Consider the following 274,497-nt stretch of genomic DNA (forward strand, 5'->3'; position numbering starts at 1 on the left):
ATGAGGGTAAGGAAAGGAGAGGGCATCTCTTCCCGGAGGAAGCTGATTGAAGGCAATTTGAAAATAAAGCCTATCACGCCTCCACCAACCACCAAAGTAGGAAACCTCCAAGAAGGCAACGGCCCCGCCCCCTCTCGGGCCTACTTTTTGCACAGGGAGTTCGCGCAAGCGCAATGGCGGGGACGTCGCAAGCGAGTGGCGTCATCGGGCGGAGCGAGTGAGGCGCACGTGACTGATGCGCTGCTGAAAAAGCCGAAGCTGCGACTGCCTGAGCAACTGCGGGCAGCATGAGCGGCTGCGTGGTGTTTTTGCGTGCGGCGGCGCGTTCTTGCCGGGCCCTGGCGGCGTTCTCCGCGCGCCGGAGGCCGCTGCACACCAGTCCACCGAGCCGAGGTTTCGCCAAGGAGCTCTTTCTGGGCAAGTTCGAGAAGGTAATGCCGAGGCCCGAACCGACCTTTGCCCTCTGGTTCCCGCCTTCCCCCCTTAGCAGGCAAGACAGATGTCGAGCTCTTTCAGAGTTCCCAAATCTGCCTGACAGGAATCACCTGGGGGCGGAATATGTTACAATTCCACATTTCCGAGTCCCACTCGAGCCTTTTCGGGGTAAACCGTGGTTTTGACAAATGTTCCAGCTAATTCTTATCGGGTTAATAAGAACCCGATTCTTATTAACCCCAAGCAGCTCTCACCTGGACTTTTCTGGCCGCGAAATGTGAGGCATTTCTCTGATTTCTAAATACAGCTCAGACCCTGCCGCTCCCTCTTCAGCTTCCAGCTGCTCCTAGGTTTCCACAGCTGAGCCCCAGCGCCTGAAACTACCATTCGGGTTCCTCGGGAGTCTGGCCCCGAGGTTCTTTCCCGTTCCTCCCACGGTCCTCGCCAGTAGCAGCGGGGTCGTTTTTAAGCATTCTCCATCTTGTTGCTGCTGGATGACTTGGATTTGACCTCGGCTCTGTGACTTGGGGGTCAATTCTTCAATCTTAAAGTGCAGCTTGTCATGTGTCTTCTTCGTAGATGTGTTGTAAAGCCCCAATGGTGCCTGGAAATGTTTTCAAAAAGTAATGTGTAGAGATAAGAGGCAGCAGAATAGTTTGTTAATGCTGGCGTCAACGCTTGCTTGTGTGACCTTTGGCTGCTCAACCTCCCTGTTTCTTAGTGTGCTTGGCTACAAGATAGGAGTGAAAACCGTATTCATCCCCTCCTAAAAGTGCTGTGCAGTCCAAAGAAAACATTTTTGTGAAGTGCTTTGAGCAAGGCTTGGCAGAAATGTTGACTGATACTGTATAGCTTAAGGAGTTAGTCCCTGATTTCTCATGAGAATGCTCGTCTAAGATTGTCAGGCTGACCCTTTTATACCAGCCCTACAGGTGTAGTGAGAAGCTGAGACTCAGACTGAAGGTGGGTTTCCCTGCCAGTAAGCGCGGAGCTAGGTCTTTAAAGTTTGGGAAACCACCCCCATCCCACCCACCCCCAAATTTGGGGCTTTATGGTGCTCTATCCTGGGACCTCATGCCTCCAAGCAGCATCGCAAGGAAAGAACACAAGCCATTCATGCTTTTCTTTCTTCAGCTCTTTAAACCTCTGGCACCATCTCTCCCTTCGTCACTCTGAATTGTTAACATTGCTTCCCATTTCACTGAGAAAATATCTGTAGTCAGGTCAGCCTCCACCACGTTTACCTCCTACTCCCCACATTTATCCCCATATTCTTTTACATTCTCTCTTGACTGTGGGTGAAGTATCTGCTTGCAGAGGCTAGCCTCATCACTAGACCCCATGCCTTCTCACCTGTTCAGGGGCATTGATCCAGTATTCTCTCCTTTGTCATCTGTATCATCACTTCCTCCTCCTCTACTGGATCTTGAACCCATACCTCCGGCTTTTGTCTGTAACAGTCTACTAAAACTGCACTCATGGAAGTTAGTGGTGACCTCCACATTGTCAAATCTAATGGTCTCTTCTCAGTTTTCTGATCATGCCCTATCTTTGGCACCTGGCACAGTTCATCCCGCTACCCTCTTGGAAGCACTTTCTTCACCTGTCTTCTCAAAAACCATTCTCTCAAAGTCTTCTTGACCAAAAGGGGAAGCAAAATGAAACAAAATAAAGTTTCAGTGGCTGAGAGATTTCAGATGGAGTGAGAGGTCGTTCTGAAGGGTATTCTTATGCATTATGTAGGTAGACCTTTTTAGTTTTTAGTATATTGGAATAGTTAAAAGGAAACACCCGAAACTATTGAACTGCAACCCAGTAGCCTTGATTCTTTAAGATGATTGTATAACTGTGTAGCTTACACGGTGTGACTGTGTGATTGTGAAAACTTGTGGCTCACACTCTCTTTATCCAGTGTATGGACAGATGAGTAGAAAAATGGGGGCAAAAATTAAATGAAAATTGGGGGGGTCGGGGGGGATGGGATGTTTTGGGTGTTCTTTTTTATTTTTATTTTTATTATTTTTATTTATTTATTTTTTTGGAGTAATGAAAATGTTCAAAAATTGATTGTGGTGATGAATGCACAACTATATGATGTGACTGTGAACAACTGAAGAATAAGAAAAGAAAAACAAAACCATTTTCTCCTGATTTTTCTGTTTACCTCACTGCCTGGTCCTACCTAGTCCCCTTCTCAGTTCTTTGACCTCTACGTATTGGCCACTCTTTCCAACTAGCCCAGTCAAAGCTGGAATATTTTCAGGCTTAGTCTTGTGGACTTCTCTTTTCATCTACAATTATTCCCTTGATGCTCATATTTGGTCTCATGGTTTTAAAGACCATCAACATCCTGATGCGTTGACTTTATTTCTCCAGTTCAGATTTTCTTCCTGAACTCCAGACTCTCTTTATATCTACCTTTCTACCCCAAAGCGCCACTCAGATGTTGTCTTAGTTTCTTATACCCACTGTAACAAAGTGTCACGAACTTGCACCTCAGAATGCCAGCGCTTTATTGTCTCAGTTCTGGAAGCTAGAAGTCTGAAAGCAAGGTCCCTCTGAACCTTGCAGGGGAGACTCTTTGCTTGCCCTTTCTAACTCTTGATGTTGGTGTTGGTTGGCAATCTTTGACATTCCTTGGTTTGGCCCTGCAGTGCTTCACTGTCTGCCTGCATCCTCTCATGGCCGCCTCCTGTGTCTGACTTCATTTCTTGGAAGATCACCAGTCCTTTTGATTTAGGAGCTCTTCTCCAGGATGACCTCATCTGTCTTTATTTGTAAACCTTTTTGTTGTGGTAACCTATATGCAGCTCTAAATTTCCCATCTGAACCACTTTCAAGTGTACAATTCCCTGGCATTAATCATATTCCCAATATTGTGCTACCATCAGCACCACCCATTACCAAAACATTTTCATCACCCAGAACAGAAGCTCTGCACCCATTAAGCAATAACTCCCCATTCCCTTACCTCACCCCACCTCACCCTATGCAGAATCTTTGATCTAATTTCTGATCATGACTTTTATCTTAATCTGCAGCAACTCTGTTTCCAAATAAACTCCCATTCTGAGGTACTAGGGAGTCGGACTTCAATGTATTTGGCAGGCGGTGGGGTAGGTGGCAGGGACGACAACACATTTCAACCCATAATAAATGCCTAATGGTCATCTCAGGCTTAACATTCAAAACCCCGCCATCCTCCTTGTTACAGACAGTGGCAGAACACCTGGTGTCCTCTCTGACTCCTGTTCTGACATGCACATCTAATCCGACAGCAAATCCAGTCTTCTCTCCCTGCAGGTTATATTCAGGATCTGACCACTTGTACTAGGTCCGCATCATCTCCCAAAGTATTACTGGAGTTTGAGCAGGAAAGTGGCAGTGATTCTTAGTATCTCAGAACAGGAAGAGATCTTCAAGATCTTCCAGGCCAGCAGTTGCCACACTGCCCTCAGTTGGACTCGAGCTCTTCATGAAACTGCCCCTGGGGCTAGTGCAAGGACCCATGGGAAGTTGTGTGGGTGGGGTATGGGTGATGTTTTTCTCCACCTCCTGCCTCAACTGGAGCAGCTTGGCTTTTATCTGTTTTATCTATTTGATTTTTGCACTAGAGTTATTTGAGAAACAGGTTCCACTGCTTTAAAAAAATAAATTGGCAATTACTAGTCGAACCTACCACCCATGGGGCACCTCATTCCATTTTCGAACATTGTAATTGGAGAGCTCTTTCTTACATGTACCTGAGCTCAGGGTATCCTGTCACAGATACCCTTTGGTCATGGTCAAGGGCCAGTTAGCTCCCAGGCTTTTTCTGTTTTCTCATCTGGCATGCTTATGGGTACCAGAATTTCTTCTTATAAAGCAGCCCATTGCACAAGGCCCCAGGATGAACCAATGAGGCTGTGAGGGAGAATGCAGTCAGGACGGGCCGAGCCTCTGTATATCAAGCTAAAGAGATTAGACTTTGTTCTGGAGGGCAGAGAGCAGTGGTAGTTACCTGCATTTTTTTTTTTTTCTAGACCACTTTGAGGGCAGCGTTGGGGATGGCCTGGAAGCAGGGATTCCTTTAAGTCAGCTGCCACTTTGGGGTAGGAATCCACCTATCAGCCTGTAGTCAGAGAGGAAAGGCTTTGGAGGCTGAGTAGATGTGTAAGGGTGCAAGGGTGGGAGGGGGGAAGATTGAGGGCTGCTCTGAAGACCTTTCTTGAGACACTTGGAGGAGAGGCAGGGTTCCTGGGAGCTGGCAGCTTGTGACCTGGGACATCCCTTCTCAGCAACCGTGGGTCCAAATCCAAATAGTGATGTCGTGCTGGCAGCTGCAGGGGTAGCTGAAGCACAGAAAGCTAGAGGGGCTGAGGACACAGCAAGATAATTTCAAGCAGTGTCTAGTGATGGTGCAGTGGGGGAATCCTGGGCCAGGGGGAAACACTGGCCACTTAACCAGTTTGAGACAGAGACTCAAAGCTAAGTCATTTTCCAGGTCATGAGGTGGAGAACAAGAGCAGGGCCAGTATCTGACATAAATAATCACTGCTTTATATCTCGGGCCACGTAATCTCTTTTGAGCCCCACAATGAACTCCTGAGATAAATAGGATCATCTCTAACAGAAACTGACACTGAGAAGGGCTGTGTGACTTGCCCTAGTCACACATCTGAGAATTGGCTGAGCCAGAGTTGAATTCAAGTGGCTCTGGCTTGACAGCTGGGTCTCTTCCAGTGACCACACTACTCACACATTCAGCACAGGTAGCAGACATCAGCAGTCAGGAGGGGGACGAGGCCTGGCTAGAGGTCATCCCCTTGAGGCCACTTGAGCTTTTGTCAGTGACACTGTCTTTGAGCATACAAAATAGCTGATGTGGAATTTTTAGCCAAGTGTGCTTTCCTATCTGTTATCTTCCAGAGTCCTCACGGCAACCTCAAGTAAATATTACCTGTATGTTATGGATGGGAAAGAGGAAGATTGGGGAAGTGAAGGAACATGGCTCAGGCCACACAGTCAGGAAGTGACAAATCAAGGAGTGAAACTAAGGGCTTCTGAATGTTGGTCCAGGGTCTTTTTTTTTTTTTTTTTAAATGGGACAGTCATCGTAACTTGTTATTGGAAAGCTGGTCAAAATTAGGAAAGACCTTGGCTAGGTGGTGCAGTCTAGGACACAGTCCCTGTTGATTAAGCACATTCTGAGGTTACTTTCTAATTCCTTCTGCATGTAATGTCTGCCAGACAGATGTGGAATCCAGCAAATGTTTTTCCTTCTCTTGATTGGCATTACTGCAGTGGGAGGCTGCTAACCAATGAAATTTTTAGTAATTGTTTATCATTTTTAGAAAGAAGTTTTCCCATTTCCAGAAGTTAGCCAAGATGAACTTAATGAAATCAATCAGCTTGTGGGACCAGTAGAAAAATTCTTCACTGAAGAGGGTATGTATATGATTTTCTTTATCAGTACAGATTTCTATTTAAAGAGCGATATTGCTTCCATAATTATATTAGAAGCAGTATACATAGGGGAAGGCCTCTTGAGTGTTCTTCATCACAGAGAAATAGTATCTTTTGATAATATTTGAGGTTAAGGATCATACCAATTGCTATTTAATTCTAAGAAATCTAGCTGAGTACTGTGATGAAGGACCCCTTTAAAAAATTCCTGATTTATGGCAGACTGACACTTTTGTAAAATACATTAAAAATGAATTACTAGAAAAATTAAATGAAAGGAAAAAGCAGAAAGACATGCAAAATACAAGCATACCAATGTGCTTAGTTTTGTCATGGCAATGTAAAATTGTTCTAAATGTTTCTAAGGGTTTCCTCTGGACCTCTGAACTTAGCTTGTTATGAACCAGTAATAGTTTGCAGACCAGCCTTGCAACCAGGCCACAGACAACAGTTTGAGTACCTCTGATCTAAAGTCCCTTCCCCATACACGATGGAGTGGTCGGCCAGCCCTTAGCCAGGGGAAGTTGCCTCTCCTGTGCAAGCCCAGTGGTTTGCACACATTTTGGACTTAGGACCCTTTTATACTTAAAAATTGAGGATTCCAAAGGATGTTTGTTTATATGGGTTTTATCTGTTGATATTTACCTAAAAGAAATTAAATCTGAGAAATTTAAAAAATACTTTATTCATTTATTACTTCATTTAAAATATTGATAAAACTTTCATTCAAAATACTGACTGCTATGGACAATATTGAAAAATATTGATTAAAAACTATTTTTAATGAAAAATATTTTCTAAAACAAAAATGAAAGTAGTATTGTTTTATATTTGCAAATCTTTAATGTTTGGCTTAATAGAAGATGGCTGGATTCTCATCTCTGCTTCTGCATGTAATCTGTTATATCCTGTATATGGAGCCTCTAGAAAATTCCAGTGTACACTCATGAGAAAATTAGAATTTAAAAGTCAAATAATGTCTTTTATGATTCAGTAATTTTGACTTTGTGGATGCCCTAGAAGGGTCCCAGCTTCCCCTCCCCTTCTGCTTTTTGAGAACTGCTCCTCTACATTATTAACTGTTAATATGCTGCTAATTTTAGAAGTTGCATAGTTGTGAATAGATTTCTTTTGTTATTGAGAAATATTTCTGTTTCTGTTTTTGTTTTAATGGTTAGCTTCATCCTTGTATCCTTTTTTAGTTCCTTAGTCCCTTATTCTTTTATTTAAACTTTTACTCTCTGGTTTGTCAGATTTGTTTTCATGCTTTGTTGAGGTGAAATTGACTTGCAGTAAATTGAGCATATTTAAAATGTATAGTTTGATAAGTTTTGACGTATGTATACCATCCACACCCTCAAGGTAAAAGCACATAGCCATTGCCCCTAAATGTTTCCTCCTCCCTGTCCCCAAGCAATCTTTTTTCCTCTTTATGTCACTGTACATTGTTTTGCATTTTATGGAATTTTATATAAACAGAATCATACATCAGGGATCTTTTTGTCTGGCTTCTTTCACTCAGCACAGTTTTGAGTTTCATTCATGTTGCATGTTTCAATAGTTCTTTTATTTTTAATGCCGAGTAATATTTTAATAAGTTTATCTGTTCACCTATTAACTGATGTGAGGTATGAATCCAGATTTTAGCTAATCCAGAGCAAGTTCCGTGGGCAGTGCTGTGTGGGTCTTTGTGTCGGCATGTGTTAGCATTTCTCTTGTGTAAATACTTGGGAGTAAAATGGCTGGGCCATGTGGTAGTAGGTTAAACCTTTTACCAGCTTTTTTTTTTTTTTTTTTTTTTTCCTCTCTCTCTCTCTCTTTTTTTTTTTTTCTTTTCATTTTTATTGAGATTGTTCAGATACCATACAATTATCCAAAGATCCAAAGTGTACAGTCACTTGCCCCTGGGTACCCTCATACAGCTGTGCATCCATCACACTTAATTTTTGTTCAATTTTTAGAAACTCTTCATTACTCCAGACAAGAAATAAAGTGAAAGATGAAAAAAGAAAAGGAAACTCGAATCCTCCCCTATCCCTAACCAACCCCCCTCAATTGTTGACTCGTAGTATTGATACAGTACATTTGTTGCTTGTCCCGGCCCGCGGGACGTTCAACGGAGGCTCTGAGTCCTGTGAGGGAGGAATGGTATGGGACAAGAGACACGAGGAATGACAGCAAGACAGGTTTCTGATCAAGCTGCAAAATTTTATTGAAGAGGCAGGGTATATATACTCTAAGGGTGGAGGGAGTGGCTAGTACGAATGGGTGGCGATCTAGGATTGGCTGCTGCTGTTGCTAGGGTGGAAGGCAGATGTAGGGGGATTGGCGGTTGCTGTTGCTGGGGATCTGGGATTGGTGGTAGCTGTTGCTGGGGTGGATGGCCAATGGGCGGCTACTGTTTAGGCGGGAACTACTGTTACTTCCTTGAAGAAGGCTAATTATACCTTAGGCTGTTCTTGCATCAGCCCTGGCGGCCATGTTGCATGTTACCGGTATCGCTGAAGGTGAATATTATATATGCTACCTTAATTGTCCCCAACAGTTGCTGTTTATGAAAAAATGTTGAAATACTACTAACTGTAGCATATAGTTTGTAATAGGTATATAGTTCTTCCCTATATGCCCCTCTATTATTAACTTCTAATTGTATTGTCATACATTTGTTCTGGTTCATGGAAGCGATTTCTAGTATTTGTACAGTTGATCATGGACATTGCCCACCATAGGATTCAGTTTTATACATTCCCATCTTTTGACTTCCAACTTTCCTTCTGGTGACATATATGACTCTGAGCTTCCCCTTTCCACCTCATTCACACACCATTCGGCGCTGTTACTTATTCTCACATCTTGCTACCAACACCCCTGTTCATTTCCAGACATTTAAGTTCATCCTAGTTGAACATTCTGCTCATACTAAGCAACCACTCGCCATTCTTAAGCCTCGTCCTATATCTTGGTACCTTATATTTCATGTCTATGAGTTTACATATTATAATTAGTTCCTATCAGTGAGACCCTGCAATAATTGTGCTAATGTGTCTGGCTTATTTCACTCAGTATATTGCCCTCAAGGTTTTGTCATCAACCCATTTTTTTAATATGGTTTTGTTCACTCACCATACATTCCATCCCAAGTAAATAATTGATGGTTTTCTGCATAGTCATACATTTATGTGTTCACCACCTTCACCACTATCTATATAAGAGCATCTACATTGCTTCCACAAGGCAGGAGGGAGAGTCAAAGAAGGTAGAGAGGCAAAAGAAGGAGGAAAAAAAATGACAGCTAGGAAGCAGCAAAAGGAAAAATAACATTAAATCGAAGTAGAATAAAGAATCAGACAATACCACCAATGTCAAGTGTCTAACATGCCTCCCCTATCCCCCCCTCTTATCTGCATTCACCTTGGTATATCACCTTTGTTACATTAAAGGAAGCATAATACAATGATTCTATTAGTTACAGTCTCTAGTTTATGCTGATTGCATCCCTCCCCCAATGCCTCCCCATTTTTAACACCTTGCAAGGTTGACATTTGCTTGTTCTCCCTCGTAAAAGAACATATTTGTACATTTTATCACAATTGTTGAATACTCTACATTTCACCAAGTTACACAGTCCCAGTCTTTATCTTTCCTCCTTTCTTGTGGTGTCTCACATGCTCCCCACCTTCCTCTCTCAACCGTATTCATAGTTACCTTTGTTCAGTGTATTTACATTGTTGTGCTACCATCTCCCAAAATTGTGTTCCAAACCACACACTCCTGTCTTCTATCACCCTGTAGTGCTCCCTTTAGTATTTCCTGTAGGACAGGTGTCTTGTTCACAAAGTCTCTCATTGTCTGTTTGTCAGAAAATATTTTGAGCTCTCCCTCATATTTGAAGGACAGCTTTGCTGGATACAGGATTCTTGGTTGGTGGTTTTTCTCTTTCAGTATCTTAAATATATCACACCACTTCCTTCTTGCCTCCATGGTTTCTGCTGAGAGATCAGCACATAGTCTTATGAAGCTTCCTTTGTATGTAATGGATTGCTTTTCTCTTGCTGCTTTCAGGATTCTCTCTTTGTCTTTGACATTTGATAATCTGATTATTAAGTGTCTTGGCGTAGGCCTATTCATATCTCTTCTGTTTGGAGTACGCTGCGCTTCTTGGCTCTGTAATTTTATGTCTTTCATAAGAGATGGGAAATTTTCATTAATTATTTCCTCTATTATTGCTTCTGCCCCCTTTCCCTTCTCTTCTCCTTCTGGGACACCAATGAGACGTACATTATTGTACTTTGTTTCATCCTTGAGTTCCTGGAGACGTTGCTCATATTTTTTCATCCTTTTCTCCACCTGCTCCTTTGCGTGTAGGCTTTCAGGTGTTTTGTTCTCCAGTTCCTGAGTGTTTTCTTCTGCCTCTTGAGATCTGCTGTTGTATGTTTCCATTGTGTCTTTCATCTCTTGTGTTGAGCCTTTCATTTCCATAGATTCTACTAGTTGTTTTTTTGAACTTTTGATTTCTGCCGTATACATGCCCTGTGCTTCCTTTACAGCCTCTATCTCTTTTGCAATATCTTCTCTGAACTTTTTGAATTGATTTAGCATTAGTTGTTTAAATTCCTGTATCTCAGTTGAAGTGTACGTTTGTTCTTTTGACTGGGCCATAACTTTGTTTTTCTTAGTGTTGGTTGTAATTTTCTGTTGTCTAGGTATGGTTTCCTTGGTTATCCAAATCAGGTTTTTCCAGACCAGAACAGGCTCAGGTCCCAGAGGGAAGAAATATTCAGTATCTGGTTTCCCTCAGGGTGTGTCTTAGAAAATTGCTCCACCCTTTGATGCCTCGGGGCACTGTGCTTTTCTGCCCAGCAGGTGACGCCTGTTAGCCTATAATTCTTGACTGGTGTGAGGAGGTGTGGCCGTGTTCCCCCAGGCTTTGGGGTCTGGTTCTGAATGGAAAGGGCCCCACCCCTTTCCTCCTAGAGAAGACAGACCCCTCAGGTGGAGGTCATTAGCATTTCAATGGTCTCACTCTCTGCTTGTGCTGTCTCCACCCTTCCCAGAGTCACAGCCCTGGAAACTGAAAATGACTGGGGCTTTCTCCACCGAGCCAAAAAACAAACAGATAGTCCCCTTCAGACCCAGTCCAAGGCGACCCTCCAGCTCTCCCAGGTCAGTCGTCACCCAAAGCCTCTGTCTGTTTTTTGGGGATGCGTACCTGTAGTGAGCATTTCACACTCGCTTCTTAAAACCCCAGTTGGAGCTCAGCTGAGCTATATTCACTTGCTGGGAGAGAGCTTCTCTCTGGCACCACGAGGCTTTGCAGCTCAGGCTATGGGGGAGGGGGTCTCACGACTTGGTTCCGCAGATTTTACTTACAGATTTTATGCTGTGTTCTCGGGCATTCCTCCCAATTCAGGTTGGTGTATGATGAGTGGATGGTCTCGTTTGTCCCCCCACAGTTATTCTGGATTATTTACTAGTTGTTTCTGGTTTTTTGTAGTTGTTCCAGGGAGACTGCTTAGCTTCCACTCCTCTCTATGCCGCCATCTTGCCCAAGTCTAGTCTGAGTTCAGCTTTTTAGTTTTGTAAGGCAAGAAGATAAATCCAGTCTCTCTTATTCTACATTGGCTGAAAATGGAAGTCTCCCCAAATCTTGGCAGCTTTTTAAAAGTTAAACATAACCTACTATACAACCCAACCATTCTACTCCTAAGTATCGACCCAGGAGAAATGAAAACATAAATCCACAGAAATATCCTCTAATATGGATATTCATAGGAGCTTTGTTTCTAAGAGCCGAAAACTAGGAACCATCCAAACATCCATCAGGAAGTGAATGGATAAATGATTTTGATGTATGTATAGAGTGGAATAGTGAGTGATAAAAAAAGATGAACTATTTATATATGCAACAATATGGATGGATCTGAAGGTCATTATGCTGAGAGAAAGAAGCTAGACCAAAAAAATACGTGATTCCATTTATATAAAACTTTCAGCAATGCAATTTAATCTATAGTGACACAAAGGAGATGAATGATTGCCTGGGGTTGGAGGTGCAGGGAAGAATTGATCACAGGGGCATGAAGAAACGCTTGGTGATGATGGTTTCACTGATCAGAACTTAACAAATTATCTACTTTCAATATGCACTATTTGTTGTCCATCAAATGTGCATGTCAGTAAAGTTGTAAAAAGGTAAATAAAAAAACAAGAGTTGACTTCTTTTGGGACTACTTTTCTCATTAGCAACCCATATATATAAAAATTCAAGAGTTGGACTTCTTTTGGGACTACTTTTCTCATTAGCAACCCATATATATAAAAATTCATATATGTAGGCTATGGTGATTTTTAAAATTTATAATCATGATAAAGTTTTATTTGTTAGCAATTCTAAAAGCACTTATAATTAACTTGAGTCATACAAAAGTGTACAGTTTCAGGCCTGCTACTAGTGATTGCTCAGTGTTGCTCTAATGAAATGTGAGTATTGGTGTTAAATAGACATTGTTCTCAGAATCTGTGGACTATGGTGAAAGAGAATGTGATTTCTGAAAGGTAGATATTGCCTAGAGCTTGGCTATCTAGCCTAACAGCTCTGGGAGCTGCACACTTATTCTCCAATATTCTAGAAAGTACTGCTAATAAAAATAATTAGAAATTTAGTATGCCCACAGAAATGTCTACATCTCAGAAATGTAAAATTTGCTGCCGTTTTACAAATGAAATATACCCATGTGACTAGCGCCCAGATTGAGAAACACAGCACTACCTGGTACTGGTAATTTTAAAATATATAATTCATGCTGAGCCAATTAAGTAAAATGAAGCATATGCTGTGATGGTTAAGTAAAGCTCACATTGTTTTCATACATATTTATACACACACATGCTGTTGGTTCTTTTTTCCCTGGAGAGCCCTGCTTAATACATATGCTAAATGATCATGACTAGATAATTTCCAGCTTTGAAAAGCTTCTGATACAGGGATTATATGCTATACAACAACTGTTCTGTATACTTGTATTTGTGTAGGCATAGATTATACTTTGTTTAATCAAGATATTTTCTCTTGGCAGTGGACTCTCGAAAAATTGACCAGGAGGGAAAAATCCCAGAAGAGACTTTGGAGAAATTGAAGAACCTGGGACTTTTTGGGTTACAGGTTCCAGAAGAATATGGTAAGCAAAGAAAACAACTACCACCTGATTTGGCTCTTTGGAAAGCACTCTGTATTCTTCCAAAAGGGGGTTGCGTTTGGGGAAGATGGCCTTTTAATTTAAATGCGATAAATCAGAGGTCTAGCTGTAAAATTGCTGGAATTAATTAAAAAAAAAAAAAGTCGGTCATGGACTAAATACAGGGCAGCTCACTAGGGTTTGTGGACTGACAAAATAAGCAGAGCTGCCTTGCTGGAAATGGGAAAGGACCTTTACGGGACGAACGTGCTCTCTGACTTCTGGGGATGACGGAGGAAGGCGGGGATGTGTGTGACTAACCTCCAAGCTGAGTTGGCTGATTGCAGTGTCCTCTCTACTGTAAAGCCTTTTGCTCCCTTGCTCCTAGAGCAGCCAGCAATTTGTATTGGAGACATAGCTGTGTTGTAAGAGCACAGGCTCCAGGGTCCGCCAGACCTCGCTTTACTTCTGGTTTCACCTGGGCCTGTACATGGAGAGGCATAGTGACACACGGCCTGTCTGGCGGCAGGGAGCAAGGCACAGACTAATGGGAGATTTGACCAATGGGAGTCCCTCCAAACTGGGTCCCCACACATGCCACCTTTTTTTTTTTTTTTCTCTAAGGCCCTCTGACATGAAAGCCTAGTACAGCCTTCACTCTGTAACCACCTATCTCCGACAGATTCTCTGAGCCTTTGCTGGCAACTGCTTTCAGGTCTTGAGGTTTAGGGGAGATAAGTGTTGGTGGTATTTTAAGAGGTAGGCAATGTTTTCCTTTCCTGCCTGCTAAAGCAAATAGCATACAAGGGGTTGGCTTAAACAATGGGAATTTACTGGCTCACAGTTTCCAGACTAGGAGAAATTCAAAATCGAGGCATCATCAAGGCTTGCTTTCTCCCTGAAAACTGTGGCATTCTGGGGCTGGCTGCTGGCAATCCTTGGTCCTTGGCTTTTCTGTCACATGGCAGTGCACGTGGCAGCCTCCCTTGACTTCTGTCTCTGTCTGGCTTGCACTCTGTCTGGAAGCAATTCCAGTAGCCTGGATTAAAGCCTACCCTGATTCATTGGGGCCTTGCTTTAACTGAAGGAGCATCTCGAAGAGATCTTATTTACAATGGGGCCGCATCCACCAAAATGCTGAACAAGACCATGAATATGTCTAATCTGGGGTACACAGTTCAATCCACCACAGGCATATTTGCAGATACAATATTTTGGGCATTTTCTCAGCCAGGCCATGAGTTAGGTTTTGAAGTAACGAGGCACAGGAACTTTCTGTTCATGTTCTGTCTTCGTGCCTGGTTTATCTGCAGAGACCAAAGTGGGCTGCCCTCTCCAGCAGCGAAGGGCACACGAGAACTGTAGAATGGTAGTTCCCGCTGGTCACCCAGCCTGGAGCTGGTCCAGTTTGAGATGACATGAAAATTAATTAGTCATGTAATGCCTATTTTCCTTGAGTCTGAAGAATATTTTAATTAGCTGGTATCCTAGTTTGTTTGTTTTTTGCAGCGTTTTAAGCCATTAGATGATACATTTTACTTGCCATGCCACGAGACACCTCCCACCACATTCTCATGTGTAGAATATTGCCCTGTCTCTGCAGAAGACGTGAAAGACTTGATGGTGCCGTGCCCCCTGGTGGTGGAATGTGGCAGCACTAATCTCCAGGGCAGAGAGCGTGGCATCCTCTGTTTCTTTACAGAAATCACATCTCCAGCCGCCATGGGAGAAAGAGGTGGAGTTGTTCCCCAGGCATTTGAGATTAAGTTTGTTAGTATTCTTAACTCACAAGCAAAGAGGCTCTGCCTGCCGTGACTAGCATGCCAGATCAAATATTAGAATGAACTTTGTGAAAGAAGGTAGAACTGAAGAAGACGTAGAGCTGGAGAGCAGAGATTGGTGTGTCTGTCATCAGCTGGAAAAACTAAGTGCTTGGAGAAAATAAATATGGAAGAAAGCTGCCAAACTGAATAATGATATCTGTTTCCCCTTCAAAAACATTTAAAAATCACTTCAAGTTGGATGAAAAGTACTTATTTTTTCCCCAAACAATTTCTGTACAAAATTGGGATTTACGTTTTTCTATCTGCACATCTTATATGCAAGCACATGTGCCATGTGTGTGTCCAGGTGTATAAATATATGTATGCATATATTTGTTGGGTTGGTGTGAGATTGCCACAATACTGTATCCCTTACCCTGGTTTTATGTCCTTTTACTCTCTGATGTGAAAATGCTCTTTGTTGCATGAGATGATGGATAGTCGTATAAAGGGCTTTTTTTTTTTTTTTTCCTCCCTACTCTAAATCCTTCCTTAGGAAATGAAGGTGATGGTAACCTTCTTTTCATGTCCCAAAAGTTTTGGGACAGTTTTCCCAGTCTGGACAATACTAAAGACTGGTTGGAAACCACTGTCCTGGAAAGCTGAGGCCTTCGCCCAGACTGAGCCTGGGCTCCCCTCTTCATGTCCTGTGTGCCCAGGGTCTGCCTTCATGACCTTCGTCCCCCAGCCCTCTTCTGCCCCACTGCGATTGCCAACTCCCTGTGATTCCAGTGAGCTTATTTTTTTTTGAAAGGATCAGAATTATTTTTTAGTCACAAAACTGACTGTCTCATATCAAACAAGAAAGAGCAAAAGTGCTTTGACTGAGACAGGGGTAAGGTGGGGGGCCCTTTGTACAGAGCCCCAGCCTTCCCTGGGTTACCACCACTGAGCCCTGATATCTCAGGGGCACGGTTAGTGTGCAACCTCAGGGAGCCACACACTCAGGCAGGGCCCCTGCCCCACCTACCTCTACCTAGGCCCCTCGCTGTGTCCTCTGTGCAAAGGGCGCCCTCTGGAGGTGGGCAGTGCAGCGGCTCCCAGACCAGTGCCCACAACCCCTGAATTTAGAGCCCCTCTGTGGATTTGCTGGCCACGTAGACTCAGGCCTCAGTTTGTCATTTGTAATATGGATGTAAGGTCACTTTGCCACCTCTGGAAAGGTTGTGAAGAGTAAATGCAAAATACAAAAGTTTATTGGAGGTTGTGTGTGTGTGTCTGTGTCTGTGTCTGTCATCTTTTTGTCTTTTTACTCCTAGAGCAAGGATTCCCAACCAGGGGCAGTTTCATACCCCAGGGGTTGTTGCAAAGTCTGTAGACATTTTTGGTTGTCATAACTGTGTTGGGGAAGTGCTGTTGGCATCCAGTGGATAGAGGCCAAGGGTGCCGGTAAACATCCTCCAGTGCACAGGACAGCCCCTCACTTATCCATCCCCAAATTTCAGTAGTGCCAAGTCTGAGAAACCTTGTCCTAGCTGCTGGGCAATGGGACACTATATGGCTGTTAAAGTTAATCATAAAAATATATATCTGTGAGAGAAGATATTCACAGCATTCTAAATGATTTCATGTGTGAACAAGCATTATTTATATTAAGCATCCATATCTATATATACTTGTATCTGTATTCTATCTATCTGCTTATATACCTTGAGAAAAGTTGTACACAAAAATGCCATTTCTGAGTGATAAGCTCATGGGTGGTTTGTTTTCTTTGTACCTTTCTGTATTGTGACTTTCTTTTTAATGGTCTGGCCTCATTTTATATCCAGAAGAACAGAGTACAGCTATTTACCTTTTATGGGAGCAGTTGGGGGTTGGACTCTCATTAAAGCTGATCTCCTTCCTCCCGCAGGTGGCCTGGGCCTCTCCAATACCATGTATGCACGGCTGGGGGAGGCCATCGCCCTGGACGGCTCAATTGCTGTGACCCTGAGCGCACACCAGGCCATCGGCCTCAAGGTCTAGTGTCTGGCGTTTCTGGTCAATACTTTTCGGGTCTCCTGGTGGGCTTGAGGCCGGAGGCTCACCCATGTTTAAGAAGTGAAAGGGGCTTGCTGCAGGGGTGTCAGAGGGGAGTCCAGGCTGCTCTCGTGGCCCCACCCTGGAGCTCCCTCCCTTGTGCACACCTCTCCAGCTCCCCTGAACAGCCCTCAGCCCCTGTGCACACCTGCCTGCACAGGTGGTGGCCCTGAAGGCATTCTTCTCCCATCCCTGTTTCCTTCAACCCACCTCCAGAGTCCAGGTCAGAGGCTACAGACTTCCTTCACTTGATGCCAGAAGTGGGCCTTCCCTCTGAGCTCTGAGTCAGGGCCCTGCTGTTTGTGCACATATCTTCTTCCCCCACTGGCTTGAAGTATTTAGGGCAGGATGGGTGAGTGACTCACCCAGGGTCACACAGCTCTTGGTAACATTCAGACGTTTGGTGTATGTGCTTGGCTGAGGAGCCAACAGGGCAAAGCTGCCATCTGTGGGGTCGTGCCTGAACGCCTCCAAGGAGAATCCCACCCAGGCGGAACCATGCAGCAGCACCAGTCCCCCACTGCCTGCTACTCATGTTACTTCCACACAGTTTTAGAAAATCCCCACCAGCTGGATAAGCAAGATGCTCAGCCTGCTTCTCACTCCCCCTCACCCACCAAGAACCCTGTATTTGATGCAGTTATTTTGTGCAAATCATTTTGGCCCTGACCGGGAAAGGTGTGGAAAAGCCCTGGCATTGTTCAAGCCCCTTCTCTGTGCCAGGTATGGTTCTATCACTCCCACATATCCTCATTTTGTTGTCCAAACCACCTTTCCAGTGGGGAGGAGTATCCCCAATTTGCAGCTGATGGGACGGAGGCTCAGAGACGGTCACCCGGCCAGGAGGTACGGGGAGCTGGGATAAAAACCCAGCCCTCTGCCCCTCTAGGCCTGTGGTCCTGGCCTGTGCACTCGGGTGCCATCTCTTCAGTAGCCTGGCTCCCCTGTGTTCCCCACCAACTTCCCATTTCCTACCCGAGGCTGCCAGCTCTGAGCTCACAACATTTTCTCTTGCATGAAGTAAATATTTTCTTCATAAGGGGAAATTTGTTTTTCCTTTTTCTTCTTTTTTTTTTTTAATTATGGAAACATATATACAACATAGACTTTCCCGTCTCAATCTGTCCCAAGCATCCTGTTTGTGGGATTCATCACACTGACACCATTGTGCTGCCGTCACCTCCATCCATGACCAAAACTTTTCCTTCACCCCAAACAGAAACCCTGCACCCATTGAGCAATAACTCAGTAACTTCCCACCGCCTATCTGCACCCCCCATTCCTGGAACCCTGTACTCTACTTTCTGTCTCTGTGAAGTTGCATATAGAAGGGGAAATGTTTCACCGACATGTTTCACATGCTCTTTACTCCCCACGGCTGAAATTGGTCTGTGTGTGTTTTGTTTAGGGAATCATCATGGCAGGCACCGAGGAGCAGAAGACCAAGTACTTGCCCAAGCTGGCATCTGGGGAGCACATTGCAGCCTTCTGCCTCACGGAGCCAGCCAGGTCTGCCCTGGTGGCTTGAAATGTCACGTCAGACCGTCCTTCACAAGTCAGGGTTCACTGGGACAAGGGGCTGTTTCTGTTGACTTTTTTTTTCTTCCCCATCTGAAATCATCCAGAGAATCAACTCAACAGCTTTTCTTGCTAGTTCTCTGTTTTCTTTTATCTTTGCCTCCTTTGTCTGTCTCACTTGCCCTACAGCACCTATGAAATAATTTTTATTTGCAACACACCTTGGCATACAATCAGGCAACTTTAGAGTAGGCGGAGTGGGTGGTATTGTCCCCGTTTTGCATGTTTGGTGCAGTTGTATAATCAGCACAAGGTCACATAGCCAAGAAGTCACCGAGCTGGGGTAGGACTCAGGGCCGGGATCATCCCCTCCCCTGCTTCCCCTTGCCTGGCACCTGGAAACAGTCGTTTGCGGTGCATTTGTTATTGACACTGGTCTGATGCTGGCAAACCTTATATTGGTAATTGCAGTTTTTGCAGAAGCTGGGAACATACTGGTGTCCCCCGCTTTGCTTCTCTTTCTCAGTTACCATGGACAGCACATGAGCTGGCTCCAGATACCTCCCGCTGCTAATTTAAAACTAATTTGAAAAACCCAGCTGCTTGCCCACTTAGATCTTGTTAAGTCTGTCTCCCAATCCTCGTAAAACTTTGGTATTATAGCTTTGGAGGTGTCTCTTCACTACTGCTTTCCCTGTTAGAATGGAGGACTGGACTTGCATGTCACCTGTTGGGGCACCTCCTTCGGAGATGCCCTGAACTCATTGTCACAGGGAACTCAGATACGCCCGGTTTAAGCACACATTTCCATGTTTAAGCCCAAGCCCAGGATTTTCACTGACCCTTTTTTTTTTTTTAACCTAATCTAGTAAAGCAGAAATCGGCTAAATCCAGCCCACTGCCTATAAAGTAACTTCTTTATAAAACTTGTTAAATAAAACCAATAAAGTAGGTTTTATAGGAACACATCCATTTTTACAAGTTATCTATGGCTGCTTTCCTGCTGCAGTGGCAGAGTTGAGTGGTTGGGACCTACATCCTAATAGCCTGCCAAGCCAGATATATTTACTCTGGTTCTTTTTAAAAAGGTGGTCAATCCTGTAGTAAGTTATTAAAAACCTCCATTTTCAGGCCCTCAAAACCGTCCTTGTTTCTCTGGCATTATTCTGCCTTACACACATGTTTTTGCCCCTGCAGCGGGAGTGACGCCGCCTCCATCCAGACCAGAGCCACGTTAAGTGAAGACAAGAAGCACTACATCCTCAATGGCTCCAAGGTGCGGCCCCACGGCCCCGGGTGCTTCCCAGGTCTCGGTCAGGATCGTGACCACCATCCACTCACCCCTTTCCGCGCACCGGGAACTGTAAAAGGCGCACATCATCTCGTGACCACCCTCTTGGTTGCCTGTTCTCTTCTTTTTTTTTTTTTTTTTTTTAGGAATACGTAACAGGTTCTAAGAGGTTAACTGCCTCACCAAGGTCCTATGTCCAGTTTGTGGCAGAGCCAGGTCTGGAACCAGAGCATTCTGGCTCCAAAGTCCACACGCTTCCATCATGCATGCTTTCTCCTGAGCTGCTATTTTGTTTCTGTTTTTAAATTTTGTTTATTCTACAAGATTTCAAACATGTAGAAAAGTATCATGAATTTCCACGTACCCATCATCCAGCTTCAACCGTTATTAGCTGAGAGCTGATTTTGTTTCATCTGTCACCGTCCCTACCCTGGATTTCATCCATAACTCAGGATGCATCTCTGAACAATCAGGGCTTATTTATTTATTTATTTTTAAACAAAGCCATAATTCCTTTATCACAAAAAAATTGATAATTTCTTGCCATCTAGTCAGCTGTCCAGTTCCCTGATTGTCTCATGCCTTTTTTTTTCCTTAACAGTTTGCTTGAATCAAGATCCAAATAAGTTCCATACATTACAGTTTTATTGAGATGTCTCTTACCCTTCCCTTTCCTTCCTTCCGTCTTCCCCTAGTCTCCCCACTCCTACCCCCAGCCAGCTTCTTTTTTGAAGAAACCCTTTTCCCCTTTGCTTGGGGGTAGAGCCTGAGCTGATTGTCTTCAGACATTGAGTGCTCCTCTTCCCTGCCTCTCCCCCCACCTATATCTCTTGGGAAAAGCCTTGCTCTGTGGAGCCTGTGGGTTGAAACCCACCTCCACCCCCCACCTGCTTGTCTTCTGATCCTGCAGGCTTCAGAGCCAAGAGCTTCACATGTCCAGCCTGAAGTTTCATGGGCAGCTGGAGTGCCTTGTGGGAAAGATGGTCCTGAGATGTGTTGCATAGTAGTTGGTTTTATTCCAAGTCTTTTTTCTCTCCCCCTTTCTTCAGGTCTGGATTACCAATGGAGGATTAGCCAGTATTTTTACCGTGTTTGCAAAGACCGAGATCGTTGATTCCGACGGCTCAATAAAAGACAAAATCACAGCATTCATAGTAGAAAGAGACTTTGGTGGAGTAACTAATGGGAAACCTGAAGATAAGTTAGGCATTCGTGGCTCCAACAGTAAGCAGCTGTGTGTGCACATGTGTGATTATAAGAGAGAGACACTCCAGCTTCATCCAAATGTCAAAATAAAATGAGATTTAATTAGTATTTGTTTCATTGAGGCATTGTAGCAGAATCAAATTAGGAATGCCACAAATGATTCTTTCATGGCAAATGCCGATGAGTTCATTGAATTTAACTCATAATTCATTTATTGTGTCTCTCTCCTGCATTGGCAATTTCAGAGTGAGTGAGACAGTCCCAGTCTCACAGAGCTCTCAGCCTTGTGGGGGAAACAGTAGGGAACACCAAGGAGGAGAGAGGGATGTCCTGGGTAAATATTCTATCATGGGAAACCCCTGTCTTTCCTTCCTGGAATCTCTTCTTTCCTCTCGTTCTCCCTTCTCTCGGAGCTGCCGTGTTTATTTACCATAATAGCCAAAACTACATTGTTAGCAGAAAATACGGTTCAGGAGCCACTGTTCCTTCACAGCATCTGCAAACACAGCTCCCACTCTGCCACTCCAAGCCCTCTCTGACTACATCTCACCCACATCGGCCTCCTGTTCCTCCAGCATGCCAAGCTCTTTTCCCCTGATGAGGTTTGTCTGACAAACCTCCTCAAAACTCGGCTTGCAGCAGTAAGCGTTTATTTTTCTCTCACAGGTCCATGGGTTGTCTGTCAGGCTGTGGGTCAGATTCACATCTGCCCCATGTGTTTTCTTACTCTTCCTCACCATCCTGGGGCGTGTTCTTGTGGCAGACTGCCCAAGCCCAAGGGGCAAGTCAGACCTAGGAGCACATTGAAGGCCTCTGCTCCTGTTGGACCTGCTGCTTTGCATTGGCCAAAGGCTGCCCCATGCCACATTCAGCTTTGGGGAACAGGGACAGGGAAGCCTGACACCCCCCACTCCACCCCCAGAGTGAGCAGGCACCACTCTTACACTGCAGGGAGGTGTGGGAGGTGCTGGAGTAGAGTTCAGAACTGAATGTTTAACTCATCTACTGCAAAGGCCTTTGAAAATGCCAGTCATCTAGGCTTTGAAGGTTCTGATGCTTGTCTTTCTTACCCTTCAAACTTTGGCTAAAATGTCAGCTTAGAAAGGTCAAGATTATCCCCAACCACCCCGCCCCCTGCCACTCCAACCTCCATTTTTCTCCATCACTACTCCCTGTTTCTTTCATCCATAGCACTAAACACAATATTATATCATCCCGCTCATCCTGCTTAGCATTTATCTCCTTAACCAAATTATGAGCTCCTCAAGGACAGAGACTTGCCTTTCTCTTCTGCCTGTCAGTAGATGTTGAGTGAATGAATTGTATGCTTGTAGATTAAGTAGAGTGGTTTGCCTTTGCCAGCTGAACTCTTGAACTCTGTGTGTTTCAGCCTGCGAAGTCCATTTTGAGAACACTAGGGTGCCCGTGGAGAATGTCCTTGGAGAAGTGGGCAGTGGGTTTAAGGTGAGTCACCAACAACAGCCCCTGTGAGTGCCATGCAGCTTTCCGCCCCATCCCTGCTGGCTGCAGACCAGCGTAGGCTGGTATTTCCTCAAGGATTTTTTCATATATATTTATAATGGAAATTGGTCTCATTTTCTTTGCTTGTGATACCTCTACCAGGCTTTGGTAGCAGAGTAATGCTGGCCTTATAGAATGCATTCTGAAATGTTCCCTCCTCTTGAATTCTTTGGGAGACTTTAGGAAGGATTGATATTATTAATTGTTCTTTCAATGTTTGGTAAAATTCACCTGTGAAGCCATCTGGTTCTGAACTTTTCTTTGGTGGAAGGTTTCCAGTTATTGATTCAATATCTGTATTTGTTATAGGTTTTTTGGTATTTCTGTTTTCTTCTTGAGTCAATTTGGATAATTGATGTATTTCTAGGAACTTTCCATTTCTTCCAGATTATCTAGTTTTTGGTGTACAATTGTTCATAATTTCTCTTATAATCCTTTTTATTTTGTAAGGTTAATAGTTATCTTAACATTTTCCTGTCTGATTTTAGTTATTCACATTTTTTCTCTTTTTTTGTTTGTCAGTCTAGCTAAAGGTTTGTCAATTTTATTTTTTTTTTCAAAGAACCAACTTTTTGGTTTTTTTATTCTCTCAGTTATAATCTCAATTTCATTTCTCTCCTAATCTAAATTATTTCCTATCTTCTGCTAACTTTGGGTTTACTTTTCTTTTTCTAGTTCCTCAAGATATAAAGTTGTCATTAATTTGGGATCTTCTTTTTTTAATACAGTCATTCTTAGTTACAAATTTCCGTCTGAGCACTGCTTTCCTACACCCCATGAGTTTTGGTATGTTGTACCTTTGTTTTCAATTTGTGTCTAAGTATTTTCTAATTTCCCTTGTAATTTCTTTTTTAACCCATCAGTTGTTTAAGAGTGTACTGTTTATTTCCACGTATTTGTAAAATTTCCAGTTCTCCTTCCATTATTGATTTCTAGTTTCATTCCATTGTGGTTAGAGACATTACTGTTTTATGACTTAAATATTCTTCAGTCTTTTGAGACTTGTGCCCTAATATATGGTCCAACTTAGAGGACAGTCTCTGTGTGCACTTGAAAATAGTAGGTATTTCCTGTTGTTGGATGAAGTATTTTGTATGTGTTGGTTAGATCTAGTTGGTTGTTCAGTGTTCTGTTGTTGTTCAGGTTCTATATTTCCATATGGGTCTTCTGTTTAGGTATTTGATTCTGTATTGAAAATAGTGTATTGAGATTTCCAACTATTGCATGATTGTTTATCTCCCTTCATTTCTGTCACTGTTATTTTATATGTTTTGGCACTGTTGTTAGGTGCCTATGTGTTTATAATTGTTAAACCTCTTCTTGTTGGATTTTCCCTTTTATCGATAGATGATATCCTTCTTTGTCTCTTGTAACAGTTTTTGACTCAGTCTGTTTTGTCTGTTGTTAGTATAGCCACCCCAGCTTTTTTTTTTTTAAATACTGTTTGCATGGAGTGTCTTTTTCCAGCCTTTCACTTTCAACCTATTTGTATCTATGGATCTAAGATGGGTCTCTTGTAAGCACCATATAGTCAGGTCATATTTCTTTGTATGCATTCTGCCAATCTCTGCCTTTTGATTGGAGAGTTTAATCCATTTATATTTAAGAAAACTAATGATAAGATTTATGTCTTAATTGTTTTTATAAGTCTTATACTTTTTTGTCCCTCTTTTCCTCCGTATTGCCTTCCTTTTTTTCTTAGATGATCTTTTTTTAAGAAGCCATTTTGATCACTTATCCTTGCCTTTCGTATAGATTTTTTAGATTTTTTTCTTTATGGTTACCGTGGGGATAATATTTAGCATCTTACGTTCTATTATAATTTAGTTTGTGTTGATTCCAACTTGACTTCAGTAGCCTGTACATACGCTATTCCTATATCCTTCCATTTCTCCCTTTTATGTTGTTCTTGTGACAAATTACACCTTTATGCATTGTGTGCCCAGTAAGAAAGAGTTACGCTTGTTTTTTTATGCATTTGAATTTTAAGCCTTATAAGAAGAAAAAAGACCGTATTACGAACGAAATAATACTGACATTAATATTTACCCATATTGTTTCTTGTATCAGTGATCTTTATTTCTTTGTTCAGCCCTGAGGCACCTTCTTTCAGTGTGGATGGTGACTTTCAGCGTTTCCTTTAAGGCAAGTTTTGTCGTAATGAGCTCCCTCAGTTTTCGTTTGTCCAGACACGTCTTAATTTTGCCCTCATTTCTGAAGGACAGATTTGCCAGGCATGTTATTCTTGGGTAACAGTTCTTTTGTTTGTCTAATGAAGGCAAAATTAAGACGTGTCTGGACAAACGAAAACTGAGGGAGTTCATCACCACAAAGCCTGGCTTGCCTCTTGCACTCCTGTAGTTGTTCTTAATGTCCATTCTCGTTCCAGGGTTACCACCTAGTTAATTTCAGTCTCATTTTCAACTTCTTTCGTTTTTCTCACGGAGGGAGTGATTTGTAAAACTTCTTACTCTGCCATTTTGTACCTGTACCTGGCAAAAGTGATTTGTTTTAACATGCAAAGGAAAATAGATTTCCAAAGCCCTTGTTTTGTGCGTAGCAGGATTGCTTGCCAGTTAGCCTGATTACTAAAGAATATGATGCACTGGAGTGATCGTTTCCAGAGGTCATAAAATGATAAAAGGCCAAGTGAAAATTGAATGGGCTATGATGTGAAATAAAATCTTTTTCCCTCTCTGGGCTGGTCACAAGATTTTATTGGTAGTCAGACCTCATAAGAACAGGCAGGTAACTGACAGGGACTTCAAAAGAATGGATTGTATGTTTGCTTTTGGTAAAATTGAGATCTAGAATGTTGAGAAATATATAGAAAAACGATTTTGTGGAGAGGAGGCGATAAAGTCCTCAGGTCTTGGGAAGGCTAGACGAGAAGCTTCCAAGGCTAAGTAGAAAGATTAATATTTGAGCTCATGAGTTCTTCCAATAGGGTTAAACCCGGTGGATCTTCCATCTTCTGGGGAATGAGGCCAAGTGTTAAATCATTTTTTCCTTTGTCCTTTTTTTATTATTTTAAATGAGGTTAAGAATCAACTTTGAAGGGTCTATGAACTAGATTCTGTTCATAAAACAAAATGAGCTGGATTTTGAATCTCTAAATAGGGAATAAATGTGGGAGAATTTAATTTTCTCTTCAGAGTACATGGCAGGTTGAAATAGGCCAGTGTGCATCCTATGTTCAGAGATGCTGGAAATCTGAAGTTTGGGACCTTTAAAGGGAATGAAACTCTCACTTGGTCCTTACCTGTCCCTGTTTCTAGTGGTGGGATTGAACTCCCACCCCCAGAACCTAGGATTGGGACGACTGCTCCTGGACTTTGTCTACCACATGTCTCAGCCTCCTCAGGGGTGATGTGGTTACCAAAGCTGCTATTCCTCATAGTTTGGGGGAGTGTTGAAGCAGCCATTTCCAACCTCTCTTATCCTCAAGGACCCATTATTTTCCTTCTAGTTTGTTTTGAGAGTTTCTCCTGTTCTAATTAGGTAACACATGATAAATTCAAATTCAGTTGCATGTTTTTATTAATCAAAGTCATGCATAGCCAAGCATTCAGTAAAAGGCAGTAGTGCAATTGAAGTTGAGCTTTTAGAAAAACTATAGCACAGAGGTCCCATGGCTTTGACAGCAGGTGACTGGGCCTGGGGAGCCTCAGAACTGCAGCTGCAGGGACAGGGCACTGTCTCCTATTCCTGGAAAGCCTTTGGCTGTTGGTGGCCTTAGGGCTTTGCACACGTCATTTCTCTGCCTCAGATGCCCTTCATCCCCTTGTTGACTGGGTAGACCCAGCTCAAGTGTCTTGCCCTTCCCCAAGTGGAAAGAAACATACACTCAGCCATTCCATTGGACTTGTGTCCTTTCCCCATGGTCTGCAAACCATCACACCACCTCTCACCCTGTTGCATAACCAGCTGTGTGCCCCTTTTGGTCTACAACCCATAGAGGGCCAGCCTCCATGAATTGAGACAGTCTAGGACTACAAAAGTGGTGTGCCTGGCCCTCGTCACAAGCTGCTCACAGTCTGCATTAGGTAGGAATCCAGGATATGAAAGGAGGAGAGAAGCTGACAAAGTGATCGGAAAATTGTGGTAGGCATTTGGGGGTGAGGGCATGTCACTGGACGTTGCAAGAGTGCACTGGGTGGGGGTTGGGGAGGGCTGGCTCAGTGGATAGAGCACGGGCTTGGGTGTCCGGCAGGTACTTGTTATGTGACCTTGGGAGAGTCTCTTCACCACACTGACTCTCAGGTTCTTCATCTGAGAAATAAGGATCCAATCTTGACCATGAAATATTGTTGAGAAAGTATAAGTAACTTGTAGCAAGTACCCAGTTAATCTTAGTTTATATTCCCTTCTCCCTGAAAGCTAGGGGAAGTGGCATATTGTCTTGGAATAATGCTGTCCCATGTCTTTGTGTGTGGGGGGGGTGGGAGTGGGGGAGTCCTCCAAGGATGATCATGCCACGTGTAGCAGTGTCCGAGTCACCTTGTTTTAAGGCATTGGGACTGTGCTTTCTCCCAGCACAAAGGAAGGCATGGTGGTTAATTCAGCCCTGATGGTGGAACAGAATTCTCTAGTCTTCCCTTTTGTTGCAAGAAACCTTCTGGTAAAAACAGACAAACACTGCTGGGGTCTGTTTCCTCTGCCTCCTCCAGCGGCCTTGGGTTTTTCCCAGCAGGATGCCAAGGGGTAGAACCCACAGTGAGCCTCCCCCATTATCCCCGCAGGTGGCCGTGAACATCCTCAACAGCGGGCGATTCAGCATGGGCAGCCTTGTTGCCGGGATGCTCAAGAAACTGATCGGTAGGTAAGTCAGGGACAGGAGCGCTTCGTGGTTCAGACTGGCCCCTGTGGGTGGGCTAGTGCTGAGCTGGACAAATGTGCCAGCCCAAGTTTCAGATCTAGGCTTTGGCTGTGCCAGAGGCCTAGTATAGACCAAGATTGCACCCAGTCTGCCCAAAGGGTAGTTATTCACACATTAGCTTGCCTGTTTTACCTATGCGTGCAGGATGAAGGGAGAGGGAGGTGTGAAACTGTCTGAGGGAGATGGATTGCTGCTCTGTCTGCTAAAAACAGCTCCTTGGTGAACATTTCACTGAGCTGGAGACCATAAACCACTGGATCTGAGCCTCATGGCATCTTAGTCAAGGATCCCCAGGTTACAGGTGACTCAGGGAGGTGTACAGTGAGTGAAGCTTGCGGTCAAGTTCAGAACCTTGGCCTTGGGGTCTTCCCTTTGTTCTTTTCTCAGGACACCTGAAAGCTAGATTTTCCTTTGCCAGTGAACTTAAAACAGCCCTGTAGGGGTTACATTTGGCCTGAAAGTTGTCATTCCCACCTTAGCATTGTGGAAGTGGCTGAGGGAAATGCAGAGGGCCCTCGCTGCAGGTGGAGGGGGCCCAGAGAGGGGCTTGCTTCTTAAAGTTCCCCTTGCTGCTAGGCTCTGTCATGGTGGGGACATGACAGCTTCGATTTGTGTTCTTATCCCCATTTTAGAGATGAGGAAACTGAGGCTCAGTGAGGGGAAACAGTTCCCCCATGGCCATACACTGGGTTCTGAAGACTTACCCTGTCAGGCCTCAGGTTCAGGGCTTTCCTCATTTTGCCAGGCTGTTCCCAAACTCCGAACTTCTCTGGGCCTCTGTTTCCTTAGCTGGAAAACTCTCCTTAGTTCAAGAGCATTGCTGGGCCTTTTGTGGTCAGCTTGTCTCCTGGAGGGTGCAGAACCTCTCCTGAGATCCAGAGGCTCAAATGTGTGGCATGTGGGTGACCGTCTGCCTTAGGAGCCCATCTTGGTGACTGGTTTGTCATTGGATCATGCTGGAGAAAGCTTTTAGTGGACCTTGACTGCAGGCTGGGGATGAACGGGTGGGAGGCCACGCTGATTCTGGCGCCCTCAGTGCTCAGCCTAGGGGACAGGATGTGTTCACAGCCTCACCGTTGAAGCTCCAGCCCTGTCCCTTCCAAGCTGGTGCACAGCCCCAGGCAGGGGTGAGCCTGCTCCTCTGTGCTTTGTGCCTGGGTTTGTGCGTGGCCTATACCATCTTCTTTCTCACTTACTCTGCAGCAATCCTGAGGGGTAGGGGGATGTTGTCCCGTTTTCCACATGAGGGAACTGAGGTTCGGAGGGGTGACACAGCTGTGCTCAGGCTCCTCAGCTGATAGGGAAACGTGCCAAATCTGTGTCTGACTCCAAACTGCTTCTGCTGCCCTCCACTGCTGTGGCAGCAAACCAGGGGTGGACAGACCCTTCCCTGACCTCGAGGGCTTTTGATCTCGGTGTATCCCTTTCTGCTCGTTCCCACCTAAGTGTCTGAGGGTAATGATGATAGCCTTAGAAAACGATTTTAGGACAACTAGGAAATCGCTCTCTTCAACAACTCTGTTCTTCAGAAATGACTGCCGAATACGCCTGCACGAGGAAACAGTTCAACAAGAATCTCAGTGAATTTGGATTAATTAAGGTACTGGTGGTTACAAACACCGTATTTGTTGACTCCACTGTGGGGACATTAAAAGTGTGCCCTTTCTGTATCTGTACAATGACCGCTTGTGTGGTGATTTGGGAAGAAGCCTAGATGTCAAGTCACTTTCCCCAATGCCCAGGCTTGGTTTCCTTCAGCAGTGGGGCTTCTGACTTAATGACCTTCTCTCCTGTTGGCTGATTTGGGCCTCAGCACATGCACGTTCCTTCTCAATTGTTTCTTTTTTCCCCCCAAACACTCCAGGAAAAGTTTGCCCTGTTGGCTCAGAAGGCTTACGTGATGGAAAGTATGGCCTACCTCACTGCAGGGATGCTCGACCGACCCGGGCTCCCCGACTGCTCTATCGAGGCCGCCATGGTGAAGGTGAGCCCAGCACAGCCCGAGAGCTGGCACCAGACCCACTGTGCCGCTCCCGTCATCCTCCTCTCGTTAGTTTATCATTGAGCCAGTGTTTATGGTGCACCCACCCTGTGTCTGTGCTGCTGGAACCTGCCCGTCCCTGGGCTGCCGCCGGGACGCCAGAAACTGCCAAGTGCAGCCCCCAGGCAGCCCCAGCTGGTGCCTCTGCATTGCAGTTCAGACCTAATGTCCCCTGGCCTCTGACCAAAGGGGAAGACACAGACCGGGTGTTAGAACTTCAGTGCGGTCAGTATAAGGCAGCAGTAGTAGTGCTTGCTTGGAAAGGACTGTCTTATTCCAAGTTTACAGCCTGCTTACTCTTTGATATTAAAATTTCCTTTTATGAAATGTTTGGTGGAGGTAGATATCAGTGTTTCATGTTGTTTCATTTGGAGAGGTGACTTTTTTTTTTTTTAGCTTAATGAAAAAGATGGCAACCCTAACTCAGTCAGCCCTTTGTCTTTAAACTGGTCTGGGAAGAGAATCTTTGAGAAGTGGTGAGAGGTTTGACAGTGTAGAGAAGTGGAGATGCTAGTGTAGATAGAAAAATCTACCTAGAAGGTTTAGAATTTTATTTAATGTGGTAAGTCTTCTCTATGTGCAGCCTTTGTGCTAGGTACTTTTTTTGGGGGGTCTTTTTTATTGGTGCTAGAAACCTTTTCCTTCATTTTATCTATCAATCAGTTTTCTCATAACCCTTCAGCAGTAACAATTAGCACCTGTCAGCAGACCCCATTCCAGAGGCAAAGCCTAGAGCTAAATGTGACAGTATCTCTGTCAAGCCATTCACAGTGCGGAGAGTCAAAAATAAACCGTGCAACATGAGGTGTGCCCCAGTGCAGAGGGGGACCTGTATGCAAGGAGGACTGGGGGTGGGAAGAGAGTTTGGGCTTCCTGAAGACGGTGAAGTCTCAGGTGGGTTTTAAAAGCTGTGGACTTGGGGGAGGAAGTCTGTTCCATCCCAAGGCAGACAGAAGCCTGGAAGGCCTGGTTGGTGGCTGAGGGAGGACTGGGTTAGGGCACGACGGGGTCAGGATGCTGTCTGGGGCCAGGCCCTCTGCAGGGCCATCTCTGGCTGCCCAGTCCCCCCAAGGCCTGGGCCCTCCTTCTGGCAGGGATTCAGCAACAGCGAGCCTGTGCTGAACTCGCCCTGGTACCTGTGGCAGGTGTTCAGCTCGGAGGGTGCCTGGCAGTGCGTGAGCGAGGCACTGCAGATCCTCGGGGGCTCGGGCTACGTGAAGGACCACCCCTATGAGCGCCTGCTGCGCGACGCCCGCATCCTTCTCATCTTCGAGGTGAGTGGCCCTGCTGCCGCTAGATGCAGCTGTGCCCAGACTGCTGCTGGCGGCCCCGTCCTCCTCACCCTGACGCCCATGGTCAGGAGCTCCTTGGGTTCTGCAAGATGTTTCCGAGGCTGCCGTGGCCCAGGCTCGCATGGGAGGTGGGGGGGGGTCTCCCATTTGGTTCTCTTGACCCTGCACAGACCCATTTTACAGAGGAGGAAGTTGAGGCTGAGAGAGATCAGGCCTCTCATTCAGGGTCCCTCTCCTGGGCGACTCCACAGAGCCCACTGGTGACTTGCCCTGGGTCATCTTGGCTAGATTGCTTTTGTCCTTCTTGGTCAGCTGTGACGTACAGTCTGGAACACAAGCATTCCCAAAGTAGGGGTGGAATCTGTCACTTCTGAGGCCCCTGGCGCCCTCCCACCTGGCACCTGCTAGCTGAATTGACTCTTTAGGCTTGAGAATTTGTGAATGGCAGCAGAGGATGAGGAAAATGTCAGGGCTAGGGAGTCCTGAGAGAGGACCCTGTTGAACCGCCTCAGTACACTGGGAAGGGACAGCAGGACCCAGCAGCTGCCCTTAGGGGCAGGATTTTGGCTGACCAGGCCCAGACGGTAGCTCACCTGCTGGATGGAGAGGGACTAAGAGAGCATGGGTAGGAGCAGCGGGCTAGAGGAGATGGGAGGGGGTGGAGGGTGGACATGAAGGCTCGATAAGCAGCCCGAGGGAAGGAGCTGGACTGAGGAGCAGGGGAATTGAGATCTTAGCATTAGGGCGGCAGAAGCCATAAATAGCTTTTGAGTAGGGAATGATTTGGTTGCATTTGTGTTCTAGAAAGATCCCCCCCAGGGGCTAAAGTGGAAGGTGGGTTGCAGGGGGGAGACGAGAGGCCAGGGGTCCCATGGTGGCAGGGAGGGGTGGGCTTCAGGGGCTGTGGAGAGAGGATGGTCGGGCTTTCGCAATTGACGTGGAGCGTGCAGGAGACAGGTCCTCTGACGAGGCCGAGGTTTTGAGGTTTCTGAGGGGAGCCTCAGACTTCCTGGTGGTCAAGTCCTATGAGGCTCTTCAGGGTGAAAGGCAATCTGAAGTGGCCCAGTTTGACACATTTATCAGAGGGCTCTTGGGTTACCCACAGAAAGGGCCCCATCAACTCCTGTTCCCATTCGTGAGCCACGTCCCAGCCTGGTTGTCTGTTCCCACAGTGGGCAGATGGGGTGCAGGCCAGCCCGAGGACACGGGAGGGCCAGATTCCCAATGGTGTTGGGACATGTTGGGGCCCTGCTGCCCCAGGCCTGGTTCTCCAGGGTCCCTGTCCCTCAGCCTCTTTGAAGAGGGGCAGAGCCTTCAGTGGGAGGCAGAAGCCCTTGTCTGGAGACCTTTTGCTCAGGATGGGGGTGGTTTGGCCTGGAGGCCTCCATACTTCTTCCTTCTCTCCTGTAGTAGTGTGGGCCAGCCGGGAGCCCTGTGCTAGCTGACCTTGGTGCCAGCCTGGCTGCAAGGGTTCATTTCCCAGCACTAGCCCTGCAAAATGGGTAGAAACCCCCACCCAGCCTGCCTCACAGGTGGTCAGAGGAAGTCATAGTGACAGAGTGCAGCATGGAGGTGGCCCGTGGGTGCTGCCAGCTGCTGCCCCTCAGGTGTCTGCGGCTTCCCGGGGGAACCTGGCCCAGACCCAGAGTCAGTGACGTCCGTCCAGCACTTGCTGTTTGATGCCCAGGTGGCAGGCTCCCTCACCAGCCCAGGAAAGCCGTTTTTCCCGTTTTAAAGAGGGGAATCTGAGGTGTGAAGAGAGGAATGACGTATGGAAGGCTGGGTGCAGAGAGGGGGCGGGTCCCAGCAGAATCCCCTGCCCTGGTCCCTGTGGAAGTGGTGCTGTGGGAGTTTACTGTGTCTGGAGCCTGCCGGCCCCCGAAGCCCTGGCCACAGCTTTGTTCCCAGCTGCTCCCAAAACAGCGGCCTCCTAGTGAGGGATATGAGTGGGGGCCCAACCTCCTCCCCAGCCACTGCCAAGGCCTTGCAGTGGTGCCCAGCAGGCCAGATGCAGAGCAGGTCACCATTCGTGGTGGGGGATGGGGGGGGCAAGCTTTGACCTCTGCTCCTGGCTGCAGGGAACCAATGAGATTCTCCGGATGTACATCGCCCTGACGGGTCTGCAGTATGCCGGCCGCATCCTGACCACGAGGGTCAAGTAGGTGCTGTTCCCACCATCTGGCTCCCGGGGGTCCCACTGCCCAGCAGAGTGGGTGGGAGGTGGGGCGCCGCCTGGCAGCTCCTTTTCCAGGCTGGCTGGGTTTGGATTACCTGGAGGGAAGACGGAGGGGCAGGGCCTTGACGGCCGGGCTGCAGGGCTTGGCTTCCTGTGTGGGTGAGGGGAGAGGCCCACTGCCCGGGGATACCTGCAGTCACACTGCTCTCCATCCTCATCTTGAATCCATCTTCCAACCTCCCCTGCCACCTGCCGGCTCCCACATTGTGGGGAGCTGCTTTTCAGAACCTGGGAAGCGAAAGGAATCCCTCAAACAGGTGCCAGGCTCTCTCTTCCTCCCTGTTCCCCTCTACCCCCATCCTAAGGACAGAGCAGTTTGAAGTCACTGCTGGAGCCCAAGCAACAAGGGTTGCTAATAGCATTTAGCAGGCTTGTGACCCATGAGATGACCACCTGGAAGCGGGCAATGGCTCAGTGTCCCCGAGGGGGCACCTGTGTGTCCCCAACTCAGAGGAGCCTGGGTGGGGGTGGGGTCACATGCAACCAGTCGCCCAGCGTGCCCAGGGAGGAGCGGGTGTGGGGTGGGCTAGCAGGTCCAGGGTTGGTCCCTTTATGGCTTGGGAGCGTCAGGAAGAAGCACACACAGTGTGCCTGTGGCCCTGAGGTGCTGAGGGTGTGTGCTGTGGGGCAGTGAGAGCTGGCACTGGGCCTCAGGTCCCAGGGCTGTGCATTTTCTGCAGCGAGCTGAAACGGGGGAACGTGAGCACAGTCCTGGAGACCGTGGGCCGGAGGCTTCGAGACTCCATGGGCCAAACTGTGGACCTGGGGCTGACAGGCAAGCTTGGAGTCGTGCACCCCAGCCTGGCGGTGAGTGGGCCCAGTGGGCGGAGCTGGCCGTAGGCAGGTGTGGGAGGGGCGTGTTTCCTGTTTGGGTGCTCTGTTGGGTATCCCCTTCTCAGAAATGCTCTGAACAGGGGCCTAGACTCCTGTGGGGAGTTGGGGAGGCCCACCTGATGCCCCCACACAAATACCCCTCAGCCTGGGTATGAGCCCGTTGTGCTGGGAGAACAGCCCAGCCTGGTAGCAGGGCCTGGTCCTCCTGGGGGAATGGAAGAGGTGTTGAGCAGCTCCTGTCTGCTGGCATAACAGGACAGCGCCAACAAGCTGGAGGAGAACGTGTATTACTTTGGCCAGACTGTCGAGACGCTGCTTCTCCGCTTTGGCAAGGTAAGCAGGCCCCTGCCAGGTGTGGGCACCGTAGGCCCTCCTGCAGTGGGGTCAGGAAGGCGTGGCCAGTGCCCAGGAGACCATTTTCACTCAGTTTCCACCTTTGGGGCCCCAGCTCTCATCCCTGGCTAGGTTAACTTCCTTAGGAGAGTAAAGATTTCTGGGGAGAGTTGGGACCAGGCCTAGAGCAGAGATTTTGACCACCAGGGATGGGTTGGGATGCAGGGCTGGCTGCTTCTGCCTGTCTTGGGGGCCACTAGGTAGCTGGGTGGGAATCCCTGCTGGAGGACAGCTTTCTGTGCTGTTTCCAGGCAACTTCCAGGTGAAAAGGGACTCCAGGGAATCTGTTGAAAGTGGCATTAGCACATGGAGTAGCTGGCTGTGGTCTTAGCCAAGTTGCTGGGGCCTTATCTTGCCTTGATCCCTACCTAAATCTAGACAGACTAAGAGAAGGGAAAACAGAAGGCAGCTGTGAGCTGGCTTCACAGAACCCTCAGGAAAGGAATTCTCAGCTCCCTTTTGCCAAAGAATAAAGCAAGGCCCAGTAATGGGCAAGGGGGCAGTGGTGGGTGGTCCTACAGACCCATTACCCACTCCGTTACCTCCGGGGTTCCCAGACCATTGTGGAGGAGCAGCTGGTGCTGAAGCGGGTGGCCAACATCCTCATCAACCTCTACGGCATGACGGCCGTCCTGTCCCGGGCCAGCCGTGCCATCCGCAGCGGACTCCGCAACCATGACCATGAGGTACACCCCGCCTCATACTCAGCACTCCCTGCTGCCTTGTGTGGCTGCAGTTTAATGAGAACAGGTGGTTGGGGCGGGGACAGTCAGGCGGCACGGGGCCTCCCAGGGGACTCTCAGGAGGTTGGGATGAGCAAGCAGTGGGGGTGGATCACACAGGTCCTTGTGGAGGCTGGCAGGTGGCATGTTCAGCTGGGGCCCAGGGCGTGCACTGTCGTCTTTGGTGGGACAGTCTGTGCTGCTCAGGAGACAGGGCTGCTCCTTTCAAGGATCTTCCTACCTGAGAGGGAGAGAGGATGGGGTGAGTGACAGCCACCCCAAAAGCCAGTGGCCTTCACTCTGCCTTCCTGCCCCCACCGAGTGGCAAGTCCTGTGTCTTCTTCGCTCTCCCAGAGGTGTCGCCGAGTTCCCGCGGGGTGCCGGGCTCTTTCCAGGCATTAGCCCCCCAGTTGGCTGTGGAGGCTGGGAGTATGGTGTCCATTCACAGACGAGACTGAGGCTCATGTGTCCAGTAACTTGCCCGTAGGGACAGCTAGTTTGGGGCAGGGCTGGGACTAAAACCCAGGGCTGCATGATTTCTGAGTCAGGCCTTCTGGTTCTTCCCTGCCAAGCTGCCCAGTTTGGGTAACTGACTGGGTTCTTGGAAGCCCAGATACCAGACTCAGGAAAGGGGGGCCTGTGGCCCGGAAAGCCCAGGATTCTCAGTGGTCACTCTTTCTGACGTCTGTTCTTGCAGCTTCTGTTGGCCAACATGTTCTGCATGGAAGCCTACTACCAGAACCTCTTCACCCTGTCTCAGCTGGACAAGTGTGAGTGGGGCAGCTTTGGGGAGGGAAGAGAGCCACTGTCCAGGGTCCCCAGCCAGGCTGCTCATCAGCTTCTGCCCAAGCGAGATCCTGTGCCAGTCTGGACTTGCCTCCTGTCCCACAGATTCTCCCTGCTCAACACGGCACGGCTAGCCCCACAGCAAGCAACTTTGTAGCTTGTCGCTGCCCCTTGTGCTGGGCCCTGCCGGTGTCTGCCCAGCAGGCCTTGTCCACAGAGGAAGCAGGCGATGTGCTTGATTTGGGAGAAGGCAGTTAAACTTAACTTACCTCTTTACTCCCTACTCCAGCCAGAAATAACTTGCAACTCTCTGCAGGTGCTCCAGGATTGGGGCCTGAAGAATGTGGGAGTTCGGTGTGTCTAGAATGCTTGTCCTCTTCCATCACTGTCTGCCTTGCCTGGAAGCACCCAGCTCAAGTGCTGCTGCTTCTGCCCCTTTCAGGCCTGGGTCTTGTTCCTCTGGATCCCAGCCCTTTTGCCAGGCCCTAGAGGCTACCAGCACTATGTCCAGTTGTGAGGGCAGCAGCTTACAATTTTGTGCACCTTCTGGTTCCAGGTGCTGAATTTGTGGAGGGTGAAGAAATGTTTTCTCCTCCAATAGCCTTGAATTGCAAATGGACCATTTATTGCACAAGTGCCCCACCCCCACCGCCCAAGATCTGAGGGTTTTTAGAGATTAACGGACAAGCTCTTTGTAATTCAGAAGGAAGCCTCTATCCCCTTTTCTCCTGGCAGCCGAGAATCACCTCCTGGAGGTTTGGTTGGAAGAGAGGGTGGGATCCACGTTGGATGGGCTTTGTTGAAGAAAGTATTTCAGCTGTGTTTATATTGTCACGGTGCAGAAAGATGACTGCCTTTTTTCCTCCCAGATTCTCCAGAAAATCTAGACGAACAGATTAAGAAAGTATCCCAGCAGATCCTAGAGAAGCGAACCTATATCTGTGCCCACCCGCTGGACAGGGCGTCCTGAGGCCCAGGGACATCCCTGCTGTAGCCAGCCCCTGGCCACAGTGAAGCCCATCGCTGGACAAGGTGGAAGCCATTCAAGTGAAGGACTCTTTTCCTGTCTGGGAGCCTCCTGTAGGCTTTGACCTGCAGACCTTGTGTCTTTGGACACGTTGTCTGACATGCTCATGGGTTCTGAACAAAGAGAAAGAATCAGTGACACCTGGAATTTCATAGTTGAGGCACCATCAGTGTGGAATCTGGGGCTGGGTCTGCTGCTGTCTGTGGCATGAGGCTGGCCTGAAGCCATTCCTGCGAGACCACATGCTGTCCAAGAAATAGCTTGGAAGCTGTGTACCTGTCAGACATTTAAAACAGGAGGAAAATGCACTGAAAACAGGTACCAGGAACCACTTAACAAAAAAAGAACGTAACATGTTGCAATTTGTTTACCTTTCTTAGCCTTTGCTGAAGTAGTTATCAATGGATGACAGCATGACCCTGGGAGCTTACCTACTCTTTGGTGATGGCTTCTGATCCCCTTTGTCCTCATCCTGCAAGAGAGGGCCCTAAAGCAGGAGCACAGTCCTAGCCCAGGGCTGCAGTGCCTTGGGGGTCACAAGCCCTTATCTTTGATACTTCTCCAATAATAGGTGTAAAATTGCATTGTCTGGTATGTGACAGTAACTGATGGTTTTCTTGCTGATTACCTCCCAGGTCTTTTCTTTTTGCCTTTTTTTCATGGATTGAAGAGAGGGCAAGAAGGTGCTCATCACATTGCACTCTTGAACTTTGTGTTTCTCCAGGTGCCCTCCTGCTGTTATTTGCAAATACACTGGGGTGTGATATGCCAGCACTGGCTGGCTGCGAGCTTTGGTCTGCTCTTCCAATGGTTTAAGGCTCCTAGAGGCCCATCATAGATTTTGCCTTGAGGAAGGAGGTGGCCAGACTGTTTTTCCTCCACTGTAAGTCATCTCCTTTCCTGTAAACTGCAGTCATGCTGGAAACTGGCAAAGAGGAGGCTGGGAATGCTGGGAGCTGAGCAGGCTTAGTGGTGAATGCCGAGCCTTTGGGCACAGCTTTGGTAACTCATCTTTTAATATTAAAAATGGATAAAGTTTACAAATACTGTGACTTGGGAAGTAATTTTCCAATAAAACCCAAAGTTCCTGAAGTATTCTTTTGTTGGCTAGTAATAAATGACTGCACAAAATGGAGAATACATATCTTTCTGCACAGTGACTGGGCTGCCAAGCTGCAGCGCTGTAGTTCCTTTGCACAGTGGAAGCTTGGAAAGCTGCTGTTCAGAACCCCCATCTCCCCTTCCAGGTAATCCTCTGGAAATAACGTTTCCCTATGGGCCTTGGTGGCTTGTAAGGCCCCTGTCAGTGGCTGGGTTTAAGAGGCCAAGTTACCATTTAAAGTTTCCTTGTCTCACCTGTAATTTCTGAGTTTTTCTTGATGGGAGAGGGGTGGTGCCACATGATTTTATTGTATTTTCAGCAAAATGCCCAGGGAAATTCTGCCAGAAAGGCTCCCATTGATGCCCCCTAGGAAGGAAGGACTCTTGCCAGTGAGGCAAACCCTGCATTCCTTGGTCGGACCACTCATGTAGTGGGAACCCTCTTTAGAGCCACAACAATAACTAAGTTATGCCAGCAGATAGGTGGGTCCTTTTTTTGTTTGTTTGTAGTCCAGAGGTCCTAGGGCCTATGCTGGAGGGAGAGAGCAAAGTCCAGACAAGCAGAGTCATAGAAATTTCAGCAACTTGTTAGCACTTCTGTTTCAGAGAGGAACCATTAGCAGCTGTCCTCAGGAGTCAGGGGAGGAAAGAAATCCATCTTGTTTATGTGCTCAAACTTTCTGTGAAAGGTTTCTCTGGCAAACCTTCCTCCAAGATCAGCTCACCTTTCTCTTCCTGAACAAAAGTTCTGTTTCTTTTAACCAATAAATTGGGGCTATGTTTCAATGTATAAATGATTTTGAGGTCAGTTGTCATAAGCAGAGGGTGAAGTTAAAAAGAGGACACAGAGCAGAGGGATGGTTTAGCAAGACCCCTGCTTCCGATCTCCTTCCCTTTACCCACAGATGGGGGAAGGCACTGCCTTAGAGTTAGAAGGGAGTTGGAAACTCTGCATCCCAGCTGTTGGTTTGGGTGTCCCAGAAGCAAGTCATGGTTGACAGTGTTAAAGGTGAAAAGGCCCTTAGACATCTTTCAACTCCCCCATTTTATAGATGAGAAAACAGGCCCAGATCAGTGAAGGCACTTCCCAGAGTCACACACAGGAGGTTGGTGTTACCCCTGGTGCTAGAATCCAGGGCTTCCGTGTTCCAGCTCAGTGTTGAAACTGCTATGCTGGACTCATGCTCAATCTTGATTTCCTGACCCACAAAGTTTGGACATATAGAACAAGATGGATGCTGCTGGAAATTCACAGTGGCTCTGGCTTCCTGCCTGCCAACAGCATCAGGAGGCTTAGCTTGGAACAATGTCTCTTACCTGTAACAGGCTTCAGTGCTGGCAGAGGGGGCAGTTCAAGGAAAGTGGGTGGCTTCTTGTACAGATCAAAGTCCACGTGGCGCTGTGCCCAGCCCCAGCTCTTCCGGTCCAAAACCGGCTCCAGCACATTGGCAAACAGTGTGTTTTCCTTCCACTTCTAAATTGGGGGAGGAAGAGGAGGAGGGTAAGTTGGGAGGCAGGAGGCCCCGTGGACCCCCACCTGTAGCCCTGCCCTGCCCGGAGGACCTCCTTCAGCTCCTCGATGCGGCTGATGGGGGGCAGCTTGGGGTGGCGGTTGCTTTCGAGGCTGCTCTGGGTTCCCAGCACTTGGAATCTGCTGGCCGTGAGCCAGGCCTGCTGAGATTGTTCCTGGGCTTTCTTCTGCTCTGCCTCCGAGTCCTGAGGCTCCACCATGGCCGAGAGGTATTCTTGTGAGTACGTGAATCTCTTCCTTGGCTCCTGGAAAAGATCTGGATTGAATGGCTGGTAGCAGACATGGATATGACTGACTGGCTGCCACATTTCCAAGTGCATGTCAGACACAGCTGGGGACCTATGATTCTTCCTGACCAGGTAGATGGTGCATTTGGGTCATCCAAACTGCAGAGCCTTGTGAGAGTCATATTGTCCCCTTTTACAGAAAAAGTAACGTTCTAATTTATCTAATGTGTGCTGGAAGTTTAAGCCAAGGCTTTTCCTTCTGGGTGACACCTGGCTTTCATAAGCAGCAGCAACCAAGTGCTCAACAGAGACAAGGAATCTACAGTCATTTTCAGCCATGTACATTTAGTGAGGGGAGGGAGCACTTATTCTCTCCCAGCTCCTGATCTCCTCCTACTTCCCCTACTGGGTGGCTTTCATGTGCACACCTGAGAGCCCAGTCTGCTGACTTCCAGGCAAGTGTGGCCACAGAGGAAAGAGCTCGTTGATCAGCCAGCTGCAGTTACCCTGTTTGGATGCAGTACACACATCTGACTGTTGCCACTCTCTGGGCCTCTCACTCACCTTGGCCATCTCTCGGTACAGCTCCTTCTTGGCAAGTTCTGTGGAATTCAGGGTCTGAATACTGTAGTTGTAGACAGCCTCTGTGGCGGGGGCTGAAATTTTAATCCTCTTCACCATGGGTTTTTGAGTCTTTTTCCTGACCTGGTAGGCTTCTGTGATATTTCTCTGAAGAAAGAGACAGTAGTCATCACCCACATAAGGCCACTGCTACCACCACCACCTACCAGTATTCATCAAGATCTTCTCTGGGACATGGCTGTCTGTGCTACAGGAATTGATTTTTTTTTTTCCCCTGACACTTGATTATCTTTTTTTAAAATTTATTTTTATTGTGGAGACAGGAATTCTTGAATACTGCTGCTGTTAGTTCACCATAACACCCTGACAAAGAGGGCCCTTAGAAGTCATCTAGTCCAACTCTCACTATCCAGAACGGAGTTCTGGGGCCCAGGAAGGAAAGGAGCACCCAAGACTTGCCTCAGGTCACAGTAACTGGAGCATGGATCACCCGGCCACTACTCTCCCATCAGGCACTGAAGAGAGGCAGAATTTCTCACTCAAATTAGTAAAGCAGCAAGTACTGCCACCCTTTACCATGGTCTCTCTTTTGTTCTGAGTGCATGGAGGAGTGTTACCTTGTTTCTCTACAACACCCCCAGTATGGAGACAGGAACTATTTCCCCAGGCAGAGAGATCCAAGATGGTCTGTCGGCTTCCTTTGTTTGTAAATGAAAATAGCAGTGAGGAAAGAGGCAAAAGATACAACTGAATAATGCAGAGAAAGGTGGCTGGGACCCAAAAAGGGAGAAAGAGGAATGATTAGCCACTCTAAGTTGTTAAATACCATGCAGTGTACCTTGCCCTTCATTTGTCTATTAACATCAGCCAAATAACCATCTTTTGCTTTAAAAGAAGAAAGAGCAATTTTAAAGCACAGGAAGGTGATCTTAACCTGCATAGTAACCATCTCTTCAGGCCAGACCACAATGACTGGACTGTAAGACCGTGCAGAAGCAATCAAGGGAATGACCAATTATCTGTGATACACACCATGAAAGAAGAGACTGACAAAGCAACCAAACCCCTATGACTCGGAGCAGCAGGGGATGAAGTAAAGGCAGGTTGAGGGTCATGGGCTGGGGCCTTTGAGCACTTTCAAGAGGTTCTATGCTAGAGATGACATGCAGAGCCGAGATCCTCCCACGGCCCACAGTTAGCTTCACTCAGTATTCATTTTGTCCAGTTTTGCTGGTTGTCCTCAGTGGGAGGGTTGGTCTGAATCATTCAGTCGGCCATCACCAAAAGTGGAAGGTCCCCTGCTCCTTCCAAACCCCAGAGCTGGTGGATTACAGACCAGGGAGATGGATTCCTTCCAGAGCTACTTTGTCTTTAAAGTTTAAAGTTGAAATTCTGACCAGAAGAGTTGTGTGGTGGAATGACAGCAAATAGAGTGGTCAGCAGTTGTCAGTGCTGGGGTTCTGTGTCTGAGGCTAATACCTACAAGAGAATTTGGATCACAGCCAAAGTAACCAGATGCCTAAAAAATATATTCACTATAAATGGAAGCTTAAAAACTGAAGTAGAATTATAGGAAGTGATGGAACAAGAATTTAAGATAAATGTAATCATCCTTAAAAAATATTTGTGAGGATATTAGCAATATGAAACAAAGTAAGACCAAAAATATTGCACATAAAATATAATAGTTGAAATAACGCAAGTGAATGAGATGTACAGCAGAGTGATACAGCTGTTGAGTGAAAGATCAGCAGATCAACGCACATTCCCAGAAAGCAGCCCTGGCCAAAAAGAAAATAAGACCTAAGAATACAGAGCATAGAAACTGAAGTGGTAATATCCAAATAATAGAAATCCCCAAAGAGGGGTGAAATGGGAATAGCAAAATCTGAAGAAACATGTCAAACACAAAAGATAAGGAAAAATCCCAGGCTGGACACATTTATATTCATGAGATTTAAGACAAGGGCAAAGATAAATTCTGCAAATCCACAGGCAAAAGAGCAGGCCACCTATAAAGGAAAACATCCGATTGATACCAGACTGCACAGCAACAACACTGTAAAAAAGATAAACCTTTAAAGTATTGAAGTAAAAGAACATGATATATAGCCAAACTGTCCTTTTAATTGTTAGAATATACTTTCACCTTTACAAGGTCTTAGAACAAAAAGACGCACACACACACCCTGTATTAGTCAGGGTTCTCTAGGAAAACAAAACCAACAGGATATGTCTGTAAATATGAGATTTTATAAAAGTATCTCATGCAACTATGGGGATGCACGAGTCCAAATTCCGTTGGGCAGGCCATGAGCTGGCAACTCATTAGAGGTCTTTGATGAACTCTCCAGGAGAGGCTAGCTGGTGGTTGAAGAAGTGGAAGTTCTGTCTTCTCCCTTAAAAGTCAACTGACTGGATTAAATCCAACTGAACACTCCCTTAGTTGATCATTGATGTAATCAGCCACAGATGTAGCCAATTGATGATTTAATAAACCAGTCTTCTGGTTTATTAACCAGTCATAAAATGTCCTCATATTAATGGTTAGCCCAGTGCTTGCTTGACCAGACATCTGGGCACCATCACCCGGCCAAGTTGACACCAGAACTGAACCATCAAACCCCCTTTTGAAAATACTCTTAGAAGAAAATTCAAAATAAAGAAAATCTAGGGGTATTCAGAGTTAGCAAGTAAGGGTAGCCAATATCCCAGGTAAAATTCTCTTGTCTAAAAAGGACCAGGAAATAGGAAATCTTCATAACAGCCTAGAGCTGAAATTTAGCTATAAAGGGGGTTAAAGAAAAGAAATGGGAGGGACATAAGTTCTATTTGTCCTATAAGTAAAATTAATATAAGTAAGTTTAAGAATTCATTAGGAATATATAAGAATGAATATGGCCTTTAGAACAATCACCATAAAACAAAAATAGAACGTGTATCTTTAAAATCAGGAGAAGAAACCTTGATCAATCCACAGACAGCAGGAAAGGAGGAGCTTAAAAGAAAACGGGGTGGGGGGAGGCTAATCTCATGTAAGTAGAGTAAGTATAAATGGGTTAAACTTGCCAATTAAAGAATCTTAGATTGGACAGTGACTTTAAGCTAACAATATGCTATCTACATAAACAGTTGAGATAAAGACATGGTTTGAACTAAAGGAAGGAGAAAGACACTAGGCAAAAATAGACCAAAACAAAACAAGCTGGAGTGGCATTGTTAATATCTGACAAAAAAAGTTGAAAAGTATTACAAAAGGAATACTGTATATTGACAAAAAGAACAAAAGAGCAAAAAGGGACAGCTATTTTGTATATTTATGCACCTAACAGTGTAGTTTCAAATATTAAGCAACAACTGACAGTATTGCAGGGAGAAATGGACATCTGTTTGCAGTTGTTGGAGAACAAACAAGGAAGCTGAGAACTGAGGGGCCAGGAACCAAGAGGGTAATTTGGAGAGAACACTGAGATGAGTCCACTTTTTGCACATGATTTTCTCTCCAGGCATTTAATGTCCCCTAAATTGCTCATGAATGAGACAAATAAGCCAAGCAGAAAGAGTGTCTAAAAGGCTCAAAAGCTAAGCAGATAGTTTAGAAAGGGCCACAGTGCTAGGGAAACAAAATTGGATTGGAGCATGCCAAGGAGGAGGGACCCTGGTAGCACCCTAAGCTCTCAGTTAAGAACTCAGAAAGTCTATGCCTTCTCCTAAGAGGAAGCCAGAAGCCAGCTCTGACCTCATTTAAGAGGATCTGTCTGTCCTCTTGTTTGCCATCTAGAAGAAAAATTAAATCCTCTCAGATGAATGTATCATCTAGAGTCTTTAAAGTTTTTCACACACAGTGTCCAGCATTTTACAAAAATTAACAGACATGCCAAGGAATGGGATCAAATGATAAAAACTGAACAGAAAAAACAGACAAGACCAAGATACTCCAGATATTGGCGTTATCAGACAAGTACCTTGGTAGTCAAGAACATTCCTCCCCCCATTCCCATAAAATAACCAACAGAGCTAGGTGATTTTACATAAGAGGTTAACAAGTACATTAAAATAAATATTAATAAGTCAAGAAAATAGATTTCACCAGAGATCTGCATTCTATAAAAGGATCGAATGGGAAGTCTTAGAATTCGAAATAAACAATCACTAAAATTACAATTCATTAGATGAGTTTAATAGCAGAGTAGACACAGCAGAAGAAAAGATTAATGAATTGGAAGACAGACTGGTTGAAAATACCCAAAAACACAAAGAGGAAGAAACAAGGATGGAAAATAGGAAAGGAATATGAGATATATAAAAATATTCAGTATATGAATGTTTCAAGGGGGAGTGGATATGGATAAAGCCAACATAATATCTGAAGAGAAATACTGGCCAAGAACTTTAAAAAATTATCAAGAAACTCTAAAAACCTATAGCAGAAGAAATACAGAGATGACTACACTTAGGAGCATCAAAATAAAGCTGCAAAAAACAAAGAGAAAAATGTTAAAGTCAGCCAGAAAAGATCATATTATCTTCAAAAGAACAGGAATAACACTGACAGATCACTTCAGCAGAAACAAGAGAAACCAGGAGAAAATGGAATGACATCTTTAAAGAGTTAAAAGGAAATATCTTAACAATCTAGAATTCTAAACTCAAAAAGTCTAACCAGAAAACACTGATGAATTGGAACTTATTAAACAATTCTGCTCATCAAAATACACCATTAAAACAATGAAAAGGGAAGCCACAGATTTGGAAAATATATTTACAATACATAGAGCCCACAGAAAAAAACATACATACACAGAAACAACTCCTACAAATTGTAAAAGGGAAATCCAACTTTTTTTTTAATCTAGGAAAAATAATTTAAACAAAAGTTTTCCAAATGGCCAACAATCCATAAAGTGTTTAGGATATTATTGTTATTCATCAGTATCATAAAGTGATACCATTATTTGTCAGGGAAAGGCATATTAAAATCATAATGAAAAATCACACATCCTATCAGAGTAGCTATAATTAAAGAGATTAACAAGTCCAAGTGTTTGCAACTTTGTAAAGCACATGGATCTTTCACACATTTGTAAGATGTAAAATGATACAACCACTTTGGAAAAGTGTTAGTGTCTAATGAAGTTAAACAAATACATACCCTAGGACCCGGTAAACACCATGATGTAGTCAACTTCTACAGAAATATAAAGTGGCAAAATTACTGTAAGCAGAGAGAGAAAACTTGTGTGAATAAGTTGAGATGGTAGTCAAGAACCTAGCTTCCCCCATTCCCAAAAAATAACCAACAGAGCTAGGTGATTTTAGAGAAGAGGTTAACAAAAATGCCAAGGAACAGTTACTTCTAACACAGGTTGTTTAATCCAGGTTGTGTATGGATATCAGGGAACTGCAGGAACTACCCAGGACAATTTTATGAAGCAGTAAAATTTTGATCTCTTAACTTCATAAGAGTAATAAAAGAAAAGGAACCCATTTCACTTATGAATGTAGATATTTGAAATCCTAATTTAAAAATTAGCTAACTAAATCCAACTTGTTATATTAAAAAGTACATTTTGATCAAATAGGGTTCATCCTGGGAATGCAGTTCAATATCAGAAATATCTATTAGTGTAACCTAAATGTTAGACAAAAGGAGAAAAAATACGTTTTATATTGATCACTGCAGGAGAAGCATCTGATAGTTCAACATGCAACAAAACTTCACAGCCAACATTTTACTTATTACAGAAACTTTAGAACCATTCTCTGTAAAATCAGTACAGAAAGCAAGGAAAAATGTTTAAGAAGTCTTCAAAAGGAAGAAACAATGCCATCATTAGCATCATAAAACTACATAGCAAACCTGAAAATCTACATATTAATTATTAGAATTTAGTACATTTGTTAGGTTAAAGTTAAAAAGTAAATTGAATTTTTATACAACAGCAATAGAGCTAGAAAAGATACCATTTATAAAACAATAAAGATAAAAAGTATCTTGGAATAAATCTAACAAATGATACAGAAGGCCTTTATGAAAAGATATAAAATTTTATTGAAAACTTTTAAAGGAGGTCTAAATAAATGGCAAGTATGCCTTGTGTATAGGAAGACTTGTAAAGATCAAATTTCCCAAACAGATCTGTAGATGAAATGCAGTTTTAACCAAGATTCTATTTAGACCCAGGCATATAAGGCAACTTGACAATCCGACAGCTGGCAGTCTAGATCACTGGGGGAAAGCATAAAGGGTATGTACCATTAGGCATAGGGAAAAAGGAAAATTAGATCCCTACCTCATCAAAAAATATATTCCCAGATGGATTAAGAGTTTAAATATGACAGTTTTTAATTTTTAGAAGTAAACAGAATATTTTTGTATTTGCTACATGTATAAATGCCACTGGTTAAGCACTAACAATAATTAAACAGACCCTACAAACTAAGAAGAAAAAAATTTCATAAGAGGAAATGGTCAATAAATTTATGAAAAGATTCAGTCTCATTAGTAAACAATGAAATGTAAATTAAAACCTTCATAAGATGCTAATTCACATTCACCAGATGAGCAGTAATTTATTTTGAGCTATAATACATGCTGGGATGGGGGTAGGGTAATGGATAATCTTACGCATCATTGAAGAGTGTTCATGATTGAATCATGCCCCCCACAGAAAACATGTCAGGTCCCAACCCCTGGTCCTGTGGGTGTGAATTATCTGTAAAGAGGACCTTTGATGATGTTACTAGTTAAGGTGTGTCTAAACTGAAAAAGGGTAGCCCGAATCCAATATGGCTGAAGTCCTTATAAGCAAAGGAAATTGGACAGAGAAGAATAAGCCATGGGAGAAGCCAGAAGCTGGAAGTCAATGAAACCCAGGAGAGGAAGAAGATGCTGCCATGTGCCTTGCCATTTGACAGAAAAGCCAAGGACTAAGGAAGGATAAATGCCATTGGGTTAGCACTGAGAATAGTAAGACAAAACAGATCCTACAAACAGCAGCCCCAGAATGCCACATTCTTAAGGGAGAAAGCATCGTCTTGTTGACACCTCAATATTGGCCTTATCCTAGCCAATAAACATCCATTGTTTAAGCCAACCCATTGTATGGTATTTGCTTTAACAGCTGGAAAACTAAGATAGGGTTAGAGGTAAAACTATTTTGGAATATCAGGTGTTATCTAGGAAGTGTAAGATGTGTAACCACACCTAGAAATATGCTCTAAAGAAAATCCTTCATTTTTTTTGGCAGGAGACCTGTTAGAATATGTTTGCACATACATTGTTTAAATATCAAAAGATAAGAAACCTTTCAAATGCCCATTGATAAATGAATTGTGCTACACTCATCAACATAGTTGAATGCCAATAATATTGAGCAAAAATAAAAATACAGAAAACTATACAGTACCACTCCATTTATATAACTTTAAAATTAGGTAAAGCTAAAAATATTGTTTATATACATATGCAGTAAAACTAGACAAGCAAGTAAAAAACACAAAATTCAGGGTAGTGGTTACTTCTGAGGGTTAAAAATGGGAAGGGTCACACAGCTTTAGAGGTACTGATAATGTTTGATTTCTTAAGCTGGGTAATGAGTAAGATATATATGCACTAACACCTATGTATATTTTATTTAAAGTTTTAATAAGACAGAACTTTATATTATTCATTAAAACAAAACAGACTGCTACTAAAGGAAATGAGAATTTCTGGAAAATAAAAACATGATTTGTGCATTTTAAAACTACAGATTGATAACTAGCATAATGATCACAGAGGAAGATCAAATTAATGAAACGGAAGCTAGAGCAAGGGATTCTCCCAGAACTCAATGCAAATTAAGGGGGAAAAACCAAGGAAGAAAGATCTTTGCATTCCAGTATCTATGAAATAGACTCAAATTCTACAGAAAGAGCACAGTAGATAGAAAAAAATTATTCATATTAGGAAACAAAAAAGTTCTCACGTAAAATTCTATAAGTTTCTAGAGGGAAACAGTTTAGCTGAGAAAGGAAAAAGCATCAGATAACTATGGACTTATCTGCAACCCTTGATTATAAAGAGGGAAGTAGAGTTTGGGTGTGGGGGGTGGATTCTGAATCTATAACTCTAAAAACAGCTCAATTGCTATCCAAATGCAAGGACAGAATGAAGACAGAATGAAGGATCTGTACATACCCTGCAAGTTTTTCACCCACAAAAACTTTTTCAAAGGAAAAAAGAAAAAAGGAGACCAAAGAATAGAATGGATATGGGTTCAAGAAACAGTAGCAAACACAGAAACCAGTAAAATTTGTAGCTGAGTGGGAAGAAGGTAGGAATTCTAGTATGACGGGAGTGTACTAAATCTCATAAAACAGTAAGAGATCAACATGGTACAGTGAGCTGGTCCAGGACTCCATTCCACCATGAAAGTTTTAAGAAACAAACAAGAGCTCACAGAAACATCTTTCAGAAAGCTCCAGAAAACAGTTAAAGGATGTAATAACAGGACAACCCTGAAACAAGAAAACAGCAACTTAAAAATGGTAGAAAATCCACTTTGTGGTGCGCTGGCTGGCCCCTCCCCCATTCCCTGAGTAGCTCAGCATGAAGCCAGCCTTTGCTCCCTGTGTGGGTCCTCATCCTGTTTCCAGAGGAAGCAGAGTAATCCTCATGCATGTACTGTGAACATGTAGGTCTGTGCCAGTCTGTCAAGCGGCTGCCTGCAGGACTGAACCAGGACATTCATTGTGGGCTCACCATCCCAGAACTGGCCCTGCATGCAAAAGGCAGCTCCCAGAGCTCCCCTACAGAATGCTTTAGGAGAACAGTCAAATTGCTGCCGCTTGGGACAAACGTTTGCTGGCTGTGTGGTACGCAGGACCTGGAGGAAAGTTTCCTAGGAAGAGGGCATGTTCAGATCCATATAAATGGCATGACTCGGGGCCACTTGTGTATGCCCAGGACAAGATGCATGTGCAGAAGAACTGTGGAGGACCCTAAGCTTTTGCCTCAAGTAATTCTCTAAATTAATTTTATGGCAAAGCTCTGAAAGGAGCACTTAGGCCAATCAGCAAAGACTGGGAGAGGTGCTCCCCTCCCCCTTTTTTTGTTAGCTCCTGGTATTAAGGAAAGCTCTGTCATAACACTAGCTATTTACAGACTTATGGAACTGATGCCTCAGAGTCTAAATTCCAGTAATACATTAAAATATCAAAATGTCCAAGTATCAACAGGATTACAAATCAGAAAGAAAAAGGAAGCTATGACCTATGCAAAAGAGATGATTAAAGCGGTAGAAAACATTAATGAGGAGAACCAGAACTTTGACATGTCAGACAGACACTTTTAAAAAACAGTCCTAAATATGCTCAGAGAGCTGAAGGAAGCTAGGAACAAAGAACTAAAGGACATTAGGAAAATGACAGATGAACACAAAAAGAATATCAATAAGGAGAAAGAAATTATGAAAAGAAATCAGCTGAAGACCACAGTAACAGAAATACAAAATTCCTTACAGGGGTTCAACAGCAGATTGACAATCAGTCAGCAGCTGGCAGAACAAAACATCAGCGAACCTGAAGATAATACAAGTGAAGGGAGAAAGAAGAATGAGGGACAGTAAACAGAGCCTGAGGAACCTGTGGGATACTGTCAAGTGTACCAATATATGCACTGTGGGTTTCCTGGAAGAGAAGAAAGAGAAAAAGGGGCAGAGAGACTATTCGAAGAAATAATGACTGAAATTTCCCCAAATTTAATGAAAGACATGAGTATACACATCCAAGATGCTCATCAAAATCCAACTAGGATAAAACCAAATAGACCCACACCATGACATAGTATAATTAAACTGTAAATGCCAAAAATAAAGAGAATTCTGAAAGCCACAAGAGAGAAGCAACATGTCACATACAAGGGGGCCTCAATAAGGTGTTCTGATTCCTTATTGCCAACTATAGAGATAAGAAGGCAGTGGGATGACATATTTAAAGTGCTGAAATGAAAAAAAAAAAATGCCATCCAAGAATTTTATATCCAGCAAAGTTGTCTTTCAAAAATGAAGGACAGATTAAGACATTCATAGATAAAACAATAGCTGAAGGAGTTCATCACCACTAGACTGGCCCTACAAGAGATGCTGAGGAGTTCTTCATATTGAAAGGACAGGATACAATACAATGGATTGAAGCTGCATGAAGAAATAAAGATGTCTGGTAAAGTAATGGCTGGGGTAAATATAAATGCCAGTACTACTGTATTTTTGGTTTGTAACTCCACTTTGTACTTCCTACAGGACTCAACAAATGCATAAAGTGTAATGATAAATCAGTGGTTTTGACTTATAATGTATAAATATTTAATTTGTGATAAGAACTACAGAAAGGTGGGAGAGGGGTATAGAAATGTCATTGTGTATGCTATTGAAATTAAATTGGGATCAAGGCAAACATGACAATTACAGATTTAGCATATTAAACTTAAGCCTCATGGTAACCATAAAGAAAACAGCTTTAAAAAATGCACAAAGGGAAATGAGAAGGGACTCTAAATGGTTCACAAAAGATCAATTAAACACAAAAGGAGGCAGTAATTGAAGAATTAAGGAACATAAAAAGGTATAATACTTCAAAAACCAAATAGCAAACGGCAGAAGAAATTCTTGCATTATCAGTAGTTACTTTAAATGAAAATGTATTCAACTCTCCAGTCAAAAGGCAGAGATTGGCAGAAAGGAAAAAAAAGCAAAACCCAAGTATATGCTGTTTACAAGAGACATTATACTCAAAGACACTAATAATAGGTTGAAAGTGATAGAAAAAATATTCCATGCAAATAATAAGCAAAATGGAGTTTGGGACCAGACTTCTAGAAAGATGGAGGAGTAGGGAGCAGCAGAATTCATGCCCTCTTCAAAAAACAATAAGTAATCAGGCAGAAACCATCCAAAACTACTGTTCTGGGGCTCTGGAGACAAGGAGAGTATTGTATAGCATCTAGGAAAGAGCAGGATGGAAGACGGACAAACTACATCAAAAACTGAGTAGGAGGAGCTGGCACCCATCCCCCACCCTTGAGGCAGGCAGCTTCAGGGACAGTCTGACTGGCCGTCACAGACTGCTAGAGGTGTGGAGCCTTCCTCCCCAGGAAAAAGGGGGTTACAGGTGAGGACTGAGTACGGCTTCTGATCAGCAAGTTTGGACCACTGGGCCTGGCTCTGAACCGTGGTTCTGGCCTGCCCAGAACAGGAATCCTCGTGGCAACTGTTTCAACACTACCTGGTAGAGATTGAAAAAAATACATTCCCTCCTAGGGCTGTGGGAAATATTTGCCAAAGAGCAACATATGCTGAGCAAGTTAGGAAAGTGTACCTTTGGGGAGCCAAAGTGAGGGAAAAAAGGCTTTTTGGCAACTTCCATGTCCCTCCCCTTAGGGACATTTGGAACTAGCCCTGTGTCCTAATTTTGGGTCCCTGGCACAGTTTTATCAAACATGGGCAGTTCTAAAAGCCTAAAGTAAGGTTAACTGAGAGTAAAAGAGCCTTAACACAAACCCTAGGCAAGAAAGACATTATCAGAGTAAACTCATAAAGATAATCAGACGCCTAGACATTGGCAAAAATTTACAAGCTAAGAAACAAGAAGATCTGGCCCAGTCAAAAGTATAAATTAAAAAGTTGGAGGAGATACAGAATTTTGAACTAATCAAAGATGTTCAAAGAAATCTCCTAAGTCAATTCTAGGAGATGAAGGGAAATATGGCTAAAGAGATAAAAGGTATTAAGAAAATGGGTGAGCATAAAGAATGTTAAAGCATACAAAGAAAAATAACAGATTTTATGGGGGTGAAAGGTACAATCAATGAGATTAATAATCTAGTAGATGCAAACAACAGATTTGAACAGGCAGAAGCAAAGGATCAGCAACTTACAAGATAGGACATCCCGAATGGGACAAAAGAATAGAGAAAAGAATGGCAAAATTGGAGCATGGAATTGAATGACAGCACAAAGCGCACGAATGTGTCATCAGTGTCCCAGAAGAAAAGGGAAAAGGGGCAGAAACAATATTTGTGGAAATAATGGCCAAAAATTTCCTAATTCTTATGAAAGACATAAATATCCACATCCAAGAAGCACAACATACTCCAAAAAGAATAAATTTGAATAGACCTACTCCAAGGCACATACTAATCAGAATGCCAGATCCAAAGATAAAGATAGAATTCTGAAAGCAGTAAGAGAAAAGGTGCTTCATCACAGTTTTGGTTTGCTAAAGCTGCCAGAGTGCAATATACCAGAAATATGTTGGCTTTTACAATGGGGATTTAGTAGCTTACAAATTTACAGTTCTAAGGCCATGAAAATGTCCAAATTAAGGAATCAACAGGACAATACCTTCTCTGAAAAAAGGCCACCGGCATCTGGGACACCTTTGTCACATGCTGGTCCTTCTCTCCCAGGTTTCATTGCTCTCAGCTTCTGGTTTCAGTGGCTTCCTCTCAGCTTCTTTGGGGGCTTTTTCTCAATGAGTTTCTCTCAGTTTCATCTCTTTTAATGGACTCCATTCAGAGGATTAAGACCCACCCTGAATTCCACATCCTGGTGGAAATAACCAAAAGGCTCCATCCACAATAGGTCTATCCCCCCAGGAATGGATTAAAAGAACATGGCCTTTTCTGGAATACATAACAGCTTCAAACTAGCACAGTCACCTGTAAGTGATGTTCAATAAGACTGAGTTCCAATTTCTCATCAGAATTCATGGAGGCGAGAAGGCAGTGGTGTGATATATTTAAAATATGGAAGAGAAAAGCTGCCAGCCCAAAATTATTTATCCAGCGAAACCATCCTTTAAAACTGAGGGAGTGTTTAAAACATTCACAGAAAAATAGAAACTGAGAGAGTTTGTTAACAAAAGACCTGCCCTACAAGAAATAGTAAAGGAAGTTCTGTAGACTCAAAGGGAAAAACAGGAAAGAGAGGCTTGAAAGAGACTGTAGAAGTCAAGAATATGAGTAAGGGTAATAAAAATGGTAAAAAGTGACAAAAATAAAATAGGACTTATAAAAGCCAAAGGATAAATAGTGAAACGAAGTACTGCCTTTACTGTAATAACATTCTAGGTTAATAGATTAAACTCTCCAATCAAAAGATACAGATTGGCAGAGTGGATAATAAAGCATGATCAGACTATATGTTGTTTATAAGAGGTTCATCTTAGACCCAAAGACACAAATAGGTTGCAAGTGAAAAATTGGGGGAAAATATTCCAAACAAACAGTAACTGAAAAAGAGATGGTAGCTAAACTAATATCAGACAAAGTAGACTATAAATGCAAAACTTTTATAAGAGACAAAGAAGACACTGTATAAAAGACAATCCACCAAGAAGAAATAACAATCAAATATATATGCACCTAACCATGGTGCCCCAAAATACATGACACAAACACTGAAGGTAGTAGTGTTTGCCTCTGCAGTAATAGTTGGAGACTTCAGTATACCACTCTCATCAATAGATGGAACATCTAGATGAAAGATCAATAAGGGAACAGAGAACTTGAACAATATAATAAATTAACTAGACCTAACAGAAATATGCAGAACACTGCACCCAAAACAGCAGGATATACATTCTTAACAAGTGTTCATGGATCATTCTCCAGATTGACCACATATTGGGTCACAAAACAGGCCTCAATAAATTTAAAAAGATTTAAATTATATACAGCACTTTCTCTAGACATAATGGAATGAAGCCAGACATCAGTAACAGTTGGAGAACTGGAAAATTCACAAATATATGGAGGTTAAACAACACACCCTTAAATATTTAGTGGGTCAAAGAAGAAATTGCAAGAGAAATTAGTAAATATCTCAAGACAAATGAAAATGAGAAGACAATATATCAAAACTTACGGGATGCAGCAAAGGCAGTGCTGAGAGGGAAATTTATAGTCCTAAATGCCTACATTAAAAAGGAAGAAAGAGCTGAAATCAAAGACCTAACTGCATACGGGGAGGAACAAGAAAAGGTACACAAACTAATCCCAAAGCAAGCAGAAGGAAAGAAATAACAAAGATTGGAGCAGAAATAAATGAAATTGAGAACAACAAAACAACAGGGAAAAACAATATAACCAAAAGTTGATTCTTTGAGAAGATCAACAAAATTGACAGTCCCTCAACTAGACTGACAAAGAAAAAAAAAGAGAAGATGCAAATAAAATTTAGAGAAGCGAGGGGAGGCGGGGCAAGATGGCGGACTGGTGAGCTGCATGTTTTAGTTACTCCTCCAGGAAAGTAGGTAGAAAGCCAGGAACTGCGTGGACTGGACACCACAGAGCAATCTGACTTTGGGCATACTTCATACAACACTCATGAAAACGTGGAACTGCTGAGATCAGCGAAATCTGTAAGTTTTTCTGGCCAGGGGACCTGCACCCCTCCCTGCCAGGCTCAGTCCCATGGGAGGAGGGGCTGTCAGCTCCGGGAAGGAGAAGGGAGAACTGCAGTGGCAGCCCTTATCAGAAACTCATTCTACTGATCCAAACTCCAACCATAGATAGACTGAGACCAGACACCAGAGAATATGAGAGCAGCCAGCCCAGCAGAGAGGAGACAGGCATAGAAAAAAACAGCACGATAAACTCCAAAATAAAAGCGGAGGATTTTTGGAGTTCTGGTGAACATAGGAAGGGGAAGGGCAGAGCTCAGGCCCTGAGGCTCATATGCAAATCCCGAAGAAAAGCTGATCTCTCTGCCCTGTGGACCTTTCCTATTAATTAGGCCCTAATTGCTTTGTCTCTTAGCATTTCAATAACCCATTAGATCTCTGAGGAGGGCCCTTTTTTTTTTTTTTAATCCTTTATTCTTTTTCTAAAACAATTACTCTAAGAAGCCCGATACAGAAAGCTTCAAAGACTTGCAATTTGGGCAGGTCAAGACAAGAGCAGAACTAAGAGAGCTCTGAGACAAAAGGCAATAATCCAGTGGCTGAGAAAATTCACTAAACACCACAACTTCCCAAGAAAAGGGGGGTGTCCGCTCACAGCCATCATCCTGGTGGACAGGAAACACTCCTGCCCATCGCCAGCCCCATAGCCCAGAGCTGCCCCAGACAACCCAGTGTGACGGAAGTGCTTCAAATAACAGGCACACACCACAAAACTGGGCGTGGACATTAGCCTTCCCTGCAACATCAGCTGATTGTCCCAGAGCTGGGAAGGTGGAGCAGTGTGAATTAACAAAGCCCCATTCAGCCATCATTTCAGCAGACTGGGAGCCTCCCTACACAGCACAGCAGCCCAGAACCTCCCTGGGGGGACGGCACTCACCTGTGACATAGCACAGTCATCCCTCAACAGAGGACCAGGGGGTGCATGGCCTGGAAGAGGGACCCACTCGCAAGTCTCCGGAGCCATACGCCAATACCAAGGACTTGTGGGTCAGTGGCAGAGACAAACTGTGGCAGGACTGAACTGAAGGATTAGACTATTGCAGCAGCTTTAAAACTCCAGGATCACCAGGGAGATTTGATTCTTAGAGCCACCCCCAATCCCTGACTGCCCAGAAACACACCCCATATACAGGGTGGGCAACACCAACTACACACGCAAGCTTGGTACACCAGTTGGGCCCCACAAGACTCACTCCCCCACTCACCACAAAGGCTAAGCAGGGGAGAACTGGCTTGTGGAGAACAGGCGGCTCGTGGACGCCATCTGCTGGTTAGTTAGAGAAAGTGTACTCCACGAAGCTGTAGATCTGATAAATTAGAGATAAGGACTTCAGTTGGTCTACAAATCCTAAAAGAACCCTATCAAGTTCAGCAAATGCCAAGAGGCCAAAAACAACAGAAAATTATAAAGCATATATGAAAAAACCAGACGATATGGATAACCCAAGCCCAAGCACCCAAATCAAAAGATCAGAAGAGACACAGCACCTAGAGCAGCTACTCAAAGAACTAAAGATGAACAATGAGACCATAGTACGGGATACAAAGGATATCAAGAAGACCCTATAAGAGCATAAAGAAGACATTGCAAGACTAAATAAAAAAAAGAAACTGTTGACCAAATTAAGAAGATTCTGGACACTCATAGTACAAGACTAGAGGAAGTTGAACAACGAATCAGTGACCTGGAAGATGACAGAATGGAAAATGAAAGTATAAAAGAAAGAATGGGAAAAAAAAATTGAAAAAAATCAAAACGGACCTCAGGGATGTGATAGATAATATAAAACGTCCAAATATAAGACTCATTGGTGTTCCAGAAGGGGAAGAAAAAGGTAAAGGTCTAAGAAGAGTATTCAAAGAAATTGTTGGGGAAAACTACCCAGATCTTCTAAACAACATGGATACACAAATCATAAATGCTCAGCGAACTCCAAATAGAATAAATCCAAATAAACCCACTCCGAGACATACTCTGATCACACTGTCAAACACGGAAGAGAAGGAGCAAGTTCTGAAAGCAGCAAGAGAAAAGCAATTCACCACATACAAAGGAAACAGCATAAGACTAAGTAGTGACTACTCAGCAGCCACCATGGAGGCAAGAAGGCAGTGGCACGATATATTTAAAATTCTGAGTGAGAAAAATTTCCAGCCAAGAATACTTTATCCAGCAAAGCTCTCCTTCAAATTTGAGGGGGAGCTTAAATTTTTCACACACAAACAAATGCTGAGAGAATTTGCTAACAAGAGACCTGCCCTACTGGAGATAATAAAGGGAACCTTACAGACAGAGAAACAAAGAAAGGACAGAGAGACCTGGAGAAAGGTTCAGTACTAAAGAGATTCAGTATGGGTACAATAAAGGATGTTAATAGAGAGAGGGGAAAAATATATACGACAAACATAAACCAAAGGATGAGATGGCTGATTCAAGAAATGCCTTCACGGTTATAACGTTGAATGTAAATGGATTAAACTCCCCAATTAAAAGATATAGATTCGCAGAATGGATAAAAAAAAAATGAACCATCAATATGCTGCATACAAGAGACTCATCTTAGACACAGGGACACAAAGAAATTGAAAGTGAAAGGATGGAAAAAAATATTTCATGCAAGCTACAGCCAAAAGAAAGCAGGTGTAGCAATATTAATCTCAGATAAAATAGACTTTAAATGCAGGGATGTTTTGAGAGACAAAGAAGGCCACTACATACTAATAAAACAGGCAATTCAACAAGAAGAAATAACAATCATAAATGTCTATGCACCCAATCAAGGTGCCACAAAATACATGAGAGAAACACTGGCAAAACTAAAGGAAGCAATTGATGTTTCCACAATAATTGTGGGAGACTTCAACACATCACTCTCTCCTATAGATAGATCAACCAGACAGAAGACCAAAAAGGAAATTGAAAACCTAAACAATCTGATAAATTAATTAGATTTAACAGACATATACAGAACATTACATCCCAAATCACCAGGATACACATACTTTTCTAGTGCTCACGGAACTTTCTCCAGAATAGATCATATGCTGGGACATAAAACAAGCCTCAATAAATTTAAAAAGATTGAAATTATTCAAAGCACATTCTCTGACCACAATGGAATACAATTAGAAGTCAATAACCATCAGAGACTTAGAAAATTCACAAATACCTGGAGGTTAAACAACACACTCCTAAACAATCAGTGGGTTAAAGAAGAAATAGCAAGAGAAATTGCTAAATATATAGAGATGAATGAAAATGAGAACACAACATACCAAAACCTATGGGATGCAGCAAAAGCAGTGCTGAGGGGGAAATTTATAGCACTAAACACATATATTAAAAAGGAAGAAAGAGCCAAAATCAAAGAACTAATGGATCAACTGAAGAAGCTAGAAAATGAACAGCAAACCAATCCTAAACCAAGTAGAAGAAAAGAAATAACAAGGATTAAAGCAGAAATAAATGACATAGAGAAAACAAACAATAGAGAGGATAAATATCACCAAAAGTTGGTTCTTTGAGAAGATCAACAAGATTGACAAGCCCCTAGCTAGACTGACAAAATCAAAAACAGAGAAGACCCATATAAACAAAATAATGAATGAAAAAGGTGACATAACTGCAGATCCTGAAGAAATTAAAAAAATTATAAGAGGATACTATGAACAACTGTATGGCAACAAACTGGATAATGTAGAGGAAATGGACAATTTCCTGGAAACATATGAACAACCTAGACTGACCAGAGAAGAAACAGAAGACCTCAACCAACCCATCACAAGCAAAGAGATCCAATCAGTCATCAAAAAGCTTCCCACAAATAAATGCCCAGGGCCAGATGGCTTCACAGGGAAATTCTACCAAACTTTCCAGAAAGAAATGACACCAATCTTACTCAAACACTTTCAAAACATTGAAGAAAATGGAATACTACCTAACTCATTTTATGAAGCTAACATCAATCTAATACCAAAACCAGGGAAAGATGCTACAAAAAAGGAAAACTACCGGCCAATTTCCCTAATGAATATAGATGCAAAAATCCTCAACAAAATAACTTGCAAATCGAATCCAAAGACACATTAAAAAAATCATACACCATGACCAAGTGGGGTTCATTCCAGGCATGCAAGGATGGTTCAACATAAGAAAATCAATCAATGTGTTACAACACAATGAAAATTTGAAAGGGAAAAATCAAATGATCATCTCAATAGATGCTGAAAAAGTATTCGACAAAATCCAACATCCGTTTTTGATAAAAACACTTCAAAAGGTAGGATTTGAAGGAAACTTCCTCAATATGATAAAGAGCATATATGAAAAACCCACAGCCAGCATAGTACTCAATGGTGAGAGACTGAAAGCCTTCCCTCTAAGATCAGGAACAAGACAAGGATGCCCGCTGTCACCACTGTTATTCAACATTGTGCTGGAAGTGCTAGCCAGGGCAATCCGGCAAGACAAAGAAATAAAAGGCATCCAAATTGGAAAAGAAGTAAAACTGTCATTGTTTGCAGATGATATGATCTTGTATCTGGAAAACCCTGAGAAATCGACGATACAGCTACTAGAGCTAATAAAAAAATTAGTAAAGTAGCGGGATACAAGATTAATGCACATAAGTCAGTAATGTTTCTATATGCTAGAAATGAACAAACTGAAGAGACACTCAAGAAAAAGATACCATTTTCAATAGCAACTAAAAAAATCAAGTACCTAGGAATAAACTTAACCAAAGATGTAAAAGACCTATACAAAGAAAACTACATAACTCTACTAAAAGAAATAGAAGGGGACCTTAAAAGATGGAAAAATATTCCATGTTCATGGATAGGAAGGCTAAACGTCATTAAGATGTCAATTCTACCCAAACTCATCTACAGATTCAATGCAATCCCAATCAAAATTCCAACAACCTACTTTGCAAACTTGGAAAAGCTAGTTATCAAATTTATTTGGAAAGGGAAGATGCCTCGAATTGCTAAAGACAGTCTAAAAAAGAAAAACGAAGTGGGAGGACTTACACTCCCTGACTTTGAAGCTTATTATAAAGCCACAGTTGCCAAAACAGCATGGTACTGGCACAAAGACAGACATATAGATCAATGGAATCGAATTGAGAATTCAGAGATAGACCCTCAGATCTATGGCCGACTGATCTTTGATAAGGCCCCCAAAGTCACTGAACTGAGTCATAATGGTCTTTTCAACAAATGGGGCTGGGAGAGTTGGATATCCATATCCAAAGAATGAGAGGACCCCTACCTCACACCGTACACAAAAATTAACTCAAAATGGACGAAAGATCTCAATATAAAAGAAAGTACCATAAAACTCCTAGAAGATAATGTAGGAAAACATCTTCAAGACCTTGTATTAGGCAGCCACTTCCTAGACTTTACACCCAAAGCACAAGCAACAAAAGGAAAAATAGATAAATGGGAACTCCTCAAGCTTAGAAGTTTCTGCACCTCAAAGGAATTTCTCAAAAAGGTAAAGAGGCAGCCAACTCAATGGGAAAAAATTTTTGGAAACCATGTATCTGACAAAAGACTGATATCTTGCATGTATAAAGAAATCCTACAACTCAATGACAATAGTACAGACAGCCCAATCATAAAATGGGCAAAAGATGTGAAAAGACAGTTCTCTGAAGAGGAAATACAAATGGCCAAGAAACACATGAAAAAATGTTCAGCTTCACTAGCCATTAGAGAGATGCAAATTAAGACCACAATGAGATACCATCTAACACTGATTAGAGTGGCTGCCATTAAACAAACAGGAAACGACAAATGCTGGAGGGGATGTGGAGAAATTGGAACTCTTATTCATTGTTGGTGGGACTGCATAATGGTTCAGCCACTCTGGAAGTCAGTCTGGCAGTTCCTTGGAAAACTAGATATAGAGTTACCATTCGATCCAGCGATTGCACTTCTCAGGATATACCCGGAAGATCGGAAAGCAGTGACACGAACAGATATCTGCACGCCAATGTTCATAGCAGCATTATTCACAATTGCCAAGAGATGGAAACAACCCAAATGTCCTTCAACAGATGAGTGGATAAATAAAATGTGGTATATACACACGATGGAATACTACACGGCAGTAAGAAGGAACGATCTCGTGAAACATATGACAACATGGATGAACCTTGAAGACATAATGCTGAGCAAAATAAGCCAGGCACAAAAAGAGAAATATTGTATGCTACCACTAATGTGAACTTTGAAAAATGTAAAACAAATGGTTTATAATGTACAATGTAGGGGAACTAGCAATAGAGAGCAATTAAGGAAGGGGGAACAATAATCCAAGAACAACAGATAAGCTATTTAACATTCTGGGAATGCCCAGGAATGACTATGGTCTGTTAATTTCTGATGGATATAGTAGGAACAAGTTCACAGAAATGTTGCTATATTAGGTAACTTTCTTGGGGTAAAGTAGGAACAGGTTGGAAGTAAAGCAGCTATCTTAGGTTAGGTGTCTTTTTCTTACTCCCTTGTTATGGTCTCTGAAATGTTCTTTTATTGTGTGTTTTTAATGTTTTTTTTTTTTTAATTTTTTTTTTCATACAGTTGATTTAAAAAAGAAGGGAAAGCTGAAAAAAAAAAAAAGGAAAAAAATATGTAGTGCCCCCTTGAGGAGCCTGTGGAGAATGCAGGGTTATTGGCCTACCCACCTTGATGGTTGCTAACATGACCACAGACATAGGGGACTGGTGGTTTGATGGGTTCAGCCCTCTACCATAGGTTTTACCCTTGGGAAGACGGTTGCTGCAAAGGAGAGGCTAGGCCTCCCTATAATTGTGCCTAAGAGCCTCCTCCCGAGTGCCTCGTTGTTGCTCAGATGTGGCCCTCTCTCTCTAGCTAAGCCAACTTGAAAGGTGAAATCACTGCCCTCCCCACTATGTGGGATCAGACACCCAGGGGAGTGAATCTCCCTGGCAACGTGGAATATGACTCCCGGGGAGGAATGTAGACCTGGCATCGTGGGATGGAAAACATCTTCTTGACCAAAAGGCGGATGTGAAAGGAAATGAAACAAGCTTCAGTGGCAGAGAGATTCCAAAAGGAGCTGAGAGGTCACTCTGGTGGGCACTCTTACGCACAATATAGACAATCCTTTGTAGGTTCTAATGAATTGGGGTAGCTGGTGGTGGATACCTGAAACTATCAAACTACAACCCAGAACCCATGAATCTCAAAGACAATTGTATAAAAATGTAGCTTATGAGGGGTGACAATGGGATTGGGAAAGCCATAAGGACCACACTCCACTTTGCCTAGTTTATGGATGGATGAGTAGAAAAATAGGGGAAGGAAACAAACAAACAGACAGACAAAGGTACCTTTTTTACTTCAATTGCTCTTTTTCACTTTAATTATTATTCTTGTTATTTTTGTGTGTGTGCTAATGAAGGTGTCAGGGATTGATTTAGGTGATGAATGTACAACTATGTAATGCTACTGTGAACAATCAATGTACGATTTGTTTTGTATGACTGCGTGGTATGTGAATATATCCCAATAAAATGAAGATTAAAAAAATGTAGAGAAGCTTCTTCAAGATATTGCGGTAGGCAGTGGTTTCTTAGACTTTACACCCAAAGCATGAGCAATGAAAGAAAAAATAGACAAATATGACCACCTCAAGATTGAATACTTTTGTGCTTCAAAGGACTATCAAGAAGGTGAAAAGGCATCTTACTTAGTGGAAGAAAATATTTGGAAACCACATGTCCGATAAGAGTTTAATAATCAGAATATATAAGGAAATCCTATAGCTCAACAATAAAAAAGACAAATAACCCAATTAAGAAAGGACCAAAAGGTTTGAACAGATTCTTTTCCAAAGAGGAAAAACATATGGCTAACAAGCACATGAAAAGATGCTTAACATCACTAGCTATTCAGGAACTGCAAATCAAAACCACATGAGATATCATTTCACACCTACTAGAATGGCCACTATTAGACAGACAACTACAAGTGTTGGAGAGGACGTGGAGAAATAGGAATGCTTATTCACTGCCGGTGGGAATGTAGAGTGGTGCAGCCACTCTGGAAGGCCATTTGGCGGTTCATCAGGAAGCTAAGTACAGAACTGCCATATGATCCTGCAATCCCATTATTTGGTATATAGTCAGAAGAGCTGAAAGCAGGAATATGAACAGACATTTACACACCAATGTTTATAGTGACATTATTCACAATTGCCAGTACATGGAAACAGCCCAAGTGTCCATCAACCGATGAGTGGATTAAAAAAATGTGGTCTGCACCAAGGATGGAATATTATGCAGCTGAAAGAAGGAATGAATCCTGATGCACGTAACAATGTGGGTGAATCTTGAGGACATTATGTTTGAGTGAAAGGAGCCAGAAACAAAAGGACAAATACTGTATGCTCTAATATGAACTAATTATAATGAGCAAACTCATGGAGTTAATACCTAGAAGATAGGTTACCAGGAGAGAGAACAAGGGTAGACAATGGGGAGTTGATGCTTAATTTGTGCAGAATGTTTAATAAGGTTGGCTGCCTTTGGAAAGGAATAGAGGTGGTGATAGCACGTTACTGTGAGTGTAATTAACAGCACTGAATCGTGTGTGACTGGTTGAAAGGGTAAGTTTAGGGTCATGTATGTTGCTAGAAGGAAAGCTACAGGATGAAGCCCTGTTGTGGACGATGAATGTGGTTAATAGTATAAATATAAGAACGTTCTTCCATGACCTAGAACAAATGTACGTCTTACTATTACAAGGTGTTAATAATGGGGTAATATATGGGAAAAATACACCTAATGAAAACTATGTACTATAGTTAATGAAAACATTTTCTTGTGTGATGGTAGCACAATATGGTGTATGTAATTAATATCACTGAATTGTACACTTAAAAGTAGTTAAAATGGGAAATTTTGTGCTGTATATATGCTATCACAATAAAAAACTGAAAAAACCATTATGCTAAGGTAAAGAAAACAGTCATAAAAGGTCATATATTGATATTTCACTAATATCAATCAATAAATATTAATTCATATAATATTATATTAATATCTATTAATAAATTAATGAAATATAATAATACTCCATTTATATTAAATATTCAGAAAGGCAAATCTTTAGAGACTGAAACCAGATCCATGGTTACTTGGTTAGAGGTAAGAGCAGGATTAACTGCAAAGGAGCACAAGGAAAGTTTTTGTGAGCATTTAAGTATGTTGTAAAACTGGATTGCAATGATGGTTGTATAACTCCATAAATTTACCCAAAATCTCTGCTGTATACATTTCCAACAGTTGAATTTTATGGTATGTAAATTATATTTCAATAAAGCTATAAAATTTTTAATTGTAGTTGGGTTTCAATTATTGATTATAGCATGGATAGGAAGTTTTAAGCAATTTTTAAATAGTGATTTGTTAGATAATTGAAGCATAATTTTTTAAAAATCTGGAACAACTTTCCAAGTAATTTCAACAAAATATAGGAGATAAAATGATTTAAATAAGTGACGTGGTAGCATATTATAGAATTCTATACAGCCACATTGTTGACCCCTTGTTAAATAGCATTAATAAAATGGTATGAGCTCATTGATGAATATACATATATGTATGTGTGCGTGCACACACAAGCACACTGTAAATACGTTGAGAAAGTGGAATTAAGACTTCTAATACTCTAAATATTATTTGGCTTTTTTATAGGCACATATGTAGGTCGTACTTTGTAATTTCTAAGAAATTTTAGGCAAAAACAATCAAAACACAGAGTATATATAATACTTTATAGAATATGGCCAAGAGGCATCTATGTAAAGGAAATTTTATAGCCTTAAATACATTTATTATTAAGAAAGAACAAAAAGAAAGTTGTCAACTCACAAAGCTAGAAAAAAGGTCAAAAATAAATACGTTTTAAAATACTATAAATATAAAAGCTGAAATTAATGAATTAAAGAAACAGAAACAGCATGAATTGATTAATATATCCAAGAGCTGGTTCTTTGTGAAGAAAAAAAAAAAAAAGCTGAAAACATGAACACTAATGGAGAAATCAATCTCTTCACTGGTTTTCACAAAGCACACACACATCCAAAGCTTCTGAGCTTACGAGAACATTCCCTGGAGATCGGGGGCACTTGGTGCAGGCAGACCATGGCCAAACCACCAAGTCACACCTTAGGTGGGTGAGTTTTTTAAAGTCTTTCTGGTTGACGTGAGGGCGAGGGAGGGCCTCCCTGACCATCTGGCCCACCTAGCACCCAGCCTTCCATCACTACCAGCTTCTCTCTCCCTTCCCTATCATTTTCTCATGCAGATTAGTTTAACTATCTCCCTGTGTTTGGATACTTTATGGGACCCAGCCATTAGCAATTTAGCAAGACATTACACACGCACACACACACCAATTCTTCCTCTAAGATGCACTCTGGGGGCCGTGGTGAAGGCAACACACACATCTAAGAGCATTCCCTCTTGCCTTTCCGGAAGGCTTCTGCCCTGCATCCTGCAAGCCAGAGGGCAGCAGGTGAGAAAACAGCTGGAGGCTCCTGGCCCACCCAGCCAGGATCCCAGGGCAGGAGAGCAGATGAGGCCAGGGGCTCAGGGAGGCGCCCTGTATCTCTCAGCAGGTGGCTGGGGAGCCCTGTGGCCGGGGGGAGGGGCAGGAGAGAGTGCCCACCTGGATCGGGCTGTTCGGCTTTTTACTCTGCGACATCACGGTGTTCCGCCACTCCAGGTACTTCTCCTTGTGGGCCTGGATCTCAGACGTGAGGGTGGAATGCCGACTCCTCAATTCTTCGAGGTTGGTGGCGGGCTGAGGCGGTAAGGCCAACAGTCTTTCATCTGAAAGCTCCTCTTGCGAAATGGGCATCCCGAACTCGTGGCTCAGGCACTTGATCATGGCAGAGGTGGGGAGCAGATCCCCCGTGACCACGTCCCTCAGCTTGGTGCTCTGCTGGCAGATGCAGTGGAGCCTGAAACCGCAAGACCATCCCCAAAGTCAGAGAGGTTGATCAGCTGGCCCCAGGACCCCAGGGCTAGCAAACGTAGAGCATCGATTCAAGTCTGATGGCTCCAGAAATGGGATAGAAAAAAAAAGGGTCCAAGAATGCTTCCTTCCCTCCCACATTCTGCTCTGGAAGCCTTTCTTGTATGGTGGCCTTGTCTCTATGCCTCTCACCAGCCCACACCCTATCGGGGGCAGCCCCCCAAGCTGGAGGTGGATGTAGACCTCAGCACCTCCCTGAGCCAGAAAGAAGGCAATTTGCACACAGCCCCACCTCTTAAAGCTCAAGGACTCATCAGTCAAGCCTGCCCTCGCCCCCCACCCACGGGGCCACACTTGCAGGTGTGCACCGTTCCTTCTGCTCAAATCTCAGACTCTTCTTTGTCCTCCAAGTCTAGAAGAAAGATAGCCTCAACACCCTCACTGCCATCTCGCAGGCCCTAAGCGTGCAGTGGGCATCTGACTAACTCACGTTCTCTGGGAAGCACATTCGGGACTATTATTTGCTAGCTCACTGCCCCAACTATTTCTGGAGTCTGGCCATGAGGCAGACACCTGGGGAGGCTGGACTTGACCTCTTCCTAGCTGAGTGACCTTGGACCCCACTTGGTCTTTCTGCACTTCTGTTTCCTTATTCTTTCAGGTCGGGATAAACCCATAATGTTATGTAGCTTCTCCAGATGCAGTAAACAGTTAATGACTAGTACTCTTTTTTCCCTTTGCTAATAAAATTCCCTGCTCCTTCCCATCACCATTGGACAGGGCAGAGTCCAGGCTCCATCCACTGACTGTCACGGCTCTGGACATCCAAATGCTCCTGTACCTGCATCCGCAACACCAACCTTCTGACTCAGAGCGCCTGTCCTGCTGACTGGGATGACCCAATCTGCAAGGCAGAGCCGAGGGTGGGGGCGACAGGCAAAGCCGCTCAGCCCTGACCAAGCCCCTCTCTCCACTTTTCCTGTTTTTGATCCCTTCCTCTCTTGCCTGTTTCCTCCTCCCTCTTCTTTATTAACACATTCAGCAAGCAGCAGCTGAGGACACTGGCAGTGGGTGAAGCATTCGGACTCGGGCTTTCCTGACCTCCTGGAAGGACCCAGCACCCTCCCTCCTTACTGACCCCGTGGAGCCCAGCACGGCCTGGCTATAGGTCCCGGGGTACCCCACTGCCCTTCGTTTTCGTGTCGGTCTCCCTTCTCAGCCACGGCTTCCTGAGAGAGGGCATCAGGTCTGGCATGTCTCGCAGCCTCTGGTAAGTGGCTGTTCAGTGAATGAGGTCAGGAGACTGGGGTTCTGAGCAGCGTTTAATAGGGTGAGTGGAGTGCACGCCTGGGGGCCTGAGACTCCAGGAGGGCACAAAGGAGGGCCTGGCATTTGAGCAGAAAAAGTGGCAAAAGCAAAGGTGTGCACGGATGGAAAGATCCAGAGCATTTGGCAAATGGATTTCTGAGAAACAGGGAGTATCACGGGATAATCTCTCTACTGAAGGATCTGATGATGAGGACGCTGAGTCCTTCTCTCCATGCTGCTCTCATACACCACCTGATGCTTTCTGTTCTGATAGTGAAGAACCAGTTATTCCTTCTGGCATGGAAGCATATTGAACAGAACTTTTACCTAAAAACACTCAAGTATAATTTCCAAATGATAAAAAGTGGAAAGACCTTACTATAATAACTGGGACAGATGATTCATATCCTTCAAGTCCCATATTAGAAAATTATACTAAAGGAGTTAAAAAGCTGTAAATATTTTCAAGAAAGCAGAAAGGTCCTCTCAACCTTCTTAGATATAGCTAACACGTAATCACCTGGTCCTCTATGAAAACAGGATGGGGCTGCAGCAGTTGTAAATAATGCAGCAAGGTAGAACTACAGTCCTAATCAGATGTATATTGATCACTATGATGTAATGGCTAAACTATTCATAGAATACAATGAGAAAACTATATTAACAAGTTAGAGACAATGGTAATCTCTTTTCTCATTTTTAGATTTTATACAGGTAAAAGTATGTTACATTGCTCTTACAGAAGTCTTAGCTTAATCAGCAAAAATATTGTCAGTAGAGTTTTACAGGCATTCAAGTCTCTAATAACATGGATACCCTCCTTTGATCTTGAACAACTTGTGGATCAACCCATTTCGCTTCATGAGTTATTTGTGTTCACGAAGCATCATTTAATGTAAAAATAGAATATGACTTAATTAAAGGTACTCTAAATCAAGATGCTATAAATTCTCTGTAACGGAGACAAGAGGGAGCTCTCTGATCTCCTGTCCAGCTGTGTCTGGAGGAGGGGGGCTCCCACGTACAAAAAAATGTATCAGTTAATTTTTACACTGTAAACTTGTTCCTTTTAACCTAAGTTCTCCTTCAGTAAAAACGTGTTAAAGTTGAATTCTTATCTTGAGTGCTCTTTACTTTTAAACTATTCTCTGTCCCTATACTCTTAAATGAGTGGGAGGTCACTTGATGAAGCCCAAACCCACTGAATCATGACCTGATTAGGCTCAGGCCTTTTCTAACGGAGATCATAGGTTTGAGGTATAAAGAGACAAACTTGTGACAGGAGCGATCCTTCAGGGCAGGTACTGGGGCAGCAGCAGACAGAAAAAGTGAACATTCTGTTGGGGGAAGAGGTGTCCGGGCCCAGCTCATCTGCGAATCCCAGTCCCATGAGGTTTAACCAGTCACCTACTCTTCAGGCTATGCTGGGACGGTCCCAAGTACACTGGGCATGGTAGACTCATGTGACATGGCTTTGACCAAATGGTCCTTCTTTCACCCAGGATGATTCTAAAACTATCTGGAGATATTATGTGGGACAGTGAAAAATCACCGGGCTTTGGGGTCACTCTGAACTGGACTCCCACAGGCCTGGCTCAGGTTCTTTGGGCATAGGGGATAATAAATACTGCACCTCTGAGTGTGCCCATCGTGACGCGACGAGGTGGGCCAGGCCTAAGCAGGTGCCCAGCCCTTGAGCCCTGCAAGTGGCTGCTGGGCACTCCCACCTGATCAGGGCCTGGAAGGCGTCCTGCGGCACCGCGTTCCGGACGTAGAGCATGGCTTGCTTCATGAGCAACGACAAGGGCTTGAAGAGGTGCACGTGGTACAGGATGGTCTCCAGGTCTGCGTAGAGGCGGTGACGGAATAGGAGCTGGGAGTTGTAGAGAACCTTGTATTTCTTGCATTCCGATTTGGGAATTCTGCAAGAGAAGGCCAAAGTGGAGAGCCTTAAATCTGGCACACAGGTTTTTGGAACACTTTGTGTTTATGCTACTTAGATCAGTTCTTGCAGGTACAGGGAACTTTTTGTCTGTTTTCAAACAAATAAACAAAAGGAACGCTTTAAAAATAAAAGCTGCCTGGTAGACAAAATCTTTCAAACCCTAGGGCATCGCAAGGGAGGTTGGCTCATTGTGCTAATTTGGATATTATGTCCCCCAAAACACCATGTTCTTTAATGCAGTCTTGTGGGGGCAGATGTATTAGTGTTGATTAGGTTGGAATCCTTTGATTGAGTGTTTCCATGGAGATGTGACTCAATCAACTATGGGTGAACTGTTTGATTAAATTATTTCCATGGAGATATGGATGCTGCCCATTCAGGGCAGGTCTTGATTTAATCATTGGAGTCCTATGAAAGAGCTCACAAACAGAAGGACCTCAGAGCAGCTGAGAGAGACATGGCCACTGAGAGACGGCCACTATAAGCAGACTTGTGCTGACACTTTGGAGGCGCTAGCCCAGAATTTGCTCAGGAGAAGCTAAGAGAGGACAAAACGCCCCAAGAGCAACATTTTGAAGAATGCACAGGAGCTGAGAGAGGAGCTGGAACATAACGCAGAATCAGCAGACACCAGCCACGTGCCTTCCCAGCCAACAGGCTTTCCAGACACCATTGGCCTTCCTTCAGTGAAGGTATACTCATGTCGATACCTTAATTTAGACATTTTCATGGCCTTCAGACTGTACATTTGTAACCAAATAAACCCCCGTTATAAAAGCCAATCCATTTCTGGTATTTTGCATAATGCCAGCATTAGCAAACCAGAACACTCATGTTCCACCACCGCTGCCCCCCCCCCCCCCACCGCCCCATCTCCTACACTTACACTCACACTTTGCACTCCGACAATACTGATCAGGAAGAGTTTTTAATGCATCCTGTGTTTGGCACATGTTGTACGCCTTGCTGAACCTGGAAAAGTCTGCACATATCGTTTGTGCTTTTGAATCTGTGTTTTTGGCCATGGGAGTTTCCTCTTTGTGAAGTACCTGCGCCAAGGCTTTTCCTCATTTTTCTACTTGGATTTTTTAAAACCACTTTCTTATTGATTCGTAGTTTTTAAAATATATTTAGGATACTAGCTTTTTGTCAGTTCTATGCATTGCAAAATTTTTTTTCTCAGTTCGTGGCTTGTCTTTTTCACAATTTTTATGGTGTCTTTTAATGAAAGGAAGTTATTTAATTTTTATGTAGTCAAACATCATTCTTTTCCCTTACTCTTTGTGCTTTTGTCTTGCTCAAGAAACCTTTCTCTATTCTGAGGTTATCAATCTGTCTCCTATAATTTTCAGAAATATTTTCTTCTGGTGAAATCTGAGTTATCAGATAATTGTAATCCTGTTAATTGCACCGTGCCAATCAATTTATTGGCTTTGCTAATGTGCTATTATTATGTAAGATGTCAATATTGGCGAAAGCTGGGTAACTGGTGCAGAGAACCTCTCTGTACTATTTTTGTAACTTATTATAAGCCTCTATTTCAAAATGAACAGTTAAACATTAGGTTTTTAATGTAACTGGAATTGATTTTTGTGAATTGTGTGAATCAGCAATTTCGGAAACTCTCAGCAGATTAGGAATAGAATGGAATTTCCTCAACTTGTTAAAGGACACATACAAAAAACCCACAGCTAACATACTTAGTGAGGAAAGACTGAGCACCTTCCCCAAAGATCAGAAAAAGACAAGGATTTCTACTCTCTAGCTAACATGACAGGCAAGAAAAGGAAACAAAGACATAAAGACATTATATCTAGATATAGATATAATGTCTTTATGTCTTTGTGTGTGTGTATATATATATCTATATGTCTATATCTATATATATATCTATATATATAATCTCCAAAATAGAATCTTCAAAGATCCTCTTTACACATGAGCTCACACCCACTGGATGGGGATTAGGACTTTAATGTGTCTTTGTGAGGGACATAATCCAATCTACCCCAAGGTTTATCAGAATCCTTTCAATATTCCAGAAAGATTTTTGTGGCTATAGACAGCTTGTTGTAATTCGTATCATTAGGCAAGGGACCAAGAATAGTTAAAACAATTTTGAAAAAACAATACAGTAGAAGGAATCACCTTCCCTGACTGTGATTCATTGTGTAGTTATATTAAATCAAGACTGAATGATATTGGTGAAGAGACAGACACACAGATCAGTGGAACAGAACAGAGAACCCAGAAATAGACCTGCACAATTATGGCCAACTGAATTTTTGACAAAGGTGGAAAAGCAATTCCACAGACAGAAAGGATAGTATTTTCAACAAATGGTGCTGTCACAATTGGATATCCATAGGCAGAACAAAACAAAACCCTCAACCTAAACCCCACGCCTTATAGAAAAACTAACACAGAATGGATGATAGATTTCAATGCATACGCCAAAACCAGATAACTTTCAGAAGTATGCATATGGGGAAAATCTCCAGGATCTGTGGCTTTGTGAAGAATTCTTACACATGACACCAGAAGCATGATCCATAAAAGAAAAAAAATGATAAACTGGATGCTACAGACTGGGAGAAAACATTTGCAAACCACATGCTGGGGACTGAATCATGTCCCACAAAAAAGACATGTTCAAGTTCCAGCCCTCAGTCCAGAGATGTGAACCCATTTGTCATAGGACCTTTAAAGTTGCTATAATTAGTTTAGGTGTGGACTCATTTATGAATAAGAGCTTCAAAGCTCCTATGTAGGTAAGGCCATATTGAATCAGGGTGGGCTTTAGGTCCACATGGTTGGAGGCCTTAAATGCAGGAGAAATTAGGACGCTATCAGTCAGCAAAAGCCAGAAGTAAGAAACTAGAGAAAGAGGTAGATCGCCATGTGACCAAAGAATCCCAAGGACTGGAGCCAGCCAGAACCAGAACACTACAGGCTCTAGGAGAAAGCATGGCTTGTTGAGATCTTGACTGTGGACTTCTATCCTCCAAACCATCAGACAATAAGTTCCCGTTGTCTAAGCCAGTCGAATGTGTGGCATTTGTCATAGCAGCCCTGGAAAACTTAGACACCATATATCTGACGAAGGACTCTGATCTAGAATACATAATGTGGTGGATTGAACTGTGTACTCCAGTTTGGACATGTTCTTGTCTTGATCTGCATTCTGGTGGATGTGGATCCATTGTAAATAAGATCTCTTAAAGATGTTACTTCAGTTAAGGTGTGGTCCCACTGAATCAAGTTGGGCTTTAACCCAGATTACTAGAGTCCTTTATAGGTAGAGTGAAAGACAGAGAGAGAAGCCAGGAGGGGTCACCGTATGCATTGCCATGTGACAGAAAAGCCAAGGACCAAGGATCGCCAGCAGCCAGCCCCAGAACGCCACACGCAGTCCTTGGGAAGAAACCTTCTCCTTGCTGATGCCTTGATTTTGAACTTCTGCTAAACTCAAAAACATGAGGTTAAGTGATTCCCATTTTTTAAGCCAATCCATTGTGCAGATTCATTTCAGCAACCATAAAACTAACACATATAAAGAACTCTCAAAACTCAACATTTCACAATAAGGAAATAACTGAAACTATGGTACTGTAACTCATAACATTTTTGGAAATTTCATATATAACTACTTATTAAGTCATACTTTGAAAGATATCTTTTTGCATATATGTTATATTTCACAAGGAAATAATTGAAACTGTGGAACTGTAATCCATAATATTCTTTAAAATTTGCTAACTACTTGTTAAATTGCCCTTGGAAAGTTACCACTTCTATATACATAGGTTATATTCTACAATTAAAAAATGTAATTTAAAAACTCAACATTAAAACAACAAATAATCAAATCAGGAAATGGGCAAGGAACATGAAGGGGCATTTTACTAAAGAAGATACACAGATTGTAAATAAATATATGAAAATATATTCAACATCACTAGCCATTAGGGAAAGGTAAATTAAGAACACAGTGCAAATTAAAAACAACTCCACACCTGTTGGAACAGTGAAAATAAAAAATAGTGAAAATACCAAATGCTGGCAAGGATGTGAAAAAAATTGATCTCTCATACATTGCTGATAGGAATGTAAAATGATATGGGCCACTCTGGAAAATAGTTTGGTGGTTTCTTAAAAAACTAAATGTAAGTGTGAGTAAAACAAACAAAAAAACAGTATTCTGTTTCTGTGTAACAAATGACCACAAACTCAGCAGCGTAAAGCAATTTATGTGTTCACAGTTCTGTGGGTCAGAAGTCCAGCGTGGTGTGATGGGCTCTCTACTCACAGCATGTCAAGACTGAAATCAAGGCGTCACCCAGAGTGAGTTCTGGGAGAGCACCCATTTCCAAGCTCATTATCGTGGCTGGTAAGATCCAGTTCCTTGTGATTGTAGAGCTGAGGTCCCCATTTATTTGCTGGCTATCAGCCAAGGGCTGCTCTCAGCAACTAGAGGACAATGTATTCCTTGACATATGATCCACCTCTATTTTCAAGCACGTAGTGAATCCTTATGCTTTTGAATCTCCGAATTCCTCTGTCCCCGACATCTAGACTAACCAGAGAAAATGTTCCACTTTTAAAGGTCTCTCCTGATTAGGCCAAGCCCACCTTTCTATCTTCATGTCAACCGATTTGAAACCTTAATTACACCTTGAAAGCCCCTTCAAAGCAGTACCTATGTTAGTGCTTGGTTGAATAACTAGGAGAAGGTGGGTTTAGCCCAGGATCTGGGAATCCTGGGGGGCATCTTAAAATTCTGCCTAACACAGTAAACATACACGTTCTATACAGCCACTTATCCCAGGGAAATGAAAACTTCTGTCCACACAAAAACCTGTAAATGACTTTTTATTTGTAATAGTCAAAAACCGGAAACAACCAAAATATCCCTTAGTAGGTGCATGGTTCAACTGTGGCACATCCATACCATGTAGCACTACTCAGCAATAAAAGGAATGAATGATGGATACAGGCACCTTAGATGGATCTTCAAGTTATCATAATCAGTGAAGATAAAAATAAAACAATCTCAAAGGGTCACATGCTTTATGATTCCGTTTATGTAACATTCTTGAACAAGTTTTTGGGTGGGCATGTATTTTCAGTTCTCTTGGGTATATAACTGGACGTAAGGCCATCTTCGTAGAGCAGACCCCCACAGGGCTGCTCTCCCCTCCCCGGGGGACAGACTGGACTTTTGGACTCCCTGCTGTTGTCAGTGTCTGGGCACTGGGGCATCTCAACTCTGAGGACAGACACGGGCCCTTCAGACTGTAGGAGGGAGACCCTACTTACCCAAATCATGCAAATCATGAAAACAGAATTCCAAAGAGTGGAAGCGCTCTGAGGAGCCATCTGCTGCAACCCAGAAATGGACGCTTTAACTGCTTGTAGAAGGACCCCTCTGTGTGGCCCCAATCCCCAGAGAAGGGGAACTTCGTGCAGGCTTGGCAGCCCCTCCTAGCCATGTCTTCCTTGGGCTAAGTTGAAAACTATTTCCTTGTGGTGTCCACCTTAGACCCATACAGAGCTTTCTGCTCCCCATCAACTGTGGTGAGCCTTTAGAAGTCTGAAGGCAGGACCCATTTTCCTTGTTTCTATATACCCCTAAATTCTTTGCTTTAACCAAACCCAATCAGTTCTTCTTGTTATAGACCAATTACTGAGCCTTATAACATACCCTGAGAGGAACCGAATCTACACCTCATCTCTCCCAGATGAGGACTCTGAGTCTGGGCTTGGCTTTGCAAGATCTCTTCACTCACAGGCCATACAGCTGGGCTCCGTCACTTTTACTCAACATGCAAAAGGAACCACTTACTGGCTTTGGTGGCTCTCCCACAGCTGCCTCAAGCCTTGGTCAGCCAAGCCCTCCAGGATGAAGAGGTGGATCTTCCCATCCAGCAGATGGAAGCCGGTGAGCACATCCAGGTCCCGCTGCTCCTGGACCTTCACCCGCATCTTAAAGGCCGACAAGATCTGCTGGATGTTCCTGAGAGGGTAGCAATCGAGCTTAAGGGCCTTGGCATTGATTGTGGTGACGTCCTGTAGCAGGCTGTGCAGGAGGAAGGCCTTCTTGGCGTCAAACATGAAAATGATGCGGCCAAACTGGCTGCCCCCAAGGTCTCGGCCGGGGGCTTCGGCCCCGGCCCTCAGGGGCACAGCGATGTCCACTCGCAGCTTGAGGACGGAGTTGGCCTGCAGGTAGTTGCCGACGGGCATTGGGCCATGCTGGAGGCTGTCGGTTGGGACCCGAAACCCCACGACCTTCCTGCTCCTGGTGTCATGGGCGTGGCCTGTGGGATTGGGCTTGCAGTTGTGGATGGGGACAAACAGGTTCAAGTACGTGTGGCCGAGAAGGAGCTCGGCAAAGCTGACCCGGGCCACCCCGTAAGGATCCCACGTCTTGGTCTGGGTTTCAAAGGGGTTGTTCTCTGTCTGTCTGGGAGAGATGAGGGCCTGGAGGTTGATGCAGGAATCCAGGGGGTCCTCCCCAAACAGGGTGGGCTTCCGGGAATACTCCTCTGACTTGCGGTCGCGATCGTGGACTTCCACCACCATGGGGGGACCCTCCAGGTACTCCCTCAGGTCGCTGGGGTGCATGGCCCCAAGGAGGATCACATTAATGTCTTGGAAGTAGATGTGGCTTCCGTGGGCCTGGCCCTCAGTCTCATGAACCGGAGTGTCAAGGAACTGGTATCTGCAGTACACTGGCATGCACAGCCTCTAGGAGAAAGCAAGGCCAGAGCAGGTCACACAGCTGCCTGTGGGAAAGCGAGGCTCCCAGCACAGCGAGCCCAGGTTTCCCCGGCCACAGAACACAGATGAGAGGGCCTGCTCTGCAAGACCTTTCCGGGACTGAGTGATGTAATGTGTGTGAGAGCACCAGGATGGTGGCTCGGTAAGGATTAGTCATTACTGTTTTCCTTCCAAACTTTGCGTGCCATGAGGACAAGGTCATGTGTCTTTTTCACATCTGTACTTCTAGTTCCCTAGGAGGTTGGCAAAGCTGACCTGGGAGACCCTGTAAGGATCCCACATCTTGTTTTGGGTCCCAAAGGATTATTCTGTCTCTTGAGGACACTCTGCCCAAGGTTGGGCTCAGAAGAGGTGGAGATGAGTGGTTTTTGGAAAAGTCAAGCCGTATTTCCAGACGTACACCCAGAGGGTTGGCACAGCCTCACCTTTAGCATATTAATAGGCAACTGAGATTCAAATTGCAATGGGTGAGGGGAGAAGAAAGGCTCAGAGGCATGGGGAATAAGATGGAAAAGAGGGACAAAGCAGTGTGGAGGCAGAAAGCAGGGAAGCTTGCATGTTTCAACTTTGCTGCTAAGATTTTATAATCAAAAGCTAACCATTACCCAAGTTTTGTGGTCTCAATTCATACTCCAAGTATACTTTTTCTTTTACACTGGATTTGAGAATTTATTTAAAAATAATCCTAGGTTGGTGGCGCTCCCAGGTACCCAGTATAAGTAATTAAAAAAACCTCTCGAAGGCGGGGCAAGATGGCAGACTGGTGAGCTGTATGTTTTAGTTACTCCTCCAGGAAAGTAGGTAAAAAGCCAGGAACTGCGTGGACTGGACACCACAGAGCAATCTGTCTTTGGGCATACTTCATACAACACTCACGAAAACGTGGAACTGCTGAGATCAGCGAAATCTGTAAGTTTTTGCGGCCAGGGGACCCGCGCCCCTCCCTGCCAGGCTCAGTCCCGGGGGAGGAGGGGCTGTCAGCTCCGGGAAGGAGAAGGGAGAATTGCAGTGGCTGCTCTTATCGGAAACTCATTCTACTGATTCAAACTCCAACCATAGATAGACTGAGACCAGACACCAGAGACTCTGAGAGCAGCCAGCCCAGCAGAGAGGAGACAGGCATAGAAAAAAAACAACACGAAAAACTCCAAAATAAAAGCAGAGGATTTTTGGAGTTCTGGTGAACACAGAAAGGGGAAGGGCGGAGATCAGGCCTTGAGGCGCATATGCAAATCCCGAAGCAAGGCTGATCTCTCTGCCCTGTGCACCTTTCCTTAATGGCCCTGGTTGCTTTGTCTATTAGCATTTCAATAACCCATTAGATCTCTGAGGAGGGCCCTTTTTTTTTTTTTTTTTTTTTAAATCCTTTTTGCTTTTTCTAAAACAATTACTCTAAGAAGCTCAATACAGAAAGCTTCAAAGAATTGAAATTTGGGCACGTCAAGTCAAGAGCAGAACTAAGAGAGCTCTGAGACAAAAGGCAATAATCCAGTGGCTGAGAAAATTCACTAAACAACACAACTTCCCAAGAAAAGGGGGGTGTCCGCTCACAGCCACCATCCTGGTGGACAGGAAACACTCCTGCCCATCACCAGCCCCATAGCCCAGAGCTGCCCCAGACAACCCAGTGTGACGGAAGTGCTTCAAATAACAGGCACACACCACAAAACTGGGCGTGGACATTAGCCTTCCCTGCAACCTCAGCTGAATGTCCCAGAGCTGGGAAGGGGGAGCAGTGTGAATTAACAGAGCCCCATTCAGCCATCATTTGAGCAGACTGGGAGCCTCCCAACACAGCCCAGCACCCAGAACTGCCCTGGGGGGACGGCACTCACCTGTGACATAGCACAGTCATCCCTCAACAGAGGACTCGGGGTGCACAGCCTGGAAGAGGGGCCCACTTGCAAGTCTCAGGAGCCATACGCCAATACCAAAGACTTGTGGGTCAGTGGCAGAGACAAACTGTGGCAGGACTGAACTGAAGGATTAGACTATTGCAGTAGCTTTAAAACTCTAGGATCATCAGGGAGATTTGATTGTTAGGGCCACCCCCCCTCCCCGACTGCCCAGAAACACGCCCCACATACAGGGCAGGCAACACCAACTACACACGCAAGCTTGGTACACCAATTGGGCCCCACAAGACTCACTCCCCCACTCACCAAAAAGGCTAAGCAGGGGAGATCTGGCTTGTGGAGAACAGGTGGCTCGTGGACGCCACCTGCTGGTTAGTTAGAGAAAGTGTACTCCACGAAGCTGTAGATCTGATAAATTAGAGATAAGGACTTCAACTGGTCTACAAACCCTAAAAGAACCCTATCAAGTTCAGCAAATGCCACGAGGCCAAAAACAACAGAAAATTATAAAGCATATGAAAAAACCAGACGATATGGATAACCCAAGCCCAAGCACCCAAATCAAAAGACCAGAAGAGACACACCTAGAGCAGCTACTCAAAGAACTAAAGATGAACAATGAGACCATAGTACGGGATATGAAGGAAATCAAGAAGACCCTAGAAGAGCATAAAGAAGACATTGCAAGACTAAATAAAAAAATGGATGATCTTATGGAAATTAAAGAAACTGTTGACCAAATTAAAAAGATTCTGGACACTCATAGTACAAGACTAGAGGAAGTTGAACAACGAATCAGTGACCTGGAAGATGACAGAATGGAAAATGAAAGCATAAAAGAAAGAATGGGGAAAAAAATTGAAAAACTCGAAATGGACCTCAGGGATATGATAGATAATATGAAACGTCCGAATATAAGACTCATTGGTGTCCCAGAAGGGGAAGAAAAGGGTAAAGGTCTAGGAAGAGTATTCAAAGAAATTGTTGGGGAAAAGTTCCCAAATCTTCTAAACAACATAAATACACAAATCATAAATGCTCAGCGAACTCCAAATAGAATAAATCCAAAAAAACCCACTCCGAGACATATACTGATCACACTGTCAAACATAGAAGAGAAGGAGCAAGTTCTGAAAGCAGCAAGAGAAAAGCAATTCACCACATACAAAGGAAACAGCATAAGACTAAGTAGTGACTACTCAGCAGCCACCATGGAGGCGAGAAGGCAGTGGCACGATATATTTAAAATTCTGAGTGAGAGGAATTTCCAGCCAAGAATACTTTATCCAGCAAAGCTCTCCTTCAAATTTGAGGGAGAGCTTAAATTTTTCACAGACAAAGAAATGCTGAGAGAATTTGCTAACAAGAGACCTGCCCTACTGGAGATACTAAAGAGAGCCCTACAGACAGAGAAACAAAGACAGGACAGAGAGACTTGGAGAAAGGTTCAGTACTAAAGAGATTCGGTATGGGTACAATAAAGGATATTAATAGAGAGAGGGAAAAATATGGCAAACATAATCCAAAGGATAAGATGGCCGATTCAAGAAATGCCTTCACGGTTTTAACGTTGAATGTAAATGGATTAAACTCCCCAATTAAAAGATATAGATTCGCAGAATGGATCAAAAAAAATGAACCATCAATATGTTGCATACAAGAGACTCATCTTAGACACAGGGACACAAAAAAACTGAAAGTGAAAGGATGGAAAAAAATATTTCATGCAAGCTACAGCCAAAAGAAAGCAGGTGTAGCAATATTAATCTCAGATAAAATAGACTTCAAATGCAGGGATGTTTTGAGAGACAAAGAAGGCCACTACATACTAATAAAAGGGGCAATTCAGCAAGAAGAAATAACAATCGTAAATGTCTATGCACCCAATCAAGGTGCCACAAAATACATGAGAGAAACATTGGCAAAACTAAAGGAAGCAATTGATGTTTCCACAATAATTGTGGGAGACTTCAACACATCACTCTCTCCTATAGATAGATCAACCAGACAGAAGACCAATAAGGAAATTGAAAACCTAAACAATCTGATAAATGAATTAGATTTAACAGACATCTACAGGACATTACATCCCAAATCACCAGGATACACATACTTTTCTAGTGCTCACGGAACTTTCTCCAGAATAGATCATATGCTGGGACATAAAACAAGCCTCAATAAATTTAAAAAGATTGAAATTATTCAAAGCACATTCTCTGACCACAATGGAATACAATTAGAAGTCAATAACCATCAGAGACTTAGAAAATTCACAAATACCTGGAGGTTAAACAACACACTCCTAAACAATCAGTGGGTTAAAGAAGAAATAGCAAGAGAAATTGCTAAATATATAGAGACGAATGAAAATGAGAACACAACATACCAAAACCTATGGGATGCAGCAAAAGCAGTGCTAAGGGGGAAATTTATAGCACTAAACGCATATATTAAAAAGGTAGAAAGAGCCAAAATCAAAGAACTAATGGATCAACTGAAGAAGCTAGAAAATGAACAGCAAACCAATCCTAAACCAAGTACAAGAAAAGAAATAACAAGGATTAAAGCATAAATAAATGACATAGAGAACAAAAAAACAATAGAAAGGATAAATATCACCAAAAGTTGGTTCTTTGAGAAGATCAACAAGATTGACAAGCCCCTAGCTAGACTGACAAAATCAAAAAGAGAGAAGACCCATATAAACAAAATAATGAATAAAAAAGGTGACATAACTGCAGATCCTGAAGAAATTAAAAAAATTATAAGAGGATATTATGAACAACTGTATGGCAACAAACTGGATAATGTAGAAGAAATGGACAATTTCCTGGAAACATATGAACAACCTAGACTGACCAGAGAAGAAATAGAAGACCTCAACCAACCCATCACAAGCAAAGAGATCCAATCAGTCATCAAAAATCTTCCCACAAATAAATGCCCAGGGCCAGATGGCTTCACAGGGGAATTCTACCAAACTTTCCAGAAAGAACTGACACCAATCTTACTCAAACTCTTTCAAAACATTGAAAAAAATGGAACACTACCTAACTCATTTTATGAAGCTAACATCAATCTAATACCAAAACCAGGCAAAGATGCTACAAAAAAGGAAAACTACCGGCCAATCTCCCTAATGAATATAGATGCAAAAATCCTCAACAAAATACTTGCAAATCGAATCCAAAGACACATTAAAAAAATCATACACCATGACCAAGTGGGGTTCATTCCAGGCATGCAAGGATGGTTCAACATCAGAAAAACAATCAATGTATTACAACACATTAAAAACTCGAAAGGGAAAAATCAATTGATCATCTCAATAGATGCTGAAAAAGCATTTGACAAAATCCAACATCCCTTTTTGATAAAAACACTTCAAAAGGTAGGAATTGAAGGAAACTTCCTCAACATGATAAAGAGCATATATGAAAAACCCACAGCCAGCATAGTACTCAATGGTGAGAGACTGAAAGCCTTCCCTCTAAGATCAGGAACAAGACAAGGATGCCCGCTGTCACCACTGTTATTCAACATTGTGCTGGAAGTGCTAGCCAGGGCAATCCGGCAAGACAAAGAAATAAAAGGCATCCAAATTGGAAAAGAAGAAGTAAAACTGTCATTGTTTGCAGATGATATGATCTTATATCTAGAAAACCCTGAGAAATCGACGATACAGCTACTAGAGCTAATAAACAAATTTAGCAAAGTAGCGGGATACAAGATTAATGCACATAAGTCAGTAATGTTTCTATATGCTAGAAATGAACAAACTGAAGAGACACTCAAGAAAAAGATACCATTTTCAATAGCAACTAAAAAAATCAAGTACCTAGGAATAAACTTAACCAAAGATGTAAAAGACCTATACAAAGAAAACTATATAACTCTACTAAAAGAAATAGAAGGGGACCTTAAAAGATGGAAAAATATTCCATGTTCATGGATAGGAAGGCTAAATGTCATTAAGATGTCAATTCTACCCAAACTCATCTACAGATTCAATGCAATCCCAATCAAAATTCCAACAACCTACTTTGCAGACTTGGAAAAGCTAGTTATCAAATTTATTTGGAAAGGGAAGATGCCTCGAATTGCTAAAGACACTCTAAAAAAGAAAAACGAAGTGGGAGGACTTACACTCCCTGACTTTGAAGCTTATTATAAAGCCACAGTTGCCAAAACAGCATGGTACTGGCACAAAGATAGACATATAGATCAATGGAATCGAATTGAGAATTCAGAGATAGACCCTCAGATCTATGGCCGACTGATCTTTGATAAGGCCCCCAAAGTCACCGAACTGAGCCATAATGGTCTTTTCAACAAATGGGGCTGGGAGAGTTGGATATCCATATCCAAAAGAATGAAAGAGGACCCCTACCTCACCCCCTACAGAAAAATTAACTCAAAATGGACCAAAGATCTCAATATAAAAGAAAGTACCATAAAACTCCTAGAAGATAATGTAGGAAAACATCTTCAAGACCTTGTATTAGGAGGCCACTTCCTAGACTTTACACCCAAAGCACAAGCAACAAAAGAGAAAATAGATAAATGGGAACTCCTCAAGCTTAGAAGTTTCTGCACCTCAAAGGAATTTCTCAAAAAGGTAAAGAAGCAGCCAACTCAATGGGAAAAAATTTTTGGAAACCATGTATCTGACAAAAGACTGATATCTTGCATATACAAAGAAATCCTACAACTCAATGACAATAGTACAGACAGCCCAATTATAAAATGGGCAAAAGATATGAAAAGACAGTTCTCTGAAGAGGAAATACAAATGGCCAAGAAACACATGAAAAAATGTTCAGCTTCACTAGCTATTAGAGAGATGCAAATTAAGACCACAATGAGATACCATCTAACACCGGTTAGAATGGCTGCCATTAAACAAACAGGAAACTACAAATGCTGGAGGGGATGTGGAGAAATTGGAACTCTTATTCATTGTTGGTGGGACTGTATAATGGTTCAGCCACTCTGGAAGTCAGTCTGGCAGTTCCTTAGAAAACTAGATATAGAGTTACCATTCGATCCAGCGATTGCACTTCTCGGTATATACCCGGAAGATCGGAAAGCAGTGACATGAACAGATATCTGCACGCCAATGTTCATAGCAGCATTATTCACAATTGCCAAGAGATGGAAACAACCCAAATGTCCTTCAACAGATGAGTGGATAAATAAAATGTGGTATATACACACGATGGAATACTACGCGGCAGTAAGAAGGAACGATCTGGTGAAACATATGACAACATGGATGAACCTTGAAGACATAATGCTGAGCGAAATAAGCCAGGCACAAAAAGAGAAATATTATATGCTACCACTAATGTGAACTTTGAAAAATGTAAAACAAATGGTTTATAATGTAGAATGTAGGGGAACTAGCAGTAGAGAGCAATTAAGGAAGGGGGAACAATAATCCAAGAAGAACAGATAAGCTATTTAACGTTCTGGGGATGCCCAGAAATGACTATGGTCTGTTAATTTCTGATGGATGTAGTAGGAACAAGTTCACTGAAATGTTGCTATATTATGTAACTTTCTTGGGGTAAAGTAGGAACATGTTGGAAGTTAAGCAGTTATCTTAGGTTAGTTGTCTTTTTCTTACTCCCTTGCTATGGTCTCTTTGAAATGTTCTTTTATTGTATGTTTGTTTTCTTTTTAACTTTTTTTTTCATACAGTTGATTTGAAAAAAGAAGGGAAAGTTAAAAAAAAAAAAAAGAAAGAAAAAAGACAAACAAGGAAAAAAAAAAAAAAAGATGTAGTGCCCCCTTGAGGAGCCTGTGGAGAATGCAGGGGTATTCGCCTACCCCACCTCCATGGTTGCTAACATGACCACAGACATAGGGGACTGGTGGTTTGATGGGTTGAGCCCTCTACCATAAGTTTTACCCTTGGGAAGACGGTTGCTGCAAAGGAGAGGCTAGGCCTCCCTGTATTTGTGCCTAAGAGTCTCCTCCTGAATGCCTCTTTGTTGCTCAGATGTGGCCCTCTCTCTCTGGCTAAGCCAACTTGAAAGGTGAAATCACTGCCCTCCCCCCTACGTGGGATCAGACACCCAGGGAAGTGAATCTCCCTGGCAACGTGGAATATGACTCCCGGGGAGGAATGTAGACCCGGCATCGTGGGATGGAGAACATCTTCTTGACCAAAAGGGGGATGTGAAAGGAAATGAAATAAGCTTCAGTGGCAGAGAGATTCCAAAACGAGCCGAGAGATCACTCTGGTGGGCACTCTTACACACACTTTAGACAACCTTTTTTAGGTTCTAAAGAATTGGGGTAGCTGGTGGTGGATACCTGAAACTATTAAACTACAACCCAAAACCCATGAATCTCGAAGACAGTTGTATAAAAATGTAGCTTATGAGGGGTGACAGTGGGATTGGGAATGCCATAAGGACCAAACTCCACTTTGTCTAGTTTATGGATGGATGTGTAGAAAAGTAGGGGAAGCAAACAAACAGACAAAGGTACCTAGTGTTCTTTTTTACTTCAATTGCTCTTTTTCACTCTAATTATTATTCTTGTTATTTTTGTGTGTGTGCTAATGAAGGTGTCAGGGATTGATTTAGGTGATGAATGTACAACTATGTAATGGTACTGTAAACAATCGAAAGTACAATTTGTTTTGTATGAATGCGTGGTATGTGAATATATCTCAATAAAATGATGATTAAAAAAAAAAAAAAAAAAAAAAAAAAAAACCTCTCTGAAGAAATGCACTTTCAAACCAGGCCTCAAAGAATTCCCGCAGAGAACATTCCATGTAACATGAGTGCATAATAAACATTATAAGGCACTTAAGGATAGAAGGTACCACTAGCAAAATCAGATGCAGAGAGACTTAGGATACTAGAATGATCAGGTACATAGAATAAGCATAAGTGATGGGTTTTAAAAAAAATGAAAGAGAATATCATCCAAGTCAAAACTACTGTATTTCTATTTACTGGCAAGGAATATTGAAAATGAAATCTTAAAAATACCAATTACAATAGCGTGAAAATATAAAATACTTTAGGAAGAAATTAAATAAAAGATACATAAGACCTGTACACTGAAAACTACAAAACATTGCAGAGAGAAATTAAAGATATAAATAAACAGAGAAATACAGCATTCAATGGCCAGGAAAGTGCAATATTGCTAAAATATCAATTCTCCTAAAATTGTTCTATATATTAAATACAATCCCAATCAAAACCTCAGCAGGTTTTTCTGGTAGATACTGACTAAAGTATCAAGAATAGACAAGACAATCTTGAGGAAAAGAGAAACAGAGGACCCTCACTACCTGATTCTAGGACTTATCATATAGCTACAGTAATCAGACAACAAAAATAAAGAAAGATATCAAGGGAATAGAATAAAGAGTCCAGAAAGAGACCAACACTTAGAGGATCAATCAATTTTCAACAAAAACACTAAAGTAATTCAATAGGGACAACGTCTATCTTACACCATACACAAAAAAATTAATTCTAGATGGATTATAGACTTAAACCTAAAAGCTAAAATTATAAATCTTCTAGAAGAAAACATACAAGAATATCTTCATGAATGTAGAATGGGCACAAAGATTTCTTTGACAGGACACAAAAAGCACAAATCATAATTGAAAAAGTTAAAAATTGGTCCCCTTCAAAGACGTCATTAAGAAAATTAAAGTCAAGTCCCAGATGGGGAGAAAATATTTACAATAAGTATATTACACAGAACTTGTACCCAGAATATAAAAATAACATCTACAAATCAGGATAAAAAGAGAAAAAGATTTTAAAAGTTAGTAAAACTGGAACCCCTAAACCTGGTTAAATGGAGTAAGAACACCCCAACCCTGCCTCTCTCAGTGAAAGCAACCAGAAACCCCAAGACTGAATGCACAGAGCAGCTGAGAACTCTGCAAAGTAAAAGGAAGAGAGCACACTGGGGGAAGGAAACCAACTGACCCAGCAATGAGCTTCTAGGTTTGGTTTTCCTCCTGTATGTCCCAGCCTGGGCTCAAAGGAAACTTGAATCCCAGAATTGTGCACCAGGCATGGGCAGAGAAAGCTCTAAGAGAAGCCCTCTCTTTCTGGTCCAAGGCATGGGAGGGGGACCCCTATGGGACAGAGAGAGTGGAGAAAAATCCGCCCCCCCTTTTTTTTCTCTCTTGGCTCTTTTCTCAGGAAAGTTCAAGTCCCAAAGCTACGATCTGGTGGCAGTAGCAATGGCTGGGCAGGTACTGAAAAATGACCCTGAAAGTGGGTAATTCTGTCTCACCAAAGAATGTGTGTGTATATATGTGTGTGTTTGTGTGTGTGTGTGTGTGTGTGTGTGTGTGGTCCTCATTGCTGGTTTTATTTTTTTCTTTCTTTCCTTTTCTCTATGTCTTCTCACCACTTCTCACTGTTAGGCAGACCCAGTCACAGGAAGTTCAACTTAGAGTGGGAAAACGAAAGCTACACCTTTCTAGCCAGAGAACAAGGAAAGGGGCTCCTAGGGAGCCAGAAAGTGTGGGGAATATTGTAGAAAGGAGACCACTTGAGAAAGAGATCCCATAAAGTCGTAGGTGAATTCGTAAGCTTATCTTTGAATTGTGCATGTATAGATCTGTTCTTAAGCAGTGTACAACAGCTTCAAGAATTGCACTAGAGAGTTGAGCACTGCCCAGTTCTCAGACTTGGCCCCTGGATGGTGTACATGCAGGATGGATCTGACTAGCACTACAAAAATCTTTTGAAACTGAATTGGCATTGGAACCACAACCACAGAAAGTGAGTCAGAACTTGCAGCTTGACCTAAACTAGGTTGATTGCCCACTAAAACAAGAAAGCCAACATTCTCCTTGGTACTTAAACAAGATCCAGAGTCTCATAATATAATATACAAAATGTGTAAGAGGCAATCCAAAATTACTTGACATACAAAGAATCAGCAAAAAAATCTGGCCAATTATTAAAGGGAAAGACAACAGGTGGTAACACTGAGATGTTAGCATTATCAGACAAAAACCTTAAAGCCACTTTTATAACCATACTCCGAGAAGTAACAGCAAACACTCTTGAAACACATGGAAAGTTAACTGGTTCAGCAAAAAAATAGAAATTATAAAGAAGAACTAAATGAAAATTTTAAAACTGAAAAATACAATAACCAAAATTTTTAAATTCCCTGGATGAGCTAAAGAACAGAATGGATAGGACATATGAAAGAATAAACAGACTTGAAGATAGATCAATAGAAAGTATGCAAAATGAAAACACAGAGAAAAAAATTGAAAATTAAAAGTAAACAGAGTTTTAGGGACCCATGGGGCATTATAAAAAACCTAACATTCCTATCATAAGACTCTCAAAAAAAAACCAAGATAAAAAATGTGATGCAGAAAAAGTATTTGAATAAATAATGGCTGAAACCCTCCAAAGTTGAAAAAAACATAAACTTCAAGATTCAAAAGCTCAGGCAGTCCCAAACAGAATAAAGTTTAAAAAAAAACATGCCCAGATACATCCTAATTGAACTGCTGAAAACCAAAGACAACACATCTTGAATGGAACCAGAGAAAAATGATGCATTATACATAGGAGACAACAATTCAAACTACTGTGGATTTCTCACTAGAAAGCATGGAGGCCACAGGAAATAGAAAAAACATTTTAAAGTGCTGAAAGAAAAGATTTAGAATTCTAAATCCAATGAAAATATACTTCAGAGATGAAGGTGAAATGAAAGACATTCTCATATAAAAGAAAACAAAGAGAGAATTTGTTGCCAGCAGACTTGCTCTCAGAGGTTACTACTATATGATTCCATTTATATGACACTATGGAAAAGGCAAAACTATAGGGGTAGAGAAAAGATCAGTGGCTTCTAGGGGTGGGAAGGATTAATTACAAAAGGGCAGCATGAGGGAGAGATTAGAGATTGGGAGTAGTATGAGAAAAATTGTGGAGTGTTAATACTACACTTCAGTGAGAAAACATTTTTAGAAACTGAATCCCAATCCCTACCCAGAAAAAAAATCTAAATGGAAGGGTAAACACCAGATTAGAAAGAGGTGAATGCAGAATTAGTGAACTGGAAGATAGAGCTGAATGGATTGCCCATGTTTACATGAAAAGTCAAAAATATGGAAAATATAAAAAGAGGCTAAGAGACATGTAGGAGAATTTTATAAGGTCTAACATATATATAATTGGTGTTCCAAGAGACTATTACGAATAGAATCAGAAAGAGGTAAAATAGAAAAGGACAGAGAATTTTTAAGAACAGATCAAAGACATGAATACTTAGGCTGAGCTAGCACAAGTCCCAAGAATAATAAAAGAAATCTACGCCTACATATCAGAATAAACTTCAGAACATGAAAGATAAGAAAATGATCTTAAAATCAACTTTAGAGAAAAACAGCTTATGTTAAAAAAGTATCAATCTGAGAGTACAAAGAAATCCTGAAGACACTGGAATAAAGTCTTCCAAAGGATAAAGAGAAAATAACTTGTCAACCTGGGGGAATTGAAACATACTGAAACTATCTTTCAAGAACAAGAGTGAAATAAAAGCATTTTTGGATAAGCAGAAATTGAGAGTTTACCACCAATAGACATTCACTAAAAAAAAATTTTTAAAGTTTCCTTCAGGAAGAAGGAAATTTTTCCCAGAAGGAAAATTCAGAGGAATAAAGAGGAAGTAAAGTATCCTAGCCTAATCAGCCTGAGACAACTGGGGACCAATCTGAGGCTCAAAATAGGTTAATTGACTCATAGAAATGAGGAAGACAGCATAAAAGAGGAACTGTGGGACAGCTCACCAAACAAAGTTATCATAGGATTTTGGGGAAACTTAAACAGTTTTTTAAACTTAAACAGTGTTTTGACAGATCCAAAACAAATTAGGCCTGGGTATAAAGGGTTCAACATCAAGTCTGGATTGCAAAATTGATCCAGGTTCTTTTTTTCTTGGAAACTGCCAAGTTAAGATAGATGAAGGATACTGTGTAAAGAAAACAAACTGAAGTTCTACATCTTCAGTTTCCATTAGTCTATGATTTTAGAGGACAAATTTTTTCAATGTGTAAGAGAACTAGTTACCTGTTTTACAGCTGCAGGATATCCCTAGAAATCACTGTTTACTGTTAGCTTCGCAGATGGGTTTATCTATGTCTGTTATTCCAGCCTGATGAATGGCAGTGCAAATTTTGCTTTCTCAATCCAAGCTATTTTTTACTTTCCTTAGGTGAAAAAAAGAAAATAGAAAATCTGTGGCTAAGTCTATTTTTAAAATGACTATGAAACAATAATAATATTATCTGATTTGTGGAGTTAAAAAAAAAGAACATAGGAAAAAAGTACTAGACAATAATACGTGTACTTCAGGAAATGTGATTAGAGTTGTATGGTTCAGAAGGGGGTTCATTCATTAACATTAAGCATGAATTATGCCTGTACAATTTTCTAAGGAAACCACTAAAAAAAATAGAAGGAAAGTAAATAACATCCAAACTACTAGAGGAAAATAATGGAATGTGGGAAAGAACAAAGAATGGCAAGAAATGAGAAGATACAAAAATCAGGAGAAACAGAAAATTCAAATTAAGGCAGTAAAATAAATCCAAAAATTGATATAATAAATATAAGTTGACTAATCTCTCCAGTTAAAAGAGAGATTTTCAGATAGGATAAAAAATAAAATATGTTTTGTTTACAGGATCTTACAAAAGAAAGGACCAGAAAAATTGAAAGTAAAAAAAAAAAAAAAAAAAGCACTGGTATGACTACATAATCCAAATAAAGTAGTTTTCAAGGTGAAAAGGATTACTAGAGATAGAGAACCACTACAGGAAGATATAATCACTCAAAATTTGCCAGCACATAGCAACATAATCTCAAAACATATATACTGACCTAACTATAAGTAGAAATTGACTAAATCACTATCACAATGGGATAATTTAACATACCTTCTCTAGTAATTGATGAAATACAGAGCTCAAATACAAATATGGATATAGAAATTTTGATCAACCCAAGTATCACGTTTTGATAAATGCAATTGTCAGAGAATACACATTCCTTTCAAGAACACAAAGATCATTCACTTAAATTAACCATGTATTAGCATTTAAAGTAAGACTCAGTAAGTTTCAAAAGGCTGATATCAATATCACTCAAGATAGGCTAGATTATATTGGGGTATCAACCTCAAAATTTCAGTGCCTTCAAAAACAAATATGTATCTCTCACTCTCTATACAGGTTCAGCCTGGATCTATTTAGAAGGCTCAGTTCTTTGCAGTCATTCAAGGATGCTGCCTTTTGGTGCAGTTCCCAATTCAAATGTTGCCATTCTTATGCCAGATGGAAAGAGAGAATGCTGGAGGTTCTGTCTCACTCATCCCATCAAATGCTTGGACACTCATTTTATCTATTCCTGACTCATTAGCCAGAAGCAATCACCTGGCCACATCTAACCACAGAGGGACCAGAAGCATAATCCTGCCATATTCTAGTTTGACAAGAGCCAGAAATATTAAGCAAAGTGAAATATTGACTACCACCAGATTAAAAACAGAAGAAAACCCTGAACCCAACACAATTAAGGTGGAAACTAATAATGAAAAGATAAAAGGTGACTTCTAGTTTCTGCTGACAGAGTCATCAGACTGGAGAAGCAGGTGAATGCAGAGAATCACAGTTTACTGGAAGCACAAGCCTCTGGAGCCAGTAAAAGGTAGGAAAACTGCCTTTTAGTACTTTTTAAAATGGTAGTTGACTCACTGCTAAGGGCTGAGTGTGGGATACATTGAGAATTAAATGCTGCTGGAGGCCCAGCCTGAGGGAGGCCCCAAACTTTCATGAGTTTTACCTCCAGGAGCCCCACCAGGTTCTCATGGTGAAGATGGGAAAAAGTAACCATGGGTGATGGGAAAAGTAACCATTTTGAAATAGGCCCAGAGCATTCTATTCTCTTATTAAAAAGCCCTCCTGTCTAGGGAAAATGCTTTACCCGAGGGTAATCTAGTCTGGGGGCAGGGGATTACCAATGTTGGCTCCCTCTAGCCTTCCTGCCTCACCTTGGCAGGGGTCCTGAGAGGCACTTGTGAAGCCCAAAGCCCATAGGTTTAGCCTCCCTAAAAGCCTGAGAATAGTCATAGGATTATACAATGTTTCCTCCCTACCACCCACACATTACCACCACATCAATGAGACTCCTGAATAATAACGGGATTACAGCTGCAAGAACTGTAAGGCTCAGACTCCGTTTAAGAAGTTTCCTGGGAAATTCCAAGACCACAAAACAAGGACACTAGAGGAAATGGAAGTTTCTGACACCTACAGCTATATCAGACATTAAACTCAGCCTAATACCTGATCAAACAAACATAAAGCCTCACATTAAAGGCCTATTTACCTCAGTTCCTATTACCTGATACATCATGTTTGGATTTCAACAAAAAAAATTACAAGGCATGCTAAAAGGCAAGAAAAAACACTGCCTGAAGAGATAAAGCAAGCATCGGAACAAAGCTGAGTTATGGCAGAGATTTTGGAATTATCAGAATGGGAATTTAAAATAATTATGATTAAATGCCAAAGGCTCTCTGGTCCATCCATACAATGGAATATTATTGAGCAGTAATAAGAAATGAGTTCTCAATCCATGGAAACACATAGAGGATGCTTAAATGTATATAATTAAATGAAAGAAGCCAGTATGAAAAAGCTACATACTATATGATTCCAACTACGTGACAGTCTTGAAAGTGCAAAATTATAGAAATAGTGAAAATATCAGTGGTTGCCAGGTGGTTGGGAGAAAGAAAGGAAGGAGGGATGAATAAGTGAAGCACAGGAGATTTTTAGGGTGGTAAAACTATTTTGTGTGGACAAGAATCAGATGAATAAGAGCTGAAAAACTACTTACCTGTTAAACATAAGCTATTCTAAAGGTCTATAGTTGAACAAAGTGTCAAAGAGGAGCTGTAGCACCAAGACAGTCAACAAGAAACCCCTAGTCAAGAGAGAAACTGACCTCCAGAGTAAATTCATCAAGAAAATCAGATGCCTAGACACCAGCAAAAAATCACAAGTCATACTAGGGAGCACAAACTGAGACCTCAAATGAGATACGGGATTTGAAATAACTAATTAAAGATGTTCAAACAAATCTCCAAAATCAAGTCAATGAGTTGAAGGAAAGTGTGGCAAAAGAAATGAAGGATATAAAGAAGACACAGGGAGTTCATACAGAACTCAAATCTTGAAAAAACAAATGGTAGAGAGACTTCTGGGAAGGCTGCAGAGTAGGCGAGGTGGAACGGGCATCTCTTTCATGAAAGTGACCAGAAAGGGGCAGTAGGACAACAGGGACTGTGGTTTTGGGGTGTGACTGGCCACAGATGTGAGCAGCGGCTCTCCACTCTCATGCACCTACCTCGACAGTTTGCTGGGGGGTAATCCTCCACAGCCAGACAGCGGGGAGCTCCCATGAGGGAATCCAGCAGGCAGCGTTTGCTCTCCCCACACGGAAGTCAGGGGGTGCAACAGTGAGAAGCGGGGAAGGGAGATGCGCCATACCAGTGACCAGGAGGCCCTACCACAACCCAGAGACCCATGGGCACACGGCAGGCAGGGAGCAAGCAGGCAAGACCTGCATTCCATCTGTGGGGTGCCCTTGATCAGACTTCCTGCTTGCCTGCTCAGGGCCCACATTCCAGGCCCAGGACAGGAATCCCCCAGAGCACATGGAGATCCAGTGCACTGACTGGTTCCCAACCTAGTTTGGACTACACAGGAGAAGTTCAGGGAAGATCTACTTGAGAGCACCACCTGCTGGTAGACAGGGAAACTGCACTCCAGCAAGCTGTAGCTTTACTGAATTATAAATAAATGCTCAAATAATTCTGCACTTCCCCAAATAACCCTATCAAGACAAGCAAATGCCCCATATCCAACAGAAAATTACAAAGCATGTGAAGGATCTAGAAAATATGAACAAGCCAAACAAACAAATTAAAAAGCCACAAGAGACACATAATTTGGAGCTATTAATAAAAGAAGTACAAATAGTTCTCCAAAACAACTTCAATGATATGGATAAAGACATAAAGGAAATCAAGAAGACTACAAGAGCATAAATAAGAATTTGAAAAAGTAAATTAAAAAAAATAGCAGACCTTATGGAAATAAAAGACACTGCACTCAAATTAAAAATATACTAGAAACACACATTAGCAGATTTGAAGAGGCAGAAGAAAGGATAAGTGAACTTGAGGTCAGATTAATTGAATGTGAGCACAAAAAAGAACAAATGGGGAAAAATTAAAAAAATTTGAAATGGATCTCAGAAATATGATGGATAACATGAAGTGAACAAATGTAAGAATCGCTGGTGTCCCAGAAGAAGAGAAGGGTAAAGGGCTAGAGAGTGTTTCAAGATATAGTTGAGGAAAACTTCCCAAACCTTCTAAATGATGTAAATATGCAAATCAAAGATGCCCAATGAACTCCAAATAGAACAGATCCAAATAAACCTACTCCAAAACATATACTGATTAGATTGTCAAATGCTAAAGAGAAGGAGAAACTTATGAAAGTAGCAAGAGAGAAGCGATTTGCCACATACAACGGAAACAACATAGACTAAGTACTGACTCCTCGGTGGGCATCATAGAGGCGAGAAGACAGTAGTATGACATTTAAGATTCTGAAAGAGAAAAATTGCCAACCAAGAATTCTTTATCCAGCAAAGCTCTCCTTCAAAATTGAGGGAGAGTTTAATATTTTCACAAACAAACACTGAGAGAATATGTTAACAAGAGACTTGTCCTGCAAGAAATACTAAAGGGAGCTCTATCAGTTGAGGAAATAAAAAGAGGAGAGAGAGGTCTGGAGAAGAGCGCAGAACTGAAGAGTTACTGGTAAGGTAATGTAAAGGAAAAAAAGAGAGAGGGAAAAAATAGATCTAACAACTAAAAACCAAAGGATAAGATGGCTGGTTCAAGAACTCCCTTTACAATAATAATTTTGAATGTGATTGGATTAAACTCTCCAATTAAAATATACAGACTAGTCAAGTGGTTTTAAAAATATGACCCGTTGATATGCTGTTTACAAGAGACTCATCTTAGACCCCATGACACAAAGAGTCTGAAAGCAAAAGGATGGAAAAAAATAATCTATGCAAACTGCAATCAAAAGAAAGCAGGGGTAGCTATACTAATATCTCACAAAATAGACTACAAATGCAAACATGTCATTAAAAACAAAGAAGGACACTATATATTAATAAAAGGAATAATTCACCAAGAAGAAACAAAACTTACAAATGTTTATGCACCCAATCAAGAAACTTCAAAATACATGAGACAAACAGTGGCTAAACTGAAGGGAGCAATAGACATATCTACAATAATAGTGGGGGACTTCAATACACCACTCTCTTCTATAGATAGAACAACTCGACAGAGGATCAATAAGGAAATTGAGAACCTAAACAATATGATAAGTGAATTAGACTTAACAGATATGTAGATCATTACATCCCCAAATACCAGGATATACATTCTCCTCTAGTGCCCATGGAACATTTTCCAGGATAGATCATATGCTGGGGCACAAAACAAGTCTTAATAAATTTAAAAAGATTGAAAATATTCAAAGAACATTCTCTGACCACAATGGAATGCAACTAGAAATTAACAACCAGTAAAGAACCATATCTTTCACAAATATATGGAAGTTAAACAACACACTTCTAAACAACCAGTGGGTCAAAGAAGAAACTGCAAAAGAAACTGGTAAATATCTAGAGATGAATGAAAATGAGAACACAGCATGTCAAAACCTGTGAGATGCAGTGAAGGCAGTGCTGAGAAAGAAATTTACAGCTCTAAATGCATGTATCAAAAACCAAGAAAGAGCTAAAACTAAAGACCTAACTGAACAACTGAAGAAAAGCTAGAGAATGAACAGCAAACTAACCCTAAAGCAAGCAGATGAAAAGAAATAACAAATATTAAAGCAGAAATAAATGAGCTGGAGAACAAACAACTGAACAAACAAAAAAAAAATAGAGAGATTTTTTTTTTTAAAGTTGGTTCTTTGAGAAGATCTACAAGATTGACAGACCCTTAGCTAGACTGACCAAGTCAAAAAGAGAGAAGAGGATAATTATTACAAATCCCAAAGAAATTAAAAAAAATCATAAGAGGATAGTATGAACAACTTTTTGCCAACAAGCTAGACAATTTAGAGGAAATGGACAATTTACTGGAAACACATGAAGAACTGAGACTGACCCAAGAAGAAATAGAAGACCTCAACAAACCAATCACAAACAAAGAGATCCAATCAGTCATCAAAAATCTACCTATAAATAAAAGCCCAGGGCCAGATAGCTTCAGAGGGAAATTTTACCAAAATTTCCAAAAAGAACTGACACCATTCCTACTAAAACTCTTAAAAAAATGAAGAAACAGGAACACTGCCTAACTCATTTTATGAAGCTAATATCACTCAGATACCAAAACCAGATAAAGACACTACAAAAAAGGAAAACTATAGGGCAATCTCCCTAACGAATATAGATGCAAAAATCCTAAACAAACAACTTGTAAATTGAATCCAAAGGCACATTAAAAGAATTATGCACCACGACCAAGTAGAGTTCATTCCTGGCATGCAAGGGTGTTTCAACATAAGAAAATCAATTAATTTAATTCAACACATTAACTAATTGATAGGGAAAAATCAAATGATCATCTCAATATATGCTGAAAAACCATTTGACAAAATTCAACATCTCTTTTTTCTAAACTTTATCAAAAAATAAAAAAAAATTTCAAAAAACAAAACAAAGGAATAAGAAAAACAAATATACTAAAATAACTGCATTGCTTCCAATATGCTCCTACCATACCCCAAGAAAATTAATGAACCACAGTCATTCCTGAGCATTCCCATATCATTAAGATTACCCTCAATATCTCATGTTATTATTAGATTAGCATTCCCCCTTCACTACTTGTTGTCTATCTCTAGGTCCCTTATATTCTACAAAAAAAAAAAAAATCCCTTTTTAATTAAAACCCTTCAAAAGGTAGGAATTGAAGGAAACGTTGTTAATATGATAAAAGGCATATATTAAAATCTCACAGCCAGCATAGTACTCAAAGGTGAGAGGTGGAAAGCCTTACCCCTAAGATCAGGAATGAGACAAGGATGCCCACTGTCACCTCTATTATTCAACATTGTGCTAGGAATTCTAGCCAGAGCAATTCACCAAGACAAAGATATAAAAGGTATCCAAATTGGAAAGGAAGAAGTAAAACTGTCATGATTTGCAGATGATATGATTTTATATTTGAAAAAATCCTGAGAACTTGACCACAAAGCTACTTGAGCTAATTAACAAATTCAGCAGAGTGGTGGGATATAAGATTAATGCACATAAGTCAGTAATGTTCCTATACACTAGAAATGACTTAACTGAAGAAACACTCAAGCAAAAGATTCCATTCGCAATAGCAACTAAAAAAAACCCAAGTATATAGGAATAAACTTAACCAAGAATATAAAAGACCTCTACACAGAGAATTACAAAATTTTACTAATAGAAATTAAAAAGGACCTAAATAGGTGGGAAAATATTCCATACTCATGGATAAGAAGACCTAACATTGTTAAGATGTCAATTCTGCCCAAACTGATCTACAGATTCAACAGAATTCCAATCAAAATACCAACAACCTACTTTGCAGAATTGGAAAAACTAGTTATCAAATTTATTTGGAAAGGAAAGGGCCTCAAATTGCCAAAAACATCGTAAAAAAGAACAAAGTTGGAGGACTTACACTTCCAGACTTTGAAACCTACTATAAAGCTACAGTGGTCAAAACAGCATGGTATTGGCACAAAAATAGACATTGATCAATGGAATCAAATTGAGAGTTCAGAAATAGATCCCCAGATATAAGGTTGACTGATTTTTTTTATAAGGCCCCCAAATCCACTGAATTGGGACAGAAAAGTCTCTTCAACAAATGGGACTAGAACTGGATAGCCATAACAAAAAGAATGAAAGAGGACCCCTACTTCACATCCTATACAAAAATTAACTCAAAGTGGATCAAAGACCTCAATATAAGAGACAGCACCATAAAACTCCTGGAAGATAATGTAGGGAAACATCTTCAAGACCTAGTATTATGAGGTCTCTTCTTAGACCTTACACCAAAGCCCAAGCAATGAGAGAAAAAATAGATAAATGGGAACTCCTCAAAATCAAAAGCTTCTGTACCTCAAAGGAATTTGTCAAAAAGGTGAAGAGGCAGCCAACTCACTGGGAGAAAATATTTGGAACCACTTATCTGATAAGAGACTGATATCTTGCATATGTAAAGAAATCCTACAACTCAATGACAACAGTACAAACAGCCCAATTATAAAATGGGCAAAAGATATGAAAAGACATTTCTCTGAGGAGGAAATATAAATGGCTGAAAAACATTGTTCATCTTCACTAGCTTTTAGGAAGATGCAAATTAAGACTACAGTGAGATATCATCTCACAGCAACAAGAATGGCTGCCATTAAACAAACAGGAAACAACAAATGCTGGAGAGGATGTGGAGAAACTGGAACTCTTATTCACTGTTGATGGGACTACATAATGGTACAGTTACTGTGGAAGACAGTTTGGCAGTTTCTCAGAAAACTACACATTGAATTACCCTATGATCTGGCAATTCCACTTCTCAATAATTACCCAGAAGATTTGAAACATTTGTGCAGACAAATTTTGAACAGACATTTGTACGCTGATGTTCATAGCAGCATTATTCACAATTGCCAAGAGATGGAAACAATCCAAGTGTCCTTCAACAAATGAATGGTAAACAAAATGTAGTATATAAATACAATGGAATATTATGCAGAATTAAGAAGCAACAAGGTCCTAAAACATACGGCAACATGGATGAACCTTGAAGATATAATTCTGAGTGAAATAAGTCAGACACAAATGGAGAGATATTATATGTTACCACTTCTATGAACTATCAAAATAATGTAAAATCAATGTCTTATAATATAGAATTTTGGGGACCTAGTGAAAGACAGAAGCTTGTGAGGGGGGATGATAATCTAATATGTTTAGATATGTTAATGATGGTGAATTCAAAGGTATGATAATGGATAGCAGTGACAACTGTTTGTTAATGGGATTATAAGTATCAGAGCTGTACTGAAGGTGAACAGGATTGAAAGGGGTTGTTTAAAGGCTTGTTTTCCACAGATCAGCACCACAAATATAGATAGATGCTTGCATGGTATACTTCTAAGGTATGACACTAGCACAGAGAGTTGACAACAGAAGTGTATATGGGAAAAATCTACATATTGCATACTAGGGACTATAATTAATAGGAATACCATACTAGTATTACACAAATACTAGAGACAAATTATTAGGGCTGACAAGAGCTATGAGATGTTTTGGGCCATGAGAACTGTTTAAAATGGAGAGTGATGAGGACTGTACATATAAGTGATGATAATGTGAGTTATGGATGGATTATCATGGACATAACATATGCTATGTGAACTTAGGAACCCCCTACTTTATAAGTCAAGCCCATGATATTGAGGCTTGCTCAGGTAAAACTTATGGTTGCAAAGGGGAGGCTGACCCCGTCTATAATTATGCCTAGGAGCCACCTCCAGAGAACATCTTTTGTTGCCCAAATGTGGACTTTCTCTAAGCCTAACTCTGCAAATAAATTCATCACTGCCCCCATGATATGAGACAGGAACCCAAAGATGAATGAGTTTTCCTGGTGACATGGGCATAGATTCCAGGAATGAGCCTGACCCTGGCATTGGGGGATTGAGAATACCTTTTTGATCAAAAGCGGAAAAAGAAAGGCAACAAAATAAGGTTTTAGTGGCTAAGAGAATTAAAACAGAGTCAGAAGGCTGTCCTGGAGGTTATTCCTATGCAATCTTCACCTAGATATGCCAAATGACCACAATATGATAAGCCCAAGTCAACAGCAGTCCCCCAAACCTTAAAGAATACCCAGATCCCTATCTGAGACTCCATAAAAGTTTCACTCTCTAAGTTTATTCTTCAGAAACTTAAAACCTTCAGAGAGCTCCTAAGCCAGTTAAGTCCCCCAAACACTGAGGCAATAGCCTCTTCAAGAATATCAACTAGATGTGTCCCCTTTGCTCATGAAGTTGACACCCCTTTTCAACATGAAAAAGTTGGGGTGGTCACTGCCTAGACATCCCTGAAGATCAGGAAAGTGATTCACCTAGAGGAAGGGGTTAGACAAGATGTAATTTAACAAAGGATTATGAATACTGAATCTTTATGTAATTTTCTTTTTATTATTTGCTAGGGTAGTAGAATAGTTAGAAGGAAAGAATTGAAATGGTGGAACTGAAATTGAAATTTGTTCCACAGTTACTTGTTAAATTGTAACTTGAAAGCTATCAATTTTTCATATATGTTGTATTTCACAGTAAGGAAGTTAACTGAAACTATGGTACTATAACTCACAACAACTTTGGAAATTTCCTATATATCTATTAGTTAAATCATACTTTGAAAGATACTACCTTTTTGTATATGTGTTATATTTCTTTTTTTTTTTTTTAGATTTTTTTATCTTCATTTTATTGAGATATATTTACATACCACGCAGTCATACAAAACAAATCGTACATTCGATTGTTTACAGTACCATTACATAGTTGTACATTCATCACCTAAATCAATTCCTGACACCTTCATTAGCACACACACAAAAATAACAAGAATAATAATTAGAGTGAAAAAGAGCAATTGAAGTAAAGAAGAACACTGGGTACCTTTGTCTGTTTGTTTCCTTCCCCTATTTTTCTACTCATCCATCCATAAACTAGGCAAAGTGGAGTGTGGTCCTTATGGCTTTCCCAATCCCATTGTCACCCCTCATAAGCTACATTTTTTGTATATGTGTTATATTTCTTAAGGAAATAAATGAAACCATGGAACTGTAACCTATAAAATTCTTTGAAATTTGCTCTCTACTTGTTAAATTGCACTTGGAAAGTTATCACTTCTATGTATATATGTTATATTTTTACAACAAAAAAATATGATAAAAAACAAATGGCAGAAGTTATGGAATGAAATGCCCAGCAGAAGAGATGAAAAACAATGGAGACATACAACAGCATGTTTGAAGAGGTAGAAGAAAAGATTAATGAACTAGAAGACAGGACATCTGAAATCCTACACATAAAAGAAGAGATAAGGAAATGAATGGAAAAATACAAGCAGAGTCTCAGGGAACTGAATGACAACATGAAATACAGCAATATATATGTCATAGGTGTCCAAGAAGGAGAACACAAGGGAAAAGGGGCAGAAAGAATAACAGAGGAAATAATCAATGAAAATTTCCCAACTCTTGTGAAAGACATAAAACTGCAGGTCCAAGAAGCACAGAATACCACAAACAGAATAGATTCAAATAGACATACTCCAAGACACTAATAATAAGATTGTCAAATGTCAAAGATAAAGAGAGAATTCTGAAAGCAGTAAGAGAAAAGTGATCCATCACATATAAGGGAAGTTCAATATGACTGTGAGGATCTCTCAGCAGAAACCATGGAGGTGAGAAGGCAGTGGTATGATATATTTAAGGTTATAAAAGAGAAAACCTGCAAACCAAGAATACTATATCCCACAAAACTCTCCTTCAAAAATGAGAGCTTAAAATATTTACAGATAAGCAAAACAGAGATTTCATGAACAAGAGACCTGCTCTACAAGAAATACTAAAGGAAATGCTATAGGCATATAGGAAGACAGGAGAGACTGGTTTGGAGAAGAGTGTAGTAATGAAGATTATCAGTAAGGGTAACTAAAAGGGGAAAAAGAAAAAAAATAAGATGTGACATATAAAATCCAAAAGACAAAATGGTTGAAGAAAGTACTGCCTTTAAAATAATAACATTAAATGCTAATGGATTAAGCTTCCCAATCAAGGGACACAGATTGTCAGAATGGACACACACACACACACACACACACACAAACAGGACCCATCTGTATTCTGTCTACAAGAGACTAACTTTAGACCCAAAGACAAAATGGGTTGAGGGTGAAAGGTTGGGAGGGGATATTTCATGCAAACAACAACCAGAATAAAGCAGGGGTAGCTGTACCAGTATCAGACAAAGGCTTCAAATGTAAAACAATTAAAAGAGACAGGGAGGGACACTGTGTATTAGTGAAAGGGACAATGAATGAGGAAGACAACAATCATGGATATTTGCACAGCAAAATGCATGAGGCAGGCCCTGACAGCACTGAAGGGAGAGGTACACACCTCTATAGTGGTAGTTGGAGACTTCAGTGCACTACTCTCATCAATGAATGGAACATCTGGAAAGGGGGATTGGTAAGGAAATAGATTTTGAATAACGTGTTGGATGAGCTGAACAGATACATGCAGAGCATTGCACTCCACAGCAAAAGGATATATGTTTTTCTTGGGTGCTCATGGATCATTCTCCAAGATAGACCACATGTTGGGTCACAAAGCAGCTCTCAATAGATTTAAAGGGATTGAGATTGTACAAAGCACTTTCTCCAACCATGGTGGAGTGAGGTTGGAAATCAATGGCAGGTGGAAGGCTGGAGAGTTCACAAATATATGGAGGCTAAACAGCCCACTCTTAAACAACCAGTGGTCAGGGGGAGGTTGCAGGAGAAATCAGTAAGTATCTCAAGGCAAATGAGGGTGAGAGCACATCAAGATTTGTGGGGTGCAGCAGGGGCAGTGCTGAGAGGGAAATTTGTGCCCTGAATGCCTACACTGAAAAAGAAGAAAGAGCAAACATCAAGGAATTAACTACACACCTAAAGGAAATAGATAAAGAACAGCAAACTACCCCCAAAGCAAAAAGGAGAGAGATAACAAGGATTATAGCAGAAATAAGTGAAAATGAAAACATGAAAACAATAGAGAGAATCAACAAAATCAGAAGTTGGTTCTTGGAGAAAATCAATAAATTCAATGGATACTTAGCTGGGCCGACAAATAAAAAAAGACAGAGGATGCAAATAAATAAAATCAGAAATGGGAGGGGGCATAACTACTGACCCCACAGAAATAAAGGAAATAATTAGAGAATATTATGAGCAATTATATGCTAACAAACTAGACAACTTAGATGAAATGGACAACTTCCAAGAAAAACATGAACAACCAACATTGAGTCAAGAAGAATTAGAAGACCTCAGCAAACCCATCATATGTAAAGAGACTCGATCAGTCATCAAAAAAAAAAAAAAACTCCCCATGGAAGAGGAGTCCAGGACCACACGGCTTCACATGTGAATTCTACCGAGCATTCAAGAAAGAATTAGTACCAATCTTGCTCAAACTCCTCAAAAAAACTGAAGAGGAGGGAAGGCTGTTTGGCTCATTCTGTGAAGCCAGCAACAACCTAGTACCAAGGCCAGACAAAGATACTACAAGAAAAGAAAATTACAGACCATTCTCTTTAATGAATATAGATGCAAAAATCATCAGCAAAATACTAGCAAATCAAATCTAGCAGCACAGTAAAAGAATTATATACCATAACCAAATGGGTTTTATTCCAGGTATGCAAGGCTGGTTCAACGCAGGGGAGTCAATTAATGTAATAAACCACATCAATGAATCAAAGGGGAAAACCACACGGTCACCTCAATTGATGTGTGTGTGTGGGGGGCATTTGACAAAATTCAGCATCCTTTCTTGATGAAGGCACTTCAGAGGATAGGAGTGGAGGAAAGCTTCCTCAACATGATAAAGGGAATTTATGAAAAACCCACAGCTGGCATTGCACTCAATGGGGGAAGGAGTGAAGGCTTTCCTTCTGGGATCAGTAGCAGGACAAGGATGCCTGCCCACTGCCACCATTGTTTAACACTGTGCTGAAGGTTCTAACTGGAGCAGTTGGGCAGGAAAAAGGGGTGGGGGCATCCAGGTTGAAAGGAATGAAGTAGAACTTTCATTGTTTTCAGATGACATAATCCCATGAGCAGAAAACCCTGAAGGGTCTACAGCAAAGCTATTAGAGCTGGTGAATGAGAACAGCAAAATGGCAGAATGCAGGATCAACATGCAGGATTGGTGGTGTTTCTATACACTAGTAAGGAGGAATCTGAGGAGGAAATAAAGAAAAAGATCCCATTTGCAATAACAACCAAAAGAATAAAATGTTTAGAAAGAAATTTAACCAAGGACATAAAAGCTCTATACACAGAAAACTCCAAAAATTTGCTAGAGGAAATAAAAAAAGACCTAAATAAATGGAAGGACATACCAAGTTCATGGATTGGAGGACTAAATATAGTTAAGATATCAATACACCCAAACTGATTTATAGGTTCAATGCACTACCAAATGAAACCCCAACAACTTACTTTGCAGGAATAGAAAAACCAATAGTCAAATTTATTTGGAAGGGAGGGGCACTCCAAATAGCTAAAAATATATTGAGAAAGAAAAATGAAGTGGGAGGTCTCACATAGCCTGACTTTAAAGCATCTTACATGGCTGCAGAAGTCAAGGCAGCATGGTACTGGCATAAAGATAGATATCCTGACCAATGGAACCAAGTGGAATGCTCAGAAATAGACCTTCTTGGAGGGCAGGACAAGATGGTGGAGTGGTGAGGTGTAGGTTTTAGTTACCCTCCAGGGCAGTAGGTAGAAAGCCAGAAACTGCGTGGACCAGACACCGCAGAGCAATTTGGCTTTGGGCATACTTCATACAACACTCATGAATGCGTGGAACAGCTGAGATCAGCAAAATCTGTAAGTTCTCATGGCCAGGGGACCCATGCCCCTCCCTGCCAGGCTCAGACCCATGGGAGAGGGGCAATCTGTGCTGGGAATGAGGAGGGAGAACTGCAGTTGCGGCTGTGATTAAAAACTCAGGCTGCTGATCAAAACTCCAAACATAGATAGACTGAGACCAGACACCAGAGAATCTGGGAGCAGCCAGCCCAGCGGGGAGGAGATAGGGATAGCAAAAACAGCAAAAAATGAATAAATAAATAATAAATAAATAAATAAATAACAGAGACTTTTTGGAGTTCTGGTGAACATAAAATGGAAAAACGGAGAAGGGCAGGGCTCAGGCAGAGTCAGGCTTGCCTGCAAATCCAGAGGGTGAGGTCCCTGGTCTGAAGAGCCAAAGAACTAGTTTCTCTGCTTTCTTGATTGTTCCTTAATGGCCCTAATCTCCTTGTCTCTTAGCATTTCAATAGCCCATTAGATCTACAAGGAGGGCCCTATTTTTTTTTTTTAATCTTTTTCCCTTTTTCTAAAACAATTACTCTAAGAAGCCCATTACAGAAAGCCTCAAAAGACTTGCAATTTGGGCCCAGGCAAGAGCAGAGCTAAGACAGCTCTGACAGACAAAGCAATAAGTCTAGTGGCTGAGAAAATTTGCTAAATGCCACAATTCCCTAACAAAAGAGGGGCGTCCCCTTACAGCCAGCTTCCGGGAGGGCTGGGAACACTCCTGCCGGGCACCAGCGCCACAGCCCAGAGCTACCCCAAACAACCCAGTGTGATGGGAAGTGTTTCCAACAACACGCGCACACACCACAACATAGGGCGTGGACAATAGCCTTTCGGGCACCCGCAGCTAATTGTCTCGGAGCCTGGAAGGCTGAGCTGTGTGAAAAGGGGGAAATTAACACACCCCATTCAGCCATACTTTCAGCAGGCTGGGAATACCCCTACTCAGCCCTGCAGCCCAGAACTTCCCCTGGGGGATGGTGCTCACCTGTGACGTAGCACAGTCTTCCCTCAGCAGGGGACCTAGGAGGGCACAGCTTGGAAGAGGGACCCACTTGCAAGTCCCAGGGACCATATGCCAATACCAAGGACTTGTGGTTCAGCAGCAGAGACAAACTGTGGGAGGACTGAACTGAAGGATTAGACTATTGCAACAACTTTAAATCTCCAGGAACACCTGGGAGGTTAAATTATTAAAGCTGCCCTCCCTCCCTAACCACTCAGACACACGCCCCACATTCAAGGCGGGAAGCACCAACCACACATGCAAACTTGGTGCACCAATTGGACCCCACAAGACTCACACCCCCACTCACCACAAAGACAAAGTTGGAGACAACTGGCTTGAGAGGAATAGGTGGCTTGTGGATGCCACCTGCTGGTTAGTTAGAGAAAGTGTACGCCACCAAACTATAGATCTGACAAATTGGAGATAAGTGTTTGAATCAGCCAACATACCCTAGAAGAAACATATCAAGTTAAGCAAATGCCAAAAGGTGAAAAACAACAGAAAATTTTAAAGCATATGAAAAAACCAGATGATATGGATAACCCAAACCCAAACACCCAAATCAAAAGATTAGAAGAGACACAGTACTTGGAGCAGTTAATCAAAGAACTAAAGACAAACAATGAGAGCATGGCACAGAATATAAAGGACATGAAGAAGACCTTAGAAGAGCATAAAGAAGAATTTGCAAGAGTAAATTAAGCTATAGATGATTTTATGGAAATAAAAAAAAAAAACTGTCAACCAAATTAGAAAGATTCTGGATACTCATAGTACAAGACTAGAGAAAGCTGAACAGTGAATCAGTGACCTCAAGGATGACAGAATGGAAAATGAAAGCACAAAAGAAAGAATGGGGAAAAAAATAAAAAAAATCAAAACGGACCTCAGGGATATTATAGATAAAATAAAACATCCAAATATAAGATTCATTGGTGTTCCAGAAGGGAAAGAGAAGGGTAAAGGTCTAGGAAGAGTATTCAAAGAAATTGTTGGGGGAAAACTTCCCAGATCTTCTAAACACCATAAACACACAAATCACAAATGCCCAGCGAACTCCAAATAGAATAAATCCAAATAAACCCACTCTGAGACATATTCTGATCAGATTGTCATATATTGAAGAGAAGGAGCAAGTTCTGAAAGCAGCAAGAGAAAAGCAATTCACCACTTACAAAGGAAACAGCATAAGACTAAGTAATGACTACTCAGCAGCCACCATGGAGGCGAGAAGGCAGTGGCATGACATATTCAAAATTCTGAGAGAGAAAAATTGCCAGCTAAGAATTCTTTATCCTGCAAAGCTCTCCTTCAAATTTGTGGGAGAGCTTGAATTCTTCACAGAAAAACAAATACTGAGAAAATTTGCTAACAAGGGACCTGCCCTACTTGAGATACTAAAGGGAGACCTACTAACTGAGAAACAAAGAAAGGAGAGCGAGATATGGAGAAAGGTTCGGTACTAAAGAGATTCAGTATGTGTACATTAAAGGACATTAAGAGAGAGAGGGAAAAAATACATCTAACAAACATAAACCAAAGGATAGGACGGCTGATTCAAGAAATGCTTTCACAGTAATAACATTGAATGTAAATGGATTCAACTCCCCAATCAAAAGATATAGATTGGCAGAATGGGTAAAAAAAAAAAAAATGAACCATCAATATGTTGCATACAAGAGACTCATCTTAGACACAGGGACACAAAGAAATTGAAAGTGAAAGGATGGAAAAAATATTTCATGCAAGCTACAACCAAAAGAAAGCAGGAGTAGCAATATTAATTTCAGATAAAATAGACTTTAAATGCAAGGATGTTAGGAGAGACAAAGAAGGCCACTACATACTAATAAAAGGGGCAATTCAACAAGAAGGAATAACAATCATAAATGTTTATGCATCTAATCATGGTCCCACAAAATACATGAGACAAGCACTGGCAAAACTAAAGGAAGCAATGGATGTTTCCTCAATAATTGTGGGAGACTTCAACACATCACTCTCTCCTATAGATAGATCAACCAGACAGAAGACCAATAAGGAAACTGAAAACCTAAAAATCTGATAAATGAATCCGATTTAACAGACATATATAGAACATTATACCCCAAATCACCAGGATACACATTCTTCTCTAGTGATCACAGAACTTTCTCCAGAATAGACCATATACTGGGACATAAAACAAGCCTCAATAAATTTTAAAAAATTGAAATTATTCAAAGCACATTCTCTGATCACAACGGAATACAAGTAGAAGTCAATAACCATTAGAGACTTAGAAAATTCATAAGCACCTGGAGGTTAAAGAACACACTCCTAAAATTAATGGTTTATAGGAGACACAAAGAGGGCAGAGATCAGCCATTTGATGCTGAAGGACTACAGAATGTTTAGGATTGATTGCATAGATCCAGAAATAGATAGCATAATACTGTGTGATGGTAGCACGGTATTGTAAGTACACTGAACAAAGATGTCTGTGAGTAAAGCTGAAAGAGGTGGGATAGGAGAATGTATGACACCAGAGGTAAAGATAGATGATAAAGACTGGGACTGTGTAACGTGGCAAAAACTGGAGTGGCCAATGACTGTTACTAAATATACAAATATAAAAATGTTTTTGCATGTGGGAAAGCAAATGAATGTCAGCCATGTAGAAATTTGAAAAGGGGATGGTATTCAGGAAAAAACATAATCAAAGCAAACTGGAGTCTATGGTCAACAGTAACATTGTAATATACCTCCATTAAATGTAACAACGGCAATATGCCAATGCTAAATGTATATGAGAGGGGGATACAGGGGAGGAATATGGGATTCTTGGTAGCGGTGTTATTTGCTGTCCTTACTAGTATATTGTATTGTATGACGTTATTTTTCTTTTTATCATTTTTTTCTTATTGCTAAAAAAAAACAATTTTTCTTGTAGTAATCAGTATGTTCAAGTGCTGATTGTGGTGATAAATGTACAACTTTATGATGATACCATGAACAACTGATTGTACACTGTGGATAAATGTATGGTATGTGAATATAACTCGATAAAATTGTAGAAAAATATAAAAAAAAATAATGGTTTATAATGTAGAATGTAGGGGAACTAGCGATAGAGAGCAATTAATGAAGGGGGAACGATAACCCAGTAAGAACAGATAAGCTATCGTGGGTAAATATAATGTTCTGGGAATGCCCAGGAATGACTATGGTTTGTTAATTTCTGATGGGTATGGTAGGAACAAGTTCACAGAAATGTTGTTATATTAGGTTATTTTCTTGGGGTAGAGTAGGAACATGTTGGAAGTAAAGTAGTTATTTTAGGTTCGTTGTCTTTTTCTTACTCCCTTGTTATGGTTTGTTTGAAATGTTTTTTTATTGTATATCTTTAAAAAAATTTTTTTGATATAGTTAATTTTTTTACAAAGGGGGAGTTAATTGGAAAAAGGGGAAAGAACAGTGAGGGAAGTGTGCAAAGCCCCCTTGAGGAACTGGTGGAGAATACAGGGGTGTTGGGCTTCCCCACCTCGATGGTTGCTGATGTGCTCACAGACATAGGAGACTGGTGGTTTGATGGGCTGAGCCCTCTACCACAGGACTTGCCCTTGGGAAGACTGTTGCTGCAAAGGAGAGGCTAGGCCTCCCTATAATTGTGCCTAAGAGCCTCCTCCTGAATGCCTCTTTGTTGCTCAGATGTGGCTCTCTCTCTCTAGCTAAGACAACTTGGGAGGTGAAATCACTGCCCTCCCCCCATGTGGGATTTGACACCCAGGGGAGTAAATCTCCCTGGCAACGTGGAATATGACTCCCGGGGAGGAATGTAGACCCGGCATCGTGGGACGGAGAACATCTTCTTGACCAAAAGGGGGATGTGAAAGGAAATGAAATAAGCTTCAGTGGCAGAGAGATTCCAAAAGGAGCCGAGAGGTCACTCTGGTGGGCAGTCTTACACACAATATAGAGAACCCTTTTTAGGTTCTAATGGACTGGAATAGCTAGCAGTAAATATCTGAAACTATCAAACTACAACCCAGAACCCATGAATCTTGTAGACGATGATATAAAAATGTAGCTTATGAGGGGTGACAATGTGATTGGGAAAGCCATATGGACTACACTCCCCTTTGTCCAGTTTATGGATGGAGGAGTAGAAAAATGGAGGAAGAAAAAAAAAAAAACCACCCAGTGTTCTTTCTTACTTTAATTGTTCTATTTCATTTTAATTTTTATTCTTACTATTTTTGTGTGTGTGGTAATGAAAGTGTCAAAAATTAATTTTGGTGATGAATGCACAAGTATATAATGGTACTGTGAACAACTGAATGTACGCTTTGTTTTGTATGACTGCATGGTATGTGAATATATCTAAAACAAAAAACTAACTCAAAATGTATCAAAGACCTTAATATAAAAACCAGAAATATCAAACTCCTTGAAGAAAAAATAAGGAAGCAACATCAGGATCTTGTGTTAGGCAATGGTTTCTTACACTTCACACCCAAAGCACAAGCAATAAAAGAAAAAAGTAGATAAATTGGACTTCATCAAAATTAAAAACTGTTGTGCATCAAAGGACTTTATTAGGAAGGTAAAAAAATCTACTCAATGGGAGAAAATATTTGAAAATCACATATATAATAAGGGTTTAATATCCAGAATATATAAGGAACTCCTACAACCTAACAATAAAAAGACACACAACTCAATTAAAAATGGGCAAAATACTTGAACAGACATTTATCCAAATAGCATATATAAATGGCAAAAAAAAAAAAAACACATGAAAAGATTCTCAACATCACTAGCAATTAGGGAAATGCAAATCAAAACCACGAGATATTCCTTCACACACATTAGAATAGCTACTATTAAAAAAAAAAAAACAGAAAATTGTAAGTGTGGAGAAATAGAAACACTCATTCATTGCTGGTGGGAATGTAAAATGGCATAGCCACTGTGGAAGACAGTTTGGCAGTTTCTCAGCAAGCTAAGTGTAGAATTACTATATCATCTAGCAGTCCCACTTCTAGGTATTTACCCACTAGAATTGAAAGCAAAGACCTGAACAGATATTTATAGACCAATACTCATGGCATCATTATTCACAAATGTCAAAAGTTGGAAGCAACCCAAGTGTACATTAACCAATGAATGGATAAATAAAACGCGTTATATACATACAATGGAATATTATTCAACTGTGAAAAGGAATGAAGTTCTGATATATGTGACCCCTGAAGACATGATGTTGAGTGAATTAAGCCAGACCCAAATAGCTAAATATTGTATGAATTCACTTACATGAAATACTTTGAATAAGCAAATTCATAGTGTCTAAATTTGGAGTATAGGTTAGCAGGGGCTGAGTTGGGGGTAGGGAATTGGGAGTTAATCCTTAAGTTGTAAATAATTTCTATTTGGAATGATTACAGTTTTGATTGTGGATGCTGGTGATGGTAGTACAACATTGTGAATGTCATTAACAGCACTAAATTATATATATATATATATATATATATATATATATATACACACGAATATATATACATATATATATATGAATGTGGTTAAAAGGGAAATATTAAGTGGAATGTATGTTACTAGATAAAAATTTAAAAAAACAGGACTGTACAACACAGGAACCCTATTGTAAATAATGTACTATAATTAATAGTACAATTATTAAAATATTCTTTCATGAATTGTAACAAATGTACCACACCACTGCAAGGTTTTAATAGGGTGGTAAATGGGAACTCTGTATTTTATGTATTTGCTGCATGACTTTTCTGTAAACCTACAACTCCTCTAATAAAAATAAATTAATTTTTAAAAGATGAAGAAAGAGAACTTAGGGAATATGTTTCACAGCATATTAGACACAGCTGAAGAAATAATTAATGACCTGGCAGTCAGATCAAAAGGAAATATCTAGAAAATAAACAAAATTTTATAGAAAAAGAGAGAAAATACATAAAAGATGTAGGGAAAAGATTTCATATCAGACTGATATTGAGAGGAGACAGAATAGGAAAAAACGCAATATTTGAAGAATTATTCGCTGAAAATTTAACTTCATCAAAATTAAAATCTTTTAAATCCATAAAATGGAAAGACAATTAACAGAATGTGAGAACATCATTGCAAACCATATCTGATAAAAACTGGTATTAGAATATATAAAGAACTCTTATGACACAATAATAAAATGATAAATAACCCAATTTCAAATGAGCAAAGGACCTGAATAGAAATTTCTCCAAGAAGATAGACACATGGCCAATAAGAACATGAAAAGATGCTCAAGATCATTAGTCATTAGGGAAATGAAAATCAAAATCACAATGAGATACCACCTCTCACCCATGGCTGTTTACAAAAAGGTAGACCATAACGAGTGTTGACAACAATGTGTAGATATTAGAATACTCATAAATTTCTGGTGAGAATGTAAAATAGTGCTGTCATTTTAGAAATCAGTTTTGCAATTTCTCAAAAAGTTAAAAATCAAGATACCATATGTCCCAGAAAACCCATTCCCCAAGAGAAAGGAAAACACAGGTCCACATAAAAGTTTGTACACAAATGGCCATAGCAGCATTATTCATAATAGTAAAAAAGTGGAAACCAAATAGCCATCAATTGATTAATGGATTAACAAAATACAAAATAAGATCTATCCATACTGTGAAATATTATTCAGCCATAAAAAGAAATAAAATACTGACACATGGTATAATGTCAATGAACCTTAAAAACATTATGCTAAGTGAAAGAAATCAGACACAAGGCCATATATCGCATGTTTCCATTTATATGAAATGTTAAGAATAGGCAAATCCATAGAGAAAGAGTAGATTCATGCTTGCCTAGGGGTTATGTGGGAGTGGGAGTTGGGGAGTGGCTGCTAATGGGTATAGGGTTTCTTTTGGGGGTGATGAAAGTGTTCTAGAATTAGATAGTGGTGATGAATCACAACTTTGTAAATATACTAAAAGCCACTCAACTGTATACTTTAAAATGGTGAGTTTTTTTTAATATGTGAATTATATCTCAATAAAATTGTTATATAAAATTAAAAAGCAAAGGATTGCTGAGGACTTTACAAATCAAATAAAATGCAACAATCCATAAATTCCAGACTTCAATAAAGCCCTAGCAAGATGAATAAAAAGGACTCCACAGTTAGGCATAACATAGTACTTTCATGGAAAACTAAACACAAAGAAAAAGTCATAAAAATAGCAAGAGGAAAAGAAATTGATTACCTTCAAAGAAGCAACAATAAGCCTAACACATGACTTTTTATAACAACAACAACAAAAAGGAATCACATCTTCATTGTGATAAAACAAAACATTTTCCTATCTGGAACTCTATAACTGGCAAAAGTGTCCTTTAGGAATGAAGGTGAAATAAAGCCATCTTCCATCCAAAACTGACAGAAGTTGCCATCAGCAGACACATACTAAAGGATATTCTAGTGGATGTTCTAGAGATAGAGGTAAAATAATGCCAGATGGAAGTAGAAACACACAGAAAAGAAGGAAGACCAACTGAAAGAGTAGTTATCTGGGTAAAACTAAATGAACACTGACTATATAAAACAATAATTTGTGGTATATAAAAATATAAATTAAAATACATGACAGTATGTAAGCTAAGGGGGTAAATTGAGTTGAAGTGTTCCAAGGATTTGTGTGTCCCAAGCATAAAGTGTTTCCAGGCCTTTCAATCACCCTTTCAAGATCTTAGCTTTTTGATGGAAGCAGAAGACAGGTTCCTTCAGGGAGAACATTCCAGCATCTTCCTCCAAACCTTCCAAACCAAAGGGATTTGCAGCTGTTCACAAGACTGTGCTCCCATGAGAAGGACCATATTAAAAATTAAGAACATTTGCTTATCAAAAGACATCTTAAAGAAAGTTGCAAGACAAGTTATAAATTGGGAGAAGATAGTCACAATGTATACAACTAATAAAGGATTAGGTCATATAAAGCTTATATAAAGAGCCTTACAAATCAATAAAGATAGCTTAAGTGTTCTAGTTTGCTAATGCTGCTGGAATGCAAAACACCGGAAGTGGATTGGCCATAAAGTCTTAAGGCCATAAAGTGTCCAAGGTAACACATCAGCAATCAGGTACCTTCACTGGAGGATGGCCAATGGTGTCCGGAAAACCTCTGTTAGCTGGGAAGGCATGTGGCTGGCGTCTGCTCCAAAGTTCTGGTTTCAAAATGGCTTTTTCCAGGATGTTCCCCTCTAGGCTGCAGTTCCTCAAAAATGTCACTCTTAGTTGTTCTTGGGGCATTTCTCCTCTCTTAGCTTCTCTGGAGCAAAAAGTCTGTTTTCAACGGCCATCTTCAAACTCTCTCTCATCTGAAGCTACTCTCTCAGCTCCTGTGCATTCTTCAAAGTGTCCCTCTTGGGTGTAGCAAGGTCACTCCTTCTGTCTGAGCTTATACAGTGCTCCACTAAACTAATTTAGACCCACCCTGAATGGGCGGGGTCACACCTCCATGGAAATTATCCAATTAGAGTCATCACCCACAGCTGGGTGGGTCGCATCTCCATGGAAACACTCAAAGAATTACAATCTAATCAACACTGATATGTCTGTCCACACAAGATTACATCAAAGATAATGGCGTTTTGGGGGACATAATACATTCAGTCCAGCACATTAAGCAATTCAATAGAAAAATGGGCAAAGATAGAAATAGGCATTTCATGGAAGAGGAAAAACAAATGGCCAATAATCATACAAAGAAATGTTCAGTCTCATTACTAATGGGGAAATGCAAATTGAGAACTCAATTAGCAACTATGTTATACCCATTTGGCAAAAATACAAGACCATGTATTAAAAAGGTTGTAGAGCTAGAGAATCTCTCATTCTTTGACTGTAGGTGTGAAGACTAATTGGACAAATCCCAAGAAACAAATTGCCAAAACTGTCTCAAAAGAAAATCTGTATATTCTTACAAGTATTAAATAAATATCTAACTATTTTTCAACAACAACAAAAACAAAAACATGGCTAGGCATGTGAATAGGCAAATTCTATCAATAATTACAATCTTATACTCTTTCAGAGAATACAGAAAGATGCAACATCCCCCTAACTCATTTTACCAAAACCAGGCAAAGACCATCTCAATCATGGACATAAAAATTTAAAATCCTAAATAAAACATTAGCAAACAAAGTTTAGCAATTTATATTAAAATATATGCCACAGGAATTTACTAGAAGATCTAATAATGTAATTCACCACAGTAACAGATTAAAAGAGAAAAACAATTATCATCTCAATGGATGCAGTAAAAACATCGTCGCAAACTAGGATTTAAGGGAATTTCTTTAATCTGGTAACAGTGCAAACACAGCAAATGGTAAAACATTCAATGCATTCTTTAAAATTAGGAACAAGATAAGTATGTTCAATATCAGCATGTCAACTCAGTATTATAATGGAATCCCCTGCCAGAGGAATAAAACACAAGAAAGAGAAATAAAAGGTCTGAGGACAGCAAAGGAAGAAACAAAACCATTTAATTTACATGTGTTATCTACTAGCTCTCCACACAGAAAACCCCAGAGAATCTAAAGATAAATTTTTAGGATTAATATAGGAGTTTATCGTTGTTGGTTATGAAAAATCAATTATATTTCTAAAACCAGCAAACTTTACAAAATGTAATTTTTAAAGTTATCATTTATAACACAGCAGCAAGAACAAAAAAGATACTCAGGAGCAAATCTAGCAAAGGATGCACAAGCCCACCATGGTCATGGTCATGGTCATGCCAAATGTGACAAGGCTAGTCAGTGGGAGGAAGGCGGATGAGTCATCCCTGTCATGGAAAATGGATGGCTAGGAAAACAAGACTGGCTCTCTCCCTCATTCCACATACAAAGATCAATTCCAGGTAAAGGCTTGAATGTGGAGGGAAAACCTTGAAACCTTTTAGAAAAAAAGACAGGAGAATACCTTCTGACCTTGGGGTAGGAAATTATTTGCTTAACTTGCTATAACAAAAACACCAACCATAAAATACCAATAAAGTTGATTACATTAAAATTAAGAATTTCATCCAGAGACCCATAAAGAAAGTGAAAAAATAAGCCATAATATGAGAGAATGCATCACCAACAGAGGTTTATTATCTGGAATACATAAAAAAGCTCAAAGAAATCAATAAGGAACAGATAGAGCACCCAATAGAAAATGGGCAAAAGATACTAACAGGCAGAAAAAGGAAGATGGTGGCATAGAGAGAGTGGAAGCTAGTTTGTCCCCCTGGAACAACTAATAAACAACCAGGAACAAGTAAATAATCTGGAATAACTGTGGGGGGACAAATGTGACTGTCCACTCATCATACACAAACCTGAATTGGGAGGAATGCCTGAGATCGCAGCATAAAATCTGTAAGTAAAAACTGTGGATCCAAGCTGGGAGCCCCCTCCCCCCAGGACCTGAACTGTAAAGCATCGCTGTGATAAGACAGCAGCACTCTCCCAGAAAGTGAATATAACTCAGCTGAGCTCCAACTGGGGTTTTAATTAACAAGTGTGGACTGCTCAATACAAGCTATGAATCTCCAACAAACAGACAGAGGCTTCTGGTGATGACTGACCTTGGAGAGCCAGAGGGAGGCTGTGGACTGGCCCTGAAGGGGGCTTTCTGTCCCTTTTCTGGCTCAGTGGAGACAACCTCAGCCATTTTCAGTTCCCAACACTCTGACCCAAAGGTGGAGATAGGACAGGCAGAGAGATCATTCAAATGCTAATGACCTCTCCCTGGGGGGGGGGGGTCTATCTTCCCTAAGAGGAAAGAGGTGGCGCCCAGCTCTACTACCCGCCTTCCATTCAGAACCAGGCCCCAGAGCCTGGGGGAAAACAATCACAGGCCACACCTCCTTATACCAGTCTGGAGCAACAGGCTGACAGGTGCCACCAGCTGGGCAGAAAAGCACAGTCACTTGAGGCCTCACAGGATGCACCAATTCTCTAAGACACACCCTCAGGGAGATGTGATACTATTGCCTTCTTCTAAGACCTGAGCCCGTTCTGGCCTGGGAAAACTTGATTGGGGTAACCAAGGAAACAAGACACCTAGACAACAGAAAACTACAACCCACACTAAGAAAAATGAAGTTATGGCCCAGTCAAAGGAAGAAACTTACACTTCAACTGAGATACAGGAATTGAAACAACTAATACTAAATCAATTCAAAAAGTTTAGGGAAGATACAGCAAAAGAGATGAAGCATATAATGAAAACACTGGGTGTACATAAGGTAGAAATCGAAAGTTTGAAAACACAACAGCAGAATCTATGGAAATGAAAGGCACAACACAAGAGATGAAAGACACAATGGAAACATATAACAGCAGATCTCAAGAGGCAGAAGAAAACACTCAGGAACTGGAGAACAAGGCACCTGAAAGCCTACACACAAAAGAACAGATAGAGAAAAGAATGGAAAAATATGAGCAATGTCTCCAGGAACTTAAGGACAAAATTAAATGCAGGACTGTACATTTCATGGGAGTCCCAGAAGGAGAAGAGAAGGGAAAAGGAGCAGAAGCAATAATAAAGGAAATAATCAATGAAAATTTCCCATCTCTTATGAAAGATAAAATTACGGATCCAAGAATAAAAATATGGATATAAAAATACGGATCCAAACAGAATAGATCTGAACAGGCCTACACCAAGACACTTAATAATCAGATTATCAAACTTCAAAGATAAAAAGAGAATCCTGAAAGCAGCAATAGAAAAGCAATCCATCACATACAAAGGAAGCCTGATAAGACTATGTGCAGATTTCTCAACAGAAACCATGGAGGCAAGAAGGAAGTGGGGTGATATATTTAAGATACTGAAAGAGAAAAATCACCAACCAATAATCCTGTATTTGGCAAAACTGTCCTTCAAATATGAGGAGAGCTTAAGATATTCTCTGACAAACAGACAATGACAGAGTTTGTGAACAAGATACTTGCTTTACAGGAAACACTAAAGGCAGAACTGCAGACAGAAAGGAAGACAGGAGTGAGAGGTTTGGAAGACAATTTGGGGAGATAGTAGCACAACAAAGATGACTGTGAGCATGGTTGAAAGAGGAAGGTTAGGACTGTGTGGGACACCAGAACAAAAAAGGAAAGATAAAGACTGGGACTATATAATTCAGGGAAACCCAGGGTGCTCAATGATCGTAATAAAAGGTGCAAATGTGTTGTTACATGAGGTAGAACAAATAAATGTCAACATTGCAAGGTATTAAAAATAGGGTGGGGTTGAGAGGAAAATACATTCAATGCAAACTAGAGACTATAATTAACAGAAACACTGTATTATGCTTCCTTTAATATAACAAAGGCAATATACCAAAGCTAAATGCTGGGGGAGGCAGGGACTAGAGGAAGAGTATGAGACCTCTGGCATTGGTGATGTTGTCTGACTATTCTACTTTCGTTTAATGCTATCTTTCCTTTTGCTGCTTTCTGTCATTTTTTCCCCCTCTCTTTCTTTTTTCTTTCTCTTTTGTCCCTCTACCTCCTTTGACTCTTCCTTCTTCTTTGTGGAAGAAATGGAGATGTCCTTATATAGATAGTGGCAATGGTGCTGAATACATAAATATGTGGCTATACAGGGAACCAACAATTGTTTACTTAGGACGGAATGTATGGTGTGTGAACAAAACCATCTTAAAAAAATGGGATGATGAAGAAAACTTCAGGGCACTATATTGAATGAAATAAGATAGACACATAAGGACAAATATTGCAGGGTCTCACTGATATGAACTAATTATAATATGTAAACTCATAGACATGAAATATAAGTTACCAGGACATAGAACGAGGCTAAAGAATGGGGAGTGGTTGCTTATTATGAGCAGAATGTCCAACTAGGGTGAACTTAAACATTTGGAAATGGACAGAGGTGATGGTAGCATGTTGTGAGAATAGCTAATAGTGATGAAAGGTGTGTGAAGGTGGTGGAAAGGGTAAGCTCAGAGTCACGTATGTCACCAGAAGGAAAGCTGGAGTTTAAAAGATGGGAATGTATAAAACAGTGAATCTTGAGGTGGACAATGTCCCTGATTAACTGTATAAATATTAGAAACCTCTCTCATGAACTAGAACAAATGTATGACACTATAACTAGAAGTTAATAACAGAGGGGCATATAGGAAAATAGATATATACACCTATTGCAAACTATATACTACAGTTAGTAGTATTTTAACATTTTTTCATTAACAGTAACAAATGTACTATAACTAAACTATGAATCAATAATGGAGGGGGGTGGTTAGGGGTATGGGAGGATTTGAGTTTCCTTTTTTTGTCTTTATTTCTTTTCTGGAGAAATGAAAATGTTCTAAAATTGAAAAAAATTAATTATGGTGTTGGATGCACAGCTGTATGATGGTACCATGGGCAACTGATTGTATACTTTGGATCTTTGGATAATTGTATGGTTTGTCAACAATCTCAATAAAAAAAAAAGACACTAACCAGCAAAGGAAGAGGAAACATGAAGGTGAACAAACTTCTGATAATTAGGAAAATGCAAATTAAAATGATAATGAGACCATTTTACATTCTATAGATTAAAAAATAATAAATCTGACAGTATCAAGTGCTGGTGGGATATACGAGTATAAACTGGATATTACTTGGACTTGGGATGCACACATCCTAGGTCCAAGAAGTTCCATTCTTAGACATCTTAGAGCAGTGTTATTCAACCTTCATAGTGCATTAGGAACATAAGCATACTTTTAAATATATATAATGATATAGAATGACATAATTATCACATAAACTCAGAAAAAGCATTTGACAAAATCCAATAACCTTTCATGACAAAAACACTCAACGAACTAGAAACAGAAGTGAAATTCCTCAACCTGATAAAGAGATCTATGAAAAAGCCACTATTAACATCATACTTTATGGTGAAAGACTGAACGTTTTCCCCCCTAAGATCAGGAACAAGACAAGGATATCTTCTCTCACCACTTGTGCTGGTTTGGATGTATTATGTCCCCCAAAATGCCATGTTCTTTGATGCAATCTTGGGGGGGGGCAGGTGTATTAGTGTTGATAAGGTTCGAACCTACTGATTGAGTGTTTCCAGGGAGATGTGACTCAATCAAATGTGGGCAAGACCTTTGATTGTATAATTTCCATGGAGGTGTTACCCCAACCATTCAGGGTGGGTCTTAATTAAATCACTGGAGTCCTATAAGAGAGTTTACAGACAGAAGGAACTCAGAGCAGCTGAGAGTGACATTTTGGAGAGCAGCTGCATCTTAGAGAGACATTTTGGAGAATGTCATTTTGAAATGTGACCTAGCAGCAAGCAGATGCCAGCCACGTGCCTTCCCAGCTAACAGAGGTTTTCCAGACACCATCAGTGCTCTTCGGTGAAGGTACCCTACTGTTGATGCCTTTGTTTGGACATTTGCATGGCCATAAGGTTGTAATTTTGTAACCAAATAAATCCCCTTTATAAAACGCAATCCATTTCTTGTATTTTGCATAATGGCAGCATTAGCAAACCAGAACACCACTTCTATTTGTCATTGTACTGAAACTTTGAGCCATGGCAATTAGGCAAGAAAAACACATAAAGAAAAAAAAACTGTGGAACTGTAACCCATAACATTCTTTGAAATTCGCTCTCTAACTACTAGTTAAATTGCCCTCAGAAAGTTATCACTTCTATGTATATATGCCATATTGTACAATTAAAAATATGATAACAAAACATATAAAGGGACCCAGATTGAAAAGGACAAAGTAAAACTATCTTTCACAGTTGATAGGATATAATATATAGAAAACTCTATAAAACCCACAAGAAAACTATCAGGGCTAATAAATGAATTCAGTAAAGTTTCAGGATACAGAATCATTATACAAAATTCTGTGTATTTCTACACTAGCAATGAAAAATCTAAAATTAAGAAAATAATTCTATATAGCATCAAGAAGAATAAAATACTTAGGAATAAAATTAATCAAAGAAGTACAAGGCTTTACCCTGAAAAATACAAAACACTGTTCAAAAAAATTAAAGCATTCCTTCTTGTAGAAGTGGACATGGAAATCTTAAAATTCATATGGAATTAAAGGGACCCAGACTAACCAAAACAATCTCAAAAAAGAACAAAATTGGAGGTTCACATTTCCTAATTTCAATACTTACTACAGACACTCACGGGGGGGCGGGGCAAGATGGCGGACTGGTGAGCTGTATGTTTTAGTTACTCCTCCAGGAAAGTAGGTAGAAAGCCAGGAACTGCGTGGACTGGACACCACAGAGCAATCTGACTTTGGGCATACTTCATACAACACTCATGAAAACGTGGAACTGCTGAGATCAGTGAAATCTGTAAGTTTTTGTGGCCAGGGGACCCACACCCCTCCCTGCCAGGCTCAGTCCCGTGGGAGGAGGGGCTGTCAGCTCCGGGAAGGAGAAGGGAGAACTGCAGTGGCAGCCCTTATCGGAAACTCATTCTACTGATCCAAACTCCAACCATAGATAGACTGAGACCAGAAACCACAGAATCTGAGAGCAGCCAGCCCAGCAGAGAGGAGACAGGCATAGAAAAAAACAACACGAAAAACTCCAAAATAAAAGTGGAGGATATTTGGAGTTCTGGTGAACATAGAAAGGCGAAGGGCAGAGCTCAGGCCCTGAGGCTCATATGCAAATCCCGAAGAAAAGCTGATCTCTCTGCCCTGTGGACCTTTCCTTAATGGCCCTAATTGCTTTGTCTCTTAGCATTTCAAAAACCCATTAGATCTCTGAGGAGGGCCTTTTTTTTTTTTTTTTTTTAATCCTTTTTTCTTTTTCTAAAACAATTACTCTAAGAAGCCCAATACAGAAAGCCTCAAAGACTTGCAATTTGGGCAGGTCAAGACAAGAGCAGAACTAAGAGAGCTCTGAGACAAAAGGCAATAATCCAGTGGCTGAGAAAATTCACTAAACACCACAACTTCCCAAGAAAAGGGGGGTGTCCGCTCACAGCCAGCATCCTGGTGGACAGGAAACTCTCCTGCCCATCGCCAGCCCCATAGCCCAGAGCTGCCCCAGACAACCCAGTGTGACCGAAGCGCTTCAAATAACAGGCACACACCACAAAACTGGGCGTGGACATTAGCCTTCACTGCAACCTCAGCTGATTGTCCCAGAGTTGAGAAGGTGGAGCAGTGTGAATTAACAAAGACCCATTCAGTCATCATTTGAGCAGACTGGGAGCCTCCCTACACAGCCCAGCAGTCCAGAACTGCCCTGGGGGGATGGCACTCACCTGTGACATAGCACAGTCATCCCTCAACAGAGGACCCGGGTGCACAGCCTGGAACAGGGGCCCACTTGCAAGTCTCAGGAGCCATACGCCAATACCAAGGCCTCGTGGGTCAGTGGCAGAGACAAACTGTGGCAGGACTGAACTGAAGGATTAGACTATTGCAGCAGCTTTAAAACTCCAGGATCACCAGGGAGATTTGATTGTTAGAGCCACCCCCCCTCCCTGACTGCCCAGAAACACGCCCCATATACAGGGCAGGCAACACCAACTACACACGCAAGCTTGGTACACCAATTGGACCCCACAAGACTCACTCCCCCACTCACCAAAAAGGCTAAGCAGGGGAGAACTGGCTTGTGGAGAACAGGTGGCTCGTGGACGCCACCTGCTGGTTAGTTAGAGAAAGTGTACTCCACGAAGCTGTAGATCTGATAAATTAGAGATAAGGACTTCAATAGGTCTACAAATCCTAAAAGAACCCTATCAAGTTGAGCAAATGCCAAGAGGCCAAAAACAACAGAAAATTATAAAGCATATGAAAAAACCAGACGATATGGATAACCCAAGCCCAACCACCCAAATCAAAAGATCAGAAGAGACACAGCACCTAGAGCAGCTACTCAAAGAACTAAAGATGAACAATGAGACCATAGTACGGGATACAAAGGATATCAAGAAGACCCTAGAAGAGCATAAAGAAGACATTGCAAGACTAAATAAAAAAATGGATGATCTTATGGAAATTAAAGAAACTGTTGACCAAATTAAAAAGATTCTGGACACTCATAGTACAAGACTAGAGGAAGTTGAACAACGAATCAGTGACCTGGAAGATGACAGAATGGAAAATGAAAGCATAAAAGAAAGAATGGGGAAAAAAATTGAAAAAATCGAAATGGACCTCAGGGATATGATAGATAATATGAAACGTCCGAATATAAGACTCATTCGTGTTCCAGAAGGGGAAGAAAAGGGTAAAGGTCTAGGAAGAGTATTCAAAGAAATTGTTGGGGAAAACTTCCCAAATCTTCTAAACAACATAAATACAAAAATCATAAATGGTCAGCGAACTCCAAATAGAATAAATCCAAATAAACCCACTCCGAGACATATTCTGATCACACTGTCAAACACAGAAGAGAAGGAGCAAGTTCTGAAAGCAGCAAGAGAAAAGCAATTCACCACATACAAAGGAAACAGCATAAGACTAAGTAGTGACTACTCAGCAGCCACCATGGAGGCAAGAAGGCAGTGGCACGATATATTTAAAATTCTGAGTGAGAAAAATTTCCAACCAAGAATACTTTATCCAGCAAAGCTCTCCTTCAAATTTGAGGGAGAGCTTAAATTTTTCACAGACAAACAAATGCTGAGAGAATTTGCTAACAAGAGACCTGCCCTACTGGAGATACTAAAGGGAGCCCTACAGACAGAGAAACAAAGAAAGGACAGAGAGACTTGGAGAAAGGTTCAGTACTAAAGAGATTCGGTATGGGTACAATAAAGGATATTAATAGAGAGAGGGGAAAAATGTGACAAACATAAACCAAAGGATAAGATGGCTGATTCAAGAAATGCCTTCACGGTTATAACGTTGAATGTAAATGGATTAAACTCCCCAATTAAAAGATATAGATTCACAGAATGGATAAAAAAAAATGAACCATCAATATGTTGCATACAAGAGACTCATCTTAGACACAGGGACACAAAGAAACTGAAAGTGAAAGGATGGAAAAAAATATTTCATGCAAGCTACAGCCAAAAGAAAGCAGGTGTAGCAATATTAATCTCAGATAAAATAGACTTCAAATGCAGGGATGATTTGAGAGACAAAGAAGGCCACTACATATTAATAAAAGGGGCAATTCAACAAGAAGAAATAACAATCGTAAATGTCTATGCACCCAATCAAGGTGCCACAAAATACATGAGAGAAACACTGGCAAAACTAAAGGAAGCAATTGATGTTTCCACAATAATTGTGGGAGACTTCAACACATCACTCTCTCCTATAGATAGATCAACCAGACAGAAGGCCAATAAGGAAATTGAATACCTAAACAATCTGATAAATCAATTAGATTTAACAGACATATAAAGGACATTACATCCCAAATCACGAGGATACACATACTTTTCTAGTGCTCATGGAACTTTCTCCAGAATAGATCATATGCTGGGACATAAAACAAGCCTCAATAAATTTAAAAAGATTGAAATTATTCAAAGCACATTCTCTGACCACAATGGAATACAATTAAAAGTCAATAACCATCAGAGACTTAGAAAATTCACAAATACCTGGAGGTTAAACAACACACTCCTAAACAATCAGTGGGTTAAAGAAGAAATAGCAAGAGAAATTGCTAAATATATAGTGACGAATGAAAATGAGAACACAACATACCAAAACTTATGGGATGCAGCAAAAGCAGTACTGAGGGGGAAATTTATAGCACTAAATGCATATATTAAAAAGGAAGAAAGAGCCAAAATCAAAGAACTAATGGATCAACTGAAGAAGCTAGAAAATGAACAGCAAACCAATCCTAAACCAAGTAGAAGAAAAGAAATAACAAGGATTAAACCAGAAATAAATGACATAGAGAAAACAAACAATAGAGAGGATAAATATCACCAAAAGTTGGTTCTTTGAGAAGATCAACAAGATTGACAAGCCCCTAGCTAGACTGACAAAATCAAAAAGAGAGAAGACCCATATAAACAAAATAATGAATGAAAAAGGTGACATAAGTGCAGATCCAGAAGAAATTAAAAAAATTATAAGAGGATACTATGAACAACTGTATGGCAACAAACTGGATAATGTAGAGGAAATGGACAATTTCCTGGACAGACATATAGACCAATGGAATAGAACTGAGAATCCAGAAATAAACCTATACATCTATGGTAAATTGATTTTCCACAAGGGTTGCCAACTGGAATCAATAAGGGAAAATAATCATTTTCTGAACAAGTGATCCCGGGAAATTAGCGTGGGCCTTGATTAGTTTACAAGAGCACTACATAAGCTCAGACAGAAGGAATGAGCTTCCTACAGCCAAGAGGGACACTTTGAAGAATGCACAGGAGCTGAGAGAGAAGTTGCAGCTTACAGAGACATTTTGGAGCCGGCCTTTGAAAGCAGACTTTTGCTACAGAGAAGCTAAGACAGGACAAATGCCCCAAGAGCAATTAAGAGTAGGGGAGCCTGAGATATGAATGTCAGTATTAGTGCATACAGCCACTGTCAAAAAAAAAAAAAAAAAAAAAAGGCTGAAAAAGAGCCCAGACTTCAATTAGTGATATGAATGAAGCAGGTCTGGTTAAGACCAGGGCAAGCCAGGCCAAAGGGTAAAGGTTGAAACTGATTGTGTTTTAAAACTTCAACTTTCATATGAGACCAAGGGAATAGATATCTATTTGGTACAGGATCTAAATTTTCTAAACGGTACAACTCTACAGTCGATTTGTTCAAACACCACAATTGCATGGAACTTTGAATAGGAAGCGAGATACGGTAGGTTAGTATAGGCTGGAGTGAAATAGTGACACATCCTAGAGTAATTTGGGCAGATAATAAAAAATATATTTACAGCCTCCCCCTCCCCAGCCCCGAGGATCTGGGGGAAGGTACGGATGTGTTGGACATCCTCACCTGGACTGGTGTTGATGTTGTCACAAACATTGGGACTGGCGGTTTGATGCGCTGAGCCCTCGAGCATGGGACTTGCCCTTATGAAGCTCATTACCACAAAGGAGAGTCTAAAGTTGTATGTAATGGTGCCTAAGAGTCTCCCCCTGAGTACCTCTTTGTTGCTCAGATGTGGCCCTCTCTCTCTCTAACTGAGCCATCTCAACAGGTGAACTCGCTGCCCTTCCCCCTACGTGGGACCCGACTCCCAGGGGTGTAAATCTCCCTGGCAACACAGAGTATGACTCCCGGGGATGAATGTGGACCTGGCATCATGGGACTGAGAGTATCTTCTTGACCAAAAGGGGGATGCAGAATGAGACGAAATAGTTTCAGTGGCTGAGAGATTCCAAATGGAGTCGAGAGGTCACTCTGGTGGACATTCTTATGCACTATATAGATAACACCTCTTAGGCTTTAATGTATTGGAATAGCTAGAAGTAAATACCTGAAACTACCAAACTCCAACCCAGCAGTCTGGACTTCTGAAGACAATTACTTAATAATGTAGATTACAAGGGGTGACAATGTGATTGTGAAGACCTTGTGGATCACACCCCCTTTAGCTAGTGTATGGATGAGTGGAGGAATGGGGATAAAAACTAAAGGACAAACGGGGTGGGACGGGAGGACGATTTGGGTGTTCTTTTTTCACTTTTATTTTTTATTCTTGTTCTGGTTCTTTCTGATGTAAGGAAAATGTTCAGAGATCGATTGTGGTGATGAACGCATAACTATGTTATCATACTGTGGACAGTGGATTGTATATCATGGATGGTTGTATGGTGTGTGAATGTATTTCAATAAAACTGAATTTAATAATAATAAAAAAAAAAAGAGTAGGGGAGCCTGAAAATCCCATTTCACCCAGCAGTAACTAGAGACCCAGTGGGGAACCCAGAATTCCTCCTCCACCTGGCAGGAATGAGGCAATGTTCCCCTCATCCACTGCCATGGTGTCAAAGTAGGCCTGCTAAAAGAGCAGATTTGAATAAGATCCAGAGTCTCATTATATCCCTGACCCCAAATGTCAAGGATATAATAATAAATCACTCATCATATTAAGGCCCAGGAAAATTTCAATTTGAACAAGAAGGGACAATCAACAGATGCCAACACTGAGATGACCCAGATGATCTTGGAATAACCTGCCAACGATTTTAAAGCAACCACCACAAAAATACTTCAGTGAGCAATTATGAACATGCTTGAAACAAATGAAAAAAAAAATAGAAAGTCTCAGCAAAGAACTAGAAGATATAAAGAAGAACCTAATGGAAATTTTAGAACTGAAAAATATGATGATCAAAATTAAAAACTTGATGGATAAGCTCAATTACAGAATAAAGGGGACAGAGGAAAGATTCAGTAGACTTGAAGATAGAGCAATAAAAATTACCCAATCTGAAAACAAAGGGGAAAATAGACCAAAAACAAATGAACAAATCTTTAGGATTTGTGGGACAAAAGAACTAACATCTATGTTACTGGAGTCCCAGAAAGAGAGAAGAAAGAGTATGGTGATAAAAAAAATTTCAAAGAAATAATGGCTGAAAATTCCCCAAATTTGGTGACAGATATAAAAGTACTGATTCAAGAATTTGGGTGAACTCCAAATAGAATAAACCCCCAAAATCCACACCAAGACACATGATAGACAAACTTCTGAAAACCAAAGAGAAAGAAAAAAAATTTTTAAGCTTCAAGAGAAAAATAGCACCTTACTTTTAGGGAAAAAAAAAATCAGAATGACCGTGGATTTCTAATCAGAAACCACAGATGCCAGAAGAAAGTGGTACAACATTTTTTAAGTGCTTAGAAAAAAGAACTGTTAACCCCAAATTTGATACCCAGCAAAACTGTCCTTTGAGAATGAAGGCGTGAAGATGGCTGAGTGGTGCGGTGTAGGTTTCAGTTACTCCTCCAGGGCAGTAGGTAAAAAGCCAGGAACTGCATGGATTGGACACTGCAGAGCAATTTGACTTTGGGTGTACTTCATACAACACTCACGAATGCATGGAACAGCTGAGATCAGCGAAATCTGTAAGTTCACATGGCCAGGGGACACATGCCCCCCCCTGCCAGGTTCAGTCCCGTGGAAGGAGGGGCAGTCTGTGCTGGGAATGCGGAGGGAGAACTGCAATTGAGGCTCTGATTGAAAACTCAGGCTGCTGATCAAAACTCCAAACATAGACAGACTGAGACCAGACACCAGAGAATCCGGGAGCAGTCAACCCAGCCTGGAGGAGATAGGGCTAGCAAAAACAGCAATAACATAACAAAACAAAACAAAACAAAAACAAAGCAAAGCAAAACAAAACAAAACAAACAAAACAAAACAAAACAAAAACAAAAGAAACAAAAAAAGACCCAAGAATAAAAACAGAGACTTTTTGGATTTCTGATGAACATAAAATGGAGAAGGGCAGGGCTCAGGGAGAGTCAGGCTCATACGCAAATCCAGAGGGCAAGGTCCCTGGTCTGAAGAGTCAAGGAGCCTGTTTCTCTGCTTTCTTCATTGTTCCTTAATGGCCCTAATCTCCTTGTCTCTTAGCATTTCAGTAGCCCATTAGATCTGCAAGGAGGTCGCTTCTCTCTGTCTCTTATTTTTTTTAATCTTTTTCTCTTTTTCTCTTTTTTAAAAAAAATTACTCTAAGAAGCCCATTACAGAAAGCCTCAAAGACTTGCAATTTGGGCCCAGGCAAGAGCAGAGGTAAGACAGCTTTGAGAGACAAAGCAATAAGTTTAGTGGCTGAGATAATTCGCTAAATGCCACCACTCACCAAGAAAAGAGGGGCGTCCCCTTACAGCCATCTTCCCGGAGGGCTGGGAACATTCCTGCCCAGCACCAGCGCCACAGCCCAGAGCTACCCCAAACAACCCAGTGTGATGAGAAGTGTTTCCAACAACATGCACACACACCACAACATAGGGCGTGGAGAATAGCCTTTCGCGAACCCGCAGCTAATCGTCCTGGAGCCTGTAAGATGGAGCTGTGTGAGAAGGGGGAAATTAACATGCCCCATTCAGCCATACTTTCAGCAAACTGGGAACACCCCTACACAGCCCTTCCGCCCAGAACTTCCCTTGGGGGACGCCACTCACCTGCGACTTAGCACAGTCTTCCCTCAGCAGGAAACCTAGGAGGGCATGGCTTGGAAGGGGGACCAACTCACAAGTCCTAGGGATTATACACCAATACCAAGGACTTGTGGGTCAATGGCACAGACAAACTGTGGCGAGACTGAACTGAAGGATTAGAACATTGCAACAGCTTTATATCTCCAGTAACACCTGGGAGATTTTATTATTAAAGCCACCCTCCTTCCCTAACCACTCAGACACACACCCCACATTCAGGGCAGGAAGCACCAACTACACACACAAACTTGATGCACCAACTGGATCCCACAAGACTCACACCCCCACTCACCACAAAGACAAAGTTGGGAAGAACTGGCTTGAGGGGAATAGGTGGCTCACGGATGCCACCTGCTGGTTAGTTAGAGAAAGTGTAGTCCACGAAGCTGTAGATCTGACAAATTGGAGATAAGTGTTTGAATCAGCCAACATATCCTAAAAGAACCCTATCAAGTTAAGCAAATGCCAAGAGGCCAAAAACAACAGAAAGTTTTAAAGCATATGAAAAAAACAGATGATATGGATAATCCAAACCCAAACACCCAAATCAAAAGATCAGAGCAGACACAAAACTTGGAGCAATTAATCAAAGAACTAAAGACAAACAACGAGAGCATGGCACAGGATATAAAGGACGTGGAGAAGACCCTAGAAGAGCATAAAGAAGAAATTGAAAGAGTAAATTAAAAAAAAGACAATCTTATGGAAATAAAAGAAACTGTTGACCAAATTAAAAAGATTCTGGATACTCATGGTATGAGACTAGAGGTAGTTGAACAGTGAATCAGTGACCTCGAGAATGACAGAACGGAAAACAAAAGAACAAAAGAAAGAATGGGAAAAAATTGAAAAAATCAAAATGGACCTCAGGGTTATAACAGATAATATAAATGCCCAAATATAAGACTCATTGGTGTTCCAGAACAGGAAGAGAAGGGTAAAGGTCTAGGAAGAGTATTCAAAGAAATTGCTGGGGAAAACTTCCCAAATCTTCTAAACACCATAAATACACAAATCATAAATGCCCAGCGAACTCCAAATAGAATAAATCCGAATAAACCCACTCCAAGACATATTCTGATCAGACTGTCAAATATTGACAAGAAGGAGCAAGTTCTGAAAGCAGCAAGAGAAAAGCAATTCACCACTTACAAAGGAAACAGCATAAGACTAAGTAATGACTACTCAGCAGCCACCATGGAGGCGAGAAGGCAGTGGCATGACATATTTAAAATTCTGAGAGAGAAAAGTTGCCATCCAAGATTCTTTATCCAGCAAAGCTCTCCTTCAAATTTGAGAGAGAACTTAAATTTTTCACAGACAAACAAATGCTGAGAGAATTTGCTAACAGGAGACTTACCCTACTTGAGATACTAAAGGGAGCCCTACCAACAGAGAAACAAAGAAAGGAGAGAGAGAGATGGAGAAGGGTTCAGTACTAAGGAGATTCAGTATGGGTACATTAAAGGACAATAAGAGAGAGAAGGAAAAATATATCTGACAAACATAAACCAAAGGTTAGGATGGCTGATTCAAGAAATGCCTTCACAGTAATAACAGCGAATGTAAATGGATTAAACTTCCCAATTAAATGATACAGATTGGCAGAATACATAAAAAAAATGAACCATCGATATGTTGCATACAAGAGACTCATCTTAGACACAGGGACACAAAGAAATTGAAAGTGAAAGGATGGAAAAAATATTTCATGCAAGCTACAGCCAAAAGAAAGCAGGAGTAGCAATATTAATCTCAGATAAAATAGACTTTAAATGCAAGGATGTTAGGAGAGACAAAGAAGGCCACTACAGACTAATAAAAGGGGCAATTCAACAAGAAGAAATAACAATCATAGACGTTTATGTACCCAATCATGGTGCCACAAAATACATGAGCCAAACACTGGCAAAACTGAAGGAAGCAATTGATGTTTCCACAATAATTGTGGGCAATTTCAAGACATCACTCTCTCCTATAGACAGATTAACCAGACAGAAGACCAATAAGTAAATTGAAAACCTAAACAATCTGATAAATGAATTTGATTTAACAGACATATATAGAACATTATATCTCACATCACCAAGATATACATTCTTCTCTAGTGCTCATGGAACTTTCTCCAGAACAGATCATATGCTGGGACATAAAACAAGCCTGAAAAAATTAAAAAAAAAAAATTGAATATATTCAAAGCACATTCTCTGACCACAATGGAATAAAATTAGAAATCAATAACCATCAGAGACTTAGAAATTTCACAAATACCTGGAGGTTAAATATGCTTCTAAGCAATCAGTGGGTTAAACAAGAAATAGCAAGAGAAATTGCTAAATATATAGATACAAATGAAAATGAGAACACGACATATCAAAACCTATGGGATGCAGCAAAGGTGATGCTGAGGGGGGATTTATAGCACTAAATGCACACATTAAAAAGGAAGAAAGAGCTAAAATCAAAGAACTTATGAATGAACTAAAGAAGCTGGAAAATGAACAGCAAACCAATCCTATACCAAGTAGAAGAAAAGAAATAACAAGGATTAAAGTAGAAATAAATGACATAGAGAACAAAAAAACAATAGAGAGAATAAATAACACAAAAAGTTGGTTCTTTGAGAAGATCAACAAAACTGACAAGCCCCTAGCTAGACCAACAAAGTCAAAAAGAGAGAAGACCCATATAAACAAAATAATGAATGAGAAAGGTGACATTACTGTGGATTCCAAAGAAATTTAAAAAATTATAAGAGGATACCATGAACAACTGTATGGCAACAAACTGGATAATGTAGAGGAAATGGACAATTTCCTGGAAACATATGAACAACGTAGACTGACCAGAGAAGAAACAGAAGACTTCAACCAACCCATCACAAGCAAAGAGATCCAATCAGTCATCAAAAAACTTCCCACAAATAAATGCCCAGGGCCAGATGGCTTCACAGGGGAATTCTACCAAACTTTCCAAAAAGAACTCACACCAATCTTACTTAAACTCTTTCAAAACATCGAAGAAAATGGAACACTACCTAACACATTTTATAAAGCTAACATCAATCTAATACCAAAACCAGGCAAAGATGCTACAAAAAAGGAAAACTACAGGCCTATCTCCCTAATGAATATAGACGCAAAAATTCTCAACAAAATACTTGCAAATCAAATCCAAAGACACATTAAAAAATCATACACCATGACCAAGTGGGGTTCATTCCAGGAATGCAAGGATGGTGCAGCACAAGAAAATCAGTGTATTACAGCACATTGACAAATCAAAAGAGAAAAATCAAATGATCATCTCAATAGATGCTGAAAAAGCATTCGACAAAATCCAACATCTCTTTTTGATAAAAACACTTCAAAAGGTAGGAACTGAAGGAAACTTCCTCAATATGATAAAGAGCATATATGAAAAACCCACAGCCAGCACAGTACTCAGTGGTGAGAGACTGAAAGTCTTCCCTCTAAGATCAGGACCGAGACAAGGATGCCCGCTGTCACCACTATTATTCAACATTGTGCTAGAAGTGCTAGCCAGGGCAATCCGGCAAGACAAAGAAATAAAAGGCATCCAAATTGGAAAGGAAGAAGTAAAACTGGTATTGTTTGCAGATGATAAGAACTTATATCTGGAAAACCCTGAGAAATCGACAACAAAGCTACTAGAGTTAATAAATAAATTTAGCAAAGTAGCAGGATACAAGATTAACAAACGTCAGTAATGTTTCTATATGCTAGAAATGAACACATTGAAGACACTCAAGAAAAAGATACCATTTTCAATAGCAACTAAAAAAATCAAGTACCTAGGAATAAACTTAACCAAACATGTAAAGACCTATACAAAGAAAACTACATAACTCTACTAAAAGAAATAGAAGGGGACTTTAAAAGATGGAAAAATATTCTATGTTCATGGATAGAAAGGCTAAATGTCATTAAGATGTCAGTTCTACCCAAACTCATCTACAGATTCAATGCAATCCCAATCAAGATTCCAACAACCTAGTTTGCAGACTTGGAAAGGCTCATTATCAATTTTATTTGGAAAGGGAAGATGCCTCAAATTGCTAAAAGTGCTCTAAAAAAAAGAAAAACAAAGTGGGAGGACTTACACTCCTTGACTTGGAAGTTTATTATAAAGCCACCGTAGTCAAAACAGCATGGTACTGGCACAAAGACAGACATATTGATCAATGGAATCGAATTGAGAATTTGGAGATAGACCCACAGATCTGCGGCCAACTGCTTTTTGATAAGGCCCCCAAAGCCACTGAACTGGGACATAACAGTCTTTTCAACAAATGGGGCTGGGAGAGTTGGATATCCATATCCAAAAGAATCAAAGAGGACCCCTACCTCACACCCTACATGAAAATTAACTCAAAGTGGATCAAAGATCTCAATATAAAAGACAGTACCATAAAACTCCTAGAAGATAATGTAGGAAAACATCTTCAAGACCTTGTATTAGGCAGCCCCTTCCCAGACCTTACACCCAAAGCACAAGCAACAAAAGGAAAAATAGATAAATGGGAACTCCTCAAGCTTAGAAGTTTCTGCACCTCAAAGGAATTTCTCAAAAAGGTAAAGAGGCAGCCAACTCAATGGGAAAAAATTTTTGGAAACCATGTATCTGACAAAAGACTGATATCTTGCATATATAAAGAAATCCTACAACTCAACGACAATAGTACAGACAGCCCAATTATAAAATGGGCAAAAGATATGAAAAGACAGTTCTCTGAAGAGGAAATACAAATGGCCAAGAAACACATGAAAAAATGTTCAGCTTCACTAGCTATTAGAGAGATGCAAATTAAGACCACAATGAGATACCATCTCACACGGATTAGAATGGCTGCCATTAAACAAACAGGAAACTACAAATACTGGAGAGGATGTGGAGAAATTGGAACTCTTATTCATTGTTGGTGGGACTGTATAATGGTTCAGCCACTCTGGAAGTCAGTCTGGCAGTTCCTTAGAAAACTAGATAAAGAGTTACCATTCAATCCAGCGATTGCACTTCTCGGTATATACCCGGAAGATCGGAGAGCAGTGACACGAACAGATATCTGCACGCCAATGTTCATAGCAGCATTATTCACAATTGCCAAGAGATGGAAACAACCCAAATGTCCTTCAACAGATGAGTGGATAAATAAAATGTGGTATATACACACGATGGAATACTACGCGGCAGTAAGAAGGAACGATCTGGTGAAACATATGACAACATGGATGAACCTTGAAGACATAATGCTGAGCGAAATAAGCCAGGCACAAAAAGAGAAATATTATATGCTACCACTAATGTGAACTTTGAAAAATGTAAAATTTATAATGTAGAATGTAGGGGAACTAGCAATAGAGAGCAATTAATGGAGGGGGAATGATAACCCAATAAGAACAGACAAGCTATTGTGGGTAAATTTAACATTCTGGGAATGCCCAGAAATGACTATGGTTTGTTAATTTCTGATGGGTATGGTAGGAAGAAGTTCACAGAAATGTTGCTATATTAGGTTATTTTCTTGGGGTAGAGTAGGAACATGTTGGAAGTAAAGTAGATATTTTAGGTTAGTTGTCTTTTTCTTACTCCCTTGTTATGTTATGGTTTGTTTGAAATGTTTTTTTACTGTATTTTAATTTTTTGATATAGTTAATTTAAAAAAAAAAGTTAATTCAAAAAAAAAAAAAACAATGAAAAAATATGCAGAGCCCCCTTGAGGAACTGGTGGAGAATTCAGGGGTGTCGGGCTTCCCCACCTCGATGATTGCTGCTGTGCTCACAAACATAGGGGACTGGTGGTTTGATGGATTGAGCCCTTTACCACAGGACTTCCCCTTGGGAAGATGTTGCTGCAAAGGAGAGACTAGGCCTCCCTATAATTTTGCCTAAGAGCCTCCTCCCGAATGCCTCTTTGTTGCTCAGATGTGGTCCTCTTTCTCTAGCTAAGCTAACTGGGCAGGTGAAATCACTGCCCTCCCCCCTACGTGGGATCTGACACCCAGGGGAGTGAATCTCCCTGGCAACGTGGAATATGACTCCCGGGGAGGAATCTAGACCCGGCATCGTGGGATGGAGAACATCTTCTTGACCAAAAGGGAGATGTGAAAGGAAATGAAATAAGCTTCAGTGGCAGAGAGATTCCAAAAGGAGCCGAGAGGTCACTCTGGTGGGCACTCTTACACACAATATAGACAACCCTTTTTAGGTTCTAATGAATTGGAATAGCTAGCAGTAAATACCTGAAACTATCAAACTACAACCCAGAACCCCTGAATCTTGAAGACGATTATATAACAATATAGCTTATGAGGGGTGACAATGTGATTGGGAAAGCCGTATGGACCACACTCCCCTTTGCCCAGTGTATGGATGAATGAGTAGAAAACTAAGGGGAAAAAACAAAAAGGGCACCCAGTGTTCTTTTTTACTTTAATTGTTCTTTTTCACTTTAATCTTTATCATTATTATTTTTGTGTGTGTGGTAATAAAAATGTTCAAAAAGTAATTTTGGTGATGAACGCACAACTATATAATGGTACTGTGAACAACTGATTGTATGCTTTGTATGACTGCATGGTATGTGACTGTATCTCAATAAAAATGAATAAAAAAAAGAATGAAGGAGACTAATTACAGCCTCAGAAAATAAAAATTAGGAATTTTTCATCAACAGATATCCCCTAAAACGTGGCTAAAGGAAGCTCTTGAAACAGAAAGGAAAAAGAAGAAATCTGAGAACATCAGGAAGAATGAACAACGGAAAGAGAAAAATATAGGTAAATTCAATATATTTTCTGTCTATTCTAGAGTTTTCTGAATTATGTTAACAGTTGAAGCTCAAAGTATAACACTGGTATAATGTGGTTCACAATGTATGCAGAGAAAATATTTTAGACAATTATATTATGAATGAGGGAGAATAAAGGGAATTAAGGAGATGTAAAACTTCTATACTTTGCTTGAACTGCTAAAATGTTTATACCAATAGACTGTGATAAGTTATGTATGTATAATATAATACTTAGAGCAACCACTAAAAATCTATATGAAGAGATAATCAAAAGTACTATAGAAAAATCAAAATGGAATTTGAATAATTTGTTCAGGTAACCCAAAGAAAGTAGGGAAAAGAAAACAAACAAAAATAGAGGAAACAAAGGTACATCATGCACAGAAAAAAGGTACATCATGCACAGAAAAAAAAAAAATAGAGGAAACAAACAGAAAACAAAAACTAAAATGGAAGACATAAGCCCTTACATATTAATACCTCAACAAAATATTAGCATACCAAATCCAACAGCATATTAAAAGAATTACATGCCACGACTAAGTGGAATTTATCTTAGAAATGTAAAGGTAGTTCAATGTAAGAAAATCAATTAATGTAACATACCACATTAATAGAATGAAGGAAGAAAACCACATGATCATCTAAATTGATACAGAAAGGGCATTTGACAAAATCCAGCACTCTTCTTAATAAAAACACTCAGAAAACTAGGAATAGAAGGGAACTTCCTCAATGTGATAAAAAACATACATGAAAAACCCATAGCTAATATCATACTCAATAGTGAAAGACTGAAAACTTTCCCCCTAAGATCAGGAACAAGAAAAGAACATCTTCTCTCACCACCTCTTTTCAACATTGCACTGGAAGTTCTAGCTAGAGCAATTAGGAATAGACATTTGAATAGATATTCTCCAAAGAGGATATATAAATGTCCAGTAAGCAGCACATGAAAAGATACTCCAAATCATTAATCCTACGGGAAATGCAAGTCAAAACCACAATAACATACCATATGTGTGTGTGTGTGTGTGTGTGTGTGTGTGTGTGTGTGTGTATCTCCTGTGGAAGACAGTTTAGTGAGTCCTCAGAAGGTTAAGTTACCATATGACCTGGCAATCCCATTTCTAGGTATATACCCAAAAGAATTGAAAGCAGGGACTTGAACAGATATTTGTACACCAAAGTACATAGCAGCATTATTCACAACAGCCAAAAAGTGGAAGCAACCCAAGTGGCTATTGACGAATGGATAAACAAAATGTGATATATATGCACAGTGGAATATTATTCAGCTGTAAAAAGGACTGAAGTTATGATACATGCTATGATGTGGGTCACCCTTGAAGACATCATGTTGAGTGACATAAGCCAGAGAGAAAAGGACAAATATTGTATGACTTCACTTATATTAAATAACTAGAATATGCAAATTCTTAGAGACAGAAAGGAAGTTCCATGTTACTAGGGGTGAGTTGGGGATGGCAAAATGGGGAATTATGCTTAATGAGTACAGAGTTTCTGTTTCAGGTTATTGAAACGTTTCGGAAATGGATGGTGATGTTGGTAGCACAACATTGGGGATATAATTCATACTACTGAATTATATACTGTACTTGAAAGTGGTTAAGATGAAAATTGATGTATATATGCTACCACAATAAAAATTTTCTAAAATGTAAATGGTCTATACATGCCAATTAAAAGACAGAGTCTTGCAGATTGGAAAAAGATGCAAAGGTATTATGCTGAGTGTAAAAAAGCCAATCTCAAAAGATCACATACTCTGTGATTTCATTTATATAACATTCTCAAATTGATAAAACTATAGAGTTAGAACAAGTTAGTTAGTTGCTACCAGGAATTGGTGATGGTGGGAGGCAAGGGGATAGATGTGACTATAAAGGGGTAGCATGAGGGAGATTTTTGTGGTGTGGAATAGTTGTATTTTGACTACAGTGATAGTTATATGAATTTATACATGTGATAAAATGGCACAGAATCATACACACACATTGTATCAGAGTCAGTTTCATGGTTTTAATATTGTCCTATAGTTGTGCAAGATGTAACTACTGGGGAAAACTGGGTGAAGGGGTACCTGGGACCTCCCTGTAGCTATCTTGCAATTTTCTTTGAATATATAATTATTTCACAATAAAAATATGTATAAATATATGTGTGTGTATGTATATATGTGTGTGTATGTAGGTGTATATATCCACTCTAAGGCACATCAAGAAGTCTCAGAACCCAGAAGACCAAAAGAAGATTCTGCAAACTTTGAGAGAAGGAAAAAACAGGACAGAACAAAGATTTGGGATTGAGAATGCTTTGGGCTTTTCAACAGCAACACAGAACAAGAGAAGACAACGGTACAGTGACTTCCAAAATCTGATGAAAATTTTTTAATTCCGAGAATTCTATACCCTGCCAAACTATCAATCAAGTGTGACAGTAATGATATTTTCAAACATATGAGATCTCAAAAAAATGATCTCCCATCAACTTTTTCCCAAGAAGCTACTATAGGATGTACTCCAGCCAAACCAGAGAGCAAGCAAAGCAAGAGACAGACATAGAATCCAGGAGACATGGATTCATCCAGGAGAGGGATAAGAGAACCTCCAGGATAACCAGCAGCACTGAACCAGGTCAACATCAGTGAGCATCTAGGTGAGTGCTGCTGCTGTAACAGGGAAGCCTGGAGGCTCCTTCTGAAGAGCCTCTGTGGGTGTAGCAGAGAGCCCTCGGGCTTGGTAGCTCCTAACCCTGTGACTCTAATCTCTTTCACATCTTGCAGTGAGATCCCGAGTGGTGAAAGGAGGAAGACAATCACGCCTCTTGCACAGGGTTGTTTGGAGGATTCGAGGTGACGGGTGTTGGGCAATTGGCTGGGAAGAGAAGGGGGTAACTGAGTTCCTCTGGCACCTTCTTACCTCTAGTTCATGAAAGGGCACAGGCTGTGACGGAAGGCAGGAGGCACACTTGATCCTTATGGTCAGGGGGTTTAACTGCTGCCTTTGCTCCTCATTCATGATTGGCCCTTCCGTTTTTAAAGTCAAAAAACAATCTAAAATGTTGACGGACCTCTCACTGCCATGACTCACAACACTTTGACATCCTGGGGGAGAAAGACACGCAGCATTAGACCTTTGTTCATGACAGCCCCAAAACAAGCACAGAGGGATAGAGCAACCTGAAAAGAGCCCATGATGAAATTACAATTAAAAGACGAAAACAGGGAAAAAACAAAAGGAATTGGGAATGATCTATCAGCATCCTGCCAGGGCTTCTCACACACAGGTCTCGTAAGTTCCCTAGGAGAATGTAAGCGGGGTGATTTAATTGTGATAATCATCGTTTTAGAAGTAATTTAAGCATTTCCGGAATCATCTAGGGTACACTAAGAAATACTGATGTTTGAGAGTGCTCGTGCCAGTGAGTCTGGTTTAATTGGTCTAGAATGTGGCTTGGGCATTGGGATTTTTAAAAGCATCCAGTTGATTTTAGAATCACTGTTCTAGAGCTGTGCTGTCCAATATGGTAGCTATTGCCACATGTAGCTACTTAAATTTAAATTAATTTAAATTAAATCAAATTTTAAATGCATTGCCTTTGTTGCAGCAGCCACATTCCAAATACTCAATAGCCATGTATGACTATGAGCTACTGTACTGGACAACACAGATACGGAACATTTCCATCATTCTGGAGGGTTCTATTGGGTAGAGCAGTTCTAGACAATTATTTTAAAACAAAAAGCCATTAAGAAAAAATAATGCCAGTGTCTACATTTGGTGCCCACTAGTGTCACTTCAGTGGTTGCAGTTTAATGAAAAAAAAGCATGGATACTAATGTAGAACATAACTGGGACATTTGTACCAAATACAAACCAACTGGTGGGGTAACTTGTGCTATGACGGTTTGGCAATAGTGCAGCTAGAGAAAGGGGTGGGCGAACTAAGACACTACGTGGCACATAGGTTGATATGAGAATAGTTTTCTTATGGAAGAAGTCCGTATGTTTTACCAGTTGGATAAATATGAATATAGATGCTCCCCCCCAAAAAATTAAAAAAAAAAAAAAGCCCAAATTTTGAAGGCGGAGAGGCATGGGTTCAAATTCCAGATCTGCTTCTTAATATCCATGTGACCTAGAACTAGTTAGAGCCTCTTTGAGGCTCAATTTCCACATCTACAAAATGGGGACAGATACTACCTTTCTTAGGGTAAAAGGGATTAAGAGAGATTATGTATGTGAGAGTGCTGGGGTCACTACCCAGCACACAGTAGGTGCTCAAAAAGATCAGGTCTATTCCTCTCAAAATCCTTGTAAACATATTTCTAGGGCATCTAAAAGCCAAGTCACTCATGCTAAGGAAGTGTCGTCACTTCCAAAACAAGTCGTGGCCCAGCATGGCCCAGCCTTGGAGGCGTGTGCTTCCTGGGGACAAATTTTAGTCTCTTTAGGAAAGCTGATCCATTAAGGCCATAACCAATTAGGATCTGTTTTTTATGGCATTGTAAGCCCTTTCATATAAATGACGGCCCAAGTTAGAAGAAATCCCCAGGACAAAGGTGTGCGCAAATCATCATGCAGTAATTCAGGAAGATGACAGCCATAATTCCAGAGCAGGGCTCCTCACCCTCAACGCTACTGAATTTGGGGCAGATAAATCTTTGTTGGGGGTGCTTTCTGTGCATGGTAGGATGTTTAGCAGCATCCCTGGCCTCTACCTCCGAGATACCAGTAGCATCTTCTCTCACACCAAAACATCTCCACATATTGCCGAGTATCCCCTAGGGGGGCAGAATTGCCCGAAATTGAGAACCACTGGTCCAGAGTGAGGGAAAAGCTGAGAGGGAATGGATATTTTTTCTGCACCCATAAATCTTAAGTTAATGTTATTTAACCCTCAAAACAAGCTGATGTGGACAATATCATCCCTGCTTTACAGATGGGGAAACTGAGTCTCAGGGGTGTTAAGGAATCATCTGCGGAACCAGGACCCAAAGCAGTCGTTGCCCCTCTGCTGTGTGATACCACCTCTTTTCAAACCAAGAATTCACTCCAAATAAGACTCTTTCCAGAATCCCTTTAGATTACTGGTCAACGAGTATTTACCACTTGACGTATACAAGATCTACATCCTAGTTTGAAATGGAAGGTGATTACCAAAAATATGTAATCTGGTTTTGGAACAGATAATCTTGTGCTATTATTTTATGGCAAAAGTCAAACCTACAACTGGCCCACTATGCCAAGGTCACTCTTGGTTTGTGACAATAAACTAGGAAATCTGTTTTCCCTGATGGGGGCGCAATGCCCTGGCAGAAGAGGAGCTGCCATCTCCACCCAAGCAACTTCTCGATCCAGCTGTGTGCAAGGTTCTGGGCTTCACGGCTGACATGCAATATCTTGTGCAATCCCTACAACAACCCTCAGAGGTGGAAATGACCACCCCATTTTACAGAGGGAGACTTGGAGAAAGCAGAGAACTCGCTGGCAAGTGGCCAAGCCAGGATCCAAAGTCTGTCACCAAAGCTTTTGCGTAGACAGCCAAGTGACACCATCATTACAATTCAGGTCAAGAAGGAAGGTGCAACGCCTCTTGGCTTCACCTTGGTGAAAACAGTCACTCGAGGCAGGTTGGACCATTTGAGCTGCTTCTTACTTTCAAAGCAAAATGAAAGAGCCGAGTCAGCCCAGACCCAAAGTGGAGCAGGTCACATGGAACTCACCCACCTTGAGGACCATGTCACCAAGGATTCTTGCTCAGAGCAACAGCTGGGTCAGAAACCTGATACTCATGGGGTACAGCGTGTGCATGGTAAGAATCTCTGGGGAAAGTTACTCACACCAAGCATAGTTACTTCTCTAGAAGACACCCCAATCCAGTCAGGAAGGACTAACTTAGGAGAACGCTGACTTTCAGAGAACCATTTAAAAGTGAAAACTAAAGTTCATAGTATTCCAACCAAATGTATCGACATCAACCCAGGACCTTGTATGGGTCACGATTTTCCCAATACTTGTGGAATTGAGCTCAACACTTTGATTTTTATGGGGTTTTGCCCTCCATTCTTTAAAAAGTTTGTTTCCCTCTCAAAAAAGACAAAAGACAGCTGGCAGACGGCACACAATCAAACTGCTGGGCAAAAAATTAAAACTAACTAGGTTTGAAATTATTTTCTCTAAAAAGAAAAAAAGGACTTTTTATTTCCATTTTGACCTTTTTTTTAAAAAAAAGTTAAATAATTTTTTTTTTGGATATCATAAATAGCTATTTGATACTTATCAAAATATAATAGGTCTTATAAAGCAAAAGAACTAAACCCCTGTTTTGCCACTGTGAGCTGTGTGGCCTTGGGTAAGCTACTTGACCTGAGTTTTCCTCACTGAAAAATGGTGGCAATGAAAATCGTGCACACAGACACTCACACCTGCCCCCAACATTGCCACCACCACTGCGACTTCATTGGGAAGATCAGAATTTGCCATGAGAAGTAAATTATCTGACATATGTAAGCTGCTTATCATCTAATAGACATTCAATAAAAAGACTCCCTTTCCTCATAGCCTTCACTAGATGATTTTGCAAACAATCTGTAGTAAAATGTTTATAAAAGTCAGCATCTTATTTCGCAAACCAAATTATGACATTTCTTCTTCTCACAGGTTTACTTGGACTTTGGGGTCAGACAGACCTGGGTTCAAATCCTGTTTCGTACTCAGTAGCTGTGTGATCTTGGGCAATTTGTTAACCTCTCTGGGTCTCCTTTCTTCCTCTGAAAGATGGAGACAATTACCCCCCACTCTCCTGAGGCTGCAGTGAGGATGGAGTGAAGTGGCACGAAGCAGGGACCCGCCCACCGTGAGTGTCCCATTGCTGAACATTCTGGCCACGTGTGACAAGACAACCAGAAACCTTTAGGCAATGGGTTGGTTACCTGCAAGGAGTGGCATCACTGCCAGCTGGATGGAGAAGATGCCCTGCTTCCACTGGCCTCCCAGCTTGGGGTCGCTTTCCTCTTCCAATCGAGATTTCTTCCTCCTTTTTTGGCTTCTCCTCTTTACCTCCAAATCTCTCCCTTTACCTGTGAAGTCGAAGGAGGGAAATAAACATCAAGAGAGCCCCTGTGCTAGCAGCTACGCTGCAGAGGTTAGGAGAGGGGCTGGGAGCTCCTTGAAGGCAAGGGTCACTCCTTGTGCTGCTGCCTCTTTCCAGCAACCAAAAGAGGTGCCTAAATGTTGGCAGCAGGCAGCTGTCAGCTGTACGCAGGCATAAAGGTGGGGGTGTCCTGCTCTTGCACCTGCTAATACTTGAGAACGTGAACCAAAGGAACTAAGCACAATGACATGACAGTGGATTGAAAGTTCTCCTCTGAGCCCACCCTTAACCATAGCCTAGGGTTAAGGTTTGGGCTTTGGAGTTGAACAACCAGAGTTCTAGAACTACCTCCCCCATCCTGCTGTGTGGCCTTGGGAAAGCACCTCAACCACTCTGAGCCTCAGCTGCCTCAGCTGTTGAATGGGTAGTGAGAAGAGAAATGAGCAAAAGAATAGAAGATGCTTAGTTTGGTACCAGACTCATATCAAGAAGAAAAGGGAGATAATAAGACATAATCCTATGGTAATTAAAACTAGGAGCTCTTGGTTCAGTGACATAATGACCAACAGGACAAACTAGAAAGCCTGGAAACAGCCACACATATAGGGGAACTGAATATATGGCATTTCAGATCAGTGGGAAGGGACAGACTAGTCAATAAATTATACTGTTTATCCATTTGGAAATATATGGAATTACAAGGCTACCACATATCATAAAACTAACTGCATACAAAAGATAGAAAACAAAACCTTCAAACTCATTAGAATCCCCAGGAGACTATATTGACATCTGGAGAGGAAGATTTCTTAAACATTACCAAAAGTACAAACCAGAAAGGAATAGTTAAATAATTTTTGTACAGAACAAGACCCCACAAATAAAGTAAAAAGATACACTATCAGCCCCAGTCTGTGGTATTGGTGATACATGTCACTAACAAGTCATAATTATCCAAAAGACATCAAAACAAAGCCTATGGATCAATAAGAAAAAAATTTTTAACCCAATGGAAAAATAAGCAAAGAAATATGAACAGGCAAGTCACATGAGAGGAAATAAGCATATGAAATGCTACTTGACTCATTGGGAACCAGGAATTCAATGTCTGCTGGTTCAGGGATGGGGATCCCGTGGGAAAAAAAGGAAATCTCAGGCACTGTTGGTAGTTGGTGCACTTGGAGAGGACCCTGGCCGCCTGGAGAGCCCGAGATTCCTTTTTTTTTCTCCATGTGATCCCTAAGGGGTGGTATCAAGGCATGTGTCCTACGCCCCAGCAATTCCACTGGGCAAATGCACCCATGGGCTTACGCACAGGAAGCTCACTCTAGCACCACTGGTGAGAGCGAAAAAGTGGAAACCACTCAAGTGATCCCCAGCGGAGGGCTGGATAGAAGAAGAATGGCAGGTCCATGAAACGGGGTACCCTACACAAGTTAGGATGGAGGAGCTGGAGTTATACCTATCGATGCGAATAAATCTCAGACATAAAGTTGAGTGTAAAGAGCAAGCTGGAGGAAGAAAGAGGCAGTATGAAATTGTTTCTGTGACTTTAAAAGAAATTTTGTTGTGGAAATGTACATATAACACTAAATTCCCCCCATTTTAACCACTTCAAGTATACAATTCATTTGTAACTTAAAAACAAAAATCAACACAATGTTGTGTGAATATGTGAAGGGAAGGATCAAACAATTTCTAAATTAGGATAGGGAATCTTCTCTAAAGGACTGGCTGCAAAGTGAGCTTAAACTTAAACTGATTGTACCGGCGATCTTTTCTTTCTTTAAACACAAAAAAAGGAGAAAAAAAGAAATGAAAGAAATAAAATATTAACGCCTGTATGTCTAAATCATGGGTACATCATTGTCATATTTTTCTGTGTACTTTTCCATGTTTAAAACATACCAAATAAAAAGAATGGTTTGGAAACACAAAATGCTTTAAGAACATTTTAAAAAGGAGGGAGCCCATTTAACCTGGAAAAGAGAAACCTCAGGGGAAGTTGAGAGGTGTTCTGATATGAAAGTGTGGACTAGTCTTTAAAGGACCTTAAAATCTGGAACTTGTTTTATTCCACTGTCTCTCATACTCAGAGTCTGACTCAAGCAGTAAGTTGCTGAACTAGAACCAAGTCAGTTTCAGGAAAAACTGATAATTAATTGACTGATTGATTGATTGGAAGTTAAGGAAATGATTTATAGCAGTTACAGACAAATGAATGTGACATGGGCCATCCCTGGCAGCAAGTGCACCAGCTCTAGAATTTTCCACCTCAATACTGGACACCCAAACTGCTTGTTGAAAAACTGGTAAAGAGACACATCTAAGCTGAGAATGAGGAGGTGGATTTAGTCGCTTCTAAGAATTCTTGTCTCTTGGCAGTATGTGACTAAGATTACATGCTTCTGCATGGGTGGTTCCTGCTGCCTGGGATGCTGTATCCCTCATTCCACCTGCCACTTAATTCTTTTTTAATTAGAGAAGTTGTGGGTTTACAGAACAATCATGCACAAAATACAGGATTCCCATACACCATTCTACCACCAACATTCTGCAGTTGGTGTGGAACATTTGTTATAACTGATGACAGCACATTTTTACAATTGTACCACTAACTAAAGTCCATGGTTTAACTTAGAGCTCAATGTTTGTGTAGTGTAATCCCATGGATTTTCTTTTAATTTTTTTATTCTGTTACCACATATACAATCTAAAATTTCCCCCTTTTAATCATATCCAGTTGTATACTTCATTGCTGTTAATTGCATTCACAATGTTGTGCTACCATCACTACCATCCATTACCAAAACATTTCCATCATTCCAAATTGGAACCCTGTAATTTTAAACCTTCACTTCTCGTTCCCTATCCCCACCCTGTCCCCTGGTAACTTACATTCTACATTCCGACTGTGAATTTACATCTTCTAATTGTTTCAAATTAGCGAGATCATACAATATTTGTGCTTTTTTGTCTGGGTTATTTCTTCCAACATGATGTGTTCAGGGTTCATCCATGTTGTTGCATGTATCAGAACTTCATTCCTTTTTACATCTGAATAACCTTCCATTGTGTGTATATACCACATTTTATCTATCCATTCATTGGTTGATGGAGACTTTGGTGGCTTCCATCTTTTGTCAATTGTGAATAGTGTCTCCATCAACATCAGCGTGAAAATAATTTGCTTGACTGCCTGCTTTCAATTCTTTGGGGTATTTACCTAGTAGTGGGATTGCTGGGTCATAAGGTAATTCTATACTTAACTTTCTGAGGAGCCACCAAACTGTCTTCCACAGCAGCTATACCATTTTACATTCCCACCAGCAATGAATGAGTGTTTCTATTCTCCATATCCTCTCCAACACTTGTTATTTTCATTTTTTAATAGCAGTCATTCTAGTGGAGATAAAATGGTACCTCATTATGATTTTGATTTGCATTTCTCTGATGGCAAATGATGTTGAGCATCTTTTCATTTGCTTTCTGGCCATTTACACATCTTCTTTGGAGAGATGTCCGTTCAAGTCTTTTGCCCATTAAGTTGGGTTGTTTGTTTTTCTGTTGCTAAGTTGAAGGATTTCCTTATATATTCTAGATATTAATCTTTTATTGGCTATGTGGCTTCCAAATATTTTTTCTGATTGTGTAGACTGTCATTTTACTTACATGATGAAGTCCTTCGAGGCACAACAGTTTTTAATTTTGATGAGGTCCCATTTACCTATTTTTTTTTCTTTTGTTGCTTGTGCTTTGGGTATAAAGTCTAAGAATCCAGTGCTTAACACAAGGTCCTGAAGATGCTTCCCTATGTTTTCTTCTGGGAGTTTGTAGATTCTAGCTCTTATATTAAGGCCTTTGATCCATTTTGAGTTAATTGTTGTATATGATGTGAGGTAGGGGTCCTCTTCCTTTTCTTTGCAAATGGAAATCCAGTTTCCCCAGCACCATTTGTTGAAGAAACTATTCTTACCCAATTGAGTGGTCTTTGCCACCTTGTAAAAAATCAGTTGGACATAAATGTGAGGGTTGAATTCCAAGCTCTCAATTCTATTCCACTGGTCCATATGTCTGTCTTTGTACCAGTACCACGCCATTTTGGTCACTGGAGCTTCATAATAAGTTTTAAGGTAGAGAAGTGTGAGTCCTCCAACTTCATGCTTTTTCAAGGTGGCTTTTAGCTATTTGGGGCACCTTACCTTTCCATATAAATTTGATGATTGGCTTTTTCATTTCTGCAAAGAAGGTTGTTGGAATTTTGTTTGGGATTGCATTGAATCTATAAGGTGCTTTGGGTAGTATTGACTTAATGATACTTAGTCTTCTAATCCATGAACACAGAATATCCTTCCACTTATTTAAGTTCCTTGATTTCCTTTAGCAATGTGTGACAGTTTTCTGTGTACAGGTCTTTTACATCCTTCATTAGATTTATTCCTAGATATTTGATTCTTTAAGTCGCTGTTGTGAATAGATTTTTTTTTTTTAATTTCTTCTTCCAATTTCTCATTGCTTGTGTACAGCAACACTGATTTTGGGATGCTGATCTTGTACCCCACCACTTTGCTGAATTCATTTATTTGCTCTAGGAGCTTTGTTGTGTAATTTTCAGGATTTTCTGTATATAGGATCATATCATCTACAAATAGGGAAAGTTTTACTTCTTCCTTTCCAATTTGGATGCCTTTTATTTCTTTTTCTTGCCTAATTGCTCTGGCAAGAACTTCCAGTACAATCTTGAGTAACAGTAGTGACAGTGGGCATCCTTATCTTGTTCCTGATCTTAGGGAAAGCTTTAAGTAGGATGTCAGCTGTGGGCTTTTCATATATATCTTTAATAATGTTGAGGAAGTTTCCTTCTATTCCTAGTGTTCTAAGTGTTTTTCTTTTTTTTTAATCAAGAAAGGGTGCTGTATTTTGTCAAATGCCTTTTCTGCATCAATTGAGATGATCATGTGTGTGTTTTTTTCTTCATTCTGTTAATGTGGTTTATTACATTAATTGATTTTTTGTATTCAACCAATATTGCATACCAGGGATAAATCTCACTTGATCATAGTGTATAATTCTTTTAATATGCTGTTGGATTTGGTTTGCTAGTATTTTTGAGGATTTTTGCATCTATATTCATAAGAGCAATTGGTCTGTAATTTTCATTTTTTGCAGTATCTTTATCTGTGAAGCCATCTGGTCCTGGGCTTTTCTTTGTTGGGTGGTTTTGATTACCGATTCAATCTCTTTAGTAGTAATTGGTTTGAGATCTATTTCTTCTTGGTCAATGTAGGCAGTCTGTGTGTTTCTAAGAATTTATCCATTTCATTTAGGTTATCTAATTTATTGGCATACATTTGTTCATAGCATCCTCTTATAGTCTTTATTTCAGCAGGGTCAGTAGTAAGTACCTCTTTTCATTTCTGATTTTCAGTATCTGTATCCTCTCTTTTTTTGGTCAGCCTAATTTAAGATTTGTCAATTTCATTGATCATTTCTAAGAACCAATTTTGGGTTTTGTTGATTCTCACTATTGTTTTTGTTTGTTTGCTTGTTTTCTATTTCATTTGTCTCCACTCAAATCTTTGTTATTTCCTTCTTTCCGCTCACTTTGAGTTTAGTTTGCTCATTTTTTTCTAGTTCTTCCAGTTTTGAGGTTATGTCTCTCATTTGAAGTCTTTCTTCTTTTTTAATGTAACATTTAGAGCTATAAATTTCCCTCTCGGCACTGCCTTCACCACATCCCATAAGTTTTGGTACACTGTATTTTCATTTTCATTTGCCTCAAAATATTTCCTGATTTTGCTTCTGATTTCCTCTTCAACTTATTGGTTATTTAAGAGTATGTTGTTTAATTTCCACATTTTCCATTTCTCCTTCTGCTGTTGATTTTTAGCTTCATCCCATTACGGCTGGAAAGTATACATTGTATGATTTCAATATTTTTGAATTTATTGAGACTTTCTTTGTGACCTAACATATGGTCTATCCTATTGTTCTCGTGCACTTGAGAAGAATGTGTATTCTATTTTCATTGGGTGCAGTGTTCTATATATGTCTGTTAGGTCTAATTGGTTTAATGTATCATTCAAGTCTTATACTACTGTATTGATCTTCTGACTAGATACTCTATCCATTACTAAAACTGGTGTGCTAAGTTCCCCTACTACTTCTGTAGAACCATCAATTTCTCCCTTCAAGTTTGTCAGTATTTGCTTCATATATTTTGGGGCACTGCTGTTAGGTGCATATGTATTTATAATTGTTACATCTTCCTGTTGAATTGTCCCCTTTATCAGTATATAATGACCATCTCTGCTTCTCGTAACTGTTTTTGACTTAAAATCTATTTTATCCTATATTAGTATAGCCACTCCAGTTCTCTTTTGGTTACTACTTGCATAGTATATTTTTTTCCATGCTTTCACTGTCAACTTACTTGTATCTTAGACTTCAAGGTGAGTCTCTTGCAGAGGGCATATGGTTGGGTCATGCTTTTTTAGCCATTCTGCCCATCTCTGCCTTTTGACTAGAAAGTTTAGCTTATTTACATTTAAAGTCACTACTGATAATACATTACTTTCTTTGTTCCCTTTGCTATTTAGCCTTTTTAAGTCTTATGCCATTTTTGTTCCTCACTTCTGTTAAAGCCTACTTTTATATTTATTTGCTTTTTTCTGCTGTACCATAATGAGTGCCTTCTCATTTCTATCTAGATATATTTTTCATCTGTTTTCCTTATGGTTACCATGAGGTTAAAATTTAACATCTTAAATATATAACCATCATATTTGATTTGATACCAACTTTACTTCAATAGAATTGTATTAGTTAGGGTTCTCTAGGGAAACAATGAGAGATATCTATGAATACAAGATTTATAAAAGTATCTCATGCAACTGTGAGTATGCATGCATCCAAATTCTGCACGGTAGGCAGCAAACTGGCAACTCCAATGAAGATGTTTGACGAAGTCCTCAGGAAATGAACTGGCAACTTCAACGAACTCCTCAGGAAATGCTTTGCTGATCAGCCGAAGAAGCAGTGAAGGTCCTCTATCCGTCTCGCTTAAGTCTTCAACTGATTGGATTAAATCCAGCCAACTGCATTCTCTCATTGTGGAAGACATGCCCTTTGTTGATGTCATCAGTCACAGCTGCAGCCAACTAACTGATGATTTAATAAACCAGCCTGTTGTTTTATTAACCAGCCACAAACTTCCTTGCAGCAATATTTAGGCCAGTCTTGCTTAAACAGACAGCTGGGTACCATCACCTGGCCAAGGTGACACACGTATCTAACCATCACAAGTATGTTCATATACTTTTCCTGTACCATTCTGTCCTCCCCCCAATTTTTTGTATTTGTTACCACTTAAATCTTTGTACATTTTATGTCCAAAAACCTAGAATTATCATTGCTTTTTTATGCATTTTTATTCTAGCATCTGTAGGAAGTAAGAAGTAGAGTTACATACCAAACAATGCAATACAATAATGCTGGCATTTATAATTACCCAAATGGTTATGTTTTCCACAGGTCTTTCTTTCTTCATGCTGCTTTGAAACACACTGTCTAGTGTCCTTTCCTTTCAGTCTGAAGAACTTCATTTAGCAGGTCTAGTCGTGATGATCTCCCTCAGCTTTTGTTTATCTGAAAATGTCTTAATCACTCCCTCATTTTTGTAAAAGAATTTCACCAGACATAAAATTTTTGGCTGGCAGTTGTTTGCTTTCAGCACTTTCAAGTATTTCAACCCACTGCTTTCTTGCCTCCATGGTTTCTGATGAGAAAGCAGCACTTGATCCAATTGGTACTCCCTTCTATGTAACAGGTAGCTTTTCTCTTGCAGCTTTCAGGACTCTCTCCTTGTCCTTTGTATTTGACAGGGTAATCAATATATAGCATAGTGCATTCCTCATGATTATCCTGTTTAGTGTTCTCTTATCTGCTTGGATGTGTATATTCACATCTTTAGCTAAGTTTGCAAAGTTTTCTGTCTTTACTTCTTTGACTATTCCTTCTGCCACTCTCTCTCTTCTCCTGGGATTCCCATAATGCATATATTGGTGCACTTGATGATTCCCATAGCTGTCTTAGGCTATTTTCACTTTCAATATTTCTTTTTTCTTTCTATTCCTCAGCCTGACTCATTTCAAGTGTCTTGTCTTCAAGTTCATTCTTTCTTCTGCCAGCTCCAATCTGCTCTTGAAACCCTCCTGGGCACTTTCTATTTCAGTTACTGTGGTCTTTAACGCCAGTGGTTCTGTTTGATTCCTTTTTAAAATTTCTCTTTACTAAGTTTCTCATATTGCTCATTCATTGTTCTCTTGATATCCTTTAGCTCCTGATATCCTTTAGCTCTTTCTCTGTACTTTCCTTCATCTCCTTGAACATTATTAAGATAATTTTTATAAAAGGCTTTGTTTGGTATGTCTACATTCTCATCTTCTTCATTGTCATTTTCTGTATTTTTATATCATTTCCTGTTTCTTTGTTTTCTTATACTCTTTTGTTGAACACTGTGCATTTTAATATTTTGAAATCTTAACTCTGGGAATTACTCCCTGGGATGTCTGTTTCCCGGTTTTGTAACCAGCTGGTGATAAGACAGGGATTTTCTTGAGCTTTAGCCCTTCTATCAGGAAGGTCTGCCCAAGGTGAATGCAATGTGCAAGATTTTCCCTGTTTTCCTGGGCCTCTGTCTTGTCTCAGGCTTTGGCTTCTTCTTATTTTGGAGTTCCCATTTACAGGAGTTTGGTTGACCCCTATGTTTCCCAGGAGACAGACCTCCCTCTAGCAGGTATTTGAAGCCCTCAGGCCTTTGTCCCAGACCGAAGTCGGCCTCTATAGATTCTTTTACACTCCTTTTGTTTTCTCACAGCTGCTTTTGCATGGAAGGCAAACTCGGGGAAGAGGGTCACCTCAGAGGGGATTTTCTAAAATCGGTCTTTCCCAGACAAAATGGCCAGGGACCCATGAAGACGGTTGCAGGCCAACTCCAAAGCGCCCTCGGAAGGGGATCAGGAGGGTGCCAAAACCTTCTCCAACAGCTCCTGAAAGCTGAGCTCTCTTGGCTTGCCCAGAAAATGCAGACTTTCGGCTAACTGTCCTCCGCAGCCCTAAGGAAGCCCTTGTCTTTAAATCTCCACCGCCTCCACTTCAGTCCAGAGGGCGTTGAAACAACAGCTGCCCGCAGGACCCAGTGATCCAAATCAAAAGCCATGACCAATGATCAACCATGCCCCCACCCCTGATCTTGGGGAAAAGGAATTTTCATGTCCTTTTCTGACACCATCAGGTACCCAGGAACTGGACCCTGTGGCAGCCTGCTGTGAGGGTGGGAGATGGGTGGGCTCTGCTTGCTACCGTGTCTAGAGAGCTATTTACAGGTTTGTGGGTTTTTTTTTACCATAATTTATCAGTCTTTTCCTCCTGCTCTTCCCTGGGTGCTGTACAGTGTTCTTCTGGCCACTGGGGTTTCAAAATAGTTGTTTCAGACAGTTCCTGCCTGTTAAATAGTTGTTTTGGTGGAAAGACTGAGTCCTGGAGCTCCCTGATCCACCATCTTCCCCGGAAGACTCACAATTAGTTTTCTTCTTTCAAGGAAGGTCCTTCCTTACCCCCCACTCTTTTGTGCTTCCCAAACACACCATGTACTTACATCTACCATGGCATCTATCACACAGAATTGTCATTATTTGTTTGAAAGTCTCCATTAGACACTAGAAATTTTCATGTTCCCTATATGTATAACACCACAGATCAAGTATCCCAAAATATTGATGGAGTGAGATGGGAGGCGATGGATGATTGGATAGATGGAAAATATAAGGCAGGGATGGAGGAAATGGATGGAACAGATCATGGGGATGAAGGGAAGGGATAATTTGAGATGGAGTGGATGGACATGATTAGATGGGGGACAGATGGAAGATTTTAGGGCCTGAATTGTGTCCCCCAGAGAAGACATGTCCAAGTCCTAATCCCAAGTCCTGTAACTATGACCCTACTTGGAAACAGAGTCTTCGAAGATGTGATTTGTTAAGAGGAAGCCAAACTGTATTAGGGTGGGCCCTAATCTAAAATAACTGGTATCCTTATGAGATGAGGAAATTTGGACACAGAGACAGACAGAAGGGAGAACACTGTGTGACAACAAAGACAGAGACTGAACCGCTGCAGCTGCAGGGCCAGAGAACACCAGGGGCTGTCAGCAAACACCAGAGACTCACAGAGGCAAGGATGGAGTCTCCTCTGAAGGTTTCAGAAGGAGCACAGCCCTGCAGACACCTTGATTTCAGACATCTGGCCTCCAGAACTGTGAGACAACGGATTTCTATTGTTTTAAGCTACTGAGTTTGTGCTACTTTGTTATAGCAGCCCTAGGAAACGATTACAGAAGGGAAGCATAGAGGGGATGATGAGGGAGGATGAAGCAGATGAGATGAGATGGAATGGATGGGAAGAATGGGTGGTAGTGATGGATGGATGGATGGATGGATGATGGGATGGGTGGGGAGAGATAGAAGAGATGGATGAGTGACATTTGATCACATGTCAAAGAATCTTTTGAATAACATCTGGTCATGTGTTAAAGGATCTTGAAGTATTCTGAATTTGAAATGTGCATATATCATATTTCTTTCAAGTGAAGTTATATGATAAAATTTCAAAATCCCATCCTAACTTACTTTGAGATTTTTGCTTTTCTAACATGTTTGTTAAGCTGCTAACGGATGATCTCTCAATTAATTCCTTTATCTCCATCATGGTTACTCCTCCTAAAGAAACATTTGTTCCTCTTGAAATACTCCTCCTAGAAAATTAACAAAAAGAGAAATTAATGAAGCTGAAAAAAACTGGGGGGCCATCTCTTGAGGAATCTATTTCCTGGGCTAAATGCAAACTGATAAAAAAGTGACATTGCATTCCTCTAACCCAATGAGTCTCAAATTTCAATATATATATTAATCACCTGGGGATCTTATTAAGTAAAATGCAGATTACGGTTCTTTGGTTTGGTAGGTCTCGGCAGGGCCCAAGTTTCTGCATTTCTAATAAGCTCCCCCAGAGATGTTGATGCTATTGATCTGTAGACCAGACTTTCCATATCAAGATTCTAAACAACTAGATAATATAATGGAAAATAAGATATTTTTAATAAAATCAATCAAAACTATAAAATATCTATGAATTCATTCCCAGGAATTATCCAGAATATCTATAGGAAAAAAAAATGAAGTCTGTTAAAGGACATTAGGGAAGATTTGAAAAAGGGAAAAGATATACCATGATCATGGATGGGATAACAAAACAATGTACACATTAATTCTTCCCAAATTAGTCTGTCAACTCAATTCAAATACAATACAAAATCAAGATTTTTTAAAAAAATGACATGTTCTCATGGTTCTTTCCACTCCATTCCCCAAAACCACCAGCTAAACTTCCATTCTACCTGGTCCCCACATTGCCCAAGGAACCTCCTTCTCAAATAACTACACTCACGGCAGGAAAACATACAGCCTTAGGAGTGGGAAGGGGTGGGTGGCAATCCTGGCTTTCCCAAGAAGTCTGGTCCTATGACTTTGTGAAAACCACTTAACCACTCAGTCTCCTCATGTAGAATATGGAGACAGTTACACACCACCTCACAGAGTGATCGTTCTGAGGTTTAACTGAGATAAAGCATGCAGGCAGCATAGTGCCTGATACACGTGTGCTCACAAAACAAGCTTCCCCTTCCCCGTTCTTTTAGTTTCACCTGGATTGCATGACTTCCAACCTAACTGGAACTACTACAAAGTCCATATATAACTCACGGTGGAAGTCTATAGGGCCAGTACAAGAGGGGCCTCCATTCCCACTCCCCGAAACAGTAGGGGTCCAGTCTTACCGAACTGTGCCAAAATCATCCACTTTGAGTGACTTTTCATTTTCCTCGCTGTTCTTGGGAGACGTTTCAGGCTCTGTTTGGTGAGAACCTAATAATATGTATTAGCAAGTATCCCCAAGCTTCTTGCTCCCATACCAGTTCACTAAGAAAGGAGGGCAGATTACCACGTCTGTAACACCCATTCCCAGACAGAAGGCCTGCCGCATGGTACACTCTCTAATAATAAATGGGTGAGTGAATAAATACACAGACTGGTTATAATTATTAGGACAAATGGAGGCAAAAGGGGGTATCCAGTTCCTTATATAACACTCCACAGAGGGAAAAAAAAAAATAAGGGAAATGTCTGTCCACTTTAAATTGCCCACTTTAGCATTGTTTATATTAAAGAAGACTGAAAACACCCCTAAGATTACCAAGTACTCAACTAGAGGGAATGGTTACGTACATTTCAGTAATACGAGCAGATGAAATACCGTGTTGCCACTAAAAATGACGTTTATGGAAAGTTTTCAGGATATAGGAAAGTGTATGTGATGACAGGTTAATAAAAAATCTCAGAATATAAAATTATGTATTCGGTGTTACCTGATCTACATTTTTTTTTAAATTTGAGAACAAAAATAAAGGAACTTGCCAAATTTTTGATAACTAGGGGTTATCTATAATTTCACTAGGGGTGAAATTATAGATTATTTTCCCTATGTTTTTGTACTTTTCTACCATCACTGAATTTTCTAAAACACTTATGATGTAACTTCTATAATCAGAAAAGTTTTTTTTTGTAAATCACAAAACAAGCAAAAGTTAAATAAAGAAAAAGGATCAATAACAAAAAGTGAGCCGTGCATTTCTGCAGGGCTTGCTGTGACAGGGTGAATCAGCGCCAGCCGCAGTTGCTGTTACATTTGAAGGACCCCAGTGCACTTACACTACACTCGCCAAGCCCATCCCATTTCCCACTGCAGTCCTGCATTCAGCTTGTACACAAAAGTCATCTCCACTCACCTTGCAAAGACTTGGAGTATGTTTCTGCTTTTTCTTGTTTTCCTGGTGGATACTCTTGGCTCCCCACCTCTCTGATATTGTTAGCTTTGACGTCATCAGACAGTCTTCTCTGGTTTAAAACCAAATATCTCACTTCCTCTAGAAAGCAGGGGAAGAAAGGATCATTGATTCAATCAATCAATCAATTGGAAATACTTATTGAATACTTACTACTGTCTGTGTCAATCCCTCTCCTGGTGCTGGAGATAAAATGATGGATAAGATAGATAAGGTCCCCGCTCTCCTGGAGTTGTAGCCTAAAGGGCTACCTTCAAATACCAAGAAATTTTTAAAAATGACCACACAGTCCCCATAATGGTGACACCCCTTTTTGATATGAACAATTTAGGGCAGTCACTGCCTAGACATCCCTGAAGATCAAGAAAGTGATTGAATGAGAGGAAGGGGTAGCAACAGACAAGACAGGATTTAACAAAGGATTACAAATACTTAATATATAAAAAAAAAATTTTTAGATGCTAGGGTATTGTATTAGAATAGCTAGAAGGAAATAACCGAAATTGTGGAACTGTAACCCATAAAATTCTTTGAAATTTGTTCTTTACTTGTTAAATTGTACTAAGGAAGTTATCTCTGGTATAGATCTAAGTTAAATTTCACAATAAAAAAATGTATTATGAAGAAAAAAATGGCCACACAGATGTTTGGGAAATAAGCTCAGACCTCAACTGGCAATGGCTTCCTCAAATAAGGCCATAAAGCCCTTGACATGTGTTGCTTATCTTAACATCACACGGTCATGTTAAAGAAGGCTTTACCACTCTGCCCATTTCACAGATGAGGAATTTGACATGAAAGTAACTTTCCTGTGGTCCAAGAGCTGGTTCATTAGCAAAGCCAGGACCATGCCTGGAGCTCCCCAGCTAGGAAGTACCCTCTCTGTGTCTCTCACTTCCATTACTATGGGCCTGGCCCGCACATGCCACCAGCTGAATAGGACAACGAAGACAGAGAGCGTGAATGCATGGATGGAGACAACGGAAGCTGCAAGAAAGAGGTTGGATTTGATTCACTCTTGAGGGACGGACACAATTTTTGGAGAAAGCGATGAGGCCAAGATGAGGGGGCTGCCTGAAGGCAAGTCCTGTAATGGGGAATAGTCTAGAGCCTTCAGGAACCAGGAGAGGGGCAGGGGGTGAAGGTGGAAGTGGGAGTAGTGGGCAAAAAAAAGAGCTTTGAGGAGCAAATTGTAAAATGGTTTCAAGGCCAGTCTCAGGAACCTGGACTTTTTCCCTAAAGCACTGGGCAGGTACGAAAATTTACAGAGCAATGAGGTGCCCGGGTCAAGGGGGTGATATAGAAAGGACAGGCCTAGTGGGAGGAGAGAGCAGACAGGAGAAAACCTGGGTGCAGAGAGGGCCTGGGTCGGGCAGGAAGGGAGAGCTCCTGAGAAAGATGGACAGGCCTAGATGCCAACTTGATTTTGGGTGGGCAAGAGCTGAAAGGATAGAAGAAGTCAGATATGACCTGGGGGCTGCAAGAGTGATGGCATCATTGTCTGATATGGAGAAACCCAGAGGATGAGCAGAATTAAGAGAAGACAAGAAGTGCTAGCTCTGGTTGGGATGTGTTCTGGTTTGCTAAGCTGCCATTAAGCAAAATACCAGAAATGGATTGGCTTTTATAAAGGGGATTTATTAGATTACAAATTTACAGTTCTAAGGCTGTAAAAGCATCCAAACTAAGGCATCAACAAGAGGATACCTTCACTGAAGAAAGGCCGATGGCACCCAGAACACCTCTCTCAGCTGGGAAGGCACATGGCTAGCGTCTGCTGGTCCTTTGCTCCTGGGTTGTGTTGCTTTCAGCTTCTGCTTCCAGTGGCTTCCTCTTTAAGCATCTGTGAGTTCTCACTTAGCTTCTCCAGGGCAAACTCTGGGCTTCATCTCTTAGCATAGCATTTCCAAACATCTTTTTGTCTGCATCTCCAAGCATCTGGGTCTGTGTCAGCTTTTAGCTTCTCCCAGGGGCAAACTCTGGGTTATATATCTTAGCTTCTCTCCAAAATGTGTCTCCCAGCTTTTTGGAGCTGTGAACTCTCTTAAAGGACTCAAGTGAACTAATCAAGACCCACCTTGAATGGGTGGGGTCACGTCTCCATGGAAATAATCTAAAAAGATCCCATCCACAAGATTGGATTTAAAAAAAAAAATCATGGCTTTGCTGGGGTCCATAACATTTTCAAATGGGCACAGGATGTGACATTCAAGACTCACAGACTGCAGCTGACAAGCCTGGCACAAGAACTACTGTGCACCGAAACAAACAGCCTACCCCCTTTGTAGCAGAAACAAACCTCTGAGGGTGACTCTGCACCCCGAAAAACAAAGTTTCCATAAGACGTCTTTTAAAGTCAAAAAAAGGCAGGACTTAAAACAACAGCTATAGCAGACCCTGTTTTTATTAAAATAGACACATAAGTACCCACATATAAAGGACAAAGGAAAATGTTAACAATGACTATCTCTGAACAGGATTCACACGCTTTTAGTTTTGCTTTATCTTTTTCCCTTTTTGCTAGTCACAAAGTAGACCTACACTGCTTTTTTTAATGACGGAAAAATAATTACTTAAAATAAGAAGCAGTGGTGTCAGCCTGGGGCCAGGGTTCGAAGGAGAGCAGGTGCCGTCATTTCAAGACCCCCTCCTGCAGGAAAGCTTTGTGGTCCCCCTACCCAACCCCCAACACCTCTGCCCCAGGCTGAGCCTGCAGCCCCAGAGCAGATGGTTACCAGTGGGTTACCAGAGGGGCACTGAACAGTGCTCCCAGGAATTCTGGCTCAGCAACTCTGGGTCAGGCCCTAGAACCTGCATTTAAATCCTAGACTCCCCTAGTGCAACCAGTGCAGGTGGATTGAAGCCCACACCTTGAAGACATGGGTCTCTCCATTCATCCAGCTGGGGAATCTCCTTGGATCCCATTTTCTTACATGAGAACCCTAAAGTTAGTGGTTTAGATTTAAACCAGTAATTCTTAGCCAGGGGAAATTTTACACACACATACAACACACCCAAGCCCCGGGACATCTGGCAATGTCTGAAGAAATTTTTGATAGGCAAAATTGGGGGAGGGAGTGTTATTGGCTTCTAGTAGGTGGAGGCCAAGGATGCTGCTAAATAACCTACAATGCACAGGACAGCCCCCCCCCCCCAAAAAAAAAGAATGATCCGGCCCAAAGTGTCAGCAGCACCGAGGATAAGAAATCCTGGATACATATATGAAAGATGAAAAATTGGAAGTTCCGAGCCTCCCATGTCAGAAAGGGTTCCTGGGAAGGCAGGCTGGAAGACCAGAAAAAGCAAAGGTTTTCCACTCACACAAAACAGGGCTCTGATTCTCACAACGCCATGCGTGCACTTCAAGCAACTGACTCCCTACGTTTGCTTGCTGTAAAATGGTGATAACTGTACTTATTCAGAAGCTGCTAAAACAAGGTTTCATCGAGTCTAATATGCACATTTTTTTAAAACTTCTAACACCTCTAAAAATCAGGATGCATCTTACAATTAAAGCCATGTCTTAGTTTAATTTTAATTTCTTTAGACTATGTACACCCCCATTGCACGTACTGGGGTGGCCGCTCCTGCTGCGCTGCCTCCCAGATGCCAATAGAGGGAGCTGCTGTTTACTTTCCCTTTTTTTGAGGTGAGAAGTGGATGCTCACGGGCGTGCCAAGGTCATCAGCAAGTTTAAGAGAGAGACAGGACTGAACTCCACTGTCTGATTTCACAGCCTGGCTCTTTCCACACCTCCAGGTGCTCCTCTTAGAGGGGAGTTAAAAAGGAGACTTTCCTATATTGATATATTATTTGTACAAGTAAGATCTAGATGAGTATACAAGAAAATGTTAACATGGTTATGTCGGGGTGATGGAATTTTTAAAAAATTATCTGGACCCCCAATTACTTTTTTTTTAATTCATTTTTATTGAGATATAGTCACATACCATGCAGTCATACAAAGCGTGCATTCAATTGTTCACAGTACCATTATATAGTTGTGTGTTCATCACCAAAATTAATTTCTGAACATCTTCATTACCACACACACAAAAATAATAAGAATAAAAATTAAAGTGAAAAAGAACAATTAAAGTAAAAAACGCTGGGTGCCTTTTTTTTTTTTTTTTTTTGGCCCCCATTTTCCTACTCATCCATCCATACACTGGACAAAGGGGAGTATGGTCCTTATGGCTTTCCCAATCACATTGTCACCCCTCATAAGCTACATTTTTATACAACTGTCTTCGAGATTCATGGGTTCTGGGTTGTAGTTTGATAGTTTCAGTTATTTACTGCTAGCTATTCTAATTCATTAGAACCTAAAAAGGGTTGTCTATATTGTATATAAGAGTGCCCACCAGAGTGACCTCTCGGCTCCTTTTGGAATCTCTCTGCCACTGAAGCTTATTTCATTTCCTTTCACATCTCCCTTTTGGTCAAAAAGATGTTCTCCATCCCATGATGCTGGGTCTAGATTCCTCCCTGGGAGTCATATTCCACATTGCCAGGGAGATTCACTCCCCTGGGTGTCAGATCCCATGTAGGGGGGAGGGCAGTGATTTCACCTGCCAAGTTGGCTCAGCTAGGGAGAGAGGGCCACATCTGAGCAACAAAGAGGCATTCGGGAGGAGGCTCTTAGGCAAAATTATAGGCAGGCCTAGCCTCTCCTTTTCAGCAGCAGTCTTGCCAAGGGCAAGTCCTGTGGTAGAGGGCTCAACCCATCAAACCACCAGTCCCCTATGTCTGTGAGCACATCAGCAAACATCGAGATGGGGAAGCCCAACACCCCTGCATTCTCCACCAGCCCCTCAAGGGGGCTCTGCATATTTTTTTCATTGTTTGTTTTTCTCTTGTTTTAATTAATCTTTTTTTTTAAATTAACTATATCCAAAAAAAATTTTTTAAACATACAATAAAGAAAGCATTTCAAACAAACCATAACAAGGGAGTAAGAAAAGACAGCTAACCTAAGAGAACTACTTTACTTCCAACATGTTCCTACTCTACCCCAAGAAAATAACCTAATATAGCAATATTTCTGTGAACTTATTCCTACCATACCCACCAGAAATTAACAAACCATAGTCATTCCTGGGCATTCCCAAAACGTTAAATTTACCCACAATAGCTTATCTGTTCTTATTGGATTATCGTTCCCCCTTCATTAATTGCTTTCTATTGCTAGTTCCCCTACATTCTACATTATAAACAATTTGTTTTACATTTTTCAAAGTTCACATTAGTGGTAGCATATAATATTTCTCTTTTTGTGCCTGGCTTATGTCGCTCGGCATTATGTCTTCAAGGTTCATCCATGTTGTCATATGTTTCACGAGGTCGTTCCTTCTTACTGCCATGTAGTATTCCATCGTGTGTATATACCACATTTTATTTATCCACTCATCTGTTGAAGGACATTTGGGTTGTTTCCATCTCTTGGCAATTGTGAATAATGCTGCAATGAACATTGGCGTGCAGATATCTGTTCGTGTCACTGCTTTCAGATCTTCCGGGTATATACCAAGAAGTGCAATTGCTGGATCGAATGGTAACTCTATTTCTAGTTTTCTAAGGAAGTGCCAGACTGACTTCCAGAGTGGCTGAACCATTATACAGTCCCACCAACAATGAATAAAAGTTCCAATTTCTCCACATCCCCTCCAGCATTTGTAGTTTCCTGTTTGTTTAATGGCAGCCATTCTAATTGGTGTGAGATGGTATCTCATTGTGGTCTTAATTTGCATCTCTCTAATAGCTAGTGAAGCTGAACATTTTTTCATGTGTTTCTTAGCCATTTGTACTTCCTCTTCAGAGAAGTGTCTTTTCATATCTTTTGCCCATTTTATATTTGGGCTGTCTGCACTATTGTCATTGAGTTGTAGGATTTCTTTATATATGCAAGACATCAGTCTTTTGTCAGATACATGGTTTCCAAAAACTTTTTCCCATTGAATTGGCTGCCTCTTCACCTTTTTGACAAATTCCTTTGAGGTACAGAAACTTCTAAGCTTGAGGAGTCCCCATTTATCTATTTTTCTTTTGTTGCTTGTGCTTTGAGTGTAAGTTCTAGGAAGTGACCACCTAATACAAGGTCTTGAAGATGTTTCCCTACATTATCTTCTAGGAGTTTTATGGTACTATCTTTTATGTTGAGATCTTTGATCCACTTTGAGTTAATTTTCATGTAGGGTGTGAGGTAGGGGTCCTCTTTGATTCTTTTGGATATGGATATCCAACTCTCTGTTATGTTCCAGTTCAGTGGCTTTGGGGGCCTTATCAAAAATCAGTCAGCCATAGGTCTGGGGGGTCTATCTCTGAATTCTCAATTCAATTCCATTGATCAATATCTCTATCTTTGTGCCAGTACCATGCTGTTTTGACAACTGTGGCTTTATAATAAGCTTCCAAGTCAGGGAATGTAAGCCCATCCACTTCGTTTTCCTTTTTGAGGGTGTTTTTAGCAATTCAAGGCTTCTTCCCTTTCCAAATAAATTTGATAACTAGCTTTTCCAAGTCTGCAAATTAACCCCCAATTACTTATTGTTTTAATTTCTTTTATCGTGATAACATATATATGTGTGTGTGTGTGTGTGTGTGTATGTATATATGTGTATATATAAAAAACATAAAATTCCCAGATCAACCATGTTTAAGTGTATAATTCAAGGATGTTGACTGCATTCACAATGTTGTGCTATCTTCACCCCTGTCCATCTCCAAAACTTTTCCATCACCCCAGTCAGAAACTCTGCATCCATTAAGCAATAACCTCCCCATTCCCCCCAGTCCCTGGAAACCTCTAATCTATTTTCTATGTCTTTGAATATACTTATTCTAGGTATTTCATATAAGTGGAATCATACAATTATTTGTCCTTTTGTGCCTGGCTCATTTCACTCAATATGATGTCTTCAAGGTTTGTCCAGTTACGGCATAGATCAGAACATCATTCCTATTTATGGCTGAATAATATTCCATTGCATGGCCAGACCTTATTTTGTTTATCCATTCATTTGTCTATGGACACTTGGGTAGCTTCCACCTTTTGGATCTTGTGAATGAAGCTGCAATGAACATTGGTGTTCAAGTATCTGTTCGAGTCCCTGCTTTCAATTCTTTTGGGCATATACTTAGGAGTGGGATTGCCAGGTCACATGCTAATTCTGTGTTTAACTTTTTGAGTAAATATCCATCTGATTTCCATAGTGCTGCAAGGATGGTAGGATTTTTAAGTTTTCTTTTTTGTTTCTTGGTATCCTCTGTTTTGTTTTGTTTTCAGTGAACACCCAGTACCCACCCAGAGAGAACAGACAGCCTGGTGGTGGTGCCCACATGGGCACTGTCCGGGCCAGGGGTCCTGAAAGGTGGGGAAGACAGAGGTGCAGACACCGCCCTGCCCACCCCCAGTGTCACCCCACCCCACGAACATGGCCGGAAGGACCATCATGTACCACCACCCAGAGATGCACAAGAACCCCCGTGAAATTCAGATGACGGAAACGAGGGCAAGCCAGCTTTCATTCTGACACGAGCAAGAAGCCACAGCCTCTAGAAACGCATCAAATACAATTGAATACCTGACTTACCAAAAGAATGGATATCATCCAAATGGCAGGAGGGCTTTAATCGATAATACCGGACTTTTCTCGAAACTTTCTCTTTCGAGTCCCAGAGCCTCAAGGTTATTTTGTGGAAATTCATTTTCTTTAGTAATTCCTTTGTCACGCTGATGTTAAACGTCTGGGTCCACGACACCCAGACTTTGTCGTCCTCGTGCCACGGCTTCACCGTCTGTGTGAAACGACACTGAGAGACTTCAGCTGTCCAATGATAGGGAAGGCCCCGTGGTCCCAGCCGGGGCGTTTCTAAAGGCTGTTGGCAAACAGATCAGCCTCTTTTCCACTGGAGTCTGCCCCCGTCCACCACCCTGAGCCTGCTTGCCCACAGGTTGTCCTTGGTTGTTGTGTCTCAACCACATCTCCCACCACTCCCGCCAAGCCCAAGGCAAACCCAAATGCTCACGCACTGCTCCACCCAGACCTCATGCTTCCAGGGGGAGAGCAGCAAGGGAGGAAGTCAGGGGAGGTTCTCAGCTGGGCTGGGTCTAAGGGCAAAGCTGAGGGGCTGTTAGATCCTACCAAAGGTGCCTGAGATCCCATGCAGGGGTGGCATAAAGAAGCTGCTTTGGTGGGCAAGAGACAGTGGCAGAGAGGACATGCTAGATGCTCCTGCCAGAGGACAGGTGGAGACCTTGCAGGGCAGGGGCCAATATGGAGCAGCAGGTAAGATGATACACTGTGTCTGCTTGTTTTCTGTTGCATTTACGCAATACTTTCATTAGTTGGTTCTACAGCTACCACTGTACATTATAGTTTTAATTTAATGTATTATTTACAAGGATCTTGCAAGGAAGGTGTCATCATCATCAATTTTACACATACGGAAACTGAGGCTCAGAGGGGTTAAGAGCTTTGGAGCGCAGCCTGCCCAACTCCTGAGCCTACGGCATGAAGCCAGGCTGGAGGAGGGCTGGTGCAGGGGCTGGCCAGGCTGTGGGAGAGGCCTGGACTCCCCCAGAACCTGCAGAGAGGCACAGAAGGCAGGTGTGGGTGGAGGCGAGGCAGAAGCGGGGAGAAGCTGGCAGAAAGACGGTGCCAGGAAGACCCCAGCTTGGGGCTGCACCAGGAAGGGGCCTGGAAGGGAGGCGGAGAAGCAGGCCCATGCTGAGGCCCTCAGCCACTTTGCTAATGGCTTTTGATTCTAGTCTGTGAAGGAATTCCAGCCTTTCCTTGTGTCTTTCATTCCTTCATTCATCCATTCATTCAAGCATTGACTATGCATCACAGGCAGTCACATGTTACTGTTTGGGTGATGTTCCCCATCACTGCCTCATCCCACCCTCCTCTACTGCTGATTCCTTGTCTGTCTCCCCATCAGGACTGAAGGAGTCTGGGTTTAGCAAGCTGACCTATCACTGAGCTTGGCAACCACACTTAGTCAATCAACAAATGTCTACAGAATGGCTTCCACGTGCCAGGAACTCCCAGTGCTTAGGAACCCACCCAAGGAGGAAACTTGCCTGAAGCCACATAGCCAGCCAGCCCCAGCACCCAGGCCTGACCCCAGATGATGCCTCCCCCCACCTGCCCCATGGCCCCCATATGGAGCCTCTGAGATCCTCAAGGTTCTACCAAATGGCTCTGTGGTAGGGGCCTTGTTTGCCCTGGGAAGGGGCCTCAGCCAGATCAACCCTGTGGCCGCTTGCCTCGCCCTACAGGAAGAGAGGCGACCTAACTGGCTGGGGGTCTGCAGGAAGGCCCAGACATGTCACACTCAGCTGGCCCCTTGGCCTCCCAGGGCTGGGCCTGTGCAGGTAACCTGCATGCATCTGCTCTCCACCAGGCAAAGGGGCCCAGCCGGCAGAGGCTGAGGAGCTGTACCTGCTCTAACTCAGAGGGACGAGGCCTGGTACCCTGGGTGGTCCACGGGGCTAAACGACGCCCACCAGCCTTGCCCTGCTTGGCAGTCAGGTTGGTGCCCTGCTCTCCATCTGACTCACTCCCTCTATCTGTTCTCCATTGGGCTCTCTCCTGGCTCCCGACTCAGACTGGGAAATGGGGTGTTATAGATTGGGCTCCACCAGACCTATGAGTTCTTTGGAAAAAGTAAAAGCAGAGCCGTTACCTGCAAATGTGTCATCTCCAATTACTTCCAAACACTGATCCAGAGCCAGGAGGGTGTGTACACACAACACACACACACATACACACACATATCAAGGAAGGATGAAAGGAGAGAGAGGGAGAGGAAGGGGAGTCAGGGAGAGAGAATGAGACAGAGAGAGAGAAAGAGGGACAGAGAGAAGGAGAAGTGGGACAGGAGGCAGAGAGGGAAAGAGAATGAGAGAAAGAAAGAGAGAAGTAGAGAAGCAGAGAGGGGGACGGAAGGGGAGAAGGAGAATGAAGGAGAAAGGAATAGAGGGAGGGGAAAGGGAGAGAAGGAGAGAGAATGAGAGCGAGAAAGAGAGCAAAAAGAGAGGAGAGGAAAGGAAAGAGGGACAGGGGAAGGGAGCGGGAAAGGAGAAAGAAGGAAGGAAGGAACCTCAAGAGTTACAAAACCTTTTGAAACACCCAAGAAATTAATTACTGGGTGTGGCAGTTTGGAGCTGTTACGTACCCAGAAAAGGCCATGTTCTTTTAATTTATTCCTGTGGTGTAGACCATTATGGGCGGGACCTTTTGGTTAGGTTATTTCAACTGAGAAGGGACCCACCTCAATCAAGATGGGTCTTAATCCTCTTACTAGTCTGTTGTAAGAGGATAAAACACATACAGAAGCTAAGAGATGAAATTAAGAGAAGCTCACAGAAAAAGCCCCAGATAAGCTGAAAGGAAGTCACTGAAGCCAGAAGCTGGAAGCAATGAAACCTGGGAGAGAAGGACCAGCAGATGTCACCATGTGCCTTCCCATGTGACAGAGGAGCCCAGACTTGCTGGTAACCAGTCTTTAGAGGAGGTATCGTCCTGTTGATGCCTTAATTTGGACATTTTCACAGCCTTAGCATTGTAAACTCGTAAGCTGGTAAATCCCCATTGTTAAAAGCCAGTCCCTTTCTGGTATATTGCATTTCATCAGCTTTACCAAAACACTGGGTAAAAATATCTAAATAAAAAGTCATGTGAAGTAATACTGGGTCAATGCAGGTTTTCACTGAGTAGATGTGAGCTGGGGCCCAAGATCCTGCATTTCTAACAAGCTCCCAGGAGAAGTCAATGCTACTAACCCATGGACTACACTTTGGGTAGCAAGTATTAGGCTATATGTAAGGCTACACACACACACACACACACACACACACACACACACACACACACACACACACACACACACACACACACACACACACACACACCTTTATTCCTGACTCCAGGAACACTTTGGCCACTGCTGGAAACACCACCAAGTCAACTCGCTTAGGCTCTCGGTCATCAGGCAGGAAGAAGTACTCAATGTGGTAGAAACGGCGAAACTTCGCAGAAGGTTTCTCCATTTTAGGATGTTTTTTGTATTTTTCAATCAAAGTTGTATATTTTCCTTTATGACCTAGAAGACACAGGCTTAATGAGTCTTGTTTTGACCTCACATGGAAAAAGCAGACCCCTCTCCACAGTTACGTAGAGCCAAGAAAGAGCCTGTGGGAGGCTGTGTACCCCACACTGCTCACAGGGCTTGGGGTTTAAAATACAGATCCAGTGCCCTTAGCCAGCAGAGCAGCAGCTCCTGGACCAGGCTGAGGCAAGCAAGGAACCGCCACATTTGAGGGCATGGCTCTGAGAATTAATGTCTCCTTACATTTTTTGCCTGAGATGCCTCATTTACTTCACCCTCCTCCTGGCCCTGACTAAGAACAAGGCAAAAGTGTTAAAAATAAAAAAATAAAAATCACAGTTCAGGGTGATTTGTTTAGTAACAGTCACATGAAAAAATGTTCTAAGTACAAAAAAGGAGGCAGAAATAAATTCTTCCTGGGGATTTTGGAGTGAAGCCTCCCAGGAGGACCTGAGCAGAGTCTGGGAGGTGCAAAGCTGGCAGACAGATTAGGCATTGCAGACTAAGGGAATAGCCTAGCAAAAACCTTGATGCATGAAGATGTACAATGTGGGCTGGCGAGGGTGACAGGAGGCAGAAGGTGAGGCTGGGGCTACAGCCAGAGCCCAGAGCCCAAGTAGCCTCCATGGCCTGCCCTTGAGCTTAAACTTTACCCTCTAGATTGGGGCTTTTTGTGCCATAAGGAGATACTGCTGGAGCTCCATAAGTATTTAATCCAAATTTCATTCTACATAAACAAGACTGTCTTTAAAACTGTAACTTTAAAAGCTCAAGCTTTTAACACCCAGGAGGCTGCTTCTGAATAATTTTGTACCACCAGAATAGTTAGCTTTTGTACGGAATTTGGAATAAAGCTTCTTCTGCTGGTGCTTGGCAGGTATTAGAATGTCCTATGAGAGTGCAGTTGGCCAAAAAGTTTGCCACTCTCCATGGTTTGTGTTGTGCTTCTCTCCAAGGTGAGCCAGCAAGTGGAGAAGCAGACCCCTCTCATTTTCTGTCAATGAGAGAGTAAGTTATTATACCTGCTTAGAGTGCAATTTGACAAAATCTATCAAAAAAATATGAATGAACACCTTAAACCCAGCCACTCTAGTTCTTGAAATTTAGGCTATAGAAGTGCCCACATATACACAACGAGATGCACATACAAGGATGCCCATTGCAGAATTGTAACAGAGAAAAACTGGAAACAACTTAAAAGTTCCCAAGGAAGGGGCAGGATAAATAAGAGTAGAGCCATACAATGGAATAACATATAGGTGTTAAAAACAAAACAGCAGCAAAAAATAATAATAATAATAAGTATGCACACATATCCTCTAAGATATCTAAAATACCTCATCAAATTAAAAAATAAGGTATAGTGGGAGACTTCCGGGCAAGACGGTGGAATACGGAGCTCCAGGACTCAGTCCTTCCACCAAACAACGGTTAAACAGACAGGAGCCTCCTGAAACAGTTGTTCTTGGGCTCCAGAGGCCAGCAGAACACTGTACAGCACCCAGGGACGAGCAGGAGGAAGAGGGTGATAAACCACAGTAAAGAACTGTGAAAGAATCTCCACGGCGGCTGCTGTCACTCATCCTCACTCTTCCAGTGGGCTGTCTCAGGATCCAGTTCCCAGCTGGCTGCTGCTGTCAGAAAGGGACATAAAAATCCTTTTCCCCAAGAACAGGGCTGGGCACAGCTGATCACTGATCACAGCTTTTGATTAGTGAGGTTGGATCACAGAGTCCTGGCTCTGAGCTACTGTTTCAACCTGCCCTGAAAAACGTGGCAACAGCCATTGTTTCAACACTGATCCTGATGGAGGTGGAGGTGATGGAGATTTAAAGACACAGGGTCTCCCTAGGGCTGTGGGGAACAGTTTGCTAAAGCACGCCATCTGCTGGGCAATCCAGGAAAGCACAGCTTTGGGGAGCTGTCAAAGAGAACACTGGCATCCTTTCTGGTCCCCTCTCCAGTGCATTTTGGAGCTGGTCTGTGCCCCCTTCATGGGTCTCTGGCCCTGTTTTGGCTGGGAAATACTGACTTGGGAAAACCCTCTCTGTGGGGAGCCTCCTACAAGAATTTGCCCTCCAGGAAAAAGCAGCTAGAGACAATGAAAGGAGTGTGAAAAACCATACAGGGTAGATATGGGGCATTTGATGCTGAATGAGTACAGAATATTCAACAGGATTGATTGTAAAGATCCAGAAACAGCACAATAATATGTGACGGTAGCACAATATTGAAAGTACACTGAACATAGCTGAGTGTGAGTATGGTTGAAAGAGGAAAGCTAAGGGCATATATGACACCAGAAGGAAAGATAGAGGACAAAAACTGGAACCATATAACTTAGTAAAAACTAGAGTAGACAATAATGGTGATTAAATGTAGAAATTTAAGAAAGCTTTTATATGAGGGAGAACAAGTAAAAGTCAACATTGTGAGGTGTTTAAAATAGGATGGTATATGGAAAAATACAATCAATGCAAACTAGGATCTATAGCTAACAGTAATGTTGTAATTTACTTCCATTAATTATAAGAAAGGCTGTATAACAAAGTTAAAAGTCAACAAGGGGATATAAGGGACAGGTATGGGATTCCGGTTGTTTCTCTTTTTTTAATTTTATTTTATTATAATTTTTTAATTCTTTATTCCTTTTTTTTTCCTTCCTCTTCTTTTTTTGCAGAAGAAATGGAAAAGTTCTCATATAGACTGTGGTGGTGAAAGCATAACTATGTGATTATACTGGGAGCAGCTGATCATTCACTTAGGATGGATTGTATGCTGTGTGAATAAAACTGTTTAAAAAATAAACAGAAAGACACAAGTTCTGGAGAAGATGTTGAGAGAAATATACCTATTCACTATTGGTAGGGAAGAAGAAAAGTGCAGCCCCTCTGCAGGGCAGTGTGGTGGTTCTACAAGAAGCTAAGTATAGGGCTGCCATGTGATCCTGCAACCCCTTTATTTGGTATATACTTGGAAGAACTGAAAGCAGGGACATGAATAGGCATTTTCACACTGATGTTTATGGCAGCAGTAGTCACAATTTGCAATGGATGGAGGTGGCCTAAAGGTACATCAACGGGTGAAAAGAAGGGTGAAATGTGGTCTATGCATACAATGGAATATTGCAAGAAGGAATGAAGTTGTGAGGCATGCAACTAGGTGAATGAACCTCGCGGACATTATGTGGAGTGAAATAAGCTGGAAAAAGAAAGGACAAATATTGTAAGTTCTCATTAATATAAACTAACTATAATGAGCAAATGCTGATAATTGAATATGAGGGCATAGGTTATCAGGGATAGAACATGAGCAGAGATTGGGCAATCAATGATGCAGGAGTATAGAATGTTCAATAAGGCTTATTGTAAAGGTTCCTAGATTGTAACCTCTTACAGCAATCACTTCTATTCCTGAGTTTTAACTGTTATTTAAGAGATGTTTACTTGACACAGGAGATGGAGGAAAATATGGCTAAAGAGATAAAGGATATTAAGAAAACATTGTGTAAGCATTAAAAAGAATGTGAAACTATAAGAAGAAATATAACAAATTATGGGGATAAAAGGCAAAATAGAAGAGATTTAAAATACGCTGGAAGCATACAACAGCAGATTTAAACAGGCAGAAGAAAGAATCCATGAACTAGAAGACAGCACAATCAAAATCTTACAGATAAAAGAACAGATGGAGAAAAGGATGGAAAAAATTGAGCAAGGTCTCAGAGATTTGAATGACAGCACAAAGCTCATAAACATACACTTCATGGGTGTCACAGCAGGAGAAGAGAAGGAAAAATGGGAAGAAAGAATATTTGAGGAGCTAATGGCAGAAATTTCCCAACTCTTATGAAAGACATAAATATACATGCCCAAGAAGTGCAACATACTCCAAACAGAATAAATCCTAATAGACCTTCTCCAAGACACATACTAATCAGAATGTCAAATGCTAAAGATAAAGAGAGATTCCTGAAACCAATAAGAGAAAAGCAATTTGTCACATACAAGGGATTCTCAATAAGACTAAGTGACAATTTCTCATGAGAAACCATGGAGGTGAGAAGGCAGTGGTATGATATATTTAAAGTACTGAAAGACAAAAAGTGCCAGCCAAGAATTCTTTATCCAGCAAAACTGTCCTTCAAAAATAAGGGATATTATGAGGCTTGTTACTGCAAAGGAGAGGCTAAGACTACTTGTAATTGTGCCTAAGTGTCTCCCCCAGAAAACCTCTTTGTTGCTTAAATGTGGTCCTCTCTCTCTCTCTAGCTAAGCCAACTTAGCAGGTAAACTCACTGCCCTCCCCCCTACATGGGACCTGACTCACAGGAGTGTAAATCTCCTTGGCAATGCAGAATATGACACCTGGGATGAGTCCGGACCTGGTGTCATGGGACTGAGAAAATCTTCTTGACCAGAAGGGGGAAGAGAAGTGAAACAAAATAAAGTTTTAGTGGCTGAGAGATTTCAAATGAGATTGAGAGGTCACTTTGAAGGACATTCTTATGCACTATATAGACATCCCTTTTTAGGTCTTAGCGTATTAAAATAGCTAGAAGGAAATACCTGAATCTGTCAAATTGCAACCCAATAGCCTTGATTCTTGAAGATGATCATATCACTAGGTAGCTTACATGGTGTGACAGTGTGATTGTGCAAACCTTGTGGCTCACAGTTCCTTTTTCCAGTTTATGGATGGATGAGTAGAAAAATGGGGACAAAAACTAAATGAAAAATAAGGTGGGATAGGGGAGATGATTTGGGTGTTCTTTCTTACTTTTATTTTTATCCTTATTTTTATTCTTTTTGGTGTAAGGAAAATGTTCAAAAATTGATTGGGGTGATGAATGCACAACTATATGATGCTACTATGAATGGTTGACTGTACACCATGGATGATTGTATGGCATGTAAATATAAATATATATATGTATCACTATAAAACTGAATTTAAAAAAATGAATGCATCCAAATATACAGAAATTCTCCTTCTAGAAATTGTTCCTATAAATGTACTTGTACATATTTCAAATTAATTGTTTACAAAAATATTCATTGAAGTATTGTTTGTAAGAAAAAAGTTTCACCTAGAGGAAATTAATAAAGTATGGAAAATCTACTCATACAAAAAACAAAACAAAACAAAAAAAAGGGATAGTTTAAAATATTCACAGATAAACATAAACTGAGAGCATTCTTCACAAGAGACCTGTCCTATAAGAAATATTGAAGGGATTTCTGCAGGCTGAAAGGAAAAGACAGGAGTGACGGGCTTGGAGTAGAGTGAAGAAATGAAGATTATCAGTAAGGGAAACAGGAAGGGTACAAAGAAAGAAAAAAAATAAGACGTGACACATAAAAACCAAAGGACAAAACAGCTGAAGTAAGTACTTCATTTACAGTAATAAGATTGAATGTTGGGAGGCGGGGCAAGATGGCGGACTGGTGAGCTGTATGTTTTAGTTACTCCTCCAGGAAAGTAGGTAGAAAGCCAGGAACTGCGTGGACTGGACACCACAGAGCAATCTGACTTTGGGCATACTTCATACAACACTCATGAAAACGTGGAACTCCTGAGATCAGCGAAATCTGTAAGTTTTTGTGGCCAGGGGACCCACACCCCTCCCTGCCAGGCTCAGTCCCGTGGGAGGAGGGGCTGTCAGCTCCAGGAAGGAGAAGGGAGAACTGCAGTGGCAGCCCTTATCAGAAACTCATTCTACTGATCCAAACTCCAACCATAGATAGACTGAGACCAGACACCAGAGAATCAGAGAGCAGCCAGCCTAGCAGAGAGGAGACAGGCATAGAAAAAAACAACACGAAAAACTCCAAAATAAAAGCGGAGGATTTTTGGAGTTCTGGTGAACATAGAAAGGGGAAAGGCAGAGCTCAGGCCCTGAGGCTCATATGCAAATCCCGAAGAAAAGCTGATCTCTCTGCCCTGTGGACCTTTCCTTAATGGCCCTAATTGCTTTGTCTCTTAGCATTTCAATAGCCCATTAGATCTCTGAGGAGGGCCCTTTTTTTTTAATCCTTTTTCCTTTTTCTAAAACAATTACTCTAAGAAGCCCAATACAGAAAGCTTCAAAGACTTGCAATTTGGGCAGGTCGAGACAAGAGCAGAACTAAGAGAGCTCTGAGACAAAAGGCAATAATCCAGTGGCTGAGAAAATTCACTAAACACCACAACTTCCCAAGAAAAGTGGGGTGTCCGCTCACAGCCATCATCCTGGTGGACAGGAAACACTCCTGCCCGTCGCCAGCCCCACAGCCCAGAGCTGCCCCAGACAACCCAGTGTGATGGAAGTGCTTCAAATAACAGGCACACATCACAAAACTGGGCGTGGACATTAGCCTTCCCTGCAACCTCAGCTGATTCTCCCAGAGTTGGGAAGGTGGAGCAGTGTGAATTAACAAAGCCCCATTCAGTCATCATTTCAGCAGACTGGGAGCCTCCCTACACAGCCCAGCAGCCCAGAACTGCCCTGGGGGGACAGCACTCACCTGTGACATAGCACAGTCATCCCTCAACAGAGGACCCAGGGTGCACAGCCTGGAAGAGGGGCCCACTTGCAAGTCTCAGGAGCCATACGCCAATACCAAGGACTTGTGGGTCAGTGGCAGAGACAAACTGTGGCAGGACTGAACTGAAGGATTAGACTATTGCAGCAGCTTTAAAACTCTAGGATCACCAGGGAGATTTGATTGTTAGAGCCACCCCCCCTCCCTGACTGCCCAGAAACACGCCCCATATACAGGGCAGGCAACACCAACTACACACGCAAGATTGGTACACCAATTGGACCCCACATGACTCACTCCCCCACTCATCAAAAAGGCTAAGCAGGGGAGAACTGGCTTGTGGACAACAGGTGGCTCGTGGACGCCACCTGCTGGTTAGTTAGAGGAAGTGTACTCCACGAAGCTGTAGATCTGATAAATTAGAGATAAGGACTTCAATTGGTCTACAAATCCTAAAAGAACCCTATCAAGTTCAGCAAATGCCAACAGGCCAAAAACAACAGAAAATTATAAAGCATATGAAAAAAACAGACGATATGGATAACCCAAGCCCAACCACCCAAATCAAAAGACCAGAAGAGACACAGCACCTAGAGCAGCTACTCAAAGAACTAAAGATGAACAATGAGACCATAGTATGGGATACAAAGGATATCAAGAAGACCCTAGAAGAGCATAAAGAAGACATTGCAAGACTAAATAAAAAAATGGATGATCTTATGGAAATTAAAGAAACTGTTGCCCAAATTAAAGAGATTCTGGACACTCATAGTACAAGACTAGAGGAAGTTGAACAATGAATCAGTGACCTGGAAGATGACACAATGGAAAATGAAAGCATAAAAGAAAGAATGGGGAAAAAAATTGAAAAAATCGAAATGGACCTCAGGGATATGATAGATAATATGAAACGTCCGAATATAAGACTCATTGGTGTCCCAGAAGGGGAAGAAAAGGGTAAAGGTCTAGGAAGAGTATTCAAAGAAATTGTTGGGGAAAAGTTCCCAAATCTTCTAAACAACATAAAAACACAAATCATAAATGCTCAGCGAACTCCAAATAGAATAAATCCAAATAAACCCACTCCGAGACATATACTGATCACACTGTCAAACACAGAAGAGAAGGAGCAAGTTCTGAAAGCAGCAAGAGAAAAGCAATTCACCACATACAAAGGAAACAGCATAAGACTAAGTAGTGACTACTCAGCAGCCACTATGGAGGCGAGAACGCAGTGGCACGATATATTTAAAATTCTGAGTGAGAAAAATTTCCAGCCAAGAATACTTTATCCAGCAAAGCTCTCCTTCAAATTTGAGGGAGAGCTTAAATTTTTCACAGACAAACAAATGCTGAGAGAATTTGCTAACAAGAGACCTGCCCTACTGGAGATACTAAAGGGAGCCCTACAGACAGAGAAACAAAGAAAGGACAGAGAGACTTGGAGAAAGGTTCAGTACTAAAGAGATTCGGTATGGGTACAATAAAGGATATTAATAGACAGAGGGGAAAAATATGACAAACATAAACCAAAGGATAAGATGGTTGATTCAAGAAATGCCTTCACGGTTATAACGTTGAATGTAAATGGATTAAACCCCCCAATTAAAAGATATAGATTCGCAGAATGGATCAAAAAAAAAATGAACCATCAATATGTTGCATACAAGAGACTCATCTTAGACACAGGGACACAAAGAAATTGAAAGTGAAAGGATGGAAAAAAATATTTCATGCCAGCTACAGCCAAAAGAAAGCAGGTGTAGCAATATTAATCTCAGATAAAATAGACTTCAAATGCAGGGATGTTTTGAGAGACAAAGAAGGCCACTACATACTAATAAAAGGGGCCATTCAGCAAGAAGAAATAACAATCGTAAATGTCTATGCACCCAATCAAGGTGCCACAAAATACATGAGAGAAACACTGGAAAAACTAAAGGAAGCAATTGATGTTTCCACAATAATTGTGGGAGACTTCAACACATCACTTTCTCCTATAGATAGATCAACCAGACAGAAGACCAATAAGGAAACTGAAAACCTAAACAATCTGATAAATGAATTAGATTTAACAGACATATACAGGACATTACATCCCAAATCACCAGGATACACATACTTTTCTAGTGCTCACGGAACTTTCTCCAGAATAGATCATATGCTGGGACATAAAACAAGCCTCAATAACTTTAAAAAGATTGAAGTTATTCAAAGCACATTCTCTGACCACAATGGAATACAATTAGAAGTCAATAACCATCAGAGACTTAGAAAATTCACAAATACCTGGAGGTTAAACAACACACTCCTAAACAATCAGTGGGTTAAACAAGAAATAGCAAGAGAAATTGCTAAATATATAGAGACGAATGAAAATGAGAACACAACATATCAAAACCTATGGGATGCAGCAAAAGCAGTGCTGAGGGGGAAATTTATAGCACTAAACGCATATATTAAAAAGGAAGAAAGAGCCAAAATCAAAGAACTAATGGATCAACTGAAGAAGCTAGAAAATGAACAGCAAACCAATCCTAAACCAAGTAGAAGAAAAGAAATAACAAGGATTAAAGCAGAAATAAATGACATAGAGAACAAAAAAACAATAGAGAGGATAAATATCACCAAAAGTTGGTTCTTTGAGAAGATCAACAAGATTGACAAGCCCCTAGCTAGACTGACAAAATCAAAAAGAGAGAAGACCCATATAAACAAAATAATGAAGGAAAAGGGTGACATAACTGCAGATCCTGAAGAAATTAAAAAAAATTATAAGAGGATATTATGAACAACTGTATGGCAACAAACTGGATAATGTAGAAGAAATGGACAATTTCCTGGAAACATATGAACAACCTAGACTGACCAGAGAAGAAACAGAAGACCTCAACCAACCCATCACAAGCAAAGAGATCCAATCAGTCATCAAAAATCTTCCCACAAATAATGCCCAGGGCCAGATGGCTTCACAGGGGAATTCTACCAAACTTTCCAGAAAGAACTGACACCAATCTTACTCAAACTCTTTCAAAACATTGAAGAAAATGGAACACTACCTAACTCATTTTATGAAGCTAACATCAAGCTAATATCCAAACCAGGCAAAGATGCTACAAAAAGGGAAAACTACCGGCCAATCTCCCTAATGAATATAGATGCAAAAATCCTCAACAAAATACTTGCAAATCGAATCCAAAGACACCTTAAAAAAATCATACACCATGACCAAGTGGGGTTCATTCCAGGCATGCAAGGATGGTTCAACATAAGAAAATCAATCAATGTATTACAACACATTAACAAGTCAAAAGGGAAAAATCAATTGATCATCTCAATAGATGCTGAAAAAGCATTTGACAAAATCCAACATCCCTTTTTGATAAAAACACTTCAAAAGGTAGGAATTGAAGGAAACTTCCTCAGCATGATAAAGAGCATATATGAAAAACCCACAGCCAGCAGAGTACTCAATGGTGAGAGACTGAAAGCCTTCCCTCTAAGATCAGGAACAAGACAAGGATGCCCGCTGTCACCACTGTTACTCAACATTGTGCTGGAAGTGCTAGCCAGGGCAATCCGGCAAGACAAAGAAATAAAAGGCATCCAAATTGGAAAAGAAGAAGTAAAACTGTCATTGTTTGCAGGTGATATGATCTTATATCTGGAAAACCCTGAGAAATCGATGATACAGCTACTAGAGCTAATAAACAAATTTAGCAAAGTAGTGGGATACAAGATTAATGCACATAAGTCAGTAATGTTTCTATATGCTAGAAATGAACAAACTGAAGAGACACTCAAGAAAAAGATACCATTTTCAATAGCAACTAAAAAAATCAAGTACCTAGGAATAAACTTAACCAAAGATGTAAAAGACCTATACAAAGAAAACTACATAACTCTACTAAAAGAAATAGAAGGGGACCTTAAAAGATGGAAAAATATTCCATGTTCATGGATAGGAAGGCTAAATGTCATTAAGATGTCAATTCTACCCAAACTCATCTACAGATTCAATGCAATCCCAATCAAAATTCCAACAACCTACTTTGCAGGCTTGGAAAAGCTAGTTATCAAATTTATTTGGAAAGGGAAGATGCCTCGAATTGCTAAAGACACTCTAAAAAAGAAAAACGAAGTGGGAGGACTTACACTCCCCGACTTTGAAGCTGATTATAAAGCCACAGTTGCCAAAACAGCATGGTACTGGCACAAAGATAGACATATAGATCAATGGAATCGAATTGAGAATTCAGAGATAGACCCTCAGATCTATGGCCCACTGATCTTTGATAAGGCCCCCAAAGTCACCGAACTGAGTCATAATGGTCTTTTCAACAAATGGGGCTGGGAGAGTTGGATATCCATATCCAAAAGAATCAAAGAGGACCCCTACCTCACCCCCTACACAAAAATTAACTCAAAATGGACCAAAGATCTCAATATAAAAGAAAGTACCATAAAACTCCTAGAAGATAATGTAGGAAAACATCTTCAAGACCTTGTATTAGGCGGCCACTTCCTAGACTTTACACCAAAAGCACAGGCAACAAAAGAAAAAATAGATAAATGGGAACTCCTCAAGCTTAGAAGTTTCTGCACCTCAAAGGAATTTCTCAAAAAGGTAAAGAGGCAGCCAACTCAATGGGAAAAAAATTTTGGAAACCATGTATCTGACAAAAGACTGATATCTTGCATATATAAAGAAATCCTACAACTCAATGACAATAGTACAGACAGCCCAATTATAAAATGGGCAAAAGATATGAAAAGACAGTTCTCTGAAGAGGAAATACAAATGGCCAAGAAACACATGAAAAAATGTTCAGCTTCACTAGCTATTAGAGAGATGCAAATTAAGACCACAATGAGATACCATCTAACACCGGTTAGAATGGCTGCCATTAAACAAACAGGAAACTACAAATGCTGCACAGGATGTGGAGAAATTGGAACTCTTACTCATTGTTGGTGGGACTGTATAATGGTTCAGCCACTCTGGAAGTCAGTCTGGCAGTTCCTTAGAAAACTAGATATAGAGTTACCATTCGATCCAGTGATTGCACTTCTCGGTATATACCCGGAAGATCGGAAAGCAGTGACACGAACAGATATCTGCACGCCAATGTTCATAGCAGCATTATTCACAATTGCCAAGAGATGGAAACAACCCAAATGTCCTTCAACAGATGAGTGGATAAATAAAATGTGGTATATACACACGATGGAATACTACGCGGCAGTAAGAAGGAACGATCTCGTGAAACATATGACAACATGGATGAACCTTGCAGACATAATGCTGAGCGAAATAAGCCAGGCACAAAAAGAGAAATATTATATGCTACCACTAATGTGAACTTTGAAAAATGTAAAACAAATGGTTTATAATGTAGAATGTAGGGGAACTAGCGATAGAGAGCAATTAAAGAAGGGGGAACAATAATCCAAGAAGAACAGATAAGCTATTTAACGTTCTGGGGATGCCCAGGAATGACTATGGTCTGTTAATTTCTGATGGATATAGTAGGAACAAGTTCACAGAAATGTTGCTATATTAGGTAACTTTCTTGGGGTAAAGTAGGAACATGTTGGAAGTTAAGCAGTTATCTTAGGTTAGTTGTCTTTTTCTTACTCCCTTGTTATGGTCTCTTTGAAATGTTCTTTTATTGTATGTTTGTTTTCTTTTTAACTTTTTTTTCATACAGTTGATTTAAAAAAGAAGGGAAAGCTAAAAAAAAAAAAAAACAAAAAAGAAAAAAAGGAAAAAAAGATGTAGTGCCCCCTTGAGGAGCCTGTGGAGAATGCAGGGGTATTCGCCTACCCCACCTCCATGGTTGCTAACATGACCACAGACATAGGGGACTGGTGGTTTGATGGGTTCAGCCCTCTACCACAGGTTCTACCCTTGGGAAGACGGTTGCTGCAAAGGAGAGGCTAGGCCTCCCTATATTTGTGCCTAAGAGCCTCCTCCCGAATGCCTCTTTGTTGCTCAGATGTGGCCCTCTCTCTCTAGCTAAGCCAACTTGAAACGTGAAATCACTGCCCTCCCCCCTACGTGGGATCAGACCCCCAGGGGAGTGAATCTCCCTGGCAACGTGGAATATGACTCCCGGGGAGGAATGTAGACCTGGCATCGTGGGACGGAGAACATCTTCTTGACCAAAAGGGGGATGTGAAAGGAAATGAAATAAGCTTCAGTGGCAGAGAGAATCCAAAAGGAGCCGAGAGGTCACTCTGGTGGGCACTCTTACGCACACTTTAGACAACCCTTTTTAGGTTCTAAAGAATTGGGGTAGCTGGTGGTGGATACCCGGGCACAACAAGGTGTCTGTCTCCTTCCTTCGCCGACTCCAGCCCCCCTATCAGGACCCTGACCGTTGCTGAGGCCGGCCCTCAGCATATAACAATGTAGCTTATGGGGGGTGACAATGTGATTAGGAAAGCCATAAGGACCACACTCCCCTTTGCCCAGTGTATGAACGGATGAGTAGAAAAATGGGGGCAAAAAAAAATAAAATAAAGACACCCAGTGTTCTTTTTTATTTTAGTTGTTCTTTTTCACTTTAATTTTTATACTTATTATTTTTGTGTTTGTTGTAATGAAAATGTTCAAAATTTAATTTTGGTGATGAACACAAAACTATATAATGGTACTGTGAACTGACTGTACGCTTTGTACGACTGCATGGTATGTGAATATATCTCAATAAAATTGAATTTAAAAAAAAAAATGCCTTTGGAGGAAGTACCAAAATAAGAAACACCAGTCTAGAAGTTGCTATAACACCTGAGGTGATCAAATAAACATCAATTTTCATTTGATCAGTATTTGCCAGATGTCTTTTTCCAGGCTATTTTGCTTGCTGTTAATGGACCCAAGATAAAAAGCATCACTATGGATAGAGGAAGTCACTACATAATGAAAAAAAGTTCAATTCTTCAAAAGGGTACACCAATGCTAAACATGATATACACTTAAATAGCCTCCAAAATCTCTGAAGCAATAATTGATAGAACTACAAGAAGCCTAAATCAATGACCATTGTGGAAGAGTTCAAACAGAAAAAAAAAAAAAAATCTAGGTATATCAAGAGGTAGAGGACTTTTCTCTGCCCCTGGTCTTGGGGTTCAACCGTGTGACTTAACATCGATCAGTAAAGTGTCTGCAAGTGAGATGTGCCTAAAGAAAGAATGCTTAGGAGACTGGGTCTGCCTTCCTCTGGGTATCTGCCTCTCCATTATAAGGTATGTCTGGGCTAGCCTCACTGGTCCAGGAGGAAGAGGAGGGAGAGAGGAAGCAGAGGAGAGCCCCTCCAGTGGAGTCCAGCCTAGATCAGCTGTGCTGCACATTCAAGACAAAGGATTGCTCTGGGAACTCATGGCATTTGGGGACTTTGTTTGGGTTTGTTACATAGCATTTTTATGGCAATCACTAACGATTGTAGTTTTGCTCTCAGAGATTTTGATTCAGTTGACCTGAATAAAATACATGCAGAACAATCTGCATTTTAAACAAGCAAATTTAAAATACACATTTTGGAGACCACTGCCTTAATTTTTCTGTGGTTTCTTCATCCATAAAAAAAGTAGGGAAAACACCTGCTTCTTAGGGTTGTTGAGAGGATTAAGCATGCAAAGCATATGCAACCGCTTACCCACCGGGAGGACAGTCTCCTCTCTACCCCCAAACTGCAGGTTCTTTTCTGGCTTCTGCTCCTGGCACAGACCACCCTCTTGGGGGTGGGGAGGAGGGGATGGAAGGAAACTACCAGCCCCTGAAACTCCTGGGAGAAGGCCATTAGCATACCCCCTTCTTGCAGAGTGTTCTGCTCTAGCACCTACCGACATTCTCTGGGATGGCCAAGGAAATGATGAACTTGCAAGGAACCACCTGGGGCACGTCGGCGTGGAAGGTGCTGGAGGGCCCATTGGAAGAGTGAAGGCTGCCGCTGCACTCGTAGTTGGAGTCTGTCTCCGACTCCTGGGCCGTGGCCCTGGCCTTGAGGAACTCCTCCACATCACACTCGCTGGTTGACTGGTAAATGCTGGCGATGGAGGAGAGGGGACCCACGCTCAACCTGTCCTCATCCTCCCAGTCCGAGGCCTGCAGCGACATAGCACAGGGTGCCCCGCCAGGCTGGGCACTTCTGCGGGGAAAACAAAACAAAACAAAACAATGGCATGGGATGGCACCACCCTCGGCTCCCAGGATGTGAGCGCCGCCTCTTCCAGGAAGCCCTCCTCCCTGCCTTCTCTCGCTTTGTTCCAGTCCAGGCAGAGTGTAGCGACTCCATCAACTTAGAGAATGAATGCAGGGAGAAACTTCGGGAACGGTGGATGGCAGCTCACCCCACTCTCTCCAACCGGAGTCGCCGTCCTCTCCCACCCCAGCTGCTCCTCCTTTCACAGATCAGAGCAATCATCGTGCACTTAAGGAATGCCTGCCCCAGTGAGCGCTCTCTCCCCCTTCCCCTCTCCTTGCATTGGAGGGAGGCCTCCCACGGGGCCGGGTGAGCTGTAACCAAGGACAATGTGGATTAGCCATTTGGGGAAAAGCAAACCAGGCGAAGGGGACAGCAGGTGCAGGAGCCCGGTGAGGCCAAGGCAGGCCGAGGGACAAGACACGAATGGGCACTGGATGCTGAGCTCAGGGCACGAGGGCAGAATCCCGGGCTAACGCTCAGAAGCGTGATCCCGTTCAATGCGGGGTGAGGGAAAAAGGGATGCCCGGGTTGGGGACGGCCGAGGTGGCTGGGGTCGGGGGTCCGAGTCACCTGCGAGGTCCCGGGCGGTACCTGCTAGCCGACGCGCTCGCTGGGCTGCAAGCCCGGGCTCAGACCGCGGGGTCAGCGCCCCACAACCGCACAAAGGCCGCTCGGACGAGGAGTCTGCGAGAACGCAGGGCAACCCACCCCGGCAGGAAGTCCGGCAGGTGCCGCCGCTCAGCCTTGTTGATGGTTGCTAGGAGATGGGCGGGCGGGGGCGGGGCTAGAGGGGCGGGGCTCCGCTTGGGGCGGGACTTCCGCCTCAGCCGCTCTTTCCAGCCCAGGTGCACAGAACAGGTTTATCAAATAAGTGTGCCCAAACCCGGAAGCCATTTGTCTCCTCCCAACCTCCCTTCCTTCCTTCCCTTCTTTTTTTTCTTTTTTCTTTTCCTTTCTTTATTTCTCCTTCTTTCCTTCCTTCCTCCTTCCCTCGCTTGCTTTCTTCTTTCTTCCTTTCTTCCCTTTCTTTTTTCCTCCTTCCTTCCTCCCTCCCCCTCTCTTTTGCTTTTCATTTCTTTCTTTTTTTTCCCCTTTTCTTTTCGTTTCGTTTCGTTTCTTCTTCCCTTTCTTGCCTCCCTTCCCTTCCCGGAATTCCTACTCTGAATAGAAGTATCTGCTGTGTGCTTGACTATTCCTTACATTATGGGGGAGGGAGGCACTTGCTCTCCCCTCCGTGTCTCCATCAGCTCTCCCCTCCTCTTCTTTGATGATGGCAAAAGGAAACTTTCCAGCTTAGGTAATGGGCTCTGCAAACTCAGATTTCCACCCCCACACTTCTCTCTTACAGGCATTCTGCTTCTGTCGTTGATGTCTTTAAAATATCAGATTTCTATATATGGGGATTATGGGCCCTGAATTAGAGATAATGAAGACAAGGCTTAGAGAAGTGAAGCAGTTCGCCCCAAGGCCACACAGCAAAACTGTAGTCGCACTGGACTGAAATCCAAGTCGTTCGAACCCCAAAGCCTAGCGGGCTCATTCTGCAAAACACCCCCAAAGCTAAGAAAGTGCTGGTTGCTGCTCTCCTGGGGCTCCCAGTCCAGAGGAAGAGCGGACATAGAAGATAACAGAACACTAAAGGGGATGGGGCACAGGGACACACCTGGAAGTGACTGTCTGGAGGGCACACTTTGTGGAGGAGGTGACAAAAAGGCTTTGGGGTTTGCCAGAGAGTGAATGGAAGGAAGCACGAGAAGGCATTCCAGGCAGAGGGAATGGCATATGCAAAGGCAAGTTTAGGAAAGGTATGACGAGGCTGGAGTGATTGGTGGGGCCAGGCAGGGCTCCTAGACTGTGGGCAGAGGGGAGCCACGTTAGGTTTTCTATAGGGGGAGAGACCTGATCAGATTTTTATTTTAAACTCATCTGGGCAGTTAGTTTGTTAAAAAAAAAATGGAAGCTGAGGCCCCCATCTTAGTTTTCCTGGGTGACTTAAAACAACAGAAATTTATTTTCTCACAGTTCTGGAGACTGAAAATCTGAAATCAAGATGTTGACAGGGGTGTGCTCCCTCTGACATCTCTAGGGAAAGATCTGTTCCAGGCTTCTCTCCTGGCTTGTGGTGGTTTCCCAGCAGTCGTGGAGCTTCAAGCTCTGCCTCAATTGTCACGTAGCTATCTTCTCTTCTGTGTCCAAATTTCCTCTTCTTCTAATGACACCAGTCATATTGGATTAAGGGCCCTCCCCCATCCAGTTTGGCCTCCTTAACTAACAAAATCTTTAAAGACCCTATTTTCAAATAAGGTCCCATCCATAGGACCAGGGGTTGGGACTAGAATATATATTTTGAGGAACTATAATTCAACCCATAGCAGCCACCCTCTACGCCATACTTGACTGTTCAGGAAACTGAGGCACTGAGTTGAGATACGACCTACCCAAGGCCAAAGAGCAAAATTGTGGCAGAGCTAGAATGGGAGCCCAAGTCCCCTGTCTCCCAGTGCATGCCCCACTAGACCACTCCCAGGGGGTTGGGGCAGCCCCTCCAGGACACTGTGTCCTTTGATGGGTTCCCACCAACACTCCTCAGGTTCAGTCAGCCTAAAACACGGAGCCTCCAGAACAGTTCAGGGGCAAGCCATCAAATGGCAGTGAGCCGAGGATGTAGGGTGGGTTGGGACTCACTACTGAGGGCCATAACTGCCCTGCCCACACCCCCAGCACCTGCAGCCTGGAGACTCTACCATCTCTAAACCAGGAAGTGCTAAAGCGAGAGGCATGTGGGATGGGAAGGAAAAAGCTACAGGACAAAGTCCCCCATTAACAAAGGCAGGTCATTGACAGTTCCTCTCAAGGACAGACATCTGTCCTCCTGCTCCTTAGGTCCCATCAGCTGATGTGGGGCTGGTTTCCCTCAAGAGGGTCCTCTGACCACATTGTCACTCGGGCCAGCAGCCAATCTCCCAGAATCCTCTGCAAGAATGGCCCCAAGCTCAGGGGTGAAACACCACCCTAGACAGGGACAGTGCCCTGCAGGGACTATAGGGCTAGGCCAGCAGTTCTCAGCCCTACACAGGTATCAGAATTACCCAGGAACATGCCAGAAAAATCATTTCCTAGGTTCGACTTCTTACCTGCTGAATTGATTCTACAGGAGTGTGGCTTAGAACCTATGGCTGACTGTATTTTCCCAAAATGGGCACCTCAGTATAACTTCTCCCCCATGCTCTTCTTACAATGCGATGTTGACACTCTTCCCATCGAGTAGTGGGGTCTGGTTTCTACCCTTGAACTTGTGACTGCTTCAGCCAATGGAGTAAGGCAGAAATGACACCTTGACTTCTGAGGCCAGGTCCTCAAAACTCATGTTCTTCTGCCTTGAGTTGCTCACTCTTGGAATCTAGCCACCATACTGATAGGATGCCCAAGAAGCCACATGGAAGACGGTCACGTGCAGGGGTTCTGGCAGACAGCCCCACCTGAGCTCCCAACCAACCACCAGCATCAACCACCCAGCGCGTGTGAATGCAAGACTTCAAGTGATTCCAGCTCCCAGCCTTTGAGCCACCACAAGTGGCACTGTGTCTCCAGAAGCACGCTGTCACATCAACCACTGCCCAAACTGCAGATTTATTAGCAAAGAAAATTATTGCTGTTTTAAGCCAGTAAGATTTGGGGTGATTTGTTGCAGAATGATAAATAACTCCAACAGGACCCATATATATTTTTTAATTTACCTCCACCAAGATTCTATGGAAGAGACAGGGTTTGAAATCACTGCCCTGAGAAAGAAGGCATCTGGGTCAATCATGGGATGGAGTGAGGGCAAAGGGGTGCCAGCTGGTACTCGGGAGTGAGGTGGGTCCTACAACATCACCTCAGCAAACGTGGCTTGGAGGCTGGCAAAGCCAGAAGCAGAGGAAAGGGGGTTTCTGATTCAGTTGCCTGTTGCCGTGTAACAACGAGCCCAGAACTTGGTGGTTTAAAAACAACCACCATTTATTATTTCTCGCACTTCTATGGATCATCTGGTCTTGTCTCTCTCTGGACTGCACTCAGCTAGAGGCTCTGGAGAGACGGAAGGCCCAGTGGCCTCCCTCCCCTGCCGGGCAGTTAGTGCTGGTTGTTGGCTGGGGCACCTCAGCTCCCCTCCACGCAGCCCCGCATCCTCCGGGAGGCTCGACTGGCTTTGCATGTAGCATTCTCTGGTCCGGGTTCCGAGATGTCAAAGATGGAAGCTGCAAGGCCTCTTAACCAGCCTTGGAACTGGTTTAACCATCACACACTCCCCAAAGCAAGTCATGAGGCCAGCCAAGATTCACAGCGGATGCAGAAACAGATTCTGATGCTTGGTGGGAGGGAAGGCAATGTCACATTACAAAAGGACAGGTATCCAGGGATGGGAGGACTATGTGGCCATTGAACAATCGATCACTGCTGCTTTCTTCTTCCCCAGGTGGGGGGAGCCCCAAAGCTTCCACGGGGCCCCTGGAGGGCTCTCTGAAGTTATTCCAAGACTCTGATAGTCAGAAAGGCATTGGGGGACAGCTACACCCACCTTCTTACCATCCCTATCTTAGCCAAGGCAGTCCCCTAATTTTTTAAAGTTTTATTAAAGTATATTTTACAGATTATAAAATTCACCCCTTTCAAGTGTACAATATGATGACTTTTGGTAACTTTACTGAGTGGTACAATCATCACCACAAATCAATTTCAGAGCATTTTCACAACCCTCCCACCCACCCACCCACAAGATCCTCCGTGCACATTTACAACTAATTTCCATTCCTACTCCTACCCCCAGGCAATCACTAATCTATTTTCTGTCTCTATAAATTTGCCTTTTCTGGACATTTCCTATAAATGGAATCATATAACGTAGCATTAAGCTTCTTTCCCTTAGTGGTTTGTTCTTTTTATTGCTGAATAATATTCCATTGCATGATATACCACAGGTTTTTTTTTTAAATCTATTCATCAGTTGATATACATTTAAGTTGTTTCCAGTTTGGGAATATTATGAATAACACCACTATGAACATTTGAGTGTAAATCTTTGTGTTTTCATTTCTCTTAGGTAGATATGTAGGAGTAGAATTGCTATGTCATATGGTAATTTTATGTTTAACTTTTGAGAAACTGCCAACCTGTTTTCCAAAATAGCTGCACCGTTTTACATTCCCATCAGCAATGGACAAAGGTTCCTGCTTATCCGCATCCTTGCCAACACTTGTTGTTGCCTGTCTTATTAATATAGCCATCCCAGTGGATGTGAAGTGGTAGCTCATTGTGGTTTTAATTTGCATTTCCCTAATGACTAATGATGTTGAGCATTCTTTCATGTGCTTATTGGCCATTTACATATCTTCCTTGGATATGTGTCTGTTTGCTTCTTTTGCCCATTTTTAAAATTATCTCCTTCTTACTGACTTGTAAGAGTTCTTTGTAAATTCTAGATATAAATCCATGATTGGAATGTATTTTGCAAACATTTTCTCCCTTATCTTTTCATTTTCTTAGTGGTGTCTTTTGAAGGGCAAATGTTTTGAATATTGATGAGGTCGGATGTATGAATTTTTTTTATCTTACAGGCTGTGATTTTGGTGTCATAATCTAAGAAATCTTTGCCCAACAGAAGTCTATTTTTAACACAGAGAGGTAAATCTTGGCATCTGAACCCTAAGCAAATCCACTAGGTAAGAGTCCTAACAATCAAAAAGCTTTATGGCAGTGAAAAGGAGTCAAGGACATTCCCAGATACTTCTGGGGACTGTGTGGAAGAACACAAACTTTCTGGGGAAAAAAAAATTGGCAACATCTCTAGAGCTTATAAAATGTTCATACTCTTTGACCAGTAATAAATCACTCAGGAAATAGAACAAACTATTCACAACATTGTTTAAACAAGGAAGCACCAAAAACCACCTTGTTGTACATCTGTGAGGATGGTTAATAAACCCTCATAGTACATTCATAAAAGGGAAGTCAGAGCAGCTTTCAAGAACATTGTCTTCCAACACCCATTCATGACGGCAAAACTGTTTGTGAAGTATGGCTAATGTGCAAAGAAAGATCCCCCCAGTAGCATTTCAACTGTATTTTTTTAAGTCAAATGTAATAAGGCATGATTTAACTGCTGTAAAATTCACCCTTTTTTAAGTGTACAGTTCAGAGTTTTGACAGATGTATACAATCTTGTAAACCACAGTTCTTTCATGGCCAAATGCACAGAAGACTTCTGGAGACAAATACGCCACGCTGTGGTCCCCTCTGGGTGGAGCAATGGTGGATGGTTTTTGCTTTTTTAGGATTTTTCTGGACTATTTAAAGACACGTGGATCAAGATACTTTTTGAAACCATGCAAATGATACTGAACAGACTTCAGAAAATAATTTCTTTGCCGGAGCCTCTCTTCTACCCCACAAACACAGACCCACACCCATCCCCCATCCCCCAGCTCTTACAAAAGAACCCAGGGAGACCTCAAAGTTTGCTCACTTTGAACCTCAAACAAAAACCTTGTGGATCCAACTGGAATTATTTCGGAGGCGCCTGGTAACACTGCCCAGCCAGACAGACAGGGCTGACAGCCACCATTATAAATCCTGACTTCCCTGCCGTGGGGGAAGAGTGCAGACGGGGCAACGGCTCTGCGGCAAGATATTTAAAAGCTTTCTTTTCAATGTTGACTGGCCCAGAAAAGTTACTGCTCAAAGGATTCCTTCTCCAAGGGCAGTTGCCAGCTGCAGCGACGGGATGGGGGGGGGGGGTGGGCATGAGTTTTGCAGTCTTCCCTGGGTTAGCAGCTATCCAGCATTATGAGAAATAAAAGAGAATTCATCTGCAGAGATGGGACTTGAAAGTCCGGAGGCAAGTTCCACAGAGTCCTGCTCTAAACCAACAGGCGGTGGGGCCCCAGCCATGAGGCGTCTAAGGGATCACAATGGGGATCAGTCAGTTACCAACATTTGGAGCCTCACTAACCCCAAGATCTCTGGACCAAAGGAAGTGCAAATCCTACTGATGCCCACTAGAAGTAGTTTTCCCTCTTGATGCTCTGAGTTCACTTCTGTAAACTTGCATTCACGCCAGCCAAAATGGTGAATGCCTACTTTTATGCCAGGCCCCCTACTGGGCACTGGGGTGGGGGGTGGGGGCACCCAGGAGAAGGTGGCCTGGCCTCTGGCCTTGAGAAGCTCAGACGGACCAGAGCTCCCAAACTACATGACAATGTGGTGTGATGGCTGCTATTAAAAAATGCATGCACTTAAAAAAAAAAAAAATGCAAGCACTCCATATCATTTGTAAGCAGGAAAACGTCTTGAAGGTAATACACCACCCCACTAACCATGGCATTCTGTGGGGAGGCAGCTGGGATGGGAGCCAAAGACACTCTTCTTCAGTGTACCAGACTCTGTACCAGGTGAACAAGACAGACAAATGCCCCTACCCTTATGAGGTTACTGTCTGATATGGAGAGATGGACAATACCTAAAAGGAAGGATATGGTACACTGGGAGATGCTAAGGGATCTGAGATCACCGCAGATGGCCTCACTGAGCAGGTGAAACTGCAGCAAAGGGCTTCAAGGAAGCAAAAGCCAGTGCAAAGGCCCTGAGGGAGCAGCCCTGAGTTACCTGGAGGAGTGAGGGAGGATGGGTGACATATAAGCCTGAATGGTTGCAGACTGCGACGGGCCTTGGGGGTCATAATGAGGAATCTGAGCTTGATTTGCACGAGACAGGAGTCATTACCAGCTCCTGAGCAGAGGAGGGATTCGGTCTGACTTAAGGTTTACCAGGATCTCTGGCTGCTATGTTGAGAATAGACCAGGAGGTCAAGGGCAGTGCTCGAGAGGCCAGCTGTTGCAATAACCCAGGTGAGATGCTGGGGCCCCAGAACAGAGTAGTGGGATGGGGAGAAAGGGTCAGATGGGCATATGTTTTAAAGGTGAAGCACGAGAGATTGGAGGTGGGGTATGAAAGCAAGAGAAGGTTCGAAGGTCTGGAGATACTGTGGACTTAGAGAGACACTCTGGGGCGGGAGAGCAGGAACCCAGGATTGAGAACATCTGTATTACTTTATGCATCAAGTAACACAGGTCAAACACTGCTAGTGGGAGAGGAAATGGTGCAGCTGCTTTGAAAAGCTGTCTGGCAGTTCCTCAAAACACTAAATATAGAGTTACCATATGACCCAGCAATTCCACTCCTAGGTCAGATGCCCAAGAGAAATGAAAACACACATCCATGAAAACAACTTAAATGTGGATGTTCACAGCAGCATTATTCCTAATAGTCAAAAAGTGAAAATAACCCAAGTGTCCATCAACTGATGAAAATGGATGAAGAAAATGTGGTCTCTCCATCCAATGGAATATTATTTGGTCATAAAAAGGAATGAAATACTGATAAATGCAACAACAAGGATGAACCTTAAAAATATTATGTAAGTGAAAGAAGCCAGTGACAAAAGACCATGTATTGTGTGTATGAAATGTCCAGAATGGGCAAATCCTATCAGAAAGTAAGCAACTGCCTAGGACTGGGAGGGTAGGGGATGGGAAGATGGAGCAGGGATGGGGAATGATTGGTAACTAGTGCAGGTTGCTTTCTGGGGTGATGAAAATGTTCTTAAATTAGATTGTGGTGTTGGTTGCACGACTCTATGCATATATTAAAAATCATTGATTTGTGTACCTTATTAAGGTGAACCTGATGTTATACAAATTATACATAAATAAATCTGTTTTTAAAAAGGAGTGCATCCTCCCCTAAAAAAAGAAAAGAGAAGAAAGAAACACATGAAAACATAGCTTTTCAAAAAGGGTAACATTACAGAAATGGCTAAAGCTTCTTTGGAAATCCTTCCCTTCTCCCATTCCTGGAAATAACCCCTTCATCATTTTGTGAATCACTCCATTTTTTCCTATGCATTTACATACACGTGTCCTTGTACAAAACATTGTTCTGTGTGGTTTTTTTCTTGTTATAAATTTATATTAATATTGTCCATAATATGCTGCAAATTGCTTTTTTCCCCCTCAAGCTTTTTTGGTGATTTCTCCTGGTTGATATATATGTAGTAAGATTCCGTGCACTCCCTTAATGGCTGTATGGAACATTCTAAAATTCCTTCCTCCTTATCCTACCCATGGACACCAGGTTGTCCCTAATTTTTCTCTCCTTTAAACAATGATGCAGTGAAATCCTTAGGCACATGTGTTTTGTTTTTTTTTTTGAGGTAGAAGCCAAGAAGTGGAATTGATGTAAAAGTTTTTGTCAAAATTGCTATTACTCATATTTTTTTAAAGCTGAGGGAACTGTTGAATGAATGTTTATTTTCCTGAAGGTATTTTTAAGATAAAGCTTCATAATGGCCCGTAAACTTTGCATATCTATGTAGTTTGATACGTATTGTCTCACTTGAAAATCTTGGGTATTGTAACTGGTTTCATACAAAATATCAAATAGTGGAAATTGTACAATTATGATCATGTAATTAAAAGTATTTACCAGAAAAAAATGCTATCATTTATATACTTTAAAAAAAAACAAACTTAAAAAAATTGTGTTCATGTGGTTGGGGAGGAGCAGCTAACACCTTTTTTCCCTGCAGGGGTGTCTCTTGGGCAAAGTCTTCAAGAATGAGTATGAATTTGCCAAATGAACAAAGTGCTGACCCAAGGATGCCTGAGGCAAGGAGACAGATGAACCAGGCTTGGACAAGGAAATGGGGGTGAGTCAAGAAAATAAAGGACTGCTCCATATTTATTGAGCATCTACTGGACTGGATACTTCCAGGAAAGCTCCTATAGAATTAAAAAAAAATTTTTTTTGTGATTACATACATACAACACAAAATTTCCCATTTTTACCACTTTCATGTCTACAATTCAGTGGCACTAATTACATTCACAATATTGTGCTACCATCACCACTATCCATTACCAAAATTTTATGATCAAACCAAACCGAAACTCTGTACCCATTAAGCATTAACTGCCCATTTCCCTATCCCCATCCTGGTCCCTGGTAACCTGTATTCTAGTTTCTGACTCTATGAATTTGCTTCTTATAATTATTTCATATTGGTGAGATCATGCAATATTTGTACTTTTCTGTCTGGATTTTTCACTCAACGTGATGTCTTTGAGGTTCATCCATGTTGTCGCATGGATCAGAACATCATTCCTTTTTACAAGTGAATAATATTCCATTATATGCACATACCACACTTTGTTCATCAGTTCACCAGCTGATGGATACTTAGGTTGCTTCCACCCTTTGGCAATTGGGAATAATGCTGCTATGAACATTGGTGTGCAAATATCTGTTCAAGTCCCTGCTTTCAATCCTTTGGGGTATATACCTAAAAGTGGAATTGCAGGATTATATGATAATTCTATGTTTAACTTTCTGAGGAACCGCCAAACTGTTTCCCACCGTGGCTATACCTATAGAATTACATTGCTTTATCAGATTTCAGGATGACACATTAAAAAATCATGGAATTATACACAATGCAAGATTCAGCCTGTTGTACAGCTGGGGACTATTGGAAAGACCCGGTTGGGAGTCTAGTTCTTCCAAGCCTGCATCTTGCTCTCCCTAGCTGGGAAGTGGTTGGAACAGGAGAACCCTTCCCAGTGCAAGAACAGACGAGTCAACTCTTTGCACCTCTTGTGAAAAAGAAAGGGCAAACCTTCTAGCACACACCCAAGAAGCTGGTTTCTCTTTACCCTTCGAGAAATGTGTTCTAAGGCACCAGAGAAAATGTTGGCCCATCAATATTAGCCTAATCTCAGCGAGGGGATGGGACTCACGTCTCATTGCCAACTCTCCACACCGTAGCATAAAGATGGGGCACCTGGAAACCGCCACTTTCTGGGGAGTCCTATCCCCATCCCACACCCACCCAGGGCTTAGAGAGCAGAGGTTCCTTCTCAGATGGGTTTCTTACCAGCGGGGTGTCCCTAATTCAGTCCATTTGCCTCTCCAAGTCTCAGTTTCCCCTTTTGCTGTCATTACCACGTGGAGCTCTCTGCACCATCCTGTCGTTTAAAATGGGTGTGCAACCGCGTGGGGCGAGAAGTGGCCTTGGGCGCCCAGTAGCTGAATTTTAGTGGGGAGGTGGTCTCTGCATTTACAAGGGTAGGGGACCCCGAGCTTTTGAGGAGAGGAGGTGGAGCAAAGAACAGGCGGAGGACACGCCCCCGCCTTCCTCGCGGGCTTCCTAGTCCCCTCCCATCCGTCGCCCGGGTTTGGAGGCAAAGTCCTCTCGCCGGGAGAGTGGGGCAGAAATGGGGGGACTTGAAAACGGACTGACCCCAGAGCGAGAGGAAAAGAGCAGGCTCTGGGAACGTCCCCGGGAGTGATGAGAGGAGGAAGCGCGCGGGGGTTCCGGGGAGAAGCGAGAAGCCGCAGGAAGACAGTGCAGTGGCGGCATCGTGGGGGCTCCCGGGCCCCCACCCCAGCCCCCTCCGCGCCATCCCGGATAAACACAGACGCCTTGACGGGCCAGCACAGCTGCCGGACGCGGCCCCCGGCGCCGCTCCAACCAGACCGCGGCCGCTAAGCCCCTCCTTTCAAGAAACTCTGAGGCCGCCCCTGGAAGTGGCGGGGCAGAGGGACCAGAGGAGGGACGGAGGAGGGTCATGGAGCCGGGCGGCCCGGGCCCGGAGGTCGGTATGGAAGGCGCGGCGGGCGACCCGTACCGGCGGCCGGCGCGGCGCACGCAGTGGCTGCTGAGCGCCCTCGCGCACCACTACGGGCTGGATCGCGGCGTGGAGAACGAGATCGTGGTGCTGGCCACCGGCCTGGACCAGTACCTGCAGGAGGTCTTCCACCACCTGGACTGCCGCGGCGCCGGCCGCCTGCCCCGCGCAGACTTCCGCGCGCTCTGCGCCGTGCTGGGGTTGCGCGCCGAAGGGACCGCCGCCTCCGGGGAGGCCACGGGAGATGCTGGCGCCGGAGACGCGAACACCCGGGACGCGACCGCCGGAGACGCGTGCGTCGTAGAGGCCACCGACGGGGACGCGGACGCCGAGGAGGAGGCGCGCCTGGCGCTGTGCGGCGAGCCTCCGGAGCTCACCTTCCGCCAGTTCCACGCGCGCTTGTGTGGCTACTTCGGCACCCGCGCGGGTCCCCGGCTGCCCCGCGGCGCGCTTAGCGAGCACATCGAGACGCAGATCCGCCTGCGCCGCCCGCGCCGCCGCCGCCGCCAGCCTCTCAGCCCCGGCCCGGACGGCTGCCCCGACGGCGGCCCCGATGGCGAACGCGTGCAGCGGCTGGAGGAGGAGAACAGCAGCCTGCGCGAGCTGGTGGAGGACCTGCGCGCCGCTCTGCAGAGCAGTGATGCGCGCTGCCTTGCGCTGCAGGTGCGTGCAGGCAGGGGCTGGAGAGGGGGAAATGCGGAGAGCGGTTAGTGACCCCGTGTGGGGGTATGTGAGCAGTGGGCTGGCTGTGAAGTTGAAACTCCGCAGAGCAAGTGGAGAAGCCCACGCACCACAGTCCACTTCAACCCACTTGCACGCTGACGCTGTACCTGTCCTACCCCATTACACCCCATCCCACTGCAGACCCCACCTCTGTTCGTATCACTTGTTCCACCCCCAAACGGACAACCATCCCACACCAGCCCCATCCCCATCTCTGTCTTTTCCCTCTCGCTCAGGAGTTGCACCTTTCCAGGAAACGTGTGTGGTCTCACGTATTCAATTATTCAACAAGCATCTTGAGCCCTCCCGAGTGCCAGGCTTCTGTGAGGTTTCGGAGACAGGTGTGAAGAAGGCCCCATCAGAGCTTCCTGCTTAATGGGGTGGGCAGGCAGTTCAGACACTCAGCAAATATTTATGCGCCCCCTGGGGGTGCCCAGGTGAGAAATTATGTCGCTGACACTTGGTCAGGCAGTCACTGGGGCCAAGTCTGCTCTGGGATATTGACAAGGAAGTGCAATAGAAACCCAACCCCAGCATCTGGGATTCACTCATCACAGTACCTAGCAGTGTGCAGGGGGAGATGCTGGGGGCAGGGGGGCAGACAACTGAAAGGAGTCCACAGGCCGGAAGGAAGCTGATATTGTCTCCAGGCCATGAGGGGGCAGAGAGAATGCTGCGGGGTGCAGGGGGAGTGGCGAGGTTTGTGGAACCGAAAGGGGTCTAGGGTAAGCAAAGGGCTGGCGTTGGTAAAGTACTCTCATGGTGTGGAATCAAGCAACGTAAGGAGGACCTGGAACGTGGACTGAAAACAGCGTCCAGGATCAGTCATTCACCAGGTATTTATTGAGCACCTACTATGTGCGAGGCCTGTTTTAGGCACTGGGGATACAGTGGGAAACAAGGAGGACCAAAGCTCCACCCTCAAGAAGCTGAGAGTCTGGTGCCCGCGATAAATGTGTACTATTCATTGCTAACGTGCTCCCGAGTGCGCGGGAATGGTGGTCGTGGTCGTGGCCGGCGTTATTGTCGCGCATCAGCGCAGTACGCTCACCCCCTGCCCCCTTACTGCCCTGTCCTTGCAGGTCGGCCTCTGGAAGAGCCAGGCCGGCGCCCAAGAGGCGGAGCGCGGCGGGCCCGAGGCAGCGGCGCGTGAGCTGCGGCAGGCACGGGGCGCCCTGGCTGCGGCCGAGGCCCGTGCGGGACGGCTGCGCCGGGGCCAAGCCGAGGTGCGGCGGCGCGCCGAGGAGGCCCGGCAGGCCGTGCTGCGCAGTCTGCGCCGCGTGCGCGAGCTGGAGGCGCTGGCACAGCAGGTGCCCGGCCTGCAGCGCTGGGTGCGGCGCCTGGAGGCGGAGCTGCAGTGCTACAGGTGAGTAGGGAGCGCGGGGGCGTGGTCCCCGGGCCCCCCACCCCCAGGTCAGATCCGGGTCTCCCAAATCTCAGGGGTGCCTTCCTGCCCCAGCCCCTACTCTTTCTTGTGTTCCCGGGTTTCTTTAAGCGTTCATTCATTCACTTTTCGGTTCTTCCATTTCTTGAGTCATTTGTGTACTCCATTGCTTGCTCTCTGTTTATTCAGCCAGCCAGCCAGCCACGCACCCCATCCATCCATCTACCCATTCATCCACAAAGTCCCTGCATTTGATTATTCGTGGATTGCAATTGAATAGATCCATTCTTGTTCTTTGATTTGACCAACACAGTAATAATGATGATAATAGCTAACAATTACTTTCTGTGTCAGGCTCTGAGCTCAGCCTAACTTAATTCTTTTAATCCTCATAGTAACCCTGTGGGATAGATACAGTTGTGTCCCTATTGTACAGATGAGGGTAATTTTCCCTTATGCTAGGAGATAAGCTCCACCAAGGCAGGAACATGGGCTTGGGACCCAGGCTCAGATCCTGGCAGGGCCTCAGACAGGTGTGTGACACTGGGCTAGCCACCAACCCTCTCGAAGCCCCTGTTTTCCTCTTCTGGTTTGAAGAGGAGGTAAGGTCCCACCTGGCACATAGTATGTGCTCGATAAACAAGTGCGTCCTCTCCCTTTCAAATCACAAGGTATAGACACCTTCTGTGACTGAGCGCTATGACTGAATCAGGTGCTGTGCCATGTGCCAAGTGCATGACTGTGAATGAGACAGACAAAAATTCCGCCCCTGAGTAGCCATCAGCTGACGTCGGTGAGATCACTGTGTGAATAGATGGATCACTGGTGGGCTGGATGAGTGCTGCAAAGGAAAGAAACACGAGACCCTCCAGGTGTGACGTTGGGACACCCCCCCCCCATGCTTGCCACAATGTTGCTCAGCCCCTGAAGGAGTGACACTTGAGCTGAGTGTTTGTTTACCCGGCAGGTTGGGCTCAGGGAAGGGAACATGGGAACGGTATGGGCAGCACCATAAGGCAGGAGGGACCTTGCCATGTTCCAGAAACTACAAGGAGGGCATCTGGCTGGAGGGATAAAGCTGAATAGGCAGGCAGAGGCCAGGCCACGCAGGGCCTTGAAGGTGGTAGCAAGAGCTTCTGATTTCTTTCGAGAGCAACGTAAATCCCTGGAAAAGTTTTAAACAAAGGGGCGAAGAGATCAGATTTGCATTTCAGAAAAAAATTACCCTGGCTACAGTTGTGAAGAAGAGATGGATGGGGGAGCCAGGGAGGGGCTGTTGTCATCCTTCCAGCATGAGAGGAAGGGGGTCTGGCCATGACTGGAGGGTGGGGCAGCCGAAGGGGTGGCTTTGAACCTAGATCCTCAGAGGAAGTCCTTGACTTCTGAGGTGCTCACAGCTGGGAGATGAGAAGGCCCAAGGCTGGAGGGAGGCCTCCCGGGGAGGCAGATTCTGGGCCAGCCTCCTGCCACTCCAAATATTTAGACAGTCACTTCCTGTTTGCATAGCTGATTGGCTGAAGAGAGGGCTGGCTGGCTTGGGGCCTGTGTCCAGCCTTGGAACTCTCTCCAAGAGGAGAAATAAAGGGTCTCCTCCTTTTTTGCCTGAAAGTAACATTAAGTCATTTACAGCATGATTGCAAGAGCAGCTACAAACATTGGTGTAGCCCTTGACAATAGAAAAAGTGGATTTGTATCCACTGCGTCATTTAGTCCTCCCAAGAACTGTGCAGGATACTCTATCTCCATTTTATAGATTGTGGAAAGTGAGGCTCTGAGAAGTTGAGCAATGTACTGAAGGCCACACAGCTAGAGAGTGGGAAAGTAAGTCTGCCTGACCCCACAGCCTGTGTTCTTTCTTTGCACTCTACCTTTTTTCTTGCCTCATGGTGGCAAAATGGCTGCTGCACTGCCAGGCCTCATGTCTGCTATTCAGGAATAAGAAGAAGGAAGGGCGATGGGGTAGGACTTTCTCCTAATGAGTGTTTGCCATTGTATTCAGAAAGAGATACCCCTTCTCCACCATGGCACCTACATCTCATGGGTAAGAACTGTCACATGGCTACACCTACCTCAAGGGAGTCTAGGCAGGTTGACACTGCCCCCCCCCAAAAAAAAAATTGGGTTTCTATTAGTAAGGAAGAAGGGGAAACAGATATTTTGGAGGCAATCAGCAGGGTTTGCCTCAAAGGAACACACTGTGAATTAGGAAACAGGACCAGAGAGTGAGTGACACTGTGTGAACATCACACAGTGATTATATGATGGCTTTGTAACTTGTTCCTGTTTCACCATAAAAACATGCCCACTAAACTTTTGCCCAGCCCCAGGAGGCAGACCTCCTCTGCCAACTTTCTACGGTCAGGGATTGTGGTTTTGTGGACTAACTTGACCCGAAGTTCTCTCTGTCTTCTCTGTCTTTGAAAAAAGGAAAGGGGAGGGGAGGGGAGAGAACAGCTGTGGACATTTACTGGGTATCAACTTTGTACAAGGCACAAGACCAGGCCCTTTACCAGTGATAGCTCATATTAGCCTCTAAACCACCCAGAAAGAAAAGTATTGTTATCTGCATTTCACAAATGAGAAATCTGAAGCCAGAGAGGAAGCAACTTGTAGTGTGGCCCGAGTACTGACAACGGTAGGATTTGAACCCCAGTCTGAGTAAGCCCAAAGTTACATACCTGAGGCCGGCTTTGATAATGTGTGCAAGTCCTCCTGGACTCTTCCAACCTAGAAATGTCTACAGGGCTCTTTACACGCTGGAGAGGAGCTGTGGGCTGTGAAGTCGCCTCTACTTTTGCATTTTAAGTGCCAGGAACCCAGATGTCCCCTGAGGGGTGAGCTAAGCCACCTCCCTGCCCTGCAGCTGGACCACTTGGGCCTGCAGTTTGGAGGAATTACTGGGAGGAAGAGGCCCCACACCCCAAAAGCCAGAGCCAGGTCACTCCCTCGTGAAGTGACATCATTTTGGAACATGACCAGGTGTTCTTTAGATGTGTGATGTGTCTTTGGGTAAAAAAAAAAAAAAAAGTACAATGACTGAATTTGTCTGCAGAATGACAGCTTGAAGCCATTCAGTTCAAATGAATGACATGACCCATACTTTTCAGGCATCTTCCAGTTTTCAAAGCGCCTTCACAGAAATCAACTCACTCTGACCCTCTAATAACTCTCTGAGTTTGACATTTATGTCACCATTTTTCAAATGTGGAAAGGGAGACTCAAAGAGAGCAAGTGATTTGATCAACCCATGGCCAGAACTTGACTGAATGGGCACTGAATTGGGTTTCCTAACTCCGAATCAAATGTCCTTTCCCCTTCTCTGCCACTTCCCTAAATTAATTCAATGACTCTATTTGTCATTTCTAGGACTTCTTTTTAGTTCCTTTTCAAACCTACACATTCTTTTTCATCTTGCTCGGTCCTTGTAGTTATAGGTTCTATGCAATCCTTTATCACTTTAAACATTACACACATACTTATTATAAAGCTTCTTTTTGGATGGTTGGGATAGCTAGGCTGCCTCTGGTTTATTACATCTGCTTTCTCATGATGCTGAGTTCCTAGCATGCTGTGTAATTTTTGTCAGTGAGCTCATCTTTGGCAGAATTCTGAATCCTTGAGAATCCCACATGTAACCAGGGTTCTGGAGTTCCCTTCAGAAGTTCCCCACATACCTCCGCTGGCGTCTGATTCTGTACCGATTTTTAAATTAATTTATTTGCTTAGAGTTTCCTAATGCCACACATGGTGGGAATTTGAGTTCCACACATGGATGCAGCATCCCAAGGCCAGTGGGTTGAGTTTTTTCTCGTCTGTCTTCATGGGTGAGACCTCCCCTCAGTGATTCGGAGCCTCCTTCTATTAACTTATCTTGCAAGGTCTTTCGTTCCCACCCCATTTGTGCATAAAACCACATTCCTGACCCCTCCATGGGCGTTTTGTCTCTACCTCCTGTTTTCCCCTCTGCAAGCTGGAAGTCTCCCCTTCATGTTTTTGAAACTTGGCTCTATATTCTTTAAAACAGTTATGTTTTATCCAGCATTTCTACATGTTTGGAGATGGAGGGGGACTTCCCATACACCTCCATCCACCATCTTGACCAGCAATCTAAGAAAATACATACTTGTTTTCGGTTTGCTATTGCTGCCAGAATGCAAAGTACCAGAAGTGGGTTGGCTTTTATAAGGGGGTTTATTTGGTTAAAAATTTACAGTCTTAAGGCCATAAAGAGTCCAAGGTAGGGCATCAACAATAGGGTACCTTCACTGGAGAAAGGCCATTGGCATCCATAAAACCTCTGTTGGCTGGGAAGGCACATGGCTGGCGTCTGCTTGCTCCCAGGTTGTGTTTCAAAATGGGGTTCTCCAAAATGTCAGTGTCAGCTTCCAATGGCCATCTTCAAAATGTGTCTCTCAGCTGCAGCTTCTCTGAAGTCCTTCTGTGTCTGAGCTTTTATAGGGCTCCAATAATTAAATCAAGGCCCAAGCTGAATGGGTGGGGCCACACCTCCAGGGAAACAATCCCATCAACAGGTCACACCCTAATCAAAGGTGTTGCTAGTCACGTCTCCATGGAAACAAATCAGAAGGTTCCAACCTAATCAACTCTAATAAGTCTGCCCCCACAAGATTGCATAAAAGAACATGGTGTTTTGAGAGACATAATACATCCAAACCAGAACAATATTATAAATATTTAAGGGAGAAAAAAGTTCTCAAAGGTTTGGAGATACTCATTTATTCATTCAACAGTATTTTCTAAGCACCTTCCATGGACCAGGCTCTGTGCAGATACTTGTGGGGACACAGAAATGGTATAGACGTGTCCACTGTCTTCAAAGGGTCTCCTTGGCGCGAGGGGAGCTGGTCTTCAACACGTGGTAGAACGCAAATGAGCTACCTGCTAAGGGGCCTCAGGGGAGCTATTGCTCAGAACTGGGTCAGGACTTGCATGGCAGACCCAGGTCAAGTAGAAGTAACCCAGGTGTCAAAAGTGGTCTCCAGGTCTCCTACAGCTAGGAAGAAAAATGTCCCAGGAGTCCCCCTGTCCTAGCATATGTCCTGAAGAGCTGTCCACTCCATCCGAGCTCCTGCCTCCCCCCAGTGGATCTGTCTCACACCACCTCCTCTTGGAAGACAAACTCAGCTCTTTCTTCAAATCCCACAAAACAGCCCATCTCCACAAAATATTTTGAACAGAGTAGACTTCCCCGTTGATTTAGGGTGGTGGTGGGGAGAAGGTACATTGCAGGAATGCAAACAGCTTCAGATGGGATTTTAAGCATCACATTCTTCAAAAGTCATTTAACGCCCCACCAACCAGGGTGATTCACTCACACTTCTCCCAACTAAGACCCAGCCACTCTCTACCTTTCTCTTTTTTCTGCTTTTTCTTTCTTCCTCTCTATCAGCCTGACCAAGTGCCAGAAAGCCTGACTCAAACTGTCTTGGGCAAAAAGACAGACTCTACTGGCTCTTAGAGTTGAAAATGTAGGCATATCCATACATACATGCACACAGTCAATTCTTTTTATGTTCTATGAAGTCATTGTGAATACTGAATTAGCAAATACTGAATCATTGTTCCTATGGGAAATACAAGGTTAAGTTCCTATGAGCCTCTGGTCACATTTCATCAACCAATCAATTCATAACCTGGTTTTCTGTGTGTTTATGATTAAACATGCCTTATTTAACACATATTTTTGATTCATTAACAACGAATTCACAGCCAACAGCGCCATGACTCAGGCCTGAATGAAGCTTACCTAACACGCGTATTTTTTCCAGAAGGCAAATCACAGCCTTCTTGTGCTTAGAACACTAGACAGCACTTCGGTGCTACACTTGGGGACCATTTTAAACAGCGAAAGTACAAAATCAAAAATGCAAAAATCCTGGCACTAAATATACTGTGAACAGGATATTTGTTTGCAGTATGAGAGCTGAAACACGAAGGCAGAGTGCTGTCTTGTTCAGCCTCAGCTGGGAGCTTGTGTGTTGGGCAGCTCAAATTTTTCGCTGCTCTGTGTGTGTCCACGAATGACCATGAAACTGCTTGGAGTATTGACTTTGGAGTTACAAAGAGCAAATTGTAATGAGTTGGTAAATTTTCAAATACACATTTGTAAAGCCACAAATAATGAGGACCAACTGTGTCTGTGCACGTGTGTGTGTATGGATGAGAGATAGATAGATGGATGAGAGAGAGATGATTGATTGATAGATAAACAAATATACATAGATGATGGATGGATGGATGGATGGTTGGATGGATGAATAAATAGATAAATGGATGGATGGGTGGTAGATTGATAAATATACATAGATGATGGATGGATGGATGGATGGATGGATGGATGGATGGATGGCTAGCCAGCTTCAGCTTCACTCTCAGGCAAGTTCTCTCCCCCTGATGGCCCCTGGGTCACCAAACTTATATCCCCAAAGTTCCAAGTTCACTAGAAAAGATACTCTCTCACCTTAGCCATCCACTGAAGCCCTGGAACTGAGTCTCACTGAACCAACTTGGGAAACATGTTCATTTGTGAACCCGTTACAGGGCAGGAAGATTTGATCCTGTCCTTGGCAGAACCTTGGTCACATACCCATCCCTGGATCCACATTCAACCCTGTGGAACCCTGGGGCTGAGAGTGGGTGTCTCCCCCTGGAGCATCAAAGGGGAACATATCCCAGATGCAGGCCTAAGGTCTCTTCTTGTCCCGGGAATAGCCCCATCTATGGCAGCTCGAGGACCTCTGGATAGACAAGACTTAGGAAGGAAACCTGGTCAGACTTGTCTTGAAGTCAGCTTTTCTGGGCTCCTGAATGCTTTGGGGCTGGTTTGGGGGGCTCTACACTGTCACCAAGCTGTACCTGTTCAGGCTTTTCATTACTCACTGAGTGTGAGGGGATGGATGGCTTTCCTAGCCTGGAAGCCCCCCTGAAGAGGGACGATGTCTTAGGTATTTCTTTGGCCAAGCTCCCAGCCAAGGGCTTCGCACACAGTAAGACTGTGCATGAACAAATGAATGAATGAATGAATGAGCATATGAATGATTGAGGTCCTCAAAAATGTCCAATGAAAAGGGCCTGGGCACCTGCAACTTCGGCACGGGACAAGCGTTACTGCTCCAATAGCTTGATCCTGCTTCAAGGGGGCTGGACCCGGAGGGGAGTGGGGGACCCCTCGGAGGAGTCAGCCTTGACCCTGGGGTGGAGTCGCAGCATCTCCTCCTTCTCCTGAGGCCTCTGAGTCTTGGCCATTTGCCTGCCCGGGTCTCCCCCTGCACTGGCACAGCTGGGCCCTCCCGGTGGGATCTCCAGGAGACCGGGGACCAGCACAGCCGGGCAGGGGCTGGTATGCAAGCAGCCAGGAAAGAAGACAGAAACCCAGCTCCATGCTGCTGGAGCTGGGAGGAGCAGCCCGCCTAGCCTGGCTCCAAAGACTTTGTTGTCTTGTCGGGGGAAGATGAAAAGGCCGGGGTGGAGAGCGGGGAGGCGGGAGGACAGCTCACTTGGTCAGCCACCGTGGAGGGGACACAAAGATGAGGCCACTGGAGGGCCACCTCCTTTCTCCCGCCCTATCGTAGCAGCCCCGCCTGACCTGAGGGGGAATGAGGGCGGAGGGGGGAAGGAGGGAGGAAAGCAGATGGGTGGGCGGGGTTGTGAGGGCACGGGAGCACCATCTGGAGCTGAAAGGCATCTGGCTGCGGATTCCATGATCCCCAGAGGCGGGCATGTGGGTGGCCATGGTGGGAACCAGAGCCCCTCTCCCAGGGTCAATACCCACAGCTCACAGAGGGGCAGCGCTGGGTGGGGGCAGCTGGTGGCAGCTGGCTCATGTCCCCACCCGGAGCCCCCGGGGACACAGAGACGGGCCCAGCAGGGTTTGAATCCCAGTTTTTCCACATTTTTGACTGTGAGCCTTGATCCAGTCCCTTCGACTCTGTGAGCCTCAGTTTCCCCATCTGTAAAATGGCAGTGATGATGATGATAACACCTACTGAGTATGAATGTATATAAAGTGCCTGGAATAGTGGTTAACATAGAGTAAATGTGTAATAAATATTAGAAATTGTCATCACCTATTTTGTTCCTTTTTTTCCTGTACCCACCATATAGAATGTGCCCTATAAATAGTGATGGGAGAGTGAGTGAGGCCTTTTTAGCCTTGAAAGTGGAGACAGCAGGACTTGAATTGTCTGCTCAGTTGGGCAGTCAACAGTGACTCCCAGAGAAGCACATTCTCATTCAAATGTACACCGCAGCCTGACTTCCTTGAGGACAGATCCTGCCCTCCACTCCTTTGTCCAACACGCCAAAGGCATACCCTCTCTAGGGTCTCGGGCTTTGTGCCCCTATTAAGAAAAGGGATATTTATTGCACATGTGAACATGTACAATACAAGTGTCCTTCAGAGAAGGAAGCAGGGACCCAGCAAGGGCAGATGATCTGCCCAAGGTCACACAGCAAGTCAGGGGCACGGCCGAGGCTGGACTCAGTCTTCTGAGAGTCCAAGAGTCTAAGATTCTTTCCGTTACTTCCCGCAGATGGAATAAGCTTTGGTTCCCTTGGCTTTGTGGTTAGGGTTATTGGATTGGGGTAAGACTCTGTTTTCAAGTTCCACCTTTTCCAGTTCCAATTCCAAGGCAGGTGAGCGGCCTCAGGTGTGCAGATGAGTTACAGGTGGACCGATAATACTGGTTCTCGCAGCCAGGGCCAGCGACACAGGGCCTGGATGGCCTGGGGTGCCTGGTCCATTTACCATCACAGGCCTCACATTTTCTTTTGTGCCTTGACATGAAAAAGATGGGAGAGCTTTGACTCAACCTGATCACATTTCAGTTTTCTCATCTGGAGAGTAGGGTTTTTATTGCCAACCTCATAGGGTAAGGATTGCATGAGAATTGATGTGAAAAGGACTAAGAATTGTGCCTGGCACATAATGAGCCTCCATAAATACCTTAATCATCAGTTGGTTCTCACCCATAGGGAGCATTCATTCGTTCATTCATCTGCTTTGCAGTCTTTGGTGTGGACTTTAAATCACCCTGCCACCAGCATCTATGGATAAAATCCTAGGGAAGAACATGGATTGGCCAAGTTGGGGTCGATCCCAATTGGCCAGGGCTGGGACACACCCTCCTGCCTGTAGTAGGTGGTATCGGTGCTCTGATTGGCCTGGGGGCGAAACAGTTTCTCAAAGGAAGGCAGGTGCTGTTACGAGGAGACCAAAAAAGGATGCAGATGAGACAGAAACAGCAAATGAACACCTCATGAACTTGCCCTGGGAAGTGAAAATCCAAGAAGTGTAAGGGCTGTAGCGTAGCACTAAACAGAGAATGGGAGAGCAGATGTTTGGGCCTCTGAGCTGGAAGTTTTTATGTAGTGTAGTGGTTTTCCAGAAGGACTGGGAGCATTTGGATGGTTCCCTTCATTTAGGGCAGTCCCATCCAAAGAGATGTTACCACTCTTCTCACATAATAATGTGTTATTTACCCACTAGGAGACATGGGGAAAGACCAATCCAAGGTAGAGTCCCAGCATGTCTCGTAGCTCTGGAGGAGTTGGAGTCAGGAGCCTGACATGGCGTGGTCTCTAGTTGTAGGTGGTACAGATGACTTGTGAAGACACAAATCAGGACAACTCTGGGTGACATGAGGGAGAGGGCACATGGTCTCCAGCTAATTCTGATGGTACAGGCTGGGGGTATAGAGATTCAAGGTGGTCCTGTGTAGGATTCTTATAGCAGAAAAGGGAACTTCTCAGAAATAAATACATGTATGCTTTCTTTGGGGGAGGGCAGAATTCTGTATTACAGGATTTTTCGTAGTTGCTAAAGACCAAAACCAAACTCACACTGGCTTAGGCCAAAAGAAGGGGCAGGGGAGCTCATTTTAATTATCAGCTAAAAAGCCAGTAAGTGTTTGGTTTCAGGCACGGCTGGATCCAGGAGTTCAGGTCATGACATCTGGAACCTCTCTCTTATCTCTGCTTTTCTCTGGTTCTCTCCATCTTCAGACAGTCTTTCCATAAGGTGGCAAGATAGCTGCCATCATCACCAGGGTTAGCTCCCATCTCCCAGCCGCTCCCAACAGAAAGAGTTTCTTTTTCCAAGTAGTTCCAAAGAAAATCCTGATATTACCTCTGATTAGCCTGACATGGGTCACATGCCCATCCCTGAACCAATCACTGTTGCCAGGGCCATGGACTATGCTGATTGGCCAGGCTTGGATCATGTGACTTCTCTGGACCAATCACTGCCGCTCTGATTGGCCAGACCTGGGTCACATGCCCACCCCTGGCCCTACCTGTGTCACGTGGGCTAAGGGAAGGAAAGGGATGGGTTCTTCCACAAACAGTCCCCGCTACACTGGGAGCTCCTTTGGGGAGTTGATGATGCCCTGTCCCCCACTTTCCTGGCCCCCCTACTACACAGCCCAGCAGAACGCCTGGCCCAGGAAAGGCTGGCAATTTCTTCAGTGACTGGGCAGATGCTTGGACTTCCCATTGTCTGCTCTGAATTAGGGGGAATTTCTACCAAGACAGTTGGGGAACCAAGAGAATCCTGGAGTAAGGCACAGGGCAGAAACTTCACTTTGTCTCTTTGCAACTTTCGGTCAGACTTTTCTTGATTGGTCCAAATTTTGTTGAGTGCTCAGAGAGTGCCAGCTATGAACAAGAGGGGCAAATCCCTGCCCTCGCAGAGCTGATGTCTGAGTGGAGAGAAAGACCGTCAATGAATGAACTCATGAACAAATGAACACAGATGAAGGGGAGTGGAAGGAGGCTGCTCTTGCTTCAGCAGTCAGGGGAGGCTTCTCGGAGGAGGTGACGTTTGCATTGAGACCTGAGCGCTGAGACAGAACCAGTGGACCTGTAGGATTTGGAGTGAGGGCAAACCCAGCCAGCGGGAAAAGCAATGCAAAACCGCCGAGAAGGGAACAAGGCTGGCCCACCCACGTACGCCTAGAGAATGATGAGAACACTGGGAATTGCCCAAGATGAGGATGGACCAAGCCAGAGGGGCCTGGGGGGTGGCAGGAAAAGAGCCCTGGATGCCCCGCTCCCCCAGCCAGCCCACCTGAGTCCTGCCAAGCCATTGATCCAAACATCTCAAATCCGCCTGCTTCTCTCCAGCCACACCCAGCACCCAGGCCCAGTCACAGTGTACATCTGGGCCCCCTAACTGATGTCTCTACCTCCACCCTGCATGGTCTTTTCAGATCCCAGATCTTATCCTGTGGCTCCCATGGCCTACCACTGCCCTTAGAATAACCATCAGCCTCTCACTGAGACCTTCTGACCCCTGAGGGGATATGGTCCCTGCCCATTTTCTCCACTCCACCCACTCCCCAGCCAAACTCACCCTCCTCTCCGTTCCTGGAGACCACCGATCCCCTTCCTCCGCAGGCCCTTGGGACATGTGCTTGTCTCGGCTGCCCCCTGTCCCGGCTTCATCCGTATTCAGACTCCAGGACTTGGCTTGAGCATCACTTCTTCAGACAGGCCCCTGGCCCCGGTCGTCAGTCTGCTGTCCTGTTTCTCTCTCACTGCCCCCCGACCTTTTCCATCATTAATTTGTTTTTGTGACTACTTCACTGTGCCCTCTGTCCTCCAGGGGAGTGTAAGCTCCATGAGGCCAGGGGATCATTCTGTTGCTAATTTTAGTGTCTCCAGCACATAGCAGAGTGCCTGGCTCAGTCATTTATCTTTTGGATGAGTTAAAGGACAAAATCACAGGCAAGTATCATGTGTTTAAGGAACATGCTGTATGCAGCCTACTCTCAAGTGTTCAAAAAATAGGTAGACAGATGTAAGGAGATAATAGATAGATAGATAGATAGATAGATAGATATAGAATGATATGGCAATAATGGCAATATGTTCAAATTGGTGGATCTGGGTGTCTGGGGTGAGGATATGTTGGAGTTCTCTGTATAGGTTTTGTATTATTTTTGCAACTGTCCTGTAAGCTTGCAATTATTTCCAAATAAAAAGTTTAGAGGGAAAAAAAAAATAGATCCCAACATCTAAATTGCTGGTCAGTTTATGCTAAAATTGTTAAAAGCCGGTGAGAAATGATCAATATCTTTGATAAACAATGCTAAACACTTATTCTTTTAAAAAATCACAAAAAAGAACAAAATTTGCACTGCAGGCTGGCAGCCCCCACCCTGAAAGTTGGGTCCCCAAGTCTGCTTGGCCACATCCATGTCATGGAGCTCACCTGTTCCTTGCACCTCACTCCAGCTGTGCTCAGTAAAACCTTGGGTCCCCCATGTCAGGTGGGGATCAGAGATGAGGAGGTGTAGGGGGCACTTCCCAGGCCCAGTGGACACCTGAGGACTGTCCCTACACCCCCTCTTCTTCATCTTTATTTTCAGCTCTTTCTCTGCCACCAACACCTCCCCCCCTTCTCGAGCTCTTCTTCCTACTGTTGTTCTCTTGTTTTCGCACGCCAGTCTCTGTTTCCTGTGAGGCTTCACTCAGGAAACGTCAAGCAGCAGAGGAAGCCGTTGTGTGTGAGCTTCCAGGGCCTCCCAGCTGCCTCTCCAGCTCCGGCACGGCGCTTGGGACAGGGGTGGGGGAAGGTTTGGGGAAGCATTCAGCCCCCCCGACAGCCCCGTAGCTTCCTGAAGTTTGAGGATTCGCTGAGTGGCTCGGAGGGTTGAAAGGCGAAAGAAACAAACAGGAGTGACATACATTTCCATTCCAGAAAGAACTAACCCAGGGGGTTGTGATGTTTGTATTTCGAAGAGTCAACTTGGCTAGGCTGCAGTACCAAGTTATTTAATCAAACACTAATCTTGGTGTTGTTGTGAAGGATTTTGCAGAGGTAAAGTCCATGATCAATTGACTTTAAGTAAGGGAGATTATTCTGGATAGTCTGGGTGAGCCTGACCTTATCAGTTGGAAGGCCTTTAAAGCAAGGCTGAGGCTTCTGCCGAAAAAGAGTAGAATGTCCACCTGTGGGCAGCAGCTTTAGCTCATGCTCATGAGTGAGTTCCAGTCTTCCTGTAACCTTCCCTCCCTGTGGATTTCAGACTTGTTTAACCAGCTCCCAGAATTGCATAAGCCAATTCCTTATAATAAATACCTTGAGATATAGACATAGATAAAGATTGATATCCCCTACTGGTTCTGCTTCTCTGGTTGAACTCTGATACAGGAGGAAGGAGTGTAGCATTGACTAAGGAACAGAAACCAGCATTTGTGAATACCTGCAGGGCGAGAAGCACTTGCTAAAGACTTGTGTTCACAGCCTCCTTTAACCCTTGGTCTGTGCTGTGAGAGGTTTATCAGACATAATGTTTTAGGCTGCAACTAACAGCAAACACAACTCAGAATGCCTTAAAGCACAGGACACATGGTCCCACATGAGAAGTTTAGGGGAGAGCAGTTTTGTCTTCAGAGACCCAATTCTCCATCTTACCTCTTTGTCTTCCTCAGTTTATCATCTTGGCCTTCCAACAAGCAGTCCTCATGGTCACAAAATAGCTGCCATAGCCTTGACTATCACTGTCACATCCAGAGACAGGAAAATGACTGTTCCTCTTTGTCCCAGAGATTTCCCCTGACAGAGATCCCCCTCACCTCTCATTGGCCAGAATCACATGACATGTCTGTTCCCAAATCCATCCCTGGCAAAGGGAATGGATCATTGCAATTGGCTTAGACCAGTCAGATCTTTCCTGGAGCATAGGATCACTCAATGCCTGAAGTAGTCACCGAGGTTGTGTTAACAAAGATGACGGGCACGACCACTGGGTGGTTGTATTCATTTTCTATTGCTGGCAAGACAAATGACCACACACTTAGCAGCTTAAAACAACCTCCATTTATTATGTCACAATTGTGTAGGTCCCAAGTCTGGGGGGCTTGACTGGGTTCTCTGCTTGGGCTCACATAAGGTGTGATCAAGGTGTTGGCTGTGATCAAGGTGTTGGCTGGTTGGGATCTTATCTGGAAGCTTTGGGGAAACTCATTCAGATTGTTGGCACAATTCAATCTGGTGGATGTAGGACTGAAAACCACATTTCCTTGCTGGCCGTTGGCTGGGGTCATTCTCCACATTCTGTCTCGCACAATCCCCTCCGTCTTCGAGCCAGCAGTGATTACATGGCATCCTTCTTACAATTCCAATCTTTTTGACTTTGTCTTCTGCTCCCAGCCAAGAAAGTTCTCTGCTTTTAAAGGTGCTCATGTGATTGGATAGGGATCATCTACCTGTTAGGGGTTGAATCGTGTCTCCCCAAATGATATGTTGTTGCTTAACCCCCAGTACCTGTGAACATGGCCTTATTTGGAAGTAGAATCTTTGAAGAGGTAATTTCTTAAGTTAAGTTGAGGTCACCCTGGAGGAGGGTGAGCCCTTCATCTAATATGATGGTGTCCTTATAAGAAGGGGACAGGAGACACAGGCAGACATGGGGGAGAACATCATGTGAAAATGGAGGAGGCAGAGATTGGAGTGATGCATCTACAAGCCAAGGCAATATTGCTGGCAGATACTAGAAGCCAGTAAGAGGCAAGGAAGAATTCTCCTCTATAGATTTCAGAGGGAGCATGGCCCTGCCGACACTTTGATTTTGCACTTTCAGTCCCCAGAACTGTGAGAGAATGAATTTCTGTTGTTTTAAGCCGTCCAGTTTTTGGTACTTTGTTACAGCAGTCCAAGGAAATGTAGACAACACCCATCTTAAGTTTGGCAGAACCATAAAGCAAAACACAATCACTGGAGGGATATCTCCTCTTGGTCACAGGTTCTGGGAATTAGGTGGGGATGCTTGGGGGCTGTTCCTAGAAATTCTGCCCACCCCAGTGGCAACCAGGCACCTGCCATGATGAGACGACATTGTACTGGAATGAAAGGGGAGGTTTGGAAAGGTGAAGCAAGTTGCCAGGGGTGTGTGGTTGCAAGCAACAGAATCGATGGGTGGGATTGGAGAGCCAGACGCGGGTGGCTGTCCTCCCCTACCCCCCTCCACCTTTACCTCTTTTTCTCTTTGCCATTGGATTCTTGAGTCAACCACATGCTCCACAAATTGAATTCCATGTCACCCTGCACCTGGGTGTGAAGATGTGTCATGTCAAGACTGTCATCCATCCCCTCCCCTTAGCAGACTAGCCAAAAATATCAGCCCACCCTCCTGGCTACCCAGATTGATGCACTATCCTGGCCCCTGGTCCCCAGTGACTCTGAGTGGTCTCTCTCCTTCCCAGCCAGATGCTTGGTTTATTTAATAACCTCACTCAGTGCTCTTAGCAAATCCAGAGGTATTGGGGGCATCTCAGGAGTAGAGGGGACACCTCAGTTTACCAGGCTGATTTAACATGTGTTCTGGTTTGCTAAAGCAGCAGGAATGCAAAATACCAGAAATGGACTGGCTTTTACAATGGGGATTTATTAGTTCACAAACTTAACAGTTCTAAGGCCGTGAAAATGTCCTAATTAAGGCATCAGTAGGATGATACCTTCTCTGAAGAAAGGATGCTGGCACTTTTTGTTCCTCTGTCACATGGGAGGGCGCATGGCCAGAGTTTGCTGGACTTCTCCTGGGCTTAGGTTCTGGTTTCCATGTCTTTCTCCAAAATGTCTCTGGGCTTCTGTCTTAGCTTCTCTCTCTCAGTTCCTGTGCATCCTTGCTTGTTTCCCCCAGGGTTTTTCTCTCTAAGCGTCTGGGGATCCTCTCTTGGCTTCTCTGCGGCAGACTCTGGATTTCATCTCTTAGCTTCTCTCCTGGTTCTGGTTTCAATGGGTGTCTCCAAAATATCTCTGGGTATTTTCTCTCTAAGCATCTCTGAGCTCTCTTCAAAATCTCTCTGCCTTTTGTCATCTCAAAGAGGACACTAGTAAAGATGATTAAGACCCACCTTGAATGAGCAGGGTCACATCTTCATGGAAATAATGTAATCAAAGGACCCACCCACAATAGGTCTGCCCCCACAAGATTGGATTAAAGAACATGGTCTTTTACGGGCTACATAGCAGATTCAAACCAGCACAACATATTTGCCCCGCCTGCTCCCCAATTTCCCACCTCTCCAGATGGCGCTGCATTGGACATCCTCATCCACACCCCATGTAGACTGTTGGAGAATTTCCCCGGAATATATACACAGGAGAGGAATTGTTGGGTCACAGAGAAAGCAGATACAGAGTTTGACCAAGTATTGCCAGCTTCTCCCTGGTGTTCTTTGATATGATCAAATTCACCAGATTCTCTTGTGCTTACAATTATTGCTTTTGAATTTTTATTTTGAGATCGTCTTCCACCCTAAGGCACAAAGCTCTATCTTCTGTTTTTGTTTTACCTTTCACTTTGAGGTCTTTAATCCACTTAAAGTCCACCCTTTTAGGTGGTGGAGATGGGGGCCCAACGTTTTCTCCATATGGCAAAGGGTGGATGTCTTCATTCAAATGGGATTTAGAAGCTCAAACAGAACCTTGATCATCCTAATAGTTTGATCACCAGTCAGGTAATTCCTGCAAGGACTTGGGACTATAGCAGGAACTTTGCTCATGAGATATTTGTTTTTTGCACAACAGAATCAAGTTCTAAGTTGAGGTCTTTGCAATATAAGCAAGTGAATTCAATCAGTGGCTTACAAATGAGAATTACAGTTCTGGGCAGAAGGACTATAAGCTATTGATTTAACTTTTGACAGAAGCTTTCCGTCAGGGCTGTCCACTAGAACCTTCTGGAATGATGGAAATGGTCTACATATGTGCTGTCCAATAAGGTAGCCACAAGCTACGTGTGGCTACTGAGCACTTGAGATGTGGCCGTGCACTTCAGGCACTGACTTCTAAGTTCCATGTCATGTTAATTCATTTAAATTTAAATAGCCACATGTAATAGATACCATATTGGACAGTGCAGATTGGATTTAAAAACTGTGGCCATTTGCTGAAATTCAAACTTTTATTATCATTATTATTATTTTAATGAATAGAGGAGGAAGGCTGTGAACAGAGAAGGGAGCTAATATTTGTCAAACAGCTTCTCTCTCTCCCTCATTTAACCCCCACTCACGTCCCATGTTGGCCATTTGAAAGACAGGAAAGCTGAGTCTCAGAAAGGGGAAATGGCTTGATGAGGGGATCCCTTGCAAAAGGACTTCGCTGGAATTAACCGACACAAGCCGGCGAGGCCACGTGGGGAGGCGGCAAGGCTGGTCTCAGCCCAGCAAGATACGAGCAAACGGGGGCTGGCAGCCACCCCTCCCAGAGCCACAGTCATAGTCTGGCTGGCTGATCCAGCAGCCTCCAAATGCACAGGAGTGGGGACCTCGTGGGGGCAGAGCCAGGATGTCCCAGGGTGAGGCTGCCCCTGCCAGTGGGATATGAGGCCGGAGATCGGAGGACTGTGTCAGGGCGAAAGCATCTTCCTGGAGCAGAATCACCCCCAAGCCTGTGTATTGGAAATCTGTGGAGAGGAGGCGTTTGTCTTGACGACTCAGGGGGGCAGTGCTTCTGGAACTCGGGGGTGGGGGCCTGCCAGGGATACAAGTCATCTAGGAAAGTCCTAAACAACCAAGGATCGTTGCCTATCCCACACTACTTCCAGATGTCCTGCCGGGCATTCACACAGCAAAAAGCCTGTTTTTGCTCTAATTTTCTGAAGCTAGACTCTAACTCAGCTTTACATATGAACACAATTTCTTTTGCACCATTTTAATATTTAACAAAGAATTTTCCAAGAGGGCAATGCTGTGTGAGTTGAAGGGACAGTTATATTTTGTTTTGTTTGGGGTTTTCCAAGACTTGTTCATCATTTCAGAGCCACATTATGGACATTGAAAACTCTTCTGGTGTTGAACCCACTGATAAAAAAAAAAAGCCTGTGTCAATTGGTATTTGTCATGCTTGTATTTTGGTGAGCTGGCATATGTATAAATATATTTTCTTAGCCCTTATTGCAGATTTTTAAATATAAGGAAAGGGTGTCAACAACATTCAATTGAATGTTCTTGCTTCTCTTAAAATTCGCACTTAGTATAAGCAGGAGTCAGCATCTGAAATTTAATGTCTGAGTATTTACAAACTGCAATGTATTATAAAAGTACTTGTCTTTTATTTCTTCTGGAAATTATGGCAAAAGCATCACATTAACTTTTTCAAAGTGTATGTAAAGATAGGGTATATTAGTTACCTGGTTTATTTTGGAATAGCACGGAGGCATTACAAAATATTCATTATTTTTAAAAAGGGGTGTCCATGTGTTAAATTTGGGGTCCTCTGTTGCTGGGGGGGTGGGGTAAAATGGGTGTCTGAGGGGTGGGCAGAGAGCAGAGGTTCTGGTGTCTAAGCATTTGCCAAACTTCAGGCATTTTCCTAGCATCTGCATGATTTTTTGCCATTTCCACGTAGCAGCTGTGTTCTTATTTAACTAATATTTTTCCTTAAATTGGCTCACTCTGTTTGCTTAAATACACTTATTGGAAATGGAAAATGGTATCACCGCCATAAATGTAAACCCCAAATTCTACGATGCACTCATTAATTTTTTAAAGGACACGCCCCCACATGCCTGTTCAATTGCGTGCCACCTGAAATCGACTCGGTCCTAGTGAAAGCAGGGTTTGTGGAAACACCGTGTTTTGTCATTTCATCCTCATAATCGCCCTGTGAGTTCGTGACTGTGAACTCCCCAAGGGCCCAGCTCAGAGTAGCACCTCCAGCAGTGTTCACTGATGAATGGATGGTGGAGTGAAACGAAGGCTCAGAGAGGCAGAGGGAGTTGTCGAAGGTCACACAGCAAAGCCGCAGACCAGCAGGGATGGAAGTCTGATGCGGAAGCTCCTGACCACCGAGGGAGGGGTCTGTTGGATGGACCTTGAGCCAGGAGCTGGCGGGACAGTGTGCCTGCCCACCCCTCACCCCCCACTTGAGGAAGAGAGGAAGGGCTGCATCTGGCCCTTGTCAGATTGTGTAAGCCGCTGGGCTGGTGGCCAGATGTGGCCTCCAGCAGGAGGAAGACATCAGAGGCTCGCCTGGGGCTCCAAGCAGCCGGAGATGTGGCCAGCTGGAGGGAATACCCATTGCACATGGGATTCTGGGTTCTGCCAGGAAGTGAGGGTGTGAGGGGAGCATGGGGGTGGCTTTCCCCCAGGACCACCTGAATCCCAGAAGGCACTTCTGCAGGTCACGGAAGCTCCATCCAACCCATTCCCTTGGAGGTTCCAAGGGAGGGGTGTCCAGTGGGGTGGCAGGGGGCGAATGTGAGGGTCACACCACAGTGGGGCACGGGGTAGGATGCTTGGCCCATTTGCCCTTCTCTTGCAGCCCTGGAAACCCCTCCCTGAGTGCTGCTGACCTCCCTTTGCAAAGGAAAGAGAGCAACCTCAGGTTCAAGGCGGTGATGGAAAACAAGATCTAGCTAGAAGTAACTTTGCTTGGTTTTCATTTTATTGGTTTTAATGGTTACTTTTCTGTGTATGGCCAGAAACACCAGCATGGCAAATAATAGGATAAGTGACCCAAATTCCTGCAGCTTGGGAAAATCTCCATTGCCATCTCACCTGAGGGAATGCCCTGTGAAGCAGGCAAGGAGATTAGCCCCATTCTACGGGAGAAAGCGGACTTGTTCGAGGTGGAAAGTGGGATGTGACTCAGGTCTTGTGGCTTCAAATCAAGTGCTCTTTCTTCCGTCCTTTCTGGAATGTTCCGAGAGTGGTAAATTATGGGAGGGTCCTGGGGCACCCACACACAGGCTCTGGGCTTGACCCAGTCCTGGCCTGCCCTTGCTGTTCCTGCCAGTTGCCTCATTCATTCATTCATTCATTCATTCAACGAATCTCTGTTGGACTGCTCTGCATTCCCTGGCCTTAGGATCTTTAAAGAAATCCCAGTCTGGTGAGGGAAACACATTAAAGCACACCCTCAGGAAGCCATATGCACTATGCCAGCTCAGGAGCAAATTTGGAGAGGAAGTGACAGTTGTGTGGGGGTGGGGGTTTGGGGGGGTGGGGAGCGAAGGCCCAGTAGGGTTTTCCAGGCTGAAATAGTTGAGGTGCCTGTTCAAGACATCCCACTGCAAATGGAGAAATCTATGTGACCTTTGGCAAGTTACTTATGTCATCTGCCCCTCAGTTTCCCCATCTGTAAAATGGAGGTAATGGAGGTTCCTCCTTAGAGTTACTGTGAAGGTTAGACACCTGCGTGGTATACAGTAGGCACCACATAGGTGTTGGCTGTGGTCATTAGCACGTGCAAAGTCCTTCAGGGCCATCAGATCTTAGCGGGGCCCTAATGTTGTGTCAAGGAGGCTGGAGTTTTTTTCTTTTGGGAGCTTTTGGGGCATTTTGAAGGGAGGAGACAAGGGTCAGAGCTTCCACTGGGACCGGTGGAGTAGAAGATCTTTGCTTTGTGATTTCAGAAGCTCCTTCATGGAGAGACTTGAACGTTGGGACTTGTCTGGTTGGCCGTGGGGAGCCACACAAGGCTTTGAAGCAGGGTCAGAGTTATTTTCAAGAAAATGGCCGTGACAGCAAGTGCCGATGGTTTGGGGGTGGGAGGAGAGAGCAGAGCCAGGCTACCTATTGAAAGGTCAGCTTGGTGACCTTGGACCTTGAATTTCAAGGTAGCACATGAGGAGGCTGAGATGCTCGTGGGACTCAGATGGAGATACCACGGGCTGCAGTTAAGCAGGGGGAGCTTGTTAGGAAACATGGCACTGGGGAGGTCCCTTATAGGGTGAGTGAATATAAAGAAGAAGATGTATTCACACAGAGTTGCAAGCATTTAGTGGTTGGGATGAAGGAGAGAAACCAGCAAAGATGACCAAGAAGGAGTGGCCGGTGAGGGAGAAGAAAACCCAGGAAAGTGTGGGCTCCTGGAAATCACATGCAGACAGAGCTTCAATACAGAGAGGAATAGCAGCCAGTTATTTCTCTATCGGTCAAACAAGGTGAGTGTGAGAAACAAGTTAGAGCAGTGATGGGTGACGTGGCAGGGATGGAGATGTGAATGGAGCAGCATAAATAGCAGAGGACACTCTTTCCAGGAGTTTTGCTGTAAAGCAGAGAAGAGAAAGGCGTGGCAGCTGGAGGATGCCGTATGACTGGGGAAGGGAAGGTCTTTTCATTTGCTTGCTTCTTTCCAAGATGGAGCTATTACAGCCCATTTGTGCAATTATGGGAATGATCCTGTAAAGAGAGAAAAAATTAATGATGCAGGAGAGAGGAGAGGCGGGGGAAATGGAAGAAGCGGTTAAATACCGGTTACCAACAGCAAGAGTTGCAGATGCCAAATTTCCCTGGGAAACTCTCCGTTCAATTTTTCTGTAGCCACGTTGCGCTTCTTGGAAAATTCCAGAGTGTGTCCTCATCTGTCCCGCTCTCCAAACAGCTCCGTGCTCAGTCACTTCCTTTTCTGGGACCTCATTTCATGTGCCACTGGGCCCTTGACCTCTGGTTGGCTAACGAGGTCAGCAGCTGGACTGGGTCATTCCACAGCTGGCCCTCCAAGCTGCCCTCCCGCCCGGCAGGGCCCCATTTCCGAGATGTGCCGCTTGAGCACCCTAGCTCTCAGTGCTTCCATTGTCTCATCTGTAAAATGGGAATAATGAAGTTCTGAACCTAGGAAAATATTTCAAAGACTTGAGAACAGTGTCTGGCACTTAATAAGCACCCTGAAAGACTTAGTTATTGTCGTTGTTATCAACGCAAGCAGCCAGGCCTAGAGCAGGGTTTCCAAAACTCGCGTGGCCGAGACAGCCTTTAAGTAAGGCCACCCAATAAGTGCTGCCCCTTCATCTCATTCTGCTTGTTGAAGCCTTTACTTAACTTAGAAAAATAAAACAGGATATTATCTAGTTCAACCTCCAACTCTATTCAGAATTCCAGCCATGGAAGTCCCTTACCTGCTTACATACCACCTCTTCCAGGAAGCTCACTACCTTCCAAGGCTGACCATTCCCATTCTTGGTCAGCTCTCCCTGTGAGTTTTTCCTCATACTGAACTAAAACCTGCCTCCCTTTGATTATCCAACTCTCATCTTTGCTCCCACTCAGCCTAGTGGGGTACTTTAAGTGAGAGAGGAAGCTAGTGTCCAGCCCATTTTCTACCAGTCAAGTGAAGTGAGTTCTGAGAAATGGCCAGAGAAGCAATGGGTGACATGGTGGGAACTTGACATGGCCCTTGAGTCTTAAAGCAATAACTTATTCCCCTGTGACTTCTCTAGGCTGTGGTCTCATCTCTTGCAGCAGAGAGGGGACATCACCTCCCCGATTGTGAGTGTTAGACCTTAATTAATATGACCTGTGCTCTAAACACATGGTTTCACATTCAAACAAAAATCCCCAGCTAGGGGATTTTCACATTGGCTGGTGCCGAGCCACATCTCCTTTCTCTGCTTGCACTGGGGGAGCTTGGAACGCAGGACTCTATCAGTCAGAGTTGTTGGCTCATAAAATAGAAAACTTCATGCTTAGCTCTGACTTTAGGCAAAGCATGATCCAGCAACTCAAATCATGTCACTAAGGGCTCTGTTTCTATTGCCTTCATTTTCAGGCTATATCCGTAGTCCCAAGAGATCCCCTCAGAGTCACAAATGGTTGTCACAATTTCCGACCCCATCCTCGATGCCTCACCAGGAAGGAAGCAAAAAGAGTCAGCAAGAGAGGAAGCTTCTGTTTCCCAGAAACCCCAGCCAACAGCTCCTTGTGTCTCATTGGCTGCTTGCGCAGCCCTGGACCAATCACTGTGGCTTAGGGACAGCATTAAGCTGATTCACTTGGGGCTGAGCCACATGCCCCACCCTCCAGCTGAGCATATGAGCTGCCTGGGGTGAAGGTAGGTAAGTGCCTGATGAAAATCAGGGAGCTGTCACCGAGGTGGAAGTGGTGCTGAGTGACCCCAAGTCCTCGCGTGCAATCCCCTCCAAATCCCCTCTTGTTTGGCTCAGTGGTGCCTCCAGAAGGCTGACAGCCCTCTGGATGCTGAGCCCATCCCCTGTCACAGCCCTGGCATCCCGGAGCCAGGCCTTCACATCTGCTTGGCATCTCCGGCTGCTCCATGGTGTTTCCTCCAAGTTGCCGCTGGAGCAGCTGCTGTGGTTTCTGTGACATGCATGCAACCAGCAGAGCTCTTGTCTTAAACTGATGGCTTCCTGGCTCCTCTGCCTGCTCAAACAGTCCTGACCACAAAAATCCAAAGCAGAGCTGGAAAGACCCGGAGGGCTGCAGGACCAGACTCCTATCTCACAGACGGGGCCTGAGTCCCACTGATAGCTCCTGGTGGGCAGATGGGATTAGAAGCCAGGCTGCCTCCTAGGACATTATTGGGACAACTGAAAAAATGGGGGTATGGACTATAGGCTTCATATCAGGGTTAAATTTCTTGAACTTGATAGCTGGACTTAAGCTGGTTACATAAGCGATTAGCTTTGTTCTTAGGAAATATTCAGTGTTCAAGAAGTGAGATGTATACAGTTTATGTTCAGATGTTTGGAAACATAGGTAGATGATAGATGGATAAATTATATAGATAGATACAGATGATAAATGATAGATATAAATGATAGATGATAATTAGATAGACAATAGATATGATAGATGATAATTAGGTAGATATAGATGATAAATGATGCACAGATAGATTATAGATTATTAGGTATATAGATAGAGATGATAGATAATTAGATTTGGATTATAAATAGATATAGAGGATAGATTGATACGGATATTAAATAATTAGTTAGATGGTAAATAATTACAAAATTTGAGAGAGAGAAAATGATATAACAGATGTGGCAAAATGTTAAAAGTTGGTAAATCCAGGTATCTGGGTAGGGAGTATACCGGAGTTCTCTGTATGGGTTTTGTATTATTTTTGCACCTGTCCTGTAAATTTGAAATTATTTCAAAATAAAAAGTTTTAACAATTCAAAAAGGAATATTTCTTCCCTCTGGGACCTGAGCCTGTTCTGGTCTGGGAAAACCTGATTTGGATAACCAAGGAAACCATGCCTAGACAACAGAAAATTACAACCTACACTAAGAAAAACAAAGTTATGGCCCAGTCAAAGGAACAAACGTACACTTCAACTGAGATACAGGAATTTAAACAACTAATGCTTAATCAATTCAAAAAGTTTAGAGAAGATATTGCAAAAGAGATAGAGGCTGTAAAGGAAGCACTGGACATGTATACGGCAGAAATCAAAAGTTCAAAAAACCTACTAGTAGAATCTATGGAAATGAAAGGCACAACACAAGAGACAAAAGACACAATGGAAACATACAACAGCAGATCTCAAGAGACAGAAGAAAACACTCAGGAACTGGAGAACAAAACACCTAAAAGCCTACATGCAAAGGAGCAGATGGAGAAAAGAATGAAAAAATATGAGCAACGTCTCCGGGAAATTAAGGATGAAATAAAGCACAACAATGTACGTATCATTGGTGTCCCAGAAGGAGAAGAGAAGGGAAAGGGGGCAGAAGCAATAATAGAAGAAATAATTCATAAAAATTTCCCATCTCTTATGAAAGACATAAAATTACAGATCCAAGAAGCGCAGCATACTCCAAACAGAAGAGATATGAATAGGCCTACGCCAAGACACTTAATAATCAGATTATCAGATGTCAAAGACAAAGAGAGAATCCTGAAAGCAGCAAGAGAAAAGCAATCCATTACATATAAAGGAAGCTTAATAAGACTATGTGCGGATCTCTCAGCAGAAACCATGGAGGCAAGAAGGAAGTGGTGTGATATATTTAAGATACTGAAAGAGAAGAACCTCCAACCAAGAATCCTATATCCAGCAAAGCTGTCCTTCAAATATGAGGGAGAGCTCAAAATATTTTCCAACAAACAGACAATGAGAGACTTTGTGAACAAGACACCCGCCCTGCAGGAAATACTAAAGGGAGCACTACAGGGTGATAGAAGACAGGAGTGTGTGGTTTGGAACACAATTTTGGGAGATGGTAGCACAACAATGTAAGTACACTTAACAAAGATAACTATGAATACGGTTGAGAGAGGAAGGTTGGGAGCATGTGAGACACCACAAGAAAGGAGGAAAGATAAAAGACTGGGAATGCGTAACTTGGTGAAATCTAGAGTGTTCAACAACTGTGATAAAATGTGCAAATATGTTCTTTTACGAGGGAGAACAAGCAAATGTCAACCTTGCCAGGTGTTAAAAATGGGGAGGCATTGGGGGAGGGATGCAATCAGCATAAACTAGAGGCTGTAACTAACAGAATCATTGTATTATGCTTCCTTATTGTAACAAAGGTGATATACCAAGGTGAATGCAGATAAGAGGGGGGATAGGGGAGGCATATTAGACACTTGACATTGGTGGTATTGTCTGATTCTTTACTCTACTTTGATTTAAGGTTATTTTTCCTTTTGCTGCTTCCTAGCTGTCATTTTTTTTCCTCTCTCTTTTACCTCTCTACCTTCTTTGACTCTCCCTCCTGCCTTGTGGAAGAAATGTAGATGCTCTTATATAGATAGTGGTGAAGATGATGAACACATAAATGTATGACCATGCAGAAAACCATCAATTATTTACTTGGGATGGAATGTATGGTGAGTGAACAAAACCATATTAAAAAAAAAATGGGTTGATGACAAAACCTCGAGGGCAATATACTGAGTGAAATAAGCCAGACACATTAGGACAATTATTGCAGGGTCTCACTGATAGGAATTAATTATAATATGTAAACTCATAGACATGAAATATAAGGTACCAAGATATAGGACGAGGTTTAGAATGGGGAGTGGTTGCTTAGCATGAGCAGAATGTTCAACTAGGATGAACTTAAATGTTTGGAAATGAACAGGGGTGTTGGTAGCAAGATGTGAGAATAACTAACAGCGCCGAATGGTGTGTGAATGAGGTGGAAAGGGGAAGCTCAGAGTCATATATGTTACCAGAAGGAAAGTTGGAGGTCAAAAGATGGGAATGTATAAAACTGAATCCTGTGGTGGGCAATGTCCATGATCAACTGTACAAATACTAGAAATCACTTCATGAACCAGAACAAATGTATGACAATACAATTAGAAGTTAATAATAGAGGGGCATATAGGGAAGAAATATATACCTATTGCAAACTATATACTACAGTTAGCAGTATTTCAGCATTTTTTCATAAACAGTAACAAATGTACTATACCAACACTACAAGTCAACAATTCAGGGGGGTTGGTTAGGGATAGGGGAGGATTCGAGTTTCCTTTTCTTTTTTTTCTTTTTTTCATCTTTCACTTTATTTCTTGTCTGGAGTAATGAAAAGTTCCTAAAAATTGAACAAAAATTAAGTGTGGTGATGGATGCACAGCTGTATGAGGGTACCCAGGGGCAAGTGATTGTACACTTTGGATCTTTGGATAATTGTATGGTATCTGAACAATCCCAATAAAAATTAAAAAGGAAAAAAAAAAATCAAAAATAAACAAGGTGCCTCCCTCCAGGTCCATGCCCTACCCAGGTGCTGTGGGGTTTCTGCCCTGACAGTGGATCTGTGTGGGACCCAGGAAGGGGCCCGTGACCCCAAAAAGTAACTCCTGGGCTCAGGACAAGCATCCTTGTTTTCCAATAATGTTTGGTCCTGGAAACCCACCAAAGTGAATCCACATAAAATGGGGACCAACAATTTGATTAAGACTTCCACTTGAAAAACAGTACTAAAATTGATTGAACTGCATTTATTGTACTACTTATCCAATAAAACCAGATGATATTTTCAACTACTCAGTCATTCTTTTTCTTTTTCTTTTTTTTTTAAATCTTTATTACTGCTGTGTAATGCACTAATTCTCAGACCAAACCTTGATTGATTCAAGGGTTGATTATTCCTTCTGGAGGAATTTTTTCAGCAAAATTGCATGAAAGTACAACGGTGCATCTTAACTTTATGCTTTTTATCTTTGTACTTCAATCAGGAAGAGGGTCATTTTTGCAAAAAATACTTGAGGACTTTGGTAGTTTTTCTAAGAGCTTTTTTCAGTTCTGTCCTTGCCTTCTCTTCTTCAGCTGTACACTGTTCCAACACTGCTTCGCCCTCACCATCTATGGCTTTGTCTGTGATTCAAGCAGGTCTCCAGCATTCCCTTCACTGAAGTCAGGAAACCTCCCTTATTTCAAGATGTGCAGTTTCATTTTGCAGGCGATTTGTAGTTGAGCTGTTACATCTGTAACATCTGACCATCAGGGAGAGATTGAGTAACAAAAGATGCTAATAAGATGGGCAAGGGACAGATGCTGGTGTAGAGCGGGAAAGAGAGATGCTGGGGTTTAATAAAAGGTCAGTTTGTGAATATTTTCCTGTTACGACAGATTTTTCTTTCTTCCCTGACCTTGTAATTGCAAGAACTTGGAAAATGAATGTTCAAAACTTGAGGACCTTGGTATATCAAGAAAATTGATTGGTGGAGGTGCAATAGGTGCTTCAAAACCCAGAGAGAGGAGATGTTTTGATTAAAGGATTTCAGAATCAAGGAATAGAAAATGCAATGTAAAGTAGCTGAAACAAGGAGCACTTTTTTTTATTCTCACCCTTAGTAAGAAATCCAGAGGTAGATGGCCCCAAGACTGGTTAACTCAGCAGCTGAACGATGTCAGGGCTCGTGTTCAATTACTCTGCAATTCTCTTGGACATCTCCTCATGGTCACAAGGTGGCTGCCACAGCTCCAAATATCACACCCTCACATGCGAATGTCCAAAGGCAGGAAGGAAGTGGGTATTTCCTTTCCTGTGCCTCTTTTTATAAGGGATGAATATGTGTCCCAGAAGCTCCTCAGAAGATTTTTCCTTAAGTCCCATTAGTTAAAATTAGGTTACATGCCTTAGCAAAGAAGGCTGGCAACATGACTATCTGGCACTTCACCCTGAAACATGGAAGGCTGACTGTGCCAGCATGAAAATTGCTGGCCATTGGGTGGACAGCCAGTAGAGCCAGACACAAGAGACAATGCTTGTTTCCTCTTTTGGACACCTTATAGACAGGTTACCTGTCCAGAAAAAGGAGCAAAAGAGGATAGGCTCACACCCCATACTCCCCTTCAGGAAGTTGACAGGACCCCTCCTCCCTCTTAGCACCTGTCTCCCCTACCCACACCCCTACCCACAGGTCAGAAGTCACCCAGCACCCAAACTCACCAGGAGCCAGCCCAGGACCAGAAGCCAAGAGTGGCAAACCTGAGGATGGTGAGGCTGGAGGCCCAGCATCCCCTCCAGAAGGAGCCTGGCATTCAGACAGCAGCACCGGGAGCAGATGCGTGGATGAAGGTTTGTCCCTGCATCCCCAGGTAGCTGCTGTGGCCCTGGCCCTGCTCCCAGGGACCTGTCTGTGTCTGGCCTCCAATACAGAGCCCTATTCCCCCTGCCTGCTAAGGCTGGGCTTTCCGAACCCCCAGGTGCCCTTTGCCCTAGACCTGAAAGCCTGGATGCCCAGTGGAGGGGGCAAGCAGAACCTCTCCCCCTCCTCTCTCATCCACCTCCCAAATGCCAGGGAGGCAGTTTCCAGCTCAGTGTGGGGAAAATCTGGCTCCCTGTCGATTCAATGCAGGGATGGATTGGACTGCCCGACGAGCTGGGGGTGGAGTGAGCGCCCCGTCGTCAGAGGCATGTAAGCAAGCAGGGGCTGGATGGTCATTCCTGGTCATAAAAACCTGCACCAGGCCCCTGGTGAGGGCAGATCCATCAAAAGGAAGGGAGAGGGACTGGCTGAGGTGGAGCCCAGGTGCTCACCTGGTCCAGTTGTGGACGTTTGGGAAGGGGATGCCTGGCTCCCCTGCCCTTTGGCCCAGCCCTGGGCTTGCCGTGCCCTGGGTCCCTGCCTCTTACCTCCCACCTCTTCCTGTGCTTCTCCAGCAGTGGGCGAGCAGCTGTTCCGCTCTGTGGAGGGCCAGGCCGCCTCTGATGAGGAGGAGGAGGAGGAAGAGAAGGAAGAAAAGTGGCGGGAGGAGCCGAGGCCAGCGGTGGCCGAGGTCCGGAAGCTGCTGGCACACCTCTCCAGCTGCAGGAGTGGGTATGTGTGCCCAGAACTCCCCTGGAGGAGCTGCCCACTGTGGGCCACATGCTTTCGAGAAATTGGGGACACCCAGAGCCTCCAGGATGTTGGGGCCCATCCCTACAGCCCTCTTCTAAGTGACAAGGACTTGGGAAGCTAAGATCCCACCTCGGAGACACCCATGCCCAAGGTCACTGTCCCAAGACATGCCCGAGGCCCCATGTCCCTTCCTAACAGGCAAGATCCTTTCTCGATCCATTGTTTCTTGCCACAAACATCGTTTCCAGCATCTCCTATCTATCAGTTTGTTTAATCCTCACAACCACCCTAGAGTAGAAAAAGGACAGGCTGAGGACAACTGTGGGAGTAGTGGGGGTGAGTAGTTGCAAACAAGTCACTTGGTCTCTCGGAACCTCAGTCACTTCTTCTCTAAGATGGGCCAGTCTCACCTGTCTGGCAGAAGTTTTGTGAGGATTTGAGTTCGAGGATCTGAAATGCTTCACAAGTGCCCGACACAGATTGGGGACATGATTGCAGGGGGGTGGGGTGCGGGGTTTACTTTTATTATTATTTGTAAAGTCCTGTCGATTTTCTGAGATTATTGTTATCACTGATTGTTTAAGTCAACAAACATTTATTAAGAACGTGCTCTGTGCCAGGCAATTCAGGGGGCACCAGGAAAACAGCAATAACCAAGACAAAGGCCCCACCCTCCTAGAGCCTCTATTCTAGTGAGGGGGTGACAAGGGTGAGGAAGAGAGAGGGGCAGAGAGGCTGGGAAGCCTTCTCAAGAGCAGAGATCTGGAGGAAATGAGGGAATAAACGATACAGATGTTAGGGGAACAGCATTCCAGGAAGGCGAAACAGCAAGTGAGAAGGAGCTGAGCATGTTGGAGGGATAGTGAGGAGGCCACCGTGGCTGAAGCAGAGCGAGGGGTGAGGCCAGGGAGGGCAGGGGAACAGAGCAGATGAGATCTTTGGCCTTGCCTTTGATGGGGAGGTGCTGGGCAAACGAGTGCCATGACCCAGCCTAGCTTTAATTATGACACCAGTTCTCTGAGGCTGGAGCAGGCTCTGGAAAGCATCTTCCCACAGCGTTGGCACTCTCCTTTGCTGCAGGTGTGACAACCCGGCGGCCAAGAAGTTCATGACTTACTTGGGACACTCTGGCAGAACAGACCACACCTGCACCCTGGGGGAGCTGGAGGCCTGCATCGCTCTGCTGGTGGAGCAGCTGGAGACCCAGGGCTGTGGCACGGAATCCCTCGACACACCTGGGGTGGAGGTTAGCAGAGCCCCAGACATCAAGGGTTGGACCAAATCTGGAGTCCTGCATGGCAGAGAAGAGATGTCATTTCCTTTGAGTTATATTTAATGATGCATCTTTGGGTTGCAAGTTAAAAGATCCCATCTCAGATTAGCTTGAGTGCAAAACAGGAAGTTATCAGAACACTCTGCTGAGGAAAACAAAAATGTCATGAGCTTCAGGCACAGTTGGATCCAGGGACTCAGATGAGTTTGTCTGCACCTGTCCTGTGTGTCTCTGAGTGTTGGCCTCACTTCTCCCTACTTAAGAGGGGCTTCCTCCATGCAAGGCAGGAGCACAGACAGCTCTAGGCTCCCATCAGCCCACCTGAGAAACCCCAGAGGGAAGTAGAATCTCACTCCCAGTATAGTAAATCTCAGGGAAGGACTCTGATTGGCCCAGCCTCAGTCACCGGCCTGCCCCGGGCCAATCCCTGTGGTAGGGGGCAGGATTCTGTGATTGACAGTTCCGCCAAAGCCAGATAAAGTGGAGAAGGGGCAGCTCCCGAAAGGAAAGGGGATGCCATTCCTAGAAGAAGTCGGGGAAGGAAGCCTTCTTTTGGGGCAGGTAACATCAACAGATGGCCCCAAACAAGGTATCTCCATTTCCAGAAGATCACTTAGCACTTTTCCCTCATCTCTCTACTCCATAGTAACTTTTCTATTCCACAGTAACCAAATGTGAGATGCTGTTAAAAATCATCGTTTCATTAAGCCTTAGCCCACTGCACTTTTGCAAACCATCATTTTGATATAAGGTCCTTTTAGATTTGTACACCTGAAATTCTAAATCCATACTATTTTGTACATATATGTAGTTTGGGGCAGTCCTGTCACCTTAAATAATAAACAATACCAGCTGGCTTGTACAGCACCTTAATTGCATGCCTGGCATTTGACAAGCATTGTCTCAAAGAGCCTGTCTCAGTTTACCAGGGATCCTATGACAAATACTACAGGCTGGTTGGCTTAAACCGCAGGAATTTACTGTCTCCCAGTTTTGGAGGCTCAAAGTCCAAAATTGAGGGATGGGCAAGCTGTGCTTCCTCTTAAGTCTGTAGCGTACTGGTGGTGGCTGGCTGGCACCCCATAACTCAGGCTCTGCTTCTGTCACATGGCCCTCTGTCTCCTCCTACTAGTGCCTTATCCAAATCTCCTCTGCTCGTAAGGTCTCCAGTCATAGTGGATTAAAGCTCACCCTGATTCAGCTTGGTCTCATCTTAACATTATCTTTGAAGATCCTATTTACAAATGGGTTCCCACCCACAGCCTGGGAGTTGGGACTTGACCGTGTCCTTGTGGGGGGACCTGATTCAATCCCCAAGGGAGCCCAGTAAGGTAGGAATGGTTTGATCCGCATCGTAGAGATGAGGGACCAGGGGGAGCAAGTCAGATAGGCTGGACTCAGAGCCTGTGCCCTGAACCCCTCAAGCCCAGGAACGTGGCAGCCACCCCACTCTATCCTTCTCTAGACCATGTGCATGAGTCTTGGGGATAGGAACAAGAGAGGAGATCTGTTTAGGTTCCAGCCTCTGAGGACAGGAAAGCAAAGACCCAGACAGGAAAAAAAAGTCAGGCCCTTGAGCATTGCAATAGGACAAAGATCAAGATCAAAGATCTAGATCATGTAAATATTTTATTGAGATTTGCAAAAGGAAATGAGGATGCATGTCATTCAATGGCAAGTCACTGAGGCGGGTTCGAAACCTTCCCTGTGAGGTAGGGTCTGTAGCACCTTCAACTTCTAGAACGTCTGTCTCAGCGGTGGGGGCCCCCCCTACTGTGATGGGTCCTGAATAATCTAAGGATGTGATTCAGAAGATGGGTTCCTCCAGAAATGCTAACAGGCATGCATGTGATGGGAACAGAGGGCCTGGGTTCAAATCCTACCTCTATACCCTAGGACCTTGGGCAAATGTCTTTGTTTCTTGAGGCTGCTATAACAAAAGCCACAAACTGAGAGGCTTCAAACAACAGAAATGTATTGTCTCACAGTTCTGGAGGCTTGGAGGTCCAAAATCAAGGTGTCAGCAGGGCCAGAATCCCTCTGAAATCTGTAGGGAAAATTTTTCCTGGCCTCTTCCAGCTTCTGGTGTTTGTTGGCCATCCTTGGTGTCCCCTTGGCTTGTAGAGGTGTCCTCCAAACTCTGCCTCCGTTGTCACATGGCCGTCTTCTTGCCTCCATCTTCACTTGGTATTTTCCTCTCTGTTTCTGTGTTTCTTCTCCCCTTCCTATAAGGACACCAGTCTTCTCAGATGAAGGGCCTCACCCTACACTTGCATGGTCTCACCTTAACTAACTCCATTTGTCATGACACTGTTTGAGGTATTGGGGCCGAGGGCTTCAATGTATCTGTTCAACTTTTCTGTGCCTCAGTTTCCTCATCTTTAAAATGGGCATAAAATTGTAGCATGCTATACGTATCAAATGGTTAACACTCATGGCAAGCAGAACTCAATAAATTTGAGCTATGGTATCTCTGTTTCAGAAGTAGGAACCTTCTGGAACTCTTCCATGGTGTGTTGCTCGTCTACGTTCAATGCTGTTTCTATGTTCTCATCACCACGGCTCTGTTTTCTTTAAGGCCGCCATCTTGCCTGCCGGGGCACCCCTCAGGAAGGCTGCAGCTCTTGTGGCTGGTGAGGGGCTACCTTGCATGCCATCTTGAAATAAATTGGCAGCACCAAAGTTTTCCAAGGGGCGTAGCTTTAAATCAATGAAATATGGGATTAGGAGAGTTACAAAATTAAGCAATTACTGAGTCTCATCAGCAAGGGAGACCCTCGGCCCTGAAACCCAGGCTTCTCATCCTTCTGTGACGTGCACAAGCACTGGGCCTTCTCTGCACCCACCAGCAGCTCAGGGTGGACCCGGATATCCAAAGCACCTTCAGCTGCCTCTCTCCCTCCATCAGTGCCAAGAGTGGGGACTGCCTCACTCCCTGGCAGTCCCTGCTTTATAAGATGGGTGGACATTTGGCACTTTATAACTGCCCAGCCTCCATTCCCCCTTCCCACAGCACCTGTGGGATCAACCACCTCAGGGAGGTCAATCAGGCCCCTCTGCTGGGGCTCTCAATCTTGATGGAAGGCAGGGGGAAGGGTTGAAACCTGTTCTTTCCAGCTGTGACCCCTGAACAGGGGGCTTGAGAAGTTCCTGCTGTCTCTACTCCCTGGGGCTGCCCCATTCCCCAGGATCTCCAGCTGCCAGTCCATTCTATGAACTACCCACTCACTAGCTTGCCAGTCCATTCTCTTTCTGTTTAAGCTAGCCAGATTGGTTTCTGTTGCTTGCAACCAAAAAAAATTAAAAAAAAAAAAAAAAAAAAAAAAAAAAAAACAGATTGATGGAGAAGAGAAGGAAGAATGGAGTCCTTAGTTTAGGAAACAAAATGTGCATATTATTCCATCATCCTGACTTGCTGTGTGACCTGAGACTAGGCTTTCAGCTTCTCTGGGCTTGAGTGCCATCCTTGGCGAGATAGGAGAAGGTTTCATCTGTGCCAACCACCTGGCAGGCTGTAGGAGGCCAGATGAGATGACCTCTGTGGAAGAGGCAGAAGGAGATCAAGGTCGGCCACGGGCCTTGCCTGGGGATGGTGCCACGAGTCCCAGGAGAGTGCAGCAGGGAGCGTGCTGTGCCCCTTTGGTCCCCGCAGGTGAAGCTTCAGCAGAAGGTGGAGGAGAATGAGCACTTGAGGCTGGAGCTGCAGATGGTGGAGACAGAGAGGGTGCGGCTGTCCCTCCTGGAGGAGAAGCTGGTGGACGTGCTGCAGCTTCTGCACAGGCTTCGGGACCTGGTAGGCTTACGGGAGCTGGCTTGTTTCGGGAAGGGGAAAGAGTGGTTGAAAGGGAGCCCCACTTGGGGTCAGGCACTGGGCTATGGACTTTCCTCGTGGTAGGCAGGTGTTATCTCCATTTTATGGAGGCAGACATGGAGGGTCAGAGAAGATAACTGGGAAAAGGGTGAAGGCTTCCCAACTCATTTTGTGACACGCATGTAACTTGTGATCTCCAAACCAGAAACAGGATTGTAAAATGGCGCAGCTGCTGTGGTAGTCAATTTGGTGGTTCCACAGAAAGTTGACTATAGAATTACCATATGACCCAGCCATCCCACTCCTAGGTCTATATCCAAACGAACTGAGAGCAGGGACTCGAACAGATACTTGGACACCAATGTTCATAGTGGCATAATTCACAATTGCCAGAAGGTAGAAGCAACCCAAGTGTCCATCAACAGATGAATGGATAAACAAAATGTGGTCTATCTGTTTAATAGAATATTACTCAGCCTTAAAAAAGAATGAAGTTCTGATCCACGCTACAACATGAATGAAACTTGAAAACATTTTGGTGAGTGAAATTAGCCAGGCACAAAAGGACAAATATCTTATGGTCCCACTTATATGAAATACTGAGAATAAGCAAATTGACAGAGACAGCAAATAGATTGCAGGTTACCAGGGGCTGGGGTAGGGGAAGGAATGGGGAATTATCACTTAGTGGGTACAGAGTTTCTGTTTAGGGTAATGAAAAAGTTTTGGTGACAGATGGTGGTGAGAGTTGCTCCATATTGTGAATGTCGTTAATGCCACTGAATTGTATACTTGAAAGTGCTTAAAATGGGAAATTCTGAGTTGTATATATATACTACAATAAAAAATTTTAAAAAAATATAAAAAAGGACTATAAATACAAGAAAGAGAAATTATAAGCTAATGTCACATTTAAATGGGGATGAAAAAATAAAATATTTTTTATATTTTTTATAAAATATAAAAATTTTATAAATTTTATAAATTATATAAAATTTTTATATTTTATACATGACTGTTGAAACATCTGCCACCTGACCAAGTTGGATTTATCCCAGGAATTCAAGGGTAATTCAACATAAAAAACTATTAACATAATACACCACATTGCTGTTTAATGGAGGAAAGCCATATGGTCATCCCAATATACATAGAAAAGGCAACCAGTTAAATTCAATTCCCATTTATTATAAAACCTCTCAGCAAATTAAGAACAGTGGGGATCTTCCCTAAACAGATAAGGAGTCGCAACCAAATACCTCTTGCAGATCTCATACTTATTGGTGAAATGTTGGAAGGATTCCTTCTAAAATCAGTATCAAGACAAGAATTCCTGTCATCCTGACTCCTGTTCTAACTAGAGGTTCTAGCCAGTGCAATTAGGCAAGAAAAAGAAATAAAACATATAAGGATTATAGAATGGGAGAAACAAAGCTATCATCGACTGTAGATCATATTCACCTACAGAGAATACCCAAGAGAAATGAAAGGCAAGTTATTGTAATTCCCTCTCAAGGTGGCTGATTAAAAAAAAAAAAGGGCAAACCATTAAAAAACACATTTTTTTTCTAAAAGGGACCAGTTAACTTGCTCAGGATTATCCAGCCAATATGAGGTAGAAGTAGGAAGTAGGAACCCAGCTCTGCAGGATTTGGAAGTGGGTTTTTCTCACATCTTCAAGATCTCATGGTTTCTTAGACTTTACACCCAAAGCACAAGCAGTGAAAGAAAAAATAGGTAAAAGGAATCTCCGCAAAATTAAAAATTTTTGTACCTCGAAGGAATTTGTCATAAAAATGAAAAGACAGCCTACTCAATGAGAGGAAATATTTGGAAACCACGTGTCTGATCAGGGTTTAATATACAGAATATATAAAGAAGTCCTCCAACTCAACAATAAAAAGACAAACAACCCAAATAAAAAACAGACAAAAGACTTGAATAGACATTTCTCCAAAGAGGAAACACAAATGGCTAAAAACCACATGAAAAGATGCTCAACCTCACTCACTATTAGGGAAATGCAAATCAGAACAACAATGAGATATCTCATGCCCACTGTAATGGCCACTATTAAAAAAAAAAAACAGGAAACTACAAGTGTTGGAGAGGATGTGGAGAAATAGGAGTACTCATTCACTGCTGGTGGGAAAGTAAAATGGTGCAGCCGCTGTGGAAGGCAGTTTGGCAGTTCCTTGGGAAGCTTAATATAGAATTGCTATATGATCTAGCAATCCCACCACTAGGTATATACCTCAAAGAACTGAGAGCAGGGACTCAAACACAAGCTACATTCTTGTCAAGACCCAGAAAAAAACTGTTTTAACTCAAGAAGCCTTAATCGCCATAAAAGGAGTAATCCTCAGCAGTTACCTGGAAGGACTGAGGGCAAGTCCATTTTTTTCGCATGCTAAAAAAGGCTGAGAAAGCAATGGAGTGGGTAACACATAAATGGCAGTGGTGGCATTTGTAGAGAAATGATAATGAAAACTGGTATACAACATCAGCTCCCCCAGGTGTTTCCAAGCTGGCAATTTATTTTTTGCTATTTAAAAATATATACAACTATATTTTAAGTAGACTTTTGTAATAAGCTTGAGAAACGGTATGTGACTTTTGATGAAACCAAAGAGATGCAGAGCTTCTAAGTAAAAGAGACCATCCAAAATTTGTGTTATTGGAAATGAGCATCTAATTTTAAGGGTTCCAGTATTTATGTTAAAATTTTACAAGTTTTGAAAAAGTTCTTCAAAACCAGTATTGGCATGTTGAATCTCCTTAAGGTAGCATTTTAAAGCTTTTCATGCATTGCAATTCTACCTGGTTTTTGACCCACCCCAGGACAAATTTATTTATTTTATAAATACACACGATTGCCCTACAGTGTTAAACGTCAATAGCTTACATGAAGGAACTCACTTTAAAAGAAAAAAAAATTGTAACTTTTGAAAGCATGTTAATTTGTATTAAAAAAAAAAAAAACACAAAACAACCTTGCTCAGCTCTAAACAACCATTAAAACCCAGTGTTTAGATTTGGTACGTGTGATATTTTTGTAGTGAAAATTATCGCTAAAGTAATATATGACTCTAACAGAAATACAATTTTATTGTGTTAAAAGAGTGCCATATTGTCTTGCCAAACTTTTATAACTTAGTGAAGGTAGTATCTTCCTTGGATTTTTTCTTCTAAAAGCCTTTATGATTTAGTACACTGTACTGTGGGCTGGTTATGTTAACTAAAAAAAAAAGTCATTACCTGAATTTTGCAGCCCTCTGAACTTAAACAGAACAGTTTGTTCCCATCTTTTAGCATTTCACATTTGCCTAACTTATAAATTGTCACGTGTCAAAATCATGGTTCTGTAAGATTTGAAGTAACTGGGACCACAAAATATCTTTTTTTACATGAAAAGCTGTACATCATGTGAAATTATTCAAATGATGTTCAAATGATGTCTGCATCAGAAGCACAAATTCTAGGTACTTAATGTTTTTAATACTATGATGCCACTGTAGGGCGTGGGGATGGTGGGGAAGAGAAAAGAAAAAAAGGGAAAGAAATGTATTGGCCTAAACTAGTAACTAAGTGAGTTTCACTGCAACTTTTGTGTATGGGAGATCCTTTTTTGGGATGCCAGTGGGCAGCTGCAACTGAAAAACAACCCAGTAAATGTATTTTGTTTCGTATTTTGTAGCAGATAAGTATCAACTGCTAAATAATATCTTTAATACTTATTCGTTGCCTACAGAGTATTTTTGTTAAAAGATGATGAGCCCTTGCTTTATTTTACAATGCTTTACGTATGAGTGATAAACATTTAGTCAGGTGTCCTATAAAAGAGACCAGTTAATATATGCACATAAATCACAGAAATAGTATACCAAACTATTTAAAAATCAGTGTTTTTTTTTTTCCTACTTAAAATATTATTTGTCTTAAGACTTCCTAGGGCATTTGCAAAATCGATGTTAAATCCAATTTGGTTTCTGATTATTTTTTGTAACCAGAGGTGGTGTTTGCAACTGAAATAACATTTCTGCTCAAACACATTGCTAAATTTTGATATTTGGTAGAAAGTTGCCTTGCATAATTCCTGCAAATTATACGTGTTCTGAGAAAAGTGCAATGCTCTAATGATAAAAGATTTCTAAGAAAGAAAGAAAAAAGCTAAAAAAAAAAAATTTTTTTTAAATTAAAAAAAAAAACCACACACACACAGACACAAAACAACAGAAAATGGAGGTAATAAAATAAGGTTGTTGCAAAGATTTAATGATCTAATGCATGGAAATGCTCACTTATTCATAGAAATTTCCCAAGTGTTCATTTTGGGATCCCATCCACCACCAGGAATCTCTGGCCAGACTCGGGGTAGAAGGCCAGGAAGGCATGATGGTGGGGGTGGGAGTGAGGGGGCTCTATCTTCCCCCAGGTAGCTGCACAGAAGCCCCCTAGAGGCCCCCAGTTAGTACCCCCTGCCTGAGGACATTGCAGCCACAATCTGACCCAGTCCCGTCTCCATTTCTTTTTAAGAACATATCAAAAAGAACCTTGGGGAAGATTTTGCTGCACACATTGGACGTTTGCAGAGACCCCATACACGGTAGGAGAGCCCCCCATCTGTTTTCGTTTCTTCGTTGTCCAAGCAAATACCATGCAATGGATTGGCTTAAACAATGGGAATGTATTGGCTCACGGTTTTGAGGCTAGGAGAAGTCCAAAACAAAGTGTCACCAAGACGCTTTCTTCCCAAAGACTGATGTTTTGGAGCTGGCTGCTGGAGATCTTTGGTCCTGGGCTCCTCTGTCATGTGGCAATGCACACGGCGGCCTCTCCTGGCCCTTCCCTTCTCTTCTGGGTTCTGCTAACCTGCAGCTCTTGCTTTCCATGGCTTTCTCTCAGTGTGTATGAATTCCATTCCACTTATAAAGGTCTCCAATAATAGGATTAATACCCATCCTGAGTGAGGTGAGCCACACCTAAACTGAAATAACCTCATCAAAAACTCCTATTTAAAATGGGTTCATACCCACAGGAATGGATTAAGTTTAAGAACATGTTTTTCTGGGGTATGTGCAGCTCCAGACTACCACATCATCCTTCAGAACCTGCAGAGAGGCTGGGGCAGGGGGCAGGGGATGGTGGTTGAGTGTCTCTGGCTATTATCCCTGCCCTGAACACCTCCAAGGGGTGTCATCAGGACAGGCTTGGGCACATTAGCAAGAGAAGGGGACACAGAACCCCCAGGGAGAAGTGTTAACCAGCAACCGATACAAGCAAATCCAGAGGGCTACAGACTCACCCCACATTTACTGGGTTCACTTATAATGACCCCATAAGAGAGGTTTATTATTCCCATTCTGCGGATGAGAAGACTGAGGCATGGAGCAGTGCTTGTGGCCTCAAGTGCTCAGGCAGCAGAGTTTCATCCATGCCAGCCTTGCCCAGTGAAGCCCAGAGGAGCAGAGCCAAGCTCCCATCCCAAAAGGTGTCACAGGGCTAAGGGGCTACCTATAGGGGGTGGAGCCCTTTGCTCCCTGGGACACACCAGGCATCTCTGTGGGCAGAGCCATGGGCCTCATTCATCCAGATATGCCCAGGGCCCTGCATAAGGCCTGACATCAACATGGAGAGCAAGAAGCTCTCTCCCCCAAAGCCGCAGTGGAAGATGGACAAGGGGAGGGAGGAGGAGGTGCCCTTAAAGGAACTGGCGGGGCTGGGGAGGGGCACCAAGCATGAAAGGTGAGCGAGGATTATGGGGGGTGGCCCAAGTTGCTGGGAGATGGGCTGAGCACAGGCTGGGCAACCCCTGCAGGGCTGACCCTGGCCTCCTTCCTTACTCTTTCCCTCCAGATGGGAGATCTGGCCCCTTGGCCATCCTGGATGCCCTGCACCAAGCCCTGGCTAGCTGCGAGCTCCTGCAGGGACGGTCGTCAGCACCAGCCTCCCCAGCTCCCACCCTCACCAATCCCCTTCTCATCTCCTGCTGAGGTGGCAGCACCCTGCCAGACTGATCACCATCAGACCAGCCTTCCCAAGCAGCCTCTGCAGTCGATCCGACCACCATCAGACCAGTGTCCACAGTTGGCACGACCGCCATCAGACTGTCCTCTGCAGTCAGCCCAACCACCATCAGACAAGTCCCAGCGCCTCCACTGTCAGCCCAACCACCACCAGAGCAGCCCCCAAAGTTGGCCTGACCACTGACAGAGCAGCCCAAGCAGCTGGCCCAACCGCCATCAGAACAGCCTCCACAATCAGCCCAACCACCATCAGACAAGCCCCAGTGCCTCCATTATCAGCCCAGCCACCACCAGAGCAGCCCCCAAAGTTGTCCTGACCACCAACAGACCAGTCTCCATGGATGGCATGATTGCTACCAGACTAGTCCCTACAGTCGGTTGGTTGACCACCACTGCTGCCAAGTTGATGAGGTTTGGGCCACTAGGGGCTCTCACAGCAATCACTGCAACCTCCGAGGCCCTGGCTCCTTCAGAAACTGGGCCCAAGCACAAAGCTCCCCAGTGCAGAACCTGGCACCCACCTCTTCCTTAGGTGCCTTCCAGATTCCCAAGCAGCCCCTGCATTCCTGCCACCAGAGTCCATATTAGAACCCTGCAGCGGCTGGATCAGCCCGCACCTGATGCTGTTTCCCTGCCCTCAGAGTAGAGGTGCTCACTCTCCCACCCTGCCCAGCCCAGAATCCCTTCCCTGCATCGCAGGGTCTCCTCCTCTCCCAGCACTGGCCCCTTCCTCCCACCGGCCTGCCTGCCGCAAGGGAGACTGGGCCCAAACTTCAGGACACTCTTGATCCATTTGGGGAAACTCCACAACACCCCAGGAAATGTCAAAGACCAGGAAAAGCTGGGGGAATTTCCAACAAGGGAGACATTACTGTAGGCTTCCTGTGGAAGCTGGTCTTGAACCAGATCTAGAAGAGTGGTAGGATTTTAATGGGCAAGGAGAGGAGGACAGGGAATTTAATCTGAGGTTACATCAAAAGCAAAAGTGTGATAGCCAGAGAGGGCCCACTAGCATAGCACCTGGAGCCCCTCTTTCCCTGAGCAGGAAGGAGTGAGAGGCATGGCACCTCATCTCACCTAGCTGAAAGTCTCATAGGGGAGAAGGATATGTTGGGAAATTCCTATAGTGCAATGTGGATGAAATCGGTGCTGAATAAAAGTAAAATAAAGTGCATTGTAATGAAAGCCAATAAAGGGTGATTCATGGTGAGCAGTGGATAGGACAGACTATGGGGACAGGGGTGTTCTCTGGGCCCAGGAAATGCAGAGAGGGGCAAAGGTCCGGGCTGATCTCTCTGAGCAGTGGTGGAGGGAGGAGGGAGTGCAGGTACTCATGGGAGGACTCAGATGGCAGGATGAGGGAGCTTGGACTTTATCCCACAGGCAATGGGGAGCCATCGAAGGTTCTAAGCAGGATGCAGCTCCACGTGGAGGATGGGTTGGAGGCAGAGAGACCTGTGAAGAAGAGGGCTACTGCAGAAATGTAGGAGCAAGGGCATCGAGAGGGGACTCACTCAAGTCCTGGGATGGAGAGGAAGGGGCCTGAGGAAGGGAGAGGACAAGGGGTGGCGATGGGGAGGGGGTTTGGCGTCACTGGCTGGAATAGGAAGCCCAGGGGTAGTGGGCAGGGAGGGAGGAGGAAGGAGATCGAGGGAATGCCTTCCTGCCTGGCCTCAGACACTCAGCAGTTTGGATGACCCAGGATGAGCCCCTGCAGACTCTGAAATGGAAATGCTGGCCCAAAGCCCGGTTTCCAGATGGTTCCTCTGGTTTAAAAGAGCCCAAGGCCTGTGGCCAACCCAGAGGGCCCCCTCCATGCCTGCTCCTGTCAGAATGGGACAGGTCTGTTGGGAAGGGCCACACAGGTCCCCCAGGGGACAATGAGCAGGGCTGGTCTAAGCAGAGCAGGTGCCCAGAGAAGGTAGGTGAGCTACTCAGCGTCACACAGCAAATTCATGTCCAGGTCTGGAGTGAGGTGCCCGTTTTCTGAGCTTAAGTCTCAGGCACATTCTGCCACTGCCAGCTGCCTCTGGCTAGAGAATACCAGACTTGCTAAGGGTTGACAGTCTGGTTTAGTGCCAGTAAGCTTCCCTAATAATCTGGGTCAAACAGGTTAAAAGTTTATGAATCTCTCCCATAGCAGTCCAGAGACAAGTAGCCCAAAACTGTGGAGGGCAGGGCAGGGCAGCTCTGGTCTACGTGATCCTTCCATTTTGTTGCCCTGCCCTCTCCCAGGGTGTTGCCATCCTTCACATGGTGGATGCCAGCTCGCTGGCATCACATCAGCATCCCAGCCCACAGTGAGCAGGGCAGAGGAAGGGAAAGGTCAGGTACACAGCTCCAAGGCTGCACGTAGCACACATCTCTCCTTCTCTCATCAGTCACGTTGATCAACTATGTTGGCTGGGACCCGAGTGCCCAGCTAATGCTAATATTATTAAAGGAAGAAAGAGAGAATGGCTGTAGGAGGACCCTTAGCTGTCTTTGTCATAGAGCCGGCCTTGGCATAAGGCACTTGCCAGCCCCTGTGCCTTGCTGACTTGTACCCTGGGTGGCCTTTTCTTCACCCAGGGGGAAGAGGCTGAGACTTCTCCAGCTTCCAGGTGCAACCTGTGCACCTGCCTTGGCCAAGTTTAGCTTCAGGTCCCTGCCCAGTGGAACCTGGCCCCATGCCACCTCGGAGTGAGAAGTCCAGGGGGTGGACTGTGGTACACCTGCAGAAAGAAGAGCCAGGTCAGGGGATCAGTGGTAGCCTCATGTCCGTGGCCAACAGAAACCAGGCCTGGGTTTCCTTCTCCCCTCCACATTTCCTAGGAAAGTGTTACATTCCCAAATGTAAATGTTGCATTCCTTACCAAGGATTTGGCAGCACACACCCCGCAGGGATGATCCAGTGACCTTAGCTTGCTATAAAACACAGATGAGCTGTTCCCATTGTGGCTCTAATTCCTACAGTTTAGGAAGCACCCTCACCTGCCTGAACCCACTGTGGCCTCACCGCAGCCCCAGGAGGTGAAGATTGTACCCATTTCACAGGGCGGTATAGGGATGATACTCAGGTCGAAGTGGGATTTGGGTCCCAGGACTTCCAGGCTCCCGATCTGCAGTTATTTCTGGGACCCAATGACTTGTACATCCCCCATACAGACCACACACACGCGCGCGCGCGCACACACACACACACATTCTCTCTTGTGTACAAGAACATCTAAGAAACTTAAACATTCATGTAGCAGTAACTCCTTATGTTAGTCAGTCTGGGCTAGCTTATGCTGTTGTGACAACAAAAACTTCTCCGAGGTTTAGTGTGAGGAGAATTTATTTCTCGGTCATGCTGCACATCCGACAGGTGGTCCAGGGGCCCTCTGATGACGGTTGTCACCTAAACCCAGGCTGATGGAGGTAACATCTCTACACATGCTTCTGCCATCACCACAGCAGGGAAAAAAGAATGTGAATTGAACACATGATCTTAAAGCTACTGCTCAGAAGTGACATGTGACATCACTTCTCAAGTTTCATTGGCCAAAGCAAGTCATGTGATCTGGCCTAACTTCACAGGGTGGGGAGTTGGGGGGTGGCAGGTCCAGCAACGTAATTTTCAGGATCTGGTACAAAATGAAAAAGTCAGGAAAAGGTGGATATAAAGCTTTTTCCTTTCCTCTGCATTCTTTCTCGGCTTATCATGGTGTTTTTTTAATTGACTACTTAGCATTATTCTAGGACAAGAAAATTTTCAATTTGAAAATATTGGCATGAATGTTACCGTTCATCTTTATGTTCTGCAATGCCAGTTTTAAATTCAAATACCAGAGCACTGAACTCATATGCAGACTTGCCGGAATAACACAATTCATATTTCATAATTCGTCTAGGAGGGTGGGCAGAAGAGACAAACCCAAACCAGACCCAGGAGGCTTGGAAGGAGGAAGAGTGGGTCCCCCTAGGCCCAGAGGGAGCCAAAAGAGAGCTCATGGGCACAGAGATACTGGAGGGGGTGGGGAATGGGGTGAAAAGCATACACTTGTTCAGCCTGGCTGCTGCTGGGGTCCCCTTCCCACAAGCCTCTTGGTCCAGGTTGTGTGGGTGGAGTCTGGGGTGCCAGGGGGCAGGCACCTGAGAAGTGGGGAGGTGACAGGAGGCAAGACAGCATGCCAGCCAAGGCCCCAAGCCCCTGGGACATGCCCCTTTGTCCCATCAGACTTCACTTACAAAACACAAACTCAAAGATAAAATTATTACAGATATCAAGACGACAGCCACATGAAACCCCAGGCGTGGGGTTCCTCTGAGTGTGGGACCCTGGGCATCTGCGCAGGTCATATTTGTCCCTGGAGCCAATCCTGGGTGGGCGAGGGATGAGGGGTGTGGAAATCCAACCATGTCTCAGGAAAACAGGAGAACTGGAATATTTGTGAACAGCTTCCGCATCTACCACTCTTCTTTTGCCTTTTTTTCTGGAAGGGCTTCTCTGGGATCGTTTGAATGGTTTGCAACTCGTTAAAAAAATTTTTTTTCTGGAGACTTCCAGTTAATGTCTTCAGTCTTGCACTTTCTGACATCAAAACCATTGCATTGACTAAATTCCCGCCTCCATCTACGTCCAACCATGAAAAAATATCCTGTAGTTTCTCACTTTTGCCACTAGGTGGCGAACACACTCACTGAAACCAGGAATGAATGCGAAAAGGTACAAAAGCGTCCTCAAAACCATGCGGTGGGGTGGGGGGTGCGCGGTCCCAAATCTAACTCATTTGAATGCCCGATCCTTGGATATTGCCCATATCGTCCCACCACCTGTACTATTATCTACTTCATATTTTTCCTAGAACCAGCTCACTTTTTTAAACTTATGTCAGTGTCTCTCAAAAGGAGAGCTTCCTCTTTTAATTGAGAACCAGTTTCACTTGCCTCCAGGAGATGATAATACAACCTTCCTGTAATAAGCTCACAGAAAATAAAGCCATGCGGTTTACTTCTGATCAGATATAGTTGCTGAATCTGAGAGGACGAGTAAGGTGAGAGGTCAAAACGGCAGGTGTTTCCGGGCTGCCAAGCTGGGGGTCCTCCCTGGGCCAGGCTTGGCTGTGCCTGACCCTTTTTACTGCAATGAGACAGATATCATCAGATGATAGAGCCAGAGCAGGGCGGTCACACTCCCTTTTTATTCCCTGATGGTGCCTGGGGGGACACCCCCCTCCTCCCGCCACTACCCTCATCCCTGGCACCCACTGTGTACCAGTCTCCATGCTTAACTAACTCAAAGTTCACAGCAAATGGGGAGTCGGGTTCTTTTATGTTTCCCATTTTACAAATGAGGAAACTGAGGCAGAGAGAGGCTTGTGAGTATTCTCCAAGGTCACCAAGCTACTAAGTAGCAAAACCTGGTTTGGAAGCCAGGTTCGCTGCTCAAAAGGCTGGCTCTGAACACATACCTTTATAGAGATGCATATTTTCAAAGCAAACCAAGTTTCTGCTTCCAGAAGTGGTGGGGGGTAGGGGGAGGTGTAAAGGGGTACTCATTTTCCTCCCTGGTGGTACATAGGCTGTGCTGGCCTTGCTAAAAATGCTACATAATACTCGTCATCTCTTAATCCTGAGTATCATGAGAAGAAAAAATTGTTTCCAGGGGCAAGGGGATATCAAAGAGTCCCAGGCCCCTAAATAAAAGTTTTCTGAAGCAGCTTTCCTATAATAATACAGTTATCAAATTGAGGCTTTCCCCTTCAAGTCAAGGGATGGAAAAGGAGTGACTCTTTCACTGTGCATCTCATTATGTAATGCCACAGGCATGCATCACTGAAATCATCTAAGAGCCTCCACTAACTTTCAGTCACTCAGTTGCTCTGTGAACAAGCCTCTATTACACCTCCACGATGTGCTACGGGCTCCCTGAGCCGCTGCTGGATTCCCAGGGAGGACAGACACAGAAATAGAAGCACCACTACTAATTCAGCTTGGGAGGTGAGGAGGAACCAGGGAGGGCTTCCTGGAGGAGGTCACACCCTTGGAGAATCTTAAAGGATCGAGTCTGCCAGACAAAAGTTAGGGGATGGATCAAAGAAGGAGGTACTGCAGAGGCAAAGGCATAGAAATGGGAATCAGCATGTGGGGTGGGGTGGAAGGAACGGTGATCACCATGACACTTCCCATTGGGAAGAAATGACAGATGCGATAGGAGAAGACAGCAAAGGATGGTTAAGGAAAACTTGCCAAGGAGTCCAGTTTTATCGTGAAGACACTGGAGAGCTCACGAGGATGACGAGCAGTGGAGTAGAGAGGTCAGAGGCAGAGACCAGTGTCAGGCAGACAACCCTGGAGAGATGTGCATGAAATCAGACCTCCGGGAGATTGGTCAGCAAAATTGACAATCTTTATTAAACATCTATAGATGTCAGGCATAGGCGTCAGGGATACAGCAGTGAATGAAGGTCACATCTAGTGAGAGACCATACTTAATAAACACATAAATAAATTCTAAAATAAGATAATTTCAGGTGGTGATAAATGCTATGAGAGAAATTAAATGGTACACCCAGGGAAGTGAATCTCCCTGGCAACGTGGAATATGACTCCCGGGGAGGAATGTAGACCCGGCATCGTGGGATGGAGAACATCTTCTTGACCAAAAGGGGGATGTGAAAGGAAATGAAATAAGCTTCAGTGGCAGAGAGATTCCAAAACGAGCCGAGAGATCACTCTGGTGGGCACTCTTACGCACACTTTAAACAACCTTTTTTAGGTTCTAAAGAATTGGGGTAGCTGGTGGTGGATACCTGAAACTATTAAACTACAACCCAGAACCCATGAATCTCGAAGACAGTTGTATAAAATTGTAGCTTATGAGGGGTGACAGTGGGATTGGGAATGCCATAAGGACCAAACTCCACTTTGTCTAGTTTATGGATGGATGTGTAGAAAAGTAGGGGAAGCAAACAAACAGACAAAGGTACCCAGTGTTCTTTTTTACTTCAATTGCTCTTTTTCACTCTAATTATTATTCTTGTTATTTTTGTGTGTGTGCTAATGAAGGTGTCAGGGATTGATTTAGGTGATGAATGTACAACTATGTAATGGTACTGTAAACAATCGAAAGTACAATTTGTTTTGTATGACTGTGTGGTATGTGAATATATCTCAATAAAATGATGATTAAAAAAAAAAAAATAAATGGAGTGACATGGTGTAGACTGCTGGGGCCTGCTGCCTTGGCTAGGATGGCCTTTGAATTAACACAAGACGATCAAGCAGAAGCCATGTGAGGATGTGGGGGAAGAGTGTTCTAGGCAGAGGGAACAGCAGGTGCAAAGGCCCTGAGGAGGGAACTGGAGTAAGAGAAATAGAAAGGAGGTCAAGGTGGCTGAAGATTAGTGAGCCAAGAGGGGAAGAGGACAATGAGGTTAAGAAGTAGGCAGACATACCCTAAAGAATTGAAAACAGGATTTGGACAGATTCTTATATACCAGTGCCCACAGTAGCATTATTTACAGTAGCCAAAAAGTGGAGGCAACCCAAGCGTCCATCAAAAGATGAATGGACAAACGGAATGTGGCATATCCGTACAATGGACTTCTGGTCAACCAAGATGGCCACCTAAGATGCTGCAGGCTGCTGTTCCCCCAAAGAATCTTTGAAAAACCAGCAAAAACTGGCAGAGTCATCCTCCTCAAATCTCTGGAAAACAGTTAAAGGGTTGTGATAACAGGAGGAGTGCAGAATCAAAAAAACACAACTTTAAACTGGGAGGAGAAGCTCATGGTGTCGTTGCTGACCACTCTGCAATCCCTCCCTGGAGATGTGTGGAGCTGGCGTGTGCTCCCACTGTGGGTCCCTGGCCATGTATGAAGGGAGCAGAGTAACCCTGACGCACATACTAGGTGCTTGTATGTGGGGGTCATTCTATCTGGAGGCAGCCTGAAAGATTAGACCAGGAAACTTATCTCCAGATGGACCTCACCAAACTTGCCCTGCAGGCAGAAGGAGTTTGCATACAGCTAAAGCAGTGTATGAAGCAATTAAAACAAAGCAGCCTGGGGCAAAGGATTATCAGCTTTAAGACATACAATAGAGCACCCCAGAGTTGGAGTCTATTTCATAAGAAGTGGAGGAGCATTTGAGTCCTCTAAACTGGGGAACTCCTAAGGCCACTAGCACAAGCCCAGGCAAGAGGCAGGCTCAGAAAAGGATGGGGGGGGGGGGTCCCCCACTTTTGCCTCAGGCTAATCTTCTAGATGGGAAGGCTAAACTCTGAAGGAGAGCACCAGCCAATACAGAATCAATTTGCAAAGACTGTGAAAGTTGGTTTTTTGCATTGGTTTGTTTTTATTTAGCTCCTGGCACTCAAGAAAATCTCTGTCATATCTAGCCTGATGCAAAATTTAAGCAACAGACAGCTCAGCGACTAAATCCTAGAGTTAACACATTAAAATGTTAAAATGTATACTGTGTAACAAAAGATTGCAAGACAAAATAAAGAAACAGAAAATGATGGCCCTTCCAAAGGCAAAAGATAAAATTTCAGAAACCATCAATGAAGAAGACAAGACTTAGGACAGATCAGACAAGGACTTTTATAAAATGACTTTGATATGCTCAAAGAGGTAAAGGAAAACACAGAGAAAGAACTAAAGGATATCAGGAAATGATGAATGAACAATAAGAGAATTCCAATAAAAAGACAGAAATTTTTAAAAGGAACCAACCAGAAATACTGGAGTTGAAAATCACTTTAATTGAAATAAAAAAAAATGCCTCAGAGGGTTTCAGCAGCAGTTTGGAGCTGGCAGAAGAAAGATTCAGTGAACTCAAAGGTAAGACAATTGAATTAATTCAGGCTGGGGAGCAGAAAGAAAAAAGAATGAAAAAAAGTGAATAAAGCTTAAGGGACCTGTGGAATACTATCAAGCATACCAATATACTCCTTCTAGAAGGAGAAGAAAGAGAAAATGGGCAGAAGGACTATTCGAGGAAATAACAACACAAAATTTTCCCAAGTTTAACAAAAGACATGAATGTATAGACATTCGAGAAGTCCAATGAACCCTAAACAGGAGATATTCTAAGAGAACCATGTCCAGACACACCGTACTCAGACTGTCAAATGCCAAAGACAAGGAATATTATTCAGCTGTTCGGGTGATTTGGAACGGTAGGTACCCCCAGAAAAACGTGTTCTTGAAGTTAATCCATTCCTGTGGGTGTGAACCCATTGGAAATAGGACCTTTTGATGAGGTTATTTCAGTGAAGGTGTGGCCCACCTCAATCAGGATGGGTCTTAATCCTATAAATGGAGTCCTTTAAAAGCAGAATGAAAGAGAGAGAGAGAGAAAGCCATAGAGAGGGCATCCAAGGAACCTGGAGACGCTGACACATGACAAGCTAAGGCCCAAGGATCACCAGCAGCCAGCCCCAAAACACCACAGTCTTTGGGGAATAAGTCAGCCCATTTCATGGCATTTGTTTGAGCAGCCTGGGAAACGAAAACAGGTATAAAAAAAGAATGAAGTTCTGATCCACACTACAACATGGATGAACCTTGAAGACATCATTTGTGTGAAAGAAGCCAGGCACAAAAAGACAAATATTTTATATCTCAATGACATGAAATACCTAGAATATGCAAATTCATAGTGACAAAAGGTAGAGTACAGGATACCAAGAGTGGGGATGGGGAATGGAGAGTTAATGCTTACTGGGTACAGAATTTCCATACGGGGTGATAAAAAGTTTTGGTAATGGATGGTAGTGATGGTGGCACAACATTGTAAATGTGATTAATAACTACCTGAAAGTGGTTTAAATGGGAAATGTTATGTTGTATACATGTTGCCTCAATAAATTTATCTCAATAAATTACCTCAATAAAACTCTACAAAGGGCTCACTCTTTGTAGAAATGGTTACATCCTGAATATATTTGGGAGCTGTGACAGCAGGAATTGCTGATGACTAAGGCAGCAAATAGACAACTCTGTGGTGGAGTTTTGTGACGCAGAGAAGTGGAGAAATAGGTGGTAAGTGGAGGAAGATGTGGAATTAAGGGAGTTTTCAAAAGGGTGACATTATCATCTGTCTGTGACCTGATGGGAATGAGCCAGTTCAGGATTAAACTGATGATGCTGGAGAGAGGGGGGATGGCTGTGGGAAGATTGTCCTGAGAAGGTCAAAGGGGATGGAATTCGGAGCACAAGGGCGGGGTTTGGTCTTTGCATTGGTTTTCTATTGCAGCTCTAACAAGTGACCACAAACTTAGAGGCTCAAACCAACACCCATTTATTATCTCACAGTTTTCGTGGGTCAGAACTCCAGGGACAACAGGGTTCAACTGGGCTCTCTGCTGAAGGTCTCACAAAATGGCCAAAATCAAGCTATCGGCAGGGCTGCACGCCTTCCTAGAGGCTCTGTGGAAGAATCCACTTCCAAACTCATTCAGGCTATTGGCAGAATCCAGTTCCTTCTTTATCTTCAAGCCAGCAATGCCATACCAAGTCCTTCTCCTGCTTCAAACCTCTTTGAACTTCCCTTTCTGCCACCAGCCAGAGAAAGTTCTCTGCTTTTAAAGAATTGAATGATTAGATTAGGCCTGCCTGGGAAACATCCCTTTTTTTAAGGTCAGCTGCACCATAAATAAAACCCAATTACAGAAATGATACTTCATCACATTTACTGGTGCTGGGGACAGGAACATCGTATCTTGGGGGCCATTCCTAAAAATTCTGCTGACCACAGCCTTAGCCAGAAGCAGGAAGGAACCTTCTTCTGTTGTAGCAGGAGAGAAAGCAGAATGCTAGAGACTGGGGGGTGATTTGGTGACATTCAACTATGGAAGCAAACAGCCCTGAAAAGACAATGCTTTCGAAAAAACTGAATGTTATCTCTCTCACAGGGAAAAGTCTGGATGGTCATGCCAGAGCTGGAAGGGCAGTTCCAGAGTCAGCAAGGCCCCAGGTTGCTTCCTTCTTTTTCGCTCTGCCCTTTTTTGCCCTGAATTTGGGGCTGCTTCCTATAGACCAAGAGGGACTTGCCAGCACCCTCAGCCACAGGAGGAAAGAGGAAGTGGAGAACAAGCTGAGGCAAGGAGACACACGTCACTTCCTCCCTCGCACCCATTGGCCTGCATTTAGTCACGTAACTACATCTAAAGACAAAGGATGCTGGGAAATGTAGTCTTCAGCTAGAAGACGACGCGTGTCCAGCCATGATTCTATGGGTGTGAAAGAAGGGGAAAGTGGACCTTGGGGGACATTAGTCGCCCCGACACAGCTTCTGAGGCCATGAGAATGAGAAAGATAATGGAAAACTGGTAGGATCAGTGGCCTGGAGATCTTCATGAGGGAGCTGATGGTCCATGCATGGGGAGACTAAAGTCAGGGTTTCCAGGAGGAGCCCTTGCTGGTAATGGCGAGTCTAGGGTGGAGCTGTGGGAGTGAGCAGCTGAGGTGGAGCCGAGGGCAGGAGCACAGGAGGAAGGGAAGCCAAAGAGCTGTGAGGCCAGGGTCCCTGAGAGGCAGCTGTGTGGGTGCTGGAGTCATGGGATGGGAGTGGGGATGCTCTCCACGAGGGGATGGGGGCCAGTAACAAGTCTGGGGTAGGTGGCACTTCCAAAGACCTGGGGGTTGGAGGGAGACAGATTGCTGGGAAGCAGCACTAAGGAGGCATTGCAGCTGCAGGGTCCTGGAGGGGAGCTGGGCTTCCCTTGTAGAAGAAGGTGAGGGTTTCAGGGTTGCTGTTGATGGACAGTGGGAAATTTACTGAGGGGTGGAACATGGGGTCATAGGAGTGGGAGACAGAAAACAAGCAGAAAGTGAGGCCACAGAAGGGGGGACATATCCCTGAGGGGTTCAGAAGGGAAGTTGGCCAAATTTGTTGACAGAGGGAGGCATCACTGGGATTCTGGGTGGGTGACTGGTAGCTGGTGCCAGCTGTTCCAAGATGGAGAACGGCAGCTTTGTGGGAAGGGCATAGACAGGGTCCAGTTTGGGATATGACATGTGTGAGGGTCCTGTGGGATGCCCAGAGGAGAAGTCCAGGAGACAGCAGGATCTCTAGGTTGGAGCTGGGATCAGGGATGGGCAGGCCAAGTGGATGCAGCTGGATTTGAAGCAGAGAAAGAAAATAAATACTTGGGGCCCACAGGGGAAAAGCAAAGGGAAAAGTCAAGGGCAGGAGTGGGTTTGGTAGTTCCTCAGAAAGTCGAACATAGAATTTACCCTATGACCTGGCAATCCCATTCCTTGATCTATACCCAAAGAATTGAAAACAAGGACTTAAACTGATACTTGCTGCAATATTAATGAAAAACGTGGCTGCTTCCTGGGGAAGCAACTTCTGAATCTGTAGAATGTCCTGTGTCTTTGGTTCTGGTTGGACCCAGGACCATACCTGGTGGTTTATATGTTAATGAGATGACCAGAAGGGGCCAGCCACACCTGCAAACTTAGGGTGGGGCTGCCCCTCCCCCCCGAAAGACCATCCAGGTAATAAGGGGTGGGGGCTTTGAGACAGGTCCTGTCAGCCCACCTCTCCAACTCTGGGGGAAGTGGGGTTGGGGGTAGAGCTGCGGGTTGAGTTCAACCACGTGGACACTGATTCCATCAATCACGCCTACGTAATGGTACTCAGCCCCAGTGAACTTCCATGACTGCAGAAATACACGCCTGCCGTGCCTGGAGGGTGACCCCTTGTGACTCCATGTGGAGATCACAGGGAAGTTGCCTCCAAGACCCTCCCCATCCTCATCCTGTGCAGCTCTTCTTTTGGCTTCTTATTATTTGTATATTTCTCACTATAATAAAACTATCATCATTAAGTGTGTGCTTTCGGGGAGTTCTGTGAGTCGTTCCAGTGAACTATTGACCCTGAGGGGGTGGTGGGAACCCCCAAAGTTGCAGCCAGTTAGTCAGAGTATGAGTGGCCTGGGCCCCCGAGTGTGTGGCTGGTGTCTGAAGGACAGTCTTGTAGAGGATGACCCTGAACTTGCTGGGTCTGGCCTGACTCCAGATGGTTAAGAGTCAGAATCACATTGGATCGAGTGACTTGGCAATCTTCACAACTGCTGGTTGAAGTCTCTGATACCGATACAGTTGGTGTCAGAAGCTGTTGTGGAAGTTGTATGAGGTTTTTCATCATCTTAACCCTTGTACACCAATGTTCATAGCAGCGTTACTCACAATAGCTAAGGGGTGGAAGCCACCCCAATGTCCATCCACAGATGGATGGATCGACAAAATGTGGTATGTCCAAATAATGGAATATTATTCAGCCACAAAAAAGAATGAAGTTCTGATATGTGCTACAACAGTGCTGAAGCTTGAACACATACTGAGTGAAATAAGCCAGACACAAAAGGACAACTATGTATGATTCCTCCTTCAGGAAATATCTAGAATAAGCACATTCATAGAGACAGAAAGTAGATTGGAGGTTACCAGGGGCTGGTGGGAGGGGGAATAGGGAGTTGTTGCTTAATGAGTGCAGAGTTTCTTTTTGGGGTGGTGGAAAAGTTTGGGTAAGGGATGGTGGTTGTGCTAGTTTGGATATATTATGTTCTGCCAAAAGCCATATTCTTTAATGCAATCTTGTGGGGGCAGATGTATTATTGTTGATTGGGTTGGAATCCTTTGATTGAGTGTTTCCATGGAGATGTGACTCACAACTGTGAGCAAAATGTTTGACTGGATTATTCCCATGGAGTTGTGGAACCTGTCCATTCAGGGTGGGTCTTGATTTAATCACTGGAGTCCTATAAAAGAGCTCACAAATAGAGGGAGCTCAGAGCAGCTGAGAGGGACATTTTGGAGAACAGCTGAGTCATTTTGGAGATGGCCGTTGAAAGCAGACTTTTGCTGATACTTTGGTGATGCGAGCCCAGTGTTTGCTCTGGAGAAGCTAAGAGAGGACAAAACACCCCAAGAGCAACATTTTGGAGAATGCTCAGGAGCTGAGAGAGGAGCTGGAACACAACGCAGGATCAGCAGACACCAGCCACATGACTTCCCAGCTAACAGAGGTTTTCCAGATGCCATTGGCCTTCCTTTGGTGAAGGTATACTTGTGTTGATGCCTTAATTTGGACATTTTCATGGTGCTCATACTGTAAAATTGTAACCAAATAAACCCCCTGTTCTAGTTTGCTAATGCTGCCGGAATGCAAAACACCAGAAATGGATTGACTTTTATAAAGGGGGTTTATTTGGTTACAAAGTTACAGTCTTAAGGCCATAAAGTGTCCAAGGTAAGGCATCAACAACCTTCAGTGGAGGATGGCCAATGGAGTCCGGAAAACCTGTTAGCTGGGAAGGCACGTGGCTGGTGTCTGCTCCAGAGTTCTGGTTTCAAAATGGCTTTCTCCCAGGATGTTCCTCTCTAGGCTGCAGTTCCTCAAAAATGTCACTCTTAAGTTGCTCTTAGGGTGTTTTTCCTCTCTTAGTTTCTCTGGAGCAAAAGTCTGCTTTCAATGGCATTCTTCAAACTATTTCTCATCTGCAGCTCCTCTCTCAGCTCCTGTGCATTCTTCAAAGTGTCCCTCTTGGCTGAAGCAAGCCTGCTCCTTCTGTCTGAGCTTATATAGTGCCCCAGTAAACTAATCAAGGCCCATGCTGAATGGGCAGGGCCATACTTCCATGGAAATTATCCAATGAAAAATCTCTCCCACAGTTGAGTGACCACATCTCCACAGAAACATCCAATCAAAAGTCTCCAGCCCAATCAACATCAATATGTTTCCTGCCCACACAAAACTGCATCAAATATGCATTTTGGGGGACATAATACATCCAAACCAGCACACCCCCTTTATAAAAGCCAATCCATTTCTGATATTTTGCATAACAGCAGCATTAGCAAACCAGAACAGTGGTGATGGTGACACAACATTGTGGATGTGATTAACAGCCCTGAGTTGTACACTTTAAAAAGGGTTATGACTGACTCCCAGGGGTGTAAATCTCCTGGCAACACAGGATATGACTCCTGGGATGTATCTGGACCCGGCATCGTGGGATTGAAAATATCTTCTTGGAAAATGAGACAAAATAGTTTCAGTGGCTGAGAGATTTCAAATGGAGTCGAGAGGTCACTCTGGTGGACATTCTTATGCAATATATAGATAACACCTCTTAGGTTTTAATGTATTGGAATAGCTAGAAGTAAATACCTGAAAGTATCAAATTCCAACCCAGTAGCCTTGACTCCTGAAGATGATTGTATAACAATGTAGATTACAAGGGGTGACAGTGTGACTGTGAAAACCGTGTGGATCATACTCCCTTTATCTAGTGTATGGATGGATGAGTAGAAAAATGGGGACAAAAACTAAATGAAAAATAGGGTGGGATGAGGGGGATGGTTTGGGTGTTATTTTTTACTTTTATTTTTTATTCTTATTCTGATTCTTTCTGATGTAAGGAAAATGTTCAGAAACAGATTGGGGTGATGAATGCCTAACTATATGACAGTACTGTGCACAGTTGATTGTACACCATGGATGATTGTATGGTATGTGAATATATTTTAATAAAACTGAATTTAATTTAAAAAAAAAAAAAGGGTTATGAGATAGGGGTCCCCCTACATGCAGGGAAGTGGGAAATGACGTAGCAAGTTGCCTGGCTTGGCGGCATGGGGGAAGGCCTCAGTTTTCCCACGGGGAAGCCGGTGTCATCAGGCAGATCAGGTCAGCCAGTTTGTGCAGCCCCTGGAAGGAGGAGCCCCTCCCACCTCAGGAAGCGCCAACAACTGCTCCCCGCCAGCCCCAGCACACACGCGCACCACGAAGTCCCTGCACCACCGAGATAAGCTGGTGAGCGCAGGGAGAGACGGGCGTGCGCTTTATTTCAGGAGACTCCTTAAATAACTTTACCACCTCCCTGCGCTGGACGCGGAGCCACCACGAATGACGACAACATAGACGTGGACGGAAAAAGCTTCCAGAAACGCGTGGGCCGTGTGTGATCCTATTTGGTGTGGGAAGAAAATATACACAGGAAAAAAAAAGCGGGGGGTGAGGGGGGGAGGAGGGAAGGGAGTTCTTGTTTGATTGTGGGATGGTGGAAAAGTTTTATTTTCTTCTTCCTGCTCATCTGAACAGCCTAATTTTTCCACCGTGGAAATGATTTATTATGTGTGTGGGTTTTTTGTTTTTTTTTTTTCTTTCCGTTGTTGTCGTTGGTTTAAGTTTCACATGTTCAAAATAAGAAGGAAATCTCAGAGGCCTGAGAGAAAGAGTGCGAGGGGTTGGGTCAGGTCACTAAAGTCAAACTGCAAGCCTCCCGGGACCCCACTTTACCCACAAATAACCCTTAAGTTGGAGGGGTCACCCACAGCCCTGCTGCTATGCAAGCTCTGCATGGAGAGAGGGCGGAGGTGGGAAATGCGAAAGGGCTCCAGATGGGGAGGGCAGGGAAGACTGAGCACCCAGCCAGGGGACCCCATAGAAGCAAGCAGGGAGTAGCTCTATGGGGACCCTAAGAACCACGTCCCCACCCATCCTCTGGCCAGAGAAGCAGAAGGTTTGGAAAGTTGGCCCTCTGGGAACTGGAGCTCCAACACCGTGCTTCTGGGCACGTCTCACAGCCTCTCCTGGGTTTTATTTCCCTGTCTGTAAAGCAGGCCAGATGGGATGGTTCCCCAGAGCAGCTCCTTCCCTGAGAGGGGAGCTGGAGGGAGTTGGGGAAAGAAGAGGCCTTTCTACGGGCTGGAAGGGGAGACCCTTCCCAGTTTCCAGAACTTCCTGGCTGGTCTGAGAGGGGGTGTGGGAGAAGAAATAATAAAACCCATGTTCCTTGGGGCATGTCGAGCATCTTTCTGTGGGACTAATATGAACACAGCGTGTGTATAAACAATCACTCAGGCCCTCTTCCCTGGACTTTCTCTGGCTGCTTTAAGGACTGGTGGTGTTCCCTGTGTTGCAGAACAAAGCCAGTTGGAGAGTGTCCAGTTCCCTCTGTCCCGGCCAGGGTATGATGCTGGGCCTGCTCAAAGTGCAGTGTGGCCTCAGCCGGCAGCACACATGCTATGGGCCTCAGTTTCCCTTTCCCAGCCCTAAATGCCTCTGAGTACCTCTAGATGATACCTCTCGGGTTTGGGAATGGCCCACGAATCCCTTTATTTCCTCGGGGACCCACCTCTGCTCCCACAGGCCCAGTCCCAACAACCTCCACTCTGGGCTCCTCTCCTGGGTGCCCCCCAAACAGGGCCAAGGGCTCAGTTTATTTATGTTGGTAAAACACTTGCTACATTTCCTCAAAGCGATGGTATATGACAGGGTATGTTAGTTTCCTTTGGCTGCTCAATGGGTCGGCTTAACCAATGGGAATTTATTTGCTCACAGTTTTGAGGCTAAGAGGAAATCCAAACCAAGGCATCATCAAGGCGATGCTTTCTCCCCAAATACTGTGACATTCTGGGGCTGGCTGCCAGCGATCCTTGATCCTGGGCTCCTCTGTCACATGGCAATGCACATGGTTGCCTCTCCCTTCTATTCCGGGTTCCATTAAATTTCAGCTTCTCGCTTCCTTTCTCTCTGTGTGTCTGAATTTCATTCCACTTATAAAGGACTCCAGTAATAGGGTTAAGACCCATCCTGACTGAGATGGGCGACACCTTCACCGAAGTCACCTCATTAAAAGGTCCTACTTACAATGTGTTCACACCCACAGGAATGGATTAACTTTAAGAATATGTTTTTATTGGGTACATGCAGCTCTAAACCCACACCACCTCTTCCTCTGCAGACATTAATTTTGCCATCTCCGCAAACCCTCTTTACCTTTATTGACTTAATAGTCAACATTTCCTAAAAAAGAGCTTTTTATAATTTATTATAAAATGTATGCATTAGAGCCACAATGAGATATTATTTAACACCTTCTAGGATGGCTATAAAAAATAATAATAATACAGAAAATAGCAATTGTCAGCAAAGATGTGGAGTAATTGGAACCCTCGTACATTGCTGGTGCAAACGTAGAATTGGTGCAGCCACTGTGAAAACAGCTTGGTTGTTCCTCAGAAAGCTAAATGTAGAATTACCATATGATCAGCAATTCCATTTCTAGGCGTACAGCAAAAGAACTGACAGCAGGGACTCAGATACGTGTACACCAATGTTCACAGCAGGATTATTCACAATAGCCAAAAGGTGGAATCAACTCAAGTGTCCGTCAACAGATGAATGGATAAACAAAACGTCCTATACCCAGACAATGGAATAGTCTTCAGCCATAAAAAGGAAGAAAGTCCTGATGCATGCAACAAAATGGATGAATCTCGAAGACGTCATGTTGTGTGAAATAAGCCAGACACAAAGGGACAAATATCGTACAAGCTCGCTTATACCAAATGCCTAGAAGAAGCAAATTTCTTAGAGACAGAGAGGAGATTAGAGGTTTCCAGCAGCCCAGGGGGTGAGGGGAACTGGGAGTTATTGCTTAATGGGTGTAGATGCTGTTGGAAGTGATGTAAAAGAGCAATGGATGGTGGCGATGGTAGCACAATTTTGCGAGTGTAATTAATACCACTGAATTGTACACTTGACAGTGGTTAAAATGGGAAGTTTGCATTGTATATCTGTGACTACAGAAAAAGTTTTTTAAAAAATGTATTCAACTCCTTTTGCCCTCCCACCCCCAAAAAAGAATGAAGCTTTGATATGTGCTACAACGTGGAAAACATTATACCGAGTGAAATAAGCCAAGTACCAAAAGGCAAATACTATATGGCTCCACTTATATGAAATAACTATAATAAACAAATTTCAGAGAGACAGAAAATATATTAGAGGTTGTGGGGGGTTGGGGGAATGGGGAGTTATTGCTTAATGTGCGCAGAGTTTCTGCTTAGAGTGAGGAAAAGTTTGAGATAGATAGTGGTGATGGTAGCCTAACATTGTGAATATAATTAATGCCACTGAATATTTATGTACACTTAAAAATTGTTAAAATGGGAAATTTCTTTTTTTATGTCTATTTTTAATTTTTGTATTTGGAGTGATAAAAATGTTCTAAAATTGAGTGTGATGATTGCACAACTAGGTGATGATACTGTGAGCCATTGATTGTATACTTTGGATGGATTATATGGTGTGTGAATATATCTCAATAAAAGTTGCAGTTTAAGAAAATATATATTAAAGCACTGAAATGAAAAAAAAATTTTTATATGGTTAAAATGGGAAAGCTTATGTCATATATATAGAAAACATTTTAATATTTATTTAATATGCATTAAAATTTTAATATAATGTTTATAATATAGTATTTTAATGTTTTGCTTAATTTTTTCAATATTTTGTAATGATAAAAGTATAATAAAAATAAATTATATACATATATTTCTAAAAGACAATCTCATATCAGAAACATAAGTGAAAAAATAGTGTCACTCCCCTAAAGTAGAATATAGCTATAGAAATAAATGTAAGGCAAATAAAACAATGGTTTAAATTCTATCTAGAGTCCAATACCCAATAAAGACTTTCTCCTTGACCTATTTAGAAGGAGAATTAAAATCTAAATCACTCTCCACCATGGGATTTTCCACATGCCCCTGAACCAGGGGCTGTTGTTCCCATTTTACAGATGAGGAAAACTGAGTTTGGGAGGAACAACCAGCAAGCCACTTGAACCTTGCTCAGATGAGCAGGAAGAAGAAAATAAAAGTTTTCCACAATCCCACAGTCAAGCAAGAACAACTTGAACCTCCTGGGGCAAGTGAGGGGGCCCCTCAGTTCTCCCACAGACCCTGCCCTGGTGGTTCCTGCTGTGGGACCTCTTTCTGCACAACGGGGTTGACCTGTGGTTCTGTGCCCCAGGCCAAGGGACCCCAAGTGTCTCCTGCCCCTGGAGATATGCCCTCCAGAGCTGTGCCTGGGGGATAAGGCAAACTATTTTCATCACTTCCTTCCTTCCACTCCAGCAGCAGCCGCTAGCCACTGCCCGATCACAGCCATCCCCACAGCCCCAACCAGGACGGTTCAGGCTGCAGAAAGGGGTGCCCCAAGAAGGCTTTGCAGGTGAGTGGCTCTCCTCCTTACCCAGCACAGTCTGCACCCCGGCCCCGTGGCCCTCCTCCCAGGTTGAGGGGCATTGGCAGGCCTGGCAGGGGGAAAGGAAGGTACCCTCAAGTTCTGCCTCTGTCCCCCTTTTCACTCACTCCCTAATAAACAGGGTTCGGGGGTGGCAGGATGGCATTTGCTCTGAAATGTTGTCTCTAGGCCGAGTCAAGAATCATTTGTTTATTCAACAAACATTCATGGGAAGCCCACTGTAGGCCAGACACTGGTGGGGAAGCAGCCATCCACTGCATCCTTAAGGGAAGACAGAGGACCAAGTAGAGCCTGGCTTTGAAAGGTCACAGAAAACCAGAGTTTGAGTCTGCTCTTTGATGCCGAGTGCTGGGCGTCCCTGGACAAGTTGCTTTCCCTCTCTGGGTGCAAACTCCCCATCTCAAAGTGTTAACTTAGACGAGTGGCCCCCTCTGTATTCTGTTTTCTACACTGGGCACCACTCAGGGCCAAGAATGTTGGGAATCCGATTGGCTGGGGGGCCAGGATATCCCTTCCACTCCCCAAAATCTTACTCCGTGCTCCCCCTTCCCTACCACATCCTCCCTCACTGTCTTGCCCCCACCCTCTGCATCTCATGATGCACCATCCACCACCAGCCAGGTCCAGGGAGGGTCAGCCAGGCCTTGGGATGGACACGGGCACCCCCTCCCCTGCCCCCCATTTACAGAAGGGAAAGTGGAGGCTTGGGAAGGGGGGTGAGTTACTCCTCTCCCAGGTTGGTCCCCTCTCGCCCCAGTGCCTGCTGGCCTCACTCCCTCCCTCATGCCACTCTCCCTGCAGCCAGCCTGCCCGATGTCTGCCTGGGGGGCACTGTTTCTGCTCTGGGCTGCGGCGGAGGCCACCAAGGACTGCCCCGTGCCGTGCACCTGCCAGACCCTGGAAACCATGGGGCTGTGGGTGGACTGCCGTAGCCGGGGGCTCACGGCCCTGCCCGCCCTGCCCGGCCGCACCCGCCACCTCCTGCTGGCCAACAACAGCCTGCGCTCGGTGCCCCCCGGCACCTTCGATCACCTGCCCCAGCTGCAGACCCTAGACGCGACGCAGAACCCCTGGCACTGCGACTGCAGCCTCACCTACCTGCGCCTCTGGCTGGAGGATCGCGCGCCCGAGGAATTGCAGCTCGTCCGCTGCGCCAGCCCGGCCCGCGCCTCCCACCGCCCGCTGGCCCAGCTGACCGGCTTCGAGCTGGGCAACTGCGGCTGGCAGCTCCCGACGTCCTGGGCCGCCGACCCTGGCTTCTGGGGGGACGTGGCGCTGGTGGTCGTGGCCGTGCTGGGCCTGGCGCTGCTGGCTGGCCTGCTCTGCACCGTGGGAAAGCCCCTGGACTGAGCCTGACACCCCCAAAGCCGGCCCGGTCTTGAGGGTGCCTTCCTGTCCCCCTGCCAGGCCTGCCCCCCTCCCCCACCTGGGAGGAGGGTGCAGACTGTGCTGACAACAGAGGCCTGCCTCTGTCCCCCTTTTAGCTCTCCCCCTAAAAAACAGGGTTGGGGGAAGCGGGATGGTATTTGCTCTGAGATGCCATTTCCAGCACCCCTTGGTCAGCCCAAGTCCCCAGGCACCCCAAATAAACCAGCTGCTCAGCCCTTTTATCCAAGCTCTGCGGTTCTGTATTTTTGGGGGGTTTTATTTGGTTTGTTTGTTTTTTTTCCCTTCAGTCTCTGAGTCTGGTTCCTTCCAGAAACCTGGGTTCATTTTGTTGCAACCACATGTCAGTGGGGGCTTCTCTGTCCCTCGAGTTCCTGGTAGAATGGGCTGTTCTGCTCCCCTGTCCCCCGCCCCTTGCCAACTCCACCATCTCTGGACATGCCAAGCCCGTCCCCAATGTCTGCCAGGTCCAGGGGCCCCGGTTCTGTCCACTCCACTGCCCATCTCGAAGCACCTGCTTCCACAAGGGCTGCCCTGGATGGCCCCAGCCTGATTTCACAAAAATATGCGGCGCGTCTCCAAACCCCACAGAGAGTTTGCTGCACAACACATCAGTGAGCTGACTAGGATGGGATGAAGGCACCAGCTGGGCATCAGCACCCAACAGAAACAGCTAGAAAGGGCCACAGCATTACCTCAAAGTGGCTCTGACCACTCCACTCCCGCCCCCCAGGCTGCCCTGGGCCCCCCAGCCCTGTCCTATCTCACCTTCCCTTCATATCTTTCTCTCTCTGTGTCATCTCTCTCCCCTTTCTCCTCCCTGCCTCTCTTCTTCAAGCCTCCTTCTGGAAAAAATTCCCCTCAAAGTGGTGATGTCAGCTACTTGCAAACTCTGGGAATCCATCCCCTGCCCCATGCAGCCATCACCAGACTCTTCAAACGAGACAGTCACCTTCCTGAGAGGAGTTCTGGTGCCTCCACTGTGCGAGATAGCATTTACAGGTCTGTCACTGGGCAAGTCCCGTGCTGGGTGGGGACCCAGAGTCCAAATATGATGATACTGAGGTCCCCCTGTCAAGGAGCTCCAAGGGGGAGGAAGAGGAGGGCTGGACACCTGGAGCCAATCCAAGCAGTGCCGACTGAGGGGTGGCCTGGAGATGAGCAGGTGACACCAGGAAGGCTGAGCAGGTACCACCCAAAAGAGCTCAGGTCGGAAAATAAGTCCCAAAACTCAAACACTGGAAGGGCTGTGTGCTGGTTTGGATTTATGATGTCCTCCAAAACACCATGTTCTTTAATGCAGTCTTGTGGGGGCAGCGTATTAGTGTTGATTGGGTTGGAATCTTGGCATTAGGCTGTTTCCATGGAGATGTGACCCACCCAACTGTAGGTAATACCTTTGATTAGATTGTTTCCAAGGAGGTGTGGCCTATAAGAGCTCAGACAGAAGGAGCTCAGTGATGCAGCTGAGAGAGATATTTTGGAGACAATTGCTAGCCCAGAGTTTGCCTGGAAGAAACTAAGAGAACACCCACAGATGCCTAGAGAGAAACACAACCTCGGAGCAAGCAGACACCAGCCACGTGCCTTCCGAGTTAACAGAGGTTTTCCGGATGCCATCAGTGTTCTCCAGTGAAGGTACCCTAGTGCTGATGCTTTACTTTGGACACTTTCATGGCCTTAGGACTATGACTTTGTAACCAAATAAACCCCCTTTACAAAAGCTAATCCATTTCTGGTGTTTTGCATAATGGCAGCTCTAGCAAACTGGAACAGTCACAAAAGACCAGCAACCAGCAAAGACTGAGGAACTGTCACAGCTTGGAGAAGACTGAGAGGACATGACAACCAAATGCAGCGTGGGATCTCGGACCAGAAAAATAAAAAAGACATTAGTGGAAAAATTTGTGAAATCCAAAGAAACTTTGTAGTTCAGTTAACAGTATTATACCAAGGTTCATTTTTTAGTTTCAATATTGTTCTATGGCTATGTAAGATGCTAATATAACATGAAACTGGGTGAAGGGTATACAAGAAATCTCTTTTTTTGCAACTCGCCTGTAAATCTAAAATTATCTCAAAATTAAAAAAGTAAAAAAAAATACAATATGTGATCCGAAATTGGGCCTTGGATTGGATCTTGGATTGGGGTTGGGGAGAGTTTTATAAAGGCCAACACTGGGACAACCAGTGAAGTTTGAGTGTGGTTTGAACAACAGTAAGAGTAGTGTATCAGCATCGTATTTCCTGAATTTGATCATTGTGCTCTGATTAGGTGAGAAAGTGTCTTCTCCTTCAGACTCACGCTGCACAATTTAGTGGGGAAGAGTCATCGTGGGTGTCATTTCAAGCAGTACAGGGTGAAAAAGAAGGTGGCATGTGCTGGGAAAGCAAAAAAACACATGTTAGCTGTGGGTCAATATAGGTGAAGAGTATTTGGGAGTTTGTGATAATATTCTTCCAACTTTTCCCTACCTTTGGAATTTTTTCAAAATAAATAGTTGAGTTTTGTGTGTGTATATATATATATATATATATATATATATATTTTTTTTTTTTTTAATGTCTATAGCCCATTAAAAATGTACAGTCACCCAGGAGTGTAAATCTCCCTGGCAACGTGGGACATGACTTCCAGGGATGAGCCTGGACCTGGCATCATGGGATTGAGAACATCTTCTTGACCAAAAGGGGGAAGAGAAATGAAACAAAATAAAGTTTCAGTGGCTGAGAGATTTAAAATGGAGTCGAGGGGTCATTTTGGAGGTTATTCTTATGTGCTATATAGATATCCCTTTATAGTTTCTAGTGTATTAGAAGAGCTAGAAGGAAATACCTGGAGCTGTCAAACTGCAACCCTGTAGCCTTGATTCTTGAAGACGATTGTATAACTATGCAACTTACATAGTGTGATTGTGTGATTGTGGAAAACCTTGTGGCTCACATTCCCTTTATCCAGTCAGTGTATGGACAGATGAGTAACAAAATAAAGACAACACACACACACACACACGCATATATACATACACACACACACACACACACACACATATATATATATATATATATATATATATATATGATGGGGGGAATAAGGGGCATGGGATGTTTTGGGTGTTCTTTTTTATTTTTACATTTTTTTTATTTTGGAGTAATGAAAATGTTCTAAAATTGTGGCAATGAATGCACAGCTAGATGATGATACTGTGAGCCACTGATTGTATACTTTGGATGGATTATATGGTATGTGAATGTATCTCAATAAAGTTGCATTTTAAAAAATGTTCAGTCAGAATATTATGTTCAAAGGCCACTGAAATGATGATTATTCTATGTGGTTGTGTTCAGTCACCCAGAACTCATTGTTAAAACTAACTTGCACCATTTTCCTTCCTTCCTTCCTTCCGTCCCTTCTTCCTTCCTTCTTCTCCTCCTCTTCCCTCCTCCTCCTTCCCCTCCTTCTTTTTTTTGACTTTACTTTTTGAGCATGTAAACTGCTCCGTGAGTTAGTCATGGGCCATTCTCACTAGCTTCACCATCTACAGGCGTTCACTCCCTATGCTACTGACATAGTACTGGTTGCATCCTTTAGAGTCAGTTTTTTTAAAAAATCATTGCTTAACTACCTAGTGTTGTGTTTCAGAAATGGCAGTGAGCAGAAGGTGGCACAGCTCTGTCCCTGCTCAGCAATCCCAAATTGGGGTGCAGTGAGTAAACAGCTTGTAAGAATGGAGTCTGGAAAAAAAGAATGACGTTCGGTGGGCGGGGCAAGATGGCGGATTGGTGAGCTGTATGTTTTACTTACTCCTCCAGGAAAGTAGGTAGAAAGCCAGGAACTGCGTGGACTGGACACCACAGAGCAATCTAACTTTGGGCATACTTCATACAACACTCATGAAAATGTGGAACTGCTGAGATCAGCGATATCTGTAAGTTTTTCTGGCCAGGGGACCCGCACCCCTCCCTGCCAGGCTCAGTCCCGGGGGAGGAGGGGCTGTCAGCTCCAGGAAGGAGAAGGGAGAACTGCAGTGGCAGCCCTTATCGGAAACTCATTCTACTGATCCAAACTCCAACCATAGATAGACTGAGACCAGACACCAGAGAATCTGAGAGCAGCCAGCCCAGCAGAGAGGAGACAGATATAGAAAAAAACAGCACGAAAAACTCCAAAATAAAAGCGGAGGATTTTTGGAGTTCTGGTGAACATAGGAAGGGAAAGGGCAGAGCTCAGGCCCTGAGGCTCATATGCAAATCCTGAAGAAAAGCTGATCTCTCTGCCCTGTGGACCTTTCCTTAATGGCCCTAATTGCTTTGTCTCTTAGCATTTCAATAACCCATTAGATCTGTGAGGAGGGCCTTTTTTTTTTTTTTTTAATCCTTTTTTCTTTTTGTAAAACAATTACTCTAAGAAGCTCAATACAGAAAGCTTCAAAGACTTGCAATTTGGGCAGGTCAAGACAAGAGCAGAACTAAGAGAGCTCTGAGACAAAAGGCAATAATCCAGTGGCTGAGAAATTTCACTAAACACCACAACTTCCCAAGAAAAGGGGGGTGTCCGCTCACAGCCATCATCCTGGTGGACAGGAAACACTCCTGCCCATCGCCAGCCCCATAGCCCAGAGCTGCCCCAGACAACCCAGTGTGACGGAAGTGCTTCAAATAACAGGCACACTCCACAAAACTGGGCGTGCACATCAACCTTCCCTGCAACCTCAGCTGATTGTCCCAGAGTTAGGAAGGTGGAGCAGTGTGAATTAACAAAGCCCCATTCAGCCATCATTTCAGCAGACTGGGAGCCTCCCTACACAGACCAGCAGCCCAGAACCACCCTGGGGGGATGGCACTCACCTGTGACATAGCACAGTCATCCCTCAACAGAGGACCAGGGGGTGCACAGCCTGGAAGAGGGACCCACTTACAAGTCTCAGGAGCCATATGCCAATACCAAGGACTTGTGGGTCAGTGGCAGAGACAAACTGTGGCAGGACTGAACTGAAGGATTAGACTATTGCAGCAGCTTTAAAACTCCAGGATCACCAGGGAGATTTGATTGTTAGAGCCACCCCCCCTCCCTGACTGCCCAGAAACACGCCCCATATACAGGGCGGGCAACACCAACTACACACGCAAGATTGGTACACCAATTGGACCCCACAAGACTCACTCCCCCACTCACCACAAAGGCACAGCAGGGGAGAACTGGCTTGTGGAGAACAGGTGGCTCGTGGACGCCACCTGCTGGTTAGTTAGAGAAAGTGTACTCCACGAAGCTGTAGATCTGATAAATTAGAGATAAGGACTTCAATTGGTCTACACATCCTAACAGAACCCTATGAAGTTCAGCAAATGCCAAGAGGCCAAAAAACAACAGAAAATTATAAAGCATATGAAAAAACCAGACGATATGGATAACCCAAGCCCAAGCACCCAAATCAAAAGATCAGAAGAGACACAGCACCTGGAGCAGCTACTCAAAGAACTAAAGATGAACAATGAGACCATAGTACAGAATACAAAGGATATCAAGAAGACCTTAGAAAAGCATAAAGAAGACATTGCAAGACTAAATAAAAAAATAGATGATCTTATGGAAATTAAAGAAACCGTTGACCAAATTAAAAAGATTCTGGACACTCATAGTACAAGACTAGAGGAAGTTGAACAACAAATCAGTGACCTGAAAGATGACAGAATGGAAAATGAAAGCATAAAAGAAAGAATGGGGAAAAAAATTGAAAAAATCGAAACGGACCTCAGGGATATGATAGATAATATAAAACGTCCTAATATAAGACTCATTGGTGTTCCAGAAGGGGAAGAAAAGGGTAAAGGTCTAGGAAGAGTATTCAAAGAAATTGTTGGGGAAAACTTCCCAAATCTTCTAAACAACATAAATACACAAATCATAAATGCTCAGCGAACTCCAAATAGAATAAATCCAAATAAACCCACTCCGAGACATATTCTGATCACACTGTCAAACACGGAAGAGAAGGAGCAAGTTCTGAAAGCAGCAAGAGAAAAGCAATTCACCACATACAAAGGAAACAGCATAAGACTAAGTAGTGACTACTCAGCAGCCACTATGGAGGCAAGAAGGCAGTGGCATGATATATTTAAAATTCTGAGTGAGAAAAATTTCCAACCAAGAATACTTTATCCAGCAAAGCTCTCCTTCAAATTTGAGGGAGAGCTTAAATTTTTCACAGACAAACAAATGCTGAGAGAATTTGCTAACAAGAGACCTGCCCTACTGGAGATACTAAAGGAAGCCCTACAGATAGAGAAACAAAGAAAGGACAGAGAGACTTGGAGAAAGGTTCAGTACTAAAGAGATTCGGTATGGGTACAATAAAGGATATTAATAGAGAGAGGGGGAAAATATGACAAACATAAACCAAAGGATAAGATGGCTGATTCAAGAAATGCCTTCACGGTTATAACGTTGAATGTAAATGGATTAAACTCCCCAATTCAAAGATATAGATTCGCAGAATGGATCAAAAAAAAATGAACCATCAATATGTTGCATACAAGAGACTCATCTTAGACACAGGGACACAAAGAAACTGAAAGTGAAAGGATGGAAAAAAATATTTCATGCAAGCTACAGCCAAAAGAAAGCAGGTGTAGCAATATTAATCTCAGATAAAATAGACTTCAAATGCAGGGATGTTTTGAGAGACAAAGAAGGCCACTACATACTAATAAAAGGGGCAATTCAACAAGAAGAAATAACAATCATAAATGTCTATGCACCCAATCAAGGTGCCACAAAATACATGAGAGAAACACTGGCAAAACTAAAGGAAGCAATTGATGTTTCCACAATAATTGTGGGAGACTTCAACACATCACTCTCTCCTATAGATAGATCAACCAGACAGAGGACCAATAAGGAAACTGAAAACTTAAACAATCTGATAAATGAATTAGATTTAACAGACATATACAGAACATTACATCCCAAATCACCAGGATACACATACTTTTCTAGTGCTCACGGAACTTTCTCCAGAATAGATCATATGCTGGGACATAAAACAAGCCTCATTAAATTTAAAAAGATTGAAATTATTCAAAGCACATTCTCTGACCACAATGGAATACAATTAGAAGTCAATAACCATCAGAGACTTAGAAAATTCACAAATACCTGGAGGTTAAACAACACACTCCTAAACAATCAGTGGGTTAAAGAATAAATAGCAAGAGAAATTGCTAAATATATAGAGACGAATGAAAATGAGAACACAACATACCAAAACCTATGGGATGCAGCAAAAGCAGTGCTAAGGGGGAAATTTATAGCACTAAACGCATATATTAAAAAGGAAGAAAGAGCCAAAATCAAAGAACTAATGGATCAACTGAAGAAGCTAGAAAATGAACAGCAAACCAATCCTAAACCAAGTAGAAGAAAAGAAATAACAAAGATTAAAGCAGAAATAAATGACATAGAGAACAAAAAAACAATAGAGAGGATAAATATCACCAAAAGTTGGTTCTTTGAGAAGATCAACAAGATTGACAAGCCCCTAGCTAGACTGACAAAATCAAAAAGAGAGAAGACCCATATAAACAAAATAATGAATGAAAAATGTGACATAACTGCAGATCCTGAAGAAATTTAAAAAATTATAAGAGGATACTATGAACAACTGTATGGCAACAAACTGGATGATGTAGAGGAAATGGACAATTTCCTGGAAACATATGAACAACCTAGACTGACCAGAGAAGAAATAGAAGACCTCAACCAACCCATCACAAGCAAAGAGATCCAGTCAGTCATCAAAAATCTTCCCACAAATAAATGCCCAGGGCCAGATGGCTTCACAGGGGAATTCTACCAAACTTTCCAGAAAGAACTGACACCAGTCTTACTCAAACTCTTTCAAAATATTGAAGAAAATGGAACACTACCTAACTCATTTTATGAAGCTAACATCAATCTAATACCAAAACCAGGCAAAGATGCTACAAAAAGGGAAAACTACCGGCCAATCTCCCTAATGAATATAGATGCAAAAATCCTCATCAAAATACTTGCAAATCAAATCCAAAGACACATTAAAAAAATCATACACCATGACCAAGTGGGGTTCATTCCAGGCATGCAAGGATGGTTCAACATAAGAAAATCAATCAACGTATTACAACACATTAAAAATTCAAAAGGGAAAAATCAAATGATCATCTCAATAGATGCTGAAAAAGCATTTGACAAAATCCAACATCCGTTTTTGATAAAAACACTTCACAAGGTAGGAATTGAAGGAAACTTCCTCAATATGATAAAAAGCATATTTGAAAAACCCACAGCCAGCATAGTACTCAATGGTGAGAGACTGAAAGCCTTCCCTCTAAGAGCAGGAACAACACAACGATGCCCGCTGTCACCACTGTAATTCAACATTGTGCTGGAAGTGCTAGCCGGGGCAAACCGGCAAGACAAAGAAATAAAAGGCATCCAAATTGGAAAAGAAGAAGTAAAACTGTCATTGTTTGCAGATGATATGATCTTATATCTGGAAAACCCTGAGAAATCGATGATACAGCTACTAGAGCTAATAAACAAATTTAGCAAAGTAGCAGGATACAAGATTAATGCACATAAGTCAGTAATGTTTCTATATGCTAGAAATGAACAAACTGAAGAGACACTCAAGAAAAACATACCATTTTCAATAGCAACTAAAAAAATCAAGTACCTAGGAATAAACTTAACCAAAGATGTAAAAGACCTATACAAAGAAAACTACGTAACTCTACTAAAAGAAATAGAAGGGGACCTTAAGAGATGGAAAAATATTCCATGTTCATGGTTAGGAAGGCTAAATGTCATTAAGATGTCAATTCTACCCAAACTCATCTACAGATTCAATGCAATCCCAATCAAAATTCCAACAACCTACTTTGCAGACTTGGAAAAGCTAGTTATCAAATTTATTTGGAAAGGGAAGATGCCTCGAATTGCTAAAGACACTCTAAAAAAGAAAAACGAAGTGGGAGGACTTACACTCCCTGACTTTGAAGCTTATTATAAAGCCACAGTTGCCAAAACAGCATGGTACTGGGACAAAGATAGACATATAGATCAATGGAATTGAATTGAGAATTCAGAGATAGACCCTCAGATCTATGCCCGACTGATCTTTGATAAGGCCCCCAAAGTCACTGAACTGAGTCATAATGGTCTATTCAACAAATGGGGCTGGGAGAGTTGGATATCCATATCCAAAAGAATGAAAGAGGACCCCTACCTCACACCCTACACAAAAATTAACTCAAAATGGATGAAAGATCTCAATATAAAAGAAAGTACCATAAAACTCCTAGAAGATAATGTAGGAAAACATCTTCAAGACCTTGTATTAGGTGGCCACTTCCTAGACTTTACACCCAAAGCACAAGCAACAAAAGAAAAAATAGATAAATGGGAACTCCTCAAGCTTAGGAGTTTCTGCACCTCAAAGGAATTTCTCAAAAAGGTAAAGAGGCAGCCAACTCAATGGGAAAAAATTTTTGGAAACCATGTATCTGACAAAAGACTGATATCTTGCATATGTAAAGAAATCCTACAACTCAATGACAATAGTACAGACAGCCCAATTATAAAATGGGCAAAAGATATGAAAAGACAGTTCACTGAAGAGGAAATACAAATGGCCAAGAAACACATGAAAAACTGTTCAGCTTCACTAGCTATTAGAGAGATGCAAATTAAGACCACAATGAGATACCATCTAACACCTATTAGAGTGGCTGCCATTAAACAAACAGGAAACTACAAATGCTGGAGGGGATGTGGAGAAACTGGAACTCTTATTCATTGTTGGTGGGACTGTATAATGGTTCAGCCACTCTGGAAGTCGGTCTGGCAGTTCCTTAGAAAACTAGATATAGAGTTACCATTCGATCCAGCGATTGCACTTCTCGGTATATACCCGGAAGATCGGAAAGCAGTGACACGAACAGATATCTGCACGCCAATGTTCATAGCAACATTATTCACAATTGCTAAGAGATGGAAACAACCCAAATGTCCTTCAACAGATGAGTGGATAAATAAAATGTGGTATATACACACGATGGAATACTACACGGCAGTAAGAAGGAATGACCTCGTGAAACATATGACAACATGGATGAACCTTGAAGACATAATGCTGAGCGAAATAAGCCAGGCACAGAAAGAGAAATGTTACATGCTACCACTAATGTGAACTTTGAAAAATGTAAAACAAATGGTTTATAATGTAGAATGTAGGGGAACTAGCAATAGAGAGCAATTAAGGAAGGGGGAACAGTAATCCAAGAAGAACAGATATGCTATTTAACGTTCTGGGGATGCCCAGAAATGACTATGGTCTGTTAATTTCTGATGGATATAGTAGGAGCAAGTTCACAGAAATGTTGCTATATTATGTAACTTCCTTGGGGTAAAGTAGGAACAGGTTGGAAGTTAAGCAGTTATCTTAGGTTAGTTGTCTTTTTCTTACTCCCTTGTTATGGTCTCTTTGAAATGTTCTTTTATTGTATGTTTGTTTGTTTGTTTTTTAATTTTTTTTTTTCATACAGTTGATTTAAAAAAGAAAAACAAGGAAAAAAATATGTAGTGCCTCCTTGAGGAGCCTGTGGAGAATGCAGGGGTATTGGCCTACCCCACCTCGATGGTTGCTAACATGACCACAGACATAGGGGACTGGTGCTTTGATGGGTTGAGCCCTCTACCATAGGTTTTACCCTTGGGAAGACGGTTGCTGCAAAGGAGAGGCTAGGCCTCCCTATAATTGTGCCTAAGGGCCTCCTCCCGAATGCCTCTTTGTTGCTCAGATGTGGCCCTCTCTCTCTGGCTAAGCCAACTTGAAAGGTGAAATCACTGCCCTCCCTAGTACGTGGGATCAGACACCCAGGGGAGTGAATCTCCCTGGCAATGTGGAATATGACTCCCGGGGAGGAATGTAGACCTGGCATCATGGGATGGAGAACATCTTCTTGACCAAAAGGGGGATGTGAAAGGAAATGAAATAAGCTTCAGTAGCAGAGAGATTCCAAAAGGAGCCAAGAGGTCACTCTGGTGGGCACTCTTACGCACACTTTAGACAACCCTTTTTAGGTTCTAAAGAATTGGGGTAGCTGGTGGTGGATACCTGAAACTATCAAACTACAACCCAGAACCCATGAATCTCGAAGACAATTGTATAGAAATGTAGCTTATGAGGGTTGACAATGGGATTGGGAAAGCCATAAGGACCACACTCCACTTTGTCTAGTTTATGGATGGATGAGTAGAAAAATAGGGGAAGGAAACAAACAAACAAACAGACAAAGGTACCCAGTGCTCTTTTTTACTTCAATTGCTCTTTTTCACTTTAATTATTATTCTTGTTATTTTTGTGTGTGTGCTAATGAAGGTGTCAGGGATTGATTTAGGTGATGAATGTACAACTATGTAATGGTACTGTAAACAATCGAAAGTACGATTTGTTTTGTATGACTGCGTGGTATGTGAATATATCTCAATAAAATGAAGATTTAAAAAAAAAAAAAAAAAAAAGAATGGAGTCTGGCTTGGCAGGCACCCCTAGTCCCTGATTGTCAGCTTCCTGAATAGCTTCGTGCTGGAATTCTCCTTTAAATCACTCTGGATGATGGGAAATGCTTATTTATACTTCGGGCTTTGGGAAATGGCTAAAACTCTTGGTACACTCTCACTTTTTTGGGGTCAATCTCTAAAAAAGTGGATCAAATTTAGACAGGAAAGAGAAACTATATTATTTTCTTAATATCAAATCAATGCCTAATCTATTCCTTTTTCATAAACATTTTATTTTGAAATAGTGTCAAACTTACAGGACAGTTGCAAAGATAATACAAAACTCTTACAGAGAACTCCAACATACTTCTACACCCCCAGATACCCTGCACCAATTTTAACATTTTGCCACAATTCCATATCTATCCATCCATCCATCCATCCATCTGCCTATCCATTTAACAATCCATTTTCTGAACACCTAAGAGTAGGTTCATATGCTTTGAACACATAACTTCCATGTACATTTCCTAAGGCCAAGGATATTCACTTTTGTAACCACCTTAAGTGCATTATCAAGTTCAAGAAATTTACCATTGATGTAAAGCTTAATCTATGTTCCAATTTTTTATATGTCCCCCAATAATGTCCTTTGGGCATTTCCTCCTCCATTATTAGATCCAGTCCAGGATCACACACTGCATTTAGTTTTCATTGTCTCTTTAGTTGCTCTTTCTTTCTTTCTTTTTTTTTTTTAATTGTGGACAAATTCACATTTAAAACTTTCCCATCTCAACTACCCCCAGGCATATAATAAGTGGGGAACAATGGGCAGTTCATGCATAACGGGTGCAGGGTTTCTGTTTGGGGAGATGGGCAAGTGCTGGTAATGGATGGTGGTGAGGGTTCTGCAGCATTGTGAAAAGATGCTCAACATCATTAGCCATTAGGGAAACACAAATCAAAACCACAATATGAGATACTATTTCAAAACCACTAGGAAGGCAATTATTTAAAAAATAGAAAATAAGCATTGGTGAGGATGTGGAGAAATAGGAACCCTTTTACATTGTTGGTGGGATTGTAAAATGATGCAGACATTGTGGAAATAGTTTAGGCAGTTTCTTAGAAAGTTAAGCATAGAAGTACCATATGACCCGGCAATCCCACCTTTTGGAGTACACCCAAAAGAATTGAAAACAGGGACATAAACAGGTATTTACACACCAATATTCATAGCACCATTATTCCCAATAGCCAAAAGGAAGGAGCAACCCAAGTGTGCTTCAGTGGATGAATGGGTAAACAAAATGTGGTACATCCATACAAGGGAACATTATTCAGTCAAAAAAAGGAATGAAGTTCTGATACATGCTGCAACTTGGAGGAACCTTGAACATATCATGTTGAGTGAAAAAAAAACAGACAGAAAAGGACAGCTATTGTACGATTTCAACTTAAATGAAATAACTAGAATATGCAAATTCGCAGAGACATAAAGTAGAGAACAAGTTAATAGGGGACAAGGGGAGGAGGAAATGGGGAGTTAATGACTGATGGGTGTAGGGTTTCTGTTTGGGATGGTGGGAAAATTCTGGTGTGGAAAGTGAGGGGATGCAGGCACCATAACATTGTGAATTGATTAATCCCACTGAATTGTACACTTGGGAGAGGTTGATGTAGGAAATGTTATGTTGTTTATATGTTTCCACAATTTTTTTTAATAGAGCAACTAAAGAGATAATGACAGTTAAATGCAACACATCTCCCTGAACTGGATCTAATAAGGGAGCAGAAAATGCCTAAAAGGACATTATTGGGACATATGAAAAAACTGGAATACAGGCTAAGCTTTACATCAATGTTAAATTTCTTGAACTTGATAATTGTACTTGTGCCAGTTTGAATATATTGTGTCCCCCAAACACCATTATCTTTGATGCAGTCTTATGGAGCAGACGTTTTAGTGCTGATTAGATTGGAATCCTTTGAGTGTTTCCATGGAGATGTGACCCACCCAACTGTAGATGATAACTCTGATGAGATCATTTCCATGGAGGCGTGGCCCCACCCATTCAGGGTGGGCCCTGATCAGTAGAGCCATATAAATGAGCTGACAAACAGAAGGAACTCAGTGCAGCTGTGAGTGACATTTTGAAGAGGAGCTACAGCCAAGAGGGACACTTTGAAGAAAGCATAGGAGCCGCAGATGAGAGACAGTTTGAAGACGACCATTGAAAGCAGACTCTTGCTCCAGAGAAGCTGAGAGAGGACAAATATCCCAAGTGCAACTAAGAGTGACATTTCTGAGGAACTGCAGCCTAGAGAGGAACATCCTGGGAGAAAGCCATTTTGAAACCAGAACTCTGGAGCAGACGCCAGCCATGTGCCTTCCCAGCTAACAGAGGTTTTCCAGACACCATTGGCCATCCTCCAGTGAAGGTACCCAAATGCTGATGTGTTACCTTGGACACTTTATGGCCTTAAGACTGTAACTGTGTAACCAAATAAACCCCCTTTATAAAAGCCAATCTATCTCTGGTGTTTTGCATTCCAGCAGCATTAGCAAACTAGAACAGTACCTAAGGTGGTTACATAGGTGAATATCCTTGTCAGGAAATGTACATGGAAGTATTCAAGATTCAGGTAACATGATGTATACAATATGTTTAGAAAATAGAGAGATAGATAATAGAGTTACACACACGTGATATATATATAAATAGAATATATTATAAAAGTAGTATAGTTCCATCTTAATAAATTTGTAAAAAAATGAGAGAGAAAGAAAGAAAGAAAAGAAAAAGGAGTTATGCATAGCTCTATTTATAAAAACTGCTGTTGACATTTTCATGTCCAGACTCTATTTTTTCCACCAGTAATAACATTTCTATACTTTGTTGATATTCTGGATGATCCAATGAACATTGCAGCATGAACATTTTAAAATATTAGTTACATTATTGTCATGACTCTTTCAAAGTTCATGGTTTCTTTCCATTACAAATATAATATATATTTATTATAGAAAAATATATTTTATGTACAAAAATGGCAGGAATATCTTCATCTCCCACAGTCCTTCTACTTACTATCTTTTGATCAGCGCTTCAACATGCTTGACTTAAATATACTGCAATGAGGAATGGCTATTTCCAGATCTCCCTGTATTTACAAAAAAGACTGCCATGAATATTCTCGAAAGGGAGTTTTTATTGTGCTTAAGGTTCACGCCATAGGCCAGATCCCCAATATGGGTGCTATTTTCAGAAATGTCCACTTAGAAGCATGTTCCTTTCATCACTTCTAAACCCGAGCATGTGGCAGCTGTCCTAGTGGCTGCAGACTCAGGAATACTCAATGTCCTATCTCAAGTTTTCAAGGGATCAAGGTAAAGACGACGGAGCCCACAAGCCCAGGCTTCCAAATTTGATTCTTGCTGCTTATTAGATGTGTAATTTGGAGCAAGGCACTTAAACACCCATGTGGATTCATGTAAAGTGCTTAGAAGAAAACAAGTTCCTAGGAGCTTCTTGATAAATGCTAGCCTCCATCATCTTGGGGTATGGGGCAGCCTATAAATGTCCTCCTCGTAGAAGTTTGAAGATCTTAAATGTGTAAATTGGGCAGTCTTCACCCAACTTTCTATTAACCCCCGACAAAGTACCATATTTGGGGCCTATATGTGAATCTCTATCTTTTTTGACCCAAGAGTCCACAGCTTAAAGCAGCCAGGGATCTAGAAATGACTAAGAGTTGCTATTAGGCATGAGGAAGCCCAAATGTGTCCAGATAAGCTAGTGTGAAAAATGGAGGCTGCTGGGAAGGGTGTTGAGGGATGAGGTTGGTTCAGACCTCCCCGCTGACTGACTCCCTTCCAGGCACTGTCCTTGCCAAAGAGCTCACCATGAACCCTTTGTCCTTGCTGTCCCCAGATCAAGTGGGTGCTGGTACAAAGAAAAGACCCTTCATCCAGAGATCCAAATGACCAATGCAAGAACTGAAAAAGTGCCGAGATGTCAGCACCTGACCCTGGCCCACCCTGGTGGGGCATAGATCAGTGTTCCTCAAACTGTGATGTGCAAAGGAATCCCGGGAATTCAGATCCGGACTCAGGGGTTCTGTGGTGGAGGCTGAGCTTCTACCTCTCCAGCAAGCTCCAGGCTGATGTCCAGGCTTCTCCTGGCCAGAGACCACTGAGCCCTGAGGTGGTGGGAAGCTGTCCTCCCTCCCCCAGTGCCCGGGAGCCAACTTAGCAACCCAATGACCACCACCCACTCCTGGCCTCCTCTCTTGGGGGCCCCTGCTTCCTGACAGCCCAATCTCCGGAGATCCCTCAGACCAGCACACAGACCCTCCAGCTTCCTGGGAGGAGTGCAGGTATAGAATACTGCAGATACAATTCTTATCATGCTACTGAGAGAGTATCTGAATTTTATATAAAAGGGAAACCTCCGTGCCCCAGACTTCTCCCTGGGCCGACAGTTCCAAAGTGACGGTTACATTGGAATGGGAGGTTCACAGCTACTGAAAGGGCACAGCCAACAGTAGGGGAGTTTCCTGAAACATACAAGCCCCAGGTGCAGGGAGGATGGAAGCAAATCCCAGACCCCATCTCGGGGCTGAGGCACACAGCTATAGACCGGGCTGAAGGTTGACCCCTCCAGGGGTGTTGGCCCAGGGCCTCCAGTGTGTTGACGGATATGAAAGCACAGAGTAGGCACTGAGGAACACGAGTTGAATCCAAGTCTTCAGACTGAGCAGGGTCCTTTCTTTCAGACCCTCTCCTTTCAAGTGGGGAGACCCTGTCACAGAAGCTGCAGCCTCTGGGGCATCTGCACCTCCTGGAGGGGTCACGGGAGAGCCTGGGAGCTTGGGGTCAGCACCGGGTGGCTGTCCTTTGGGTGTAAGACCGCAGCTCAGGCTTTGTGAACAGGGGTTCCTGGCCTGGAGGAGGCCATGTCACACTGACAGTTTAGATTCTTCAGGTAGGTTGGGCAATGGTCTGCCTGCTGGGAAGTTCCTGGTGGGCCTCTGAGCCGTGGCCCGCAGAAGGGTGGGGTGGCCTCGTCCCTGTGGGATCTGCGTTAGAGAGCTCCTTGCAGCCACGGTGAGTGGACCAGAGGCCCAGGCCAGAGGTGGTTCATTGGGTGGAAGGGATTTCAGAGCTGAGAGGCAGCCAGACTCAGCAGAATTTGGGTCCTGAGTGACTGCAGGAGAGGAGAGGGGATGGGACTGGGGTGGGAGGCCACTGGGTGAATATGTGCAGGGAGGAGGACAGGGGTTGAGGTTGGGGCTTCAGGGACCCTCGGTGGCAGGGCAGCTCAGCCTGGGGCCTGGTTCGGCTTGGGGCTCAGGAACAAATAGAGTTTGGGGGCTTTGAGCAAGTCCTTTCTGGGCCCCCCACCTCAGCTTCCCTGTTTTTCAGGTCCAGGCCTAGCCCGGCTGCTCTGGGAGTTTGCCCTGGGGCCTGAGCAGCTCTGTGTGGTCAGAGGCATCAGGGACCCTCAGGGACAGCCTGACCCACGCCTGAGCCTCTGGGACATGTGGGGGGCTGACGGGTTCAGACAGGCCCCGTCATGGGGTTTCCTTTCCAGAGCATGTGCACTATGTGCTGTGGAGCCACATTGCATTTAGAGGAGAGCAGGAAAGGCAAATAACAGGTGTTTTTCCTCCTCAAGGAGTGGGAGCGTGGGGCCGGCCCATCTGAGTGCCCAGGCCTCCCGGGTCTTCTTCCCGCAGTCCACACCACTGAGCAGCCTCTCCTCCGCCTTGGGGGACATGGGGAACAGAAACAGTAGCTCCCCTGGCCCAGCCCTGCCGTTTCCAAAGCCCCTTCCCACCCAGGATCCAATCATGCTTCCAGGATGCAGGCAGGACAGGAAGTCATATCCTACATTCGGGGAAACTGAGGCTCAGAGAGAAGTAACCTGCCTGAGGCCACACAACTAGGTAGGAGCAGACCTGGGATCTGGGATCAAGGTTGGTCAGTCTGCCATCAATGGATGGGGTTTGCAGGGCCGGGCAACACCAGCTGGCTTCCTCCCCGCTTCCTGGGTGTGGCTGAGCTGCTGCCAGTGGGGTGCCACTCAATATTCCAGCCTTTTCTAGCCCCCTTTCAGAGTGACCCCAGAGTCTCTTGGTGGACTGTAGTTTTATGGGCTTCCTGGTGATGGGGACCCAATTCAGGCACCCCACAGGTGCTGGGAATGTAGGTAGCCGTGGGGGGGAGGGTCAGGTGGAGCCCTTGGGGTGGGGGTGGGGGAGCCTGCAGGTCTGAACATGGAATATTAGCTCTTAGACTATTAATGCTTCTTTTTTGTAGCCACACGGCATGGGCATGGAGCTCTTACTTCCAAGCCCGCTTGCTCAACTGTAGAGTTCTCAGAAAAGTGTGAGGGGTGCTGGCCGTGACCCCCTGGCAATCGCCTACCTCCCCCCACAACATAAACCTTGGCTTTTCTAGTTGAGAGCTGAGAGAGGTGCAGTGACCTATCTGAGGTCACCTGGGTGTCCCTGGCAGAGACAGCCCCCAACCACAGCTCCTCTGTACCCCGGGGGCCCCCCAGGGGCCTGGGACTGAGGCTGGCCTGCAAGTGGGCAGCGTGCAAACCGCACCACCCCCACTCCCGGTCTTAGAGCCGTGGCTGGGGTGACACCTGCCGGGCAGGTGAGACTAACTGGTGAGGATTTGTCCCTGGGGCCAGCTCTGGGTTCAAAGGGGAGAGAACCAGTCGTGGGCGCCATGGGTTCCTTGCAGAAATCTCTTTAATGGTTCAGGAATGTGTCCACTCTGGTACTGCTGTTTTTTTCCAAAAAGGCAACTCTTTTTCATGTTTTAAAAAATAGATTTGATATAAAGACTCATATAATCATAAATAGATGAGGAAAACTGTGAAATGTAAATGACATCCTTGGGCTGGCAGAAGCCCTTCCTCCCTGCGTCCCCCCAAGTCTAGGCCCCTCACGGCTCAGAGGGTCACCAGGTCTGGAGGGCGCCCACCCTTGGCAGGCCTCTGGGGGTGGGGGGTGAGGAGAAACCGAATTCAATATGAATCAGGAACTTTCTCCAACTCCCCACCTGCTGGGGTTCAACTTAAGACTCTGGAGTAAAAAACCCCTTTCTGGGAGATCAGGGACCAAACTCTCTGGCTGGGAGCTGCCCCAAGTCCCACACATTTAGGTTTCTTCCCTCCCTGCCCATCCCTGTGTCTCCTTCCTGTAGCCCAGTACCCCCAGCCTCAGAATACCCCTCTCCTGTGACCCTGGGGGCCGAGCTGACACTTCCTGACTCTCCTCCCCCAGCACCTCCACCCCA

The 274,497-nt window shown here is 43.1% G+C and overlaps 4 protein-coding genes across 12 annotated transcripts; 3 read left to right on the forward strand and 1 right to left on the reverse strand.

Annotated features, from left to right (window-relative positions):
• The first annotated feature begins 249 nt into the window (after positions 1-249).
• Positions 250-37,741, forward strand: ACAD9 (acyl-CoA dehydrogenase family member 9). Of its 2 annotated transcripts, XM_037802934.1 has the most exons (18): positions 250-431; positions 5,769-5,862; positions 12,957-13,058; positions 16,734-16,840; positions 18,309-18,409; positions 19,616-19,694; positions 20,759-20,933; positions 22,306-22,379; positions 27,179-27,254; positions 28,845-28,915; positions 29,180-29,299; positions 30,502-30,630; positions 32,727-32,806; positions 33,565-33,691; positions 33,974-34,051; positions 34,669-34,797; positions 35,531-35,603; positions 36,489-37,741. In XM_037802934.1, the coding sequence occupies exons 1-18, from the start codon at positions 288-290 to the stop codon at positions 36,587-36,589; spliced, it is 1,860 nt and encodes a 619-aa protein (XP_037658862.1). In that variant the 5' UTR covers positions 250-287; the 3' UTR covers positions 36,590-37,741. The 2 variants fall into 2 exon arrangements, with proteins under 2 accessions (XP_037658862.1, XP_037658852.1); XM_037802924.1 differs by having other exon boundaries at positions 35,531-37,741.
• CFAP92 (cilia and flagella associated protein 92 (putative)) lies at positions 34,832-180,993 on the reverse strand. 7 transcript variants are annotated; one of them, XM_037802890.1, is made up of 16 exons: positions 180,834-180,993; positions 179,881-180,185; positions 165,312-165,502; positions 161,986-162,190; positions 154,337-154,474; positions 153,329-153,401; positions 152,124-152,248; positions 141,275-141,421; positions 137,259-137,443; positions 74,650-75,554; positions 68,587-68,781; positions 65,243-65,537; positions 40,070-40,234; positions 39,311-39,523; positions 39,065-39,221; positions 34,832-35,074 (listed from the first exon to the last, which is right to left on the reverse strand). In XM_037802890.1, the coding sequence occupies exons 2-16, from the start codon at positions 180,152-180,154 to the stop codon at positions 35,037-35,039; spliced, it is 3,306 nt and encodes a 1,101-aa protein (XP_037658818.1). In that variant the 5' UTR covers positions 180,155-180,185; positions 180,834-180,993; the 3' UTR covers positions 34,832-35,036. The 7 variants fall into 7 exon arrangements, 6 of the variants coding, with proteins under 6 accessions (XP_037658818.1, XP_037658798.1, XP_037658808.1 ...); XM_037802870.1 differs by having other exon boundaries at positions 153,329-153,416; XM_037802880.1 differs by having other exon boundaries at positions 153,329-153,416; positions 180,813-180,993.
• Positions 180,994-191,528: 10,535 nt separating this feature from the next.
• On the forward strand, positions 191,529-235,393 carry EFCC1 (EF-hand and coiled-coil domain containing 1). Of its 2 annotated transcripts, none has more exons than XM_037829650.1 (8): positions 191,529-192,625; positions 193,768-194,051; positions 222,178-222,335; positions 222,921-223,077; positions 224,179-224,344; positions 228,024-228,164; positions 232,719-232,788; positions 234,039-235,393. In XM_037829650.1, the coding sequence occupies exons 1-8, from the start codon at positions 191,903-191,905 to the stop codon at positions 234,173-234,175; spliced, it is 1,836 nt and encodes a 611-aa protein (XP_037685578.1). In that variant the 5' UTR covers positions 191,529-191,902; the 3' UTR covers positions 234,176-235,393. The 2 variants fall into 2 exon arrangements, with proteins under 2 accessions (XP_037685578.1, XP_037685589.1); XM_037829661.1 differs by having other exon boundaries at positions 222,924-223,077.
• Positions 235,394-254,123: 18,730 nt separating this feature from the next.
• GP9 (glycoprotein IX platelet) lies at positions 254,124-255,854 on the forward strand. Its single transcript, XM_037829673.1, has 2 exons — positions 254,124-254,218; positions 255,053-255,854. Exon 2 carries the CDS (start codon positions 255,065-255,067, stop codon positions 255,599-255,601), a length of 537 nt encoding a protein of 178 aa, XP_037685601.1. The 5' UTR covers positions 254,124-254,218; positions 255,053-255,064; the 3' UTR covers positions 255,602-255,854.
• The last annotated feature ends 18,643 nt before the right edge of the window (positions 255,855-274,497 follow it).

The sequence above is a fragment of the Choloepus didactylus genome, chromosome 1 (genome assembly GCF_015220235.1).
Source record: "Choloepus didactylus isolate mChoDid1 chromosome 1, mChoDid1.pri, whole genome shotgun sequence".
Taxonomy (NCBI): Eukaryota; Metazoa; Chordata; class Mammalia; order Pilosa; family Megalonychidae; genus Choloepus; species Choloepus didactylus.

Excerpts from the sequence above, each read along its gene's own strand:
- ACAD9 (XM_037802924.1), top strand. The coding sequence starts at position 288 with ATGAGCGGCTGCGTGGTGTTTTTGCGTGCGGCGGCGCGTTCTTGCCGG. Across the intron at positions 5,863-12,956 it reads AAAATTCTTCACTGAAGAGG|TGGACTCTCGAAAAATTGAC; the intron begins GTATGTATATGA and ends TTCTCTTGGCAG. Across the intron at positions 13,059-16,733 it reads ACAGGTTCCAGAAGAATATG|GTGGCCTGGGCCTCTCCAAT; the intron begins GTAAGCAAAGAA and ends TTCCTCCCGCAG.
- GP9 (XM_037829673.1), top strand. The coding sequence starts at position 255,065 with ATGTCTGCCTGGGGGGCACTGTTTCTGCTCTGGGCTGCGGCGGAGGCC.
- CFAP92 (XM_037802870.1), bottom strand. The coding sequence starts at position 180,154 with ATGTCGCTGCAGGCCTCGGACTGGGAGGATGAGGACAGGTTGAGCGTG. Across the intron at positions 154,475-161,985 it reads GGATGATATCCATTCTTTTG|AGGAAGTGAGATATTTGGTT; the intron begins GTAAGTCAGGTA and ends CCTGCTTTCTAG. Across the intron at positions 35,075-39,064 it reads AGCACTGAAGCCTGTTACAG|GTAGGAAGATCCTTGAAAGG; the intron begins GTAAGAGACATT and ends TCTCCCTCTCAG.
- EFCC1 (XM_037829650.1), top strand. The coding sequence starts at position 191,903 with ATGGAGCCGGGCGGCCCGGGCCCGGAGGTCGGTATGGAAGGCGCGGCG. Across the intron at positions 194,052-222,177 it reads GCGGAGCTGCAGTGCTACAG|GTCAGAAGTCACCCAGCACC; the intron begins GTGAGTAGGGAG and ends CCCTACCCACAG. Across the intron at positions 224,345-228,023 it reads TCGACACACCTGGGGTGGAG|GTGAAGCTTCAGCAGAAGGT; the intron begins GTTAGCAGAGCC and ends TGGTCCCCGCAG.